Source organism: Mustela lutreola, chromosome 4, assembly GCF_030435805.1.
Source record: "Mustela lutreola isolate mMusLut2 chromosome 4, mMusLut2.pri, whole genome shotgun sequence".
NCBI classification, from domain to species: domain Eukaryota; kingdom Metazoa; phylum Chordata; class Mammalia; order Carnivora; family Mustelidae; genus Mustela; species Mustela lutreola.
In genome coordinates, this window is record NC_081293.1 from 196,687,202 (window position 1) to 196,928,716 (window position 241,515).

The 241,515-nt window shown below is 58.0% G+C and overlaps 11 protein-coding genes and 1 long non-coding RNA gene across 29 annotated transcripts; 6 read left to right on the plus strand and 6 right to left on the minus strand.

Annotated features, from left to right (window-relative positions):
• Positions 1-7,127: 7,127 nt before the first annotated feature.
• On the plus strand, positions 7,128-12,978 carry AOC1 (amine oxidase copper containing 1). The gene is made up of 5 exons (XM_059172240.1): positions 7,128-7,198; positions 9,280-10,868; positions 11,467-11,752; positions 12,090-12,222; positions 12,634-12,978. Exons 2-5 carry the CDS (start codon positions 9,284-9,286, stop codon positions 12,898-12,900), a joined length of 2,271 nt encoding a protein of 756 aa, XP_059028223.1. The 5' UTR covers positions 7,128-7,198; positions 9,280-9,283; the 3' UTR covers positions 12,901-12,978.
• A 21,826-nt stretch (positions 12,979-34,804) lies between these two features.
• LOC131829934 (uncharacterized) lies at positions 34,805-48,019 on the minus strand. Its single transcript, XR_009353033.1, has 3 exons — positions 47,101-48,019; positions 38,166-38,326; positions 34,805-34,894 (listed from the first exon to the last, which is right to left on the minus strand). It is a non-coding gene; the product is annotated as an uncharacterized LOC131829934 (long non-coding RNA).
• Positions 48,020-59,519: 11,500 nt separating this feature from the next.
• Positions 59,520-91,320, minus strand: KCNH2 (potassium voltage-gated channel subfamily H member 2). Of its 2 annotated transcripts, XM_059172242.1 has the most exons (15): positions 91,034-91,320; positions 88,061-88,291; positions 73,830-73,994; positions 72,359-72,802; positions 71,609-71,820; positions 66,719-67,147; positions 65,832-66,219; positions 65,293-65,492; positions 64,608-64,860; positions 63,250-63,443; positions 62,909-63,008; positions 62,055-62,327; positions 61,796-61,982; positions 61,325-61,502; positions 59,520-60,079 (listed from the first exon to the last, which is right to left on the minus strand). In XM_059172242.1, exons 1-15 carry the CDS (start codon positions 91,107-91,109, stop codon positions 59,930-59,932), a joined length of 3,480 nt encoding a protein of 1,159 aa, XP_059028225.1. In that variant the 5' UTR covers positions 91,110-91,320; the 3' UTR covers positions 59,520-59,929. The 2 variants fall into 2 exon arrangements, with proteins under 2 accessions (XP_059028225.1, XP_059028226.1); XM_059172243.1 differs by lacking the exons at positions 71,609-71,820; positions 72,359-72,802; positions 73,830-73,994; positions 88,061-88,291; positions 91,034-91,320 and adding an exon at positions 69,728-70,132.
• Positions 91,321-104,378: 13,058 nt separating this feature from the next.
• NOS3 (nitric oxide synthase 3) lies at positions 104,379-122,066 on the plus strand. The gene is given in 27 exon segments (XM_059172241.1): positions 104,379-104,577; positions 105,877-105,979; positions 106,302-106,450; positions 106,662-106,824; positions 108,124-108,215; positions 108,305-108,446; positions 108,644-108,783; positions 108,887-109,061; positions 109,558-109,659; positions 110,332-110,526; positions 110,641-110,714; positions 110,894-111,038; positions 111,269-111,373; positions 114,142-114,209; positions 114,623-114,739; positions 114,846-115,020; positions 116,741-116,873; positions 116,988-117,066; positions 117,186-117,373; positions 117,938-118,110; positions 118,365-118,575; positions 118,663-118,750; positions 119,778-119,845; positions 119,848-119,898; positions 120,689-120,837; positions 121,191-121,385; positions 121,483-122,066. Coding segments are annotated over 27 exon segments (3,609 nt in total). The 5' UTR covers positions 104,379-104,410; the 3' UTR covers positions 121,645-122,066.
• ATG9B (autophagy related 9B) lies at positions 122,060-130,317 on the minus strand. Its single transcript, XM_059172244.1, has 14 exons — positions 129,381-130,317; positions 129,219-129,262; positions 128,993-129,057; positions 128,654-128,815; positions 127,964-128,105; positions 125,737-126,491; positions 125,415-125,568; positions 125,001-125,180; positions 124,180-124,416; positions 123,877-124,010; positions 123,602-123,698; positions 123,272-123,392; positions 123,044-123,185; positions 122,060-122,859 (listed from the first exon to the last, which is right to left on the minus strand). Exons 1-13 carry the CDS (start codon positions 129,919-129,921, stop codon positions 123,058-123,060), a joined length of 2,760 nt encoding a protein of 919 aa, XP_059028227.1. The 5' UTR covers positions 129,922-130,317; the 3' UTR covers positions 122,060-122,859; positions 123,044-123,057.
• A 2,155-nt stretch (positions 130,318-132,472) lies between these two features.
• On the plus strand, positions 132,473-148,559 carry ABCB8 (ATP binding cassette subfamily B member 8). Of its 2 annotated transcripts, XM_059172245.1 has the most exons (16): positions 132,473-132,671; positions 136,715-137,024; positions 137,385-137,540; positions 137,617-137,711; positions 137,829-137,934; positions 138,709-138,870; positions 138,975-139,060; positions 139,176-139,273; positions 139,636-139,741; positions 142,669-142,702; positions 142,898-143,034; positions 143,169-143,263; positions 143,414-143,547; positions 144,271-144,418; positions 145,750-146,000; positions 146,660-148,559. In XM_059172245.1, exons 1-16 carry the CDS (start codon positions 132,577-132,579, stop codon positions 146,783-146,785), a joined length of 2,139 nt encoding a protein of 712 aa, XP_059028228.1. In that variant the 5' UTR covers positions 132,473-132,576; the 3' UTR covers positions 146,786-148,559. The 2 variants fall into 2 exon arrangements, with proteins under 2 accessions (XP_059028228.1, XP_059028230.1); XM_059172247.1 differs by lacking the exon at positions 136,715-137,024 and having other exon boundaries at positions 132,513-132,671.
• Positions 148,560-148,653: 94 nt separating this feature from the next.
• On the plus strand, positions 148,654-154,622 carry ASIC3 (acid sensing ion channel subunit 3). Its single transcript, XM_059172248.1, has 12 exons — positions 148,654-148,991; positions 149,124-151,354; positions 152,097-152,247; positions 152,454-152,581; positions 152,732-152,933; positions 153,040-153,096; positions 153,200-153,347; positions 153,631-153,722; positions 153,823-153,902; positions 154,000-154,071; positions 154,251-154,309; positions 154,442-154,622. Exons 2-12 carry the CDS (start codon positions 150,821-150,823, stop codon positions 154,518-154,520), a joined length of 1,602 nt encoding a protein of 533 aa, XP_059028231.1. The 5' UTR covers positions 148,654-148,991; positions 149,124-150,820; the 3' UTR covers positions 154,521-154,622.
• A 1,080-nt stretch (positions 154,623-155,702) lies between these two features.
• Positions 155,703-159,993, minus strand: CDK5 (cyclin dependent kinase 5). Its single transcript, XM_059172269.1, has 12 exons — positions 159,840-159,993; positions 159,087-159,175; positions 158,927-158,994; positions 158,707-158,767; positions 158,553-158,609; positions 157,776-157,871; positions 157,577-157,651; positions 157,293-157,389; positions 157,040-157,109; positions 156,294-156,354; positions 156,105-156,185; positions 155,703-155,981 (listed from the first exon to the last, which is right to left on the minus strand). Exons 1-12 carry the CDS (start codon positions 159,874-159,876, stop codon positions 155,895-155,897), a joined length of 879 nt encoding a protein of 292 aa, XP_059028252.1. The 5' UTR covers positions 159,877-159,993; the 3' UTR covers positions 155,703-155,894.
• Positions 159,994-161,683: 1,690 nt separating this feature from the next.
• Positions 161,684-176,878, plus strand: SLC4A2 (solute carrier family 4 member 2). 4 transcript variants are annotated; one of them, XM_059172249.1, is made up of 23 exons: positions 161,684-161,854; positions 164,069-164,182; positions 165,930-166,095; positions 166,245-166,486; positions 166,583-166,701; positions 168,016-168,251; positions 168,339-168,481; positions 169,407-169,587; positions 171,155-171,290; positions 171,374-171,539; positions 171,703-171,817; positions 171,954-172,138; positions 172,240-172,465; positions 172,593-172,808; positions 172,898-173,046; positions 173,163-173,357; positions 174,204-174,458; positions 174,574-174,663; positions 174,872-175,038; positions 175,601-175,854; positions 175,945-176,114; positions 176,370-176,543; positions 176,642-176,878. In XM_059172249.1, the coding sequence occupies exons 2-23, from the start codon at positions 164,132-164,134 to the stop codon at positions 176,720-176,722; spliced, it is 3,717 nt and encodes a 1,238-aa protein (XP_059028232.1). In that variant the 5' UTR covers positions 161,684-161,854; positions 164,069-164,131; the 3' UTR covers positions 176,723-176,878. The 4 variants fall into 4 exon arrangements, with proteins under 4 accessions (XP_059028232.1, XP_059028233.1, XP_059028234.1 ...); XM_059172250.1 differs by lacking the exons at positions 161,684-161,854; positions 164,069-164,182 and adding an exon at positions 164,738-164,830; XM_059172251.1 differs by lacking the exons at positions 161,684-161,854; positions 164,069-164,182 and adding an exon at positions 165,258-165,404.
• Positions 176,879-176,968: 90 nt separating this feature from the next.
• On the minus strand, positions 176,969-181,251 carry FASTK (Fas activated serine/threonine kinase). Of its 4 annotated transcripts, none has more exons than XM_059172263.1 (10): positions 181,066-181,250; positions 179,867-180,286; positions 179,198-179,374; positions 178,925-179,064; positions 178,228-178,441; positions 177,966-178,125; positions 177,668-177,759; positions 177,452-177,587; positions 177,265-177,379; positions 176,969-177,184 (listed from the first exon to the last, which is right to left on the minus strand). In XM_059172263.1, the coding sequence occupies exons 1-10, from the start codon at positions 181,145-181,147 to the stop codon at positions 177,077-177,079; spliced, it is 1,644 nt and encodes a 547-aa protein (XP_059028246.1). In that variant the 5' UTR covers positions 181,148-181,250; the 3' UTR covers positions 176,969-177,076. The 4 variants fall into 4 exon arrangements, with proteins under 4 accessions (XP_059028246.1, XP_059028244.1, XP_059028247.1 ...); XM_059172261.1 differs by lacking the exon at positions 181,066-181,250 and adding an exon at positions 180,480-181,058; XM_059172264.1 differs by lacking the exon at positions 179,867-180,286 and having other exon boundaries at positions 181,066-181,251.
• Positions 181,252-181,532: 281 nt separating this feature from the next.
• On the minus strand, positions 181,533-184,064 carry TMUB1 (transmembrane and ubiquitin like domain containing 1). 3 transcript variants are annotated; one of them, XM_059172268.1, is made up of 4 exons: positions 183,920-184,021; positions 183,396-183,482; positions 182,634-183,052; positions 181,533-182,346 (listed from the first exon to the last, which is right to left on the minus strand). In XM_059172268.1, the coding sequence occupies exons 3-4, from the start codon at positions 183,020-183,022 to the stop codon at positions 181,995-181,997; spliced, it is 741 nt and encodes a 246-aa protein (XP_059028251.1). In that variant the 5' UTR covers positions 183,023-183,052; positions 183,396-183,482; positions 183,920-184,021; the 3' UTR covers positions 181,533-181,994. The 3 variants fall into 3 exon arrangements, with proteins under 3 accessions (XP_059028251.1, XP_059028249.1, XP_059028250.1); XM_059172266.1 differs by lacking the exon at positions 183,396-183,482 and having other exon boundaries at positions 183,920-184,064; XM_059172267.1 differs by having other exon boundaries at positions 182,634-183,482.
• A 2,836-nt stretch (positions 184,065-186,900) lies between these two features.
• AGAP3 (ArfGAP with GTPase domain, ankyrin repeat and PH domain 3) lies at positions 186,901-238,915 on the plus strand. Of its 8 annotated transcripts, none has more exons than XM_059172256.1 (18): positions 186,901-187,589; positions 212,866-212,924; positions 213,184-213,271; positions 213,447-213,532; positions 213,654-213,795; positions 214,195-214,329; positions 214,483-214,610; positions 216,161-216,319; positions 219,756-219,848; positions 223,648-223,752; positions 229,034-229,202; positions 232,902-233,015; positions 234,616-234,753; positions 236,408-236,562; positions 236,645-236,735; positions 236,888-237,110; positions 237,765-238,020; positions 238,186-238,915. In XM_059172256.1, exons 1-18 carry the CDS (start codon positions 187,259-187,261, stop codon positions 238,390-238,392), a joined length of 2,679 nt encoding a protein of 892 aa, XP_059028239.1. In that variant the 5' UTR covers positions 186,901-187,258; the 3' UTR covers positions 238,393-238,915. The 8 variants fall into 8 exon arrangements, with proteins under 8 accessions (XP_059028239.1, XP_059028240.1, XP_059028243.1 ...); XM_059172253.1 differs by lacking the exon at positions 186,901-187,589 and adding an exon at positions 210,058-211,595; XM_059172254.1 differs by lacking the exons at positions 186,901-187,589; positions 232,902-233,015 and adding an exon at positions 210,058-211,595.
• Positions 238,916-241,515: the final 2,600 nt, after the last annotated feature.

A 241,515-nucleotide genomic window follows, 5' to 3' on the forward strand; every position in this document is an offset into this window, starting at 1 on the left:
ACTGAAAAAGACTTTATTGCTAAAACATGTGACACGCTGTCTGAGCTCTCAGCGTGTCGGTCTTTCTGTGGGTGGCGGGTCTCGGCGGTGCTGCCGGCTGCTGACCCGTCGGGGTGCTGGGCGCTGGAGGCCCGCGCGGCCCTGCGTTTTGTCGCACCGATGGCTCTTCTGTCCCGAACAGTTGCTCGGCGGCAGGCGGTGCTGCCCAATGGCGTTTTTCCCACAGAACTGCCTTCAGAGCTGGAGTCCGTCCCCTCGAGCCCTGCCGCTGCTTCATCCACACGGCTCCGTGGTGTTCTGATCCGTCCGTCGTGGCTCCCAGCGGCAGCTCAGGAAGCCCCTCGCTCTGCTCCTCCCGAGGAAGCCCCCCACGTGCGGTCCCGTCTGACCCTGAGCTTGCCCCAGCTGCGTCCCCTCCTCGGGCTCCACTCCTGCTTCTGGTCTCCTGCGGTTTCCCTGCTGTGGCATCTCCAGAGCCCAGGCAGAGCCAACTTGGCCTGGTTCTTCAGCGCCGCGGGGTCTCAGAGGGTCACGGAGCACTGGCTTCGGCTCCAGGTCACCGGCCGCGTTAGCCCCTCGCGAGAGGGTCGCCTGCTGTGAAGCTCTGAAGCCGGGCGCTGCCTTCTCCTCTCGGGCTGTGAGAGTCCCAGCTGGCATCTTCTTCCAAGAGAAGGCTGTTCCGGCTGCGCTGTTAGGGCGGCCCCGTCACCGTCACTGGTGGTCGCAGCTACATCGTCTGGAAACCTGGCCGCTTCCCCTTGCACTTGGGTGTTGCAGAGATGCCTTCCGTCCTGGGGCCTCCTGAACCCGCCCCGGCCCGCTGCAGACGGTCCTTCTGCAGGTCCTCACCTCCCCGCGGTCCCAGCACAGAAGAGAGTGCGGGCCTTGCTCTGGATTAGGCTTTGGCATAAGGGAATGGTTGGCTGGTGTGGTCTCCTGTGCAGACCACTGCCACTGTCTCCAGGCCAATAGCAAGGCACTGAGCTTACTCATGTCTAGCTTTTTATTTAAAGGGAAAGATATGGGGTGCCTGAGTGGCTCAGTTGATTAAGCATCCAATTCCTGATTTGGGCTCACATCACCATCTCAGGGTCATGAGATCGAGCCCTGCATCAGGTCCTGTGCTCAGTGGGTAGTCTGAGAGTCTTTCTCTCCTTCTCCCCTGCCCCTCCCTCCCATGCTCTCTCTCTCTCTCTCTCTCTCTCTCAAATAAATAAATAAAATCTTTTTTAAAAAAATAAATAAATAAAGGTAGACACCTGTGAATTTTCCTTTCACTTGAACCCTTAAAGGCCATTGCAGGGTTGCAAACTGGCCTGATTTCAGTGGTGTTGCGTCCCAGGGACTAGGGAGGCTGGAAAGAGGGAAAGAGATGCTGGACGGGCTGTTCGGTGGAGCCGTCAGAATGCACACGACCTCTCTCCGTCACATCCGTCATCTCGTGTGGGTGCAGCATGTGACGTGCCCAAAACGATTCCAGGAGTAACAGCCAAGACCACCCATCACCGTAGCACATATGACAATCATGAAAACATTGGAAATACTGTGAGACTTACCAAAGTCTCATACAGAAACACAAAGTGAGCAAATGCCTTTTAGAAAAAATGCGCCAACGGACTGGATGGAGGCAAGCCTTCAGAGTGTAACACACGGGCCGTCGGGGAAGGGCAACCCCGCCGAGCGCAGTAAAGCAAACGGGCCTGTACTGGTCCACGTCTGAAGGCATTTTGGGTTGTGACAGCTGGGTGCGCAGGGGTCCTGCCAGGGAGGCAGGCCCACCTGGAGTTCTGGCTTTCCTGTGGAAACAATCCTCCTCTCTAGATGGCCTCTAGTGATCTCTGGCGTGCTGTGACTTTCTGAAACCAAAATATCAAGATTTATTAATGGGAAAACTGCGAGCTGTGATCTCTGGCCTACCAACCCCGGCCCTGGATCCAGCTTCCCGTATCACTCTGCACCCCCGCCAGACTGGACTTCTGTTCCCTACAACATCATCCCCCAAGTCCTGCCCCTTTAAGAGAGGCAGGTGGCCCAGAACGTAAGGGACAGTCTTTGCCCAAGCGTTATCGTAAATGTTACCAATCATTAACCCCAAGAATAGAGAGACTTCAGTAATCAAGGTCACCCCACAACAGTGAGGGACCGGCTGCCAGACAGAGCACGGGGAGCTTAGAAGAAGAGCTCGTAGCAAAGCAACAAGACTGAATTCCAGAAGTTCACACCTCCATTCCCCGACCTGAGTCAAAACGTCTGCCCCCAAAAGTTCCCTTTGTCTCTGTTTCCTTGGGGTCATTCTTAAAGGCCCGTCTTCTCCACCCCCGTGGTGTCCGCGGCACCCGCTCAGCCTCCGCCCTGTCCCCACATTTCTGCAGCACAGCACAGCACAGCACGGCCCTCATCCTGTCCCTGCCCTCCAGGGCGTCTCCCCCCTCCGCCTTCCATTCCACCTAGAACCCGCCCTGCTCAGGGTCGCGAGAACACACGGGCCCGTCTCAGTCCTGTGGCTCTGCTCCCACCTGCCCCTGCGCAGGGCCCCCTCCTCCTCCACGCAGGTTCTTCTCTGGGAACCTGCAGGTCGGCCGCCCAGAGCTCCGGGCTCAGAATTCACTCACGTGCCGTGGACTCGCACGCGCAAGGTGGGACATGTAAAGAGGCTGTGCAGGGTTGAATCGTGTCCCCCAGATTTCATATCCTTCCCGGAACTGCAGACTGTGACCTTCTTTGGAAATAGGGTCACCATAGCTGTAATTAGCTAAGATGAAGTAGGGCAGGTCCTGAAGTCAGTCACTGGTGTCTTTCTTTGGAAGAGGAGGGACACACAGAGACACAGACACACAGAGAACATCGTGGGACCACGGGGGCAGAGGCAGGGTGATGGGGCTACCAGGCAAGGAACCAGGGACGCCAAGGATGGACAGCAACATGAGAAGCTAGAAGACGCCGGCAAGGAGACCCCACCCCCAGGGCCTTCAGAGGGAGCCCTGCCCCGCCAACAACTTGATGTCAGATTACCAGCCTTCACTACTGTAAGAAAAAAGTATTCTGTTGTTTTCAGCCCACCAGGTTATGGTGCTTGGCTATGGTGGCCTGGAAACACGGGACAGAGGAGACAGAGCCCCAGACCTGGACAAGCTTTCCGTCCTGAGGGTCATCTCTTGCCAACGTCGGGCAGGATGCTCCTTCGGGCACAGCTCATGTCGCACTTATTCTGGGTTACCTTGAATCTTACTGCCCTTTCAGAGCACTCGTTCGGTGCTCCTTTAAATAAAAAGTGAGATCCGGGGCACCTGAGCGGCTCAGTGGGTTAAGCCTCTGCCTTCGGCTGGGGTCATGATCTCAGGGTCTGGGGACTGAGCCCCGCATTGGGCTCTCTGCTTGGCAGGAAGCCTGCTTCCCCCGCCTCTCCCCCTGCTTCTCTGCCTACTTGTGATCTCTGTCTGTCAAATAAATAAATAAAATCTTTTAGAAAAAAAAAACGTGAGATCCAAGCTTGGGTGTCCCACCTCCCTGCCTGCATGCAAAACTACCCTTCCTCCCCGACGTGGGACACCTTTCCTCCCCACCCCCTTGGTGGGGCACTTGCTGTGGGTCCTGCTCCCGAGCCATCTCCACCCTGGGGTGAAAACCTGCAGCCTCTCTCAGCTTCCCTCTCAGTCCCCTGTGCTATGGATTACTAGATATCCGCTGCAGAATTCAGCGTGCACCTCAGTGCGTGGACCTACGCATCACCGGCCACACCAGGCCTCCCTGTCCTCTTATGCGTGCATCTATGCGTGGAGGCACAAAGGTGTCTGTGTGCACCTGTGTGCACATGTGTGTATGCATATGTGTGCGTGCGTGTATGTGTGTATTCCCACCCTTCCCCAGCAGAATTTCTCACGTATTAGTGCACATCCTTTTTTTTTGTATCTGTGGTGTGCACTGCCCACCGCACTGGCTCCCTGGCCCGGCGATGGGCCCCTGGACGGGCTCCGGCTCCCCAGCTCCACCACGGTGCGTGTCTGCATCCCATCGGGTGCCACTGTGTGAGAATCTGTCTGCCATACACGTCCGAAGCAGCATGACTCAGTCCTGTGGGGTGTCCGACTGGCTCGGGGCCCACACGCTGGGCCGGCCCTCCAGACAGCCAGACCCTCGGCCTGCCTCCCCGCGAGCCGGGCTTGAACTTCCCATCTCACTGCATCGCAGCCCGCACTGGGTATCATCTAGCTTTCTCGTTTCTGCCCGCGGTGGCTGTAAAATGAGATCTTGTCGAACAACGGCCTTGTTCTAATAGTCACCACATGGGAGCATCTCCTCCTGTGCCCTCAGCCCTCGTGGTTTCCTCGGTGTAAGTGGCCTTGAGACTCTTTGCTCATGTTTCCAGTGGGATGGCTTCCTCTTTTTGGCTGATTTGTAGGCTTTCCTTGTGTGTTCTAGATAGAGTCCCTCTCACTTTAAAAAAACAAAAAAGCCCAGCTCTCCGGAGTTATTCACATATCATACAATCCACCCAGAAAGCGAGGAATCGACGGACTTTCATGTGTCACAGAAATGAGCAACCCTCACCACCATCCATTTTAGGACACAGTCATCCCCTCAAAAAGAAACTCCACGTCACGAGCTATCACTCCTACCCAGGATCTCCAGCCCTGGGCGACCGCTAACCTGCTTTCTGTCTCTGTAGATTAGCCTGCTCTGCACATTTCATTTAAGTGGGATCATATAATATGCAGTATTTCCTAACTGGCTCCTTTCATTGAACAAATGTCTTTTTTTCAAGATCTTATTTATTTATTTGACCGAGAGGGAGAGAAAGAGAGCACATGAGCAGGGAGAGGGGCAGAGCGAGAGGGGGAAGCAAACTGCCCGCTGAGCAGGGAGCCCGACGCGGGACTCGATCCCAGGACCCCGAGAACATGACCTGAGCCAAAGGCAGACACTTAACAGACTGAGGCAGCCAGGTGGCCCTGGAAAATGGGTTTTGTTTTGTTTTTAAGAGTAAGTCTTTTTTTCCCTTTTTTTTTTTTTTAAAGATTTTATTTATTTATTTATTTGACAGAGATCACAAGTAGGCTGAGAGGCAGGCAGAGAGAGAGAAGGGGGGGGAGTAGACTCCCCGCTGAGCAGAGAGCCCAATGCGGAGCTCGATCCCAGGACCCTGAGATCATGACCTGAGCTGAAAGCAGAGACTTAACCCACTGAGCCACCCAGGCGGCCCCTGGAGAATGGTTTTCAGGTTCATCCACACTGTAACGCGAGTCAGTACTTAACTGTTTTAATGCCAGATAACATTCCACCGTTTATCGTCCCTCCGGTGAAGGACCTCTGGGTCTTTTCCAGCTTTGTGCCAAGCCTCTGTTAGAAGTTTCTGTGCGGAGGCTTGTTTCTGTGTCTCTTGGGTCCTTGCCTGGCGATGGAGTGGCTGGATCAGACGGCAGCTCTGTGTGGAACTGCTGGAGGACGTGCCAGACTGTTCTCCACAGCGCGCGCCCCACTTACGTTCGCACCAGCAGCGTGCGAGCTTTCGGATTTCTCCCCATCCTCACCGACACTCGCTGTCTGACTCGTGGACGTTAGCCGTGCGGGCAGATGTGACGTCACAGCTCACTGGGATTTTGATTTGCATTTCCGTGATGATTCATGATGGTGAACAGCCTTTTCAAGGGCTTTTTGGTCACTTGTGCCTCTTCTTTGGAGAAATACATATTCAGATCCTTGGCCTATTTTTTCATTGTGTTCTCTTTGTATTATTGAGTTGTCAGAGTTCTTTATATATTCTACAGACAAGTCCTTTATCAGATATATGATTTGCAAATAGTTTCTCGTATTGTGTGGGGTGTCTCCACTTTCTTGATGGTGTCCGTTGAAATAGAGAAGTTTTTAATTTGGGGGAGGTCCAATTTGTGTTTTTCCTTCAGGTGTTTGTGCTTTTGAGTCCTGGCTAAGAATCCCTTCTAAACCCAAGGTCGAAAAAATTTATTCCAACATTTTCTTCTAAGAGTTTTATGGTTTGGCCTTTTACATTGAAGTCTTCGATCCATTTCGAATTAATTTTTGTGTATGGTGCAAGCTAAGGGTCCGGCTTCATTCCTTTATGTGTGGTCCCTTTCTCTTCTAATCATCACAAGTATCTTCCCCTGATCTGTCCTCACTCCATATCTTGGATATGATGTCTTTTGTGGAACAGGAACAGGCTGCGCTTCTCAAGGTCAAGTTGTTCCTATAACTCTCTTCGGATCCGGCGTCCTCAAGTCTCATCCTCAAGAGCTGGTGAGCCCCTCAGGGAGACTAATCAAGTCTCAACCCTTCAGACCAGTGAAGGGGCAGGATGTAAGCGAAGTCATTATATAAATCATCATCTTAGCATTTAAAGCTAATCCTCTTCCTTGAAGACGTCAAAGGCCTTTTGCAACCGCAAAAGGATAACGGATGAACTAATATTTTCTCCTTCCTTCCTCTAGCAGCCACTAAATACCAAAACGACTTGCAGTGCTGCACCCCCCACCCCTGCCTCCCGGTTTCCCTTCTTTCCCCTTCTCTGAGCCAAAGCCCCAGCCGTCCGGACTGATTTTGTCCCCAGCCGGTTCCTCCCTCCTTTCCCCACAGCGATGGCTAAGAAGACCTTCTGCCTATAGCAGTGGCTTCCCTCTCCCCAGCCATTCTGTCTCTGGTTCCCTTTTCTACACGTGGGTCAAATCCTCTGTTGTGGGTGTTGCTGTTGATCTGCACCAGCCCCAGCTCCTGCCCTGCAATCTGTTCTAGGGGAAGCTACTTGCTGGTAAAGGCGCCGTCATGTTTATCTCTGGCCTCTGCAACTCGCCGCCCTCTCTAACAGATCATGGCACCGTGCAGCCTGAGGCAGGAAGCACCACACACAATTCTTTCGGAAGATGATGCCCCTGCGGGGGGAGGAGAGGGAATCAGAGGGAAAACAGAAGTGGACCCTGGTCGCTAAAGCAGTGAAGGACAGGGGAGTTTCCAGATGTGGGTACCTCAAAGGGGTAACAGGAGCCCCTCAGACCGCAGCAGCCAGAGCCCCCATCCACTCCTTCATGCCCCTGCCCACTGGGGAGCCCCTGAGCTGTGGGTAGCCTTCCTTGGTCAGCCCATGCCTCACCCTGTCCCTCCCTCCAGGGCGGGGTCAGTAGAGCCATAAAGCTCAAAGGGTCAGAGACAAAGGTTGGCAGCAGAGGTGAGCCCAGAGCAGACCACAGAGGTGAGTTCTGATGGGGGGTACTGGGGGCGGTGGGCAGGGGGGCTGGAGGGAGGGAAAGGGGAAACACAGACACGGAGTGGGGGGGAGCCAGGACGCAAGGGGTGGGAACCCAGAGGGAAGAACTCCAGGGCACAGCACGCTGCGTTGCAGGTCTAAACTACCCAGGCGTGAGACAGGAAAGGCATAGCCAGGGCCTGGATGCCATTCTTGGGGTGCTGGGGATGAGACGTGGGCAGGAAGGCACATTTCATGTGTGGTCCCGCTAGCCGCCAAGTTCTCCCTCCTCATGTGGCTTCACCAACATCGTCCACCTCGCCTGCTGCCTGCTTGGACTTTGGAATAAAGACTGTACTAGGAGAGGTAAACGTGAAAGGAAGAACCAAGTTCAGGTTAATAGAATCACAAACCTCCTGCACATCTCCTTAGCAAAGCAGAAAGAAATTTGGAATTACAAGATTGTAAAACAGGGATCCTGGCCACGAAAAGACATGGAGGAACTTAAGTGCATATGACTAAGTGAGAAAAGCAATCTGGAAAAGCTGAATCTGTGTGATTCCAACTGTAGGACATGCTAGAAAAGGCAAAGCTATGGAGACAGTAAGAAGATCAGCGGTTATCAGGGGTTGGAGGGGAGGGAGGGGTGAACAGGTGGACGGGTAGAGCCCAGAGGATTTTTAGGGCAGAAAAACTGCTCTGTATGATCCTATAATAAATATAAATATAAATACAAAAAATATAAATATAATATAAATACATCAATATGGACGCACGTCACGGTCCGTTTGTCAAACCCACAGGACGTTCACCACCAAGACTGACGCCTAATGGCACCTCCGGACTTTGGGTGACAATGATGTGTCAGCCTGGATTCATAGATAGTAACAAAAGTCCCACTTTGGAGAAGGATTTGTTCACTGGGGAGTGGTGTGTGAGTGGGGGTGGGAGGTTCTTGGGAAATGTCTGCATCTTCTCAGTTTTGCTGTGATCCTAGAAATGCTCTCAAAAGCAGAATCTTTGTGTGTGTGTGTGTTTTTAAAGAAGGCTCGGCAAAATTTAATAGCAGAACACGAGTTCACCCCATATCCTTTTACTGGCTCTGGATTCACCCCAGCAGCCCCTAAGTGCCCCCATGCCCTTCGGGCTAGAGAACACAAGGTCATAGGAGTCCTGGGACTTCCCACCGGGGCCAGTGGAGGAGACAGGACAGCCAGAAGGGATCGTGTTGGCAGCCCTGGGGGTGGGAAAATGAAACAGAGACCCTGTCTACAGCCCCCCAAAGTGGAAGGGGAAGGGCATCTCCCCGCCCCCTGAGATGGCTCCCCACTGTTTGAATAGTCAAGCAGCCACACCTGGAAGGCCCCACCAGAGAGGCTCCCGAACCCTCTGGCCACCCCATGCTTGTCCTCAAAGCCACAGGACTACAGACTAATCACAGACCAATTACTTCACATCACTTACATTTTTTGACGTGTTGGCATCACAGACCGTATCTTCATAGTTGACTTTAAAAAGAGAGTAGCTAGCATTTCCTGAGTGCTTCGTAGAAGGTGGACATTGCTCTAAACGTGTGGTCCTTACTGTCTCATTAATTGGGCTGAGAAAATACATAGAGAAAGGCAAAATGAGTTTGTACAGCCAAGAAAATGCACAGGAGTATTGGAGGTGGGCAGACAAGTAAGGAGAGAGCAGAATTCAAATCAGTGGGAAGGGGGCACCTGGGTGGCTCAGTTGGCTCAGCCGCTGCTTCAGCTCAGGTCATGACCCCAGAGACCTGAGATCGAGCCCCACATCGGGCTCCCTGCTCAGCGGGGAGCCTGCTTCTCTCTCTGCCTGCTGCTCCCCCTGCCCGTGCTCTCTCTCTCTCTCTCTCTCTCTCTCTGTCATATGAATAAATAAAATCCTTTTTAAAAAACCGATGGGAAGCACAGATCTGAACAGTGTTAGGGCCTCCAGCTCGAGGGCCGAGTCTGTAGGAAAACCACCACGCCGAGGGCGGCGCTTCGCTGTCCAAGGCTCCCGCCTAGTGAAAACCCAATTCCTCCCATAAACTGACTAAGCTCACCTCTGCTACTGCGTTCCAGAGCCATGCGGCCAGCCACCCTGGCCCTCGGTTGGGCCGTGGCCGCCATCTTGGTGCTGCAGGCCACGGCCACAGCCAAGTACCCCTCGAGGACCCTGCACAGCAAGGCTGGGGTGTTCGAGGACCTGAGCGCCCAAGAGCTGAAGGCCGTTCGCAGCTTCCTCTGGTCACGGGAGGAGCTGAGGTTGGAGCCCTCCAGAGCGCCCACCATGGCCAAGAACTCCGTGTTCCTCATTGAGATGCTGCTGCCCAAGAAGCAACACGTACTGAAATTTCTGGACAAAGGCGGGAGGCCTCCCGCCCGCGAGGCCCGAGCGGTCATCTTCTTCGGAGCCCAGGAGCATCCCAACGTCACCGAGTTCGCAGTGGGGCCCCTGCCACGGCCCTACTACATGCGAGAGCTGCCCCCGAGGCCGGGGCACCGCACCACCTGGGCCTCCAGGCCCATCACCGGGGCCGAGTACGCCCTCCTGGCCCAGGCCCTGCAGAAGGCCACCAAGCCCCTGCACCAGTTTTTTCTTGATACCACAGGCTTCTCCTTCCAAGACTGCCACTCGCGCTGCCTGACCTTCACGGACGTGGCGCCCCGCGGCGTGGGCTCCGGCCAGCGCCGCTCGTGGTTTATCCTGCAGCGCTTCGTGGAGGGCTACTTCCTGCACCCCACGGGGCTGGAGCTCCTCCTGGACCACGGCAGCACCAACACGCAGGACTGGACGGTGGAGCTGGTCTGGTACAACGGCAAGTTCTACCCCAGCCCGGAGGAGCTGGCCCGGCAGTACGAGGAGGGGCAGGTGGACGCCGTGGTTCTGGAGGACCTGCCCCCCGAGGGCCCGGGCGGGGCCGGCACCGAGGAAACCCCCCTCTTCTCCTCCTACAAGCCTCGCGGGGAATTCCCCACCCCCAGCCCCTGGAACGGCCCCCGCCTGGTCCAGCCCCAAGGTCGCCGCTACAGGCTGGAGGGCAGCACGGTGTTCTACGGCGGCTGGAGCGTGTCCTTCCGCCTGCGCTCGTCCTCGGGGCTCCAGGTCCTCAACGTGCTCTTCGGCGGCGAGCGCGTGGCCTACGAAGTGAGCGTGCAGGAGGCCGTGGCGCTGTACGGGGGGCACACGCCCGCGGGCATGCAGACCAACTACATCGACGTGGGCTGGGGGCTGGGCAGCGTCACGCACGAGCTAGCGCCCGGCATCGACTGCCCGGACACGGCCACCTTCCTGGACGCACTCCACCACTACGACGCCGATGACCCCGTGCGCTACCCCCGCGCCCTCTGCATCTTTGAGATGCCCACGGGAGTGCCGCTTCGGAGACACTTTAATTCCAACTTCAGTGGCGGCTTCAACTTCTACGCGGGACTGAAAGGCCAGGTGCTGGTGCTGCGGACCACGTCCACGGTCTACAATTATGACTACATCTGGGACTTCATCTTCTACCCCAACGGGGTGATGGAGGCCAAGATGCACGCCACTGGCTATGTGCACGCCACCTTCTACACCCCCGAAGGGCTGCGCTACGGGACCCGCCTGCACACGCACCTGCTGGGCAACATGCACACCCACTTAGTGCACTACCGCGTGGACCTGGACGTGGCAGGTAGGACCTGGGGTCGGAAGCGCCCTCCCAGCCTTCCAGGGGGAGGTGGTGCGGAAACTTTCCCGGAGGCATAGAATCAGGAGCCTAGCCTGCCTCTCTGCAAATGACCGTGCAGACACCGCGTGCCCCTGAGAACGGTGGAAGTGACCAGCATGTCCTTGGCCCTGGATGCAGCCAGTGGGCTCTGGTCTGGCCCTGGGGATCCCTGACCCCTGCAGGGATGGATGGGGCAGGTGCACAGGTGGGGCTGGGGAACAATGCCTTAGGAGTGTAAGAAATGTGGCTGCCTAAGGCTATGTCGTCTGCAACACCCATTGTCTCCTGGATTAATGGTGTCACCGTGAAACATGGCGGGGACATCATGAGAGGCTTTAGCTGTCCGAACAGGTCTGACTCTGAGCTGTCTTCTAGCTCCTCTCTTGTTTTTTTGGCTTTCATTCCTTCTGTCTACCCAGTGCGTACCCCCAACATCATCTTCGCCCCACTCCTGATGGTCTGCTCTTGGATGAGCTCTGGGATGGAGATCCCAGCCCAGAAATGAGGGTATTTCAGGTCAAGGGGCTTCCTTCTCATTGCCCTCCTTCCTGGACCCCCGCAGGCACCAAGAACAGCTTCCAGACCCTGCAGATGAAACTAGAAAACATCACCAACCCCTGGAGCCCCAGACACCACCTGGTACAGCCAACCCTGAAGCAGACAAGTTACCGCCGGGAGCGCCAGGCGGCCTTCCGCTTCGGACAGCCTCTGCCCAGGTACCTGCTCTTCGCGAGTCCCGAGGAGAACCGCTGGGGCCATCGGCGCAGCTACCGGCTCCAGATCCACTCCATGGCCGACCAGGTGCTGCCCGTGGGCTGGCAGAAGGAGCAGGCTGTCACCTGGGCCAGGTAAGGGGGGGGGCCTGGGAGGCGGGGGAGGGCCAGTATTCATGGATTTCTGTGTGTCCGTGAGTCTGTCTATGAGATCTGGGTCTCCGTGGTGGTATATCTGGGCCTGGGAACATGAGTGTGTGTTCTCTGGCTCTGTGTTGGGGGAGGGGAGCGGAGCACCGAACGGAGCACCTGAGCCTCAGCTGACATTTGGTGAGTCTGGCTGACGTCCCGGAGATGATCTCACCATAAGAGGAAGACAGTATCTTTCCCTCATCGTTTACCCTGAGGGTGTCTCTGAAAGGGCTGAGAGGCCCCCTGGCACCCAGAGCCACCAGGCTCCCGCTCTGGGCAGGTACCCCCTCGCCGTGACCAAGTACCGGGACTCTGAGGTGTGCAGCAGCAGCATCTACAACCAGAACGACCCCTGGGACCCACCTGTGGTCTTCGAGGAGTTTCTTCGAAACAATGAGAACATTGAAAACGAGGTACTGAGGGGCACCTGGGTGCGCCGTTTGGTTAAGTGTCTGGCTCTTGATTTACGCTCAGGTCATGATCTCAGGGTCGTGGGATCGAGCCCTGCGTCAGGGTCCGTGCTCCGTGGGGAGTCTGCTTGAATTCTCCCTCTCCCTCTGTCCCCCCCCCCGTCCAGCTCGCACGTGTGTGTGCCCGTTCTCTCTCTCTCTCAAATAAATAAAAAAGAGGAAAAAAGAGAGAGAGAGAGAAAAGGTACTGGCTCTGCCTTGCTCCAGCCGGAGCCCGAGATCAGATCAGTGCTGGGTCCCGGGTGGAGGGGGAGCTCAGAGGTCTCTGCACTCCTTAAACACGGGGCTGGGGGAGGTTGCCCGCCCCTCCCGCTCTGAGCCTCCTTAGCGCCTGCCCATCCCTGTCTCCCACAGGACTTGGTGGCCTGGGTCACTGTGGGCTTCCTGCACATCCCCCACTCCGAGGACATCCCTAACACCGCCACACCCGGAAACTCCGTGGGCTTCCTGCTCCGGCCTTTCAACTTCTTCCCTGAGGACCCATCCCTGGCGTCCAGAGACCCCGTGATCGTGTGGCCCCGGGACAGCGGCCCCAACTACACCCAGCGCTGGAAGGAGGAGGACAGGGATTGCTTGATGCCCGACCCTTTTAGCTACAGCGGAACCTACAGACCTGTATGAAGGACCCTCTGCCCCCAGTAACCCACCTAGAAGCCCAGGTGCCCCCCCAGGGACAGACAATAAAGCCCTCAGGGCTCAGCTCCGTGTGCTGCTTCTTGGGGGGAGGACACACCCAGATGAGAAAGCAGGTAGCCTTGACCTTCCTTCCCCTTGGCCGACTCCACCCCAGCAAAGACTTCTATCACGAAGGCAAGTGCCGTTCACTGAAGTACTAGATTCATCTGTCAGATTGGTTGCAAAAAACAGATGAGCAGCTCCCTCTCTGGGGTCTGTGGGGACTCTGGGATGTCACTGAGGGGCAGGCAGAGTCGTGTGGCCATAGGAGGATGCTGCAGAAAACGGGCAAAACCACGCATCCTCTACCCTGCGACCCACTGACCCGGCTCCGGGGACTCTGCCCCAGACGTCTCCCTACAAACAGAGGAAAGACATGAGCAAGCAGTGAGGGACTGCGGAGTCTGGAGGCCACCCAGACGTCCATCTACCAGAGAGACCTGCGGGTCTGAATAAACAACGGTACAGCCACACAATGTCATCCAGGTGATCCTACAGCCAGGGACATCTCTGCACTGGTGGGGAAAGAGCTTCGGGATGTAGACACCCCAGAGAGGGAGACTGTCTTCCTGACCTAAGCTCCTGCCAAAGGCCCAAGTCCTAATGAGGTTGAGTATTGGGATTGTAATAGGAGTTTGGTGGGGGAGGGGGTGACATACACATTCCAACAGTAGCGCCTCAAGGTCATGGGGGAGGTGGACCACCCAGGGGAGGAAGCAGGAGTCCTCAAGGTAAAGCAAGGCCTGTGCACCGACTCCCCCGTCTCCTCCTCGCCTTTGCTGAATTGTTTCCATTTCCTAATCCTGAGAATGTACTACCCATTTGAAAAAAGGTAAATTTAAATTTTGGAAGAGAAAGGGAGGGAGGAAGGGAGGGACCCTTGTTGTTCAGGCTGGAACTGATGAGGCAGGCTGCTTCCTCCTGGCTTCCAACCGGTCCCCAGACCTTCTCCTCCGATCCCCAAGAGAAGCCAGGGGGGGAAATAATCCACCCACAGATGTGGCTGGTTTTCTCTTCCCTTTGCATGACACTTCTGAATGGAGACTTGGTGCCCTTCCCAGCTGGGGGAGTTGGCGCATCCCTCCTGTTCCTGTTCCTCTTGATCACCCACCCAGACGGGGGGAAGGGGTGGCCGCGATTCCCCCATCTCCTCACCACGCACCCGGCTGGTGGAACTATCTGAGACTTGAGTTTGGACTTGAGAGGGGCTCACAGAACAAGCCCCCACTTCCTTTATCTATCGTCGTCTAGATGGGCTCGCGCATTAGGTTTGGGGGCCCACCCCTAGCTAACCTTCACTGTGACCTTGCTTTCCTCCGCCATTGTTCTGATGGCCTGTTCCTACCCTGGAATCTGGTGGGAAGGCGCGGCTGCGGTGGGGGTTCCCTGGTGCCCAGGGATATTAGCCAAGCAAACCAAACTTGCACTGGCCTCAATATTCCAGGAACCCACTGAAATAACTTTTATTATTTGTACGGCAGTGAGAAGGTGAATCTTAAGCTTTTCATCTGAACACCGTTAGGACAAACATAGGAATTGGACACAGCATTTTGTAACAACGGATACGATATTTAAAATAGCGACAGTTTTTATCTTAGCCATTTTCTTAAATTTTTGAAATTATCTGAGCATTGTTTCAAAGCTCTGGAACTACTAAAACACAAAAGGTTATGAACGTCCATAACAGAAAAAGGAAGAGAGCAAATTTTTTAGCACTAGGGGGGGAAAAATCTAATCTTTGTAAGAAGGGTTAGTAGTTCAGTAGACAATAACTTCTTCTGAAGGGGAGCCAGGAAACACATTTGCTTGGAAACTTTTTATTTTTAATTAACCTTCAGCCTTACTGGAGAAGCTGTTCACTGTGCTTTAAAAATTCTCTTTTTTCCCTCATCCTACTTTCCTTGAGTTATGCCTATCATGAGTATCCTATATCCTAACATCATTCTAATATCTGGCAAATTCCATTATTAACCCACAGGTTAACAACAACAAAAAGAATATCATCTAAAAGGATCAGTTTTCAACAACAACAAAAAATTATGAGACACGCAATGAAACAGGAAAGAGTAACCCCCATACACAAGGGGGAAGCAGAAAACAAATTATCCATGAGGGGTCCCAGATGGAGAACTTAGCAAAAATATCAAAGCAGCCATTAGAAGTGCCTCCAAAGAGCAGAAGGAAACATGCTTGAAAAAGTAAATGAGGCTGTGACAAGTCCCAGCAAACAGAGACTATCACTATAGAGATGGAAACTATTTAAAAAAAAAAACGAATGGAGGGGCGCCGGGGTGGTGCAGTAGGTTGGGCATCCAACTCTTGGTGGCAGCTCAGGTCACGATCTCAGGTCACAATCTCAGGTCATGGGATTCAGCCCCACATCAGACTCTGCACTGGGCTCGGAATCTGCTTGAGAGTCTCTCTCTGTCTCTCTGCCCATCCCCACCTCAGATAAATAAATAAAATATTTTAAAATTAATAACTAAAAGAACCAAGTGGAAAATCTGGAGTCAAAAAGGTACAGTGCCTGACATGGAAAATTCCCCGGATGAGCCGGACAGCGGATTTGCTCTGCTTCGACACTGGAACTCCCAGGCGCGGTTGGGAAGCAATCCACGTCAAAGAGGCAAGGCATGTCAGCAGGACAGTGACACAGCTCCACGTCGGTGACCCGGCAGGAGGCTCTGGGCTGACAAGGCAGGTCATCGCCTGAAGCATGTATGGCCAAGACATAACCGAGCAGATTTACACTTGGCCGTGGGCCTGAGCAGATGCCCGGGCCCTTGCCGCAGGAGTAGTTAATTCATTAAAAAGAACGATGAGAGCAAGGACCAGAAAAGTCCCAAGAGAACGGGCCTTTTTTGGTGTCTATGGATGTTCTGCAGAGCCCAAAGCTGACAACATTGAGCACGTAAGACCCCGTGTATTATAAGACCTAGAATTTTGTGTACTGTTCTGACATCTTTGAGCATCACATGACCCCAAAGCTCCAACCACGAGTTTCCTGCTCTCTGCAGATAAGCCCCTCACCCAGGAGGAGAGGGTCCCCGTACAGCTCACTGCTCTCTACCTGGTTCTCAACCAATGGGTTTCACATTGCCATCGCCACCTGCCATCTAGAGCCCAAGGACAGCCAGAACAGGCCACAACAGTAGCGCAACTTTCACTCCATCCCCATCCCCCCTTGGCCTGGCCCCCAGGAGCCTGAGCAGAAGAGCAGGCAGGGAGGGGAACCCACCCTGACTCATCCCCAGGCCAGGACCCTTGGACCTGGGGTCAGGCTGAACAGGAAGGAGGGGAAAACTTAGAACTGGATGTCCAGCAGAAATTTTAAATTAACTTGATGGGGCTGTTTAATACCTGAACATAATCACATAATCAAAAGGCAATGGCAGAATGTGCCCCCATGGTGATTAAGGCCAGGATGAAAGAACCAGCCGTCCATAACAGGGAAAATCTTCCAGCCCAGGAGCTGGGACAGTGAGAGGAAAAGACCCAGCAGCCAGGCTCAGTGGTGGAAGTCGGAGCCCTGCAGACCGCTGGACCCCGCTGGAGAGAGAGAACAAAGACCCCCCTTCGCCCTCCCCACTCAGTCTCCCATCAGGGCTTCCCACTGGTGGAACCCCAGCTACAGGCCCTGTCCCCAGAGTGACAGAACAGAGGAGAGGGGCCAGGGGAGGGTCTCCGAACCAGTGGAACAAGTCGAAAGGCAGCAGATGAAGAGGGGACCCTCCATTTCCACTTTGCACCCCACTGAGCTCCAACTGCTTAGTAAACTGGCTCTTAGCCTTGTTAAACAGGACCAGTGGTGCTCACCAGGGTGATCTGGACCCAAAGTCACATCCAGTCAGTGGTCCTTGGGGTGAATCTCCTGGAGGAGGAGCCCAGACCGCACCCATTGGGGTGAGCAGATCTTTCCACCTCGATCATGGGCGTGTCAGGCTGACCCAAGGTCCTCTGACAGTTCAAAGACCCCAGCATATAGGGTCAGCAACAGGGAAGCTCTCAGAGCTGCCCAGACATCTCTCTGTGTGTTCTCTTGAGGATGGGGGAGAGGGGCAGATGTCCCCAGGAGACAGACGCTTGTTATACACACATCCATCCACCCACACCTGACAGAGGCTCGGACCCTAGGAAAAGGGGGCTGGTCCTGTGCATTTTCCCCCAAGACAGGACCAAAGTCACAGCTCTTCCTGGGAAGAAACGCGGGCGGGCGCCCCCATGCCAGGCTTGGCAAAGCTGTCAATTCAGGAGAGCACTGACAGAAGGAGAAGCACAGGGCTGGGTTCTGAGTGGGAAGAGACACCCCCGCCCCGCCCCCAACCTGCTTTGCAAAAGACTACAGAGATCCCACCAAGAGAAAAGAAGAGAGAAAACCAGGATTTACACCCCCACCCGCCTCCCCCCTGCTCCAGCCCAAGCACATTTCCTCCCCAAGTAAAACAGAATGTGGTTTTGTTTGTGGCTGCTCTGCTCCCAGGTGGAGATGCAAATAGAGAAAGCCTTGAGTGAACCAAGTTGCTTTATATAACACAGAGGAAGCTAGAAAATTCAGGGAAAGAAGAACCTGTTGCTTTTAGAGGCTTTTCAGGGAAAGCAAGCCTCAGCTGTACAAGGACAGCTTTGGGGAGACACGGGAACGAGAACACATAGAAACCCTTGTCTCTGAGCCAGCAGATACGAAGTTTCCTCTAAGAACTTTCTCATCGTTGTCATTTTAAGAATAAAAAGGAAAAAGAGGTAGGCAGCAGGGGCTTCCTGGTGGTCTGGGTCCTGATTCCAGGAAGTAGGACTCTAACCCCAGCAGCCCTGGGCAGGTGCAGGGCCAGGCCTGGTCCCAGCTCTGCAATACACACCCGAGCATCTGTGGGAGTCCCACAGCCTGGGAGACCCAGTGCTTCAGCCACCGGATGCCAGGCTGGCTCTGAGCTCCTTCCTGCCAGTCCTGGACGCAAAGCTTCTGGACTGGGGATGCTTCTCATGCCCCCAGCCCAATCTCATCTCCTCCTGCAGCTCAGTCTTCTCAACAGCTACTGCCCCACTCCCTGTGACCCTGGGCCACTCGGGCTCCCCGCTCCTGTCCTCCCCAGCCCCAGGTGGGGCTTATGGGCCGCTCATCAGTCTGTTACCTTCCACCACAGCCCATGCAGCACCCGCCTCCCCAGCCCCCCACCCACCACTAAAACAGCTTGCGCTCCCCCTGCCCCCACCCCGGCTCTGAGCTAAAAGCTGGAGAAACTGTCTTCCTTCTCTTCCTTGTGCTCCTCCCAAAAGCCTCTGCTGCCTCCCTTCGTGACTTAGGGTCACGCTCATTACAAAGGCCCCTGCAGCAGCTCACGGTCAGAGCTGGAAGGCCACCCTATGTACCCAGGGGAGCCCAGAGAAAGGAAGGGGCATCGGTCACACACCCCGCTGGGAATACACCTGTGCGCCCAGGTGCCAGGGGTCTTGCCACCAAATGTCTGGAACTGCTGAAACTCTAACACTCGTTTCTGCAGTTTGAACTCAGTGCCGGCCATTTCGGGTCCGAACCAGCCGTCAGCAGAAGGAAGCATTAATAAGCTCGCCCACAGGAGCCCACTTTGCCAACAGCTCCAATGACCGCAAACCCATTTGTTCCAGCCTGCTCCCAGGTTAGGCTCCCTTGGTGTTCATTTCCTGCTCAGCAAGGCTGTGAGTCATCACCCTCCCTCCTCTCCTGCTTTAACTGTTGCTCTGGGACCAGAGTCGGCAGAATGAGAGGTCACATGGAACCCTTTATTTAGTACAGAAGCCCTCGACCTGGGGGAGGGGGAGCACCGCCAGCCTGGGCAGCTGGAATCAGCCCCCAGGGGCGTCTCAGAGCACATCAGACCTGACTGACTCAGGACACTCAGGAATTCCTGGACTTCCCGGAGGTCCACGGACATTCAGGGCTCTGGAGCACGCACTTTGCCGCCGGCTAAAAGATGGCTTGAGGCTGAGATCAAATTAGCGAGCGGATGCAGCTCCCTGCTGGTAAAAGCCAGACAGCCGCTCCCAACTCGGCGTTGTGCCTTCAACGAAAAGGATGCTGTGTGCCGTGTGTCCACCAGGTGGCGCAGCACACCTTCGCCGGCGGCTCCATCAGGCCCCGGCGTTTCAGCCCCGCAGAGGTGAATGCGGAGCGCGGCAAACTGGAAATGCCCCCAGATGCAAGCTATAGCTTCACCAAATACCGCAGAATCATAGTATTTTCATTAGGACCAAGTTCAGCTGAATTTAACAGAAAAAACATAACAACGGCTTGACAAGAGAGGTTTTATGCGTTTCTATGTAAAAAGCAGCTCAGAGCTGGGATAGGAGCTCCATGAAGGTGTCCCAGATGCAGCCTTTCTTTTAATCGCCCCCACCTAAGATATGGCTCCCAGCTTCCTAGCCCAAAGTAGCTGCTTGTGCTCCAGCCATCGTATCTAACTACCAGGCTGTAGGATAGAGAAAGGAAGAGAAAGGCATGGCCTTATGCTCTATGCTCTAAGGAACTGAGCCAGAATTCAGAGTCAATACGCCCACTTACAACTCACTGGCTACATAGGGAGCCTGGAGCCTGGAGTCTTTTACCCCACATAATATCAGGGTTCGGTTTAGAAGAAGAATGTGAGAATGGAGAGCTGAAAGGAACTGGCGACATCAGCCACATGTTATTGTACGCCACTGAAAATTCCTTTAGACCAGCAAAGCATCTTTCAACCCCTGGAAACTGGGATGACTGAGGACTCCTTCACTGGCTAGTTTTGTTGACATAACTCCCAAATGCATGTCCCATGTCCAGTTTCTCCTCCCAATGGGCAAGATCTGCCCATCCTCCTGCATGTCCTACAAGAACTTCACCTCCAACATGTCCAAGCCTGCTCCTCGCCCCAGCCACCTGCTCCTTCTGTGCTCCCCAGCTGGAGGATCTCATCATCCCGTCCCTGTCCCCCAAGCCAACAACCAGGTAGCCGTCCTGAGCAATTCCCTCCCCTCCACACTCCATCTCTTTATCCTATAGACCACCTTTTTAATGTTTCTTGAATTCACGCCACCTTGCCTTTCCCATGGTGACTTCCTGCTCATCATCCCAGCCTGAGATATGCCCCTGTCTCACCCCCTCCAGCCCATCCTCAACTGTGCTTCCAGAAGGATCACTCTAAAATCCATCAAACAATATCACCCCTTCTGATCAAAGCCTCAGTAGCTCCCCACTGTCCTCAGGGGGAAATCCAAACATGAAACATGACAATCTTTTACATGATGTAGCAAATATTCACGTTTCTCCAGGATGCACCTCCTCCACTGAAGCTGAGCTAGACCACATGATGTGCGTTGGCCAATGGAATGTTAGTGGACAGAACATAAACAGAACCATTAAATGTGTCGGTGTGGTTTGGCTCCTTGCCTGTCAAGGTAAGAAGAGCTTCCCCCAGAACATCTTCAGCCTGTGTCCCAGAACAGAGAGGTGCAGCACACCTGAACTCAGTCCAAACCCAGGCTACCCATAGCCCAGAGCTTAGCGGTCCACCCATGCCCACCCTGGATCAGCCGAACAATAGCCATCTGAGACCCTTGAGTTTGAGAAGAAAGACTGGTTCTGGGCTCAGTCGCTGAGTCCGAGGACTACTTGTTACACAGCATCATTATGGTAATAGCTGACTAGCGCAGGTAGGTGTTAGCATCCGCATTTTCCCACAGGACCAGAACCTCAGGCCCTTTGCACCTCCTGTTGCCTCTCCCTGGGTCTGCCTCTCATGGCCTTTTTGTAGCTGATCCTGTCCCATTCTTTAGGTGTCAGCTCAAATGTCACTTCCCGAGAGGCTTTCTCTGGAAGCCACACCATGACACACTGTGACAGCAGTTTGCTTCCCTCGGCCTCAGCCCCGGAAAGTACTTAACCTCCAGCAGTCTCCTCCATCGGCACAGACCTCCCGCCGCAGGAGAGAAGCCGTGTGAGAACGGGGCCTGGAGAACACCCAGCCGACTTCCGCGCTCCCGGACAGCTGGGCTTGCCTGGCTGCTCTCGCTACTCGGCACCCGTTTCCTGGCCTGCTCAGCTGGCTGCCTTGCTAGGCTGAAGCCCAGGGCTCCTTCTGCCACCCCGGGGGGACCCCTCCCAGGGCTGAAACAGAGCAAGCACTTAATGGGTGATGCATCTCCACTCTGCTCTGACGCCTCCGGCTCCGGGCTGGGAAAGATAGCTCCTCTCTGTGCTGGAGGGAGCTGCCCAACCTGCTCCTGACCCTCAGGCTGGACAGGGAAGTCCCAGGTTTGGCGACCTCTCCAAAGACCAGGCAGCTTTGACCCCTAAGGGCAATTCCCGGCCCCCAGGTCCAGGGGGAGGAGGAAGAGCCTAGCACCCAGGATAGGTGTGTAACAGCGGAACTCCCACAGAGCATTCATCCTGGTCCTGGCACTCACGGCCCACCCCACCATGCCCTGGTGGCCCGGCCACACAGGGCTCGGTGGCCTTTCCTTCCTTCCTGAACCCCATGGGTTCCTTGGGCATTTGCAGAAAATGGGGGCGCCCTGGCTCTAAGCCACAGTACAGAGTCCCCAGCCCTTGATGCACCTGCGGCTTAGTGGGAAGCCAGGATGTCGGAGGAAATAACCGGAAGCCATGTGGAAAGGTAGAGACTCTTCCTCCGCAAGTGCTTGGATGTGGCCGGGGTGCAGATGGCCGTGAAGGACAGTCTGGGAAAGAGTCTGTCTCACTGACGAGGCAGAGTGGACCAGGCAGGGAAGGACTCGGAGGGTGACGGCCTGAGCAGAGACCCAGAGGACAGAGATGTCACACTCTGAGCCGGAACCTGCAAGAACCGGTGTGGCTGTGAAGGCGGGGAGGCGCACGGCCTCAGTCTCAGGATTTACTCTCGGCTGTTGGGGCGCTTGGCAGGGCCCCCCTCCAGGGGAGGCAGAGGTACGATGGGGTTGTGCGATCTCCCCCAGGAGGGTGGGCTGGGCAGGAACAAATTGGAGGCGGAGAGGTCATTTGGAAGTCTGAGAACGGTCAAGCAAGAGATAGTCCGAGACTAGATCAGAACCAGGCTGGGAGGCACATTCCAGAACAATCCAGGAGGTGAGGGACCTGGGCGTGTTGAGGGGATGTAGAGAAACAAGAAGGGGGGGAAGCGGGTGGGACTTCAGCCTGGGTTTGGAGCTGAGGCCAGCACCCTTCGGGGGGGTCTGTCATTGAAGACTTGGGATGGGGCGGGGGCTCGACCCCCGGATGGGAGAAAGGGCAGCTTGGGATGGGAGGGTGGCAGGTAAGCTGGGGCAGGTGAACTGAGGGTGGGCGGACCGAGGGGACGTCTCTCTGGAGGCTTGGGACGTGGAAGAGGTGTGGAGAAGGAACCTTGAAAGGAGGGGCCGAGGTCAGACACTGGGGCTGAGAAAATGGGAGAGAGCCACAGGGACAGTGACAGAGAGACAGAGAGAGCCAGCTGCAGGGACAGTGACCGAGAGACAGAGAGAGCCAGCAGGGACAGCAGCCTTTGGCCGGCCAAGGCGCTGGGCCTCTAGGGCACACATCTTTCACAAGGTCCTTCACAGGCCGCCTTCTCCCGGGAGCCTCTCTCTGTAGCTCCTGTCCGCCTCCGCCATCTGTCGTTTTGCATCATGCAGGACCTCTTCGGCTGCAAGTGAGGAAACAGCTTGAAAAGGCTGAGAAGCAGAGACTGCTTTGAAAACCTATTTGGGCATCGCTACCAGGGAAGGCAGGTTAGGGGACCAGCCAGGGCGGAAGGACAGATGTACTCTGACTTACAGAGCCTCTGCACACAGGTCGGGGGCGCAGCCAGCGGTGGAGGCCCAGCCCTTGTGCCTGAGCCCTTGGGGGTAAAGTTCATCCTCGTCTGGGGGGAGTCGTCCAACTGCGGGGCTTGAGGCCCCCCCGGGGGTGCAGTGGACCCCAGCTCAGGGGGGGTGATTCTGCCCCTCCTGCTGGTCTGCCAGCTCCCTGGAAGGACACCCATCGGTCAGATCCAAGGACCACGGGGCAATGGGCAGGGTCTATAAGAATTCAGTGGCTGAGACTCAACCTCCAGGTTGGGCAGGGAAGCACCGTGTCTGGAAGTACGTGTCGGGCAGCAGGCATGAGACGATCAATGAATGAGTCCCAGTGCCGGGGGACTCCAACAGAAGCCCCCTCCCCAAGCTGATATTGCTGTCCCTCCCTCTATCTGTCTGTCTGTCTCCCTCCCTATCTCTGTGTCCCTCTCTCTCTCCCCCATCAGGCTTCCCACCAGGCTGGGGCTCCCCAGCGGCTCCCAGGCCACTGTCCCTGCTTTCCTCAGATTTAAAGGTCTTCGTACACTTGGCACATTTTTGTTGGGTCCTGACATTTAAGGTCCCCATGGTTACCTCTGCCCAGGGCAAAACAGAATGCTGATCTCGACAGGGTCTGGCCCGTACCACACCCTGCGGGCGTCCCTCTGACTCTGGACACCCAATTCCCACTAACACGACCAAAGAACGCATAAACCTTCTTGGCAGCCTTGGCGGCTGAGTCACACTGAATTTTTTGTTTCCATAAAACCTGTTTCAGGGCGCCTGGGTGGCTCAGTGGGTTAATCCTCTGCCTTTGGCTCAGGTCATGATCCCAGGGGCCTGGGATCGAGTCCCGCATGGGGCTCTCTGCTCAGCAGGGAGCCTGCTTCTCCTCATCTCTCTCTCTGTCTGTCTCTCTGCCTATTTGTGATCTTTCTCTCTGTCAAATAAATAAATAAAATCTTTAAAAAAAAAACCTGTTTCAAAGATTATAAAAGTAATCATGGCCTCACTGGGGAAAATTTGAAAACACACAAACATACAAAGAAACATACAAAGCAGATTGTTCAGAATCACCTATAATCCCTTATCTCGATACACTTCTCCTCAGTCTTTACTTACGCAAGTTTCCGAACATTTTTAAACAAACGCTGTCATCGTCAATGCGTAGCTTGCACTTAACCTTCTATCAAGAACGTTTTGCATATCATTAACCGTTCTGTAAAACTACGACCTCAGTGTGCAAATGCTATTCCTTCTCAGGGTTACTGAGACAATAGCTTGCAGCTCCGGGTCCCAGGGAGCTGCTCTTGGGGATTTCACAACTTGCCCTGGGCTTGCCCAGGAAGCAGGTGCTCGTACTTTCCCCCATTTTACAAACGAGGGGACGAGGCTGGGAGGAGTCACACGACGCGCCACAGTCACACAGCTAGTAAATGGCAGTCCCAGTATTAAACTCAAGAGAGCCCGACACACAGCCATGTCCTCTCACGGCCGCCCTCCGGTCTGCACACCGTACCCCACAGGTGCGCCCTCGAGGTCTAGGTGCAGCAGGCAGGTGTCACCTCTCTCCATCTGGGCTGAACTGGGTCCCTCCAGGACAGGGATGGAGGATGCTTCCCACGAGTAGGGACAGCCTATGTGTAAAACCCCATTTGAGTTTTAAAACCTGTACGTGAGGGGCACCTGGGTGGCTCAGTGGGTTAAAGCCTCTGCCTTCAGCTCAGGTCAGGATCCCAGGATCCTGGGATTGAGCTCTGCATTGGGCTCTCTGCTCAGCGTGGAGCCTGCTTCCTCCTCTCTCTCTGCCTGCCTCTCGGCCTACTTGTGATTTCTGTCTGTCAAAAAATAAATAAAATATTTTTTAAAAATAAAAATAAAAAAAATAAAACCAGTACGTGGTGAAGTAGCCACGTGGGGCCAATGGCTCAAGTATCCACGCACGTGGGCTGGAGCGGCTTGCCTACAGCCTTGTGAAGCCAGGGTGTGCCATAGAGGACCCTGTCTTCCAAACGTGGGGTGGGGGGGACTCCGTGATCTGATCACTGACAGCTGCACTGCTTGCAACCTCCCCTGGTTGTTGCAAGCCCAGCCCCCCTCTGGCTGAAGTGACTTTGGGAGATTTAAATGGTAGGTTCCCCTCCCCCTCCCCTACCCCCGCCCTTGATTTTTCACTTTTTCCCCTTTCAGAGCCAGGCATTAAAGATGAGGACGTTCAGAAACAACTGCTTATATAGGGAAATTAGAAGGTGATGGTGTGTGTCCAGGTCAAGGCTCAGAAAAGACCTGAGAAGACTTTTGAGTTTACACCTCAGGCTGATCTTGGCACAGAGACAGCCTACAACAATAAAAAACAAAACGACGCTAACAAAATCCACCAAACCCTGGTGAGGGGGAAGATTTCCAGAGCTATCACATTATTAGATTCAAATGTCCAGTGTTCAAGGGCGAAAAAAGAACAAAATCAGGAGGCATACAAAGAAATAGGAAAATATAGTCCATTCAAAGGAAAAGAGGAGCCCAACGAATCTGTCCCTGAAACAGACCAAAAGGCAGACACACTAGACAAAGACCTTAAAACCACTGTCTTGAAGATGCTGAGGGAGTAAGAGAAGGCTTGGGGAACAGCATAAACCAATGTGCAACAAAACAGAAACGCTTCACGGCACTGATTTTGGCACTGATTGCTTGGACAGGACACCCAAGTCACAGGTTCACAAGAGAAAAAAATAAACAAATTGGGCTTCATGAAAAATTTTTAATTTTGTGTACTGAAACACGCTATCCAGAGTAAAAAGATTCTCCAGAGAATGGGAGAAAATATTTACAGATCATATATCTGAGGAGGTGTTAATATCCAGAATATGCAGAGAGCTCCCAAAACTAAAAATCTTACCAAAAAAAACCAACTTGGATTAAGGACTCATCTAGATATTTCTCCAAAGATACATGACTGGCCGATAAGCACATGAAGAGATGCTCTACATCGCCAAGCGTTAGGGAAGCGTAAATCAAAACTCCCGTGAGGAACCACCTCACACCTGTTAGAAGAAGACAGGAAGCTGCACATGGTGCCGAGGGTGTAGACGAACAGAAATCCATCCGTGCATTCTTGGTGAGAACGTAAAATGGTGCAGCCGCCATGGAAAACAGTATCGTGTTTCCTCAAAACTTAAAAATAGAGTTACTGTATGATCTAGCAATTCTGCGTCTGGGTGCCTACCCAAAAGAATCGAGATCAGAGTCTGGAAGAGAAATGTGGGCAACCATATTCCCAGAAGCGCTATTCACAACAGCAAAATGTGCGTTACAGCAAAACGACTGTCCACCAATGAACCGATACGCAAAACACGGTATACACGTGGAGTGAACCATTATTCTGCCTCAGGAAAGAAAGATGGGTTGGACCTGCCGCCACACGGATGAAGCTGGCGGCCATTCGGCTGAGTGAAATCAGCCAGGCACAAAAAGGCAAATACTGTGTGATTCCACTTAGATGAGGCGCTCAGAGTCGTCAAAATCATAAACACAGAAAATAGAATGATGGCTGCCAGGGGGCTGGGGGAGTTAGAGTTTCATGGAGACAGAGTTTCGGTTTTACAAGTGAGGCGTTCTGGGGATGGAGGGTGGGGCCGACGGCACATCATGAACATCATGAACGCGTTCGTATCACTGAGCGGTAAATACACTGACGATGGTAAATTTTATGTTATGTGTAATTGATCACAGTTTTTAAAAAGAGAAAAATGTGCGAGAGAAGAAAATCTCCCTTTCCTCTTATCCAGGAAGAAACAAAGGGAGCCGAGGTGCCAAGGTCAGGGGATCCTGCCGAAGGGGAGGGTTGCGGGGTGGCTGCTGCAAACCATCACCGAGGGAGGCTGGTGCCCGTCACGCCTAGGATGTTCCACAAAATACTTAAGGCAGATTAGAACAAGCGATACCAGGGCTATGGGGTGCTCTTTGTCTCTATGTTTTACACTGTGTCATTAGCAACATTTGCATGCTAACTGCTCCACAACTCTGGGAGAAGAGAGGAAGGCTGCTTCTCCCTTTCCCTAATGAGGACAGGGACATTGAAATCCATTGTTATCACTGTCAGTCACCTTGGGCAGAAAGAAAGTAGGCAGCTAGCCATGCTGGCGGAAAGCGGGTGGTTAAAGCCACAGAGGGTCCTCAGACTAACCTCTTTCTGTCTGCCTCTCCGGAGCGGGGAGGGGTGGCGTTTGCTGGAGTCCTGGGCCGGCAGAGTCCTCCTCAACAAAGGGACTGAGCACTGACGGCCACGTCCCACTGTTACTTAATAAGCTCCTAACTGGAAAATAACGGGGTTTTCTTGAGAAAATCCATTCTGACTATTGTCTCCCTCGGAAAGCTGAGCCTTTTATAGACTGCCTTATAAACAGAGCCCAAACTGAACTGAATTTGGGTCTATTGAAGGGGACCTCTGCTGAGACTGGTTCCCCAAAAAGGGGGAACGGGGGTCCTATTAGCTTCCAGCAGCCGCCGTAACAAAGTTCCCCAGACTGAGTGCTTTCTACACGGAAGTTATTAGAAGCCCGAGATCAAGGGGTCAGCAGGTGGATTTCTTCTGAAGCTTCTCTATTTGCGCTGTAGGTGGCCCACTTCTCCCTCACATGGTCTTGAGTCAGCCTATGTCTACGTCCTAACCTTCTCTTCTTACAAGGGCACCAGTCATACTGGACTTAAGGGCCCACACATATGACCTCGTTTTGTCTCAATTGCCTCATTAGAGGCTCTGTATCCTAATACAGTCACATTCTCAGGTACTGGGCATGAGGATTTCAACCTATTAATCTGGGGGAGGAGGGACAAGTGCAGCGCACAGTAGGAGCTTAAAAACGGGGTGGAAACTAGAACAATTGTTAGGGCGTGTCTTGGAGGAAAGGCAGGGATGAGCGCACCCCCAGAGCTGTGTCAGCGCCCATTTCGAATGAGAGAGCTTAGACCTGTAGAGAGAGCCATGACCTTGTCCAAATGACCTTGGGTTGCAAGGATCACACAGTGGGAAGTGGTGTGGCTGGAGAGCCCAGGTGAGGCTCTCACTGTGCATGACTCTCAGAGTGAACACACCCCCTTCTAGGGATTTCTCCTTCAGAAATAACTGGAAAAGCCCTCAAAGATGTTTATCCAAGAGCTTTTACCGCATCCCCGTACATAATATCAAAAATTAGATACCAGGGCACCTGAGTGCTCTGTTGATGAAGTATCCAACTCTTGATTTCAGCTCAGGTCATGATCTCAGAGTCATGAGATCGAGCCCCGAATCAGGGTGTGTGCTGGGCTTGGAGCCTGTGTTTCTCTTTCCCTCACCCTCTGCCCCTCCCTCCCCCACTCACACTCTCTCTAAATAATCATAGTAATAAATACCAATGAGGATTGGTTAACTAAATTATAGTACAACTAATTAAATAATAATATTTAAATATCAAGATAGCTCTAATTAATAATGTAGGTCTATATATAATCAGACAGGAGTGAAAATGGGTTTTCTTAGCAAAATTGCTGGAAAGAAGCCCACGACTATGGAATTCATGGCAAGTTACAAAATGTAATCCCATTTATGTGAAGAACATATTATATAGAGAGACCCATGGATATTCGGAAAGACGTCACTACCGTTATCTCTGGGAGGCAGACTTGAGAATGATTTTTTTTCTTTATTCATTATTCTTCATGATTTACTATTTCAACTGAATTTTCATAGAACGAATGAGTTATATTCAGGATGGGAAGAAAAAAACGAGAGGTATCCTCAGGGGATAGTTCCCAGGGCCCAAGGTACATGGCTCTGCACTCCCAGAAGACTAGATTTAGCCACTGACCACCAACAAAATCCAAAGGCAGGGACGCCTGGGTGGCTCAGTCGGTTAAGCAGCTGCCTTCGGCTCAGGTCATGATCCCAGCGTCCTGGGATCGAGTCCCACATCGGGCTCCTTACTTGGCAGGGAGCCTGCTTCTCCCTCTGTCTCTGCCTGCCATTCTGTCTGTCTGTGCTCGCTCTCTCCCTCTCTATCTCTGACAAATAAATAAAATCTTTAAAAAAAAAAAAAAATCCAAAGGCAGAGAGCCAAGCAGTGGTGAAACAAGAAAGGAATTTATTTCAGTGAGACCAGCACCAGGAAGACTGTGGACTAATGTCCCAAGAATTGTCTCCAAAGTGCTAGGAATGATCTGAGTTTATAGAGGGGAAATGCAGAGCAAAGGTCAGAGGGTGTGTGGGGCTTTGCAGGAAAGGTCAGGTGGATCATTGTCTAGGGGTCAGTCACTCCGGGTCTTGCTGGCGTCAGGGCAGGCGATACCATTTGACATGGTAGTTTCGGTTCCCATCACAGGAATATTTTGCCTACCGGGTTCTCGCTTGGAGTTAAGAGATAAGCTAAAAAGAAGGGATCTATGAGAGGTACAGGTACAGGCTGAAATTAAAGTAACCAAATACCAAAAAGCATCGTAACTACATCACCTTGTGAATTAACCACGTTCTAGAGTCTTACTCTCAGCCTTGCTAGCTCAGAAGCTCCACTTAGAAACTGTATCGGGAACTGTATTACTCTTCTGCTGTAAATTGTAGAAAGTCCTGCTGACCTTGGCTTACACAGATAGGGACCTATTCTTCTAATAATGAGCCAGGGAAAGCAGTTCAGGGCTGGCACACCAGTTCGTGGATGGCATCAAGAAGCCAGACCCCTCTTTAGCTTCTTGTCTGACATCCTTGGGAATGACTTTTATCCTCATTGTCACAAAATGGCTGCTGCACTTCCAGGCCTCACACCCATCTCCTAAGTAGAAAGGAAAGGGAAGGAAGGGTAAAAGCTTTCTCCTAGTAAGACTTTCCTTTTGCTATCCAGAAAAGGAACAACCTCCCGCCGCCGCCCCCCCCCCCCCACCAAGGACTTCCATCTACATTGCATTGGTCAGAACTGTGGCAGCATCTACCTTTAGGAGCCAGGGACTCTGGAGAAGTGAGTATTTTTAGCCATGCACATGGGATGCAATTAATAAGGAATAATGGAAAATAGACAGGGATGACAACTGTCAGTGATGTACAGTACCCATGGGCAATCATTCTAGCAGGAAACAGCTGATATTCTCCAACTTACATTATCCAGACACCAGTGTATTCATTCCCAGTGTAGGGGATCCCATTCCAGCGACCAAAATTCTGATGTTTCCCACCAGAACATTAGGGAACCAGAAAGCAAAGTTGTTCATCTAAACATGATGAACATGGAATCAGATCCAAGGCAGGCAGGTAATAGTGGAGGATATTTTTATTATGCAAACCGATGGTTATCCCCGCCCAAGCAGACCAGCTCTCTGTGACCTCATTGCCCGTGTCACTCAGATTCAAAGTCCCAGTCCCGCAGTTGTACCGGACAGACCCTGTCAACTTCCGTCTCTCTGACTCCCCATTTTATGGTGTGTCTACGCCCGAATCCCCCCCCCCTTTTTTTTCATCACATGCTTTCTTTAGCTCTGTTAATGACATCTCTTTGGCTTGCATTTGGCCCAGAGGTGCTCTGTCTCTTACCATTTGTGTTGATTTTATTGGTCAAGCTTTCACAATCTTGAGGGACCCCTATTTCCTCCCTACAGGGGTGACCAAGGGTTGGAGCTTCGCAGGCTAATAAAACCAGTGACCTCGGGCCACTGGTAAGGGCCGCAGTGCCATTTGCTTTCAACATCTCAAAATCATGTCCTATGAGGAATGGTTGAAGTATTAAGGGTTTTTTGCCTGGAGAAGAAAAAGTTGAGGAGACCAAGCATCTGCCTAGCACACTGAGTCCTTGTCGGGGGTTGGACGTATGTGGTGGCCGACAGAAGAGACAGGACCAATGGATGGAGCTTGCCAGAAGATAGATTTAGCCTAATAATAGATATTGTCCAATGAAGGAGAACATGCCCCATTCCTGGTCAGAGGTCTGCCCGATCTGGGATGCGGTAGAGGGGATTTTTGTTTTGTACAGATTCAATGGAATATTCCAAGAGTGAGGAATTTATAATTACACTAGACCCAGATCTTTTCCACTATCTTAAAAACAGTTTATTTTCTCTAACCTCTTTCTATTTCCTTTGTTTTTCTATAAAAATTTAGAAATGTCTTTCCTGCTGCCAGCTTCCCTGCCACATCTTCTGGGGGATGTCTGGTCTTCCCCCCAATCCTGGCCTGAGTGTGAAGGTGTGAAAGCCTCCTTCCCTCATATGACAGCTGACGCAGCTTTGGGGCATGAGAAAGGGATCGTTATGAGATAATAATTCAAAGGAAAATGCAGAGGCCAAGATGATTTTGTTGACAGAGTGAAGAACTGAGATGTGTATATACACAGTCAGTGCTTATGCCCCCTTCCTTGCCCAGCCTCCTGGGTTTAGGTGGGGCCATGCGGCTAGCTCCAACCAAGGCACGAAGAGCTGATGTGCCTCTCCCAGCTCTGCCTGGCAGCATCTGTAGAGACCATATGGTAGAGGACGCAGCCACAAGATGGAAGCAACCCAGACCCTGTCACTGTAGAGGGCAGAGCTGACTGGACTTCAAACCAACAAGAAATCAACCACTGCCTGTTTATGCCTGCAAGAGTTTCCAGTTTGCATGCTCAGACAGCTAGTACTGCTTAACCTAACTAATGCTTTCCCAAAGCTTTTCATATATTCTTTGCATTCATATAACCACACATGGGGAGGAAATATTGCTACCGCAATATAGATACAGTCACTGAGATCCTGAGACTTCAAGCAACATCTCCAGGATCACACGATCAGCACACATTGGAGCTCATATTTGAACCTAAATCTGTCTGCCTCTAAAGCAAATGTTTCCATCACTTCATTTCTTAGAAGAGTACAGTCCTGAAATGATTTTGTTTGCTGGGCATTCTTTCTCCTGTCTTAAACCCACCTCCACGACTTCCTATTTCTATTGAGTGGGAAAAAGAAAGTTAAACAAAGTCATTTTTTTACGTTTTATTTATTTAAGTAATCTCTACACCCAACTTGGGGCTCGAGCTCACAATGCCAAGACTAAGAGTTGCATGCTTCTCCAATCAAGCCAGCCAAGTGTCCCATAAATTAATTTTTTTAAGTATGCAAGGTTAATTTTTGCTAGCCTGAAATGGCCCAGGGCCCTAACCCTCATGAACTTACTGAAAATATCTGTTCCAGGAAAACTTGCTTACTTCAAAGAAGGGATAATATTTAGATCTGTCTGAAATTTACACAAAAACTCCATAGCATAAAAATAAAGAAAGAATGGCAGACGAAGACACACTTAACAAAATTTGTGTTGCAATGAACAGATGAAAATCATATCTAAATATTTTGCCATGAATTTTTTAAACTCAATGAAGCAACAACTCAAGAAAGATGTGAGAGAACAGAAGGATATGAAAAGTGAGCTGGCAAAATTCAGGAAAGAGTAGAATCAGAAATAAAATCATCACAGAAATGAAGAGAAAACCAGAAGCAGCACAAGAGAGAATAGACATCCATGAATACAGATAGGGACCAAGGACATACATTAGAAAGACAAGCAAAATGAACAGCAAGTAAGGAGAGAACAGGGCAGATCTGAAAGAAGGTAAAAGAGCTCCAACCTACACATAATTGGAGTGTCCGGGGAAGAAAAAGTAACAAAACACAAATATTTAAAGACATAATTCACTTGCGTTTCCCTAATGAGATAAAGCACTTTTTCCTATGTTCTTTGGCCATTTGGCTTTCCTCCTTTATAATGTGCCTGTTCATTCTTTCAGCCATTTTTTTATTGGTTTGTTTGCTTTTTTCCCCCTGATTTGTAAGGATTCTTTGTATACTCCAAATGTGAGGCTTTTGCAGTTTATACACGTTGCAAATATCTTCCTCCACTCTGTGGCTTGGCTTTTTACTCTCTTAAAGATGGACTTTTTAGTAAAATTTTTATTTTGGAGTACTTTTAGATGGACAGAAAAGTTGCAAAGATCATTCAGAGAGTTCCAAATACTCTTTAGCCAGCTTTCCCCAATCTTAACATCTTAAATTACCATGGCCCATTTGTCAAAATTACAAAATCAGTAGTTACAATACCATGAATTAACCTTTAGTCTGTATGCAGATTTCACCAGTTTTTCCATTTATGCCCTTTTTCAGTTCCAGAATCCCATCGAGGACACCACATTTCACTTAATCCTCATAATTCCTTACTCTCCGCCTCCAGGTTGTGAGTTTCTCACTTTCTTTCTTTTTCACGATCTTGACACTTTGGAAGAGTATTGATTGAATATTTTGTAGAATGTCCCTCAATTTGGGTTTGTCCAATGTCACCTAATCATTAGACAGGGGACCTGCATTTTGAGGAAGAATACCACAGAGATAAAGTGCCCTTCTCATAGCTGGAAACATGTGAGCTCACCATGACTTATTACTGCAATCTTACCTTTGAACATTTAGTGAAGGCGATGTCTTCCAGGTTTCTCCACTATAGGGTTTCTCCACCAGGTTTAGTTTGGTAGCTGGGCCTGCAAACTCGTTTTCAAGCCTAATCTCTCACCTTGGCAGCCAATTTATAAGCACCTACTTCTCTGTCTTGAATCCCTTTCTGAGTGAAATAGCTAGCTGTTTCTGTTGTCTGCAACTTACATTTGCCTGACCTCTCTACTAGAGAAAGGAAGAGAGAGGAAGTAGACTAGACAGATGTAGTTACCAGAGGAAGAGGAGAAATCAAAGAGGCGAGGACCAGAAGGAAAGTGAAGGATGGACCAAGATACAGAGAAACGGAAATGGAAATGGAAATACGCATGCATGACAGGTGCAAATGCCCAAAAGGTCCAAATGCTCTGCTCATTCGCATCCCAAGAAGATGCTCCATCTAACAGCAAAAGGAAGTCAATAGCTCACCTGGCCTTGTATTGCTGGGGACACTGGTATGAGGTTGGGAGGTGGTCAGTTGCTGGTGTGGACCTGAGAGTCTAACTTGCTGTGAGATTGACAGGAAGTCAGCGTGATGCTACTGAACAATGAACTGAAGATGTTGAAAACAGTGAAGGATGGTGTGGGGTGTGCCAGGGAACTGGGATATTTGGGAAATAAACAGCTAACTCTACCGTATCAGGCTACCTCGGGTCTCTAACATTTCAACTTCCACATGGTTTCCAACAGAATTAAAATTCCTGGAAAAGATTCTGCAAGCCTTTAAAAATGATACATACAGGCAAAGGGAACAGTAATCAGGTATAAGACCATGTCAGCTAGCTAAGAAATCTCTCCCATGCTCACTGTGAAATAGCTGCAAATACTCTTCAGACAAAACACCATCCAGAATGGAGGGGAGTCACTGTCGCTGGTGTATTAGATTGGTGAGGGGTGGACTTCAAGAGTGAACAAGGGGAGTATGACTGCAACCATTCTCCTTGTAAGTCAGAAAAGTTCCTTGCGATATTTCTAGACTACTGAGAATTTGGAAGATGCCCCATGCAAGAAGTAGGACCCTGAACTTACGTAAATCCAATTAATTAAATAACCAGTGCATCCACCTGGACCAGAGAATGTGACTGATTCACTTTGAGCTGCCAAGTGAGTGCCTGTAGGCAATGGAATAATGGCCCCAGACAGACACAGAAAATTTATAGCTCTTGGCACCCATTCTGACTCCTTGCTTCCTTCTCCGCCTGTGTAAGGGTTTCAGGCTTTTAAAAAGAAGCTCATTTGTAAGCATTCAATGGTCAGAATAGGGAGCAGACCACTGCCCTTCTTTTCCACACCTCACCACTGGGTCCAGAGATAGAGGGCTTCTCTTTGATGACTTTTCAGGCTCACAGACCTCCTAAAGGGATGACAGAGCATTAGGGTCTCTGAAACAAACCTAGCCCACAGCCTGGAGCTAGGTCCACATGGGGATTTGCCCAGAGGAGTCATCCAAGGGCACAGTGAGACCTCAGGAGGAGCCTAGAGCTGACTGGAGAGTGCTAACCACCAGTCACCATGCCCAAGGGCCAACCAACAGGCCATCCTCTTTATCTAGGAAATCCCCCTAGGATACATTCATCTGGCCTAATACCCTTGTCTTGGGTTGAATACTGTCCCCCCAAATCCACGTCCATCCATACCTGTGAACATGGCCTTTTTTGGGAGAGGGTCTTTGCAGATGTCATTGAGTTAGGACAAGGTGGTATCGGATTCAGTTGTGACTGGTGTCCTCATAAAAAGAGAAAAGACAGAGACACACACAGGGTGAACAACATGTGGAGACACGGAGGCAGGGACTGGAGCAATGCTGCCACCAGCCCAAGGTCAGCAGCCACCAGAACCCAGAAAGGAAAAACCATTCTTCTCTGGAGCCTATGGAGGGAATATGGCCTGCAAATGCCTTTAGACTTTTGGCCTCCAGAGCAGTGAGAAAAATTAATCTGTGTCGTTTTAAGCCACACAGTTTGTGGTACTGGTTACAGCAGCCTCAGGAAGTGTCATACGACCATCAATCTTTCCTACGTTTGCTCAGTAGGTGTCCCCTGGACACGTTGCCCTGAATGGGACATTTCCAATACATAGGACACGGTGATTATCATTTTGTTAATCCCACCAGGTACATACTTACACTTCAAATTTCTTAATAATTTCGATTAATAAAAAGTAGATGAATATTAATGAGTAATTAATGAATAGTAAGGTGGTTATTTTCAACACCCCCAAATCTCCACATAAAAAAGCGACCAGAAGTAGAAAACAAAACCCAAAGCCCATGAACCACATTCACAACAGACTCGGGACAGAGGATTCCCCCTAGACCCAAAGCACAGATGTTTAAGAGCAAACTGGTCCCAGACACAGAAGCAGCATCCTGGAAGCCAGTGTTCAGGATGAAGATAAGGAAAGGCAGCTGGTCCTCTCTCTGATGGGCCTGAGAATCACAAAACAGCAGCCAAACTGGGGAGAGGCTTGAAGGCCTCGGGTTCTGGGCAAGGACAAGGGCCTCCATGTGGTCAAGCTGGGCCTGAGCATCCCGGCCCTGGAGACTCTCAGACCAACACAGCAGAGCTCAATCTCAAGTCCAAATCCAGCACCAAGGAGAAGCTGCTCAGAGAAGATGCGCATTTGAGAGGCCCAAGCCAGTAGGGGGCAAGGAAAGAGAAGTTCCTACACAGTGGGCAAAGGCATCAGAGAAGAAAGATGTCAGGGAGCAGGAGGCCATGTCTTCTAAATTTTATGAAAAGAACAGAAATGAGAGCTCTAGACTCATGACGTTCCAAAAAGTGATCTTGGCCCAATCAGAAAATTCATTTTACTTAAACTTGAGCAGCCAAAAGGAATTTCATTCAAATATCATGCCGAGTTGGTCTGAGAGAAAAGAGTTGAGGAACGCGGTTAACGGGCCTGGTGGCCCAGGGAGGCGCCCAGGAGGACACAGCTCGAACACAGAGGAAAACCAGTCATGTAATATTTCAAGATGAGCAGGAACAAATAAAATGATGGCAGCTCTGAAAGAAGCACAGACTGAAGGGCAGGGTGAAAAGACCAGGGGACGTGACCCAATAGAAGCCATCTTAGAAATGTACCACACCAGGGGAATCACAGATGCAAACACACACAGGATGGATGCTGGCTCCTGTGAAACAAAAGATGGAAAAGGCAAATGTTTCCTTCCAAAGGAATGAATGAGAAATGGTAAAAAAATTCCAGAGAAAGTAACAGGAGCCAGGCAAGGACCAAACACTTATAAAACAGGAATTACCAAGAGGAAAACTAAAGCTATAAAACAGAACACTGCTCCAAAGGAAAGTGTGGACCATCTTTTCCTAAACTAAACATACTTACAAGTGCACCGAATGAGCACCCTGTGTGCTGAGACCCTGCTCGTAGAGCTGCTGGGCTCGTAGAGCTGCTGGGAAAGAACCATGAGAGACTGTGGACTCTTAGAAACCAACTGAGGGTTTGGGAGGGAAGGAGGATGCGGGGTCGGGGGAGCCTGGGGGTGGGTGCTGGGGAGGGCACGGATGGCACGGAGCACTGGGTGTGCTGCATAAACAATGAGTTTTGGAACACACACACACACACACACACAAATAATTAAATTTAATTTAAAAAAAAACAAGAACCCCACCTTTGTACATTGGCTAGAGAGACCAAGGTGCTTAGAACGGACAGAATATCAGGTTGCATGTAGAATTCTCAACGGCCTTACTGTATGCCAGAATACAGAGGAGTGAAATATTAAGGTACTCAGGGAAAGAACATGTGAGCAAGCCAATCTTGAAAGACAAAGACCATAGAGAGACACTCAAGAGCTCAGAGACTATCACTCTCATGAGCCCTCCCTAAAGAATCTGCTAGAGAACAAGGTTCAAAAAACAAAATGACTGGAAAGACAGCACTGTATGGGTGGTCAACAAGCTGGGTGCCCAGAGTAAGAGACACTCGTAAGGGAGGCCACAGAGAAGGCCATGCCTGGATCTGGATGTTGCAGGTGTAACAGGTGAGAAATGGGGGGAGGGAGGGGCATACACAATAGAATCAGCTTGCTGATGGCCTCACAGGTAGAAGCAGGAAGGAAAAGTGTGTTACTTCATGTTACATGCCGCGTGAAGAAAGGGGGAGCAAGAAGTTATTCGCTCATTTTAGTACTGCTCCTAGTAGGGAACTCATAAGGAAAAAGGCAAAACCAGGGCACTAGCAATATCATGTAATAGTACTGAATCAATGCACCCATGAAAACAATAATTCAAACCTTCCTAAATACCAAAAGAGAACACATGAAATAGATCCCATAGAGACCTGTATGTAATAAACCAGTGTGACCGGACAGAAGCCAAGCGTACCAATTGCATTGATAGATACAATGGGGCTTCACTCAGCTATTAAAAGAAAAAATATTCAGATTGGCTTGAATGACAAAATCTCATATCACGTTACGTATCGGGGATACTCCTAACACAAAGAGATTCAGAAATGTTAAAAATAAATGGTCAGAAAAAAATTTAAAGCATTTAAAAGAACAAGCAAATGCAAATAAAAAAGAAATCATGAGTTGCCCTCTTGATATCTAGTTAGGTAGAATTCAGGCCAAAGAGCATTAAGTGAGCCAAAGTAGGATATACAGAAACATAATTTTTAATTCCCAACAATATCTAGTATCTCAAATACAGATCAAAAAACCCATAGATGATAGAAAGACGGTTGTAGGTAGAATACTTAACAGACAAAATCCTGAAGGCAGATCTTACAGAGGGATAAGAGACAAAGGTGGGTGCTGTGACATATCACCCACTTTCCTGCAGAAATGAAAACCCCCACCTACTGCACGTGCCCTCAGAAGATGGCCCTCAGCTATGAAGCCTCATGTGGGTTTGCCACAGCAGAAGAAACTGCTTCATCCAAGGTCACGCCTCTTTCCAAGCAGCCCACATCCAATGACAGGTTAACATGAGGCAAGAGGGGCCCGTCCATTACCCCATCCCAGCTCCAGAGCTCACCATGGGTTTGGCAGGAGAATTCGTTGAAGTTGTTCAATTTGTCCTTCTGTCCATCCCATTTCATTCTTGTCTCTTCCACAGGGGATCATCCAAGGATCACTCTTTAATAAACACTTTGCATGCTAGTCTCTGTCTCAGAGACTGCTCCCCAAGAATTCAACCTGTGACGGAAACATACAAATTTTTTAAATGCACTAAGAAACAATTTCTCACCTACCAAATTGGACACAAAGCCAAAAGTGTGACAACGTACTCTGTCAGCAAGGTGGGGGATTAAAATACTCTCACATTGCTGGTGGGAAATCTCGTAATATCTTACAGAATTACATACCAGTAACCTCTGACCCAGAAAATTTAGGAATCTATCCCATAGGCAAACTAGCAGATACTTGAAAAGATTAATGCACATGGCTATGTATTGTAGCACAACTTTATAATAACAACAAAACACTGGAAACAAATAACAATGAACCAAGGACCGGTTAAGTTAACCAAGTCTGGCCACACTGTGGAGTATTATACAGCTGTGAAAAGGAACAAGGACCATCTCTTTCTAATGTGGAGTGCTCCCCAGATAGCAAGTGGAAAAGCAAGGAATAGAAAACTGTGTCTGGAATGCTTTTATTCATGTAAAAAAAAAAATAGGGGAGCACCTGGAGGGTTCAGTTAAACTCTTGATTTCCGGTCAGGGTATGATCTCGGGGTTATGGGATGGAGCCCCTTATCACGCTCTGTGCTCAGCAGGGAGTCTGCTTGAGATTCTCTCTCTCCCTCTCCCTCTGCCCCTCCCTTTTTCTTCCCCCTCCCCACCTTAAAATAAATAAATAAATAATGACATTTTTAAAGCAGGAGAACTAGATACATTCATACATTTGATTGTTTTTAAAAAATGGAAGGACAAAAATAGCTGAATGATTATCGGTGAGGGAGGACGGGATGGAACAGAGGAGACAGGGACAGAAGCTAGACTCCTCTGAATACCTCATTTGGTACGCTCAACTTCGGAATAAAGCTTAAAAGGCAAGCCCCAAAAATGAAAAGGGAAATTATACCAATAAACCGTAATTATGTAACATAACCACCAGTTTGTAATATAACCAACCAAGGAATTATTCCCAGTGACTTAAACACAGTCATTTGACTATATATCCCTAGTAGGATATGCTGTAAGGACAAAAAAAACTTCAAAAACATCACAAGCTATTTCCTGTAATCGTGTTGTTAGCTGTGGTGGTTCGTGGTGTTAGTCTGAGACTGGTGTGTGTGTGTGTGTGCTTGTTTGGGAATAAGGCAGATCAGTGATTATGGTGGCACCATAATGAGTCAGGATGTTCAGTGTGGGGGAAAGGAGATTAAGACATGAGATTAGTGAGGTTCACTGAAAAATTCTGTAGTTATGAGTATGAATTAGTAATATCAGCATGAACACACTATATATTTTATCCCTTAAAAGCAGTACATATGGGACACCTGGGTGGCTCAGTCCATCAAGCCTCTGCCTTCAGCTCAGGTCACGATCCCAGGGTCCTGGGATCAAGCCCCATGTTGAGCCCCATGTCGGGTTCCCTGCTCAGTGGATAAACCTGTTTCTCCCTCTCCCTCTGCCCCTTCTCCCGCTCATGCTCACTTGCACGCTCTCTCTCTCTCTCTCTCTCTCTCATGCAAATAAATAAATAAAATAAAAAAGAAAAAGAAAGTTTTTTAAAAAGCAGTACATATTTCCTGGCTATAGCTGGGTCTGGAAGGACCTAGAAACAGTGAACAGTCTAGGAGCAAGGAACATCTCCGTCTGTGAATAAATTTCCCAACAGAAAGGGCCACAACTCATCAGAGAAATGGCTATTTCCAAGACCAGGACAAGCACATACGAAATCATCTGCTTCAGAACATCTTGTCAAATCATAAAACAAGGAGGCTGCTCCTCAAAATAACTCAGGAATCAACCTGAGCAAGTTTCCAGCAGCCAAAGACGAAGACATGTGAATATCAACCAGGAGAGTAACTACACAAGACTGAACATTTCTTTCCAATCTGTGAGTTTATAACGCTACTAAAGGAAACTCGGCCTTCACTCTTCAGCCATGGCCAAGGAAACGTATTTTTGAAAAATTGACAAATCAAGCAAAAGAATCAAACACTCACAGTGCCTTCATTACACGAATTGCTGCTCTGGGTAACCAAAGAGTCTCAGAGACTAAGTTTCTTGTTATAAAATTCCAGCTAATAAATGGGAAAGGGGAGGTAGAATTAGAACGTCGTCATTTTGCAACCCTAATGAATGAATGAATTTATGCAATGGTGGTTCATGTCTGCTAATAATGTGAAAAGAAAAGCAACCAGCTTTTTATGGGCCTCCTAATGGACTAACACACCACCAGCCAGGGAATATTCCTGCCAAAAAACTAAACTGATAAAGACTCCAGATTTAACTCCCGTGAGTTGGTAGTTATAAAAGAGTTGTAAAAGAGTCTTCATCTTTTGGAAATACTGAAATAATTACAGTTAACTTACAGTTAAATCAGTGACGGGGGCGGGGGGAAATGTAGGGCGACTGACCATCCTGGTTTGCTCTTGATTTCCCCAGTTTTGGCACTGGGCACACTGGGTTGGCTGCTACCCTAATGTTAAGATACATCACACAGATGAATTTACCAAAATCCAGCCATAGAAAACACTAAAAGATGAACAACCCAAATCCTTTCATCAAAGCCCCAAAAGGCAAGGAAAAAAACATGGAGAAAGATACTATAGATTAAAAGATATTGAAGAGTCCCACATCCATGGGGTGGGACATTGGTTTCATCTAGAGTCATGGCCTTGGGGCCGTGAGATCAAGCCCTGTGCAGGCCTCTGCACTCAGCACAGGGTCTGCTTGGGGTTCTCGCTCCCTCTGCCCCTCCTGCTCAGGCTCCCTTTCTAAAACACATAAGTCTTTATAAAAAGAGCCCAAGTACCAATTGCAAGGAATGGACTTTATTTGGTTTCTGAATTTGGGGCTTAGTTGGATCACTGACTGGATATTGGATTATATGGAAGAATTATTATATTTTAGGTGTGGTTATGCCATTGTGGGCTTTTGTAAAAGAGTCTCCGTCTTTTAGAAATACTGAAATACTTACAGATGAAACTATATGGTCTCTGGGATTTGCATCCCAGATTTGCAAATCCATCCGATGTCAGGGGAATGAACACTATGGCTGAAACAAGATTGGACATGAACTCATTATTGGTGAAGTTAGATGACAGATACACAAAGAGATGCAGATTATCCAAGTGGGAGGTGACTGAAATAGATCCCACTTTCCATCTCCTCGAAGACAAGCAGCACCTCTGGAGTGAGCTCAGCATAACCCTGCCCCAGTCTCAGAGAAAGGCTCCCAGCACAGGTGATGAGAGTCTAGTGCTTTCCCTTCATGCCCAGAGTACAGCGTGGGTTATATAATGGTTTTCCCTAAAGGTAGGAAGCTCATGAGCTGGGGCATCAGGTAAGACACAGAGGCCCGAAGCCCTGTGTTCTAACCCTGGCCTTGACCCTGATCATCTGTGGGGCGTCGGGCAAGCCCCACGTTCTCTCTGGGGCTCAGTGGCTCAGTCTCTGAAAGCGTGGAGTCAAATCCTCCTCCAAGTCTTCCAGCTCTGACCTTGTGGCCCCCACGAGCCTTTCCCGGCTCCTTCTCCATCACTTGTGGAGTTTTCCCACAGCCCACTTTTCCAACCCTGATGTTTTCAGTGAGCCAAACAGCCTGCCCTGAGCCCAGCCCTGTGCCAGTCCGTGACAAGTAACAAGGACAAAAACGGACAACGTGAAAGCATTCAGCTTCTATTTCCTGCGCTCGGGGACAGGGGCCGCAGGAGGAGTCAGGAAGCGCGGCTTTTCTCTGGTGAGAGACTTGCCCTCGCTTCCTGTCAGCTTCAATCTCAGCCCCTCTTCAAGGAATTTATAGTCGTGTTAGGAAGACAAGATTAACACAGATTTCTATTTCATTTTGCCAAAGGTGAAAAATGCCACCTTCTCCGCAACAGCAACCAGTAAAATGTATCCCCAAAATAACCTCGTTTACATCAGGCCTGGTTCATAATTTTTAACCCTTAACATAGGCTTTTAAATCCTATTCTCAACTATGAAAAAACACACCCACCATTTATTTGTAGCTCTTTCTTCTCTGGGCCAGGGTGCGTGGCTCTCTGGTCCACGAGGGGGTCCCCCTACGGCTGGTCCGTTCTGTGGTGAGCTGTTTGTGTCCCCTCCAAAATTCCTATGTTGAAACTTAATGCTGAAGGTGATGGTGTTCGGAGATGGGGCCGTTGCGGGGGAGCAGGACCTGGGGGGAGGCCCCCAGGAAGGGGATCCATGCCTGATAAAAGAGATTCCGCTGCCCCTTCCGCATGAGAGGACGGCCGTCCATGACCAGGACACAGACCCTCACCAGACACGGAACCCACCGTGCCTTGATCTTGGGCTTCTCAGTCTCCAGGACTATGAGAAATGGATTTCTGTCGTTCGTAAGCCACCTGATCTGTGGTATGTTTGTTACAACAGCCCGTTCAGACTAGGACTCCTCCCGCATCTCATACTCGTCTGGGGGTTGGAGCCTAACCTCCTGTTGGTAGTCCCTCTCTCTTGGAGAAACCCCCTCCCCGAGCCACAGCTCCTAGTGGCCCCCCACGACTGTACAGGTTGCTATCATGCGTTCAGTGTGTGACTTACTTTGCACTGTTATCAGACTGGCCCTGTCTGAGGGGCTGGGGGACATATGGGACCCTGCCAAGTTCAGATCCCAAATTTGTGGATTTCTCCCCTACGTGGGCAAGTTTTCAGAGAACGATGGGCCATTGCTGTAACTACCAAAGCAAAGAGTGTCAGCCCAGGAAACCCCTGCCCCAGGCAGCCTGAGCCAGAAATACAAGTTCAGGCCTTGCAAGAGTCATCTGGGGCCTGCCTTGGGGGGTGGGAGCACAGCCACAGGTAAGATCGGGTCTCGGGTAAGCAGGGGGCAAGTAGGTGGCTCTGCACAGAGATGGCTTCTAACTCTAGTTTACCTGGGTCCCAAGATGTAATTTGCAGACCCCTGGTCCAACATGAGGCAGCCTCCAACTTCCTTGTGGGGAGAAAGGATGGATAGGACTGGAACCAGACACATCACAGTCTGAGGGAGCCTCCGCTACTGGAAAGCGAACATTACCCCAAATTACAAGCTTTACTTGACCAATACTGAGCTGGACAAGGGGCAAGGCGCTGACACACCTCCTTAAGAGTCAGGAAATGACTTGCATCCAGGGGAGAAATCTGGAATTGAGAAAATTGGGAATAGGTCGCATGACAGGCTGAAGGAAAGGCACCAGCTCTTTCTTGCCACATTCTAGACAGCTTGCCCCCGCCCCCACTCCGTGGAAACCCCACTGGGAGCCCCTCTATGCAGTAGGGCTGAAAAGACGTACCTGCATTCAGCAGAGAAGTCATGGCGTGGACATGTCATTATCAAGGAGAGCATCTCCATCCACAGGAGAGAGCTGTTCCCCTAAATTCCAGCTCTGCTTGGCCAACACAGCTCTCACAACTAAGAGCTGGCCCAGGACAGAGGAGCAGGGCATGTCGCAGAAATGTCACAGATGGTCAAGGACAGGAGGTCTCGACTCTCAATGAAAGACGTTCTGCGGCCACTCACAGCTGTGGGGGCTTGGTCATCCCCTCACGTTTCCCTCTAGGGTTCGCAGCTGAACTGCGAGAGGCTGAAACGCATGGCTGGGTCTCACGCAAACCCCCTTGCATCCAACACAACTACTGGCCTGCAGCAGGCTCGCCCTTAACCTCCAGCCTTTGGCAACTTTGGGTCCCATTCTCCACTGAAAATTGAGAAGGATAAATTCTGTTCTCTGCGGGCCTTTCCTGGCTTTCTGCCATGCTAGATGGAGCTCAAGAAAAAGATGTGAATTGAAAACAATCCTGCTCTGTGTTGAGCTGTAAAGTCAAGACACTGGAGCCTGAGCTTGCGACCACCCCCGCAGACAGTCCAGTGTGCTCCGTCCAGAGCGAGGCAGCAAGGCAGGAAGTCCAGTAGCACTGGTCCCAGCGACTGGGGCTACACCAGGGTCTGGAGCCGGGGAGATACTGTCCAGTGAGGACAGTGTGCAGAGAGGGGAGTGCTGGTCCGATCAGATCAGTTACTTCCAAAATACCAAGTATTTAGTCAAAGGAGCTGCCTCTCTACCAAAGTTACTTGCAGCCTTTCTGCATTTTATTCATTTCAAACCCCAGATTCGACAGTTACCCAGAACATTCTATGTTTGCCAGTCAGCTGGCAGAAAGCTGGCAGGAAGCCATGAGTCCGTCCTCTGCAAGCAGGGCTTTGCCCCAGCCCCACCTCAGGGCCAGGTCTAAGGCGACTTGGTTCTCTAATCAGCAACGGCACTTACAGGCCCTCCCAGGCCCAGTTCCTTCACTAAATTCGTGAGGTCCCAAGAGAGTGACCTCAACTGGAGTTGTACTTTGTGTCTCTGCAAGAGGAAAGCTAAATGGCTCATGAACCAATTTTCCTAAGACCTGGGCTGAATAGCTTGGCCTAAAACCAAGCACTATCTTCATGCCCTCCAGGACTGCCTGTGTGAATGGAGCCAAGACATCCTCAGATCCGGACCATGTTCCGTTCTCCTGGGCTCTGTCTGTGGCCTGCTCTTCCCTGCCTCTCTAAGTGCCCACCTCCTTCCTTGTTAGGAATCACTAATTGTTGTGGGGAAAAGACTTGCTAATTAGGAAGGAGGGAGGGCAGGGAGGAAAGGAGAGAAGGAAAGAGTCCTCTGCCTCGCAGGGCCATGGTTAGATCATCTCTGGGTCCATCAATGTCTATCTGGATAATATCCCAGTAGCTTGGAAGGGTCTCTTGGAAGAAGGGTAGAGCTTTGGGCAATGTCTGCTGAGAAGAGCCTGGAGGAACTTGAGTGTATCCACCCCAAACCATTGAGGGGAGATCTGAATGTCTAAGAGCAGGCCAGAGAAGTAGGGAAAAAGAAGAGGCAGAGAATTGTCTTCAGAAAGATGGGAACCAACCAAAAGGGTCTTGGAAGAAGGTCTTGGAGGAAGGAGGCCAGCCAATGAAAAGGGCACTGGGGAGGAGGCAGCCAAGAATTTAGAACTGGAGCGTCTGAGATCATCTTTTCGGGTATTTTCCGGGCTGCGCAGTGAGATAACTTCACCCACAGCAAGCCCGCATCTTCAATAATCAAAGACTGTGCGTGACAGCCTCTGGTGAATGGAGCTTTGGGACAATGAAGTGGGTCGGAGGAAGCGTCTGGCTTGAGTCAGGGTGGCACGGAAGAGGGTGGCAAGAGACATTGGGGTCTATAGCATGCTTATGAGACAAGTGCCCACAGAGACGCAAGTTGCAGGGGGATTATCCCAGAGCAGAAGCCTCGCCCCTTGGACCTTCACAGAGACATGGAAAGGCACTGGGCATACCCTTCTCTCTGTGGGATGGGACATGACCCATTTCTTATCATTCTAAGGGACACGCTCCCTGAGTGCCGGTGGACAGAGGGCAGCTGAGTCATGTCACTAATGGCTTCTTAACCAATCCTCACTCCCCACACTCTTAACACCAGCCCCAAGAATAACTCTTCTTTATGGTCACTCAGCGCCCCACATAAAACCAACTTCTCTGCAGGACGGTCACAATTCCAAGATGCCTAGGGCAGTCTGGCATTAAAATAAGCACTCTGCGGTCATTTTCCCATCTGCCAAGAGTTTTATTCCACTTAGGCTGCTTAAGATGGTGAGAACAGCCCCATTTGACCTTCCTCGTGTCCCTAATCATCAAGCTCCCTCTGATTCTCCAGTTGTCAGCTCCCGGTGGAGCAGGAAGAGGAAGCAAAACCATTACATATGGTGGCTTGTTGTGCAAGCCCTCTCCAGACTGTTTCCCTAATGACTGATTTTCTTGCCAGTTAGCATCTAAATCTTTTGCAGCCAGACCTTATGCTATTGCTAATTTTAAAATAATGGTAAGACAGTTGTGCTAAATTCTTCTGTTCTGGTCTCTTAGCAATGGCTCTTATAGATTTCCCACTCACTTATAAGGTGTGATTATAAAATAATGAAGCTGATTAAACAAATGTCTCGGAATATATTCTTTTTTAATTGGAAGACAAAAGTTAACAACAACAAAGACTTGAACTGTACTTGTACTTTTAGGAAAATATGGTATCAAGAGTCACTTTATTGAAAACTCTCCTGCACTGATAAATCGAGAAAAATTGAGCTTTGGGGGGTTTAAGATCATGCACCCGTGCAGCTTTAAGGAAACTGTTACTAGCCAATCTTTTACTAAATTATCATTAATTTTCACACCAGCCACTCTTTGATGACATGAAATTCTCTAAGTGTCTCAAGAGGGGGAGGAGCAAGATGGCGGAGGAGTAGGAGATTGAAATATCATCAGGTCCCAGGAAATCAGCTAGTTATCAAACCGTTCTGAACACCTACAAACTCAACAGGAGATAGAAGAGAAGAAGAGCAGCAACTCTAAGAACAGAAAAGCAACCACTTTCCAGAAGGTAGGATGTGCAGAGAAGTGACTCCAAGGTGACATACAGGAAAGAGACCACGGGGAGGGGGGCAGCTCCTGGCAAGTGGTGGAACAGCGGAGCACAAAATGGGAAGTTGTAGAAGTCTGCTCCACTGAGGGACGTCCCTCCAGAGGCTAAGCAAGGGTGGAGCCCTCACAGGGACAGTGTGGTCTCAGGTCCCACGGGGTCACAGAAGGACCAGTGGTGCCTGAGTGTGCCAGAGCTGCCAGGTATTGGAGTGGGGAGGCCAGTGGCAGAGACAGAGCCGAGGAGTGAGCTTTCAGATCAGGGTTACCTTAAACCATGATCGGAGGCACAGTCGGGCCACTGCTCTTCAAGCAGGGACCCCACAAGCAGCAGATCTGGGGAGACTCACCTTCCTCTTCTGGTAGAGCGGCAAAGGAGCATATCGCAGGAATCTGCTGGGTTTGGAGACTCAAAACGGGGCTGTGTGCCAGACACATAAACACTCAGTCACAGGCCAGGGGAGATCGGAGTGCAGCCGGAGACCAGGGAGATGGGAGGGATTGAGCGCTTTTCTCCCAGGGCACACTGAGGAGTGGGCCGCGGGCTCTCAGCTCCTCCAAGCAGAGACTGGGAGGCCGCCATTTTCATTCCCGTCCTCCAGAGCTCTATGGAAAGCGCTCAGGGAACAAATCTCCTGAGAGCCAACCCAAGCAGATTACTCAGCCTGGCCCCCCACAAGGGTGGTGCAATTCCTCCTTGGGCAAAGACAAAAAGTCATGACAACAGGCCCCTCCCACAGATCAGCAAGAACATCCAGCCAAGACCAAGTTCACCGACCAAGTTCACCAACCAACAAGAACTGCGAACTCGAAAGCTGAGGAAAACAACACATAGAATTCATGGCTTTTTCCCCATGATCCTTTAGTCTTTCAAAGTTAAATTTTTAAATTTGATTTTTTTCTTGTGCTATTTTTTAAAAATTTCCTCTTTCCGATTTTAATGTTTTTTTAACTATTTTATCTTATCAATCCCTTTTTAAAAATCTTTTTAAATTTTCATTGTTATAGTCATATTTTATCCCTTCATTCTATTTAACCTTATTTTTTGTATACATATAGGTTTTTTCTCTTTAAAATTTTGGGATACAATTTTTTCTAATTGATCAAAATATACCCTAAATCTAGTGCATGGCTTTGTTCTAGTCTCCAGCCTGATCTCATTCTTTCTTTTTTCTTTTTTCAACCAACTTCTTATCAATTTCTTTTTTAGAATCTTCTTAAAGTTTCATCTTTACAGTCATATCCCATCTCTTCATCATGTTTACCTTATTTTTGTATATATATAAGTTTCTTTCCTTTAAAGTTTTGGGAGGCAGTTTCTTCTAACAGACCAAAACACACCCAAAATCAAGTGTGTGGCTCTATTCTATTCATCAGTCTAAAAAAAAAAAAAAATATATATATATATATATATATATATATATATATGTGTGTGTGTGTGTATATATATATATATATATATATATATATATATATTCCCTCCTATATTTTCCCCTGGTTTGGGGGTCTCTTCTGATTTAGTTAGAGTATATTTTTCCAGGGTAGTTGCTACCTTTTTAAGTATTTTTTTCTCTCATTCATCTATTCTTATCTGGATAAAATGACAAGGTGGAAAAACTCATCACAAAAAAAAGAACAAGAGGCAGTACCAACAGCTAGGGACCTGATCAATACAGATATTAGTAATATGTCAGAACTAGAGTTCAGAATGATGGTTATGAAGGTGCTAGCTGGGCTCAGAAAAAGCATGGAAGGTATAAAATCCCTTTCTGGAGAAATAAAAGAACTAAAATATAACCAAGTTAAAATCAAAAAAGCTATTAATGATGTGCAATCAAAAATGGAGGCTCTTACTGCTAGGATAAATGCAGCAGAAGAGAGAATTAGTGATATAGAAGACCAAATGAGGGAGAATAAAGAAGCTGAGCAAAAAACAGACAAACAACTAGAGGGGAGAATTCAAGAGATAAGTGATACCATAAGAAAAAAAAGTATTAGAATTATCAGGATCCCAGAAGAAGAAAGAGAGAGTGGGGCAGAAGGTATATTGGAGCAAATTACAATAGAGGATCTCTCTAATCTGACAAAGGGAACAAGCCTCAAAATCCAGGAGGCACAGAGAACCCCCCTCAAAAATTGATAAAAATAGGTCCACACCCTGTCATCTAATAGTAAAACTTACAAGTCTTAGTGACAAAGAGAAAATCCTGAAAGCAGCTCAGGACAAGAGGTCTGTATCACACAATGGTAGAAATATTAGATTGGCAGCAGACCTATCCACAGAGACCTGGCAGGACAGAAAGGACTGGCATGATATATTCAAAGCACTAAACAAAAAAAATATGCAGCCAGGAATACTATATCCAGCTAGGCTGTCACTGAAAATAGAAGGAGAGATAAAAATCTTCCAGAACAAACAAAAATTGAAAGAATTTGCAAACACCAAACGATCCCTATGGGAAATATTGAAAGGGTCCTCTAAGCAAAGAGAGAGCCTAAAAGTAACAGACCAGAGACAATATACAGTAACAGTCACCTTACAGGCAATAAAATGGCACTAAATTCCCATCTTTCAATAGTTACCCTGAATGTAAATAGGCTAAATGCCCCAATCAAAAGACACAGGGTATCAGAATAGATTTAAAAAAAAAAAAAAAGACCCATCTATATGCCGTCTACAAGAAACTCATTTTAGACCCAAAGACACCTCCAGATGTAAAGTGAGGGGGTGGAAAACAATGTACCATGTCAATGGACATCAAAAGAAAACTGAGGTGGCAATCCTTATATCAGATAAATTAGGTTTTAAGCCAAAGACTGTAATAAGAGATGGAGAAGGACACTATATCATACTTAAAGGGTCTGTCCAACAAGAAGCTCTAACAGTTTTAAATATCTATGCCCCTAACATTGGAGCAGCAAATTATATAAACTAATTAATAACAAAACCAAAGAAACACAGCAACAATAATACAATAATAGTAGGGGACTTTAACACCCCCCTCACTGAAATGGACAGATCATCTAAGCAAAAGATCAACAAGGAAATAAAGGCTTTAAAGATTTTAATTATTTATTTATTTGTTTGTTTGTTTGACACAGAGAGAGAGATAGAGAGAGCACAATCAGGGGGAGAGGCAGAAGGAGAGAAAGAAGCAGGATCCCTGCAAAGCAGGGGAAGCCTGACCTGGTACTTGATCCCAGGACTTCTGGATCATGGCCTGAGTCTAAGGCAGTGGCTTAACCAACTGAGCCACCCAGGAGCCCAGAAATAAAGGCTTTAAATGACACACTGGACCAGATGGACATCACAGATATATGTAGAATATTCTATCCCAAAACAAAAGAATACTGCTCTACTACACATTCTACTCTACACTACTATATACTACATACATATATATATACATATATATATATATATATATATATATATATATATATATATACACACACATTTTACTATACCACTATACATTCTACTCTAGTGCACATGGAACATTCTCCAGAACAGATTACATCCTGGGTCACAAATCAGATTTGTGACCAAAAGATTGGATCATTCCCTGCATATTTTCAGACCACAATGCTCTGAAACTAGAACTCAATCACAAGAGGAAATTTGGAAAGAAATCAACTACATGGAGGCTAAAGAGCATCCTACAAAGAATGAATGGGTCAATGAAGAAATTAAATTTTTTAAAAATTCATGGAAACAAATGAAAATGAAAACACAACTGTTCAAAATCTTTGGGACACAGCAAAGGTGGTCCTGAGAGGAAAGTATATAGCAATGCAACCCTTTCTCAAGAAATAAGAAAGAGGGTGCCTAGGTGGCTCAGTTGGTTGGGCAACAGCCTTCGGCTCAGGTCCTGATTCTGGAGTGTAGGGATCGAGTTCCACATTGGGCTCCCTGCTTGGCAGGGAGTCTGCTTCTCCCCTCTCATGCTCATTCTTTCTCTCAATCTCTCTCTCTCTGTGTCTGTCTCTCTCAAATAAATAAATAAAATCTTTAAAAAAAAAAAAAAGAAAAGAAAGAAAGAAAGAAACAAGAAAGTTCTCAAGTACACAACCTAACCCTACACCTAAAGGAGCTGGAGAAAGAACAGCACAGAAAGCCTAAACCCAGCAGGAGAAGAGAAATAATAAAAATCAGAGCAGAAATCAATAAAATAGAAACCAAAAGAACAGTAGAACAAATCAACGAACCTAGGAACTGGTTCTTTGAAAAAATTAATAAGACTGATAAACGCCTGGCCAGATTTATCAAAAAGAAAAGAGAAAGGACCCAAATTAATAAAATCATTAATGAAAGAGGAGAGATCACAACCAACACCAAAGAAATAAAAACAATTATAAGAACATATTATGAGCAACTATACACCAGCAAATTTGACAGTCTGGAAGAAATGGATGCATTCCTAGAAACATATAAACTACCAAAACTGAACCAGGAAGAAATAGAAAACCTGAACAGACCCATGACCATTAAGGAGATTGAAGCAGTCATCAAAAATTTTCCAACAAACAAGAGCCCAGGGCCAGATGGCTTCCCAGGGGAATTCTACCAAACATTTAAAGAGAATTAATACTCATTCTCCTGAAACTATTCCAAAAAATAGAAATGGAATGAAAACTTCCAAACTCATTTTATGAGACCAGCATTATTACCTTGATCCCAAAACCAGAGAAAGACCCCATCAAAAAGGAGAATTACAGACCAATATCCTTGATGAACATGGATATAAAAATTCTCACCAAAATACTAGCCAAGAGGATCCAACAGTACATTAAAAGGGTTATTCACCATGACCAAATGAGATTTATTCCTGGGATGCAAGGTTCATTCAACATCTGCAAACCAATCAATGTGATACAATACATTAATAAAAGAAAGAAAAAGAACCATATGGTATTCTCAATAAATGTGGAAAAAGCATTTGAGAAAGTACAGCATCCTTTCTTGATCAAAACTCTTCACAGTGTAGGGATAGAGTGCATATACCTCAATATCATCAAAGTCATCTATGAGAAAACCACAGTGAATATGATTTTCAATGGGGAAAAACTGAAAGCTACTCCCCTAAGGTCAGGAACATGGCAGGGATGTCCACTATCACCACTGCTATTCAACACACTACTAGAAGTCCTATCCTCAGCAATCATACAAGAAAAAGAAATAAAGGGCATCTGAACTGGCAAAGAAGAACTCAAAATCTCACTCTTTGCAGATGATATGATACTTTATATGGAAAACCCAAACTGCTAGAACTCATACAGGAATTCAGTAAAGTGTCAGGGTATAAAATCAATGCACAGAAATCAGTTGCATTTCTATACACCAACAGCAAGACAGAAGAAAGAGAAATTAAGGAGTCGATCCCATTTACAATTGCACCCAAAACCATAAGATACCTAGGAGTAAACCTAACCAAAGAGGCAAAGAATCTGTGCTCAGAAAACTATAAAGTACTCATGAAAGAAATTGAGGAAGACACAAAGAAATGGAAAAACGTTCCATGCTCGTGGATTGGAAGAACAAATATTGTGAAAATGCCTATGCTACCTAAAGCAATCTACACATTTAATGCAATCCTTATCAAAATACCATCAATTTTTTTCAAAGAAATGGAATAAACAATCCTAAAATTTATACGGAACCAGAAAAGACCCCGAATAGCCAGAGGAATGTTGAAAAAGAAAACCAAAGTTGACAGCATCACAATTCCAGACTTCAAGCTCTATTACAAAGCTGTCATCATTGAGACAGTATGGTACTGGCACAAAAACAGACACATAGATAAATCAAACAGAATAAAGAGCCCAGAAATGGACCCTCAGCCCTAGGGTAACTAATCTTCGACAAACCAGGAAAGAATGTCACATCCAATGGAAAAAAGACAGTCTTTTCAGCAAATGGTGGTGGGAAAATTGGACAGCCACATGCAGAAGAATGAAACTGGACCGTTTCCTTACACCACACACAAAAAATAGACTCAAAATGAATGAAAGACCTCAATGTGAGACAGGAATCCATCAAAATCCTTAAGGAGAACACAGGCAGCAACCTCTTCGACCTCAGCCGCAGCAACTTCTTCCTAGAAACATCACCAAAGGCAAGGGAAGCAAGGGCAAAAATGAACTGTTGGGACTTCATCAAGATAAAAAGTTTTTGCACAGCAAAGGAAACAGTCAACAAAACCAAAAGACAACTGACAAATAGGAGAAGATAATCACAAATGACATATCAGATAAAGGGCTAGTATCCAAAATCTATAAAGAACTTATCAAACTCAACACCCAAAGAACAAATAATCCAATTAAGAAATGGGCAGAAGACATGAACAGACATTTTTGCAAAGAAGACATTCAGATGGCCAACGGACACATGAAAAAGTGCTCAACATCAGGGAACGACAAATCAAAACCACAGTGAGATATCATCTCACTCACAAGTCAGGAAACGACAGATGTTGGCGAGGATGCAGAGAAAAGGAACTTTCCTATGCTGTTGATGGAAATGCAATCTGGTGCAGCCACTCTGGAAAACAGTATGGAGGTTCCTCAAAAAGTTGAAAATGGAGCTACCCTATGACCCAGCAATCGCACTACCAGGTATTTACCCTAAAGTTACAAATGTAGTGATCCGAAGGGGCACATGCACCCAAATGTTTATAGCAGCAATGTCCACAATAGCCAAACTATGGAAAGAACGTGGATGTCCATCAACAGAAGAATGGATAAAGAAGATGTGGTATATATACACAATGGAATACTATGCAGCCATCAAAAGAAATGAAATCTTGCCATGTGCAATGACATGGATGGAACTAGAGGGTATCATGCTGAGCGAAGTAAGTCAATCAGAGAAAGACAATTATCATATCATCTCTCTGATATGAAGAATCTGAGAGGGCAGGGGTTCGTGGGGGGTAGGGAGGGAAAAAATGAAACAAGATGGGATCGGGAGGGAGACAAACCATAAGAGACTCTTAATCTCAGGAAACAAGCTAAGGGTTGCTGGGGGGTGAGGGGGGTAGGGATGGGGTGGCTGTGTTATGGACATTGGGAAAGTATGTGCTATGGTGCGTGCTACGAATTGTGTAAGACTGATGATTCACAGACCTATACCCCTGGGGCAAATAATACATTATATGTTAACTTTATTAAAAAACGAAAAAATAAAGTAAAAGTGGCTCAAAATAATCACCTTAGAAGTCTCTGCGCTTCTAATTTTTTTCAGTATTTTTGAGGACTTGAGCTAGATAGTATGGTCCCTATGGGGTGAGACCAGCAGGACACTGAGGAAGATGCCTCTTACCATACAAGCAAGTAAGGTCTCACCTGAGCAGCCAGGCTGAGTACTTTTCAGTTCCCAAGGGACAGTCCACCACTTGGGGGAAATATGTATCCCACAGATCCGAAGTTGGAACTGAAAAGCCCTAAGAGGACCCTCCCTCAGCCTTGACCATCAGAGGACTAATGGGCAGGCACACAGAGAGCACTAGTGGGAGCCCAATACACAGAGGCCAGTTGGAAACTGGACACTGGGAACAAGACATGTTGTCAAAGTGCCCACAAAGTCTCCCCAGGACCATGAGGGAGGTGTCTTGGAGGAGATGTAAAGATGACCAATACTCAGCCCGTCGCCTCTCAGAAAAGAGACAAAACAACAGGTGCAGTGTGGTGGGGACTCTAACACAGGTCTGAGGCCAGAGCTACACAGAAGCTTAGATCCACAGAGAAGCCCAGAGACGTGTCCTGCAGGAGGCAACACCTGAGCTAGGACTTAAAGGATGGATGGATTTCCCCAGACCAGGAACAACGGAGTTTGCTTTCCAAGAGGAGGGAAGGATGGGGCGAATTCAGGGAGAGCACGAGCATAGTTAGCAGGAGCTGACCTCATGCGGCTGGAGTGGCGGGCACAGAGCAGGGGAAGTATAAGGGCAGGCGAGTCTGGAAAGGACTAAGGACCTTGTGTCCTGGAGGCAAAGAGGCCATCTCTCCCTTTAGGGCCTGGGCCCGCTCTGGTCCATCAGCTGATGCAGCATGGGCAAGCGAGTGGCAGAAAGGGCCTGACATCAGACCTCCTTCTCCCCAGCCCTGCAGAGAACAGACCCTAGAAAAATCAGCCAGGCTCTATGGCTGCCTCTGAAGATTTGGTCAGGCTGGGGACATGGCACCCAAGAGGGTGGTACTGGGAAGCAGAGCAAGGATTCCCCCAAAGCCCTGGTGAGCAGCGGCCACCCCGGGATGTCCAGAGAAGCCCTGAGATGCCCACCAGCAGGGATTCCAGCTCCAGAGGGCACAAGACAAGGTCTCTAATTGTAACTCAGAGCAGGGCCCCCACCCCAAGTGTTGAGTCGAACCAAGAGGACGAGGTGGAAGACGTAAAGAACACAGGCCCTTAGGACCACCTCCGGGGTACCAGATCCACGCCTGCTCATAGCAGGAGAGATTCAAGGAGTGCCAGAAACCCTGGGCCGCTTGCTCACCCCTCATGCCTCAAGTCTGGAAGACACAACTCCCTAGAGTCAAGCACAGGGACCCTTTTGATGTTAAGGATTTTACTGCTAATCACTACCCAAATCCAAATATGTTCCTTTAGAAATAGCTCAGTGCCTGCTCTGGGAGAGCCACTGTGCTTGGTGCTGGAGGGAAACAGACAGGGACACAGTGTAGCACAGAGGCCATACGCCCCCCAGATCTGGCAGTTCAGGGTCAGGGGTGGGGAGGATAGGGGGAGCAGAGGATGCTGGAGTAGCACAGGGGCTCCCCCAGCTCCAGGGAGGGGGTGATCCAAGCGTTTCTTACAAGAATCACCTGAGGACCAGCAGGAACTCACCAAAGGGCCCCCAAGACAAAGGAGAAGCTACACAAGTCTGCAGGAGAGAGAAGGTTCTCAAAATCCCAGACTCTTGCAAAGGTCTCCTAGTCACTGTCCCTAGAGCAATGGCAGCAGTGTGCCCAAGAGTTAAGCCAGCAGGTGGAGGCTTGGCCCCATGGGTCCACACTCCCACGCCAGTCTGAAGCTGCTGATGTCTGGCAAGTGACTTCAGCCTCTTGGGCTTTGGTTTCAGGCAGTGGGAATAACACTCACCACTAAGGACACATTCGGTGAGTATCAGTCACTCTTATGTGTTCATGAAATGTGAGAGCTGCCCCTGTCTGGGCTGAGCGAGGGCAAGAATCCAGGTAAGGACAGGTGCAAGGCCAAGCTTGCACCTAGACCCTGCGCAGTGGCTGCGTTCCCAGGTGAGGCACCATCAGGGCCCCACTCAGCTCCTGGACCTTCAGGTGAGAGGTGGAGGTAGGGGGAGGCAGCCTGGTCCCGAGCTGTCATCAGGTCCTATCCCAATCCCTGACCACACTCCAGCTCCAAGCCCTGCTGCCTGCCTTCCTGCCCAGATCATTTTCGTTGCCCACCGCAGCCTCTTCCAGCCCCAACCCCACCCCTCTGGCCCTCAGCTCAGGACCACAAATCCCCAACACTTGGGAGCCCGGCTCTGCAGGAGAGGAGGTGACTTCACCCTCACCTCTGCCTTTCCCTCCACCAAAGTCCTTGTGGCTCTGGGAGCCCCGGTGACAGGGGAAACCAGAGAATGGGTCTGGGGCAGTGTGCAGTTGCCGCAGAGGTGTGTCGAGCAGACATGAGGACTGGCATGGGGGAGAACTTGGTGACGGGGGAGGGTGCAAGGGGAGAGGAGAGCTCTGGGAAGTTGCCTTCCTTCTGCTTCTGCCAATCATGGGAGGCCTTCCCCAGCCCCTGCCTGTCCAGCCGAAGGGTCTCTGTCCCTGGGAGGAGGGCAGTGTTTGCATTCATCCATCCATTCATCCATCCATCAGTCCACCCATCTGTCCATCCATCTGTCTGTCCATCCATCCATTCAGGAAACACAGCACATCCCAGTGCGAGGTACTGTTCTAGGCCCCACAGAATGGGCGTGGGGCCCATGCTGCTCCCTATCTACCGCTTCAGGCCAGGAGAGGAACAGCCTAGTGTGCAGAGGGCTGCACGGCGGTCCCTGTGCCTCCTTCTTGTCTCCCTTTCTGGGCTCCAGGAATGATTCCCCTAAGGCACCCTTTTACCAGGCTCCCAGGCTACTGGCTTCTGATGGCCCTTCATCTCCCTTCCGAAGCATATATACTGATGGTTTCTACTAAATTAAATAAATAAATAAATAAAATAACAAATTAGATGAGATGGACATTAAAAGAGTGGACAAAAAAAAAAAAAAAAAGAGTGGGCGAAGCAGAGGGCAAGGGTGGTCCCCGGAGGGCCGTAGCCTGCCGTTAGGCTGTACTCGCAGCTAGAAGACAGGAGCTAGAGTTGCACCCACCCCTCTCCCACACACCTGAGAATGCTCAGGCCTCAGGGATGCAACAAGGACCCCGTAAGGTGCAGCCAGTCTGAACCCAGGGCCCTACAGGTGGTCATGGCCGCCTTCTGCTTTGGGCAGACCCTGCCCAAAAACTTGACCTTCGGGGCTGCAGGTACAGCTGTAGTTTATAGCATTACTCTTGTGCGAAGGGCAGACCATGATCCGGGCCTGGCAGGAGGAGGGGGCTGTCACCCGGCCTGGAGCGGGGAGGGGCAGAGCAGGCTAGGAACGGGAGTGGGGGGTGTCTCCCTGCGAGGCTCCGAGACTGTGGTGCACTCCCAGTCACAGCAGCCCTGCCTGCCTTTCAGGACCCACACGGCCCAGGTTTGAGCCTGCGTCCTGCGGCCAGTGTCAGCCCCAGTGTGTTGCCTGGAGGGTCACCGTCACTCCTCCCGTGCGGTCTGAAGTTGTGCGGTCACCCGGCAGCGATGTGAGCACCCGCCAGTCACTGCCCACGCTGAGTCTTCATCTTCCCGCTTGGAATAATTACTCCTACCCCTGAGGGCTAAATGTCACATGGACCGAGCACCTAGCTGCACCTGGACTGGTAGAATGATCCAGGAAATATTGTCCTCCACCCACCCTCGAACCTCAGCTGCTGGCGGCCGGCGGGGACCTCCGAGTCCCCATGGGGCATCCGAGCCACCCTTGCAGCAACCCCGTACAGGCTGAGCAGACTGACCCCCCGGGACATCCATGTGCTTTCATCGCAGACAAGCACCGAAGTCCACATGCGGCCGGTGGCCAACTGCGGGAGCTGGCATGGTGTTCCCTCCCCACCAGGCGCCCACCAGCACCAGCCCTGACTCACTGGGATGGCCCCAGCCCCTCTCCCAGGCTCCCCCAGCCTCCACCCCTGCACCGGGGCAGAGTGGTGTGAACCATAGCTGAGCTCCTGGATGAGGATACGCTAAGGCCAAGGGCGGGCGGTAACAAGGATGGAGCCAACATCTGAGCACCGGCCCTTGGCCCAGCTCACATGGACCCGGTGTGCCAGGGGCACTGAGCTGTCTGTACATCACTTCTCAGCGGCAGCCTCAGGGTCACCTCTGCCTGGGTCTGTCTCTGTCCCACCCCCACCATCCCCCATCCCCCACCCCCTACATCGCTTACATCAACCCACCAGGAAGTCCCGTGTGTGACCACCAGAGTGATGAGCATGTGTGGCAGATCCCAGGAGGGGAGCCAGGGCCCTGGGGCAGAGTCACTGGGACAGGAGATTCTCTCCCTGCTCTCCTCCATGCTCTGGGCACAGCAAGAATCCTCCAGGCTGCTCAGAGACTGGGGTCTCTGCTCCCATCACCCACCCCACCCCAGCCACGGGCATTGAGAACAGCCACATTGGATTCTAAAGCCAATTCACAAACCCACTGCCAGGGGTCAGGAGTTGTAGGGGTTAAGTAGGAAACCGCTCGTCAGCTCCAGAGGCCTGCTGCAGCACTGTTGCCTATAAACAGAGCCAGCCACTGCCCCTCGGCTCCTCCTGCTGGCCAGCAGGTGCCTGCCATGGTCACGGCCAGCCGGGGCTCCAGGAGGCTGTGTCCTCGCAAGCCCAGCAGCACACGAGATAAAGAGAGTGTGTGTGTGTGTGTGTGTGCGCGCGCTGCGCGCGCGCGCGCACGCGCACGCACACAACCCTTCCCTGGCCCTGGGATGTACATTGTGACTGGCTTCCCCACTAATGGCAATGAGCCACTCAAAAAATTCCACCCCCTCTAGGCAGCAAGTCTGTGGCCAAGATCACAGGTGCTCAGGAGACTACCGTGACCGGGGTGGGGCCCGTCTGCAGCCAGACACCTGGGGAGCTCTGGCTGGGGCTAGAAAAGCAGTGCCCAGAACTGGGGTGCTGTGGGGGCCCAACTATACTGCGTCCGCCTGAGTGTGGGTTAAGGTCAAGATAAGACTAAGTCAGGTGGTTGGGGATGTGAGTCAGAAGGAACCAATAGAGCACCGGGTCAGGGTCAGTGTGGGCTGGGCCCACGAAGTGTGTAAGGCAACAGGCCAGCATAGGGCCGTGTTAGCAGTCAGCAGGGCCAGCCCTGGGAGCCAGGATGCCACCCAGCAAAACACGACCCTGAGGGGCTGAACCCAGGCCTGGCATGGCACTAGGATGACCTCTCTATTCAAAACAATCCAGGTGGTTCTTGGCTATCCTGAATCCAGGGCCACAGGAAGCAGGGCCCCCAAGATGCAGGAATCCCCAGAGGTGACCCGCATCAGCCCCCAGGGAACACTCTCTGTGCACGCTCCAGACAGCCCCTGCAGGCCCTGTGCACCCAGAGCCCCCGAGACCCCAGTGCGCGTGCACACACGAGTGCGAATGTGAACACGGGATACAGCGTGTGCCGAAGGGCCCCCCTCCCCCACTCAGCACTGCACGACTCTCCTCAGGATAATTATTTATTATTCATGGTCATCAGCATCTTCATTAATTATTCATATGATCCTTAATTATTATCCTTAACAATAAGAGCAGTAAATAGCAGAAAAGTCCTTGAGGTGCCTAAGGCCCAGGGCCGGGTGCCTCCGGGCAGTTAGACCAGCTAATGCCCCCAGGGCAGTTGGGGAGACCACAGACCCCCATCCACTGCCCGGCCCTGTCCCCTGCCCCTTCCCCTCCCGTGGGGGCCCAGGGGACTGCAGGCGGAGATGGTCCCGAGGGCTGGGGGAGGGGCCGTGCCTTCGCCTTCTTCTCCCCTTTCTTGGCCAGGGCCTCCCGGGCAGGGCCTCTGAGGGGAGGGGCCCAGGCAGTGCGCTGAACCCTGGGTGAGCCACGTGTCCACACCGGGCAGCCCCACTAACTGCCCGGGTCTGAGCCATGTCTGTGCAGGGGCTGGGAGGTGAGGGCCCCCAGCTGGCCCGGCAGGGAGAGGCGTCGAGGGGGACCATCTTGGGGGAGCTCTGGGGCCCCCGGGGGGAGCTCCTCGAACGCCATGAACTGGGAAACCTGCAGAGAACACAGCATGAGCAGAGGAGGGAGACCGCGGATGAGGCAGAGAGGACCAGGCGAATTCCGGGACAGAGGACGGGAGGACAGAGAGGGTGGGAGGGGCAGGGAGAAGGGCCAAGGCACACGGGCCGGCACCTGGGGCGTGAAGGGGAGGTGCCAAGGCTGCAAGCAGAGAAATGCATTCTCCGCGGGCAAGAGCCCAGCTGCGCAGCTGGGGGCCCAGGGAGCCATCCGTGACCCAGGGGGGCACTCCAGGCTGCAGCCACTCCCTTCCCCGGGGAACACAGCAGATGACTCCAAACCCAACCCAGAATACGGGGCCCTGAGTTGGGACAAAAAGAAATGAGGCTCCTTCCTCCCATCTAGAAAGAACTCGGGGACCTAGAAACAGAGGCAGGCTGGCGGCCAGGCCTCGGAAGGCCAGGGAGAGTGCCAGGGCAGGCGGGAGGGGTTTGCGGATGCTGATGAGTGTGCCGGGAGATCTCCGCGGGGGAGGCCGTGAAGGGAGACTGGCACGTTTGCTGACGTGGGCCCTAGTGTCTGCAAACAGGAGCAGGCAGCATATGGGAGGGGGAGCAGATGCCAGAGGAAGTGGGGAGCAGATCCCAGGCGACCTCTAGGAGCCAGAAGAGCCTCCTTCTTGGGGCCCAGGCACAGCTGTCTTGTCAGAAGACTGGGAACACACATGCCCACTCGGGAGAGGACAAAGGGCAACAGAGGCCCACTCCGGCAGAAGAGAGGAGATGCGGGCCAGAAGTGCTACCCTGGGGCTTAGCCAAAGCCCTCCAGACAGCCCTGCCAGGCAGCCAACGTGACAGCCACTGGTTGGCCACAGAGCCAGAACTGAGCAGCGCCCGTCACGGCAGGGAGCTCGGACCGTGTGGGCACGCAGCCCCATCACAGGGCGTCTGGTCCACCCAGCCCCCTCCTCGGGAGACCCCTCATGGCCATGACACAGACACCTTGAGTAGATCTGGTCATTCAGGTGACTCCTCTCAGCCTGCTGGTCTCCTCTGCCCCACTTTTGGGGGGCTTCGGCTTGGGGGGCTCTCCTGCCTTGCCCTGTGCCCACGGCTCCCCAGGAAGCCTGCCTTCAAGAGCGCCATCGGGGACGAGGGCAGAAATGGGGGCGGACGCCGCGGCCCAGGGCGGAGCCAGAGCCAGCAGAGCGGGTTTGGGGTGGAACTGGGGCGGAAGGCGAGGCCGGGGCGCCCTGGGCAGGGGCAGGGCCTTGGAACTTACCTGAGAAAGCGAGTCCAGGGTGAGGGTAGGGACGGGGCTCACAGGCAGCAGGGAGGCGGCGGAGGTGGGACCGGGCCCGGGGGTGGTCACAGCACTGTAGGCAGGTGGGACCAGAGTCATCTGTCTCTGTAACAGCTGCAGGACAGTGGCCATGTCTGCGCTCAGCCTGGTCTCCAGCCTGGAGCAAGAAGGAGGAGGTGCTCTGGCTCTCGGGGGTGGGGGCCCCTGACGGCTGGGACTCCGGGACCGCCCTATGGACCCGCCGGGGGGGGGGGGCCAGCCCAGCCTCCCTCCCCGCTCTAGGGGTGCGGCCTGGGTCTCGGCACCCAACGGAAGGAGAAGGTCAAGGCGGCGCACACACAGAAAGGCCCACCCAGCACACACCCTCCCTTCGCCGCGTCACACTGCGGGGACCCCCCGGTCACACCCAGCCCACCCAGCCCACCCCTCCACACCAGGAGCCGGCCTCACCTGTGGAGCTGCCTCTGAAGGGCATCCAGCCTGCTCTCCACGTCGCCCCGGGACCTCCGGCAGGGGCTGGAGAGGGGGATGTTCAGGAGGCTGGGGGTCGGGGCAGGGCAGCGAGGCAGTTCCTGGTACTGGCGGCCCCGGCTGTCCCCCCAGAAGCTGAAGATGTTGGACACTCCTGAGAAGGCCCCTGGAGCCAGAGAACTGAGTTGAGCTCGGTCAGCTGCCACGCCCCGCCCACCCGAGATGGCCCTTACCCTACCTGACAGCGGGTTACAAGTGTCACTGCTCTTCTCACCGTCCTCCGTCAGGGGCTCCCCACCCGGCGGCTCTCCGGGGGGCCTGGGGCTGGAGAAGGGCACCAGGCGGAGGGGGCTGGAGCTGCGGCCTGGGCCCTCATCCTCACTGCTCTCAGGGCTGGAGGGGCCACTGGATGGGCTCTCCCCCCACGGCCCCCCTGGCCGGACCCGGCTACTCGGCCCTGCCCCCGCCCGGCCCGGCCCCAAGGCGGACACCTCCCCTGGCTGTTCCGGGTCTGTGGGAAACAGAGAACAGGCCTCAAAGAAGGAAGGAGGCACGAAGGGGTGGGGGGGGAGGGGAGGGGAGGGGACCAAGCAGGACTGGCAGAGGGCTGTGCTAGGACGCCCTGGGTTGTCCCTGGCTGTTTCTTCTGCCCTTTTCCCCACCTCAAGCGGACTGAGAGCTCCCGGAAGCGGGACCAGGTCGCCTCCGACCGCTGACTGCCCAAACACAGGCAGTGGCACTTATGGGCCCGGCTCTCGGAGACCCCCGTCTCTGGCCCCTCATCCCCCTCTGCACTGTGTCCTCCCCCCAACATCAGTTCAAGGCAGCGCCAGCCACCTGAGGCCCAAAGCAGCTGAGGCCAGCACTCCCCGCCCGGGGCTTCCCGGAGGAGGTGCCAGTTCAAATGGACATTAGAGAACGGACAGCGTTTGGGCAGCTGGGGTGAGAGTGGGGAACACTGAAGTTAGGGGTGCAAAAGTCTGCAAGGCCAGGTGCAGTGGACACTGACCGAAGGACTCCATGCTCCGCCCCCCTCCCTCCTCACCTGGACCCCGCCCACCGCTCCCCGCCCCCGCCCCGCCCCCGCCTCACCCTTGTCGGTGCGCCTGCGGAAGGACAGCTTGCGCTTGCGCTGTCTGTTGAAGCCGCCCTCCAGCTCCCCGCTGCCAGGAGACCCGGGGATCATGTTGGTCTGGAACCAAAAGCAGTGTCAGGTCCCTTCTGCACCCACCTGCCTTGCCCGGATCAGCCCACACCCCCTCATTAACATAGCAAGTGAGGCCCCGAGCTCCTGGCACAGATGTCACTTCTGCCCTAGAAGGAAAGCTCAGTGACGCTGGGACGCCATCTGACAGGTGGGGAAAGAAGCCGGAAGAGGTCACGCAGTTGGGGGCGGCCACCAGGGTGCAGCCTGCTCAGGGCAGCCCACTCACGTCCCGCAGGTTGAAGGTGATCTCCAGGCTGGACCAGAAGTGGTCAGAGAACTCAGGGTACATGTCCAGCACCTCCAGCAGGTCATCCCGGTGGATCTTGTGTAGGTCGCAGTAGGTGAGGGCCCGCACATCGCCATTGGACTTGCCAGGCCGAGCATACAGGTTTAAAGGCTCTCCAAAGATGTCATTCTTCCCTGGAGGCCACCAAGAGTGGGGGTTCAGCCCCTGGGCAGCATCACAACCAAAAGGCACCTGTCTTCCCAGTCTTCCTATCCCGGACTGGGGGCTGAGGGCCTCCCCTCAGTCTGAGCACCCACCCACCAGCCCCTGCCCCCACAGCCAGGGAAGCGTCCACCAGCCACATCTTCCCGCCTGCGCCCAAAGGCGGGACTTGTGAGGCACGAGGGGAGGCGGGGAGAGAGTGTGCTTCTCCTTGCCTTCCAGTACTGCAAGCAGCCAGCGGGACCAGCCTGGAAAGCCCACTCTACCCTCGGTCCTGGCCTCCTTGGGTTCTAAGCCCACTTGTATCTTGTATCCACCCTCCAAACCCCACGTCCTAAACCCCCTCCTGGCCAATCACTGTGCCCTCGGTGTTCTTCAAGCTTAGATCCTAACACAGTGGGGAAACAAGACCAACATTTTGTGTATAGCACAGCGCAGCTGACCACAACACCCAGCAGGTAACCCCAGAATGTGTCACACGTGGCGGCACATTGTGAGGTGAAACGTTGGTTTTAGTTATGTCTGGGATGTCTGCGGAATGAGTACAGGTGTTCGTGCTGAACTGAGAAATAGACATGGAGTATGGCCCATTGCGATGCCTCTGCCCTAAGGCGCAGCTGTCCAGGGCCAAGGGAAGGACAGGCGGAGGGCAGAAGTCCCTGCCGGGCACCCCTGCCCTGTGTACAGATGGGACAGAAGGTTAGGAAGAGAAGGGAAGAGGGGCAAGTCTCCCTTCGCTTTGGAGATGGTGAGCACTTGGCTGGGCTGTGCCACATGAGGCTGCGGGAAACTCAGTAAATTTCCTTAGTAAAGTCGGATGCTTAACCTCCCTTTACTGCCCACGTAGGAGTAACCGGTTTGGTCCTGCCTTCAAAGGCAGCAAGAGTGTTGAGGGGGAACAGAATCCAAGAACCCCCCAAGTTCAGCAGCCCCACCCCATGCGGGGCTCCTCTTCCCTCTCCCCCTTGGAGGGCCTAGGCTTTGACGAATTAAAGGAACTCAAGGTCCCTGCAGGCAGGCCTGGGTCCACAGCCCCAACAACTGTCCCCTCGAGGAGTTCAGACCTCTTCAGGCCTCAGTAGGCCCTTCCCGCCCAGTACTGGGTCCCCCCACAACACCCGTACCCAGCGCCGTACCCAGGATGGCCACGACGACGTCCCCCCGGAGGATCTCAATGGAGCCCCGGGAGATGAAGTAGAGCGCGGTGAGCAGGTCCCCGGCGTGCACCAGCGTGTCCCCTGGTGGTGCGTGTGTCGTCTTGAACTTCATGGCCAGGGCCCTCAGGCAGCCCTTGGTGGCCCCTCGGAAAGGTTTGCAGTGCTGGAGCAGCGAGCGGTTCAGATGCAGACAGATGTCCGCCTGCAGGCACTCGGGGAAGCCTTTCAGCACCTGGGGGCGGGGGCCAGGCTCAGCACCCTAGCTTCGGGCGCCCAGCCCAAGACCCTGGGAGGAGCACCAGAGGGTCCATCCCTTCTAGCCAAGTGCCCGTGAGGATGACCCGCCCTGCTGCTCTCAGCCTCCATTTTTTTGGGTAAAATGTCGAGACCCATCCCTGCCTGGGGCTGTTGGAAGGTTTCAAAGCCTCGCCTCTGTGCAAGGGTCTGCTCTGGCCTGCCCTGCGGCAAGAGAGCTCTGGCAAGCGAGCTCCATCATCAGAAGGAGGAGAATGCCTCTCCCAGGGGCCCTCACAGTGCTAACTGGGACCCCCGAATGGCAGAGTGTGCTGCTGTCAAGGGTGCTCCGGCCCCGAGAGAAGTCCCACTGCGGCCTTGCTCCCTCCGGCCAGCCACCTCCAGCCCTCCTCGGAGTCCGGGGCCTCACCGCGTTCATATCGATGCCGTTGGTATAGGACCAGGCGTGCTGGAAATACTCCTCCAGCCGCTGGCGCAGGGGGTTGGGGATCTGGTGGAAGCGGATGAACTCCCGCACGCGGAGCATCTGCGTGTGGTAGCGGGCGGTGCCCGAGTACAGCCTCTGGATGATGGCGGACACGTTGCCAAAGATGCTGGCGTACATGAGGGCTGGGGACGGGGCGGGGGGGAGCGGGCGTCAGCACAGGGACCCTGCCCGCCCCTGCCCCGGGTCAGGGACACACGCAGTCACAGCTCCGCCTGAGCACACACAAGAGCTGCACAAACACAGAAGCCCAGGTCCACGCGCCCTGGGGCTCTGCCTCATGCCCCAAACATGCCCCAAACTTGCCCCAATGGTCATCCCTGCTGCTTTCATGTCCCAGGGCCCCCCTCTAGCCCATGTGGCATCTCCCTCTCCTCCATCACAGGCTCCTCCCAGACTAGGCACCACACAACACCCCCAACACCTGCCGCTGTCCCGCCGCCCACCCCCAGGGACACACTCACAGCCAATGAGCATGACACAGATAGAGAAGATCTTCTCGGAGTTGGTGTTGGGGGACACGTTGCCGAAGCCCACGCTGGTGAGGCTGCTGAAGGTGAAGTAGAGGGCTGTGACGTACTTGTCCTTGATGGACGGGCCACCCAGGCCGCTGCTGTTGTAGGGTTTGCCGATCTGGTCCCCCAAGTTGTGCAGCCAGCCGATGCGGGAGTCCATGTGGGGCTGCTCCATGTTGCCGATGGCATACCAGATGCAGGCCAGCCAGTGCGCGATGAGCGCGAAGGTGCACATCAGCAGGAAGAGCACGGCCGCCCCGTACTCCGAGTAGCGGTCCAGCTTCCTCGCCACGCGCACCAGCCGCAGCAGCCGCGCCGTCTTCAGCAGCCCGATCAGCTGCGGGGGCGGGGGCGGGGCGGGGGGAGACCTTCAGTGTGGGGGCAAAGGAGGAGTCGGGGGGCGCTGCAGCCCTGGGGTCACTAGAGAAAGATCCCCAAACACTTCCTCCCAGAACCTTCTAATGACCGAAACACCCCCCATTCCCTAAGCCCGGCACAGGGTCCCATTAAGCCTTGCGCCAGCCCTGTGATGACACGGCTCATGGGGTCCCCCTGCTGAGAAGGGGACTCTGAAGGGTCCCACAGCCACCCTGAGGCACCTGGCCAGAACTGCCCCCGGTTCCCAGGCCACTTCTGTGTGATTTGAACATGGCGGCCGCTTTGGACAGACAGACAGAAGAAGGCAGCCCCTCTGGATCTGGTGAGTGGCTCCCATGGAAAGGGGTGGTGGCCACGGCTTAGCTGGGGCACCTACCGTGGCCCCCGTTCTCTCACTGCCTCCCCGTGCCCCTCCACCTCCCGCTGCCCTCCCGGCCTCTGCCTCCCGGCCAACCGACCTCCTCAGAGCCGGAGCCAAAGATAAGCAGGTCAAAGGGGATGGCGGCCACCATGTCGATGAGGAACCAGCCCTTGAAGTAGTGGACAGCGATGCGTCCAGGGTGGCTGACCACCTCCTCGTTGGCATTGACGTAGGTGGTGCGGAAGTTGATGAGGATGTCCACGATGAACATGATGTCCACGATGAAGTCCACCACGGCCAGGGGCTGGCAGGCATAGCCACAGTCGGGGGCCTGGGGGCCCTCCTCCGTCTCCTTCAGCAGGAAGGCAGCCGAGTAGGGTGTGAAGACGGCCGTGTAGATGACCAGCAGCAGGATGAGCCAGTCCCACACGGCCTTGAAGGGGCTGTAGTGCAGGATGGTCCAGCGGTGGATCCGCGGCGCCTGCAGCTTGTACTCGGGCAGCACGTCAGCACCCAGGGACAGGACCTGGACGGGCAGAGAGGGCAGAGGTGCCGGAGTGACGTACCCCTGGAGGCTAGTGCCGGGGATCTCCACAGTAGGAGTGGGCGTCATCTCTGCTGGGGCCTCCAGAGAAGAGACCAAGCCAGCAAGAGACTTCCTCCAGACCGAGGAAGGGAGACACCAGCAAGCGTTGGTCAGGAGACCAGTCCCTCAGCCAAGTGGCTATGGCCCCTGCCCACCTGGGGGCTCGGGTGCTACTCCTCTCCGACGCAGCTCACTTTGCAGCTCACGGGCCTACTGTCTGGTCACCTGAGCTCAGGACACCAGGCAGTCATACCCAGACCTACGGCTCTCCCCACCCCACCCACCCCATCCCAGTGATACACACCCATCCCCCTGGTTATAACTCCCGGAGAGGACCCTGCCCAACCCCCACCCCAAACACCACACACACACACACACACACACACACACACAGCACTCACAAGCACCATGATCCCAGCATAGAAAATGCTCCAAGCGCTAAGATTCCAAACCTGGGTGACAACCCTAGGAGGTATAATAACTTCAACACATAAAATGGTGGTGGGCACTGCTACTCCTGGGGGCCCAGGGAGTGAGAGGCTAAAGGTCCCCTTGCTGCTGGCCCAAAGGTACCAGCCACCCAGACTCAGGCCCCTTGGCTTCCCTGGAGGAGAGACCAAGGCACAGACCCCTGCCACCCCCACCCCCACCAAGCCCCTCTCCCCAGACCCAGGGCCGCCCTCAAGCTCTGCCCTCCCACATTCCTACAAAGGCCCACAGAAGCCCTAAGCCAGCCATAGACGTCCCTACATGAACACAGCCAGCGAACGTTCCCAAGTGTCCTACCCAGCTCTGCACAGGCTCAATAGTCAGGCGGAGGCAGGCCTGCCATCCCCACCACACGCCAGCAGCCGTGCCCTTCTCTTCCCAAGCAAAAACTAGGAAGAACCGAGGCCAGCTTTCCCACACTAGGCCAGAAGCCTGGCTGTCCCCTACTGTCTCCCCCTGCCCCCCGGAATCCTCCCCCACAGACATCTGACTCAACCCCCGACTCCGTCCCTAGGTCCTCCAGGCCTGGCACTGCCATCCCCAGGACACCCAGCCCAAGGCCTCACCCACACTGTTGAGAACCAAGGTTGCTGGCCTCACTCCAGGAAGTACTGTGAGCCCAGGCCCCACATCCTCACACCTCTGGGCCAGAAGAGTCAGGGTGGGTAGAACCCCCAAAGATGCCCATTCACACTCAAGCCAGGGATCCCCTGGACCCACCATCCCCTGGTGGACTGTTCGGAGAGCATCTCCTTAGAAGAAGTAACTGGAAGATAACACGGGCTATGGTTGGGGATTTGGCCACCCTGCGGGAGGCAAGGCAGGTCAGAGATATCTGATGACTGGGGAAGCAGCTGCAGTCAGGGGAGGGGAGGGAGCATGGGGGCTTCCAGGCCCCCACTTCTCCCTGCCTTCAGCCCAAGCTACTTGCTCCTTAAGGCAGAGAGCGAGAGCCAATGGCTTTTCAGGGGTCAAGTGAGGACTAAAGAAAGAACCAGCCAGGGCCCCCAAGGACAAGGAGGGCAGAAGGTAGCTGCCCCTGGACGGGGCTCCTCCCCAAGCCTGAGAAGCCAAGCCCCCTGGGGACTGTGTTGGACCACACCCCTGGCACCACCCTGGCACGACCCTGCCCCTCCCCAAGTCTGCACCAGCAAGACCAGCACAATGCCCCTGCTCAAATGCACACTCAGGGGACACACCTGGGACTCAAGACCTGGATCCACAGACCCCCTCCAACAGGGGCCAGGCTGTGCTCGGCAACCACCAGTTCACTGCATGGCCTTGGCCCAGATTTGCAACCCCTACCCTGACTTCTGGTCCCACAGAATACTGAAGCTTATTTCAGCCAAATCCTGGGTCGTCACCCGTGGGTAGGATTCTCCTCCACCACCCCCCATACACATACCTATTCCCTGGCTGGGAGGCGTGCAACACAGCCACCCGCCCCTAGGAAGAGGTGACCCAGGTGGCTGAGCTCAGCCTGCCCTCACCACCATCCGGTGGCCCCTGATTCCACAAACTGCTCAGCCTCAGCCTCCAAATCGGGACCCCTGAACCAGCCCGAGCCTCTCTCCCTACCGCCCCGTGTCCAAGCCAGCACCTGGTGGGGAGCTTTAGGGACCCGGAACTTTTCTGGCAGCCTCTCACCGGCCCCCCGTGCTTCTCTCCTCCCCGTTCGCCCACCGTCACCCTCTCTGGGCACGCATTTCATTCCTGTTCTCCCTCTCTTTTTGTATTTGGAGCCAGGACTGTGCGCCACAGAAGCCATGGAAGAAAGGAAGCCCCGGCAAGAAAAACACTGTCCACCCAGGCCCAGCAGGCCTGGATGAGAGCGAGCAGGGCCCAGCAGTGGGATGAGCAGAGCTGCGGACCCCACGGCTCCCCAGACTGACCTGCTTCTCAGAAGCCCTCTCCCAGCCCAGCCCAGGAGCCAGAGCCCTCCAGGCTGCACCCAACTTGCCAGTGCCTGTCTGGGTACCCCAGCCCAGGGAGGGAAGGGGGAAGTGGCTGGGGGTAGAGGGGGTCACCTACCTCCTGGGCCACCAGGCTGGAGATGCGCACGGCCCGCCTCACCCGGCCCTTCTGGGCCCTGGGCTGCAGAGCCCCTGTCCTGCTTGCCTTCCCTGCTGGGGCCGCCATGGAGGACTTGGCTCCCCCCAGCCTGCCTGCCCTGGAGCCCAAGGGCCCGGCCAGTGCCTCACCTGCACCCCAGCAGCAGTCCCAGCCCAGGCTGCACCCCAGAGGTTGGCGGCCTGGCTTCCAGGACAGCCTCTGGCATGAAGCCAGGGTCGCTGGGGCTGGGCCCCAGGGCCAGGGTCACCCTGGCAGTGAGTGTGGACAACAGCCCTCCTGGCTCGGGCTGCCCATGGCCCCCCAGTGCGGGCCCCGCTGCCAGGGTGCCGCTCTCTGCCCGCCGCCAGCCCAGCAGCAGCGCCGCGGTCGGAACCTCGGCTCCTCGGCCGGCCCCTCCTCCCAGGTCCCCACCCCCACCCTGCCACACTGGGCTCCCCCGCCCCGCCTCGTGCTGGCCAGCGGCCCCCTCCCCCGCAGCCCGATCAGGGCTCCTGCTGCAGCCGCTCCCGCAGCCCATGCCCCTCCCCCTCCCCCGGCAGCCAGGCCTGTCACCGCAGATTAATGGTCTCCCCGACACCCCCGCCCCGCCGGTCCAGTGCCCAGCCAGCCAGAGTCAGACAGACACCCAGAGATGGAGAGACCGCCTGGTGACAGGCAAAGCCAGGAACGCACACGCGTGCTACCGCCCAGGACCACGCCAAGACCACACCACGAAAGGCACACGCTGCAGGCCCGGGAGCGGGGCACACACCCGGGGCTCCAGGTGGGAAGAGGGGCAGAGGCAGGAGGGGGAGCGAGGTAGGCAGCCAGACAGGGGGCCTGGGGTGAGGGGAAACATTCTGGAATCAAGGCCAAGGGGCTGGAGACCTGGCAGGAGCCCAGTGAGCCAGAGGCAGCGGGAGCAGGGCCAGGAGGAGGGCCGAGGAGGCTGGCAGCGACCACAGGAGCGAAAGGGGGCCGCGCCCTCACTCAGGCCAGCTCAGGGTGCGGCCGTGCAAGGGGCAGGAGGGAGCCACAGAGACTGAGGCTCAGGAGGTGTGGGACAGCGGCCCCCGCAGTCCCGGGCTCCTCCACCACTGCAGGGATGCCCACTCCTGACCCACGCCCAAGGCCAGGACATCAAGAATGAGTGGGAATGGACTGGCGGTGCAAGCGAGCCTGCTGCCGGGAGGGGACAGGAGACCAGCCTGGTGGTGGTACCAGGCAACGCCTCCAAAGGCGGGCAGTCTTCTCTGGACCGGGATTTGGGGACCTGGTCCCTCTGTGTCTGTGCACCCCCAATCATACACTCCCCATGGTTTAGGGACAGGCCGGGTACCTCCCAGCCATTCTGGCGCTAGCACAGGACCCCCACCCTCCACCTAGCTTATCACATTGGCCTAGAAGAATCAGGGACCATAGTCTTAACCTCCATGGCCCCTTCTAATCTGAAATCTTCATAGGTCTGCCTCTACCCTACCCCACGCTTCCTTCACCACGCCCTGTGAGCAGACCCCATCACACCCCCGGGGACTGCCTTCTCTGGCCCACCCCGCCTCCCCTGCCCGGTCCTCCCTGTGCCCCATCGACCTGTTCTCGGTATCTGGTCTGGCCCAAGTTCCCTTCCCAACCTCTGCTCCCCTGCGGTCCCCCTTTCTCAAGACCTTTTGGACTTGTTCTCTCTTACCTCAGCTCTGAAACCCTCTCCCCCCCTCCAGCCAGTGGGTCTGCCGACCCTCCAGAGGCCATTAGTGACCAGACAGACCAGACCCCCCCCGTCACCCCACTTTGACCACAGCCCACTCCCACCCCTATAAGCTCCTCCAAGGTGAGAGGAAAGTCAGGGAGCCAAGTGCCTACCTGCGTGACCTTCTCGGTGACGTTGTGGGTCCGCTCCTTTATCTTGGGGGCTATGATCTCCCGGTCACTGGTGGGTGAAGCCAGGAAAGGGTCCCCCTTGAGGTCCACAAAGTTGAGGGTGATTTGGGGAATCTTGCTAATGGTGCGGTAGCGCACAAGGTCGGAATCAGACGTGGAGTTAAGCAGGCCTCCGCGCAGGGGGTGCATGGCCCCTGGAGTGGAGGGGAAAATCGGGTCAGGGGGTGCGGGGGCGCACCGCCAGAGGGTGGAGGGGAAAGCCAAGTCCGGGGAACAGGCTGAGGTGGAGACCAGGCCCTGTGTGAACTAGGCCACGGGACACCATGAGTCAATGAGGCCAACTCAGGAGACAGGCGGAAGGAGAGGGAGGAAGAAGATCCTCCATCGGGTCTGACCCACAGCACTGGGTGCCGGCCAGAGGGCCAGGTGGGACCAGGACCCGGAGGCCTCTCCGGCCCTTCACACGTGCCCCACCGCCATCCCCACTCCGGGCCACCCTGGGCCAGCCGCTCCACCAGCCAGCAAAGACTGTGAGTGGAAGAATGTAACGGGATGAATGGACATTTAATGGAGTAAAAGGCCACTTAATGGGATTAAGTAAGTGCTTAATGGGATTTCCATCTCCCGGCCTGGGTGGCTGGGGCTGAGAGGGGGAAGCTGGGGGCCCAACAGGGCAGGCCCCGGTGGGGAAGCGGCGGGGCAGTTTCCCCCACAGGGCTCCCGGGCCCTCACCGGTGCTGGCGTGGCGCGGTGGCGGGGGCAGCCCTGCGCGCATAGCTTCGATGTCATCGGCCGACGAGGCGCGGCGCACGCTGGCGCAGCTCTCCCGGGAGCGCGTCCGGGGCAGGCTGCAGCTGGAGCCCGACGCGTCGGGGTTGAGGCTGTGAGCCCGGGGAGACGGGTGCGGCTCGGGCGCACCGGCCGGCGGGGAGCCGGGGCCCACCAGCGCGCGCCGCTCCTCTGCCGGCCCCAGCCCCGCCACGTGGTTGTCCATGGCCGGCACCTCGTCCAAGGCCAGTGACTCGCGGCTAGGCGCCGCTGCCGGTGTCAAGTCCACGTCCACCACCACAGCCCCTGGGGCGCCCGTACTGCCCGCCCCGCCCTGCCGCGCGGAGGAGTCCCGAGCGGTCAAGGCCAGCAGCGCAGGGAGCTTCAGGCGGAAGGTCTTGGCTCGGCCTGCGGAGAGAGGAGAGGCATGTGACCACTGTCAGGAGAGCAGCCCACAGCAGGGAAGCCTGGGTGCGGGGCCCCAGCCACCGACCAACGGGAGGGAGGTGGAGGGGTTGGGGAGGGAGCCCTGGCAGCCGGCACCCCTTCACCCCAACTCTGGTTGTACTGAACCCAAGTCTCAAAGGACCTCCAGAATACAATCTTATCTGAGACTCTGACAATAATTAACTACCATTTCTTGAACCTCGCAGGTCATGGTGGGCTCAACATAAACTATGCTCAGCTCTTACAACCGGGCAGGTGGGTGTCGTATCCCCAGTTTAGACTCAAGTTGCGAGATGTGCTAGAGGTCACCCGGTAAAGGGCACGGCCTGCATTTGCATGGAGGATTAACGTCATGGCCTTCAGGCCAAACCCCAATGTAGGAGCTTGAGAAACCGAGAGCTGGAACCTTTTGCCAAGACTCTGAGGGGAAATTAAAATTCAACCCAAAAAGGACATCATGGAGGAAGGGGGAGCTTCTGTGTCAGAGGAGAACGCGACAGGGCCTCCCTGACTCTAGGCAGGGTGTGTGCTCCCTTCAAATCCTCTTCCTAAAGCCAAGGCCAGAGCAGGGAGCAGGTCAGTCCAGGAGCAAGGACTGCGGGACAGAAGCAACACAGGGAGCAGGAGCGGCGTCCCAGAGAGACACAGTGTTCTGAGCAGGGGAGCCACTCCGAGGTGGCCAGAGCCATGTGGGGAGGCTGAATCCCCCATTCCTGGGGCTCAATACAGGACCAGTCCAGGAACCCAAGCGGGTGGGGGAGCAGCTAGGAAACCAGGTAGAGTCCTGTCCCAAGGACCTGAGAATCTAGGCTCAATCCGTCACCCCACTCATCTGTCCATCCCAAGCCAGACGGGACTGGGCCATATCCCTGGTGTTCTCTCCCCAGCCTCTGAAAGGAGTACCCCCCAGTACCCCTTCCTGCAGAGCACTGGCCTTGGGGAGCCTCAAGGCCTCGGGAAAGGGACCTGAGAGCACGGCTGCACTCACCTGGGGCCAACCAGCTGCTGGGGGGGCCACGGTGATTGGTGTCTCGGACCGGGGAACCCACCATGTCCTTTTCCATCACCACCTCGAAGTTGAGGATGAACATGATGACGGCGCCATCTTCATTCTTCACGGGCACCACGTCCACCAGGCACAGGAAGCAGCTCCCTGCAAGCCGAGGACATGGCCGCTGTGGCACTCGGAACAGGTCCCTGCCTGCGCCACGGCCCCCACCGCCATTGCCGGGCCCCTCCTCCTCGTCGTCTCCTGCCCGGGCCCCTCCTTGGGCCATGGGCCTGCCTCTCGGAGCTCCTGCCCTCCGTCTGCCCACTCCAGTGTGCTGCTCCTTGTCAGGGCCTCTCTGCTCGCCCCTCCTTCGCCTCTTGGTCTTTCCTTGCTGTCCCTCGTGCCAGGCAGTCTAGCACCCCAGGGAAGGCCGCAGACTTCAGGCCCAGGACCTCTGGGCTCCCGTTCCGGCTCTGCTTCGTCCCTCATGGTTTTTCCTCCCCCTCCCTTAATGACTGAGCCTCCCTGGGCCACCTCTCCCACCCCTCTGAAATGGGAATAACAATCACTCGTTCTCAAGGAGTTGTGAAGAGGAAACGAGTCTAGGGCAAGGCCCGGTGTGGCCAGGACACGATAGAGGGACTGGCAGTCCCTCCGTCCCCACATCAGGCTGGGCCACTCCACTGCAAGCTGGGTGCAGAAGCTGAGGACAATCTCGAAACCGCAGGCACAATTTGGTATCGCCACCATTGCCAAGCGTGTGATTTTGTGTTTCACAAAAGGATTGATCTATGATATATAGAAATAAAGTGATCTTTAAACAAAGAATTGAGAAGCACTGCTTCTACAACTTCCCATCATTTTTCTCTCTTGTTCCTTGACTTTTTTCTTCCCCTCCCATTCTCTCTCTCTCTCTGGCCACCAGAGCCCCTATTAATACCAGGTGAGGTCAGTCGCCCAGGCTAAACGCACCCAGTCCACCTCTGCTCCTTGTGCAGAGCACCGTCCCCTCACCGCTTTCTCTGTCGCTTTCTGAAAGTGACCCTGGCACTCTCAGCCTCTGCCTAAGGCCCAGCTCAGAACCCCTACCTACAGGAAGCCCTCCTGGATGAAACAGCCTGTTCCTCCCTCTTTCTGGACCCCACAGGGACCAGACAAGTTCCTCATCTCCCTCTCTTTCTAGGGCAGAGACTTCTTTCCTTGCTTTGGCTCCCCCGTGCTCATCTGTCTTCTCTGAACTGTAGGGGCCTTACTCCCCGGGTCTGCCACCCCTCTGAAGGGCCCAGCACCTAGACCCATGCCCCAGGGAGCAGGCCCTGGCAGCGGCTGTGAGGGACAGGGTAGTGGGGAAGGGGTCAAGAAGGGGAAGGGCATGTGGGTGCTGAACTGAGGCCAACAAACTCGGGGCTGTCAGCCTTGGACTTGGGCTAGTGCTTGATGCCCACCAGCAAGGCCCTGGGCGCTGAGCCTCAGCTGAGCAGGCCAGGTGCAAAGGGCATGAGTCCTCCCTGGCTTGGGGAGGCCAGGAGAGGCAGGCAGATCGGCACTTCTAAGGGCTGTGGGATGGAGCTAGCAGAAGGAGATCCTCTGAAACCAACTGGGACAGGACAGCATGGGGTTGAGGGGGGCTGGGCCAGAGGAGGGGCTGGCCAGGAACTCTCCGCCCCACCCCAAAGCCCTTCCACTCACCGCATCCCGGCCCTCCAGGCTTGGCCTGTGAGACCTGAGCTGGGGGCTTTGTCAGGGTCTCCCTCCAGCAGCTGTCCCCTGACCTCCGGCCTCTGACATGGCCTGGCTGAAGCCAGGCTGTGGTGCTGGGGCCGCTGGGGCCGGGCCCAGCTGGAGACTGTTTGGCACCCACACAGCCCGCCTAGAGTTTATGCCCTAATATGGTGATGGCCGGCAGCGGCCTGAACAGGGACTGGCCCTCATCAGGACTAAGGAGAGGCCAGAGACCAGGAAACCTGAGCCCTGGAGACCCCCAAAACCCACCCCTGGCACCCCCAGTGATCCAGGCCCTGATTCCCCTTCCTCACAAGGAAACTGGTCTCAGAAAACTCCACGAGTCTGGAACCCAAATGAGCCCAACCCTTCAGGCTGGCCTGGGGATTCTGTCCCCAGCACAGAGCCCCAGAAGTCTGAATCCCAGCCCTCAAGGGCCATGCCCGCTCCGTTCAGGCCTCTCTGCCTTCTGCACCGCAGGGAGCCCGGGACCCTGGGATCCTGAACTGCCACCCCGCCTGCCAGGGCTGCAGAATCTCCAGCCCCGAGCCCCCCTGCGGTACCGACCGGCTCCCCACTCCAGACGCACACTCACACGCGAGGCCCCCTTGGCCCTCTCCCTTCCTCCACATTCAAGGAATTTTTCCTTTCAAATAACCCTGTCGAAGCCCTGGTTATTCCAAAAATGTGAACTGGAGTCCTGCCTGAGGGCTGCGGGGCTGGGGGGTGGAGGGTAGGCTCCAGCTGCTATTTTCAGGGGGCCATGGAAGGAAGAAGGAGAGCCGGTGGCCCCAAGTCAGCCAGGACTCTCGGGCTCTGCCTCCCACTGCCCAGCCAGCTCAGCCGGGTCCTCCACGGACAGCCCCGTGACCCATCCCCAGCCGGAGCTGCCAGCGGTCCCCATCCCGTCACTGGCTGGCATGACGGGGGGGTGGGCGTCACTGAGGGCAGCTGAAGGTTTGACAGGACAGCCGGGCATCAGCACGGAGCGGATTGCAGCCGGTGTGTGGTGGGGCTCTGACCTTCGCCCAACTTCACGGCAGAGAAGAAATGACCAGAGTCGGCAGCTCAGCCGCCTCCTGGGGACCCCTGGGCTGGCGCTGCGCACACAGGACCAGACGGTACCTTGCCCTCCCCTAGCCCCGTGCCCACCTACCCCCAGGCCCTGCCTGTCGCTCTGCTCTGCTTCCTCTTCCGACCTCGGTGGGCCCCCAGGGCCGGCAGCTCCCCCTGAGCAGAGGCCGACAGGACCCAGAGCTGGGCTGGCCTGCAGTTCCGCCTAGAGCCACTCTGTGGCAGGCACGGCCCACGCTCCCGGGGCCACCGGCGCCCTGAGCAGCCAGGAAGGGACAAACTGGAGGGGAGAAGTAGGAAGCCCACACCGTCTGCACAGTCAGGTGGCCGCCGTTCATTGCTTCCGAATGACCTTGGGCAAGTCACCTGCCTTCCACGAGCCTCCGGGGGCTCCTTGGTGACACGGGAAGATCATGGCCACCCCACGGGGCTTGAGGGATGAATGGCACGACGTACGTGAAGTAGGAGCCGGGCCCCAGGGAAGGCTTGATAAATGGGAGGAGGAGGAAAGGGAGAGACCCCCCGGCCAGTCACATTGGCGCGGCTGACGCAGAATAGCCCGCTCACAGCCTCCCCAGCTGAAGACTCTGGAAGGTTGGGTGTCCAGCGTTCGCCTGCCTCCTGGAGCACAGGGCACCCCCAGCCCCTGTGGGGACGGACCCGAGGACCAGGGAGTCCACCGGTGAGTGACAGTCACCCTCTGACAGGCTCCTCTGTGCCCCGGGTCCTAATGGCCCGTGGAGGTTATGCAGCTCCCAGCAAGACATGAAGGAGAGAAGAAAAGGGGGTGGCGGGGGGGCGCGGCAAGTGCAGCAGGTACTGTCACCCACCAGAACACAACGCTGGCTTTCTTTCCCTGGTGCAACCCCACGCCCAGCAGGGCACCCAGGGGCAACATCCCTGCCCTGCACCCCAACCCATCCAAGGCTCCAGGCCCCCACCCACAGTCCCAAACCCCACTTCCCACTTCTGGGCACCCTGCCCTTGGCGTGGCTCCAGGTTCTGCTTCAACAGGGGCAGGCCTTATCATCCTGGGCGGCACGAGGAGGATGGGGAAAGGGAGGACTGCAAGTGACCCTGAGTGTCCTTGGACAGGCTCCTCAGGTCAGAGGCTCTGGCTGGTCATCTGTAAACCAGATGTCATCCCTGCTTTTTTGAGGGTGGCTTTTTGTCCCCAACAAATTCTCCCTGAGCACATGCATGTGAACATTTGGGGTGTCACGAACAAAACAACCCTAGCCCCTGCCCTCACTGAGTCAAGGACTCAGAAGGACCCGAGTTCCGAGCCCAACATGAGATGGGGGAGGACAGGCAGAAGGCAGAGGGAGGAGCCCACGGAGCTGAGCTGATTGGCCCCAACCGGGGACAGGGCAACTGCTGTGTGACGGTGGGCAGGTCACCCACCTCTCTGAGCTCTAGTCTCCCCGTGTGCACTGCAAGGATAAGTGATTCCTGCCCTGGATGCCAGATGACATGACAGATGGCCTTGTGGAAGCATCCAGAGCTGTAACGAGGCACGGTGCTGGGATCCTGCAGGGAAGGTGACCTCGGGGAGGCAGCCCTCCTCACCCCAGTCGCCTCCCGGCAGGAGGAGCTGGGCCCAAAGTCACACTGAGGGCAGGAGGCTGGGGCTCCAGTCCTCCCTGTCCGCCCCCAGGCAGAGAGGCTGTCTCCAGCGGCCCAGGGCTGTGCAGTGTCAGGTTATATTTAGCCTGGTGGCGGCGACAGGAAGATGCAGCAGGAGCTGCTCCTGGCCAGGGGCCACCGTGTCGCTAACACCACTCTCATGGGCAGCCGGGGGCCTAGGCAAGGCCAGGGACATTGCACGCCCGGGGACAGAGCAGGGAAGCCTGAGAGGCCAGCCAGTGTGTGTGGGTGTGTGTGGGTGTGTGTGGGTGTGTGTGGGTGTGGGTGTGTGTGTGTGTGTGTGTGTGTGTGTGTGACAGAGACAGAGAGGCCTCTGCCCCTGACTCCAGGAGCTGAGCAAAGTCCAATGCCCACCACAGGACAATACAGGCTCCCCTCCCCCAGCCCTTACAGCCTGACATCTTCCCAGGGATTCATAGGGTCATAGAGAGGGCCTCAGGGGCCTCTGTGCAGTGGTCCCAACTGCCACCCCTGCCCCTGCAAACCCACAGCCCATGGCCTGCCTGTGCCACCTTTCCCCAGGGACACTGGAACAGCCTCGAGAGAAGAGTCCTTTCTAGACAAGTTCCGGGTCCCAGCCCCATCGACCTCCTGGGACACAGCCACACGTCTATAAGCTGGGAGCCATGACTTCTGAAGCCTTGGGAAGGTGAAACTAGGCCACGTTCACGTGCAGAAGGCTGCTCAACAGCTCGTTCGCCAGAGCTCTTTCTCCGCCTCCAAGCTCTACCTTCCCCCTCCTACTTCCTGGAGTCTGCCCCTCCACTCCCGCCCACCAGAATCCTCCAGAAATCCCCCTGATCCCAGCCAACTCAGACCTTTCAGCTCACCTTCCCTCCCACCCCTGCTGGGGCCCACGTGCTGCCTGAGCCCCTTCAGCGCACCCCAGCTTCACGCGGCACCCCCGCCCCAGAGCCCCAGCCCCCCTCCTTCCCGCTCCTGCCATCCCGCTAGGACCCACAGGGCTCCCATCGACCAAAACATTGCTGACTGCTCCATGTGGCCACGGTGATGTTTCTCTTTGAGAATTTCTAAAACTATATCCCTAATTGCAGAGATAATTGTATACGGGCTTCTGGGGTGAGCTTCCTTCTTCCCAGCATCCCCACCCAAGACAGAGCCCTGAGGCCAGGGCCGGCCTGGCTTCACAGGAGTTGTGGGGTAAGCAGGACTGGTCCTCGGGGCAGTGCCTTGCACGTAGATGGGTGTGGGCAGGGCGACCTCCCCACCCTGCAAGCTCCCTTTCAGATCCAGGGAGACTAACTGGCCTTTCACAACGGAAGTTACCCATTTCAAACCCATCCTGAGTCTACACAGTGGCTGGAACCACGGTGACAATCAAGGTGTCTTTTGTGGAAGTGCTATTAAAACTTACCAACAGAATGAAGGGGCGCCTGGGTGGCTCAGTCAGTTAAGTGTCTGCCTTCAGCTCAGGTCATGATCTCAGGGTCCTGAGATTGAGCCCCATGTCGGGCTCCCTGCTCAGCAGGGAGTCTGCTTTTCTCTCCCCCTCTGCCCCTCTCCCCTGCTCATGTTCTCTTTCTAGCACTCTCTCTCTCAAAAAAATAAATTAAATCTTTAAAAAAAAAAAAAAGAAAGAAAGAAAGAAGAGAAAAAAGAATGGAACATGAAGGCTGGTGGTCCAGGAACCAGGACAGGGGACCAGAGCAGAAGCCTCAAACGCGTGGTACTTCTGAACCTCAGACCCTTACCGGCACTCTTCACTGTGACTCCCAAACAGCCTGCCACGGGGCACCAAGGGCACACAGCCGAGGTCCAACAGGAAGCAACCTGGGGTTCCTGCCAACTTCCAGGGCTCTGCAAGGCTCCAGAACTCCGCACCCACCTTGGCTCCCAGTGTACCCCAAAGAGCCAGGGGATGCCTTGAGCACACCCACCCCAATTCCAGCTCTGCCATCCATCCCTCGGTCAGTCACGGGGAGAGCTGTCATCCCTCCAGGACTCACCCAGCTCCCAGGATGCTGGGACGTTCCAAAGAACAAATCCAAGTGCACGGGGAACGTCCCACCAGCAAAACATGTGGCAATGACCCAAATATAGACAGAGAAAACCAGCATTATCTGCAAATGATAGGGTCATCTCCCCAGAGAACCAACAAAATCAACAGATAAACAATTAGAACAAATAAGAGAGCTCAGTGAGGCTGCCGGATGCAAGGTCAGCCAGCAACGGCGGTATTTCCACCAGCACAGCGAGGAAAATAGGTAGTCAACAATAAAATCTCCCTCTTGTAACAGCAACAAAAACTGTAAAGTAACTAGAATTGACCAGGAAAACACAAAGCCTGCGGGCTGGGCCAGAGGGACGGAGGGAGGGCACAAACTATCTGATAAATGGAGAAACAGTCCAGGCTCTTAGATGGGACGAATATTATATCGATGTCCATTCTCCCCAAATTAATCTATAAAACTAATCTAATTCCAGTCAGGAGTCTAGTGGGGTTTTCTTTCCCAGAACTCGAGATATTTTCTGTAAAGCTCATAAGGAAGAAGAGAGGTCTGTAAACACCCAAGTCAATATTGAAGAAGAAGAAGAAAGAAGGAAGATTTGGGAAGATTTGTCTTTCAGATTAAGACTACTAAATGCCACTGTTGTTCTCCTAATGTGGTTTTGGTGCAAGAACAGACAAATAAATGTTTAGAACAGAACAGAGAGCTCAAAGACAGACCCATGGATAGATAGGCAAGTAGCTTACAATGAAGGTGGCCCCACGAACCATTGGAAAAGGACAGGCTGTTTACTAGGTGTGTTGGGAACACTGGCTCACTATGCGGAAAAAAATATAACTTGATCCGTACTCGACACCACAGAGGGAGGCTCAGGATGGATGAAAGCCAACCGAGAAAGGAAAAACAATTAAATTAATAGAAGAAAACGGACCCCTCTGCAACCGCAAGGTGGTGAAGTTTTTCTTAAACAAAACTTCCAAAGCCCAAACAAACCTGAAGAATAGGGGCGCCTGGGTGGCTCAGTGGATTAAGCCGCTGCCTTCGGCTCAGGTCATGATCTCAGTGTCCTGGGATCGAGCCCCGCATCGGGCTCTTTGCTCAGCGGGAGCCTGCTTCCTCCTCTCTCTCTGCCTGACTCTCCGCCTACTTGTGATCTTTCTCTCTGTCAAATAAATTAATAAAATCTTTAAAAAAAAAAAAAAAAAAAAAAAAAACACCTGAAGAATATTAACTCGTATCATTATGAAGTGACTCAGTTGGGCAAGTTTAACGGATGAATGAATGGGAGAAGATACTTGCAACATCTCAAGTCAACAGGAATTACCACCTAGAATCCACGTGCTGAATACTTAACTGTAAGCATTTGTATTTCTAGAATACAGAAGCAACTCCTGCAAATCGCCGAGAACAAAGCACGGCGGCTTCGCTAGAAAAGTGAGCCAGGATACAAGCAGACCACTCTCAGGGAAGTCAACAGGAAAGGGGATCAAGCCTGAGGTGCTGGACTCAACACAGTATCAAAGAAATGCAAATTAAGGCAGCAAATTATCACTCTCACCTATCAGATTGGCAAAAATTAGAAAAGTGGATAACCACGCCAAGTGTGGCAGCGCTACGGGGTGGGGCCACCCTGCTGGTGCCCAGTGTGACAGTGCTTAGTTGAATTAAGTGTCCACATACCACCACCATCCAGCAATTCCACCCCTGGGGATGCGGCCCAGTGACATCCTCCCAGGAGCCCAAAAGGAGCCATGGCTGGGGACATTGACCGCAACGTTATTTATGGAGGAAATGTGGAGATGGCTGCCCAGGAGAGCGGGCAGGTAAACTGAGGCAGGTAAACTGAGGTCAGCACATGCCATCAAGTATGAAGCTGGGGGTGGGGGTACCTGGGAGGCTCAATCTCCTGAGCATCCGACTTCAGCTCAGGTCGTGATCACTGGGTCCTGGGATCAAGCCCTGTGTGGGCTCCCTGCTCAGTGGGGAGCTGCTTCTCCCTCTCCCACCACACCTCCCCCAGCTCATGCTCTCCCTCAGATAAATAAATAAAATCTTAAAAAAAAAAAAAAAAAGACTATGAAGCTACAGACTAGATGTCGAGTAACAACCGGAGGGACTTAAAGGCACACTCCCGTGGAAGGAAAGTGAGCACCAGAATATCATGTAGCACGTCTCGTTTACACAAGTTAAACCTATACATATCCAGACAAAATACACATTTCGGGAGAATACGTGCAAACAACACATTCCCAGCAAGTACATCTGAACGGTTGCCTAAGGGAAGGGTAACGGGGCGGTGAGCGAGATAAGAAGTAAAGTGAAATGAAAGAGAGAGACACAAACGTGCCGCTTCAGTGATTTGCGGGAGAGGCGGGAGTCGGGGCCAGCAGAAGCCTGGAGAAGGACAGACAGAGGCAAGCAGGGGTCTCGAGCAGGGGCAGGGCACAGCTGATGGCCAAGCAGGTGCAAGTCTGGAACTAAGCCAGACACTGTTCCAAGTCACTGACTCCCGGCAGAGGGCTTCTGCACTGCCCACCGCATCCATTCCATCCGTCCGTTCCTTCCTTCCTTCCTTCAGCAAGTATGTACGGAGCTCCAGCGAGCACTAGACAGGGGTACGACAGAGAACAAAACACAACTGCTCTCTGTCCTTGCGGAGCTCATAATCTAGCAGAGGGACACCAGACACGCCCACCTCACCCAGAACTTGAGTGAGGGAGAGTATGGCCAAGAAGACACTTCCTGGCCCTCAGGGTACTTCTAGTCCCACAAGCATGTGACCTGAAGGGAGAAGGGACCCATTTGAGGCCAACCACAGTTCACAGCACGGAGACCTGCATGGGCCCCTAGACTAAGGACAGGAGGGGACCTGGAGGGACAGCAGCTCATCCAGAGGCTCTAACAGTCTTGTCACCTGTCCTAGGTGTCCCACCACAGACCCTCTTCGGGCCTTCCTGCCCAGGTCAGGGAGGAACATTTCTCTTAAAGTCCCTCACACGAAAGAGCTGATTTCCATATTCCCCTGCATACAGGGGAGGGTGAAGAGAGAAAACAAGTCTTTCAAAAACAAGGCTCATGGGGCGCCTGGGTGGCTCAGTGGGTTAAAGCCTCTGCTTTTGGCTCAGGTCATGGTCTCAGGGTCCTGGGATGGAGCCCCGCATTGGGCTCTCTGCTCGGCGGGGAGACTGCTTCCTCCCTCTCTCTCTGCCTGCCTCTCTGCCTACTTGTGATCTCTGTCTGTCAAATAAATAAATAAAATCTTTAAAAAAAAAAAAAAAAAGCTCATTCTCCACCCAAACCAAAGGTTCCCCTGATGGAGGCATTTGGGGCAGTGTCAGAGGAGATGTTTAAGTGTAAAAGGGCTTTCTTGGAACCTCTCAAGTCGCACCACCCTGGAAGCCACTTCAGGGCAGCAAAGAGGCTGAGTCTCCCCCCATCTCACATCCCCACACTGGCCCTCCCGACGCTCACAGCCCCCCTCCCCAGAGCCCAAGGCCACCATCAAACTTTGCTCTCACTGCAGATGACGACGTTCGGCACAAATATTTACACAGCTCCTCTCCGGGGGCGACGGCAGACACAACACGGAGGAGCCACCCTCCCGACACTCTCCAGACCCCAGAGCGGGCTAGAGGTGGTGGACACCCTCAGTCCTGACAGACCAACTCACCCCTGCACTGGGGCTGGGCCAGCAAGCTCCCAAGCAGGCCAAGGCACCCTAGTCCAGCACAGGAATGACACTTCCCTGGGGCCCTTGGAGAGAAAGTGCTGGCTGGGGACAGCAGAGCCCCTCAGGACCCTGTGCCTGGCTCCTGGCAACCAATGCAGGGACAGGGGAAGGGGCAGGGGCTCTCACTGGCGCCATATCCAAGCTGCTCAGGCCTTGAATGGAAGGCCCAAGGGAGCCCTCCTGAGGCTTCCACCCCCCGAGAAGGGTGCTACCTGTGTCCATCCTCATTGCCCCGGGGATCACTCTGGTCTGCTCCATTGCAGGGACACAGGACACACCAAAGACCCATCTCCGTCTGATTGCCCAGGTACCCAATCTATGCAATTCCTTCAGGGGCAACCAAATTGATGGGGTCTGGGAGCCTGAGGATCACGACCTGGTGGGGCAGAGGGGGTGGCTGTCTGAGCTTGGGGAGGGGGTGGCCAGGATGGAGTAGGGCGGAGTGTGGGAGTATCCCAGTGAGGGGTCTGATGTCAGGGGACAGGGAGGAAATGGGGAAATGGCTTGGGGCACATGGAGGGCCGCTGGTGCCAGAAGCGTCCACCCAAGCACTGGGAAAGTTGAGGTCTGAGTCTGGGGACCACAGACCAGTGAGTCTGGGGCCACCGCAGGGGCTCTGGCTCCCTAGGGGCACCAGGGACCCTGGAGAGCAGGCTGGCCCCTGGTCTCCACCCCTCCCCCAGCCCACAGCTCAGCTGTTGCAGTGGGGGCCCTCTGACCCTGTTACCATGGCAACCGGCCTGCAGCTGGAGTGGAGAAGTGACAGACTCTTCTCTAGAGACACCCCCATCCCCACCCACGCACAGGCTCCTGGGGACACGGGGACAAGGAGACCAGGCCAGAACAGGCAGAGAGAGAGAGAGAGAGATTTCCAGATACAGCCTGGGGGGGGCAGAGGAAGAGAGGCAAGAAGGCAGGCTCGGGGGTGCCAAAGGGAGGGAAGAAGAGAGACAGGTGCAAGGGGAAGGAGATAAAAGGCCGAGGGGGCAGGAGCTGGCGGGGAGGCCAACACTGGGAGACAGAAGAGGAGCAGACAAGCGGCCGCTGGCCTCGGTCTCTGGGGCTGGACTCCGCGGGAGGCGGGGCGTAGGGGAGAACAAAGAGCAGAGAGAACAAAAGGGACAGGAGTAGGGGACCTCCCTGAAGCCCGGCAGATGAGGGAGCAAGGGAAGAGGAGCCGTGCTCCAAGGGACCCACAGCCCCTTCTCGGGTCATGTAGGGACACAGGTGTGCAGCAGCAGCACCTGCCGCCAGGACCCGGCCCCGGGACGTGTCGGGGTACGACCGCCTGCCAGCCCTGTCCCCAGTTCCACCTTACTCTGGGCCAGATCTGACGTTAAGGGGCACAGACACAGGGCCCGGGAGTCTCTCCCTCTGGCTCACACCCGCCCTCCACCCCCAGCCCGGCCTCCCCACCCCCCAGCAGTCCCAGCACCTAAATAATGGGGCTGTCTGGCTCCAGGCCCTGACACTGCACAGAGCTAGGCCAGAGGCACCGACACGGCACAGCTGGCCACAGTGGCGCCTGCCAGCAAGAGGCCTCGCCTCCTTCCCAGCCACCCACCTCCCTGCGGCGGAAGCCCAGGAACCCACTCTCCTGTGGTTGGCCCAGGCAGAGACCAGAAAAAGGCCTGGATGGAAACAAGGGCCACTCGGGCATCCCCGGCCTCTGCCTCCCTACCTGGCCCACGCACAAAGGTGCGAGCTCCCCGCAAACATAGCACAGGCCTGGCCCCAGGGATTCGCCCAAGGGCTAAGCAGTTTGAAGCAGAAGGAAGGGAAGGAGAGGGAGCCTACCTCCCAGACCTCAAGTACCAGGACAAATGGGGGACAAGGTCAGCCTGTGGCCCAACAGGAGAAACCAGGTGAGAGCCAACAAGAGTGCAGGCACAGATGACTTTCTGGGTGGCAGCCCCATTTGGAGAAGTAACTGGAAGAAGGAAACAATCTGAGCTTGGGCCGGGGGCCTGGATTCTAATCCTACTTTGTCCACTGATTAACTGGTAACTGGACCTCTGCTTCTCAGTTTCTCCGTCTGTAACGCAAGTGGGCTGGATTAAGTGATCCTCGAGGTCACCAAGATCCCAAGTGAGCATCTCTGCAGGAGGGGTCCCATGGCCATCTTTGCCCAAAAAAGCCTCCCTGGGGCAAGAAGGAGGGCTCCCCAAACACTATGGGGAAGACAGAAGAACCCAGGTCCCTGTTGCCAAGGGGCTGGGCAGGCACACTATCCTAGAAGTACAAACAGGCTCAAGGCAGTAACCAAGTTCCCATATCACACACTTTCTAGTGTTAGACCTGAACCCGAGGCGTAGGCATCTGCATTCTTTTCATTATACCGATGGTTTGTGAACTTCCAAAATAAAATTGTACATAAAGTAACGTGCAGTATATAATCTGCCTGTAACTACTTGGGGTCATTTCTCATAGGTGACAGCAGAGTGAGAATGGGAAAGGCTCCACTCGGGACAGACGTGGTTCCATCCCTCAGCTCCGCCACTTCCTTTCTAGCTGTGTGACTTTGGGGAAGTTTCTTAATTTCCCCGAAGTTCAGTTTCCTCATCCATAAAATGGAGATAAAAATAGTACGTACGTCCCAGAGTTGTGAAGATTCCACGAGATAATGTGAGTGAAACATTTAGCCGGGCATCCAGTACTGGGAGCCGCCCACCCCTGCTAGCTAGCACTCCACGGCCCGGCAGATATAAAAACAGATCTGCTCTGATAATGGTTCTGGGGAGATTGTAGTGAAAAAACAAAACAAAACAAAAAAACACAGACGGAAGGCCTTGCCCTCGGAGTTTGCATCTAGTCTCCCGGGCTCCTGCCTCCCAGCGAGAATCCCACTTTCCTATAAGCAAACTCTCTTTCACAGGGCCCCAGAGATAGTGCCCCCCAGGAAAGTCACAGGCCATACAGGCCTGCAGAAACCGGGCCGTGGAGGGAGGCAAGCCTTTACAGGGCAGCGCAAGGTGACTCTGAGCACGTATTTCCGTGACAGGTGCACACCGACGGCTGGCTCACTTTGTCCACCGAGGCAGAGAGTGCCGTGTGCAGCAGGTACGCTCCCTTCCCGCCGTCACCTCACCTGGCTAGTCCACTGCTCCATCTAAAAGACCCTGGGGCTGCACCTGGCTCACAGGGGTTCAGTAAGTGCTCGTCAGTTACACACAGTGAGTTGCAGTTTGGGTGCCCAGGACCAGTCAGTGGCACTTCGGGAGCCACCTCCCCAGCTCTCGGATACCTGCCAGGCTTCCAAAGCCTTTTCATTGCCCTCCTTGAGCAGAGCGCACCCCACCCAGGGCAGGCACACAGCGCGGGGAGCAGCCCCGCCCGGGGCGCTGTTTATCCACTGTCCGGAAGCCCCGGGCAGCTGGGCTGGGAGGCGGCGGCTGAGCGGAGACACCTGGTGCCGGGAGGGGGTGGTGGGCGGGCGCTCATTAGATGAGACAAAGGGAACTGAGGTTGTGGGGAGAGGCACACACCTCCCGCCAGGCGCAGTTTAAGTAAAGAGAGAGGGGCAGGAGAAGGGCCGCCGAGAGCCAGCCAGAGTCCTGCAGTCCCTCCCCCAGCCTCGCCCTCCGTGACTTCTCCCAGACCAATCACCTGGCAGGGGCTGCCCTAGAGTAGCTGGAGGCCTGTGGCCAGCCAGAGGTGGGCGCCCAGCTGCCAACCTGACCTTCCAAGCCTGACTCCGTCCACACACCTGCCATCCCGGCCCCGTCAAACTCCAGCCCACCTACCTCAACCTGCCCACGTTTGTCTCGGGAGGGAGAAACCGAAGGCACCAGACCCACAGCCAGACAGACCCGTGGCCACCCCGAAAATTATCCCGCCAGAGTGCGTGAGGGGAGGAGACCAAGGCCGTCCTGCAGCCCCGATGCGCAGCCCGTGCCTGCCACCTGACCCACAGCAGTGGCCTCCGACGGGGTCACGTCCCCAGGGGACTCGCCTTGTCTCCCCCTCTACCCTCCCGGATCCCGCAGTCCTCTCCCCCGCCCCCCCACAGCCCCGCCCCCGTCCCTCACAGCCCCGCCCCCGTCCCTCGCGGCCCCGCCCCTCGTCGCGGCCCCGCCCCCGCCTACCATCCTTCCGGTAGAAGGCGATCTCCACTTTGCGCTCCTCCGCGCCCAGCAGGGCCTGCGCGATCTGCGCGGCCGCGCGGCGCTGCGTGCGCGGCCCGTGCAGGAAGTCGCAGGTGCAGGGCCGCTGCATCACCTCGGCCCGCGAGTAGCCGCACAGCTCGCAGAAGCCGTCGTTGCAGTAGATGACGGCGCAGTTCTCCACCCGAGCGTTGGCGATGATGAACTTGCGGCCTGGGGGGCGGGGATGAGCAGACACGTGAGCAGGGACCCCTGCCTCGCGGGCTCCCAGCCCTTTCCCCGCATTCTCTTGTCACACACAGCCACCCGCCCGGGGACTCCCCGCCCCAGGGAGCACAGCGAGGACGGGGGTGCCCAGCAGGGGGCGTCGCAGCTGTGCCCCCGGCACAGGTGCCTTGGCCGACCCAGCCAGGCGACTCGCCCCCCTCCCCCGCCTGTCCCACGGGCTGGCTGCGTGGCTTCCCCCGGGCAGCCTGCCAGCGGCCCCCCGCCCCCTCCGCGATCGGGGCCGAGGCCAGCCTGGGCGGGTGTCAGCAACGCGTGTGTCAGCAGCCGCGGCGGACAGATAAACACGGGGCCTGGAGAGGGAGCCTGAGAAGGGCCAGAGATGGCGGCCAGCCTTCCCTTTGCATCAGGTCCTCCGGCTTCTCTTCCTGACCCCTGCTCTCTAGACACGGGGCAGGGGGTGGGGGGGGGGGGTGCCTCACTAAGCACTCCTTACCCTGAGGGATCCTTAGGAAATCATTTCCCCGAGTATCTGAGGACCCAGCAGGTCAGTACTTCCCCGGACTTCCGCGCCCCTCCAAGGGCAGTCAGGGGCTGGAGACGAGGGGACGAGGGACGTACCACGTGAGCATCTGCGATGCTTTTTCTCATTTAATACTCCGACGACCCCATAAGGTACTCATCATTATCTTTGTTTCTTAGAGGAAGAAACTGAGGCTAGAAAGAAGTTCAGAGCCATGCCCACATCCTGCAGCCTGTAAAGGAGCTTTTGAAGCTAGGTCTGGCAGAAGAAATACACTGAGGGTCACAGGCTGAAACCCAAGGTCATAGGGAGCAAGAAAGGGGACCCGCAGCTCCAATCCCTGAAAATACAGGAACCAGGGATGGACCTGAGACAGTGGTCCACTTGTAAGAAGAAAGATCCAGGAATGGGAACTGCCTGGCGGGAAGTGAGGCACCGTCAAGGAGAGGTGCCCCATAGACCCATTTCAGCTAGACGTGGCTCCCCCCAACACCTGCTCCAAGACCCAGGCTGGCAGGTGAGCCACAGACAGGCAGCAGACCCAGCTGGTGCCAGGGAAGATGATCTGGGATCAGAGCTTTTTTTAAAAACATAGAAGTTGCCGGCCACTTTGGCCTTTCATGCTGGGGCTTTGGGTGGCAGCTGGAACTCTGCCCTCTTCCCTTCCTGGGGACACAGCCCTCCAGCTGCAGCCCTCAGCAATCCCATGGGCAAGGGAGGCTGCTTTCCTAAGCCCTCCCTTACCCTGGCTCCAGGAAGTTACTTTTTGAAGTTGGGTCATCTTTAGGTCAGTTCACCAGGCCCCCAAAACTCCCGGGCAGCCAACAACCTCAGGAGTCAGGGTTCCCTGTCATGGAAAGACCCCTGTCTTGGCCTCCAACTCCCCCTGAGCCCAAGGCAGTTCAGACTACCAGCCACACACATCAGCTTTGGAGAAGAGAAATCAGCTCCCAGGCCCAGAGAGAGAAGAGTGAGTTTCTTCGAAGGCAGGCCCTACCCCCACCCCTTTCCGGAGCTCCTGGAATACCACTAGAGAAGGGCCCCGCACGGCTCCTTCAGCCACCTCCTCCTTTCCAGATGTGGAAACTGAGGTTCTGACAAGGAAGAGAGTCACTCAAGGTCACATGGCAGTCAGTGTCAGAGGTGGGGCCAGAAACCGAGTCCCCAGATCCTAGCCCAGGTTCTTTCTAGACCTAGCTCCTGGGCCTTCTGGAGCTGGTGAGAAGGACAGACCCCACTTGTGGCCCTCCACCACGGTCAGTCTCCTCCTCCCCCTCAGGATCACCTTGTTCCTCTGCTTCAGACAATGCTGCCCATCGAACTGATCCCTCCCTCCCCCCCACCACAGTTACAAGCACACGCTGTGCTGTGCTCACAGGGTCATGAGCAAGGAATGTCACCTGCTCCCTGCTCCCAGGGTCCTTGGCAATCACACCCACCACGGCACATGCAGCCTTGGAGACAGACACACGCGTGCTGGGAGGATCAAACACCCACGCCAGAACATTCACCTAGCCTGGGACACTTCTGGAAGCCTCCCCTACCGGGCCAGCCTTAGGGGTGCCGTGGCCCCCATAAATGGCTCAGGACAGGAAAATCAGCAATATGGGGGCACTGCCTTGGGCCTGTTAGATCGTTGAAGCCTCGCTTCAGGCCATGACACACTCTCACCTGGGAGTCCACAGTTCGTAGCTCTGTCGAAGATTCCTCCCCACTGCCCATGCAGGACTGAACTCACGGGTAACACACACACACACATCCCGAGAGCAGGTTAGGCGCTCACTCTAAGTTCTTGGCTCTCAGCCTCTCAAAAACATAGTCAAGACCGTTCAGGCACAGCACTTAGTGTCTCACGGTTGGGACCCTCTACCTTCTCCTGTCCCTGCCCCCACACAGCCCCATCCACACCCAGGCACTGGGAGTTAGGGATACCTGCACACTTGAGATGTCACACACACTCCGGATCCCAAAAGCCTGAGCTGAACCTCCCGCCCTGCAGCCCAATACAGTCCCCTTGGCCCCAAACCCACGGCCCCCGGCACCATGCCTTGCCCTCACGACCCCTGGCCCGCGGCTTGAGGCCAACAGCCCCCACTGACTCGCACTAGCCCAAAGCACACGGCCTCGGGCACGCCCCTCCATTCACACTCGGGAGAGCTCGGCCCGCCCCCAGCGCCCCCTCCCCGACGGCCCCCTCCCCCACTCACTCTGGCCCTCAAACTTGCGGATGATGGTGTCCAGGAAGGTGTTCTGCGGCGCGACATGGCCCCTCCGCACCGGCATCCTGAGCCCATGGGCGGGCCGGGCGGGCCCCCACCCACCCCGGCCCGGCCCGGCCCAACACAGGCTTCGGGTGGCCCGGCCCGGCCGTGATCCCCGCACCCCGCGGCCAAGCAGAGCACGGGCGGGGCCGGGACTGGGTTGCGGACGCGGGGTCCCCGCTCGGCTCCCGGCTTCTGACCGCGGGCCGGGCCTGGAGCCGCCAGAGCTCGGGCCGCCCGGCCGCCCGCACACCTGTCTGCCGGCCCCCGCCGAGCCACCGGCCCCGCTCCGCCGCGTCCCCGCGCTGCGCTCCACCCGCCCGAGCGCCGGGCTCCCGGGTCCCGCCCGCCGCGCCGACAGCCGCTCCGGCGCCCGAGGCTCCGGCTGCGCCTGCGGCTCGGCCCGGCGGCGGAAGGGTTAACGCGGCGCGCGCCCCTCGGGCTCCGGCCCCCGCCTCCCGGCCCCCTCCCTCCCGCCGCGCGCCCGCAGCACCGCCCTCTCTCCCCCCCACACCCCGCGCTCCCGCCCTTCCCATTGGCTGAGCAGCGCCAAGGGCTCCCCCACCCCAGCCCCTCGCTCAGCCCCGGAGCCCCCTGGACTCGCGCGCTCCACAGAGGGGGAAGGGGCCCCTAGGTAGGGGAACAGCGAGGACAGGTGCGACGACTGGCCTTAAGACAGCCAGGGAGGGGACTGGGGGTTCCACCCCCACCCCTGACTGGAAGGGCTGAGGAACCTGACTTGGGATGTGCTGGTCCCTTAATACCCTGGTCGCCCACCACGCCAAGCCCCTCTGGGTACACACAACATGCGCTCAAAGTCTGATGTAGGTGACACGGGCCAGATCTGGGCCCTGGGAGGACAAGCCCAGGGTCAGGGGAGACTCGGAAGATGCGAAGGGCAAGATAATCCCTAGACCCCGAGTGGGGCGCGATTTGAAATAAGGACGGGTGAGACCGGAGGGGCATGCACCTTGAGCAGGGGAGACCTCCCAATACACACACAAACACACGCACACACGCACACATACACACGCACAGCGCTCCCCGGGGTTATTCGGGGGCCCTCCTGCACAGAGAGGTAACATTCTGACACGAGTTGCGGCTTCCTAGCTGCGGGATCAAAGACAAGCCCCTGAGCTCGAGGTTCCAGCTTGGGGATCCCCTTGTGCTCCCTCCCTCTGCAGCGCGGGCCCGCGGTGCAGGCCCAATCCGCGGCGGGCTCGGGGCCCTGCGGCGCTGCGGCGGCCCAGCCCCTCGGAGAACCCTGGCCTAGCCGCAGGCCCCTCCCCCTGGGCCAGCTGGCTCCCTCCAGCTGCAGCTCCCTTATTTAGGCAACGAGGCCTGAGGATGCTCAAGGGCAGGCAGGGTGTCTGCCCGCTGCCTGCCCACCGCCTGCCTGGGTCTAAGGGAGGGTCTCTGGGGCGCGGTGTCCGTGGCCTGAGCAGCCAGGCAGGGCCCTGCGAAGGCCAGGGCAGGGCGGGCAGAGTGTTGACAGCTGAGCGGGCTGGTGGGGAGGCGTGGGCAGCTGAGCGGCCAGACCAGCCGCGCGTCCCCTCCCGGACAGCCCAGATCTGAGACCCGGCGAGATGGATGGGGCCATGTGGGGGCCCCTGAGGGCTTGCAGCTGCCTCTGTCCTTGGAGCAAGGGGGTGGGTCCTGTCACCCGGGAGAGAACCATCATGGGATGTAGGGGGAGGGGAAGAACAAAGGGCAAAGAAGAAGCAGAGTCTGGAAGGAGAAAGGCCCAGAGGAAGAGGTCTTGGTGAGACCACCCTACCCAGACTCTCACCTTCCACCCAGGAGCAAAAAGATGCAAACACTGGGGCCAGACAGGGCCATTGGCCAGCAGATGACACCTCCTTTTTATTTGCTGGTGGGTGGGCAGTGACTCAGGGAGGCAGCCAGTGGGAGAGAAGGAGGTGGCTCCACTAGCTGATGCTAAAAAAGACCAGAGGCTCTTGCCTGTACAGTCATCTCCTCGGCCCTCTCCACCTCCCTCCAGCAGCTCCCTCACTCCAACATGACCTGGGCCTTCCATAGCACAACTCCCCTTCCCTTGGGACGGGGCATCTGGGTCCTGCCCTGTGCCTCCCCACCTTGCAACCACTCCTGAATGCTGGGTTGCCTGCCCTAAGTCCAGGCTGATTCCGGTTTGAGTTGGGCGCCTTCTCCTCCAGGCTGGGGAATTGAGAGAGCCAAGAGGGGCCTGCAGCGAGGACAGGCACCAGGAGAGAGGACATGGATGGGGACATGGATGGGGACATGGATGGGGGGCCATCGGCAGCATTCCCTTATTTCCAGACTAAGGCCAAAGGAAGGGAGCTGGTCATCTGGCCTGGCCAGCTGTCCACACTGTGGTACCATGTTCCCGGGACAGGCCTCTGCTCTCATCCCATGGGAGGATGAAGAAATCAGAGGGACCCTTGAGTCCCCAAAAGAGCAGAGACCAGACAGAGTAGCCCTCCTCCTGAGTATAGAGGCAGGTGAGAAGAGGCCTGTTCCATCAGGCTAAGGAGAGGCAAATGTCTCTTTCTCTCTCTTTCTCTCTCTCTCTCTCTCACACACACACACTCAGAAGTCAAGCCGAATGCAAGTCTCTGACTTTCTGGAGGATGAGAAGAGGGTCTGAAGGCAGTCCCACTGAGCCACCCCACAGGCAAGGATAAGGATGTGCAGGAGAGGCTGTGACATGGGGCTGAGGTGTCTCTGAAGACATCCTTCTTGGGGCCACAGGTACCAGGCACCAAAAGCTAAAGGACAACAGAGAAGCTGACGGAAGCAGCCGTCCACCACCGCCCCCCCACCGCACCATCTTCCCACCTCCATTACCCCCAGATCCAAGAGTGAGAGGGAAGTGCCCAACCTTAAAACCTAAAGCAACCAGAGTCCACCCACCCCACTTCAGCCCACAGAGCCATTTGCAAGGACGTTCCAGGCAAGAACTCTCCCCTCCCCCCAGCCTGTGACTGAGGCAAGGGAGAGGCTGTATTGACAGCAAGACAAGTAGGCTCCTCCCAGCTCCCAGAAACAGACAGTTTAGGGAGAAAAGTCTGCAGGGAAAACATCCTGCCCACCCCACTCTCTGCTCCTGCTCAGTGTGAGCGAGTCAAGCCAGAACATCCTGAAAGGAAATAAGAAATTGAGGCCTGTGCTTCTTAGTGGACCCCAAGGGACAGGTCAGGCAAGACACAGCCAAAATAGGGCCCAGGAGAGCAACTGACAATCACGAGGGACTGGGAAACAGTTCCAGTCAGATGGGCGCAGGAAAGACATCTTATGGTGGAATGGTTCCTCAGAACCCCCCAGGGAGGTAGAACAGAGCGCAGTCCCTTGCCACGCAAGGGGAAGCTCAGGCTGGCGGGCGGTGGGGGGGCTTACTTTTCTGTGCAACTCAGTCCTGAGAAGAGGGGTGTCTTCAGATATCAACTGGCGTTGGAGGAAAGTAAGATCAAAGTGGCAGCATATTGTGCCCCCAGAAGCGGGGACTCGGAGCTTGCCAAAAGGACGGACGGGGGGGGGGGGGGGGGGGTCAGCGGAGGGAGGGCCGCCCACCTCAGACCCCTCCCGGGGGCCAGAGCTCCCTCCCGTCACTGCCGTCTGCAGGCCCCTGCCGCAATCCTGTCAACCCGCAGCCCGTAGTCAAGGTCTCCTGCAAACCTGCTACCCACTGTTGATGGGACTTCTTCCCCACCATGGTGATATCAGCAGCAGCAAGTAAGCGCTGGACGCTAGGACTCAGGAGACCTGACTTCTAATTCCGGTTCTCCTACTAGTCCCATCAACATATGTTTACCAGAGGCTTCCTGCGCACTGGTCCCTGCGTGCCAAACCCCACGGTGGGTGGGGATAGAAGGGACAGGCCAGGCTCCCTCCTCCAGGGATTCCCAGTCTAACCAGGCTTGAGAAAGAAATGGTATAGTCTGTCTTAAGTGCTGTGGGGTTATTATAAGGAGGTGTCATTTACTTTCAACTGGAAGAGGCTGGAGGGCCTGAAGGGGCGATTTCAGAGAAGTCCCTGAAGGCCGAGACGGGGCTTCATTAGGCTTCACTAGATGTGGTTCATTAGGGCAGAACCACGGCAAGTGGGAGGGGGACAACAATGGGCAAAGGCATCGAGACCAGAGAATGAAGATCAGGTCTGCGGACAAAACAGTTTGGTGTGGTACCACTGGAGTGATAGGCAGAGCCATGAGCAGAGGACTGAGGGGTATGGATTTTATAGTCTGTGCACAGGGACAGTGGTGGCAGCTCAGACGTTAACTGTCCACGAACACAGAAATCATATTTGTCTTTGCATAAATTCTAGCATAGAGTCAGTAGCTAATAAAGGTCTCTTGCACGAATGAAATGTGCATAATAGTTTGGAGAAACTGAGGCCAAAATGAGGTATTTCAATTACTTATTGCTGCATAAGAGCCATCCCAAACTCCAGTGACTTAAATCGATGACAGTATTTATTTTGCCAAAGTCCCTGTCATTTGGGCAGGTTCAGCCAGGACCATTTGTGTCTGTGCCATGCATATCAGGACTGAAAAGCTCATTCGCTCACATCTGGTGATTGATACCAACTGTCACCTAGGACTGGGGCCAGAACAGCTACAAGTCTTTTCTTGTGGCTGGCCTCACTTCCTCCTAGCATGGTGGCTGGGTTGCTAGGCAAGTGTCCCAAGAGAGGTCCAGGCAATAGCTGTACCACCTTTACTAACATAGCCTCAAAAGTCACATAAAATAACGTCTGCCATAATCATGGCCCATCAGATGCAAAGAGAGGGACAAAGACCGCCCCCCCCCCCACTTCTCAATGACAAAAGACAGACAAGTCTGGCGGTATCTGCTGGCATGGCCATCTTGGAAAGTTCCAGTCTGCTACAGCGAGGTATGCAGTAGTCCAGGAGAGGGAAGTCAAAGACTTGAACCAGGTCAAAAAAAAAAAAAAAAAAAAAAAAGACTTGAACCAGGTCAGAGGTGATGGAAAGGGGCCTGTTTGTTGTGTAACTTTAGGAGGATCACTAAATCTCACTTTCCTTACCTGTAAAATGAGGAGACCAAACAAGCTGATCTCTGAGATCCCTTCCAGCCCCAACAGTGAGTGATTCCCTTAATTCTACACAACCACATTCTGTGCCCACTCATTTCCCCTCAGTGCCCATCTCCACCTCCCTCTCCAACTCCTGCCTCTGCCGTCTGATCCAGGTGACCTTGAGGCCGACGATTACTCACAGACAGAACCCTGGTCCATCCTGCGTATTTATTGCAGATCAAAAATAAGTGGAGTGGGGGACCCATAAGTGTAGGTGAGAACACGCTCTGACCCATCAGTCTCCCACTGCAGCCTGCTGTGTGCTCATCACCATAGGGTCTCCTGAAAACAGACAGACATACGGTACAGACTCCACCTGCAAGGAGTTCATCATTTAACTCAAGAGAACTAATGAGCATGAATGTCATGAAAACAATCTGATGTGACACTGTGCTGCTGGTAATAGGTACAGGGGAGTTCAGAGGAGGGAGGGTTCTAAGTGGGTTAGGGCAGCCTGGAGGACTTCCTGGGAAGGTTGGGTCCTCCTGGACAGGCAGGGTTTTCTTGGACACAGAAGAAAGGAGTGAACATTTTCATTAAGTAAAAACCCAACAGGAGTCAGATGTAAAGTCCTCCCACCAATCTATTTACCCCCAAACAACAAAGAAGGGAGGTCAGTTTAAAGTTCTTCTGCCTGAGAACCTAACATCCATGTGTCCCTGAGTTAAGGATGCAGCTCAGCCTCCCCAGACACCAGCAGGGGCTTGGGTGAGGCTCCAGAACTTAGCAAGTTGTAGAAGTTCGAGAATTACGATATACGAAGCACTGATGGGGAGAAAGAACCTGATTATAAAGGGAGGACTAGGGCAGTTGTCTAGGGGCTGAATTTGCAGGTGTTCCTTTAAAATAATTATTTACTAAGCACCTACTATGAACCTGACATTGTTCTAGGATTTGGTTGTTGCTGTTGTTGTTTTTAACTAAGGCCTTCAGAGTTTGCAGAAACAGTGCACTGTTTGACATAGACTGAGGGGTTATTTCTGGGCGTTCTGAAGAACTAAAAAATATTAAGGAGCAAATTATACTTTGGTGCCACCGTGCCAGGGAAGCTGGCCTGGCAGGAGATCCCCAGCTGTCAGGTCCAGCAGGGCGGGAGTCCTGTCTCTGTCCAAGGTGCTGAAATCCTTCCATGCCAGGCTCGGCAGGAAACCAGGGAGGGCAGCTCAGGTGAGCGAGAGAGAGGCCCTTCTCCCGACGCGGTGAGTTATACAGCAACCCCAAGCCATGAAAATGCATCTGTAGCTGGACAGTAGCTCCAGGAGGCAGCATATGGTGAAGGAAAAGCTGGATTTGCCAATTGGTGCTACGAAGCCTCAGGTCGCACTTCTATATGCCCAAAAAGTGCTTTCCTCCCTTACCCCCACACAAGTCACCAAGGGAAAGATATGAATCCTCCCCTGAACTTTACATTTGAAGTTCCTTGGCTTTTCCTTGGGGGTTTGTGTTGCTTTATGAAATATTAGAGCCAGAAGGGAACACTTTCATATTTTAGAAGAGAAAACAGATTCAGAGCAGTGCAGATCCTTCCTCAAGTTTGTGCCAGAGGCTGGAAACAGAGCTGCACAAGAAGCAGCTCTCCTGGTTCTTAGTTAAGTGATTTCCCACCCCACATACCAGGCCAGGTCAGGGATTGATATACCACATGTAATAAGAGCTGAAAGAAATCAGGAATTAGGGGTACCTGGGTGGTTCAGTGGGTTAAGCATCTGCCTTCAGCTCAGGTCACAATCTCAGGGTCCTAGATTAAGCCCCACCTCAGGCTCCCTGCTCAGAGCCTGCTTCCTCCTCTTGCTCTGCCTCTCCCCTATGCTCAAATAAATAAATAAAATCTTTAAAAAAAAAAAAAAAGAAATCAGATTTCAAGGTGTGTGTGAGAGAGAGAGAGAAAGAGAAGATATAAGACCCAGAGAATTCAAGATACAGAGGTGGCTATGTCAACTCTCCAGAGCTATTCTCCGTTCATTCTACTAAACTCATCAGGCAGAATCCAGAGCCTCCCCCAGCTTTGGGAGGAGAATGAGCATGGGAATGCTAATTTCACACTAGCTTCACATCCTGAAAGGTAGTTGTCCCACCCCATGAATCATCAACCAGCATGAAGGTTGGACCTGAAAAGAGACCTCAGGTCTAACAAGGTCTTCCACTTCATCATCTTCTCAGTCTACCCACAAATGATTATCTGTCACTCTTTATGTGTCCCATGCTGTGAGAGAGCCCTGAAAAAATACAGGGCATACAATCCAGCCTCTGGACCTTGAAAAGTTTGTACTTAGTCGAGAAGAAAAAATGCTCACATGTGTATAGATAATCTGTTGCAGGGGCTAATTACAAGAGATGCCACATGGTCCCAGATCCCAAGTGGCAAGAAGTGGTGCAAACCATAAATGCTTTGACTTCGGAGTAGAAGAGACTGTTTTAAGGCTAGAAGGGGAAGGGAAAAAAGCTTTACAAAGCAGGGTTTGGGGAAAATTTGGCTGAGTGGTCAGGACACCTCATCTCTGTCCCGCTGGATAAGAGCAGTCCAGGGTGGGGCCTTCTTGTAGGAAGATAGAGCTGGTGAGGGTGTGAAGGTGATAGTGGAAGCCGATTATGCGCAGGAGCCCGAATGTCCAAGAAGAGGGGTATCGATTTTTCTTCCCTAAAAAAGAAAGAGCTTGGATGCTCCCTCTTCTGGATGCACGAGGCAAAACAGCATCTAAATCAGACCTCCAAGCACTGAGGTTGGCCATTTCTCACAGCAGCCCAGGCTGGCATTTAGGAAGCCAGAGAACAGAATGGGAACCCCAAGAAAGGCCCGCATCATCACCAACAGCAAATATACCAGGAACATCTGGTTTTCCAGAGTCAAGGGGCTTATAATCCAATTGGGAGGGCAGGAAGACAACACAGTGGCTAAAGTTCTACCGGGGTTTGGGATCAGGGTCTCTGTATTTCACAAATCAATCTATAGGATCTGTAGGCTTCTCCTCTCACCCTGGGTTAAAGAAAGGGCCTGGTCCCTCCCAAGGGAACCTGAGAGGCAGGCAGAAGGGGTTCTGCCCAACCAGTCCTCATGATGGTTGCTATGGAATTTCCAGGCTGGGCACACTTGATGCTCCAAGTCCCAGTTCCCAAGAGACCCAGCACCACAGCAACCACACCAGGAAACTGGGACAGACTGAAGGACTGGAGGAGAGAAGAGGGGAGGGAGGTAGGAGGGGGCAAGGGAACAGGCCTGTCAGACTGATCCCTGACAACTGTGGCCTCCTATGAGGAGCCCCCAGAGCCTAAGTTGGGGGTCCCCATGATCATCATTTGGGAGACCTCAGCTTGACCCTAAAATCTCCCCATTTTCACTCTGGATCCCAGGAGCAAAGGGCAATTTCAAGTCCCCACGAATGTGAAAACATTCGTATCCATCCTGACGTGCTTAGTCCAAATTAGTTTTGAAGGGACAGGAACCAGAAGAGGAGGCAGGTCCAGGAGGGGCACAAGTACACATCTGTATTCACTCATACACACACACATACACACATACACACACATGCTCCTACTTACAAACACACACACACACACACACACACACAGGCATGGGCACAACATCTGCTCAGGACTCTGGCTTAGCAGAAAGAGTCTAAACCTCCAGGAGAATCAAGGCCTTCAGATACCCAGGTCTCCCTCAGGAAGTCAGTGCCAACTCCCCAGGAGCACCAAAGGCTGACAGTCTCTGGTCACTCAGGGCAAGGTCTCAGGATTCTCAGAGGTCTCTCTGCCCACTGATTTTCCTACCAGTCTGAAAGCCAGGAGACAGCACAATATACAGAAAAGAGTCAGTGTGCCCTCGGGAGCACACCTGGGGACCAGGGCGACAGGTGCAGGCTCCAGAGGGAGCCCCCTGCACTCCTTCCCACGACTCCCCAGCAGCCCCTGACAATCACCCCTCCAGCTGCGGGGAGCAGGGCTCCCTGTGCCTTCGATTAACCCTCCCTGGTGTGGTCTGTGCCAAAGCAGGGAGCTTTCCCAAGAGAAGATACCTGTTCTCCTGGAGTGGGCGGGTCAGAGCCATCATCAGGACCTTCAGGCTTATGCACATGAACCACTACAGGGCCCTAGGGGATTAATGTGGACCCCACCCCAGCTGGGCCCAGAGGCAAGTGCCACGGAGCCCTTGCTCATTCTGGGTATCATCCTCTAGGGATCCCTGAGCCCAGGCCTTGGCTCCAACCTCTTCTCTTCAGCTCTCTGCTGCCCCCATGTGGCTTCCTCAAGAAGGGTCGCGCCTGCCTGGCGGCTCCCTAGTGCCAGCCCAGGAGCCCCTTTTAGACTGACAACATCTCCCACCGGCTGAGTCCTAAACACCCCAGGCCCTGCCCAAAGCCTTTCCCAAAATATCCAGCTCCCACCTTGCAATCGGGAAGATGAGCAAACCTCTGTGCTTCCAACCCGTCCTCTCAGCACAGCGTGAATTACATCAGACAGAGGCTCCTAAACCAAAGGAGGGCTGCTCCCCTCGCTCCATGGCTTCCCCCCCTTCCCTTGCCTCCTTTCCCCTCAGCTCCCCACCCAGGCCTTGCCAGCAGGCAGGAAGGAAGCTGCTCATAGTGGGGAGGGTGGGGCACTTCCAACTCACACTGAACAACTCCGGGTTGGGCTATAAAGAGTCAGGGCCTTCCGCTCCCGTCCCCCGCCACCCTCCACAGCCCCCACAGCCCCCGCACCCCCCTTCAAGGCCAGAGCCTTCCCTCCCCCAAGGTCAGGGCATCCCATGTGAAGCACTGCCCAGGCTCTGCTCTGGAGGGAAGACAGGAACAAGATTTGCTTCCTTCTAAAGGAGGAGACGTGGGCCTGGCTGCTTACCCACAGAAGAGTCTGTCGCCTGCACGGACCGGGGTAGATGGGGCTGGGGTCTGGACCCCAGAGAGACCCCATGGTCTCTCCCCATGGCAGAGAACACGGCCACTGCCGGAGACCGAGGGGCTGGGCTCCCAAACAGATTCACTCCAAAGACCTTCCGGCTTAAAATCCCTCAGTTCAAAACTGAAATTGCTTTTCTCTCAGTGGAACTTCAGGTCTGCGGGGCTTGAAAATTTTGTCTATTCAGAAGTTAGTCTTCAAAGTGCGGTGGCTAAGAAGAACCATGAGCCTCTGACTGCATCAGGCTGGATGCCCCAGTAGGGATGACTGACAAACAGCAAGGTAGAGAGAGACAAGACTGGGCAGGGCCCTGGGGAGGAAAGAGAAAGGCCCCATCTCCCCACCTGGAAGATTCAGGAAGGCCAGAGGCCCTCGATGGAAGTTAGGACACCCAGGCCAATGCTGGCCGAAGTCCCAGGAAAAGTAGGAGAAGAAAACCTTCCCAGACAAAGCCTTTCTCTGTCTCTCTTTTGACTCTCCCCTCTTCCTAATTCTCGCCTAGATCAACCCCATTAGAACCACCAGTGCCACTGCATTGAACTGTCCCCGATCTCCTGTGGCCAGAAAATGCCCCATCTTAGATGTCTCACCCTTCACCAGACTGACCCTCTCCTTCTCTGCTCACCCAAACCTGTCCAGCCTCTCAGCCGACTCCTTTCTCAGGGGCCCCTCTCCACTGCCTCCAGAACACAGCTTCCCGTCCCGAGGGGCTGCATGTATTTACAGCTGAACAAGTTCATAGCGAGCCTACCAGGTGCTTCGTACTCGGGCTCAGCAGGATCCCAGATAAGAAGAACCTGGTCTGAGCCTCCCGGAGCACACACACTCATTTGGGAGATAAACCCAAGACACAGAGCAAGCTGCGCACGAGCCAGTCATGGGAGGAACCCGAGCAGGAGATATTGCCAGGGGCCTGGTGGCCGGGAGACGGAGTGGCCTGGGGAGCGCAGAGAGGTTCTCCCCAAGGAAACCGGCTGGAGCTGTGTGCTGGTCAGATCCTCCAGGAAGCACACCAAGAAGAAGCTAGAAGCGTAAGAGAGGAACTGCAGATGGTGTCTGTGAAAGATAACGGGGAGGAGGGGGAAGTGTCCAGAACAGGAGGCAGGACCGACATCTCTGGAAGGAGAGAAGGAAGAAGAAAGAGGCTCAGACCACAGTGAGCGCCGAGAAGCTCTCTGCCAGGCTGCCAGGAGAACCAGCCACAGAGGAGTGCCCACCAGGCTGAAATGGCGAGCCCACGGACCTCCCACAGCTCAGAGACTAAAGCTTCCAGGGCAGCACGTGGCCTTAAACCCCAGGCACGTTCTGAAGGCAGGCAGTTCCTGTGGCAGGTTCTCTCTGGAAGGGAGACCTGGGAAGGTTGCCCATGAGGAAGAGGAAGAGAGAGTCTCTTCAGTCAGAGGGCAAAGGGTGAGGTCAAGGGACAGCACAGGCAAGAGCCTGAGAACCGTCTGGGGATCCTTGAGGAAGCCCCTTTGTCCAGAAGAGAAGGTGTGTGCAGCACACTTGGGGAGCTGTGGGCGGGGCCTGGGTGGTGCCGGGCCTTGGCCTGGGGTCAGCGGTTTCAGAGAGGGCCAGGGCAAGAGGGAAGCCCTGCTTTTGAGATGATTCTGGGGGCAGCATGAAGCACAGACAGGAGGGGAGGCCCCAAGGTCAGGAGACCACAGGGAGCGGCTTTGGGGTGAGTGCTCACCAGGACCCAGCATCTGAGGCTTGTTGTCACCTGTCCCTGAGGAGCGCAGCCACTGCCCCATTTCCTGGAGTGTAGGGAAAGGAGTCCTTCCCCGTCATGTGCATTTTAGATAGCGGCTGAATGGGAACCAGATACGGGGTCTGGTGAAAATGTCTGAGAGGTAGGGGCCTGGATCCACTCCTGCATTGCTGGGAAAGAGGGGTGGTGAGACGGGGGCCCAAGGGGCAGGTCCAGACCGAGCACAGGCCTTGTGCTTCTGCCTCCCGCTCATCCCTTTGTGAGAGAGGAGAAGCCAATCTCTCCAGGTGTCCAGGAGCTCAGGCTTCTTCATGTTTCCAGTGTCCCCTCGCCCTCCTCCCTCCAAACTGGCAGACTCTACCTTCTTGGTGTGACCCCAGAGCTCGCAGCACAGCCTGTTCCTTCCGGCTGATCCGCCTGCCCGGCCCCCACCCAGGCCCACCCCAATCTTACCCTCCACTACTTTTCAAAGGAGTCCTGCCAACACAAATCTACGTGTTTGTTTGCTTGCCTGTCTGCCTCTCCCAGTCTCTGCCTATTCCAGTCTCTCAACTTCCGTTTCTTTCCCGTAGTTTCTCTGAGTCTCTTAGTCCCTGTGATCTCAAATCCATGAGGCTCAGACCCCTGCAGACCCCAATGCCCCAGCTCGTGGCCTTTCTCCAGCGCCCCCCCTCCGCCGATGGCTTAGAACTACAAACCCCAGTTTGCACAACTGCCAGGAACAGTGCTCGTGGGCACCATCTGCACTCTGGGAATTGTAGTTTCCCCAGCCCGGTGCTCTTGCTAGGGCTCCCAGATCTTCTCAGTGGGCAGTCCCTGCTCAGCGCTGACTGCTGGTCTATCTGCTGACCCACCACCCCCAGGGAAGCGTGCGTCACTGGATGACAGGGTGGGGGTGGAGGCCCTAGATGGCAGCTTCCTGCTCTTTTGTGTCCCCCACTTGAGTCATGGGGGGCGGGGGTTCCAGGAAATTGGGGCTGGGAGGGGAAGGGATACCCTAATGCCAGAGTCAAGGACAAAGGGTCACTGCATCCTTGCTGAACTGTGTCCCCCAAGAGCTCCATGGCACTCCAAGGCGGGGGTCCAGGAGCACTTAGATGTAGACAGGACAGGGAAGGAGAGCACCTGCAGTGACTGTAGAGGTCCCTGTGGTCACTAAGAGTCTGGGAACCATCCCCTGCTGCTGAGCCAGAGCTCACCCCCCGCCCAACCGCTCAGAGCAAGGCCAGCAAGGGCAAGATGAAAGTCCTCCGCTCTGGCCAGATGACACAAGAGGACCTCTCTGACCCTCTGATTGTCCACCCTGCCAACTTCACCCCTACCCCCTATCCTCACCCGCACCCCCTCAAATACACCCCTGCTCCTGCACCCCAGCCCTAAGGCTCCAAGAACACCTGGCTTCCCACTTATCAGTCCTAGTCCTCTGAGCGGAACCCAGGCGTCCGGCCCCCCACCCTCTGGGTGGGCAGAGAGCCGAGGCTTTAGAGCCTCCCAGCCTGCCTTGTTCCTGTCCCATTGTGTGTGGGGCAGGGGCGGGGCAAGGGCCAGCAGCGGAGAACCCCCTCCCACTGCCCCCTCCCCTTCCTAAGGAAAAGGCCTGGGCTCTGCTGGGAGGGCCAGAGCTGAGGCAAGGCTGAGCATGGGCAACTTGAAGAGTGTGGGCCAGGAGCCCGGGCCCCCCTGTGGCCTGGGGCTGGGCCTGGGCCTGGGGCTGTGCGGCAAGCAGGGTCCGGCCTCCCCCACCTCCTCTGAGCCCAGCAGGGCACCCGCGCCCACGCCCGCGCCCCCACCCGCACCAGACCGCAGGTAAAGGACCTGGTGGTTAGAAGCAGAGGGCAGGAGGGAGGGTGTCCGGCCCTGGAGCCCCGGGCTGGGAAGGGCTGGAGCCGGTGGCCCAGCCAAGAGGGCTGGGTCACCCACTCAAGAGGGCTACCAGTACCGACAGAACAGGACAAGCAAGGAGGCTCAGTAAGAGACCAGGATCAGGGCCAGCAGGCAGCAAGTGAAAGCAGGAGGTAAAGGGAGTCGGTTGAACGGGGCTGAATGCCGCTCTGTGGCCAAGAGCTGTTTGACTTTCAACAAGTCGCTTAACCTCTCTGAGCCTTCGTGTATATACAGTAAGGACATGGCAGTGATACTCCATGGGACTGCTGTAAGCTGCTAGCTCACGGCGAGCCTTCAACAAATACTGACGATTATCTAACAGAAGAAAAGGGGCTGGGGAGGATAGTCACAGGAGGGTGAGAAGACCCGCCCCAGACGGGGAGAGCGCCGACCCCGAGACTCGGGCCCTTGGGTGGGAGGCCAAAAAGACAGGCAGGCCCCACCTCCTGGTGCCCATCAAGCCCCAAACTTACCTGGCATCCTCAGCCCTCAAAAGAGAGAAAGGGCAGCCAGAGGCCAGGTGGGGTGCCCAGCCGGGCGGGGAGGCGGGGGGGCCGGAGGCAGCTCCGCGGGGAAGGCTTTGCACAGGCGCCCCCGAGGCCCGAGGCCCTCCCTTCCTCCCCACAGCAGGCCTCAGCCTCTGGGAGGAAGTGATAAGGTCCTGAGGCTTCCCTTCACACGACGCTTACCGCTTCGTCCGGAGCAGTACGCGTCGGGAGGGAAATCTGGGCTGAGGAATCCCTGCGGGGGCTTCCCTCAGTGCGGCCACGGGCTCCGTCCCCCTCATGGCAGGGCTCGTCACAACTCCGGGGCTGGGACACCCTGTGTCCAGCAGAGGAGAGGTGGGCCCCGAACAGGGATGAGGGCCCCTCCTTAGGTCCGGAGCTCAGGAGCTCACCGCTGCTGCCCTGGGCAGCTCAGGCTCTGGCGACACAAGGGACAGGCAGGCCCGGGTTTTGAAGGACCAGTTCTGCCCAGGGGGCCTCTGGCAAGCTTCCTACCTTTTCTGACCTCGGGCCCCTCGTCTGTAAATGAGGGCACCAATATTGTTTACCCCCAACGTGGCGGTGAGGGCTGACGGAGGACGCGTAAGGAAGCGGGAGGCAGGAGGCAGGCAAGCAATAAGTCCCTAGGGTGACTGATGTGGCCAGAGGAGCCTCTGGGGGCGCATCCAGAAGGAAACACACTCCTCTCCCGTGACCCCTCCCCTGGTCCCAGCAGCCCCCCACTCACCCGGCCCCCGGACGGGCCCAAGTTCCCTCGAGTGAAGAACTGGGAGGTGGGGAGCATCACCTACGATACCCTGAGTGCCCAGTCACAGCAGGTAAGCCTGGGAGCCCCCCCAAATGCCATTTCAGGGTCGGCTAAGGCCAGTCCCCCGCCTGAATTCAAAGAGACCCTGGGAAGAGCCAGAAGAACTAAGGGACACACAGGGGACCCTGATGACTCCTAGCCTCCAGCCCTTGTCCCAAGTCCTGCCGCAGCCCAGCCCTACCTCACCCCAATCTCCAGTCCCAGCCCCAAACCCGCACCTGCCCAGACCCACCTCCCCTCTGAGCCCCCACCCTGCCTCTGCACCCTGACCTGCACCCGACCTCGCTCGGTGCTCCCTGCTCTCTCTGCCTCTGCCCTCCACCCTAACCCAGGATGGGCCCTGCACCCCCCGACGCTGCCTGGGCTCGCTGGTGTTCCCGCGGAAACTGCAGAGTCGGCCATCTCGGGACCCCCAACCCACGGAGCAGCTGCTGAGTCAGGCCAGGGACTTTATCAACCAGTACTACAGCTCCATCAAGAGGTGAGGCCACGCCTGGACGCCCTCAGAACACCCTTGTCCACTGACCTGGGGCCCTGTGCCTAGCTCTCGAGAGGAAGTTCACCTTCCCCAGGACCCACTGCCTTCCCCCACCCCGACACCAGCACCCACCAGCTCCCCACCAGCAGCCACACAGAGCTTGGTGAAGCTCTCCCCTCCATGTGACCTTCTTCTGCTCCCCTCTTGGCAACAGGAGCGGCTCCCAGGCCCATGAGCAGAGGCTTCAGGAGGTGGAAGCCGAGGTGGCAGCCACGGGCACCTACCAGCTCCGGGAGAGTGAGCTGGTGTTCGGGGCCAAGCAGGCCTGGCGCAACGCACCCCGCTGCGTGGGCCGGATCCAGTGGGGGAAGCTGCAGGTGGGGCTGGCCAGCAAGCACCTAGGATAGGGACTGGGGAAGAGAAAAAAGGAAAGGAGCAATAAGGGCAACTCCTGAGGCTTCCCTGGGGAGTCCCAAGCAGTGGGGAGATCCACGCCCATTCTACTAGAGACCAGTACCTCTCAGGCGCCCTCAGTCCACCTGCTAATGCCTGGTTGTTAAGCCCCATAGCCATGCTGTGGCTGGCTGTGGAGAGAAACAGCCAAACACACTGAGGCAGTGAGGAAGGCTGGGCAGTAATCCGGGGGTGGGTATTGTCTGAGCAACAGAAACATTCTTCTGGAAGGGCCCCTCGCGGCTTCTTCCCTGTGGGTCTCACTTGTCCAGCCCAGTCCTCCAGCACCTTGGCCTCCTGCCCTCCGTCGCATTCCCACCACTGCACCGGCCTAAGAACCAGGAGAAGCAAGCTGACCACAGGGGAACTCACTCCATGCCCTTGGCCTCCTTAGCAGTAACTGGCCATCAAAGAATTTGGAATAAAGCCACATGCTCGGGAAATCCCAAAGGAGTCTCCCATAAGAGAACGACCCTGTCTGACCCTTGCATCCCCTTGAAGTTGTTCAAAGCTCTAGCTCAACCTTGAACCCATCAGAGCTTCCATACTGGATCCCACTCACGGCTACATCCCTCCCTTGGCACCAGGCCAGCCACTGCCAACCCCTTGCTTCTGTCACTAACACAAGTAGGTAAGGGACTCCCGGCTTCCTGCTGTCAGCCCCACTCAGCCAGTCAAGGGGGCTTCTCCCAACATCAGAACATCAGGATGGGCAGAGTCCCCGGACAGCCCCCTCACGCGGCCGAGCACTGTGCCAATAGCAGCATGCTCGAGGAGAGTCTGCTGACTGGCTGGGGTCACCTCCTCTGCTTGAGCTCGTGGTTAATGGGGGACTCACCACCCACACCCCCAGATGGCCTCCCTGTCACTTGGTGCCCTTCCCCAACCATCAGTTTGGCAGAGACTAGGTCTCTCTTCCGTATCGGGTACTGAGGCAGCTTCTGCAGGAGTGGGGAGAGGTCCCAGCCAGGAGAGAAGGAGCAGACCAGGCTACATTGGGTGTGTGGGGTGCAGGGCAGGAAAGAGTGGGTCATGATAGGTGCAGATGGTCAGGGAGGCAGGCTTCCCGGAGGAGAAAGAACCATGACAAGTGGCGCCGGCAGCCTTTGGAGGCTGCAGACTAGTTAGCTCCTCCCTCCCCTGCCTCCTTACCTACTCCTAGAGCTGAGACTCAGGAGCCCCTTCCTTCTCCCCTCCCCGTCTCCCCCGCCCGGCTGGCTCAGGTGTTTGATGCCCGGGACTGCAGCTCAGCCCAGGAGATGTTCACCTACATCTGCAACCACATCAAGTATGCCACCAACCGGGGCAACCTCCGGTGAGTGCGCCCTACACTGGACCAGATGCCACCCCTCCCTTGGCGGCCGTGAAGGTAGGGCTCTGACAGCTGTCATTCCCGTGTGTCAGCTCAGCCATCACAGTGTTCCCCCAGCGCGCCCCAGGCCGGGGAGACTTCCGAATCTGGAACAGCCAGCTGGTACGCTATGCGGGCTACAGGCAGCAGGATGGCTCAGTGCGGGGGGACCCAGCCAACGTGGAGATCACCGAGGTGGGCACAGAGACGCGGAGCAGGGGGAGGCCGGCCAATGAGGGCTCTGGCAGAGGCGCAGGGCTCCAGCCAGAGAGCAGCCAGTGGAGCAGGGAGGGGGTACCCAGAGATGAAGGAGGGAGATGCCAATGAAGGGGGTCCCGGAGGAGGGCAGGAGGTGGGGCTCTCAGACCCACCTCTGGCCCTGCTCCCTGCAGCTCTGCATCCAGCATGGCTGGACCCCAGGAAACGGCCGCTTTGACGTGCTGCCACTCCTGCTCCAGGCCCCGGATGAGCCCCCAGAGCTCTTTGCTCTGCCCCCCGAGCTGGTCCTCGAGGTGCCCCTGGAGCACCCCACGTGAGCATGAGGGAGACTGGGTCAGATGGAGGACGGGCGGCCTGGGTGTGGCCAGGCCGGCCAGGCCCCGCAGGCAGCCTGATCCCCCCCCGAAACCCCTCAGGCTGGAGTGGTTTGGGGCCCTGGGCCTGCGCTGGTACGCCCTCCCGGCGGTGAGTAACATGCTGCTGGAGATCGGGGGCCTGGAGTTCCCCGCAGCCCCTTTCAGCGGCTGGTACATGAGCACGGAGATCGGCGCGCGGAACCTGTGTGACCCTCACCGATATAACATCCTGGAGGTGAGGACGCGCAGGCCGGGAAGGGGAGGCGTCCCGCTCTGGGCTGGAGCCTTTGACTCCCAAATAGGTCCCCACACTGTCAGCCACTGGGAGAACCTGAGCGGGGTCCAGGCTGCCTCCCACACTAGAATTTTGGAGCACTCCAGAACCGCAAATCGGGGGCAAAGGGGTGTACATGCATTGGTACAAACAGACTGTTATTTTTCTGGGATCTATAACTCTAGAGCTTTCCTCAGATTCTCAAGGCAGATCTTACAAAACAATGTCATTTTAGAGACAAGAAGTTAAGATCCAGGGCCGAGAAGTAACGGGCCCAGAGTCCGTCTCTGCTCAGGGGTGCCTGGCAGGCAAGAGCCTGAGCTGGCTCCAAACTAAGCAGTCAGGCCTCTCTCGATGGCCCCCTACCCACCCGCACTCCTTCTACTCATGAGTTCCAGACACTCCGCCCACTCCCCCCAACCCTGTCCCTACCAATGCCAAGTGCCCCCGCCTCCAGGATGTGGCAGTCTGCATGGACTTGGACACCAGGACAACCTCATCCCTGTGGAAAGACAAGGCAGCGGTGGAAATCAACTTGGCCGTGCTGCACAGTTACCAGGTATACAGGCCCAGACTGGCCAGGACGGGAGGGGCTGCTGCAGGGAGAGAGGGAGGCACTTAGAGACCGGGGTTGGGGGTGGGGAGGCAGGAGCTGGAGGTAGCTGGAAGGAGTACCATGGTCCAGGGGGCACCCCCGGGCCCACACTTCCAGGGACACGGTGCCTAGACTTCCAGGTGCCAAAGTATGGGGGTAGTGTGTGCTCGGAGCCCTGTTGTGTGGGGCATGCTTGTAATGCAGGCCCTGGGGCAGGGTGGGTATTGTGATGTGTGGGACCCCTGGATTCTGGAAACCCCAGCGGCAGGACTGAAGGCCCGTTGAGCATTGTCATTTGAACAAACTCACACCGGCTGAGAACCAGGCCAGAGTTTAGGATGTTCTGGTCCAGGGGCCGGACAGACAGTCATGGGATACCAGAGCAGCCGCTGAGTTTTAGGCATGTCACGTGGGCTGCAGCCAGGGATGACGGCATGGTGGGGGGACACAGCCTGTGTCAGATGTGGGGGGACCCAGGGGCCGGACAGACAGTCATGGGATACCAGAGCAGCCGCTGAGTTTTAGGCATGTCACGTGGGCTGCAGCCAGGGATGACGGCATGGTGGGGGGACACAGTCTGTGTCAGATGTGGGGGGACCCAGGGTGCCGTCTAAGCCCCTGCCTCCCCAATCCCAGCTGGCCAAAGTGACCATTGTGGACCACCACGCTGCCACCGCCTCCTTCATGAAGCACCTGGAGAACGAGCAGAAGGCTAGGGGGGGCTGCCCTGCCGATTGGGCCTGGATTGTGCCCCCCATCTCTGGCAGCCTCACCCCTGTCTTCCATCAGGAGATGGTCAACTACGTCCTGTCCCCTGCCTTCCGCTATCAGGTGCCCACCCCGCTGGTTCTCGCCCACTGTGACCAGCTCTAATGAAGTAGCCCCCAGGGGCCTCCAAATGTTTTACTTATCTCTTCCTCCACTCCCCCCGTCGCTCCCCTGCAGCCAGACCCATGGAAGGGGAGTGGATCCAAGGGTACCGGCATCACCAGGAAGAAGACCTTTAAGGAAGTGGCCAAGTAGGTGCCCTAGGAGCGCCACCCCTCCCCCACACCCAGGGGACCAGCTGTAGCAGTGGGAAGGCCCCCACCCCACACACAGCCACTACTCAGGGCCCCAAGACCTTGCTTGGCCATGCACTTGAGGCAGCCCTGGCTCAGTGTGCCTGGGACCACCCTGACCCTGCCCTCGCCCGCAGTGCAGTGAAGATCTCAGCCTCGCTCATGGGCACCGTGATGGCAAAGCGAGTGAAGGCGACCATCCTGTATGGCTCCGAGACCGGCCGGGCCCAGAGCTATGCACAGCAGCTGGGGAGACTCTTCCGGAAGGCTTTCGACCCCCGGGTAGGGCTAAGCCCAGAGGAGTGGGGATCAGGGAAGGGGGAAGGGGCCCATCCATATCTTCAGATATGCCCTGGAGGACAGAAGAGGGTCACAAGTCAGAGCCCAGGGGGAAGCCCAGGATCCAGATGGATTCAGGCATTGAGTCCAGGCCTGGGTGAGGGTCTGAACTGTGCCCTGCCAGGACAGCAGATGCCAAGTCCCTGGGACATCGGTCTTCCCCTCATCCACAGGTCTTGTGCATGGATGAGTATGATGTGGTGTCCCTTGAGCATGAGACGCTGGTGTTGGTGGTGACCAGTACGTTTGGGAATGGTGACCCCCCAGAGAATGGAGAGGTAAGGCCTAGCAGGAAAGAGGCCACTGGAAATGAGGGGAGATTCAAAATGGGGTGGCTGGGCAGGAACCCCACTTCCACCATGGAGAGTGGAGATGCCTTGAGAGTCCCCCAGAGTGTGAGTATAGACATTCCACTGGGACCCGAGAGCCTGCACGAGCCCGACTCCAGCCCCACCCCCATACACACCTGCTTCAGTGTGTCCCCGGGTCATTTCCATTATTCATGCAAGTATTTAATATGTGGAAGGCACTTGGCTGGCCAGCGAGGTCAGACTGCTCTCAAGCACTGACGAGTTAGAAAAACAGCGATACCCCAGTTACTACTCAATTTCAGCTTTCCCTTTTCCTCTTTCCTCAACGAAAGAACAGAGCACTGCTCAGACGTCAGCAGATTAGGCAACTTCACTTTCTGCACAAATCTTTAAAGAAACAAACTAGAGTGCCACCACGAACACTAGTATCAGCCATTATCTTCCCAGCTTCTCTGCCCCGGGCCACCGCGGTGACAATCACTGTTCGTGCCCTTGGCTGTTGCAGCTTCCGGGTGATAAACGTCCCTGGAGCACTAGGTACTGGTCTCCAGCAGCCCAAAGCAGAGGCCTGAGGCAAGCCTCCCCCCTCCACCACGGTTTGGCCCCTTTCAGCTCTCGTTCTCATCTGCCTTTTAAAGAATAATTAGAATCTGTTACTTTGTTAGTATAAAAGTGGTATTTACACTCCCGTGACCCACCACCCTAGGAAGACAGAGAACACGTCCACTCCCCAGACTCCTTATCAGTGCCTTTGGACGTCCCCTTGTCAGTGCCCCCAGCCAGCCCCTTCCCAGTCCATGCCTTCCGCCAGCCAGGTCAGTTTCTCCCGCTCTGGGATGTCACAGAAAGGGGAGCACACAGAGAGACTCGACCCGCGCCTGAGACTCATCTCACGGTGAGCAATTCGGTGCCTTGCTCCTTTTTACTGCCGAGTGGCAAGCCGTGTTCACTGTGTGAACACGCCGTGTGTTTCTCCGTTCTCCTGCTGACGGACGCTTGGGCCGTTTCCAGGGTTGGGCTATTATGAATAAAGCTGTTATGAACATTCTTAGGCAAGGCTTTTGTGGGCTTATGTTTTCATTTCTCTTGAATAAATACCTAGGAGTGGAATTGCTCGGTCATCGGGTAGATGTATCTTTAACTTCAAAAAAGACAAAAACAAAAAAACAAAAAACTGCCAGACAGCCACAGGGATTGAACTGCACCTCTAAGTTCTGTGCATTTCAGTGTCTGTAAATTTCACCTCATTTTTTTTTTTTAATGGAGCAAACCTAGGAATGCGGCCCACAGAAAATGGGGTATATTCACCAAAGTCACTAACAAGAATGTTTACAGCAGCGTGGTTCATAACAGCCCCAGACTGGAAACAATTCCAATGACTGTCCACAGCAGACCCGACAAACACATTGTGGTCTATTCAAATTCTGTGCAGCAGTGAGGGTGAATGGATCACAACCACAGGACAGAGATGAATCTGAAAACAGAAGGGAGAGGGAAAGAAGCCAAGCACAACAGAATTGGACTGTGGGGTTCGCTCTGTATTAAGTTCAGAAATGGGCAAAAGGAATCCATGGTGTTTTAATTGGGAGAGGGTGATCCCCAGGGTGGGACGGGGAACTGGGAGGGGTCTGAAGCTGAATTCTAGGATTCTAGCAACATTTCCTGAGAGGATGCTGATGACACAGGCAGGTTCCATTTGTGAAAAATCTAGAAAGCTGTACATTTATGATATGTGTGTTTTTCTGAACGTATTACACTTCAACAAAAGGTTCAAAAAAAATAAATTAAGAAAAAATAAAATAAAGGTAGTACACACTAATCATGGTGACCTTAAAGCCCCACCACCCAAATGCACCTGCAGCCGTCACTGGGGTGTGCCGGGCTTGCCCCATGTGGGGTTTTGCTGTGCAAAGCTGTTCCGCGTAGCTCTTAGCTATCTTCGCGGCAGCACAGGACATGGCTCAGCCCCCTGGAAGAGGCTGGTGCCACGGACTAGCAACGGAGGCAGTGCAGGGAAACAGAGGGCTGTCTTCCACCTGTCAAGCTGGCTGAAACATTAAGGACTGGCCACATGTAGTGTTGGCAGGAGGGAGCAAAGAGCACTCCTCTTGCTGTGGGCAGTCTGACCACTCGCCTCATCCTGCCTTTAATTCTGAATCAGAAACACCCCTTGCGAGGACTACCCTCCCGAAACACACAAAAGAGGAGGCGGGCACGTGTATATACAAGGGTTTGAGCAGTGATCACACACCGCCCAGATATCCTGAGTCAGACGGAAGTCTCCCACACGTGCTCCCTGCAAATGTGGGGACACCTGGCAGCCATTCAAAAGCAGGTCAGTCTTGGTGTGTTGACCTGGAAGGAGGTCCATGATTGGTTACTGAGGAAAGAGCAGGTAAGTATGGTGTGGCCCCATTTCTACTTTTTGGAAAAACTATAAATGCAGATCGATATGGAAGTATAACCAGACATATCTGGGAAGTTAAACACCTGTCCACAGGGCACATGCCTTGGGGATTAGGACTGGAGGTACGGTAAGGGTCGATTTTTCTCTTTTATTCCTTTAGGGTGCTATCATGTTTTCAAAAAGCCAATACCGGTTTTAAATTTTCCAAAACAAAATAAAATCAGAATTTACAAGCAATAAGGATCAGCCGACTGCCGTTTTAAAGTTCTGTGTGGTTTGAAATTTAAAAAAAAATACTAACCGTGATACCAACACTTCCCCTCCCCAGAGTTTTGCGGCGGCCCTGATGGAGATGTCGGGCCCCTACAACAGCTCCCCTCGGCCAGAACAGCACAAGTGAGCATCGCTGGGAGCCTGCGGGGAGCGGGGGGGGGGGGGGGGGCATCTGGAGACACTAAGGAAAGGAAGGCTGCAGTGTTCTCTCTCCGTGCCTCCGACAAGCTGGAGGACAGATGTGAGGAGGCCAGGACCCCCGTTACCCCTCAGGATGCCCTCCTTCCTTGAGACCTCGCCACTCACAGTCCCCAGGACCCTGAGGGCTCATCAGTCCTGCAGTCCCCTTCAGAGAGGGGAGGGGAGGCAATGTGGGGCCTGAAGGCACAGAGGTCCCCGGGCAACAAAGCCAAGTTCAAGGGCAGGGTCTTTCCTATCCCAGATATAGAGACCCCAGAGACCCCCTGCACTGTGTCTGGACCTGTGCCAGGCTCCCGGTTCTCTGTGACAGCCCCGTCTTTGTCTTCTCTTGCTAGGAGTTACAAAATCCGCTTCAACAGCGTCTCTTGCTCAGACCCGCTGGTGTCCTCTTGGAGGCGGAAGAGAAAGGAGTCCAGTAACACAGACAGCGCAGGGGCCCTGGGGACCCTCAGGTGTGGGAGCTGCAGGGTGGGGAGGCACGGGAAGGAGGGGAAGCTGCCTGGGCACACATGGGGCGGGGACAGGCGTGGGCTCCGGTGACGGCTCCCTGAACCCCAGGTTCTGTGTGTTCGGGCTGGGCTCCCGGGCATACCCCCACTTCTGCGCCTTTGCTCGTGCGGTGGACACACGGCTGGAAGAGCTGGGCGGGGAGCGGCTACTGCAGCTGGGCCAGGGAGATGAGCTGTGCGGCCAGGAGGAGGCCTTCCGTGGCTGGGCCCAGGCTGCCTTCCAGGTGAGCCCCTGGACCTGTTCAAACGTGGGACCCAGGCTTCCCTCCCACCCTGATTCTGGCTCACTCCCACCCCCAGCCCTGCCCGAGACATGTAATAGTGAGGCTGGACGCCTTGCGGCTGCCCTGACTCTGGTCCTCTGCTCCCATCCTGTTCCTTCCAAAATCTGTCCTCATTCTGCCCCTGTGCAGCCAGTGCTTCTGGCTCTGTCTGCAGCAGGGATGAAGCGGCCCTCACAACATGGGAGGCGCCCTGGCCCAAGCGGAGGAGGGCTTCATCTAGGGCTTCATCCAGGCAGGGCTTCATCCAGGCACAGACGGGGTCCCTGAGTGGGAGTCTAGGGGGACAGCATGTAAGGCAGGCAGGTTGGAGGGAGAGGGGAAGGCCCAAGAGAAGGCTGGACAGAGGTGAGGGTTGCAGCTGCGGCCAGCAGAGAACCTACAGGAAGTCAGAGGCCAGACAGGTTTGCGATGGTGCCTGGACAGTTGGTGTCCTAGCTCAGGGGAGTGCAAGGAGGGGTGGGTCCCAGAGCTGGGCTTCCCCCAGAGGTGGCTCGGCCTGGTTTGGGGATTATGTCTAGAGGTGAACAGACCCCTTTTCCCTGTCCCGATGCCCCCTCAGGGCACTGCTGGCCCATCCAGGGTTCCCAGGCTTGAACTGAGCAGGTCTGGCTTGATGGGGCCCAGGGGGAACAAGGAGGCCAGCTGGGGGTGGGGGAGGAAGCTGCAGCAGGTGCAGGGTTTGCTAGGGAGGAGCAAGTGAAGCTGAAGAAATACATAGGCTCAGACTGGGAGAAGGAGAGTAAGCAGGAAAACAAGATAAAAGGAAGCGACTGGAAGCGAGGAAAGAAGAAAAAGGTGCAGTTTTAGGGATATGGCTTTAGAGATGCAGGGCCAATGAGAGAAACGTCCAACGAGAAGCAGGAAGACGCTGAACGAACCGGAGGGTAGGAAGGAAGGGAGGGGGCCGAGGAAGGAAGGAAGAGATATAAGACCTTACACACACAAAAGAAAGATTAGCAGGACTGGTGATCCGTGTTGGGAGAAGGAGCAACCAATCACGGGTGAGCCCTGGGTTTCAAGCCAGGCCCAAGCAGCCAGCCATCTGCAGGACTCCTACCTGAACGGAGACGGATAGGATCTGCACCCTCCCGGGGGTCCTGCCCCGCAGCCCTCCAGCCCTAGTGAGCAAAGCAAGAAGGACAGAGCAGCCTGAGACCCCTCCCACAGTCATCCAAACCTGGTGTCCCACTCCGGGGGCTTTTACATAAAGCATCTCATTTCATCCTCCCCGGGACCTAGCGAGGCGGAAAGAGGGGCCAGTGAGGCACGTGGAAGGTGAGTAGAGGAGTCAGAATTTGAACACAGCTCCGAGCGCTACCGTGGGCCAAGCACCGAGCTCCCTGAGAGTAACACCGGATTAAGGAACCAGTGGGTGTGACCCAAGTGAAAATGTGCAAAGGGATAGCTAGTGCACTGGCCAAGCCACGAAATAGGATGACGAACAGACACTGCCAGGCTCAACCACAGGAGGGGGCCTCGGAAGGGCGCCTCCCGCTCCTGGGCACCCCACACACATACTCCCACCATCCCAGGAAGAGAAGGGGGCCACTGGGGACCCCACAGCCCAGCTCAACCTCCTGCCTCAGCCTCCTGAGCCCCCCACTGCTCCGGCCCTCCCTGGGGGCTGGAGGCCCTCAGCCCTCACTCCCTGGCCCCTCAGGCCTCCTGTGAGACTTTCTGCGTGGGAGAGGATGCCAAGGCCGCTGCCCGGGACATATTCAGCCCCAAACGGAGCTGGAAGCGCCAGCGGTACCGGCTGAGCACCCAGGCCGAGGGCCTCCAGCTGCTGCCAGGTAAGGCTCTGGCCAGCCTCCTAACCCCTGCTGGTCCTTCTGGGCACCCAGGGTCCCAGGACCCACTGTCAGGGGCCTGGCTGGGCTCCTGGCTCAGTCCCAGTCTCCCGCCAGGCCTGATCCACGTGCACAGGAGAAAGATGTTCCAGGCTACGGTCCTCTCAGTGGAAAACCTGCAAAGCAGCAAGTCCACGTGAGGAGGACCACTTCCCCGCCACCACCCCTGTCCTGGCCTCTCCTTCCCTCTGTCCCAGCATGCTCCCCAGATGCCCTCCCTGCCCGCTTCTAAATGCCCCAACCCCTCACCCGCAGCCGGGCCACCATCCTGGTGCGCCTAGACACCGGAGGCCAGGAGGCGCTACAGTACCAGCCCGGGGATCACATAGGCATCTGCCCGCCCAACCGGCCAGGCCTCGTGGAGGCACTGCTGAGCCGCGTTGAGGATCCTCCTCCACCCGGCGAGCCTGTGGCTGTGGAGCAGCTGGAGAAGGGCAGCCCTGGTAAGGCAGAGCAGTCAGGGGCATGAGTGACAGCCTGCTCTGTCCCCCTGGCCTCAGGGTGGAGGACCTGGTAGAGGACCGCCACCTCCCCTCACAGTGGTAATGCCTGTGCTCAGAGCCGGCTGTGCTCCCTCCCGTGGGGCTGCCCTTGTGGCTAGAGGATACACAGAGCATGGCTCCTTTTTCAGTACCCGCCCACCCCCACAAAAGGCTGCCGCCTCTCTCTGGGCTCCCCCCAAGATCTCCTCCTGACAGCCTAGCCTGCTCTGTAGCTGGCCTCCGGTCTACCTCCTGGCACGTGGATGCCTGGCGTTAGAGTAAGAACCCAGACCAACCCAAACCAGTCAGGGGGCCCCAAACACACACACACACACACACACACACACACACACACACACAGGGGCTTCCCAGACAGGCCCGCCACCACCACCATTCAAGGGCAAGGTCTCCGATCAAATACAAGGCATGGTCAGTCCCAGGATACCCCCAAGCAACGACCAACTCAGACTCTGTAGTTCTGGCTGGCCCCTTCCTCAGATCTCCCCTGTACATCACACCCCCCAGGTGGCCCGCCCCCTGGCTGGGTTCGGGACCCCCGGCTGCCCCCATGCACACTGCGCCAGGCTCTCACCTTCTTCCTGGACATCACTTCCCCGCCCAGTCCTCAACTCCTTCGACTGCTCAGCACCCTGGCCGAAGAGTCCAGCGAACAGCAGGAGCTTGAGAGCCTCAGCCAGGTGCGGGCGGCCCCAGCGGGTGGCAGGGGCTCGGGAGGTGGGGAAGGGGGTCTATCTGGCTAGCACACCCCGGGCTTTAAGGCCCAGCGCTGGGTCTCAGAATTCATCTCTGAATTCTCGGTGCTCGAGAAATGTTTGTCACCCTGAGCTGAGAAGGGAGAGACCCCAGGAGGCTCGGCTCAGGACAAGTCAAGAAGGGAGGTCAGCAGGCGGGGTCGGGAGGGTCTGAACCCCTTGCACCCTGCTCCCGCCAGGACCCGCGGCGGTACGAGGAGTGGAAGTGGTTCCGCTGCCCCACGCTGCTGGAGGTGCTGGAGCAGTTTCCATCGGTGGCCCTGCCCGCGCCGCTGCTCCTCACCCAGCTGCCCCTGCTCCAGCCCCGGTACTACTCAGTCAGCTCGGCGCCCAGCGCCCACCCAGGAGAGATCCACCTCACAGTAGCTGTGCTAGCATACAGGACACAGGGTGAGGTGATGGAGGGCCAGGGGCCAGGGCCACACGGTGAGCCCAGGACAGGCCCCTCATGGGCACCCTCTCCTCTGCAACCCCCAGACGGACTGGGCCCCCTTCATTATGGAGTCTGCTCCACGTGGCTGAGCCAGCTGAAGGCCGGGGATCCTGTACCCTGCTTCATCAGGGGGTAAGCGAGGGCTTCAGGGGATGGAGGTGGACGGGGCATGGAAAAGAAAGCGTCTGTCCCAGCAGGGGTGGACAAAGTGCCACCTGGATGGCCAGGGACAGATGGAGGAATCCGCAGGTGGCAGCACAGGGTGAGGGCGAGAGCTCTAGTGAGGGCTATGATGGGGAGCAGGGAGGACCCACCTGACACACACGAGGACGGGGAACTTCAACTACGCTTTGGGTGTTCCGCTAATTTGGACTTAGGGCCCTGTCCCAAAGCCTCCGCTCCCAGAGACAGGGCTGGGAGTCAACCTGCAGGCCCTGCTGCTTTTAGGTAAACTATGTCTCTCACTACATCCTTCAGGTCAATCTGATACTGGGAGGCGTGACACTTAGGAACTGTGTCCCTATTCAAGGTCAGGTCCCCACTTAGTCCAGGGAGAACGAGTAAGGTTACCATAGCATCATTGGGGACTCAAAGAAAGTAAAAGAGTGCAGGATACCCTTCCCTGGTGCTGGGTTCAAAAGCCTTGCCTCCTCCAGCAGCCAGGACCCAAAGCCTCAGGGCGGGCAGGGGGAGCGGTGGGGACTTAAAAGAATTCCCAGGACAGACACCAGTTATGTCCAGTAACTCGAACCCATTCAGGAGGCTATATCCCAAACTGTACCAATCCACTGAACAAACCAAATACCAACATCAAGGCTAGAATTTAAAATAAACACTCATTGAATGCCTTATGAACCAAAAGCTGTCCTTCCCTTCTCGTATGTTGTAAATGTCCAACTGAGATATCAGAACATTCTTCAGTTCAAATTAAATCATATTCCCTTGGACCCAGCCTCCGGAAACACATGTCCATGGAGTTTCTGCCTGCAGTAGAGTTCTTTGCATAAACATACCATGCCCACTCTGAGCTAGAATGTGTCGTGAGCATTTGACAACCATTTGCCACGAATGTTGAGTTCTCCTCTCTCCCGCAGACAACGTTGGTAAGAATGTGGGAGGTGGGAAAGCACAGGGGCCTGACACAGTGTCCCTCCACTAGGGCTCCCTCCTTCCGGCTGCCACCTGACCCCACCTTGCCCTGCATCCTAGTGGGCCCTGGCACAGGTATTGCCCCTTCCGGGGATTCTGGCAGGAGCGGCTGCATGACATTGACAGCAAAGGTGAGACTGGGGCCCCGGGAATTAATGGAAGGCAGGAGGGAGTCATACAACCTAGGGGGAAAGGGACAGGGACTAGATGACAAAAGCCAGGTAGGAAAGAGGGCAAGCAATGGGCCACAGAGGTGAAAAGAAGCTTATTAGACCAAGGGGAGGGCAGTGCCCTGTTGGTCTGACTTCCCGGAGCCAGACACAAAGTAGGTGTGGGGACTGGGTTAAGGACAGGGGGATGAGGGGAACTGAAATCTGCAGAGGGTGGGGCTGGGACTCAGAAGGCAGAAATGCCCAGCGTGTACTTGGGACTGTGCCAGAGTTCAGCTATGTGTGTCCCAGACTCACGAAGCCACAGGATGTTCAGGCTGGACACAGGGGCTTAAGGCAACTGGAAAATCGAAAAAAAAAAAGGGGGGGGGGCTGTGACTGATAGGAAGGCAGATGATGTGTAAGGTGAGGACGTGGGGGAAAGGGCTAGAGGGAGTCACCGAACTTCTGTGTTAGCCGGTGCCGAGGACTTGGAATTCCAAGTCAGAAGCCCCACGTTCTAGTGCAATGCTACCACTAAGAGCCACCACCTCCTGTGCGCTGCTCTTCTGTGGGCCTCCTCTCTGGAAACCAGAGTCAGACAGGGTCTCCGAGAGCATCCTGCACTCTCCTGGAGGCTAGACGGCCGTGAGTGGTAGTTGCTATTCGAAAGGCACGGGCTGTCCGCCTGGGCGAGGCCAGCCAGCGGGAGGTGTCGCTAGGGCTGCGGCCAGGGGAGAGGACGCTCCCAAGCCAACCGTGCTGCTCGCAGGCCTGCAGCCCGCCCCCATGACTTTGGTGTTCGGCTGCCGATGCTCCCAGCTCGACCACCTTTACCGCGACGAGGTGCAGGATGCCCAGCAGCGCGGAGTTTTTGGGCGCGTCCTCACCGCCTTCTCCCGGGAGCCCGACAGCCCTAAGGTGCGACACTCCGAGGGAGCGGGAAGAACCTGACGGGCGCTCCGGGGAGGGGGGGGCGGGGCGTGCGCAAGCCCGGCCCCGCCCCCTCTAGGACGCACCCTCCGCCCCGCCCCTCGGCTCCTGCCCCGCCCGCGGACTCAGGCACCCGCCCCCACTCGGCCCCTCCCGCGTGCCTCTTGGGCTCCCTCACCTTCGCCCTAGCCCCGCCCCTGGCTTGGCTCCACCTCTCCAGACCCGACCCCGCGCCCCGCACTTAGGCGCCGCCTGGCCCGCGTAAAAACTGTTCGCACCCGGGCCGGACCCCCACCCGCCGAAGCCCCCCAGAGCGCGCCCCTAACCCCGGCTCCCCTCAGACCTACGTGCAGGACATCCTGCGGACGGAGCTGGCTGCTGAGGTGCACCGCGTGCTGTGCCTCGAGCGGGGCCACATGTTTGTGTGCGGCGACGTCACCATGGCAACCAGCGTTCTGCAGACGGTGCAGCGCATCCTAGCGACGGAGGGCGACATGGAGCTGGACGAGGCCGGCGACGTCATCGGCGTGCTGCGGGTGCGGGAGGCGGGGCCATGCCGGGGCGGGGTCATGCCCGGGGTGGGGCCCGCTCCTACTTCGATCCCACCTCGCTTCTGGCCCTCTTCCCCCGCAGGATCAGCAACGCTATCACGAGGACATTTTCGGGCTCACACTGCGTACCCAGGAGGTGACAAGCCGCATACGCACCCAGAGCTTTTCCTTGCAGGAGCGACATCTGCGGGGCGCAGTGCCCTGGGCGTTCGACCCGCCCGGGCCAGACACCCCCAGCCCCTGAGAGCCCTCATTGTCCATCCCAGTTCCAGAAGAGGAGCCGTCAGTCCACCCTGGCTCTGCCGCTCTCCTGGCGGCGTTACCAGACCAGCCACCTCTCCCCTCCCGAGGTGCCTTCCCATCTTTGTCCGGAGTCTGCCCTAAGTCGCTTATTCCCGGGAATGAGCAAAATGTCCCTCTCTAGGTCTGTTTACTTGCCCCAGGTCCGGAGGCTCCCTCCCAGGGCCAACTGTCACCCCTTTTGTGTTCCTTAGGTGAGTTTTAGATTCCCCTTATCTCTCTCAGGAGTACCTTATCTGGAAACCTAATCTCTAAATGATTCAAATATTTATTATTGAAGATTCAGCATAAGAGACAGGACCAGATGTTATGAGAGCTTCTAAGATGCCTAACCCAGCCCCGTCGATTAAAACTACAGAACGACAAGCTTTGTCTTTTTTTAATTTGTGCAGATCGAGGTCATGGTAATTCTTTGGAAGGCGGTCCTAGCCTACATACTCCACTCTGACCCAGCGCTCTAGAAATACGGTTTCCAGCCAGTCAGAGAGAGCACGGTGTTGCTTCTTTACTCTTGATTGAGAAGCAGGTACAGCCCTCAGCTGCCAGGAGTGGGAATGCCAGAGACTAAGGTCACAAATATGTGCGACACAGCCCTGAGCAACCTTTACTGCTGGTTTCAAGCAGGAAGAGGAGACACACCTACTTCCTCTGACATCACATCAGTGCTGAACTCCAAAAACATCAGCCCTCCGTACTCTTTCCACTCACAATTCCCCACAGCTCTCCTCCACAAGTCCCGCGGGACCCTGAAGGCCAGGCTGGCTTGGAGAGCACACTGCCATCAAGTCCCGTCTCTCTCTGTTTCCCTTACATTTAGCTAGGCCTCTACCTTGGCCCTGTCCTCCACCTTAAGGATAACTGGCAATTGCTTCCCGGCCAGATGGTCAAGAACAGCTCGCTGGGGTGGTGTCCCCTCAGCCCCTCCAGGTGGGGATCATCTCTGATACTTGTTTCTAGATCTTTTGGCATCTCCTCTCCTACCCTTTCTCTGCTCTCTGGAGTGAGCTCATCACTAACCTCCCCCAACTCCTGCCCAACTAAAGCCTCCTTAGGCCTCTGGTCTGGGGCGGGGGTCGGGGGGTCTCTCTAAAGAAGGCTCGGCGTCATGTCCTTCCACTCCATCTTGTCTGATCTCCTACAGCTGGATAAGCCAGGGAACCTGGGGGAGGAGAAGGCTCTTGGCAAGCATTTCAGCGGTTTAGGTTGGAAAGACGACCATCCCCATCACCCTGAATTCCCACCACTGCCCCATCCCTCCCAGTGTGGCTCCACCCAATTTTTTGTCCATTCCCCAGCTCAGCTCCCACCCACCCTACCCTCTCACTCTATTAGACAACACTGACCCCGAGGAGCCCTCTCAGTCAGCGCTAGGGGCCTGACCAGGCTCCTTCTGGGTGTCCGTGGTCTCCTGAAACCTTCCAGGGAGCAGATTCTGGGTCCTCTGGGTTCTCCACTGCTGTCTGGGGCTGGAGGCAGGACTAGAGCCTGGCGAGAAAAGCCATCAGCTGGCTGGTGTGGTGATGCCCACTGTCCCCCCAGGGTCTGTCCCCTGCACACCCTGACCACCTCACCATCACTTGACCAGGATGGCTTCTCCTCGTCAGGCGAGAGTGTCTGGGAGGGGCTGGACCAGGGCCTGGACAGGGAAGAGGCTGAAGCCTCACCCCATAGTTCCTGCTGCTGCTGATGGAGCTATATGGAAGGAAAAGGAATGACAGGCTCTCTCATGCCCCACAGTGGGAAACCCAACCCCTAGACTAGGGGAAGAGGCTTTTCAGATCTCCTCTTTCAGCTCCTACCAAGTATTTCCTTACACTCTAACCCCCAAACACACACACCCATCTCCATTTCATTCAGCTGCTTTCTCCCCACATTTCTCTTTCTGGCACCCCTCAGCTCACCTGGTGCAGGTAGATGGCATGAAGACTCATTTCAGCAGAAGCAAGTTCTGGAAGCTGGGCCAGCTTCTGGCCCCCAGTGCCTCCTGGGGACACACAGCTGGAAAAGAGGACACAGTACACCAAAGACATGCCCCTCCCCTCTGCACCTCTCAATGAGAGTCCAGCTTGATCTCCCCTTCCCAGGGTCCCTGCAGACTCCTTCTGGAGGACAAGTTCTCCCCACCCCCACCCCCCACCCCGCTGCTGCTGTGCCTCTCCCACCTCCCTGCTCTAACCTCGGGTCCTGGGCAAGGCGCGAAATGGAGGCCAAGAGGCTGGCTGTGGCTGCAGCTGGGCAGGGGGCTGTGGGGCTCAGGTCCCGTGGGGGCAGGAGGGGTTGCCCCAAGAGGTTGGCCAGAAAGGCCTCGGGCTGGGAGCAAGAGAAGAGGGCATCAGAAGAGAGGACAGAAGTGGAGAGAGGAGGCCTAGGAAAGGCCTGAGAGCAAGCTAGATCAGGGAGTGGGTTAACACAGAAAGTGAGATGGACCGGAGGGCCTGGCAGTGGTCAGGACAGAAGCGCCGGCCAGGCTGTAACTCACCAGAGGTGAGGAAGAGTCGCTGAGCACCCCAGGCGTGGGGGGGCTGCGAACGGAGGTGGCGCCCCAGGCTGCCGCATCTTGTTGTACCCTGCCACGAAGATGCCCCAGGAACTTGGAGCTGTGCCCTGGGGGGCGCCATTGTGGGTGGGCCAGGGAGAAGCGCATCAGGGAGAGCTCAGTCTTTCCATCTTCTGCGCGCTGAGACAGGGAGGCCTCTGTCTGGCCCGCTGAGAGCCACTGAGAACAAAATCAGCCAGTCATTCAGATGCTGAGGACACTGCTTTTATAGCTTCGGTGGAAGCCTTGTGGGGTAGGCGGTACAGGAAACACTGGCCGCTTCCCGGGTCAAAGACCAGACGCTAGGATGGGGACTTGCTCAAGATCACCCAAGAACACAGCAGCAAAGCAGGACCTGGGTCCAGAGCCAGCGTGACTGGAGGACGTGGGCTTAGGGTCTTCCCAGCCTGTGTGCACTGGACCCCAGGGCTGGCCTGACTGTCTTCTTCCAGCCCAGCCTACGCCCAGCTCCTACCTCCCCCTCTCGGCAGTCTTGCTTCCCTCGTACTGGAGTTACAATGTACTGAGAGCTCTGTCAGCTTCTGTACACACCCTCTCCCGTAATCCTCACAGCCCCATGCCTTAGCTACAGTCACTGTCCTTGTTTGACTGATAAAGACACTCGGGTGTGAGGAAGTGACTAGCTTCCTCACTGGTCACTGGTGGCAAACGATGAGCGTGGCATGGAACCCAGCTCTGCTCTGAGCGAGGCAAGCACAGCCCTGCCCACCCACAACCCCACACAGCCAGGGACGGGCTCTAACCTGAGGGTGCCCGTGGCGCTTCACATCCATGAGGGCAAAGGAACAGATGTCCCCAACGCCAGCCACATCCACAGTGAAATGATGAAAAAAGTCAATGATCTCCAGAGCACGAGGGGAGAACCAGAAGAGCAGAAACAGCGGAGTGAGGAGAGGGGACAGGAGCTCCTCCAGGAGGGAGACCTGGGGAAGCAAGATGAGACTCAGAAGGGGTTGCCAAGGGGTCCCACGCTGGCGATCAGGACCAAGAGATCCCCGGGGCCCGCTGGCCGAGGACCGGGAACCTCTAAGCCAGACGCCTCCCGGCTGCCGGGATGGCCAGCCCCGCGAGTCGAGCCCGTTGGTCCCCAGCTCTCTCCACGGCGCCCGCGGGCTGCACGGCTGTCTCCGCAGCCCCTCTTCGGGCCGGACCCTCACCGCTCGGTACTGCAACAGCCGCGCCATCTGCCGGTAAGCGCTGGCCTTGCCCGCGGGGCCGGGCTCCTCCGGGAGGTAGTGCATGTGCGCCAGAGCCGCCTGCAGCAGGAACTGCGGGGAGCGACTGCGGCCCTGCTCTTCCGGAATGAAAGACCTGAAGGGCGGGATGGGGGTGGAGAAGGGGCCTGCGGTCAGGACGTACCGACCCGCGGCAGGGCTGCGCGGCGCCGACGGCGGGAGGCGTAGGGACTCGCGGGAGAGTCGCCCCTCCGTCCCCGGTCAGAGGCAGGCCCCCCTCCTCTCCGGACAAGCTCCCCAGCACCTGGCCACGGTGGCCGTGACCCCGAGCGCGGTCATGGCGGTGAGCACGTGCTCCACGGCCAGCACGTCCTCGTCGTAGACGGTGAGCACGAGCAGCGCGGCGAAGAGCGCGCCGGCGAAGAAGACGAGCTGGCGGGCCAGCAGCGCCAGCAGCGGCGCGGGGGGCGCGGCGGCGCGCAGGAAGGCGGCGGCGGGCCGGTAGGCGCGGGCCAGGCGCGCGCGCAGCTCGTGCGGCAGCTCGTTGAAGTGGCGCAGCTGCAGGTGGGCCAGGCGGGACCAGCGGCGCGCCCCCAGCGCCCCCGGCTCGCGCCGCAGCAGCTCGGCGTGGCTGTAGAAGGCGTGCAGCACCTGCCAGGCCAGCACCAGCGGGCTCAGCGCCAGGTTCACGGCGGCCAGCAGCAGCACCGTGCGCCGCCAGCGCGCAGCCAGGGCGCCCCGCTGCTCGCTGCGCTTGTAGGCGTCGGGCAGCTCCCAGCCCCCGCGGAAGAGCGAGAAGGGCCCGCGGAAGAGCAGCAGGTCGACGTTGAGCGCCAGGCCGCGGCTGAGGAAGGCGGCACTGCCGCCCCAGGGCAGCGCGCAGCGGGCGGGCAGCAGGCCCTTGTTGGCCAGCGCCACCTTGTAGTTGGTGTAGCGCAGGATCCGGTGGTGCACGTCGAGCTCGGTCAGCGGGCGCGGCTGCACGCACAGCCCTCCGCTCTTCTGCAGCGCCAGCAGGCGGGACTGCACCTCGGCCCAGGGCACCGAGCTGAGCTCCTCCTGGGGAGAGGGCATCGTTGAGCGCCAGGCACCTGGATTCCCCGGCACCGCGATGGCCACACTCAACCTTGACGGGAGCAACCGCCCTCATTTGCCTTCTCCCCACCTCGCTCTGCCCGTGTCCTTCAAGGCATCGGACCTGCCACCTTTCCCTTTCTGCCCTCTCTTGCCCTCCCCTGACCTTGTCGCTAACAATCAGGACATTTCTTACTTCCTTTCATCCTCTTCTGAACTGTGTTCCTCCTGCCCCGGCCTCTCCTTGAGGCCATGAGTCAAGTGACAGACACCTCATCATTTAACTTCTTCAGATATCTGATCTCAGCTCCCGGAGAGCAGATAGTCTGGACCCTGCCCCTCTGCTCGGAAGTTCTTCACCTACAGCACAGACTGGCTGTGGGGAAGGCAAACTCTCCCCTTCCCTAGGGTGCCGGCCACCACAGGACGGGACACCTCCTTGTCTCAGCATGCTTTGAGGTCCCCCCCCATCCCCAGCCCCATACCGCCCCGCAAACAGAATAACCTGCCTAAGACACTGGCTGTGTCCGTGTCTGGTGGGGCGCTGTCAGATCTCACTTGGGTCTCATCTGCAAACCTCAGGTTAGCCCAGTTTCACCCAGCTGCCCCAGTCCGGCTTAGTCAAGTCCCTCCGAGCCAGCCTCTCCACTCCATCCCAGGCTCTCCCCTTCCCCTGGAAGGAATAGGGGAGGAGGAGAAGGATCAGCAGCCTTCCGGAGGAGCAGTGGACTAACCCTTGCCTTCCCTGACCTGGGCTCCCCTGGCCCGCTCCATCCTTCCTGCAATCTTCCCCGGGGGGGCTTTCTGAAACCCCTCCCGTTGGCTGTGCAGGAGAGCTGTGTGGAAGGTCCTGCATGTCTGAGGGGAAAAGGGAAGCTGGCTACAGAAGGTAGCCTTTGAGCTGGGTCTTAAAAAAAAGAACTCGGGAACAGAGCAAGAAGGAGCATGGACAAGATGGGGAGGAAAGAAATGGCCAAGCAGGACCAAGTCACCACAGCGGCTCACTGCAATTAGGGAGTGAGGCCAGATGGGGGCGTGCGATCCCCCGAGGAGGCCTGACACTCAGCGGCCGCCTGATGGGGCCATCTCACTGCTGCCCCACTTCCAGCACTGGGGCTTGGAATGCCTTCCCATTTCCTAGCCTTCCCCGCCTCACCCAAATTCCTTCTGCCCTGTAAAGCCAGATGGCCACCCTTCCTCTGAATACCTACTGTTTTAACCACAAGCATGTGACTATAAATATCTTCTATAATCTAACTAAATCAACAAAATTCCACTGGGGTCAGGACCATGTTTTCTAAGCGGTGGTCTCAGGGCCTGGGCACGTCCCTGCTTTCCACTGGGTTCTTCTGTCTGCCCAGGCCCCGCTCCTCCCCTAGTCTCTGCCTATCCCCCGCCCCCAACAGAACCCCCCAACACACACACACCTTGTCTGCAGCCTCGCCCACCCAGCTCACCGGGGGAATGTGCAGGGCTTCCCTGTAAAACACCTGGATGTCCCAGAAGCTGAAGAGGTTGCAGACCGAGCGAAGCAGCTGTAACAGCCAGAAGGCTGCAGCCAGGATCAGCAAGAAGACCAGCAGGGGGCTGGAGCGGATCCTGTGTGGGGTGGGACAGATGGCAGCGGGAAAGTGGGGGCCCAATGGAAAGGGAGACCAGATTTGGGGAGAGATGGAAAAGTCACAGAGAGGGGGACCTAGCTATACCAGTGGCTCTCGAAGTATACGCCCTAGGAGTCCATGAGCCCTTACAGGTGTCTGCAAGGTCCAGACTTTTTCCAGAACACAGGTTTTCTGCCGTTTTCACGCTCATTCCCTCGGGAGGGTACAATGGGCCTTTCCAGAGGTTATGTGTGTGACCCCATGTCATCAGCCGATGGAATGTGTGCTTCTATACTCTTAGATTGTAAAGTTATTCTCAGCTTTAAGCTCTAATTAGGTAAATATAGATAGATACGATTCTCATAAACAAAAGCTCTTGGGTGTTCCTGATCAAGTTCAAGTGTATTAAAGGTGTACCTTTAAAGGTACTAAAGACCCAAAACCTGGAGAACTGCTGATTCAGTCCAAGGGACAAAAGGACCCGGAGTGGGGGCGGTTCTTGCCTGCTCATCTCCCCCAGCCACTCCCCAACCAGCTGTCACTCACCGCTGGGCACACTGGGAGGAGGAAAGGACGGCATCTGCCAAGGTTATTTTGTTGTGGAGCAACCCAGGTCTCGTCTGGTTGTTCAGGTGGTTGGCAAAGAGGATGTGGTAATCCACGCACCGAAGGAGGAAGGTTGTGAAGGTGACAATGAAGACGAATTGTCTGGGAGACAGGAGCACAGTGGTCAGCCTCCAGGCCAGCCCTGGGGGGTCCTCCCCACCCTGCGGAGCCCCCCTGGGCTGCTGGGGTTTGGGGGGAGTGGCTGTGCTGGGTGGACCAGAAGCAGGCACTACTGAGGAAGCAAGACGGCAGGGCTTAGGGGTGGGACAAGCATCTCACCCCAACTGGAAGACATCCTCCAGCAGAATGCAGGCAAAACCATTCCTCTGATGATAGCTGTAGACGTGGCAGTGTGTCAAGAAATAAACCTGAAGCGTGACGGCCCTTTCCTGAGAACCCCTCCCTCAGTCCCCCAAAACAGCATGCTCAGAGCCTCCCTGCCAAGAACGGCCCCTCCCTCACCCCCACCCCAAGCCACTGCTGCCAGACCGAGCACAAAGGATATCTTGCTGAAGAAGCTGTCCAGATTTTGGATGTGGTGCCAGGAACCTGGGTACAGAGGAGAGACTGCTGGGACTTGGCTGTCCCCTGAGTGACCAGTTCACACCCTCAGGAGCCCCAATCCCTCCCCAACACACTCCCCTCACAGCCCCACACCCACACTTACCTCGGAGCCCTTCGGGCACATGGAGCAGGGGTTGCTGGTCTTCCCCGTGGATGGGTGAATCTTGGGACCCCTCAGGGTCACAGTCTTCCAGCCGTTCATAATCCTGCTCAGGGATCAGAGGGCCTATCCGCAGCCCAGGAGGGTCCTGGGGGCATCGGCGTGAGGGAGGGGGAGTCACTGAGGCCAGGGGTGGGGCAGAGTGAGAGCCCCAAGAGGGGGGAGCAGAGGTGGGGGTCATCGTGGGCTGTGCCTGTGTTGTTGGGGTGGGGAGGGCACTGTGGCGAGGCTGAGAGGCCCCTGGGGCCTGCACCGCTGGGCAGGGGGGTCCCAGGGCCAGAGGGGGAGCTGAGGAAGGAGAGCTTCTTGTGTGAGGGGCAGGGGACAGAGAGAAGATGGAAATCCTCCCTCCGCCAGGCCCCCGACATGGAGGAGGAGGAAGAGGAGGCAGCGGCATGGGGAGGAGAGGCACCGATCCAGGCCCCAGGTCTCCCCACCGCCCCAGCCGCCCTCTGCTCCCCCCCCAGCCCACTCGCCTCACCATCAGACCACTAGCTTCTCTGGAAAGCTTGGAAGGATAGGCTCTGCCACTGCTTCCACAGAGGTCTGGGGCACTGAGCAGGGACTTCAACAAGGATAGTGACAACAACAGCGCAGTGACTCAGTTGGGGCAGGCCTCAGGCGTCCCAGCTCTCAGTCACCTGTCTGACCACTCACAACCCTTCCAGGGCAATCTGCGGCCAACTGGCTCAGGGCCAAGCCTCTGTGCCTGGGAGGGATGTAAGCCGAAGAGGCAGGGGCTAAAGATACTGCAGACCAGAGAACTGTCCCCCAACTGACCACCAATTGTCCCCTCCCCGACCTCGAGTGGGTTTAAAGGCAAGGCCAGAGAGTAGCAGCCAAAATAACACAGCAAAAAGGAACCCCTATCAAAGGAGTATAAGACTATAAGGCCGAGATGTTAAATCTTTGATTCCTTAAAATCTTGTCTCCCTTCCCCCGACGTACTCCCCAAAGATCAACAGAGAAATGCGTTAAGACCAAAAGCAAAAAGAAGAAAAAGGGAAGAGATGGTGTTCCGTGTGTCCGGTGGTACAGACGCAACAGGGGAGACTGCCCGCCCTCGCAGCCAGGCTGGGGGAAACCTGAGCAGGGGGAGGCAGAGGAGAACGGAGAGGCAGCGATCCTGGATATGGGAAGCAGTTGGGAGAGCTTACACCAGAAAAGTCTCCTTGGCGGTCTTTTTTTTTTTTTTTTCTTCATCCCATTTAACACCGAAAACCCTCACCCCCAGTCCTGATCCAGTTTTGGGGGGCCCCTGAGCAGCATCAGGGCTGAACCAGCAGAGGGCAGCTTGGGGGTGGGGGGAGGACGGGGTTTGGAAGGGTAATTTTAATACCCAGGCATGAGCTGGGTGAGTTGAGTTCCTGGTTGCCACTTCCACGAGGAGGAGGAGGCAGCTAGTTTGTTGGCATGTCCGACGCCATTCCTGAGGCCCTGAATCACCAGTTGTCCTACTGAACACCATTCCTGAGGTGCTGAGTCAGCCACCCAGGTGTCAGGGTCTCTGGGGCTCAGGCCTGAGGACTGTTGTAGGGGACAGTATCCATGAAATAGAGAGAGAAACAAAGTGTGTCAGGAGCGTTCACTGGAGGAATGTGGTGGCAATCATGGACTTGCCCACAAAATGGGAGTCCAGACACGCCTGTTTTTCTCCTGTGCTGCCTTCCAGGGATGGGGATTGTTATAGTAGCTCAGGGCTTGCATCATTTTATCCCGGAGCCGCAGGAGGCAGAGCTATGAAAACGAGATTCCCTCCTTCTGGAGGGGGCATCCTAGTGCCCAAGATGGAATCCCACATTGCAGAGGGACTAGGAAATTCCCATCTCTCCGAGACAGCTGCCAGGGTGAGTTTTGTAGGCTTTGCCTGATCTCTCCTCAACCTCACTCACCCCAATATTCCACCACACTCACATTAGAACCCCTCCCATACTCCCAGCCTAACTTCAAGCTAATCTGGCACCTTCTTCTGCCCAATTCCAGCCCAGACTCATCAATGGACAGCCTCCCTATCACACCCCAATTCAAGTGAATTTATTATAAAAAGGGCACTTTTCAGGGAACCTGGGTGGCTCAGTCATTGAGCATCTTCCTTCGGCTCAGGTCATGATCCCAGGGTCCTGGGATCAAGTCCCACATCGGGCTCCCTGCTCAGCAGGAAGCCTGCTTCTCCCTCTCCCACTCCCCCTGCTTGTGTTCCCTCTCTCCTTTATCTCTCTCTGTCAAATAAATAAACAAAATCTTTTTTAAAAGAGGGGGCGCTTTTCTCTGCCAGGCACTTGGAGGGGAAGGGGGTTATGGATAAATGAGGAGCCACTATCCAGAAAGAAATCACGGTCCATGAGGGCTGTAGCTATGCAAAAAAAATCACACACAAGAAATAAGTTAATGCTCAACAGAGATCCAGAACTGTGCGGTGGGAGCCTTAGGCAAGTCACTTGACTGCGGTGAGGAAGGCATCTATGGGGGGGGGGGGGGGCGGGGAGAAGGATCTGGGGTCGCGCCTCCATAAGCTATACAGGACTTCCACACTAGTGGTTCTCAATCATAATTAGGGGACGTGTATCAGAATCATCAGGGTAGGTTTTTTCCCAAATACACGTGGCTGCCTCCCCGGGAACTCTGACCTGCCTGGGAGAAAGGAGCGGGTGACAAGGAGCGTGCAGATCTTTTGGAAAAAATTCCCCAGTTTTGTCCCTTCCTCCCCTAGGACTGGCACTCTACACTCCTTGGAGACCCCAGGATATCTGGAGTCCGCCGGCAGCACCCATAGAACACCCCGAGGTCAGCGGCTGCGGCGTTACTATGGATACCCCACCGCGGAGGGACGCCCGGGTCATACACTTGTAAGGTGACCCCAGAGTTGACCCCGGCACTGGGCGGGAGGAAACGCCTCCACTGATCAGCCCCGCCCAGCCTGGGCGGGCAGGCGAGGCTGTCTCCAATCACAGTTCCGGAAGGAGGAGGACCAACAAGGCTTCCTCCAATCACAGTCTTCGGAGGGATTGACGCGTCTTTCCGCCAGTCGTCGCCGAGGCGCGAAGGGGTTGTCGGGATGGGGGCCGGAGCCAACATGGAGCCCTCAATGGGATGAGGGTGAAGCTGCCGTTGCCGGCTGCTCGTGTAGTCTCGTCCCATCATGTTGGTGCACTTATTTCGGGTCGGGATTCGGGGTGGCCCTGTCCCAGGCAGGCTGCTACCACCCCTCTGCTTCCAGACATTCTCGGCCGTCAGGTAAAAAGTGACAAAGCTCCTGGGAGCGCGGGCCGTTGACCGGCGGGCCGTCCGTGGGGCCCGCCGGGAGATGGAGTCCCGGACTCGCGCGAGGCCTGCCGGAAGTTGTAGGCCGGCCCGTGGGTGGAATGTCACTCCCCGGGGCTTGGCCTCAGTTATTTATAGCGACGACCCAGGTGCCAGCCGGACACTCGGCGCGTCTGTATCCGTGTGTGGGCTGGACGGAGGGCACGCTCTAGGTCGGTGACGCGCCAGGTCCGTCCTTCCCACCAGAGGGCGCCATGCCGCACCTGTTGAGCCGTGGGGTCGCGCCGTTCCTGCCCCCGTCCTGTCCTGGTTCTTGGAATTCGTCTGGCAATTTGGACAAAAATTATGAGTGTCCAGAGACATTGAGTATTGGTGCTGCTCCCGAGATTCAATATGCGCTGAACATAAATGGTTCCTAAATCTGGATCCGTTCTGCGGAGATCAAGTCAATCTAGAAACGCGTACATGTGTGTTCTTGTGTGTTCCCTCTACACGGGCTGGTTCAAAGAGAGACACACGCAGGGAGGAAACGAACGTGGACCTGAAACCACGGCTCCAGTGTAAATGCTTTATGAGAAAGGACTAATTCCTTTCGCATCCTCGAGTAAATAACCTGCAGGTCAGCTGGGCAGCCGGCTGGCAGGGGTGGGTGGATGAGAACTTGGGTCATTTGGAAAGCCTATCTGATTGAAAGGGAGCAGGAGCCGGGCCAAGCTGGAGCTAGAAGCACTGTTGCTGGGAAGTAATCCGCCAGTTCTTGGCAGTGACCAAGCCCTGCTTAGAGTCTTAGTTTGGAGAAGATGAGAGAAGCTGGAAGGTAGCCATGGTGAATTATTAAAAACTTTGAAAACAGTCCTTAGGAAAAAAGAGTTAGGGGTTGAAATCATTTAAACCAGAGAGAAACCCAGGGAAAGACGTCAAATAACATCCAAGTATTTGTGTGTTCACAAGTGCAGTGCCTTTCAAACGTGCAAGTCACAACAAGAGATCATAAAACGAATTTAGTAGGTCAGGACCATTTAGAAGTGAATGTAATAGGAGACGCCTATAGAGCATGTGACTTTTGATCTCAGGGTCGTAAGTTCAAGCCCTAGGCCAGGTGTGGAGCCTACCTTAAAAAAAAAAAAAAGTGGGTGGCTCAGTTGGTTAAGCGACTGCCTTCAGCTCAGGTCGTGATCCCGGAGTCCCAGGATCAGGTTCCCTGCTCAGCGAGGAGTCTGCTTCTTCCTCTGACCCTCTCCCCTCTCATGCTCTCTCTGTCTCACTGTCTCTCTCTCAAGCAAATAAAGTCTTCAAAAAAACTTTTTTAAAAAAGTGAATATAATAGGGGCGCCTGTGTGGCTCAGTGGGTTAAGCCTCTGCCTTCGGCTCAGGTCATGATCTCGGGGTCCTGGGATCGAGTCCCGCATTGGGTTCTCTGCTCAGCAGGGAGCCTGCTTCCTCCTCTCTCTCTGCCTGCCTCTCTGCCTACTTGTGATCTCTCTCTGTCAAATAAATAAATAAAATCTTTTTTAAAAAAAAGTGAATATAATAGAACACATGCGCAACAAATTAGGGGAAGTATTGTTTTGTGAAACATTTCAATTTTGTCTGACATGTTTATTGCCCTGGGTGGCAATGCACAACGTATCTCTTATTGTTGGCCTCAGTAAGTCTGAAACTTTGCAAACAGTACCGTAGCAGGTCAGGTCAAATTTTTCTCTTCTGCCTTTCCAGTGAGGGCATGCACTCAACACACAGAAGCATTTGCTGGACATCTGTTATGTGCAAGAGCTCTGCTAAGTGCTGGGAATGCAACGTGAATGGAGGAGAGGTTCCTGCCTCAAGGAATGTAAAGTCTAAAGGGGCAATCGGAAGCAGGGTGAGCTTCCCTGCCTAACATTTAAGATAGACCTAAAGTACACAGTGGAGAACAAGACATAAAAACTGGGCAGCTGGAATGGGATGAAAGGATGCATAACAAGCGGCGGTAAGAAGCCACCCGGGCCTCCCTGGAACAAGGGAAGGATGAGGGAGAGATGCAGTTAGCAGCGCCCGAAAATATGACAGACTATCAGAGTAAAGGGAAAACCTCATTCTATTTATTTTTTATTATTATTTTTAAAGATTTTATTTATTTATTTGACAGCAATCACAAGCAGGCAGAGTGTACGGGGTGAAGCAGGCTCCCCACTGAGCAGAGAGCCTGAGGCTGGGCTCGACCCCAGGACCCTGTGATCATGACCTGAGCCAAAGGCAGAGGCTTAACCCACTGAGCCACCCAGGTGCCCCTCTATTCATTTTTTAAAAGCCCCTCCCATCAATAAGGTCATTTGAATCTTTTTTCCCCCAAAGGGAATTTTTTTTTTTAAGATTTATTTGAGAGAGAGAGCGTGCACGAATTGAGGGGAGGGCCAGAGGGAGAAGGAGAAAGAATCTTTAAGCAGAACCCCCACCAAGCATGGAGCCCAGCGCATGGGGCCCAGCACACGGGGCTCGGTCCCAGGACCTTGAGATCATAAGCTGAGCCGAAACCAAGAGTGAGCCGCTTAACGGACTGTGCCTCGCAGGCGCCCCAGCCTTATCTGAATCTTTGAGTGTCCCACCATATACCCCGGGCCAGGTAACTTCTGCTTCTTGTTAGAAGATCCTGTCCCTCTCCAGCTTTCTCCTCTCTGCTATGATCTTTACGATGTAAGTTGGGTTATGTTATACCTCAGCCTAAACGCCCCCGACCCCACCATGGTCCCCATTGTCCTCTAAAGTCCAGGTGTTCTCAACGGACTGGGAGGCCTGCGCCCCGCCCACGCCCCGCCACGCCCTGCCTCTTCTCCCTTGTACCTCAGGCTTCAGCTTCTCTGTTCCTGTCATTTTCCATCTTCCCTACCTGCATCTGTTCCAAACCCGCTTCCTGCTGCCTAGAGCTCTCCCCTACTCTCTACACGCACACGCACACGCACACACACACACACACACACACAGCTGCACTGCCTTCACTTGGCCAGCTCCTTCCCACTCACCCTGAGCCTCCGTAGGAGGGCCTTCCTGACTCCCTCAGACAGAAGGGCATGCTCTCTGCTCCCTGAGGGCCCTGTCGTGCCCCTTCCCACACTCAGCAAGCTTGTCCTCCACACTCACTAGCTGCTTGTCCTCCCCACTAAAACGTAACCTCCGTGAGGGTGATCACGGGGTCTGTCCCATTTATCCCTGTTCCCAGTGCCTCGCAGCAGAGCGCTGGCATGCAGTAGGCGCTGAGCCCACATGGCCATGGATTCATATGGAAACCATGGGACAGAGAAGGTGATTTTGGCCCGAGGTGACAAGATCTGTCATTTGGATTATTTCATTTTTTCTCCTTCAGCTGATAGGGAATGTGTCGCCATTTCCCCCCATGCGTTGTCCCATAAGCCCTCAAGGCCTGGGAGGAGCCAGGGTGAGGGCTGCGGTGAGCCAGGACCTGCAAAAAACATGGGGCAGGCCCAGGCCCTGCCACACATGGCCTTGGGCACTGCACACGTGGCCGAGTAGGATAAGCCTGGATTCTGGAATCGCACAGCAGGGGTCTCCTCTTGTCCCTGTTCTGCTGCTGGGGGACAAAGTATTCCAGCTCCCTCAGCCCCTGTGACATTTTCTTTTATCAAGTGAGGGGAAAGGCAGCTCCCTCCCAGGAATGGAGGATTAAACGCAGCAGGCCGTGGACGCAGGCCAGGGGGACCGCTCTGCCAGCCCGGCGCCAGGCACAGGGAAGACGCACTCCCGTCTTGCCTCTCCGAGCCGGGTTCCCCGGGGACTTCTGCATCCCCATCTGGAAAAGGAGCGCCTGTAGACTAACTGCCATCCAACATGACATCCTGTGATCAGAAAAAGCATGGGTCGGAGATGGTCACTGACCAGAGGGGCCCATGGAGGCTGAGCAGGCCCCACTGTGTCAGGGGAGATGACAGGCTACTGTCTCAGTCCCCCGCTGCCTGACCTATATGCGCTTCTCTGAGGGACAGTCGGGGCCTTGACCTGTCCATGCTGTTCTCTCCCTGCAGGTCCTCTCATGGCCGCAGCTCCTACCTCCTCAGGGCCGCAGCCCAGCTGAGGTCCCGGCTCTGGGCCCACCTCCCTCGAGCACCTCCACCTCCCACCCGAAGACCCTGTGCCTGGCGCTGGGTTGGGGGAGTCCTTCTGGGCCCCGTGGTGTTGAGTAAGTGCCCCCGCCTTGGCCTCGTGGCGCTGTGTGAGGCAGAAGAGGCTCCTCCCACCCGCTCCAGACCTTATGCTGGGGAGGCCCGCTTTCACTGGAAGCTCTTCTGGCAGTTTCTGCGCCCCCACCTGCTGGTCCTGGGGGCAGCCATCGTGGTGAGATGCCCCTGTCCTTTCCCCCACGTCTGGGACGGGGAAGGAGCCACTCAGGGGTTGGCAAGCTGTCTGGGCACAGCTTATCTGCCTCACCAAGTCTCCGACTAGACCCCAGGAAGCAGCAAGGGCTGGTTGGCCTTGGGGACCGGAAGCCGGGGGTACCGGGAGCTCCTCCGCAGAGCAGCTGGGTGTGCAGGGTACGGGGTCCCCCAGGGCCGGCAGCCTGGGCTCTAACTCAGCCATCTCAGAGAAGCACGGAAGCAGCCAAAGCATGAGCAGCTGCAGGGGAGGCGGCACCGAGGTCAGGACCAGGGATGGGGAAGAAGACGGCCCCTTCTAAAGTCTCCCCCACTCCCCAAGCTGGCACTGGGTGCGGCCCTCGTGAATGTGCAGATCCCCCTGCTTCTGGGCCAACTGGTGGAGATCGTGGCCAAGTACACGCGGGACCACGTGGGGAGCTTCCTGACCGAGTCCCGGCATCTCAGCATCCACCTGCTCATCCTCTATGGCGTTCAGGTACAGCGCGGGAGAGGGCCTGGGGGCACCCAGAGGAGCCACCCAGGCGTCCTGAGTGCCCCGGCCTCTCTCCCAGGGGCTGTTGACCTTCGGGTACCTGGTGCTGCTGTCACGCATCGGCGAGCGCATGGCCGTGGACATGAGGAGGGCCCTCTTCAGCAACCTACTCCAGTACTGCCGCCTACGGGGTGTGGGTCGGGGTGGCTGAAGGCCTGGAGGTGGGGCAGCTCAGCCTGAACTCTGTCTCTCTCTTTCTTCTGACCTCCGGCACCCTTGACCTACCATCAGACAAGACATTGCTTTCTTTGATGCTTTAAAGACTGGGCAGCTGGTGAGCCGGTTGACAACTGACGTGCAGGAGTTTAAATCATCTTTCAAACTCGTCATCTCCCAGGTCAGTCCCCCAGGCCCCCCTGTGTGTACACACGCATGCACACACACACACACACGCACTCTGTCTAGGGCTGACACACCAGACCAGCCCCATCCTGCCTTGCTGTTGGGCCCTGAGCCTAGGCTCAGACCAAGTGAGACGCCCGCTGTCTGGTGAGGGTGTGGGTGAGGGAATGGGGAAGTTCACAGAAGGGAGGTGCCGTGGCATCGTCCAAGGTCAGGACAGGCTGTTTCTCTCCTGTTCTGAAATTCTGCCTCCCCGGAAAACCTTCCCAAGGACTCAGACAAGAGCTTTCCTGGATCAGCTTGCCAAGAGCAAAATCACCCCGGCCCGCCTTACTCCCAGAGCGCCTGGCATCCTGACAAGTGTTAAGGGGAATGAGTGAAGGCTTCTTACCGTATCGCTGGTGTCCTGTCCTCGTCCACCCACACTGTCACTGTGCCTGCTGGGTCACGCCGGACACTGGCCCGTGGCGGTCCCGGATGACATCCCTACTCAATACTTTTCCTTCCTCGAGCGAAAAAGCAAAGCCAACTGGGCTTTGTCTGGGGGAAGGATGCGTGGTCCGTAGACACCCTCACCTCGCCCTTTCATGCCTGCTAGTAGGGAAGAAGTTCCATTTTGTGACTGGGTGCACTGCCATTTGGCCTCCCAGGGCTCAGACCTATGGCCTTGGCCTTGTGACAGGGTAACGCCGGAGCCAGCAGACCCTTGTAAAGTCCCCCGTCGGGGTGCTGTTGCCAAATGGCCTTCCTGCCTTCCTCCTCTCCCCAGGGGCTGAGAAGCTGCACTCAGGTGGCCGGCTGCCTGGTGTCCCTCTCCATGCTGTCCCCCCGCCTCACGCTGCTGCTGATGGTGGCCACGCCCACCCTCATGGGAGTGGGCACCCTGATGGGCTCAGCTCTCCGAAAATTGTCTCGCCAGTGTCAGGAGCAGGTACCGGCATTTCCTGCCCATCCCCCTCACCTGCCCCATTTCTCTCTGCCCTGCCTTCCCTCCTGGGCTCCTACCTCGCTGTCTACTTCCTGGACTCCTTGCAGGTTGCCAGGGCAACAGGCGTAGCGGATGAGGCCCTGGGCAATGTTCGGACCGTGCGGGCTTTCGCCATGGAGCACCGGGAGGAGGAGTGAGTCCCAGACAGGGAAGGTCTTAAAGCAGGGAGGACTCCCCGAGTGCACCCCACCAGCCCTGCACCCCTACATGGCTGCTTCCTGACAGCCCTGCTTGGCCTCTGTCCCCAGACGCTATGGCGCGGAGCTGGAGGAGTCCCGCTGTAAGGCAGAGGAGCTAGGCCAAGGCATTGCTTTGTTCCAGGGGCTCTCCAACATCGCCTTCAACTGTGAGTGAGCAAGGCCCCCCGCCCTCGACCCCAGGGTTTGGGAGCACCGGATCATGGCTGGGGATGAGCATGGAGCAGCACAGGACGGTCCCAGCAAGGCAGGCAAGGGGCAGCTCTCTATGTCCTCGGTGTCCTTCAGACGTCTGTCCAGTGCCAGCTGCCCGAGCCCCCCCACTCCACCCACTCATGCACTCATTTCCAAATGAAGAAACAAAGGCAAGTCGCAATTGAAGTGATTCCGTGACATTTCAGTCAGTCGGAGGCACAGCAGGGACTAGACCTGGGCTTTGACACCTAGGCTGGGCTCTGTCCTGGGCTCCTCGTCACTTCCGTGCTAACCACCTGGACCTCTCCCCGTGCAGGCATGGTCCTGGGGACCCTGTTTATCGGGGGCTCCCTTGTGGCTGGGCAGCAGCTGACAGGGGGAGACCTCATGTCCTTCCTGGTGGCCTCCCAGACGGTACAGAGGTAAGTGTGAGGCTGTTCCCCTCCTGAAGGAGCCTGCTGGGTCACGGGACAGGGGGTGGCAGCCTGCTCTGGGGACTGCTGCCCGGCCCCTGGCTGCCCAGTTTCCTCAGGGGAACGAGCTGAGAGCCCCTGCCCACAGCGTCTTGCACCAACCAGATGTCCGGGAATGCGGCTGTCCTTTTCGGCCACCTAAACAGCTCAGGAGTGCTCGTGATAGCTTTTTTAAAATGAGGAACTGTGGCAAAATGCACATAATGTAAAATGTACCCTCTCGACCCATCTTTAGCGTAGACGTAGGTAGTGTCCTGGGCTCCTACTACGCTGACGTCACGCCGTCAGCCACCAGCCCTCCTTCGTCCTGCAGACCTGAAGGGCTGGGCCCGTTAACCACTAGGCCCCCCGGCAGCCTCTAGCTCTGTGCTCTGCCCACTTCCACTTTGAGCACCTCCCACAAGTGCAGTGGCACAGTGGTTGTCCTGTGACGGGCCTGTTTCACTCAGCATAGCGTCTCCCAGGTGCGTCCATGGCCCAGCCCAGGGCAGGATTTCCTTCGTCCTCAAGGCTGAGTAGGATCCCATGTGTGGATAGACTGTCTTCGCCTCGCTCTTTAAGGGCTCGCCTGCGGTCCTCCACCTGACCTTCTCAGGGACGGGTCGCTCACCCCCTCTCCCGCCCCGCCCATCCTGGAGCTCGATGTGTTCATGGCTCTGAGGTCTGCCTGCCCCGAGCTCTCGGCTCCCTTCGCGCAAGAACCCCAAGGTCTCCCCTTCCCTTTCTCTTCTGAGCTAAACACGAGCGGTTCCTGCTGCCGTTTCTCATCCCTTCGTCTCCCCCCACGCTGTGTATATATAAAAGTACGGGAAGCACAACTAGATGTTACGATAAATAATTGAAGAGTGAATATGCTGTAATAAATCACCAAAGGGTAGAGAGGGTAGAGACCGGCATTACCGTCAGCCACGGCAGGGAAATACAGTGTCGCCCCAACAGCCCTCTGTGCCTGCCCCTGTGGCACGTGACGCTCATGGCACGCGTGTGGCCGGGCTGTGCGTCATGTCTCACCGCCCGCTGCCTCCAGCATCCCTCACCGTCAGCCTCCGCACCGTCCCAGGTAGGGGGAGCCCGTCCCAGGAGCCCCACCCTCGGCCTCACTTACGTCCGGTGCTCCCTAACGGGGCCCCGTTCAGACTTTCTCTGAAGTTCAGATCCCAAGCGGCCTCATCCCTCTTCCAGCCTGGGCACTAAGAGGCTCCTGACTGCTGTAGAGATGGGACATGGCCCTGACCCCAGGCTGAGCCCTGGCCTCTTGCCCGGGTCCCAAGGACCCCGATGAGCCCCACTGGTTCTATTCATACCGTCACCACATGGCCCTCCACGGGCGTGGGGGTGGGGAGCCTCCCTTTCCCAAGCCTGGCCCTCCTCCTCCAGACCCGCCTCCCCCTGGGCCTCCGCGTCCCCACCGTGGCCTGAGTTCAGACCTTTTCCTTCCCTCCGCACTGTGCCGCCTCGCCTGTTAGCAGGGCTTCATCACAAACAGGAAAGCCTGGGGGTCTGTCCGCACTCCCTCTCTCGGGCTGCTAGAGGGAGCTGCTCCCACAGCCACAGGCCTTAGGCCCGTCCTTCTGGGGGCCTGTCACCACAGGGACACTCTTCAGCTTCCACTTTAGAGGAATTAGGTCTATTGTTATTAAGGAGGCTGGTGTATTTCCTCCTGGGGTCCAGCAGGGGCAGGGAGGGGAGAGAGGCAGCCTCAACCAGGAGAGCCCATTCTAGGTGTTCTTTTTGTGGCACTGGGTCTCTGGAGGAAATGGGGGGCATCCAGACGGACCCCAGTCAGGGTCAGGCTGCCTGGTCTGCATCCAGGCCTGGACCCTGCTACGAACGGGCTGCCCACCCGCCAGGCCTCTTGGGAGAGCCAGGCCTTCTCGGAGAGCAAGGCCATCACACACTGAGCCGTGGGCATCTGGTTTCTGGTTGCTGCCGGGCACCGCTGCCAGGCCCTAATGGCTTCCAGATCTCTCATGCAGTTTGTTTTCCCTTCTCATCTGCGGACTGCTCACTGTCCTGGCTCTTCCCTGCCTGATGCCTCGGGGCTCACGTTGGCGAATGCCGCTAGCCCTGCGGGCCTGCCGGAACCGCTGCCTTGCGGGCTCCTCCCCCTCCTCACCCCGGAGCTGGAAGAAGTGACTTTCCTCTTCACAAGAGTTGGTCTTTCCTCTTGGAGAAGGACCTGCGTGCACACTCACAGGCGCGCGCACTGTCGTGGGCTGGCCGACCAGTCAGGGGCTGCTGACCGAGAAGCATGAGTCACCTTCCAGCGGCCGCCGGCCCCGCAGGCCAGAGGAGGCGACATCTGTCTAAACAGACACGCTCGCCCCGTGCCCCACACCGGGCAAGCCCCCACTAAGGAGTCTCTGGAATTTTGTCTTGGGGTCTCCCCAGAGTTCCCCCGCGCACCCCACCCGTGGTCCAGTAGCTTTGGTTTTCTTTCTGGGAAAGGATTCCTGTCTGGTTTGCCGCCGTAATTAGCCCTTGCTCCCCTGGGAGTCCTATGGCGCTAGATCCACCCCTGCCCCGCGGCGAAGGCACCATCCCTCGTGTTCCGGGGCCGGCCCTCAGGCTGCGGGCGGCCTGCCCTCCGAGCCCCAGTCCTGAGGCCCGTGACAGCCGCCAGCCTCATCTGGCCGAGGAGGGAACAAGGCGAGAGTGTGGCTCCTAGGAGAAGCGACTTGCTGGCAAGTTGTCTAGTGGTGCCGGGTCCCAGGGCTGCCGCCGCCCCAGATTGCAGGAGCGTTCTCGGGGTTCGCCTTCAGGCTGCCTGTTCCCGCCTCCCCGCCAAGTGCAGCCGAGACCCACACCTCCCCTCGGGCGCTGCTCGTCTCTCGGGCTTCTGTCCCCTTTCATCAGCCTTCCTCTCTTCCTCACAGGTCCATGGCCAACCTCTCCGTCCTGTTTGGCCAGGTGAGTGGCAGTCGGGGGACAGGTGTGGACATCAGACCTGGGCTGGAGTCACGGCAGCAATGTCCCCCGTGTGCTGCAGAAGGCGGTGTCAGGCGGAGGGGCCACCCCAAGCCCCTACCCAGGCTGCGTGCGGGAGTTGGGGAGATGGTGCAGTGCTGCCGGCCCTTCCCTCACCGCAGATTGTACCCTCCCCAGGTGGTGCGGGGACTCAGCGCAGGGGCCCGAGTCTTCGAGTACATGACTCTGAGGCCGTGCATCCCGCTGTCTGGGGGCTGCCGCGTCCCCCAAGAGCACCTGCGCGGGGCCATCGCATTCCATGACGTCTGCTTCAGGTCAGCATCGGCAGTGGGGGCGGCGGTGTTCCCCCGGGGTCGAGCCCCCCTCGAGGTCCAGTGAGACTTGAGAGAAGACCAGGGTAGTATGGGGCCGGGAACCCGGTCTGACTGAGGCTCTCTCTCGGCTCCAGCTACCCCTGCCGCCCCGGCTTCCAGGTGCTACAGGACTTCACACTCACCCTGCCCCCTGGCAAGATTGTGGCGCTTGTGGGCCAGTCCGGGGGAGGTGAGACGAACCCACCACCATCCCCCACTATGATCTGTAGGGGTGAGGAGGGACCCCTCCACCCTCCCCAGGGGTTCTCTTTCCTGGCACAATGTCCAGGAACCATGACGCTTCTGTAACCGCACCATCTCCCCGACCCCAATTCCCCAGGAAAGACCACCGTGGCTTCCCTGCTTGAGCGATTCTATGACCCCACGGCGGGCGTAGTGACGCTGGATGGACGGGACCTGCGGACCCTCGATCCCTCCTGGCTCCGGGGCCACGTCATCGGCTTCATCAGCCAGGTGGGGAGAGGAGAGGCTCTCCTCCGCACGGGCTCACCTAGGACATGTGTCTTGAACCTCTCAGACCCTCTCCCCTGTTCTCTTCGGCGGGGCGGGAGAAGGCTCTGGCCTTCTTCACTGGTCCCCCAGCGGTCAGGGGATCTCAGGCTTCCCCGGGCCAGCCCCCCGCAGCCCTGCCCTCGTCCCCAGGGCAGGAACTCCACTTCTCAACGAAACCCATCCAAGCAGGTGGGGTGGGAAGCTGTTTGAGGATTGCTGGGTTCTCTGATAAACCTGTGGTGTCCAGAGGTCGAGAGACCCCCACACTCCCAAAAGGCAAGGTCCCCTGGCCCCACCTGAAGCCCTCAGCCCTACTCCTTTCCTTCTGTTTGAGGTGGTGCTGCCCAGCAAGGGTCCATCTTCTCCCTCTGAGTGGGTGCAGAAGGCACCCTTACCTCCTTCCCCTGCAGAAGAAAGCCAGAATGCAGACCCCCACCCCATCTCTCCCGAGAGGAGGGGCTTTGCCAGCCACCTTCCATCCCACTCCTCAGGGACCCTGTGCCCTGCGGGGAGCTCAGCCTCTTCCCACACTCATAGATTTTCTTATTTGACTTGTAACTTTGAACTTGCTCTACTCGCCCTCCAAGAGGGCAGTTCCGGTGTAGCCAAAATCGCCCTTCCTGATGCACCCCTCTGAGGTTCAGGGCAAAGTCAGAATGTCCCGTGTGGATCCCCCACCTGCAGGAGCCAGTCCTGTTTGGAACGACCATCATGGAAAACATCCGCTTTGGGAAGCCGGGAGCCACGGACGAAGAGGTGTATGCGGCTGCCCAGGAGGCCAACGCCCACGAGTTCATCACCAGCTTCCCGGAGGGTTACAACACCGTCGTGGGTGAGTCCCAGGGCGGTTTCCTCCTCAGGTCTGCGGGGCCCACGGTGTGAGAATCCAGGGGCCAGGAGAGGCCTGGCATCAGGGAAGACGAGACCTGTGCAGGCGGCCATGGTTCCGTGGTTCAACCACACACAGGCTGCATAGACGGGGACGCCACAGGGAGTGCAGGGATGGGACCCACCAGGGACACAAGGGACCCGTGGCGTTGGGACCCTTCAGAGCTTCCCAGGGGCCCCACGTCCTAAGACCTGACCAGAAACACTGTGGTATTAACCGCCTCAAAGTTCTTACGCTTCTGGCTCCCGTGTCATTCCTGTTCCTTTATTCCTTAATTTGAAAATGTTTCTGTCTAGTTACCCACAGGGATTGATGGGGCTGAACAGGTCTCCCTTCTGACTTAACCTAGAAAAGGGTGTAGATGGTCCTGGAACATTGAAATATCACAGCCTCACACTAGAACATTCTCCATGTGGCTCGGAGCTTTGTGCGTTCATCTCAGAGGGTCTTTTTGCAACCTTTGGGGCCAGGTGTTTCATCTGGAGTCTTGGCCCTGTTGCAGAATGTTCCAGCACACGTCAGGGTGTGGCACAGCTGGGGTTTTCAGCTTTTCTTGGAGCCGAGGGCTCAGTCTAGCTGAGCGTCATACCTGCGAAGTGGCACCCCCTTCGTGCCCTGTCTTTAGCCGTCATCCATGGGCAGTGGCTGATTCAGCCGTTTCAGATCCCACTGCTCAGATCCCACACCACCCCGGGGGAGCTAGCTGTCCCCACACCTGTCTGGAGCGGCTCCTTCCATGTACCTCCGACCCCAGCACACTCCCAGGCCCATCTGCAACTCCGGTCCGCCTCCCTGCTCTCTGACCGTGGTCACCGTGGCGCTTTCTCTAGCTCCGGGCAGTCACCTCTGCTGTTTCCTGTGGACATGGTAGACCCCAAGGGTGGTCTTCCCAGAATGCCCCTTGGCAGGCCGTCAGCCCACTCCAGGGCCCACATCCAGGTCCTGGATGTCCCCCAGCGGCGGAGACCCAGCAGGCCAGAATAGGGCAGGCCCAGCCCAGCTCAGAGACCCTGCGCTGGTGTGGGAGGGGCATGCGGTGACTCTGGGGTGCACTGAGTCCCACGCGTGCGCGGCTCCTGCTCTCTGGTGTGAGTGCGCTCGTCCACTGGCACAGGGTTCTGGGATCAGGATGCTGCAGCGTCAGAGGCGGGATGAGTGCGCATAGTGCCAGGGAGAGGGTTGGTGTTGGTGGGGGGCAGAAGGGACATTCCAGGTGGCCCCAGTGCCCCTTTGTGAAGATCGCTTCAGGCCCCCGCCTGTCCCCTTCCACCCAGGTGAGCGGGGCGCAACCCTGTCTGGCGGCCAGAAGCAGCGCCTGGCCATCGCCCGTGCCCTCATCAAGCAGCCCGCAGTGCTGATCCTGGATGAGGCAACCAGCGCGCTGGACTCGGAGTCCGAGCGGGTGGTGCAGGAGGCCCTGGACCGCGCCAGCGCGGGCCGCACGGTGCTCGTCATCGCCCACCGGCTCAGCACCGTGCGCGGGGCCCACCACATCGTCGTCATGGCCCACGGCCGGGTCTGCGAGGTCAGTGGGGGGCCAGGCAGTGGCGCCGCGGGCTGGGGCAGCTTCCGCCGTGGACAGAGTAGAACACGAGTTCAGCAGAGCCGTGGGAGCAGGTGGCCTGGCCCAGGGGCCTGGGGCCGTATTCTGGAAGCAGTACCGTGTGTGGATTCGGGAGTCCCTGCCCTGGTCTCTCAGGTTGCTCTTCCTCTGTCCCATGGGAATAGTCGAGCTACGACCTGGCTCCCAGGACCAAAGGGAAAGGACTCAGAGAAGTATAGAAGGGCCTAGGGGCTGAGGTCAGAAGAGGCAGCACCAGGGACCGTGAGCAGGGGCCGGCCAGGAGCAGCTCTCCAGAGCCTGGCTCTGCAGCGAGGCCGGGAGGCTACATGGGGCCTGGCCCCTACCACCCAGCTGCTGGTTTAAGTTCAAGCTGGAGTGTCTGTTAGAGAGATAGAAGGATTCAGATGCCCTTCCAAAATCCGGCTAAATAGAGAGGAGGCTCCAACAAATACAGAATTGCCAGTGGCGATCTGTAACCAACTGTGCTTTGGGTTCATAGTGTCCCCAGAAGGGACACTGGCTTAGGAGACAGTGAGCCCAATGGCCGATAAGAAGCCAACCCGCCTAGGGCTCTGAACTGGGCTGGGGTGATCACCTCCCCCTCCCCTTCCTCTCTCCAGGTGGGGACCCATGAAGAGCTCCTGACAAAAGGCGGGCTGTATGCCGAGCTCATCCGGAGACAGGCCCTGGATGCCCCAGCTCCTAACGTGCCCGGAGGCCCCAGGCAATGCAACCCCAAGTCCTGAGGTCTGGTCACTGCCGAGCATTGGTGCCCAGGGCCAAGGCTTAACTCCAGGAGCTGCCAGGGACCAAGCACCCAGGACGGCCAGTGTGCCGGGGTCCAGGCGGCTGCTCTCCCCTGCACACGATGAGACCTGGGCTTAGCGTTGAAGTGGGGGAAGTAGGGACTGCTTCCATCCACTCCCCGCTCCTGCTGCCAGGCTGCCTCCCTCCTGCGGGAGCCATAGGTCACAGAGGAGGAGGCAGAGTCCCCAGGCCCCCGGTCTGTTCCCTCCTTCTGCCCAGACCCTCTCGTCCCCTCTCAGAAAACCTGCCAAGTCTCCCCTCTACCCGATAGCCTAAAGGTGTCCAGGCCCAGCTGCGGGGAATCTTTCTAAATCAGGCTCAGGGAGTGGGAATGGGAATTCACACTAGGGTGGCCCACACCCATGCCAGGACCTCACCTTCCTGGACCCTGACTCCCAACTCTCCTCTGTCCCCACTGCCTCTCAGCCGTGGGAGAAGGAGCCCGCCCCTTGGACCAGCCCCTCAAACCACAGTCCCCGTTCTGAGAACAACTTCCCTTCCTTCCGACTCCATTAAGACGGTCCTTTTCCTAGATTTCACCCCCACCCCCCACACCCCCATCCAACAGAACAGGTGGGTTGGGACACCGGCCCCTGGCCCTTGGGAAAGGGGTAGGAGGGCAGGGCATGGCATGGTCTGTTCCACAAGGAGCTGGAAGTTTACAGGCTGTCTTCCCATGGCCCCGGCTCCGTGCACCTGACTCTTCGCCCATGAGATTGCGGAAGCCCCTCTTCGTGAGGACACCCTGCTCTGAACAACACAAGAGCCGACATGTACCCCCAACTCCAGCCACACGGATCATACAGTGCTAGGTCAAACTGCGAGGGACAAGTTACAGCTTAGCCCCCAGGCCGATGAAACACAAAATCGGGTGGATTTATCCTGTGGCTCTATCCAAGGACAACGCCATGTTTCCGTGGCGGCCTCGATATGCAGGACAAGCAGAGTCCGTCACGACTGGAGGCCATCAGGGGAGAATATTGGTGGCTCAGGTGTGCAGAGCTGGGGCCGACAGTCCCTGCAGCCTCTTCCGGGTGTGGTTTGGGACCAGATGCTACTCTGGGGACAAAGCACCTGAGCATTTCAGCTAAACCCTGGTGTGCTGCCCTGCTTCCTGACGATGAGAGGTCGCATGCCAGGATGGCCCCAGCCCAGGCAGCGGAGCGTGGGCTCTGCGTGGCTTTGCCACCAAACACCTCCCTAGTAAGTGCAGCCCAGAGCCAGCCTCAGCCCCTGTAGCCAAGCCTGCACGGGCCTGCCTCACCCCTCCTCGAGGGAGAGGCAGCAGAGGCGAGCTCCTCCTGCTCCACCAGCTCCAGCCTCCGCCGCCGGAGAAAATTCCAGGTCTCTTCTGACCTCTTCAGAAGGCCTGTCCAAAGCCCGCACCCTCCCCCACCCCCGCCCAGCTAAGGAAATAGTGCGATCTGTGGGAGGCCTCAGCCTCGCCCTCGCCTCCTGCCACTGTCCCCCGTGGGTCACATGCCTGCTGTACTTCATCCTGAGAGTTTAAGAGTCTAAATGGGGTCATATGCGGGACGCCTGGGTGGCGCATTTGATTGCGTGTCTGATTCTTGGCTTCGGCTCAAGTCGTATCTCAGGGTCTTGGGATCGAGCCCCACGTTGGGCTCCACGGTCAGCGCAGGCAGTGTCTGCTTGAGATTCTTCCTCTGCCTCTGCCCCCCCACTCATGCGTGCGCGTGTGCATGACCTCTCTCTCAAATAAATCCTTTAAAAGATAATAAACAGGATAATCTGCGGTAAAATTCTTCAGACTCCCAATGCTACGGCCTCAGAAGCTGGTCACGTCTGTACAGTAAACTTAGCTACTTCCTCCTTCCAAGATCACGCGCTCATGAAGCATCTACGGCGTGTGCTGGCCTGCGACGGAGGACGGCCCTGCCCCCGCGGAGCTGCGGTCTTGTCGGGAGGACAGGTGACGGCAGCACGGTGTGGTCGTGGTCAGCTGGCAAACTTTATCGTCCCCTCCCGGCCAGGAGCCCGCCAGTGTGAACCTGGCAACCTCACACGTTTTGTGCCACAAGATGGGATAGAAATAAGCTTCAGTAAATAAATTATCGGAGCTAAGCCCCTGTTCTCTCAGGCCAACAATGCAGCATCTCCCCGCTCCCAGATACGTGGCGGCAGGTGAGCGTTTAACCAAATGCAAGGCCAGACACTGACGATGACCAGCCCCAGCTGTGCTCTATGGGGGGCGTCTGGGCTGACCCCTGTGGCCCTCAGCCCCCTGCTGCAGGCCAGTTGGTCTTAACCTTGCAGGTGGCCGCTCTACTTTTCTGGAGGCATCTGCTCCAGCTGCTGGGAGTCCAACCCTCACCCAGCCCATCACCCCACCCAGACCATCTGCAGCGTCTTCAGTCAGATGCCGCACTCCGCTCTCTCGAGGCCAGCATTACCAGGTCATCTAGTCCCAAGGCACCCCGGCTGAATCAGGGACACGGTATCTCTTCCTCTAGGAAAGCTCCCCCCCAACCAAGCCCGGCAAGGGCAATTCACTGGCTCAGCGGATAGAGTGTGTAACTCTTGATCGCAGGGTTGTGAGTTCAAGTCCCACACTGGGCATGGAGCCTTCTTCGGGGTGGGGGGGGGGGGAGGAAAAGAAATAGCACCCCTCTGCAAAACACTGCCTGCCCTGTTTCTGACGGGAGTGCGAAACTCCCGCAGTGGGGAACCTTGTGGTATCTACCAAACTACCCATATCGCTGCCTCTTGACCCAGTGGTTCTATTTCTGGGAATTTACATCTGTGCAATGGTATTGAGAGCACCGTTGTTTGCAATGGAAGACTGGAAACCCCCCGTATTCATCGTAGGGATGGGATTGGATGGACATTGGTGCATCCACATAATGGAATCAAACAGCCATTTTTTAAAAAGAGGAAGTTTTCCAGGTACTAGATATTGCATGGTATGCAGAATATGTTTTTAAGTGAAAAAAGATGTGAAATTATAGAGCACCCGTGTTCCCTGGACGGAGGCAGGTAAGCATCCCATGTTCGGCCTGGGATGGGCAGGTGAGCCCACAGCCACGTTGGCAGAGCCCAGCCTCTCAGCCAGGAGGGCCTCAGCATGGAGAGGTGGGAAGAGGGTCCCTGGAGACAGACCACCCCCCAGGCATGGGATGTGCAGAGCCCTGGCCGTCCAGTGTGGCCTGCTGGGGGCTCAAAAAGAGGAGCCTGCTAGTGCCAAACTTCCCACCGCTTTCCAGCTTGGTCAAGAGCCAGCTCCTCTCTCTGTAAAGGAACAGATTATCTCGAGTGAGGTTAGTGGGAAGGGAGGAGAAGCAAAAGGAAGGAGGGACTGGGCCCAGGGTCAGCAACCGACCCTCAACCCAACCATAAGGGCTGCAGCTGGGAGTCTGAAAGGCCATTAAGTCACCCCCAGCCCCAACTTCTCTCTAGGATCCCTTCAAGCCTTCCCCGGGATTGCTGCGGTTTTCTGCTGGCGCCTCTGGTCTCCATGGCCGCGCCCCCCCCCCCCCCAACTCACCGCACTAATGGCTCAGCCTGGGCCCCCAGGGACCTTCCCTGCCCCCCAGACTGCTCCGCGGGCCCCCGGCCCCCACACTGCTGTAACCCAATCCTCTGCGGCAGCTCCGGCTCAGCAGAGCAGTCTCCAGCACAGCGGCCCCTGCTTTCCACACCAGCTGCGCCCCACCTGGTCTCTCCCGCCGAGCTCCAGGAGCCCCAGTCCGGCGCTGAGCCTAGTGGAACCCCAGCTTGCTCCTGGAGACCACTGAGCCAAACCTGCTGCACCAGCGCCTCCCCACCTCCCGGTCTGGGCTCCTCTCCCCATCCCTGTCCTCCCCTCGCCTCGCCCACAGCGACCCCCGCCTGGCCACCGCAATCCTCTTAGCACCTCCTGGTCCTCAGACTGACCCTCTTTCCTCCTTCCAAGCCCCTGCAGCCTGGTCACCACCCTCCGGCCCTCTCAGTGTCTCCCGCCCTGGGCCTCGGCCATGAAGCCCCATCCCGGGCCAGAGGAGGCTCGGCGGCCGGCCTCGGACATCCGCGTGTTCGCCAGCAGCTGCACCCTGCATGGGCTGGGCCACATCTTTGGCCCCGGAGGCCTGACGCCTCGCCGAGGGCTGTGGGCCACTGCCGTGCTCCTGTCGCTGGCTGCCTTCCTCTACCAAGTGGCTGAGAGGGTGCGCTACTACGGGGAGTTCCACCACGAGACAGCCCTGGACGAGCGCGAAAGTCACCGGCTCACCTTCCCCGCTGTCACCCTGTGCAACATCAACCCGCTGCGCCGCTCCCGCCTCACGCCCAACGACCTGCACTGGGCCGGGCCCGCACTGCTGGGTGTGGAGCCCGCTGACCATGCCGCCTTCCTGCGCGCCCTGGGCCAGCCCCCTGCACCACCCGGCTTCATGCCCAGTTCGACCTTCGACATGGCTCGACTGTACGCCAGGGCCGGGCATAGCCTGGAGGACATGCTGCTGGACTGCCGCTACCGAGGCTGGCCGTGCGGGCCTGAGAACTTCACCGTGGTGAGCTGGTCACGAGCCCGGCACTGCCAGGCACCGGGCTAGCCCCTGTCCATCTGGGACCCGGCATCCCCAGTCTTGCTAGCCCAGGCTCCTCCAAGACCAGGGGACCTTAACACTCATGCCAGGGATCCTTCCCTTCCCAGCCAGGCCATAGCTCCCCATCCCACCAGGGCGTTTCTGCTTAGCCCAGGAGACTGTGCTCCTTGGGGTCCCCTCCCTGTCACTCATCTGGACCGCAGTGTGCAAGGTCATGCCTCCCAGCACAGGGCACTCACCCAGGCTGGCTCTGGGTCCAAGCTCTGGTCCGAGGAGCCCCTGCTCCTGGGGGTTGGGGGGAATCTAGTGGGACTGCTCTAGGGCAGAAGAGCCCTCTGTGCCGGGGAGACAGCTTGTTTTCCCTCTACCCCTTCGACGTTCTGCTAGTTCTGGAGGAGGGCAGCCGAGACCCACTTCCTTTCTTGCCATTCTCCAAAGAAACACTTGTTCCATAGGCTGTGCCCTGGGCTGGGGAATGGGAGGTTGGGGAATAGGGGCTGGAGTGATGAGAACCCATGAGGGTCCCACTCTATGTGCCAGTATGAGGGACGGACTGGGGTGTTGAGATGTGGATTCAGTGGTCAAAGAGACCAAAGGGAGGGCAGGGAGAGGAGAGGTCTTGTCATTCTCAAGTTTGCCTGGGGGAAAGGGCTGGCTGGGCTCCTTGTACGCTGGTGAGGTCTGTCCCGTGTCTGCTCACCCACAGATCTTCACCCGGATGGGTCAGTGCTACACCTTTAATTCTGGCGCCGACGGGGCAGAGCTTCTCACCACTCCCAAGGGCGGCATGGGCAACGGGTTGGAGATCATGCTGGATGTGCAACAGGATGAGTATCTGCCCGTGTGGAGGGACATGGGTATGGGGCCCACGGGTCAGGCTGGAAGCGTGGTGCAGTTGGGGTACAAAAGGCTCTGGGAGCGAGAGGAGGCACTAGGAAGGGCCCCAGAGCACATTCTTTCCTGTGAAAAGGGGGCAGGGTTGGTGGGTCACAGTCCTGGGGAGGGAGGACTGCAGCAGGGGGTGTCCTGAGACACAGGCCTCAGGGTCCCCTTTCCCCTGCAGAGGAGACCCCGTTTGAGGTGGGGATCCGAGTGCAGATTCACAGCCAGGAGGAGCCGCCCACCATCGACCAGCTGGGCTTCGGGGCAGCCCCCGGCTACCAGACCTTTGTGTCCTGCCAGCAGCAGCAAGTATCCCTACCTCCACCCCGCCAAGGCCCCCAAGCCCCGCCTTCACCCACCCACAGCACCTCAGAGGGTTGGGGGGTTCCCCACTCCTCTGCCCGCCAGCGCGGTGACCCCCACATTGTACTTGGTGCTTCCGTAACCAACCAACTACAGCTGAGCTTCCTGCCACCACCATGGGGCGACTGCAGCTCCGCATCTCTGGACCCCGACTTTGAGCTGGAGCCTTCGGATCCCCTGGGTTCCCCCAGCCCCAGCGCAGGCCCCCAGTCTCCCTATAGTCTAATGGGGTGTCGTCTAGCCTGTGAGACGCGCTATGTGGCTCGGAAGTGCGGCTGCCGAATGATGCATATGCCTGGTAAGGGGCTGGTGGGGGCGGAGGAGGGGGTTCCGGGTCGGGCCGGGGCAAAGGGGGCTAGAGCGGGGGCAGTTCCTGCAGCTGTCTCCTCCCCCACCACCCCAAGGCGGCGCGCCAGTGTGCAGCCCCCAGCAGTACAAGGACTGCGCCAACCCGGTCCTCGGTAAGGCGCGAACTTCTCCGTCAGCCCCGCCCCTGCTCCGCTCCCCCCGCGACCGGGACCCCGCCGGGCGGGTGGCCCTGACCCAGGCGACTGTGGCCCCTAGACGCCATGCTGCGGAAGGACGCGTGCACCTGCCCCAACCCGTGCGCCAGCACGCGCTACGCCAAGGAGCTCTCCATGGTGCGGATCCCGAGCCGCGCCTCCGCCAGCTTCCTGGCCCGGAAACACAACCGCAGCGAGGCCTACATCGCGTGAGCCGGGCCGGCGGGGGGCGGAGCGGGGCGGGACCCCCTGCGGGCGAGCCTTCGTGCGCACACCCGGGGGCACACCAGTGTGCACGTCCCCACCGGGCTCCTGGGCCTCTGGGCCAGCTGTTTAACCTCTGACACCGTTTCTCCTGCAAACGGGGTCCATGACGCCGGACCCAGGTCTCTTAAAGGAGTCCCAGACGGGAAGCAGGTCGCGCACCTGTTTCCTCCCAGCGGCCGGCACCAGCGGGTGTCCAAAGAGCTTTCCTGCCCTCTTTTCTTCCAGAGAGAACGTGCTGGTGCTGGACATCTTCTTCGAGGCCCTCAACTATGAGACAGTGGAGCAGAAGAAGGCCTACGAAGTGTCGGAACTCCTCGGTGTGTGCGCGCGCGGGGGCCCACACAGGGCACCCAGGAGTCTGGGGAGGTGTGGGCAGGGCAGGTGGCTGTGGGCTGATGGGTAACCTGGGCTCCACAGGTGACATTGGGGGCCAGATGGGGTTGTTCATCGGAGCCAGCCTGCTCACCATCCTTGAGATCCTGGACTACCTCTGTGAGGTGAGCCTGAGCCCCAGCTGGGGGAGGGGAAAGGAATCAGGCCACAGGACCTGGAGCAAGGTGTGCACTGGCCACCTCCCCCACTGCTTGCCCCTAGGTGTTCCGGGACAGGGTCCTGGGATACTTCTGGAACCGAAAGCACTCCCAAAGGCATTCTAGCACCAATCTGGTAACAATCCCTTCTTCTTGGTCATCTCCAACATGGGCGCTCAGCCCTTCCTCTGAAGCCTAGAACACCATCCCTACCCAGCTGAGGACAGATTGGTGGGGGAGGAGCGTGCAGTGACCTCGGCGGGTCCTGGGAGGGAGGACTCCTCCCCACCGCTGACCCTTTCCCTCCTCCCACAGCTTCAGGAAGGGCTGGGCAGCCACCGAACCCAAGGTCCCCACCTCAGCCTGGGCCCCAGGTAACAAGAAATGGCCCCCTATTTCAAGGGAGGAGGGGCAGGTCCCATCTAGAGGGTGCCATTCAGGTTCAGGAGGGCAAGGCAGTGGGTACACGGCCTCCCGTCCCAGCGCTGTGGTCTGGGTCCCACCAGGCCTCCCACCCCTCCCTGTGCTGTCACCAAGACTCTGTCTGCCTCCCACCGCACCTGCTACCTCGTCACACGGCTCTAGACCTGACGTCTGTGTCTTCAGGGCTGCACCCTCACATCCAGGATGTGCCCTGCCTGCTCATGTCTCTGCCCTCTTCACCCCAAATAAAGTTCTAGTGCCTCAGCCTCGGCTGGTTCTCTTATAGGCAGACTAGTCAGGCCAATGTCAGCCCTACTCAGGCCCCTACTCTCTGCCAGCCAGCATCCGGTAGGCAGTGTCTGAGATGCAGGTGAGTGGCAGTCCACCACCGCAGATCTCTCTGGGAGAAGAGTGATAAGACGGCACCTGTCCTTTGCAGCCCCGTGTGAATGGGCTCATCAGAATGACATGTGAGACAGTGCGCCCAAAGCCAGGTGTCAAGTCAGAGAGGAGTCAGGGAGAGGGCAGTTATGTTGGAGAACGGCTGGAAGAAGGCTCTGCCCAGAGTCTGGAGAGAAGTAGGGGGAGCAGACAGGGAGAGGACGGGAGGAACTACCTACTTCCCGGAACACAAGCTGCTGTCCTGCTGGGAAGATCAGGCCTCTTTGCTCATATCTGGGACCAAGGGCCAGCACACCACCCGTCTCCATGGGAACAGCTGTGCCCCCAGCCGCTCCCCTAACCCTCACTGTCCCTTCCCACTCCTGCCAGTAAGAACGCACCTCACTACTGCCCGCTGCCCCTGCTCTTTCTCTGTATCCCAAATATGGGAAACTGGGGGCTGGGGAAGGGGGGTTCCTAATCTCACCACATCTCTGGATCTCTCCTGTCCCAGCCTACAGCCCTGGGGATCGGGATGGGGGTGCCGGCGATGGAAAAGGGGGGGGGGGCTGGGAAATGTACGGGTGGGATAGGGAGCGCCGTGAGGAAAAGGCCTGGTCCTCTTTTGCCCATTCTGGTGGGAACCCATCCTTACTCTGACACTGGCTGCCTACGCCCTCAAGACTAGCGCTTCTGGGCAGAGGGAGAAAGGGGGGTAGGTGTCAGCATAAGCACCAGAGCGGGGGTGCTGCTGCCCCCGAGCCCAGCCATCAGGGTGAGGGGCAGAGCCTCCAGCACCCGGTCTCAGGACACTTCGGGTAGTGGAGTTAGGACTGGACAGCGGGGCTGGGTCTGAGCTGGAAGCAGGGCTGTAGAGGGCAGGGCGCTAAGGCAGAGCAGAGACCCCGGCCCCAGCCCCGCCCCCCACCCCCCGGAGCCACTCTACCACCACATCAGCCAGACTGTGGGAAAGGAGCCAATTTATGAAATTAAGTAAAGTCCATGGAGGGAGCGACGAACACGGGCCAGAGCACTGCCAACCCAGCCAGGCCCAGCACAGCTGGAGCTCAGCACCCCGTGCCTCCCCTGCTTTTCCTCCCCTCCTGGGAGGTGGCTACAATTGGCCAGGCCCCAGCCTGGCCAAGGTCCTGGCACCTACGGGGGGCAGAAGTCGGAGAAGTAGGGGTGCTGCAGGGCCTCTTCTGCCGAGATACGCTGGACGGGGTTACACTTCAGGAGGTTCTGAAAGGCACGGGAGAAAGGCACGGCGGGTTCGGGCTGGGTTAACCGCCTGTGGCCTCTTCTCCCCCAATCCCCCCCCACAAATATCTGTGGACCCCACCCTCTACCCTTGCCCTCGGTCACCTGTAGCAGATCCCTCCCCGTGGCATTGAGCTTGGGCACGACATTCACCAGGGACGTTGTGGCCGGGTACATCGGGTAGGGCTGGGGAGGGGGGGCAGGGAGAGTCAGACCAGAGGTATGGGGGCTTGGAGCTGCTACAGCTGTGGAGTGAAGAGGCCCTCCACCCCCATCCCCCATCCCCCATCCCACCTTGTAGTCTGGCAGCTTGGTCATGGCAGGCCACTGCTCCTCAGTCGGCGTCCCCAGAAGCGTGTCCATGGGGTCAAGGGTCACTCAGGTGGAAAAAGGCAGGTGAGGGGCTCTTCCCCTCCTGGCAGGGGCGTCCCTCACATGCCCAACCCCAGTCCCCTCACTTTATCCCATTGCTCAGGACAGAGGTGGGGTCCAGCACACTCATGGTGTTCCTGGCGTGCCAGGCACTTTTCACACGTTCATACTCTGACCTCAACCCTGATGTCTGCTCCTGAGGACCCAGTCACCCCCTCCTCTGCCCACAAATAATCCTGTGGCTGCTTTGGGGTCCTTTGTCCCAAGGATTCACGTCTCCGCTGGAGGAGCATGCCTGTGGCTTCAATCAGCCTTGAGAACCGCATGCTCATGGCTTCAATCAGCCCGGAGAACTGCATGCCCGTGGCTTCAATCAGCCCGGAGAAGCTCGGGGTGTCCGCTGCCCTCTGCCTCCCACCCCTCGCCCAGAGCCATGCCCTCTCCTGGCCCAGCCCATCACCACCCTCACTCCCTGCACTCTGGAGCTCCAGGAGCTCCTGACTCCCCTTCATTTTTTTTTTTTTTTTTTTAAATAAACTCTAGGCCCAACGTGGGGCTCAAATTCATGATCCCTGAGATCAAGAGTTATGTCCTCTACCGATGGAGCCGGCCCGGTGCCTCCCCTGCTCTTGAGAGAGCTCGAGGGGAAGGGGAATGTCAAAGGATATCGGAAGATCCTCTTCAACTGGTCATCTACGTCGTTGCCGGGGAAGAGCGGCCGCCCCGCATTGGCCAGCTCTGTGAGAAGAGCAGGTGTGAGAGGAGAAGACACGCGAAGAAGCCCTCTTTCCCACGGTGCCCTCTGTGCCTTCTAGCCCCATCCCCAAGGGCCTCACTCCCTTCCCCAGAGGAGACACTCCGGACCCTATCTGTCCACGTGACTGGGAGAGGAAGCGGCTCTGCAGACCCCCAGCGTGTCACCTGCGAAAATGCAGCCGGCTGACCACATGTCGATGGATGTGGAGTACAGCTTGGCCCCAAAGAGGACATCCGGTGGGCGGTACCACAGCGTGACTACCTGGAGAAGACCCCACCCACAGCGACCCCCCGCTGAGAGGACTGGAGGGGGGGAGGCAGGGCTCAGCGAGGGGCAGGGGGTGGGGCAGAATAATGTTTTGGGTCCTGGAGAAGGGGATGAAGGTGCTCTGCTCAGAGGGGATCCCCTCCCCCCACCCCATATCCCACACCCCACATCCCCAGCTCACCTCAGCTGAGTAACAGCGGACAGGGATCCCGAAGGCTCGAGCCAAGCCAAAATCAGCCAATTTCAGCTCCCCATTCTGGGGGGGGATGGGGACAGGGAGAGGGGTTTGCAACAGTCTCAGGGCAGGCCTCCCGGCATGGCTCCCCTCATCACTTGTGACTTGAGTCTGCCCCATCTCCCACCTTCTCCCCAAGAGGTACCCTGTTTATGAGCAGGTTCTGGGGCTTCAGGTCCCTGTGCAGCACGTTGCGACTGTGACAGAATCCCAGGCCTTTCAGCAGCTGGAAGAGGAATGACTGGGCGGGGAGGGAGGAGTAGGGGAGGGCATCACACCTTCTGGATAGAAAGCTGCCCTCCCCCCTCGATGGGTCCTGCTCCCTTCTTCACCCTCTGCTTTGTCTCAAAACCCCACCCATCTTTCAGTGATGATGGAGGACCTGCTTTGTACTGGGCTAGGTATTAATAAGTGAACAGTGCACAGGGGCCCTGATCCGAATCTTTCTGGAATTTACAGCCTAGTGGGCCTTCCTACCTTCCTGCACTGATCTCTCCCCTAAATGGCCTCGGGTAAGCACACACCCCAGAGCCACCAGTATATATATCATGCTCTATTATTAATCAGCACTACTTCCCCTGGAACCTGGGACAAGGCACTTGGTCTTGGGCCTAGAACAGTGCCTGGCACAAAGCAAAGAATCCAATAGGTATTTTCTGAATGAATGAATGAATCTCTTTGAATCTCATCTTCTCATCTCTCAAGTGCAAATCACATCACTGATAGCAGAGTGTTACTGTCAGATCAAAGAGCGAAGATGCTTGCAAAGAGGGAGGCTCCTGGAGGACAGAAATAGAGCTTGCTTATTCCCTGACACTCCAGCCTATCCCTGCTCAGGGCCTGAACTTGGTGCTCAGAGGGTGTAGACTGAAGACAGACTCCTACCCCGCCTCCCTGAGTCTCCCAGACACCAGCCCCTCACCTTCACAATTTCAGGATCCAGATCACCATTACAGCTGTCGAAATACTTCTTAAGGTCCTAGAAAGGGGTGGGAGTGGGGAACCGGACAGAGTTTGACCTCAGTCTGGGCCCCTGTACCCTCCCAAGGCTACTGTCCCCAGAATCCCCCTTTCACCTGGTCACAGAACTCAAAAACCAAAGTCAGCTTCTTGTCGCTATGCAAGACGTCATGAAGCCTAGGAAGGAGGAAGGACTCAGCCAGGCATGTCTGCAAATGTCAGCCTCAAGTCCCGATTTCAGCCCAACCCTGATCCCAGTATCGGCCCAGCCCCTCTCTGAAGCCCCCCTCCTCCAAGTGACCACACAGGCAAGGAGGACCCTGCCCAGCTACACACCTGACGATGTTCTTGTGCTTCAGCTCTTTGAGTAGGCAGATTTCCCGAAGGGCTGAACTCGGCACTCCCTACACATGGGAGGGGGCCGGGCGGGCAACAGTCACATCCCACCCAGCCTGGGCCCTCAACCCCCTCCCTGGCCCTGAGGGTCCAGTCCTACCTCATCATCGTCGTCCAGCCTCACCCGCTTCAGAGCCACGATCTCATGGGTCTCCCGGTTTTTGGCCTTGAATACTGTTCCATAGGTCCCTGGGGGAAGAAGGTCAGGGGTGAGGAGGAAGATGAGACAAGGCCCCAGGAAGTCCCTGTCAGGGGCACAGGCAGCGTGGGAGTGTATTTGTGCAGCCTGGAGGACTAAAGAGAGAGATTCAGCGTGAAGGCTCAGCATGGAGGAGCTCTGCCAGGGAGGGTGGGGGCAGAGAAGGTGCCTGCAGACGCCTCAAGGGTGTCTGGAGCAGGGAGAGGCTGCAGCTGCCGGCGTAGGGAAGTCTGTAATAAAGGCACTGCTTCCGGGGGTTCTGGAAATAGCGAGCAGGCCTGGGAGAAAAGTGTGGGCCGGTAGAAATGAGGTCGGCGGTCTGCATGGACCACTGAGGCTGGGGTGGGGGGTGGCGGCGGTGGTGGTGGATGAAAGCTCTGCCAGTGGTGCTGAGGCTCGGGGCAGGAGATGCAGGAAGTGCTAAGGTCGGCAGGTAGGTCTCAGGAAGTGCCAAGGTTGGGAAGGGGCGTCTGCGGTTAATGCTAACGGGAAGGAGAGGTGTCTGCAAGGAGTGTTGAGCTCGGGGCCAAAGCTGCAGCCAGTGCTGAGATCGGAGCTTGTGGGTATTGCTGACGGTAGAGGAGCCGGCGCTGCAAGGAGCGCCGAAGGGTCTGCAGAGGAAGATCTGGCAGGAACATCTCGTAGTCCCATTACCTTCCCCAATCTTCTCGAGTTTCTCGTATTTCTGCATCGCGGCAGCCGCGGGGACCCCTACGGGCCCTGGGTTCTAAGACTCCGGCCCCGGCGTTGCAGAGGAGGCGGCACCCCAGCCTCCGGCCCTGCCCCGCCCTCCTGTCTGCGCATGAGCTTCTGGGGCATGTAGTACCAAGGAGAGCCAGATTTCCCAGCAATATAAGGGGCATTAGGCACAGGAAGACTACAACTCCCAGCAGGCTGCGCGGAGGTTTTCTGCAGCACTCGCCTCCCAGGACTCCGGTTCCACCGCGGAGGAAAACCTTGGACTTCAAGTCCCAGAAAGCATCTCGTGTCCGCTTTCCGGGCCTCGCCGCGGTACTGCCGCGGCTCCCAGTGTGCTCTGCTCTTGTTATTCCTTTCTGTGATCACAACCTTCTTTTGCAAAGGGCCTCTCTGGGGCTACACATTCCAGAACGCAGTAGGGTGGGGGTGGGGCGCCCTCTGGGGTTTGGGGTTTGGCAGTCTGCATCCCCGGCCCGGATGGGTGCTCTCTGACCCGGCTGATGGCGTTGGGGTTCCAACGACCTCCTGACAACAGCAATACGGATTCCCACCTCTCCTCAGGCCATCTGGAGACCTCAGCGTTGATTGAGGAATGGCTCTGAGCCATGCCTTGATAACGACTTAGCAGGGACCAGCCGAACCACAGAGCTGGGAAGAGAGGCAGGTGTGCCTCTGGATTTAACGTAGACCAGAGACCCCTGTCTGCCCTTTGGGCCCCGTTTGTCGTCCCGGAGCCCACCTGACTGCAGCTGCTCGCAACACCGTGACGTCCCGAGGCAAGCTGGCTGGAATGCTGGGCGTCCCGCGGTACCTGCTTGGAGAACCCGGGCCCACCGGAGTCAGCCAGGGTGTGGCCGAGGGCTGGCAGGTTGACTACCGCCCTCAACACACAGAAGTACAGACAGATGCTACACTCGGAGCAGCCTTGACCTCATCCCTTAAGGAGTTGATTATAGATTTTCTTGCGCTCCTCTCTAATTGTCTCATGATTGCATTCTTGAGGGATGTGAACTGGACAAAAACAGCCCCAAACAGCACTCCTCAGCACCAGAACCATAGTTGGTGATAAACATTTGTCAATTAACTTGTTTATATCAGAACGTTCTCTGCATACACAATGCTGTGCTTCACCTAGTGGCATATTAAAAAAAAAAAAAAGTATACTCTTTATCTGGAAGAATTTATAATTTAGTTGAGAAAAACCAGAAGTACAGAAATCTTTAGCGGCAGGTGATGATTACAGTAGGGTTCGAGGAGGGAGGTCGCCGCAGGGTATCACTGAGGCAGAAGTTCCCGGGTTCGGAAAGTCTAGGTCAGCGCAGGGTAATGGGAATCCAACCTCCAGGAGCCATTACCCCTATCGCTACCGCCCTCCCAACCCCCAACCAAAGACAGGGCCTATCCTGGAGGCACTGGGGATTACTGGGGAGTGGGGGGTAGGGGGAGAATCTTGATCCCGAAGCATCCGTATTTCCAGTTCCTCCGCCCGGAATTTCCCGATCACCCTTGTGTCTCCGTTTCCCTGTCTGGGATATCCAGCGTGAGGCGGGCTCCTTTCCGCCCAGAAGTGCTTAATGCGGCCAAGAGACGGCGTCCCGGGGGTGCCCGAGTCCCAGGCGGGGAAGCCCGGGCGGCTGCCTCACGGGACCGAGCGGGACAGCGGGCTGGCGGCTGGAGCGCCGAGCTCCCGGTGCCGGGCGGTGCCTGGAAGCGCGTCTCCGTCCACGGGTCTCAGCCCCCACTCCCCGCCTCCCCACCCGCTGCGGCGGGGCCGCGCACGGTGCGGCGGGGGGCGCGCACGCAGGGGGCTGGCCTGCCCGCGGCGCGGGGGAAAGTTGAGTTGGGAGAAGTTGGGAGCGGCGGGGGTGCGCCCCGAGGTGGGCACTAGGGAGTCGTCGGGAGCGCGCGAGGGCGCCGAACAAGGGGGAGAGACCCCGAGACCTCCGGGGCACGAAGTCTAGAGCAAGCGGGTAAGCCGAGAGGTGGCCGCGGAGGAGGGCCAGGGCCGCGGAGGGAGGAAGGGGGGGGGAAGGAAAGGGGGGAACTCGGGACTCGGAGCAGGGAGGGAGTGGAAGTGGAGGAAGGGGCGGAGACTGGGGCGCGGGGAAGCGAGGTCTTGGGGCGAAGGATGCGGAGGCGCGCGAACTGCTGGTTCGGAACGGGATCCGGGGTCCGCTTATTAGAGTTTCCTAAAGTGAGGGTGCCGCGCCCCCTGCCACCAGGAGGGGGTAGTCTCGGAGGCGCCGCCGGCCTTCCCAATTCCTGGGCGGGCTCCAGACGACACCCCTCTCCTACGACCCTCTACTCTATTCTTAAGGCCCGTCCAGGGTGCCTAGGCTGCGGGTGTCCCCGGGCCGCTGCTCCGGACCTCCGGGTTGAGAGGTGGAGCAGGGAAGGGAGGGGGTGGCGGGTCAGATCAGGACAAGGGGTCAGGCAGAAGAGGGAGCGACTGGGTGGGGAGGGGAAAGACGAGTCGGGAGAGTTGGACCTGACTGGGGCTTGGGGGGGGGGCGCTGACTTGTCTAGGTGGGAAGCCCTGTGCTTGGTGTTGGGGGCGGCGCTGCCTGAAATCCACTTTATCCTCCTCGCTCCGCCCCCTACTCCACCCTCACCAGCCCCACATCGAAGAGCTGTGGAATGTACGAGTTTACTTGGGGGGTGGTTAATGCCCAAGTGGGGGTCCGGGGTGCTAATCCCTTGGGCGGGAGTGGGGGAGATGCTAATCCTCTGGGCCGGTTGGGGCTGGTCCCCGGAATGTGCCCCCACCCCGGATTATCGGCACCGATGCTCTGGACAGAAGCTGCTTTGTGTTCTGGGACGGCGGGGCGGGGGTGGGGAGGTGGGGGAGTACACGGAGGGCACAGCCTGGAAGTAGGAGTGGGGCACCTGCAGGTGCTCCAGACACCAGCACCCTTCTCAGACCAGGGTCCCTCCCCCCAGCACCCCTCTCCCCCACACCAAACGTGACCTGGCTGAAGGCCTGCTAGGGGGAGGTGAAGAGAGCGTCAGCTGAGTCGGGAGTGCTTGCCAGGAATGTGTTGCTCCAGGCTCCCCCCCACTGGACTGACCCCCCAGACCTATGTTGTCTGACCCCACACTGACCTCTCTTTTCCCCGAGTGAGCCCTAAGTCGATCAACCCGGATCCCCTCCCCCAACAACACACTGGGGAGCTTCAGTACTCCTGAGAACCTGGAGTGCCGCCCCCCCACATCTGCTTCCCCCACTAGGAATGAGTACCCCGACTTGCCCTGGGCAAGTTCCTTAACCACAGCTCTTCTGCTTTCCCACCCCACACAGTGCCCTCCGGAGACACCCCGACAGTCACAGTCAGGAGGCCAGCAACCCTGCCACTCAGATTTTCCTGGCCTTGGGCTAGGGGAGGGGAGAGATCAGCCCTGCCCCTTAGGGCTGAACCTCAGGGTTTCGGCGCCCACCCTCCCAGTTCGTCACGTGCCCCTCCCCCATTATAAAGGCCTGTCCTGCCCGTGCCGCTGTCTCCCTCCCTCCCACTGAGTGAGTGGAGTTGGGCTCCTGCCCCTCCCCCAGGGAGCCTCCTTCATCAGGGGAGGGGGCACAGTCCTGTGTCTCTTTCCCAGCCCTGGGTCTGTGTCTCTGCCACCCCTTTGCTGGCTGTTTGGGGCTCTCTCCAGTCTTTCCCTTCCTTCCCACTCTGCTCCATGGGGTGTCTCCCTTTCCCCAGGATGCCCCTCTCCCGGTCGGCCCATCTCGGTTGCCACAATTCGGTCACTGCTCCCGTTTCTGGCTCAGCCTGTCCTTTCCTTCCCTCCTCCTGCCTTCCCCACCCTGATTTCTGCTGCTTTCTCGGTAGGTCTGGGCCTTGACTCCTGCCCCCCCTTTCTGCAGTCTCTTGCACCTTCTCTGTCACCTCACTTGGCCTTCTGTGGCCTCCTCTGCAGCTCCCCCCACATCGTCTTCTCTCTGTTTTTTCTTTTCTTCCTATAAATAACTCTTCTTTGCTCTCTGGTCTCTATGGGGCATCCTAAAGCCCTTCACAGTCCAGAGGTTCCTGAGCAGCAGGGAGATCCCTTGGTGCCCGCTGGCGGGAAGTTCCTGAGACCTGACTTTCCCCGGGCTGGGCGTGTGTTGGGGGGGCGGCTGAGCAAGGCTGGGGCACTTGTGTGCCCGGCGGCCTGCCCTCACGTGATCTGTCCCCCGCCCCCAGGTTATGCCGCCACCTTGTTGCCCTGAAAGCCGCCGTGACAGTGAAAAGGGCTAAGATTTGGCCATGAGCAGCGCCCCCCGGCGCCCCGCCTCGGGCGCAGATCCTTTCTGTACTGTGAGTATTGCTGGCTCGCCTGGCCGCCCCACCGCGCCTCCCCCACCACAGGTGTCTTGGGGAGGGTCTACTGGCAGACTGCGGAGTGTGTGTGTGTGTGTGTGTGTGCGCGCGCACGTGCTCAGGAGGAGGGGGAGCCTCTGAGGGATTGGGGAGGGGTGCTTCCATCCCTCCCCTGGCCCCATCTGGGTCTCACGGGTCTGGGATGGGTATTGGTGGGGCGGTCCAGCCACTTCCAGGAGGGAACTGAGGCTATTTCCTGAAGATCCGGGTGGTTCTCTAGCCTCAGAGAGAGAGGAACTTTGGGGACCTGGGTCTCTAACCTGGCGACCCCCTTCTGACTCAGCCTTAGAGGCGGCAGCGTCCTCACACAGCGGTTCTGGGCAGAGTTTGCTTGCACTGACGCCGGCCCCTGGCCCCACGTGCCGCCCGGCCCGCCCTGCGCGGCCCCACGTGGCCACTGCCCCACGTGGCCCCCTCCTGATTTTCCTGGGGAGTGTAATGATTAACCCCAAGTGCCATAATCAGCCCCTTATTGGCCATCTGGCCCAGCAGGGCACGTGACTGGGAAAGGGGCACAGGCTGGTCCCCTCCCCCTCCTTCCCAAGTTCACCCCTGCCGGCCATGGACTTCCTCCTGCGGCCTCAGGTGCGAGGGGCTCTCAACCCCCCTGCCCCCACCCTGGCTAGCTCCCCGCGCTCACTCGCTTCAGCCGCCTTTCGCCGCCTTCCTCCCGCTGCTAATTCCGGTGAGAGTGGAGCGGGGAGTTTGGGGAAGAGGGCTAGAGCTGCTGGGGGGGAGGGGTGGGAAGCGAGGAGGAGGGGTGGGAAGCGAGCCCCTGACTCTGGTATCTTGTGTCCAGTATCCCTGCCACTCCCTGCCGCTCCTGTTCCCAGCTCCTGTCCCCACCTCAGTGTCTCCCGGGGACCCGCCTACCTCTTAGCCCTCCTCCCCTTGGCTCTTCCTTGCTCTGGCCACTGGCACCTCCACGGAGGGGGGCTCCATACCCCGCCCTTAGAGATCCTGATGCCCTTGAGGTCCAGAAGCTCTTGAGCAAATATTTGGCGGTGCCGGGAGCTGAGACCGGCGGGGCGGGGTCAGGGGGTGCGCTGGACAGAGACTGTGGCCAGGCAGCAGGCTGCTTAGCTAGGCTGAGCTCTCCAAAGCCCTGCCGCCGGCCGCCACCACTGTCTGCAGTCCGCTCTTCTGCAGTATGACTCAGGTGGGGGGGGTGAGGGGCGGGGCTGGTGTGCCGAGGGGCCCCAGGCCTGTTGGGGTGCAGCCGTGGGGGGGGCATTCCTGACAAGGGGAAGCGCTGCATTCCTGATTCCTGGGGGGGGGGGGGAAGACTAGGTTTCAGTTTGACTCGGGAGAGTTCAGGTGAGTAGGCTTGGGTACCTCCGGAAGTTACTTTTCAGGCCAGTAGTTGTGCTCCAGGCAGAGGGAATTGGTACACCGTCAGCCATGTGAACTGGCCAGTTCCCACGCCTTACCTCGGGGCTGGAGACGCAGGATTCCTCCTGAGATTTCCTTCCTGCCCTAGAACAGGGTTCAGGTGTCTTGGAACCTAGGGGAAGGCTGCTTGGGGAGTGGGGCCAGTGGGGCCAGTGGGGAGTGGGGGCCACTCAGGGGGTGGGGGCAAGGCTGCTGGGAGGGTCCTAGAGCTCCAGCATGGCACAGGGTGGGGGTTCGGGGTACATCTCTTGGTGAGCCCCTGTGTGTCCTCCCCACCCCTGCATTCTCACAGCCGGAGCCGGAGAGCTTGGGCCCTGGAGCGCCTGGGTTCCCTGAGCAGGAGGAAGATGAACTTCACCGCACTCTGGGAGTGGAGAGGTTCGAGGAGATCCTGCAGGAGGCTGGGTCCCGAGGAGGAGAGGAGCCCGGCCGCAGCTATGGAGAGGAAGACTTTGAATGTGAGGGGGCGATGGGGAGGGGAGGCAAGGGCACTTAGGGTGGCCTGTCCCGCAGGGAAGGGGCCCAGGGTCTGGTGGGAAGGGCTCAGGACCGCGATGGCACAGAAGGAAGCTGTGCCCGCCTCTAGCCGGGTCCTTCCTCCCCGCAGACCACCGCCAGTCGTCCCACCACATCCATCACCCGCTGTCCACCCACCTGCCTCCGGACACCCGCCGCCGCAAGACACCCCAGGGCCCGGGACGGAAGCCTCGCAGGCGCCCTGGAGCTTCCCCGACTGGGGAGACCCCCACCATTGAGGAGGGGGAGGAAGATGAAGATGAGGCCAGTGAGGCCGAGGGGTCCCGGGCACTCACCCAGCCATCACCAGCCTCCACACCCTCTTCTGTGCAAGTGAGTTGGGGTAGGGCTCCTGGCGGGGGGGAGGGGGGGGTGTCTCTTCGGGGTCCCTGGCCTGGCCTCACTTGCCCCCGTGGGTTCCTGTTCCAGTTCTTTCTCCAGGAGGACGAAGGTGCTGACCGAAAGGCAGAAAGGACCAGTCCATCTCCTCCCCCACCAGTGCCCCACCAGGAGGCGGCTCCCCGGGCCAGCAGAGGGGCCCAGACTGGGTAGGTGTCCCCAGATAGAGACCTCCCCTACTGGTGTCAGTGATGTGATGTGGGAGAAAAAGCATGAGCCTCGGGAGCCTCAGATCAGGGTTCAAATCCGAGCCCTGCCCCTTTGGGCAAGTATAACTTCTCTGAGCCTTCTCCTATGTAAACCAAAAATAATAGAACTTTCTTACAAGGTGGTTGCAGGGATTAAAGGGTGGTGTGAAATAAGGTTTCAGCATGGGTTACTCCGGCACGGGACAGGTGTGCAGTCAAAGCCCCTGTACTTCCTCCCCCATCTATGACGTCAGGTAGGGTGGCATCGATTGGGGATTGGATAACATCCGATCGGTAACATGGGGCCCCAAGGTGTGGGAGACCCCCCTTTCACTCCTAGGGAGCTGCCAGTCCACCGTGGTAAAATGGCATCAAAAAGTCACTATGGTGAAGGGCAGATTTGGTCCCTATCAGTGGGGGATTGGAGTTTGGGGGTGTTAGAGAAGTCTTCTTGGAGGAAATCACTTTGAACTGGGTCTCAAGGTCACCATTATCATGGACCTGCTGTTTCCTGGGTGCCAGGCAGCGTGAAGGGCTGCAGGGAAGGAGGTGGGGCACGGGCTGCCTGACTTGCTGGGGAGACCGACAGGGTAGCCGTCTGCAGGGGCTCGAGCGGGGAACTCGTGCTGGCGGGCAGCCCAGGGGCCCGGGGGAAGGCGGAGGAGCCTCAGGGAGCGCATTGGCATTGGAAAAGCAGGTCAGATGTGTGGGCAGGGGTGCCAGCAGGACCGAGAGCACTGGGGATGGGTGTAGGGGAAGAAAGCCTGACGGGGGCTCTGCTCATTGTGAATGGGGGACACAGGCTTGGAGCTGTGGGAGGGCAGTTTAGAATGACGTGGCTGGGTGCAGTGGCTGAGAGGAAGAGGACATCCTGGTTTGGGGCCAGGAGCAAAAGTAGGCACCTGTAAGGACCAGTTCGTGGGAGCCGCCTGCACTTTCAAAGTTTCTTCCATTTGGTTAGAAACTTGGGAGCCGTGACCCTCTTGAGCCCACGGGGAGGGGTGTGCGCCAGAGGGGAAGCAGGGCCCGCGCCGGTAGCTGTTGCTGTCCTCACCCCGCAGCCCCCAGGGGCTGGTCTCGGCTCTGCTTTGCTGCTGAGGGGTTGGTGGTCTGAGGCAGCTGGTGTGAAGAGCCCGGTTGCAGGGCTGCCCCTGCCTGCGGGGGGCTCACCGGTCCCCGTGCACGCCCACCGCGAGTCCAGGTGGGGTCCCCTCTCCGGATTTGTCTAGCATCCCCCTGGCCTGACTCTGGCTCACGGCGGCTCTGTCTGTCCAGAGTCCCAGTGGAGGAGGCGGCGACGGCTATGGCCAGCGGCACTGCAGGAGGTGACGACGGGGGAGCGTCCGCGCGTCCCCTGACCAAAGCACAGCCCGGGCACCGAAGCTATAACCTGCAGGAGAGGAGGCGCATTGGGAGCATGACGGGGGCGGAGCAGGCCCTGCTGCCCCGAGTCCCCACAGACGAGAGTGAGGCCCAGACGCTGGCCACCGCTGACTTAGACCTCATGAAGAGTGAGTGCTGGCCGGGCCAAGCCCAGGGCTGGTGGGAGCAGGAGTGAGAGAAAACGGGAGCCTCACCCTGGCCCCCGCCTCCTGTAGGTCACCGGTTTGAGGACGTTCCTGGAGTGCGGCGGCACTTGGTGCGGAAGAATGCCAAGGCATCTGGGCAGGGCGGCCGGGAAGTGCGAGAGCCCGGCCCCACGCCTCGGGCCCGGCCCCGGGCCCCCCACAAGCCCCATGAGGTACCGTTCGCCACTTCTTGCCCTTCCGTTATCTCCCTGTCCATTTCCAACCCACAGGTTCCCTGTCCCCCACCCACAGTAATAATCTCTAATACCAGGGCTGCTCTCTGCAGCTGTGAAGGTTGTACACTGCACAAGAGTCCTTGACATGGTTGATTCGAGTGTTAGAATTCTGATTCACATGTCAGACACCGTTGATTTCTATATTCTGGCCGTTTTCTGGCAGCTGGCCGTGAGGAGCATGAGGACCCTTTGAGCTGGAGGAGGCTCTGTAGAGGAGCTCAGAGCCCAGGGGACGTCAGCCGTACATCAGGCAGTTCCTTAGGGACACTGCCCATCGTAGGCTCCAGCGATCTGGTCCTCAAACCCACCCCTTCCAGTGGATTTTTTTGACCTTTTTTATTGGGGTCTGTCAGCATCCGGTGAAGTGCACTGGGGCTAAGTGTGCGGTTCAGGTGACTTTTTGCACATGTACACAGCCGGCTAACTTTGCCCACACACAGAACGTTTTCCACGCTCTCTCCCTTCGCGCCTCTGCTCAGTACCACCCACTGTGACTGCTCTGGTGTCCTGCTCAGTACGACGTGTACCAAGTGCGTGTACTCGGGAGCATACAGCATTCTAGTGTGTGCGCCTGCGCGGTGATCCTTTATCAAGCACGTGCTACGCCATGTACGGAGCTGAGGGTTTTGTATGCTTTCTTTTGAGTCCCCATAAAAGGCCTTTGAGGTGGTTAGTCGTATTCCTGTTTTATAGATGAGGCAAAGAGAGAATCAGATTGGCTAGGATCAGGCGAGGCCCATACCCTGTGTGGTGCCTGGGGCCGTGCCAGCTCACGTCCCACCCCGACGCTGGCTGTCTTGGAGAGCAGTCCTGGGGCCCCTTGGCTCTGATCTTGCTGTGCCCTTGCATCTTCTATCCCAAGGTGTTTGTGGAGCTGAATGAGTTGCTGCTGGACAAAAACCAGGAGCCTCAGTGGCGGGAAACAGCACGCTGGATCAAATTTGAGGAGGATGTGGAGGAGGAGACGGAGCGCTGGGGGAAGCCCCATGTGGCCTCCCTCTCCTTCCGCAGCCTCCTGGAGCTCCGCCGGACCCTGGCCCACGGTAACCTGCCCTGCCCTCCCCCCACCCTGCCCCAGGTAAATCTCGTGGACTGAGCCTGTTCTCAGAGGACCAGAGCCCCCCAGAGTGTAATGCTACCCCAGCCCAGGAAGGCGCCTCCTCGTCTCCTGACGTCACATAGCCTGTCATTGGCTGGGCTCTGTCATTGGTGACTGCAGGGCAGGGTTGACACCGCTCTCTTATCTGGCATTTTTAGCAAATGGCTCCTTAAAGTGATGTTTTCAGATAACCCGAGCTGGTATGTTTTTAAAGAATGTCGATGGAAATTTTTCTGAAGTGATCTAATCTAATCTGTAGGGCTATGTAAAGTGCAGTTTTTCGGTTTTGGGGTTTTTTCTTTTTAGCATTTTATTTTTAAGTCGTCTGTACAGCCGTCGTGGGGCTCGAACTCACAACCCCGAGGTCAGGAGTTACATGCTTTTGCGACTGAGCTGGCCTGGTGCCCCCAGGGCTATGACCTAGATATCAGACTCTTTGAGGTCTCTGATGTTTCTGCTCTGTGTCTGTGTCTGTTATCTCCTTCCCTTTGGAGAAGTCACTCCCAGTTGCTGTGAGAAGGCAGCTGAGGACTCAGAAACCCGCTGTCAGAACTGCTTTAGAACCAGGAGTAAATGGGCTCAGAGGGAAGCTGTCAGGCTTTGCGTAAGACGCCAACATGCACATGCCTTGTCGCTGTGCTTTGTGACCTCTGTTTCGGCTGCTCAGGGCCCTTTGGTTCTGTTAGTTGTTACACTCTTTTTTTTTTTTTAGATTTTATTTATTTGAGAGAGACCATGGGTCTCTCTCACGGGGGCAGAGAACCAGCAAGGGGGAGGGGCAGAGGCAGAGGGAGAAGCAGGCCCCCAGCCGAGGGGCTCGATCCCAGGACCCTGAGACCAGGACCTGAGCTGAAGGCAGACACTTAACTGATGGAGGCCCCCAGGCGCCCCCTGTTTTCGTTTAAATGGTTCTGTTTGTTGTCTAGTTCTGCGTTCCTACAAGTTGACCTCGACAGAAAGATGATCTGGTCACTTTTGAAAGGATTTCCACTTCTATATAAAATAGTAATTCAGAGCAGTGACCAGTGGAAAGATCTGGAAACTGTCCCATGAGCAGCTGTTGGACTTGGGGGAAGTCTAGGAGGCCAGGCTAGAGGCTGACATCTTCCGATGGCTCAAGGCCACAGATGGGCCGTGTCATGTTTGGAGGGCAGAACTAGGACCCTAGAATGGACATAGAGGAGGCAGCATGTGACTCACCGAGTGAGCCCTGAGTGGACAGCCTGGCGCGCCCCAGCGGAGCGCTGCGTGCTTCTTGGAAGGGGCCTCTGGGAGGGCCCTGCCTCGGTGGCCTTTGCTGAGGCCCACCACATCCCTGTGGGAGAGAGGCTCGGAAGGAACGGACAGGACGGGTCAGAGACGTGATGGGGCTCGGGTCTTGAGCGCCGCTCACTGGTCTCTAGGCCAGTGCTCCGTCCCTGGGCGCCCCCTCATCCCCGGCTCCCCCTCCCTTCCACCCGCTGCCCTCACTTCGGGCCTGGGGAGGAGGCCCGTCCATGCCATCCTTCCAGGGGCCGTGCTTTTGGACCTGGACCAGCAGACCCTGCCCGGGGTGGCCCACCAGGTGGTGGAGCAGATGGTCATCTCCGACCAGATCAAGGCCGAGGACAGAGCCAACGTGCTGCGGGCCCTGCTCCTGAAACACAGGTGAGCCGCACCTGCCGCCCCTGCCCGCCCGCCCCACGCCGTGACCACCGCGCTCCTTCCCTCACCGCCCTCCGCTCTGCCAGCCACCCGAGTGACGAGAAGGACTTCTCCTTCCCTCGAAACATCTCAGCCGGCTCCCTTGGCTCCCTGCTGGGGCATCACCATGGCCAGGGGGCCGAGAGTGATCCCCATGTCACCGAGCCTCTCATCGGAGGTGTCCCCGAGACTCGGCTCGAGGTGGAACGAGAGGTGAGGGCTGGCACTGGCTGGTTCAGCTCTTGGCCGCTAGCGTGGGCGGCCAGGTAGTGTGCGTGATCCCAGCGTGGCGATGCGGTGGGGGGACTGTGGGGCGGGGGGGAGCCTACGGTGGGGGGGCCTGGCTGGGCTGAGCTCTGTTCTTTGGCTTCCCCAGCGGGAGTTGCCACCCTCGGCCCCACCGGCGGGCATCACGCGCTCCAAGTCCAAGCACGAACTGAAGCTCCTGGAGAAGATCCCCGAGAACGCCGAGGCCACAGTGGTCCTTGTGGGTACGTGGGCAGGTCTCGTGGGTGGGAGGTGTCGACAGCCTGGCCTGCCTCGGTGCCACCTTTGGGCTGGCAGCTGGGGGTCTGGGGGGGCTGGTCCGTGCCCTCCCTTAGCCCACGATGGCACCCCTGCCCCTAGGCTGCGTAGAGTTCCTGTCCCGCCCCACCATGGCCTTCGTGCGGCTGCGGGAGGCCGTGGAGCTGGACGCGGTGCTGGAGGTACCCGTGCCCGTGCGCTTCCTCTTCCTGCTTCTGGGCCCGAGCAGCGCCAACATGGACTACCACGAGATCGGCCGCTCCATCTCCACGCTCATGTCCGACAAGGTCAGGCCCTGCCCAGTGCCCGTGGGGACATGCCTCAGCCCCGCTCCGGGACCCCTGGCCCTTGCCCCGCACCCTCACCGGCCCCGGGCCTGCTTTGGCAGCAATTCCACGAGGCAGCCTACCTGGCCGACGAGCGGGAGGACCTGCTGGCCGCCATCAACGCCTTCCTGGACTGCAGCGTGGTGCTGCCGCCCTCGGAAGTGCAGGGCGAGGAGCTGCTGCGCTCCGTCGCCCACTTCCAACGCCAGATGCTCAAGAAGCGGGAGGAGCAGGGCCGGCTGTTGCCCCCTGGGGCTGGACTGGAGCCCAAGTCAGCACAGGAGAAGGGTACGGGCCTGGGGGCCGGGAGCCGCTGCCTGCGGGGGCTCGGGGCTGGGTGGTCCAGATGAGCATGGAGGAGGGGCTGAGCACAGAGGGGCCGTGGCGGGTGCCCTGACGGAGGCCTGGGTTGCAGCGCTCCTGCAGATGGTAGAGGTGGCAGATGCAGTGGAAGACGATCCCCTCCGGCGGACGGGCCGGCCCTTCGGGGGCCTGATCCGAGATGTGCGGCGCCGCTATCCCCACTACCTGAGCGACTTTCGGGACGCGCTCGACCCCCAGTGCTTGGCTGCTGTCATCTTCATCTACTTCGCCGCTCTGTCTCCTGCCATCACCTTCGGGGGGCTGCTGGGTAAGGCGAGGCTTTGGGATGCCGGCCATGCAGGCAGGGTACGCCCCGGCCCCGGCTGCCCACGCCTGAGCCGCATCCTGCCGCCCCAGGAGAGAAGACTCAGGACCTGATTGGGGTGTCGGAGCTGATCATGTCCACGGCGCTCCAGGGCGTGGTCTTCTGCCTGCTGGGGGCCCAGCCGCTGCTGGTGATCGGCTTCTCCGGGCCCCTGCTGGTCTTCGAGGAAGCCTTCTTCTCCGTAAGGGCCCACAGGCTGGTGGGGGGCTGGCTCTTCCTGCCCCATTCCCCGGACAGGCCCACAGTGTTAGGCCCCGGGCTCTGGGCCCTGACTTTGATGGCGCCCCCCGCCCCCAGTTCTGCAGCAGCAACAACCTAGAGTACCTGGTGGGCCGCGTGTGGATCGGCTTCTGGCTGGTGCTCCTGGCCCTGCTCATGGTGGCCCTGGAGGGGAGCTTCCTGGTGCGCTTCGTGTCCCGTTTTACCCAGGAGATCTTTGCTTTCCTCATCTCCCTCATCTTCATCTATGAGACATTCTTCAAGCTGGTTAAGGTGAGCAGGCCCTGCTGGGAGAGCTGGGTCAGGAGTGGTGAGACCTTGAGGCTGGCGGGGAGCTGGAGCGCCTTCTGCCTCACTCTCACTCTTCGCTTTGGGGTGGGAAGTCCCAGGCTTGCCCGGAGCTCCCCTGGGCTGTGGGCCAAGGAGCCCATGGAGCACGGGCTGGTTCTTCCTTCTGGCCCCTCTCCGCCCTCTCTGGCACCAACATGCATCCTGGGACTTCAGGTCGATCTTAAAAACTCACGTATTTAATAACAAAGGTAACACATTCTTTTGTTAAAGTGGCGGACAGTCCAGAAGTGTCAAAGAGGAAGGCCCGTGAGATGACACACACAGTCACAGTCTGGGCCTCAGAGCCGGGCCATGTCAGGCTTAGGAGAGGACACGGCCTTGTGGTCCTCTGCTCCCCATATCCTGGCCCTCCAGGCTGGCTGCAGCCACCCCCCAGCTGCCTGAATCCCCTTTCCCTTGCTCACATCTGGTCACCAGTCATTTTCTTGATCAACAAGACAAGCCCTGGGGCGCCTGGGTGGCTCAGTGGGTCAAGCCTCTGCCTTCTGCTCAGGTCATGATCTCAGGGTCCTGGGATCAAGCCCTGTGTTGGGTTCCCTGCTCCGCGGGGAGTCTGCTTCTCCCTCTGCCCCTCCCCCTGCTTGTGTGCATGCTCTCTCTCTCTCTCTCTCTCTCTCTCTGTCAAATTAATAAATAAAATTAGAAACCAAAAAAACAAGCCCCTTAAGGCCAGACCTGCCATCTCCTACCCTGCCTACCCCACTCAGCTTCGTCCGCGCCCAGTAATCTCTCCGCTTGGGCTGATGGAGCCTTCTGTTCTCTTCCTAGATCTTCCAGGAGCACCCCCTCCACGGCTGTTTGGTCGCCAACAGCTCTGAGGTGGACAGCAGCGAGAACAGCACGTGGCGTGCGACAGGAGCTGCGCTGGGACCGGGGAACGGGAGCTCTGCGGGCCCAGCCGGGCAGGGGAGGCCCCGGGGTCAGCCCAACACCGCGCTGCTGTCGCTGGTGCTCATGGCCGGCACCTTCTTTATCGCTTTTTTCCTGCGCAAATTCAAGAATAGCCGGTTCTTCCCTGGCCGGGTGTGTGGGCTGAAATGCCAGAGGGAGAGAGGTGGGGGGCGTGGGAGGCTGGAAGGGGTGACTGAGTCAGGGCTGGAGCGGGGCAGGGGCCTCTGAGCACGCTGCTTGCCCACAGGTGCGGCGGGTGATTGGGGACTTTGGGGTGCCCATCGCGATCCTCATCATGGTGCTGGTGGATTACAGCATTGAGGACACCTATACCCAGGTGAGCCTGAGCTCATGGTCCGGCGAGGAGCTGCCGCCTGGCGCCAGGCTCCAGCTCTTCCCTTCCGGCCCAACCCCAGAGCTGCCTCTTACCTGTGTGGACCCCAGGCCTCTTCTGCAGCACACCCTCGGTATTCGCCCTGCCCTGTGCCCCTCGGGGCTTCCCCTCCACAGTTCACCAGCCCTCAGCCCCACTCTCTGCCCTCCAGAAGCTGAGCGTGCCCAGTGGCGTCTCCGTGACAGCCCCAGAGAAGCGGGGCTGGGTCATCAACCCCCTAGGGGAGAACAGCTCCTTCCCCGTGTGGATGATGGTTGCCAGCCTGCTACCGGCTATCCTGGTTTTCATTCTGATCTTCATGGAGACACAGATCACCACGTGAGTGGCCCAGTAGGGTGCTCCGCAGACAGAACAGCTCTGTTTGTGGAAGGGCTGGAACCCCAGCAAGGCCAGCCACTGCGGGGGACTGAGTGAGGGAAGCCCAGGGTGCCAAGCTGGCCCCTAGAATTTATTTACCTTTTTATAGATTCGTTTATTTATTTGAGAGCAAGCACTAGGGGGAGGGGCAGGGGAAGAGGGAAAGCAGCTCAGACAGACTCCGAGCTGAGCTCAATCTCACAACCCTGGCATCACGACCTGAGCCAAAACTGAGAGTCGGACGTTTAACCAGCAGCGCCTCCCAGGCGCCCCTGGAATTTATCCTGTAGGCAGTAGAATGTTCCTCTGATGTTTGCTGGGATGGGCACAGTGGGGGTTGGAAGCGGTCCTGAACCACAGAGAGGGCGGCACAGGGTGGGCCTTGCCCCAGGACAAAACTCTTCCTGACGGAATGGGCAGGCACCGCCGGGTTCCAGAAGCAGATAGCGGTTCCTGACTGGGTGCTCTGGGGAGACCTGGTGGTCTGCCGCGCTGGGCGTCAGGGCGCGCCTGTCCCCACCAGGCTGATCATCTCCAAGAAGGAGCGGATGCTGCAGAAGGGCTCCGGCTTCCACCTGGACCTGCTGCTCATCGTGGCCATGGGCGGCATCTGTGCTCTCTTTGGCCTGCCCTGGCTGGCTGCTGCCACCGTGCGCTCCGTCACTCACGCCAACGCGCTCACCGTGATGAGCAAGGCTGTGGCGCCTGGGGACAAGCCCAAGATCCAGGAGGTCAAGGAGCAGCGGGTAACTGGGCTGCTGGTTGCCCTGCTTGTAGGTGAGTTCCGCTCTCGCTCCACCCCTGCCCGGAGCGGTCTGCAGGGGTGGGGAGCACCGGGGCCAGCTGCTGCTCCCTTTCCTCCCCCAGGTCTCTCCTTGGTTATCGGGGATCTGCTCCGGCAGATCCCCCTGGCTGTGCTCTTTGGAATCTTTCTGTACATGGGAGTCACCTCCCTTAACGGGATCCAGTTCTACGAGCGGCTCCACCTGCTGCTCATGCCCCCCAAACACCACCCAGATGTGACCTACGTCAAGAAGGTAAGACCCCACTTGGAAGAGCCTCACGCCTCCACCCCCTCCTGGCCTGCGGGGCTCCCTCTCCAGCCCCCGTTTGGTCTGTGGGCACCTGGCTTTGGTAAGCATCCAAAAAGGCACTTCCATCCCCATCCCCACGGAGGGAGAAAGGGCCACCTGTCTTCCACAGGTGGCAGACCATGTGGCCCTCTGGGGACCAGGGCCCTCCAGCGCTGGGGAGAAGCCTGGGCTCACCTGTCGTATCGCACCCACCCCCAGGTTCGGACCCTCCGAATGCACCTGTTCACAGCCCTGCAGCTGCTGTGCTTGGCCCTGCTCTGGGCAGTCATGTCCACGGCTGCCTCCCTGGCCTTCCCCTTCATCCTCATCCTCACGGTGCCCCTTCGCATGGTGGTGCTCACGCGCATCTTCACAGAGCGAGAGATGAAATGCGTAAGGCCTCCTGCCCCTCCCCTGGCCCCCGTCTGCCTCTGGGGTCCCTGCCGAGGCTGAAGTCAGGCTCAGCCTCCTTGTTCTCCGCCCCCCCACAGCTGGATGCTAATGAGGCGGAGCCAGTGTTCGATGAGCGGGAGGGCGTGGACGAGTACAACGAGATGCCCATGCCTGTGTAGCTGCTGCCCGGACCACCAGCCAAGGGACAGATGGACAGAGGGAGCAGGGGCTTGGGGTGGGGGGAGCTCTCTCCAGCCCTCCCTTGTTTTTATTTAAGTGAATAATTTAAAGTCCCCATACCACCCCCACAGTAAAGCGCTTCGGCCCCCACCTACCCCTGGCCTTCCGTCTCTGTGTGGGGAGGAAGCGTGGACGCGAAAGAGGGGGGCCCAGCCCACTCCCTGTCCCAGAAACAAGATGCGCGATGAGGAAGATAAGGGACTTTAATGAGAAACCAAAATATAGAGAGCCAAAGTGCAAACTGTCCACCCCCCTATTGGGGGGCGTCATCCTGAGCCCCATGTGCACGCCCCTCACCCCCCTTCAGGCCCCCAGCGGAGGCCCAAGGCCTGGAGCTTGTGCCTCAGGTAGCTCTTGAGCTGGGGCAGGCCTCTCTGTGACTCCAGTTCCTCGAAGGGTAGCTGCAGGGGAGGGGAGCAGCGAGTTACCCACATGGTCTGTGGGCTGGGCAGAGGGGAGGCAGGACGGTGGGGAGTCTCACCGGCAGGAGCTGGTAGCCCAGCAGGCCCAGGTGCCGCTCCCGTAGGGCCCGGGAGCCCAGCAGCACTCGGCCATCGCGGCAGAAATGCCAACGTTCCCGCAGCATGAGCACCACCCTGGAGGGGGCGGACGGAGGCTCAGGCGGGTGTCCACAGAGGCAGGGAGGCTCCCCCGCCCTCCTCCCTTACCTCTGGGCGGGGCCGTGGGTAGTGGCCTGGGAGGCGGCCTGGCCCTGGGCACAGGACCTGGGAGGGTAGGGTAGGAAGGGGTCCTGGGTCCTCACGGGAAGCACAGCACCAGAGCTGCTGACACACAGCAGGAAGTCTGGAGGGGGGAGAGAGAGGGCCACTGGCTTCCAGCCAAGGCTCTGTATCCTGGCCAGTCACCCGCCCGTGGGAATTCACCTGTGCAGTAGCCTGGAGGCACGGTCAGGTCCTGTCGGTACTTTTCTTCCCCTAGCAGCTGGCGCAGGCCCTCTGCCACTATATCCTTGTGACTGAGTCAGGACAGGGAGCAAACACCAACAGGGAAAGGCTCAGGAGGCTGGACCCTGGGCAAATGCTTCTGATGTCCCAAGCACCGCCCCCTTCTTTTCTTCCTAACTTCTAAGAGCGTGTCAGCATGGGTCGGCGTCCCCCTGGCTCTCCTACTCTGTGCTTCCTGCAGGCTGGTCCCCTCCCCTCCCCCTGCTGCCCCATCCACCTGTACTTGCAGCGGGCACGGTCAGTGATGAGTGGCTGGGGGAAGATGGGCACTTGCTGCCTTCGGGGAAGGCGGGGACCCCGGTATCCCGGAAGCTCCAGCTCCACGGCCGTGTCTAGCAGGGAGAGGTAGCGCCGCACAATCAGGGCGTGAGGGGTGCCTGTGGGAAAGCAGGACTGAGGCTCGCGGGTAGCAGACTCCCACCCCCAGTTACTCTGCCCACTGGCCGCCAGGGTCCCAGCCAGCCCTCCCGTCCGCGCACCGCTGATGTGGTTGATGAAACTTGGGGAAAAGACAAAGTGCAGGGCCCTGAGGGGCAGACACCGCAGCTGGCACAGTGACATCAAGATGTTGACAGTAGCCAGGGGAGCCACCCCTGCTTCCCGAGCCAGGATCCTCTCAAGGCAGGGCATAAACTGCTGTTCCAGGGGCAAGTAGTTCAGCCGCCCAAAGGGCAGGACCAACTTCTGTACCACCTGTGGAGGAAGAGCAGCCCTTCACCCAGCACGAAACAGTTCTCCAAGATCCTTCACAAGCTGAACCTCAGGGAGGCTTGGCCTGCGAGCTTCTAAGGTCTCTGTAAAGGCAGAACAATCCCTCTACCCCGACGTACACACCAGAAGTTCGACAGCATAACCAGTGTCTTGAGCCCCATGGGATTAATCAAACCAATGGAGACATCGCTGTGGGGTCTGGCCCCGAAGCCTTAGGAGTGGGCTCAACGAAGCTAAGACAGCGCCGAGTGCGGAGAACTGCAGAGAACCAGGCATACACGCTGGGTGGGTGGACAAGCCAGGTGGGGGTGAGCAAAGACGACACCCCGGGGTGGGGGGGAGGGAACAGAGCACAGAGCCTGGCTGGTTGTCCACTGGCAGGCAGCCAGTCAAGCTGAACAGGGGGCCGGCCTGACACTGAGGAGGGCTAGGAGAGGAGCATGGCAGAGCGGGAGGCAATCCCACCTTGCTGCTGAGCTGGGCTTCCTGGACCACCAGGAAGTGGGCAATGGCTTCCAGAAGCTGGGGCTCCCGCAACCGGTGCCGGGCCAGGTGCTGGGCCAGGAGCACCATCACGTTGGGAGTCAGTTCCTCCGGCCTGGCCTCTGTGAAGAACACCCGTCACGCTGGACCCGCAGGCCAGTGCTCGACTAGATCCACTCAGCCCAGACACCACCACCACCTACCGCCTCCTGTCTTCAGCCCCTCCCGCCACCTGCCCTCAGTCCCCTCCAGCACCTGCCAGGCTGCGGATGAGATGCTGCCGGGGACGCCTCAGGAGATGAGGGCAGCTCAGAGCAGCTTCCAATCTTTGCCCACCGCACAGGTCGGGTTGCAGAGTGGGAGGTGGCTTCGGAGGGAGGCGGAACCTCTCCTGCTCCAGGGCACACATCAGGGGCCCATCTGACGGGAAGCCTGAGAGGGAGAGGGTCAGAGGAGGCAGCCCTGGTAACGGGGTGCTGCTCTGTTCCAGTCATGGGGTTCAGTTGCTGGATTCCCAACCTTTCGGGTCTCCGTGTTCTGGATGGAAGGGTTGCTAGAGTGTGAGCAGAAGCACTGGAGAAACGTGAAATAACACGTGACTGTGAGGTCTCAGAACAGTCTGTGGGGAAAGACCTCACACCAACACGGCAGTAAGCTCTCATCGCACGCCAACGGTGACAAACAGTGGTGGCTTTCTAGAGCACTGTGTTGGAAGGAATCAGGGCTGGCACCCCTAGCTAAGCTGGAACGAATGCTGCTGGACTCCTGCTGTCTGCTGTGGATACGGGGGAGCAGCACCGAGCCTGCCCGGCCATGCGCCATTCCTGGCAAAGCCCAAGAGGTGAATTCTGTCAGTGATCTTGGGTCTTCTATGGTCTTTCTCTATTCTTCCGTTAACACCCACCCCCCAGACGCCCTCCTCACCAAGTAAGACTGCAAGGTGCAGACACACGTGGACGGTGTGAGGATCAAAGGAGGGGCAGTTTCGGATGATGAGTTGACTCAAGTCCTGCAGTGTGGCCTGCTCCACGGGAGGGGGTCGTGGCTGGGACCCCAAGAGCTGACCCAGACGACGAAGTGCCACAGGGTAGTGATGGGCGCGCACCTTGGTGGGGTTCTGGCCCAGCCAACGCAGCAGCTCCCCAGGGCTCCTCGCCTGTTCCAGAAGCCGCTGTAGCCCCTGCACAGGGCCTGCATGGAGGCCTCCTCCAGGAGGCCGGTCCCCCCACTTGCTGGGCCCCAGACAGCAGGGCTGTACTGGCGGGAGCAGCAGCAGGCCAGACAGCCGAGCAGCAGAGGCCTGGGCAGAGAGCAGGACTCGAAGCATGGAGTTGGGCGGAGACCCTGAGGGGCAGCCCAGAAAAGGGGGTGAGGTTTTCTCCAAGGAGGAGAAAAACCGGCTCTCTACTGACCTCACTGCCCATTCTGGGGGCCCTGGGGTCAGGGCAACCCACTCATGTTCACCCTTCCCTGTGGCTGCTCTGGTCTTCTTCCCCGCCCGCCCCTCTCTGCCTCCTTCCATCCTTTGAGACAGCACCTTCGGTGTAGTCAGCACAGGGATATTTACAAAGCAAGTCCACATGCACTACGGATCTCCGCTGACGCTCCATACACGCCTCCGAGGTGGCAGGCAGAGCTGGCACTACCTCGATTTCACAGGTGGAGAAACCAAGGCCCAGAGAGGAAAACGGGTTAAGCCCGAGGTCACGGGTCGGGTTAGTGGTCGTGCCCAGCCAGGAGCCCAGCTTGCCCTGTCGATACGCCCTCCCGACCACCTCCCCCTCTCGCAGGAGGCGGCAGCGGCAAGGAGGGTGGAACGCGGGCTCGGCAGCCGGGCGGTCCTGGGTTCCATGCTGGGCGCTCCCACTTACCAGCTGCATGACCTTGGACAAGTGGCTTCGTCTCTCTGCCCAAGCCTCCTCGCCCGTGAAACGAGAACGCAGCGCCCACCTCGCAGGGCGCCCGTGGAGCCCGAGCGCGCAGCTTTGCAATGGCGCGGAGTCGGAGGTGTCAGGGGCCCCCACACCCACCCCGGCCCGGCAACGCCAGGAGACCGTGGTCACGGTCGCCAACACCAACTCCCGCGGCCCTCCCGCAGCCCGCCCCGTAGGCGCCACCCCTACATGGCTCCCCAGGCCCCGCGCAGGTCGCTCCCTCAGTCGGTCTCGGGGCCCGGGAGCCGGGCTCCCCCCGCGGCCTCCTCATCGGCAGGCCACCGAGTCCGCCATCTTCCCAGCAACCCCCGGACCGCGGTCCGGACGCCAATCCCGGCTCAGCCCCCGACCAGCACAGACGTGGCTCCCGTCAGGCCCCGCGCGCCCCTGCGTCGCACGCCCCGCCCTCCACTTCCGGGAAGCTGCGCGCGCCGAGCCGGGGCGGGGAGGGGCGGTGCCGGAGGCTGAGGGGCGGAGCCAAAGGGCCAGGTCGCTAAGGCAGGAGCGAAGGGAGAGCGGAAGCCGGCGGCGGGTGGTATGATGTTGGGATCCCCGGGGAGGGCCCGGTCTGCGTCCTTCACGCCTTTCCTCCCAGAGGGCAAGAGGTCCCTGCTCAACACCCCCACGGGGCCACACACCCGGACACACACCAGGAGTGAAAACTTCACAGTCATTTAATCTGCACATGTTCCACACAATCCCTCTGCCCCTCCCAGCTCCCCTTCCCCAGCGCCCCGCAGTCCTTAGGTCCTCAAATCAGCCCAAGGAGCTATTAGGGACTAGAGGTGGCTGGGTCCTGGCAGGATTCTAAGAAGGGCCCAGGGGTGTAGCCCGGCTCTGCCCGGGGCCAAGGCAGTGACAGCAGCTGCCTGACCCAGAGGAGCTGACTGTCAGTGGGGGCCGAGGGCCAGCAGCCCCAGCAGGTGGCCCAGAGGCATGGAGGTCACAAGGGGGGACCTCAGCCGACTCCCGGAGCGCTCTGCTGCGCAGGGCTGGGCTCCAGGGTAGCGGGAAGAGGCAGGCCGGAGAGGTGGGCCTGGGTAGACAACAGCGCCCACTGTGTCGCGGGGAGCAAGGTCCAGAGGGGCCAGCAACGCTTCCGAGAGCCCGTGGAGGCACTACGGGCGGTACATGGCAAAGGCCAGGAGACTGAGGAGCAGGGTGAAGCCCGCCAGACCCAGAGTGGCGGTCAGGGGAAAGAAGGGCCGGTACTGGATCTGGCAGTACCAGAGGAGCAACAGAAGCAGCAGCAGCAGGGGCAGCAGCAGGCTGCCCATTTCCAGCCCGGAGGGGCCTGGCTCTGACCCCGGTGGGCAAGGGGGGTGTAGGGGACCGACGCGCGTGGACACGTGGCAGTGGAGAACGCAGTTGGGCGGGAGGTGAAGGCTGCCCAGGGTCTGGGTGTCGTCTCCTAGCAGCTGCCCTTGGTAGATGAGTCGCACCTGCTGTTCCCGGCCGGGAAACTGGGTCCTGAGGAGAGAGGGACCTGGGTAAGAGAGCAGGCCTCAGGCAATCCTGGTTCCTTGCCCAGACCAACACTCCCACCCCTCACCTTTGCCTCCACCCAGCACTCAGGTGGTGGCCTCTATGGGGGTCCCCTCCTGCTATAAGGGGAATGATAGGGGGAATGACGTGGGGACCTCAGTTCCTTCGTCTGCAGGAGGGGGAAGTCTCAGATCTCTCTGATGGCCCTTCCGGGTCTGTAATGCCCCCACCCCAATCTTTAGAATCTCTTTCCTGTTCTCATCCCGGCTTACCTTTTCAGGGAGCCAATGGTATCGTGGGGCCAGGCCCTGGCCACCTGCTCTGAATCGTTGAGGAATTTCAGCCGTAGCACGAGGGGCTCCTGGGGGGAGTCCGGCGAAGTCGATGTCGCTGAGAGCCCAACGCCAGGCTCTGGCTGTGCAGCCTGACCTCTGTGTCTCAAGCTGGGGGTCTCGGATCCGGGGGCCTCCCCTCTGATGCTGCCGGTGACCGCCATGGCTTCACTGGGCTGTGCTGCTGCTGGAGTCCCCGACGGCTGGGGCAGTGGGTCGGCACCCTCCGCAGTGTGTGTTGAGACCCAGGCGAGAGCCAGCACCAGAAGGCAGGCAAGCACCGCGAAAAGGACGGTCACCTCATCACCCACCCCTTCAATCAAGGCCATGGCACCTGCCTTGCCTGCCACCTTACTGAGCTGGAGAGGTACAAAGAACCCATGAGGGGCTGGCTCGCTGGCCAACTTCACTCCAACAGGCTCCTGCCCCCACCCCACCAAACTCTCCCAGTCCTTATTCCTCTGTCCCATTACCCACACTCCACCTTAGGGCTCATACTGATCTGAAACCCGGCTGTCCCAAATTTCCCTCCAGTGCCCCTTCCCATAACCAAATCCCAAGTCCTACCTTTTTGTAACCCGAGTTCTAGGTCCTAACCATCTCCCCAATTCATTCAAACCCTATCCCGCTGTAAGGGCCTTGATCTTTTATGCAACTTCTCCCCTAAATTCAACCCTCAGCAAACTTCACCCCAAAGCTTACCTAATCTTCCATCTACTATCCCAAAGTTCACCTTCTCCTTCGTCTATTTCACCCCAAAGCTTATCTACTTCTCCATCATTAAAGTTTCTGCAAGGGGGGAAGAAAATGGGGTTCTATGTCCCCCACCTCCACCCCCGTTATCATTTAACCAAACCGCACCCGCGGCAGGGGACTGCTTCCCAAGGCTTCCCCACACCATACGTCAATCTCCGCCCTTCGGCAATTCGGAGCTTCCGAAAGCTGCCATCCCCCCACCGGACTTGACCCCTCGGGTCTACTCAAGCCCCACCCCGCGGCGGCCGGACTCGGCGCCTCCTCTCCCAAACCCAGTCCGCAAGCGGCCCCGAGATCCCGCCGGGGAATCCGAGACTTGGCCCTCCCCACCCCCAACTCTTCCATCATCCCTCCCATCTTCCCGCCCCCCGGAGCCACGGGAGGGCACCGGCGAACCCGGGGCGGGGCCAGCGGGAGCCAGCTGGGGCCCGGGGCGGTGGGGTGGGCGCGGTCACCGCGCGGGGACTCACCGCCCGGCTCCGCCAGCTCCATAGCGGACCCTCGGGCACTTCCGGGCGGGAGGCGCCGAGGTCGCGGACACCTGAAGGCACCCCCTCCTTCCCTGCCGCCGCCTCGCGAAGCATTGTGGGACTTGTAGTCCCGCTTGGTGCGCATTTCCCGCCCTCTGCCTTGCTGACCCACGTGCCGGCATCCGCAGGCTAGTCGTGGTGACCGCAAGTCGCTGAGTGGCCGCGGGGGCGGGCTTAAGGGTTATGCCATTCTCCTGAGGTCCGGGCAACAGGAAGACCCGCCACCTCCCCCGCTGGCATCCAGGGCATCTGTCACTCTAAAAACCGACGTCAGCGAGAACACGTCAGAGCACCCGTGTTTCCAGATGCAGGCTCTGGGGCGCTCAGGTGGCCCCTACCGTGGTCTGTTGTTATGTCAGAGTGGGCGCCAGAAGGCACTGTGGGCCCCTTAAATTGACTCTTTGGCTCAGAGCCCGGTACCCATGGGCTGTCCCATCAGGTTGGCTGAGGACATTCATCGCCGGGGCTGGCCACAGTAGCTTGGGCTGCCCTGTCTCCTTGGTCCCTTCCTCCACACCGCCCCTGTAAGACTATGCGAGAAGACAGACCTTGGAATCTGGCACAAATGCTGATCTCTTATCCCGTGTTTATTAACTGTGTGACCTTGGGGGCACATGAAATCTCTTTGATCCGTAATTGCTTTGTTCCTAAAACATAGTTCATAAGGAAATTGTAAGGAAGAAATTAAGCGTTTTATTAAACAAGTATGGAAACTGTGTAAGGGAGCCATTACACACTAGGTATTTGTTTGCCTAGTATTACACGAGTACCTAGTTACCCAGTATTACACCAATACTCTGGGCTTGGAAACTACATTCTTAGTGTGTTACTGTGTAGAGGACTTGGATCCTCAGCCTGGCTTGGGCCCGCTAATATCGATGGCTCTTTTCCTACCTTCCTCTGGGCCACAGAGATCTCATGTGCTGGGTTTTATATGCCAGTCCTGGGGAAAAGCCACGTACCCTAGTGTTTCCACAGTTCATGCTTACTCGTCCAAGCAGGTACCCCAAGTGGGAACAGGTACTGCCTTGGGAAAATCAGTTTAGATGTATAACATGCAGATCTAACTTCTCTCTAGTTCTTTCCCTCCTATTCATTCGTTTATTCTAGAAACATTTATTAAATCTATACTATATGTCAGGCACTGTGCAAGATGCTGGGAATACAATGGTGAATCACACAGGTGAACTTGTCCCTGCCCTCACATGGCTCATATGATGATAGGGGAGAGATACGTAGACGATCCCACCAGGCCTAACACAGATCTGTGCTGGCTGTTGGTGCAACACATAGGAGAAGCTCTTTACCCTCAGCATTTCTCCTGGGAGCTACCTGGTGCAAATTCTTGCTGCCAGTTCTAGTTAAGCATCTAAAAGAGATGTTTGTTGTGGCTTTCAGAATTATACAGCATCAGAGCTAGGTGTTCTGCTCAATCACTGTATTTTGCACATGAAGCACAGAGAAGGAACAAGACATCAGTAAGGTCCAACATGTAGATAAGCCTGAATCTCTTAGGAGCTAGGGAAGCCCCAGGTGTTGAAAAGCTCACATCTGGTTCTTTTTCTTTTTCTTTTCTTTTCTTAAATAAGATTCCACCCATTTATTTGACAGAAAGAGACACCACGAGAGAGGGAACACAAGCAGGGGGAGTGGGAGAGAGAGACGCAGACTTCTCCCTGAGCAGGGAGCCTGTTGCAGGGCTCTATTCCAGGACCCCAGGATCATGACCTGAGCCAAAGGCAGATGCCCAACGACTGAGCCACCCAGGCGCCCCTGGCTCTTTCAATGGTACAAGACACTTGGGTGACCACATTGGTACCGGGGCAGAGTTGTATGAGTAGCCAGATGGGGCAACTCTTTGCTAGGAAAAGATTCAGCTTGGGTTGGGAAATGAAACTGTGTATAAAAAGCCTGACATATGTCAATTGTGTCAGAGGACATCTGGGCACAGCCCTGGGAGGCTGACTGGCTGGGGCCAGGGCCCAGCACACACCCTGTCTTAGAGGCATTTTTGCAAAGGTTGAGGATGACCACTGACTAGCAGGACCGCAGACAGCTTTGGCAATTGCGATGCAGAGAAATTGAAACATGGAAGGGAGCTCCCTGGCCCCTCCAGGAGTGAACAAAAACACAAGATGGTCAAGGGGTTGAGGACAAATAAGAGAGCCATGCAGGCTCTGGTGAATCTTTTGAATGGGGCGAGTGGGGGAAGAAGGGATCCTTTTGGATTCCTCTCTCTTCTCTGCCCATGTACCAGCTGGTCTGGGGCGCGGCAGACGGTAAACCATCCAAGTCCCAGAGGGGAATCGTCTAGGAGAAGCCTGAAGATGAGCGAGGGGCTGTTGTTTAAAGCGCCATTTCCAAAGGCCTTGCTGATGAAGCTCTCAAGAAGTGGAAATAGAAGCTGGGGACCCAGATTTCCAGGCTCTGTGCTGCAGTCCGCAGTGGAGAGACCCGGAGACCATCAGAGAGAGAACCCCGGGGACAAGGCGTTCTCCAGGGATGATCACGGGCGGGAACAGGGGAGCCTGTGCAGTCCTAAAGGCCAGACCCCTTAAGTGAGGCGCAGCTGTGCCTGGGCTGGCGGCCCTTCTCTGCCGTCCGCCGCGTTCATCAGTTACCTTCAGGCGCAAGGCACTGCTCGGGCACTGCCCCAAGATCGGACACCCCACCCAGACCAGAGCAGGGAGGCGAAAGAGACAGCCGGGGCCGGGAGGAGGCCAGAGCAGCTGTCCACTTGGAGCCGGTGGCCCTCAAGGCGGGTGTGGGTGGGGGCTGGAGAGCAGGCGGAAGGGCCAAGGCTGGGTGGGAGGGGCCCGGGCGCCGGGGCTGGAGCGCGCGGCTTGTGGGGTGGAGGCTGCAGAGCCAGCGAGCGAGCGAGGGGCGGGGGCGCTGGGGCCGGCGCGCAGGAGGGGCGGGGGCGGCGGGGAGGGGGCCTCGGGCTGCGTGTGCCGGAGCTGGCGGGGGCGGCGGTGCGTGCGCATGACGCGGGGGGAGGGCCCGGGCCGCGCGCTCCCGGTCCCGTTGTTGTTGCCGCTGGAGGCTTCTCCGAGGCAGCGGGATCGCGGCGCCGAGAAGCGCCCTGCAGCGGCGGCCACAGCGTGCGCGGCGGCGCCTCCCGGCCTCGGCCCCCGGCCTCCAGCCTCATGCGCTAGCCCCGCGCCGCCGGCTCCGTAGTCCCGGCCCCGCCAGCCCCGCGCGCCCGCCCGCCACCGCCGCCGCCGCAGCGCCGCCCCGGGCCCCGGCCGGGCCCGCCTCGGGCCCCGCGGCTCCAGAGCCATGAACTTCCAGGCGGGCGGGGGGCAGAGCCCGCAGCAGCAGCCGAGCCTGGCGGCGCCGGGGGGCGGCGGCGGCGGCGGCGGCGGCGCGGGGGGCGGCGGGCAGTTCGGCGGCGCGGGGCCGGGGGCCGGGGGCGGCGGCGGCCCCTCGCAGCAGCTGGCCGGCGGGCCCCCCCAGCAGTTCGCGCTCTCCAACTCGGCAGCCATCCGGGCCGAGATCCAACGCTTCGAATCCGTGCATCCCAATATCTACGCCATCTACGACCTGATCGAGCGCATCGAGGACTTGGCGCTGCAGAACCAGATCCGGGAGCACGTCATCTCCATCGAGGGTGAGCGGAGCCGGGGTCTGCGGGAGATGGGGCGCGGTGGCCCGGCTCGGCCACGCTCTCCCCGTCGGGGGTCCTCGCGCCTGAGATCCCGGCCACGCGGTGTGCTGATAGCCGGCGCTGCAGAGCGGTCGTCCAGGCTTCGCTGTATGTCGTCCGGGGACACCGGGGCTCGGGGCTGGTCCCGTGCCAGGCGACACGTTTTCTGCTCATAGTGCTCTAGGGCGCGAGGGTGGTGTCGCTCCCGGGACAGGTGCGCTCAGAGCCGCAGAGGTCCGGGGGGTTGGGGCCAGAGCTGCCAGGCCTGGCGAGGGAAGGTGGGCGCAGCGGAGGGCCTCGGCGGGCCGGGAGGTGGGGCCGCTGTCCCGGCCCTGCCCCGCGGCGGGGCGGGGGATCGAGCCTCCCGTTAGTGGATGGCAGCCTTCCCGGGCCCAGCGCCTGCGGGCCCCGGAGGGTGGCGCTCGCCGCGGCGCCCTTTTCCGAAGCACACCCCCTACGCTGCCGCTGCCAGGCGGGCGCGGGCCGGGCCTGGCGTGGGGCTCCGGCGGCGCGACCGCGTGGGAGGCCCCGGCCGGTACATCCGCGCCTTCGCCGGGTCCCACGCGCACCCGGGAACCGCTCGGGAGGCGGGCGCGGGACTGCGGGGAGCTGACCGACCTCCATGGACACGGTTCGGGCGTCAAATGCCTGAAGCCCGGGCCACTGCCCTGCCCAGCGCTCCTTTCTTTAGGCTCTTGGGCCCAGGACTTTGGCTGCCAAGGTGGGCAGAAGAAGTGGGTGCACGCTGCTGGCACATATCCCGCCCCCCTGATGTGGTGGGGACCCGCAGCACCCAGGGATAGCCTGGTGGCACTGTGACCTTTGAGAGCCCAAGGGGCAGACGGGCCTCACCCTGGGTCACCTGCTTCCTGTCTAGCTCCATTTGGAGGAGGACTTCCCACTGGCAGGTGGTGGGTTCCCCTATAGTGGAAATGCAGGGGAAACTGCAGGGGTTTTTGGGTGATGACATGGAGTTGTGGGCAGGGGCCTGTCCACTTCTTGGGCCTCACAGTTGGGGCCACGTTCTCATCTTCTGTGAGGCTCTGGGGGCTCCCTCTCCTGAACACTTCCGTTCTGCTTTTGGAGGCCCCGCTAGCCCGGGAAGGAGCATTCAGTATTTTGGGAGTAGAGGACCCCATTTAGAGCTCTCGGAACGTTCCAGTCTGACTTCCTCTGCCCTCTCCCCAGTCCTCTCTTACCTCTTTCCTCTCAAGGCTGAGTTCCCTGTGAACTAATTAGGCGACAGGAAAAACTCATTAACATGGGGATCTGAGTAAATGGCCTGAATCACCGTTGCAGCTGGGGACCAGGAGATGGCATTGTGCGAGCCCAGGGCCCCAAAGAGAGGAGACCGGATATTTCTCCTAGATCTGAAGCGGGTGGGGCAGGGAGAGTGGCCATTCCTTGTGGCTTCACTGCCTTTCCGAGGAAGCAGAAGTTCCCCATCGGCTCTGAGATACCCCCAGCTCCTTTTGTTGAGGAGAGTTGGTGGGATAGTCATGAAAGGGACAGGGACAGAGAGAAGAAAGACATCTGCTGCAGAGCACTCCCCCCGCCCCCAGCAGGGAGGGGCAGGAATCCGCTGGATTCCCATCCAGCTTCAGCTTCCTTAACACTGACCTGTGACCGTCCCCCCCAACACACCCCAGCTCAGGCGGCCTCTGGCTGGGCATCTTCTGTGACATGAAGGCCACGGTTCCTGGGATGCACTGAGTTTTCATCCCAGTCTTGAATTCAACATGACAGGCAGAATTTCCCTTCTTAGAGCCCTCCCCCATGACCAACTTCCCCATTGCGGTTTGGAACCTCATGTTCTGTCTGCTTAGCCTGGAAGCTTGGTATCACCATCGTGAATCCTGGGACCCGATGTCTCATTGTCACCAGGCCCAGCTGCTCCGCACACATCCGTTCTCAGCTCTCCTGATCCCTGCTTCCCTGCTCTTTCTTGGCAGGCCCTCCCACCTCTTCCTTCCTGCGTCTCCCTTCTCTCCCAGCCTCTCTCCTAGAATCCATCTCTAGGGCCCACCTAACCCCTGCTTCCCTACTTTTGTCACCCAGCTCTAGGCAGGCAGCAAAACAACAACAACAAAAAAACCCAACCCAGAAAACTCCTTCTCCAGTTTCTCCCTATAGCCTTCCCGTAGCAGAGCCCCTTTTTGGGGGAGGAAGGAGAACAGCTTCGTGCGCGCGTTTCCCTCTTCCCTGTGAACCGGACTGAGGCCCCCTGCCAGGGCCCGGGACCTGGGTCCATGTGTTACATAACACATCTGTAGCCAGAGGAGGCCCGTCTGTGTTTACGAGGGCCGAGCCTCTTAGCGGGAAGGGATGACATTTTCCTGGAGTATAATAAGCTTCCGCCTCACTCCGGTAATACTTCGGTGAAGGATTTATTTGTCCCAGCTCTGAAGGTGACCTAGGAGACGCAGTCAGAATCCATTTGGCACCTTGCCGTCCTGTCTTCTCCCTGCTTCCTTCCGTCGCCTCTAACCCTGTGACCAGGGCGGGAGGAAGCAGAGGGACATTCAGCTGTCCTGTTTCAGGGCAGGGTTTGAGGCGGAATGAGACTGTTTCTGAAATGTGCCTTTTCCACCAAAGGCCAAGGAAGGAGAAAAGGTGCTCATCCTGTAGTTCTCCGGAATAAAAGAAGTGTAACCGGGTGCTGGGGTAGAGGGATAGAAGACTGAACCACCGGCAGAGCCTCCGAGCCAGTCTCACCTCCCTGGCTGGGGAAACTGAGGTTCAGAGAAAGGAGGGATCGTGTGGGGCCTCAGGTAACAGTCTGCGGGGAAGGGAACCCTTCACATGTGCTTGGGTCTCCCGGCTATGTCCTAGAAAGAGGGCTGCAGAGGAACTGGGCCTCGGGCCAGTTGGGGGACAGCCTGGGCACGTGGGACCTGCAGACGCCCGGGCCAAGTGAGCTAGGAGCCAGGATGAGTTGTTGGGAGGAGCAGCCTCGGGGTCCTGGAGTCCGAGCAGCGGTGGGCCCTGCAGGCCCACAGGCAGGTCCAGGAAGCGCGCCATGGCCTCCGGTGCTGTGTGGCTGCCCCTTGGGCAGGAACTGGGTTTGGTCAGCTGGTGACTTGTTGCTGTCCCCTTTGTTTTCCTCTCAAGATGTTTTTTCTAAACAATGGAGCGCCTCTGAGTGTTCCAACGGCCAAGTCACCCTTTGAAGGCTTCCTTAGGCGCTGCTGGCCGGCCGCCAGGGCAGGGGGCTCTGTTACTCCCTGGGATCGACGGAGGTCAGCAGGTGCAGGTTTTCCTGGTGGGTTCAAGCCAAGGCTAGAGAGGGATCGTGCTTCTGAACTGTGGGCAGGGCGTGCTGGGTAGGGCTTGGAGGGAGCGGGCAGGGGGTGCCTGCCTCAGCAGCGAGTCTCCCTCGCAGCCCTGCCTGGGGCTCGAGTTCATCCCGCTTCCTCTGTGTCTAGTGACGAGACCCTGGCAGCGCCCTTGGAATGCTGTGACATAGGTGGGGCGCGGTTGCAGCCGTTTCGGAGGCAGGGAAGCTGTCTTCTGGGCTCCGTTGGCCTTCTGCCTCTCCCTCAGGGTAGCTGGTCCCCAGCCCGGTGGTAACACCCACCTGGGGGAGTTGCCGAAGTACACGTTTCCGGTGCGGGTGCCGCCCGCAGGCGATCTGATTCAGTAGGTTTGAGATGGGGGCCCAGGGGTCTGAGTTTGTCACTTACCGGCGTGCGGGTTATCAGTCAGCCGCGGGAATGGGGTCTGGGGGGGGGGGCCCGGAGGCTGAAGTAGGGCTTGGCACGGAAGCGCTCTAGGAATTTTGAAAAGGAGGGTATCTGTGTGGGTGCTAGTGGCCGGGGAAAGCCACTTTTGTTCCAGATACATTTATTTAGTTCCTACTGTGTGGCCCAGTTGCATGGAGCCCAGTGGAAGGCTGGGAGGAGGCAGAGGAGGGGCCACACGGGCACTCTGGACCGCGGGCTGAACGGAGCAGCCCGGAGGAGGTGCTAGATTGGGGTCTGTAAGTGGTGGGAATAAAGCCCAGATTTTAAGAAAACCAGGGTCCTCCAGACCCCTTTCTTCAGGGTCGCAGGAGAGGAACTGAAAGACTGCCTCTGCGGGCTGTAGAACTTCAGGAGGCAGAGAGGTGGCTCATTCTGCCCCCTTCCATGCTGTCCTCTGTCATTGAGCTGCTGCTCTCTGCCTGGAGGAAGACCCCTACAAAGAAGACCCCCTACAAAGAAGACAGTCGTGGCTCCTAAGCATCCTGTAGCTCGGCCTACTGACTTTCCTCTACCTTTTTTTTCTCAGTTGAATGTGTACGCCAGGCATGGGGCTCCCGGGGCAGAGCAGTCTTGCAGCGGCAGCAGGGGAGGGAGAGGGTACGGTGGGGTGTTCGAGGAACAAGCAGGCTGGTCTGCACGCCTGGGGCACAGAGTCTGGGGGGACAGGGCAGAGGACCCTGGTTGGGAAGTTTTTCATGCTTTGTCCTGTGTTGATTTATTTACACCGCACCATGTTCCAGGGTGCACTTAAGGCAGTGCAGAATCCTGCAGGGGCTGGGTGGGCGCGTGAGGGTTGAGGCAGGAGCATTAGGGCAGGTGGCGGTGGAGAGCAGGCTCTTGAGGCTGCGGGAGGTGGGGGGTAAGTGGCAGAGGGAGCAGCGGCCGCGGGGGGAGCAGGTGGGGGGAAGCCGATCTGCAAGTCAGTAGTGTCCACACTGCCTTTGCACGTGAGCCTACCCTACGAGCCGGCAGGGAGTCCGTGACCTCGGAACCTCAGGAGTGGAGGGAACAAAGATACCCTTCTGGAAAAGCAGGCTTAGGGGAGTGGAGGCCTGGGGGCGGGGAGGGGGGCAGATGTGGGGCCATGAGAACTCCCGTGTCCTTGTTCGACATCACCGGAACCCCTAGCCGGGGACCTTTGGCTCACCTTCTCTTTCTAATCTGCAGGTAACTTGAAATTGGTTTAACCAGAATTGCTTTCCTTCTGACCCCTCACTGACGTGCAGGCCGAGGGGTAAAAGGAAGGTGATCTCGGGATATGGGGCTGAGCCGTGGGGTGATGGAAGTGGGAGAGGGCGGCGGGCTGGAGCACCTGATCGAGGATGTACGTGTTGGCTGGTCCCGCGTCCCATGGCTTAGCATTGTCTGCCTGCCTGCTGGATGTTGTCATAAGGCCTTTGCAACATGTGGCGGGTCACTTTCTAGGTATGCAGGTCTCTTCCTTAGTTTGCAAAGCCTGGGCCTTAGATTGAGTAACTTGGAGCAGCGGGAGCTGGTTTTCCAGCTGCACAGCGGGTGCCTCCCCTGTGGACGTGGATGGACAGATGGGTGGACACACGGACAGATGAGCTTTGCTGGGTCGGACCGGATGCCCATCAGGCCCCCTAAGGTGCCTCTCAGGGAAGCTCTTGGACCTTCAGTTCAACCTTTGGATGCTTAGAATACAACTTAAAGAGAACTTAGGGGGACGAAGTTCTTTCCTGCTGTAATCTTCTGATGTCTTGAGTCCCCAGTCAGATGGTGGCTCAGGGACAGGTCTCTCCCCTCCCTGAGCAGCATAGAATATACTTAAAAAACATTTAAATAGATGTGGAAATGGCCAAAGTAATGCCTACTTATGATAGCAAATTCAGATGGAGAAGGAAGTTGAAGGAATGTGCCCAGAGGTACGTGCCGCCGGCTGCCCAGTCCGGGTCTGTGTTCTGCCGTCACTTATCTGCTGCCAGCGACTCTGTGATTGATTTGCTTGTCATTGGCATTTCCTGGCAAAGGTGGGATTTTGGTGGAAAACATCCTGCAGGGAGAACGGGAGGCCCTGCGTCCCTCTCATCTGGTAGAACCCTGTGGGGGACTTGGGAGACCGGGGTTCATGTTCCTGCCAGGCTGCGACTGGCAGGTCACCGGGTGCTTGACCTGTCTTCTTTTTATTATTATTTTTTAAAATATATTTTATTTATTTATTTGATAGACGGAGGTCACAAGTAGGCAGAGAGGCAGGCAGAGAGAGAGAGAGGGAAGCAGGCTCCCCGCTGAGCAGAGAGCCTGATGTGGGGCTCGATCCCAGGACCCTGAGATCATGACCTGAGCCGAAGGCAGAGGCTTAACCCACTGAGCCACCCAGGCGCCCTGACCTGTCTTCTTTCAAGACTTGCATTCTCTTGTATCTGTGCAGCTTGCCGTGACTTGGCACACGGTCCTTGGACCACCTCAGTCTTTTGTTCTCTGGCATCGGGTGCGGCCTGTCTGCCATGCAGGCTCCCAGCAGTGGTCCTGGCTGAGCCTGACTTCCTGCACGCAGCCCTTGACCGGCGCTTCCTGGCTCCCCTCAGGGAACTGGTGATTGCAGAGCTCCTCTGGGTGAGATCTGGGCGTTAGGCAGACACAGGGGTAAATAACCGAACCTCCCCGCAGGGTGGTGCCCCATAAGGCTTGCCGAGGGTGTGCCTGGAGGGGCTCATGGCGGGACCTGGCGTGGAGCGAGCATGCAGGGAGCGCCTGCCGCTGTTTTAAAAGGCTGCACACAGGGCGCCTGGGTGGCTCAGTGGGCTAAGCGTCTGCCTTCAGCTCGGGTCATGATCCTGGGGTCCTGGGATGGAGCCCCGCGTCAGGCTCCCTACTCGCCGGGGCGGGGAGTTTGCTTCTCCCTCTGCTGCATGCACTCTCTCTGTCAAATAAAGAAATAAAATCTTAAAAAAAAATGCACAAAAAATTAAAGGCTGCAGGGTGCCTTTTAAAGACATTTTGTTGTTTTTTTATTGTTCTTTTTTTTTTTTTTTTAAGATTTTATTTATTTATTTGACACAGAGAGAGAAAGAGATCACAAGTAGGCAGAGAGGCAGGCAGAAAAAGACAGGGAAGTGCAGAGAGCCTGACTCGGGGCTCGATCCCAGGACCCTGAGATCATGACCGGAGCCAAAGGCAGAGGCTTAACCCACTGAGCCACCCAGATGCCCCTTTTTCCTTGTTGTTTTATTTTGTTTTGGTTTGATGACTAGTGATAGTCAACATTAAGACGATTTTGGTCATTTGCTTTTTTTTAAAATCCTGTTCATGTCTTTTATTCATTTTCCTTTTGGTTTGTTATTCTTTTCCTATGGCATGTGAGATAGTTTTAATCTCTTAATGTGAACTTTTCCCATCTGTTGGCGGGAAGCCATGGCCTGGAGCCCTCAGGCAGCACTGGGTTGGGTTGGGGGGCGCCCAGACCCCCAGTGGAGCTGACCGGGCTGACCTCTGGGCACCGAGAAGAGCGACCCCATGACACGTGGTTTCAGAGGGATATGTCTGCGCTGTTTTTTGTGCTTGTTTACAGTGGGTGTTTTTCTTTCTCTTTCTTGTCTGTCGGCACCCCTCCTTGCCACCGTTGTTGTGCCCGCCTACGCCACTTTCTCTTTTGCCTTAATTTGATGTTTTGATGGCTTGCAAACCCAGAGCCCCAGCTTGGAGAGTGGGATTCGGGCCGGTCCCAGCCCCTTGCGGTATGTGTGTCTGTGTGCACAGTGGGGCGGGCGAGGCTGGGAGATCAGGGACCCCCCCTCGGGGCTCGCCCTGCTCCCCTGCTGCCTGCTGCGTCCCAGCAAGGGGCCAGTGGCCTTCTGTGCCCTGAGGATTTTTGGTGAATCAGGCCCTATATGAAGGCTCTGGAGCCTTTGGTGCGAAGAACTGTGAAGCTTTGGTGCCTTTTAGTTGTGCCCAAGCACTCCTCTGCTCGGTGATGGCTTCTAGACTATTCTAGACTGCTTTACATCGGGTGATGTGGTGGAGCGAATGCTGGGCATCCTTCCTCGTCTGTTGGGGTGGTGGTTACGGAACCTGGTTCTGGGATCACGCTGCCTAGATTCGAATTCTAGACTTACCAGTTGGCGGCTGCGCGACCTGCGGCGAGTCCCTGAGTCCCCCTGTGTCTTGGCTTCCGTGTTGCCAAAATGAAGTGAGCAAGCGCCCGTTCCCTCGTGCAGGTGTGAGAATGAAGCCGGCAGGTGCACGCAGAGCTTTTAGGTGGTTGTCATTCCTTCGGAAGTGCCCGTCCTGTGCTGGGTCCTAGCCCGTCCCTCATACGCCGGGTGCTGGTCGCTGCCTTCGCAGGGTGGGCGTGGGGACTGAGGGCACAAGAGTGCGTGTACCTTGCACAGTCCCCGTGGCCTGTGGCCCCTCCTGGCACTTGGAATCTCCGCTGGCAGAGTTTGGTTAAGTTGGTACAGCCTGGCAGGGCGAGGAGCCACCCCAGGATTTGTCTGCAGTTCCGGCAGATGGGCCCAGACCCCGGACCACAGCTTGTCTCAAGGAGTGTGTCCCATGGACCAACCAGCATTGCTGTTACTTGACTGGTTGCCTGCTGACTCAGTCCCGCACTGTCCGGTTTTGGAGACATCCCTTAAATTTTCAAGTAGCAGTATTAAGACAGGTTAAAAAAAAAAAAAAAAGAGGAAATGAAGTGAATTTTAATATTGTATTTTCTTTAAGCCAGTGTACCTGAAATGTCATCATTTCCAGGTGCAATCAATATGAGAAGTTATTAATGGGTTTTTAACACTCTTTTCTTTTCTCACTCTGTCTTCGAGCTCTGCTCGCAGCACCGCTCCAGGGATGGGCTGAGCCTCCAGCGCTCAGTAGCCGGGCGGCCCCGGGCCGCCGTGGAGAACAGCTCTAATTTTAGTCGGTGATAGACCAAAGAATACCTGTTTGTCCTAAAAAGTGAATACAGAAGTGCATCCTTTTCGACTTTGCTTTCTCAAGTATTGATTAATAATAATGTGCCTTGGGGCACCTGGGTGGCTAAGTCGGTGAAGCGTCTGCCTTCGGCTCAGCTCCTGATCCAGGGTCCTGGGATCGAGTCCTGCCATCGGGCTCCCTGCTCGGTGCGGAGCTTGCTTCTCCCTCTGCCCCTGTGCTCTCTTGATCTCTATCAAGTAAATAAATAAAATCTTTAAGAAATAATCCTAGGAACGGGCTTTTCCCGCAGGCCCAGCTCTTCTCCTCTCCACGAGCCAGGCTACAGGGCTGTGCCAGCCGCGCACCTGCTCAGCCGCGGTGATTGATAGCAGACCGATCGTGGACAAGGGACTGATTCTGTAGTAGCTTTCCGTGGCGGTGCGTTTTCTGAAAACCCGAAGACCACCTCTGTGATGAGGGCGCCGCTGCAAACCCTGATCCGGTTATGGGGTTCTCATGCTCCATACTTGGGAGCCACATTCGTGTGGTTCTGCCCCAGGATGGAAGGTGGGGTGTGAGCCCAGGCCCCCTTCTTGCAAGATGAACGCGCTTGTCATGGCCCCTCGCAGGCAGGGCCTTGTTACGGGTGGGTCAGCCTCAGGCTTCTGTGTGGCTTGCTTCGGTGCAGCCCCTGTGTGCCCTCCGCGTCCCCACACAGTCGCCCTGCTCCCTCTCAGGCCCAGGCCTCTCTATTGCCCGCAGGAGGGTGATCCTGAATTCAGGGTAAGGGAGGAACGGCGGGCGGGGAAAGGCATGGCCATCTCCTTCCCTCTGCTGCAGGACGGGCCCTTGTGCTCTGGGCTAGTGGCTCTACCCAGGAGTGGACATGCAGGCAGGTGAACTCTCCGTGGTCAGGACTCGTGTGAACAGCACAGTCTGTGGACTGGCTGTCTGTCTGCATCTCAGCCTGCCACGAGGTCGCCCGGACTGCTGGCTTGGCGGGGTGCACACAGTCCGGGGACAGGGTGCTGACCGCGTGGCTTGGACCACAGTGCACATTTGGGAGAGCAGCGCGCCCAGCCCTTGAGGTCTGCAGGACAGGAGGGTTCAAGGTCACTGGGTAGGGTTTTTTTTTTTTTTGCATCGCGGCGACCTCCTTCCAGTGCACCAGGGGCGGTGGGCTGTGTGATCGGTCCCCTCCAACCGTGACCCGTGGCAGTGGTGCTGAGATGCGTGTAACCAGCAAATGTCACAACAGCCTCTTCGCTGCGTCCTGGCATTTGAGGCAGGGGCTGTTTTGTAGGGATTTTCAGTTTATGTTTTGCCCTTGATTTCTGCTGAGTTGTATGTATATATGATAGCGGGATCCGTATTTATATCGTAGCGGAGAGGTTGTAAATGTGTGCATACTCTGGGAGACAGGCGGCAGAGAATAAAGCCCCCCTTCAGCCAGCAGCTCTGGGCTGGCTTCTTGCTGTGTCTCAGCCCACGTCCCTACTGCGCAGTAAGGCGGCGTTCCTCGCTTCGTCTGCTCAGAGGTGAGGCTGGCAGTCCCTCGTAATGTCTTTGATGGGACATCTCCAAGCCCCCTCAGCCAACCTGAGAAGACAGAAACCATCATTTTGTAGGTCTCTCATTCTCCCCAGCCTTGGCACCTCTGGGACAAAGACCCTGCCCTGAACCCGTGTTGAAACGCTCTCTTGACCTTACCTGTCTCCTGAGTGGGTCCCTCCAGGGGTTTGTTACTGCCCTAGAGAAAACAGCCTGACAGAGGCCGGTCCGTCCAGCTCCAAGGCCCCCCTTTCCAGTTTCGTCCATCATGGGGCCTAGAGCATTCGGCGTTCTCACCCCAGCTGCTATGTTCTTCACTCGCCGTGTCCCCTGTGGACACGGAACCCTGAGCCAGTCTTGCGCAGGCCTCCTGGCCTCACAGAGAATGCTTGACCAACAACCAGGAGGCCTTCCTGCTCGGTACCCAGCCCGCGTGCCCTGCTGGGCACAGGAGGTCCTTCAGACACCCTCCTGCCTGTATGACCGTGCGCTGTCCTGCTCCACGGTCCCAGCCTGGTGGGCCGCTCGCTGGCCTGAGGAGCAGCGGGCAGGTAGAGCTGTGGGCCAGCGGACCTCTGACAGCAGCCCCGCCCCCCGGGAGCAGGGCTGGAAGTCGGGAGGCCATTTCGGGTGGGGGCCAGCTGTTGTCATGAGGCCTTGTGTCTTCTCACTGGCAGGAGCGTGGGGCAGGGCCCCCACTTGAGTCTTGGCAAGGCAGGCTTTCAGCCGCCCTGCTCCCGCGCCGCAGACCTGCGTGGAGGGGTGGCAGGAGGGTGGGGGGTGCCTGGTTCTCTGTCCTCCCTCTTGGAGTTCATGTTCCTCCCCAGGGGGTCAGAGCTGGGAGATCATTGAAAACATGGGTGTCCTGCTTTCTGGTGTGTGCTGATGACGGGTCAGCTGGCTCAGGTCGGGAGAAGGACCCTGTGCTCTGAGGAAACCTCCCCGGGAAGCATGGAAGTGGCCCTCCGTCCATCAGGCCCCCGGAAGGGTAGGCGAGGTGGCCGAGGAGCCAGTGACTGGTTGAGATGTAGGCAGGGACTGGCCCACCCCGGGTGACCCTTGCTGCGGGTGGCTGGACAGGGGACCGTGGCTCAGGCCCTGAGGGCGAGGCCTTCCCTCATCTCGGGAGCCTCAGGTGTTCACGCATCCTGCACCAGAGAAAGCTCAGCATCGCGTCTAAGACAGGCGGCGTCCTCGGCGGTACGCGGCTTCTGCCCCGCGAGCTCGTGGCGCAGGACGGCGAACCGGTGCCCCGGCAGCCCGGCGGCTTTGATCAGCAGTGCGAGACTCTGTTTTACTGGAATACTGATTTTATTATGAAAATTGCTGGCGTAGTGTGTTTTTAAACCATTCGCATGTGCCACCCCACACAGCGGTACTTGGTGTTTGTGCTGCAAATGTCGTAAGACTGACAGCTCTTGCAGCGGGCGCGGTGGGGAGGGTGGGGGGCGGCCGGGTTCTCAGTGAAGCGTGGCGGGATCGGATCTGGGATCTCGGAAACATCCGACTAACCAGATTCACTTCCTGCGGGAGCTCCGGACGCGCCCGCTACTGCCCTGCGTGCTTCTTCGTGGTTCTCTGGACACCCCTGCAGGGTGAGTGTGCCCCCCCCCCCCCGCCCCTTGTCCGGCACATGGGGGACAGAGATGGAAAGGGATGTGCTCAGGGCTGCTTGCTTTTAGGGGTGGAGGCAGGACCAGACCCAGGAAGTTTGGGCTCAGCCCGCAGGTGCTGCTGCGCCGTGAAATAGCTTTCAGGGGCGCCTGCGTGGCTCAGTCGGTGAAGCGTCTGCCTTCCGCTCGGGTCATGATCTTAGGGTCCTGGGATCGAGCCCTGTGTGCTCAGAGTTGGGCTCCCTGCTCAGCGGGGAGCCTGCGTCTCCCTCCCCCTCTGCTCCCCCCTCCCCTCGTGCTCTCTCTCTCTTTTGCTCACTCTCTCAAATAAGTAAATAAAAAGCTTAAAAAAAAAATCCAATACAGGAGAAGATTAAAAGAATATTGTCTCAAGAGATTCAGGGGCTATGAAGGGTTCCCTTAAGCCAGATAGGAAACCCAGAATTTATAGAGGAGAAGACGTGACAGATTTTCTCCCCAGCTTTTTATTTTGGAAGAAACCACCGGCTCGGAGGGCGTTTGCTCCTTCCTGTCCCATTCCTTCTGGAGGTGGGCGCGGTCGGCAGCTGCACGCGGCCTGGCGCTTCTCCCGAGGCTCGAGCTGCCGGCTCCAGGCGCGGGCACGTTCTTGCAGGAAACAGAACACCACTGTCACACCCGAGAGGCTTGACGGGAACCCTCTGACGTCATTTCAGAGCTCACCCCTAAGCAGATTTCCTCGTTTCCCCCCAAATACCTTATATGCCCTTTTGGTCTTTCCAAATCAGGACAGGATGAGGCTGGGCCAGATTTCTTGGAGAAGGTCCGTGGGTTTGGATGTTCTTGCTGCCTGGCTGTCTTGAAGTTCTCCCTCTGTTCCTGGAGCTGCCCAGGACCTGGAGTGAGGGCGAGGCGTTGATGAGATCCAGGTTAAACCCTTTTGACAGGATTACCCCCTGTCCTGTCGTGTCACATCTGGCCCTGCTGTTCCTGCTGTTCAGGAGTTAACCGTCTGGAAGGTCCATTTCCTCCCACTGGGTGGTTGCTAAGTGATCTGTGGGCTGTTGCTTGGGTACCAGGGAAGTCAGCGCTGCCAGGGACCCTCCCCTTGCTGGGGGGCGGGGGTCTGCATGCATCAGCAGTCGGTGCCTGTGAAGGGGGATTGGGGTGGCCACGTGCTGCTATTCTCAGGTGCGCGTTCCCTCTGTGAGTCCTAGCTGATGCCCTTCCTGCGCCACGAGCTTCGTCCCAGCCCACCCTTTCGTATCCTCGCTCTGGTCTCACGGTTTTTTGTTGTTGTTGTTGCTCAGATGTTCTAATATGACCCATTACAATATTAACAGATTTAATTACATTTCTGTGGAATAGAGTAGGAAAATTTGCTTGCCATGTACATATGCTAGTTAAATGCTTAAGATGCCTGTGATCGAGTTTCTGCAAACTGTGAGGAGGAAGATGTTTTAAATTCCAGAGGGAAACGGGCAGAGCAGAGGACCAGAAAGATAGTTCAGAGAAGAGGAAGTGCACGTTGTTGGTGATCGTGAAAAGATGCTTAATATTAACCTCAGGAGTAATCAGGGACTCCCATCAGAAGAACAAGTCCTGGGCTCCCCTGTCCTGTGGCAGGAGGCAAACACACAAGTTTCGAAGCTGGTGTGAGGGCTGGTGTAGGCCTGCCCCCCGCCCCCGGGCTGCTGTGACGGGGAGGGGGGGGCGAAGGAGAAGCCCTTGGATGCTATCTATTAACACACAAAATTTATCTGTCTCTGAACCCAGCTGTTCTACTTTTTCCCCTTACAAAGAAGCAGCTAATGGTGGTTTTTAAAAAAAAAAAAAAAAAAAAGCCACCAGAATGCCCTTGAGTCGGGGAATGGTGGGATGAGATTGGAGTGTATGCACGGTGGAACATTCTGGAGATGGCCAGTCAGGGTGAATGAGAACATTGCCAGGCCGGGGGCACAGAGGTAAACGTGTGGGGAGCAGATGGTGCGTTTTGGTGCCGTGCTGGAGGCTGAGTTCTGTTCTGGTGGGGGGGAGACTGGACATTCATTCTGGAAACTTCCGCCCATGGGGAAGTGCCAGGGGACCAAAAGCCCTTCCTTGAGGGTGTTGTGAAAGTGGTTTTATATTCCAAAACAACATTTTAAAAAGACGGAACGTGAACATTTATTACATGTACTAGTTCTACCCACTTTCCTATCTTGTGTCTCACCCAGAGTCGGAAGGCTCTCGCGAGTCCTTGATAGAGTGCGGGGACCCCAGAGCAGCTGCAGATGTGGGGGGCTGGGCGCTGGGCAGAGCGAGGGTTTGGGGGGTGAGCTGCACGTGTCCTTTCTGCGGGAGGCCCTCACCCCCAGGTGGGACAGCGCTCTGCTGCTGCCATTTCGTTTCCTTTTTACAGAAATCGTGTACTCCCTGTACACGTCGTAGACAACACAGTAAATGCAAGAGACAGTTTGCAGAAAAACAGAAGTGGAAAAAAAAATCACTGTTGTTCCTAAACACCCCAAGTCAGCCATTGTCCTTCTTTGGATGTGTTCCTTGCACATGGGCCCGTGGTCCATACAGTCTTGCTTCTTAAAAAACGAAAAAAGGCCGGAAGTGCCGTCGCCACCTGTGTGAGGGAGAAAAGGCTTTGCCGATGTTGTGTTAAGTGGTCGTGCGACGGTCGTTGCCTTCCTGATTTCCGTGTTGCCTGGCGTTTGGTGTTGCTTTCACTTGTTTGGAAGCATTGGACGTCTTCGGGCCTCTGTCCTTAGCTCTGTGTCCAGCGGTCCCCGCGGCGGCACAGATTCTGGCTGCCAAGCCTCTCTTCCCCATCATGCCCCCCCCACCCCCATTGAGCCACTGCTGGAACCCCGGCCTCAGGTGCTCGCACCGGGACCGCCATGCACCCCAGCCCACTGGCAGGGCTTTGGAAAATGAGCAGCAGAATTCACATTCTTTTTTTTTTTTTTTTTTTTTTTTTTAAAGATTTTATTTATTTGTTTGAGAGAGAGCATGAGAGGCGGGAAGGTCAGAGGGAGAAGCAGACTCCCCATGGAGCTGGGAGCCCGATGCGGGACTCGATCCCGGGACTCCAGGACCGTGACCTGAGCCGAAGGCAGTTGCTCAATCAACTGAGCCACCCAGGCGCCCAGAATTCACATTCTTAATTTCTATTTACTGGAGTATCAAATGAAAATGAGTGGTTTTCCCTTGTATTGGCCATTTGTACGTTTTTTACTGACATGGAGGTTTTATGTTTGGTTTTTAAGCAACATTTGTGATACTAATCCACTGACCTAGCTACCTTCTCCTGCCCTCCCTACAGGTGTCAGTTTCCTTTCTTTTCTTTCTTTTTTTTTTTTTTTAAGGATTTTATTTGTTTCTTTGAGGGAGAGAGAGATCACAAGCTGGGGGAGTGGCAGGGGGGAAGGGGAAGCAGGCTCCTGGCTGGGCAGGGAGCCCAAGGTGGGGCTGCATCTCAGGACTGTGAGATCATGACCCGAGCAGAGGCAGACGCCCCTCAAGTCCCTTTAATTCTATTTTTCTTAGGGTTCTTGTCATTTTTAATTGTTCCGGATTTTTTTATGTTTCTGTAGTTGAACTTACTGATCTTCTTTCTCCTGTGCCTTATTTTTTTTTTTAAGATTTTATTTATTTATTTATTATTAGAGACAGAGAGAAAGAGAGCGAACGCACAGAGGGAGAGGGACAAGTAGACGTCTGGCTGAGCAGGGAGCCCGATGCGGGGCTCGATCCCACGACCCTGAGATCATGACTGAAGCTCAAGGCAGCCACTTCACTGACTGAGCCTCCCAGGAGCCCCTCTCCTGTCCTCTAAATCCGACAAGCCTCGAACTGTCTCCTGGCTCATCCCCTGCCCCACGCAGACTTCCACAGCTGATCGGCTTCCCCAGCTGCCCAGACCCGCATTGCACAGGCTCAGCGTGGCCATGAGGGTGGGGGGCTTGGAGAGCTGAGGTCTCAGGCTCCAGAGGGAATGGGGGTGTGGGTAAGCAGAGCCTTTGGGCACCAGGGGGTGTAAGGAGGGTGCACAGAGGGGCCCCGTGTCCCTTCTGCATGTGGCCTGGCACAGCACTCAGACCCTGCTACCGGGTGTGGGCGGACTCTGGGCAGGTGGGGAGGACAGCGGTCGTTTGGCTCAGAAAGCTCGTGGTCCCCCAGCGAAGGGAAGCATCTTCAACTCAGGAGTGGGGTTTCTCACTGACTCCCTTCCCCCCGACCTGCTGGCCCGGCCTCTTTGTGGCTCTGTCTACACGGCATGAAAGCGAGGCGTGCCAAGGGCGCATCAACCCCTGATAGCCCCCTTTTGTTGGTCAGAAGTAATCATTTGAGCTGGTCTTCTCCTTCCTAAGTGTCATGTTCACAGGCACCCCGGGACGGGTGGCTGCAGATGCTGCATCAGCTTCTCTTACTCAGGGGGCAGGACAGGGCCAGGAGTTTGGGAGGTAGGGAAGGAGGAAGCGCGGGGGGTGTCTTTTTGGACACCCCTTTTTGGCTAGTCTTTGCCACTGTGCGTACCCAGAAAGGAAGACAGGTCGGGGCTCCCTGCAGGAGAAGCTCTGGGCCCAGGTGAGCCTGTGTCCTCAGAGATCTTGCCGGGCCAGGGAGGCCCAGGAGCTCAGGGCAGCCAGCTTGGGTTCAGAAGCCATCTGCAGCCACTTACTAGCTGGTGAACTTAGGCTTTTTGGCCTCTGTGCCTCAGTTTTCACATCTGTATCTTGGGGGAAGTTACCTAACTTTCTCGGAGCATTATCGTCAGAAGTAAATGGGTCACAGTGTATCAGGTATTGAGTGTGGCTGATTGCACCAGTGAGTGGCTCTCACTACCAGGGGATCGGCAGTGTCCTGTGTTCTGCTGCCTTGCTTGTACAGGGCACCAGAGGTGGCTGTGCTGTCCTCAGGGATGGCCTGTGTGTGCCCCGGAGCCCAGGCCCCAGAGGAGTGAGAGCAGATTAGACATCAGCTTCTACAGCAGAGACAAGATGAACTGGGGATCGGGGGGGGGGCTGCAGGGCATGGAGCCCCCCAGGGCTTCGTGATGCCAGCGGGCATAGGCTGACTGTCGGGGCCAGAGCCGCTGAGCTGGCAGAGGTAGAGGGAGGCGGCCTCTGTGTCCAGGCCCTGCCGGAGAGGCCTTTGGCTTCCTAAGACGCGGAGCGCTTGCGGGACCCCCTGCCCCCAGCTCCGCAGCCCCCCAGCCCCAGGAGTGGCAGGTATGGCCTTGGCAATGGCGCAGAGCCTGAGGAAGTAGTTAGCCGCTGTGCTTGGAAAATCTGTAAGGGACTTCAGACACTCTCTGGTCTGTTCTGTTCACTGGACTCTCAAATTACCCAAGTCTTTTATTTCCCTCCGCTGTAGCACATACTGGCCCTCATCCCGCTTTCCTGGAGCTCTGCGCTTGCCTCCGCGTCCCCGGCTCTCAGCCACTGGGCACCACTTCTCTCGCTTTCCAGAGCTCCTCTGTCGCGGAGCAGAGTTAGCGAGATTATTATACTTTATGGAATCTTTCTTTTTATTTATTTATTTAAGGATTTATTTATGGGGACATCTGGATGGCTCAGTCGGTTAAGACTCTGCCTTTGGTTCAGGTCATGATTCCAGGGTCCTGGGATCGAGCCCCGCATCTGGCTCCCTGCTCAGCGGGAAGCCTGCTTCTCCTTCTCCCACTCCCCCTGCTTGTGTTCCCTCTCTTGCTGTCTCTCTCTCTCTGTCAAATAAATAAATAAAATACTTAAAATTTAAAAAAAGGATTTATTTATGGAGAGATTGTGGGAGTGGGGGGGTGTGTGCAGACGGAAAGAGTCTTTAGGCAGACTCCTGGCCGTGCATGGGGCCCCACACGGGGCTCATTGAGGGCTTGATTCCACAACCCTAAGAGCTGAGCTGAAACTGAGAGTTGGTGAATAGCACCACCCTGGTGCCCCTTTCCTTTATTAAGATGTCTTACTTTTGGAAAAATAAGGTGAAAGCAGACAAGCGACCATACTGCCTTTGGGAGCCATGGGACAGGAAGAAGCAGATTTTTAGCTCATGGGACTTACCCTGGACCTTGGTTCAGTTTTTTTTTTTTTCTTTAAGGATTTTATAATTTATCTGACAGAGACACAGTGAGGAAGGGAACACATGCAGAGGGAGTAGGAGAGGGAGAAGCAGGTTCCCTGCTGAGCAGGGAGCCTGATGCGGGGCTCGATCCCAGAACCCTGGGATCATGACCTGAGCAGAAGGCAGACGCTTAACGACTGAGCCACCCGGGCACCATCCCCTCTTCTTGGCTCAGTTTCGAAGGAAGAGAACAGTTTTTTTAAAAATCTAAAAAAAAATTTTTTTTTTAAGAGAACACTTTTAAAGACACATGAAATGTAGGATATATGTCAGAACTGGGATGGAAAGGCAGGTAGCCTTTAGGGAGCATGCACAGTGTGGTACATTCGGAGTCTGGAATCCTGCCCCGAGCGAGGCAGCGTGGTAAGTGTCCACCCCGGCCCTGCAGGTCGGAGGAGTGCGGACGCTGGTGAAAAGCCGACTCTCCTTGGCAGAGCACAGCGTGCACAGGACCCATGCTCCTGGTCCTCCGTCTGAGCAGGGAGCTGTGTCTGTCCGGGTCCCCCTTCGGGGTTTAGGATGTGCCACGGGAGAACGAGCTCAGGAGGCCGTTCAGAAGTCCTGAGCCTCGCACAGAGCTTGTGGCCAGAAAGAAAACCGAGGAGACTAGTGTGGAGCAGCGAGGGTGCTAGAAGGCTGTTTCCAGGTTGGGGGACTGCCCAGAAGAGGGCGCTCTTGGTTTCCTCCCTTTGTCCCCCACCCCTGCTTGCCCCTTTGGTCCTCTCTGCTTCTTCACAGGGAGGGCGGGATGGAGCCACAGGAGGGCTCTCTGGTGCTCCGACCTTGGGAGATGGGGGCGGAATCCCAGGTCCCCTGAACAGCCCCGGAAGGGCACGGGGACCAGGCCGCTTCTGTGCAGTCACACCTGCCTGGCCCCTGGAGCCCACCCTCTTGCGCCCCCTGCTCCCGGGCAGCGCTCATTCTCTCCAGGTCTGGAGGCCACAAGTCGGGTAGGAGTGGGCTGGCCCGGCCGCCTTTCCTGCGAAGGCCTCTCTCCTCGGCTTGTGGACCACCGTCTTCCTCCGTCGCGCTCTCCATCATGGTCTGTCTGTCTAGATTGCCCCTTTCTATAAGGATAGCAGTCATAGGGGCACCTGGGTGGCTCAGTCATGAAGCGTCTGCCTTCGGCTCAGGTCATGGTGCCAGGGTCCTGGGATGGAGCCCCGCATCGGGGCTCCCTGCTGTGCATGCTCTCTTTCTCTCTCTGTCAAATAAATAAAATCTTTTAAAAGGGGGGCAGCAGTCATAGGGGAATAGGGACCCACCCTACTCTGACGTGACCTCATCTCAGCAAACGCCCTATTTCCAAATAAAGTCACCTTCTAAAGGACTGGGGGTTAAGACTTCAAAATACAAATGGGGGAGCACAACTGTGTCTGGAACAACTTTCAGCAGATTTTCAGAGAAGGACATGATCTAAGGGGTCCCAGGGGTGTCCGAGGTCTGCCAGCACGGTCTTGGGGTGGAGAGACGCGGACTGGCAGTGGCCAGGCCCGGGCTGCTGTGTGACTGCCGGCATGTCCCACTAGGCTTCTGACTTGAAGAAAGCTGGTTTCATTTGTTCCAGCATCTCACAGGAGTCACTGCTCCCTCTGTCCCCCGGTAATGGCTCCTTTTCCTGTTCCCCTGCTTTGTGCCAGGCTCGGTGTTGGGCCCTCCACAGTCACGGCGCTGGTTTTTGTAGCAACTTCAGGGGCAAGGTGAGATGATTTCTGGTTTGCTAAACCCCGAGACCCAGTGAGGTTAAAGTGGCTGTAGACTGACACACAGCTAGTAGGTGCCAGAGGCTGACTTTGAACCTGGTTCTCTCCACTCCAGAGCACCCCCCGCCTCTCTACTGGGGCTCTTTGCTAGACCATTGTGCCTGTGATTTATCTCCTTAGCTGACCGTCCCAGCCAGGGACCATCTCTTAGAAGTCGGCCTCCCTCCCCAGAGGGAGAACCGCTGCGGTGGTCTCGTGGGCGGTGCTGTCTCCTGCCCCCATTACAGTGGGAGGGGGAGCGGGGGAGGGGCGGCAGCCTAGAGTGCCCCCCCACCTCCGCGGACTCCCCGGCCACCCCGCCTCTGGCAGCCCTGGGTGTGGCCCTGGCCACCTGCCCGGGCTCCGGCTCTCATCCCGCCCCCCTTCCCACCACCTTGCTCCCGCCTCCCTCCCCGCCTCCCGCCCCGCCTCGGCCTCAGGAAGAAGATGCTTTGCTGCCACCTTGTGGGCACGGAGAGCCCGGTGGCCTTTGCAGGGCCTGTGAGGCTCTGGGACCCCTGGGAGCGGCGGGAAGGAGCCCAGGTCTCTCCCTCCACACCACCACGTGTGCCCTCCGGCCTCCTTCCCTGCTGCGGGGAAGGACGTGCACGGGCTCTGGGCGGTGCACGTGGCCTCAGCCAGGCACGCCTCAGCACTTATCAGCGGGTCACCCCCGGCAAATATTTGAGCGGAGACTAGGTCCCAGGTCGTGTGGGGTGTGGGGGCTGGGGGCCACCCTTCGCTCACAAACAGTGCTTGGTTTCCGTGCCCCCCCATGGCACAGCTTCACAGACGTCTTTCCCTTCCCGGCTCCGTGGTAGTCGGGGTCAGTCCTGTCCCCTTGCCACCCCCAGGCCCGGGCCCGTCCCCGCAGTGGGTCCAATCCACCCGGCCCTGGACACCTCCAGAGTCGGCTCTTGCTCTTTTCCGACTTCCCAGCTCCTTTTCTGTACTCTCTGCTCCCAGGGGGGTCCGTCCCCGACCTCCCGCAGAGAGCACACTGCGGGGCATCACGGGACACCGTATTCTTAATTCCCCCCGAAATGGCCGTGGAGCCTCTCAGCCCTCACCAGCAGGGCTGGCCTGGTGTGTCTGAGGACCTTAGCAGGCCGAGAACTCCCGCGAGGGCTAGCCTCGTGGAATTTCTGTCCTGTTTACAGCATCCCGGCTTGAAGCTTTTTAGGATGGCCCTAACTTCTTTCGGGCCCTGTTGAGTGGAGCTCTCTGGAGCAGAATCTTGTCAGGCAGAACACAGAGACCTCGTGCAGACAGGCCAACAAGGGAGAGAGATTTGTGCCTTCGCTCTTCTCCCTAAGGTCCTCCACTGGCCCGATGGCCCCGGGGATATTTCTGTGTCAGCAGGTGTCCTTCTCTGGCTAGCTTCTGTGGGTCAGGAAAGGCTTCTGGGAAGGAGGGAGGCAGCCAGGGGAGGAAGTGGAAGCTGTTGCCGGTTTGGGAACTGACCCAGACTGAGCACTTGGCCTGGACTAGATTCCGCAGGTGCCGTGGGAGCCACCGGGAAATGGTATGGCCTCGGAGAACGTAAAATGTTCTTTCTGTCTTGGGGACGAGGCACCGGCGCCTGTCTTCCCACAGTAGATATGAGTGTATCTGGGGGCCTCTGCCCCTTGTAGGCCATCGGGGTCTTCTCCTGCTGAGACAGCCAGCAGAGTTCTGAAGCAGCCTGTCCCCAGCTGGGCACCTTGTCCCTGTCCCTCCTCCGTCCCCGGACAGAGCTGCTGTCCTGCACTTGGTTTGGGGTGGGGAGGGTTCGTAATGAGCAGCCCTGTTCTTCTGTGGGGGGGGAGGTAATTCCCTGTGTGTCTGTGAGAGAGAGTGCAGACAGACAGATAGGCAGATAGGGAGATGGAGTGTGGGAGACTTAAACGTGGGGAACTGATGCAGGACTCCAGGGCTGTGTTCTCGTCCCCACGCCTGAAGGATCCTGGGAAAGGCTCGTCCGTGGAACCGTCTATTAGGTGGGGAAAACGCATCCTGGGGAGGGAGAAGCCATCCTCATCACTGTTAATAAGTAGTCCCAGGAAAATACGAAACCACCCCCAGGGGCTCTCCAGGCCTGGGAGATCCAGCCCGGGACTTGAAAGTTTCCAGCTCTGGGCTCTTCGGAGCACCTAGGATGGAGAGGCCCTGCCTTCCTCAGGCATTCCCTCACTCCAGCCCCCTCAGGAATGTGCCACTTTTATCTTGTAGTTTGCTTCTACCCAGAAGGGTGGAGTTCTGAGGCTGAGATGGACACTGGGAATTGGGCTGGTGGGGGCAGAGTGGGGGGGTGGAGGAAGTTGGGGAGTAGTGTTTCTTTGAAGCCCATGTAGGCCCTCCCATCCTTGCCACGACCTGAACTCGTTTCTCAGTCCAGCTCTCAGTGCGCCCGTGGTCTTCAGGACCATGGTCGACTAGCTCATCTGCAGGGCCTCGGACAGGACTGATGTTTAAAATGCAGTGGAAAGCACAGCGGGGCAGCTCCAGCTTCCTGCCCCCTTCCTGGGGTGAGCCCTGCATGAGCCTCTGGTGCAGCCCACACTCAGTGAAGAGGCGTCTGTGCTCAGAGAGGGTGATCGGGCTCTGGCCAGCACTGAGGGCAAGCACTTCGCCTTGGCCAGCCGACCTCCAGACCGCCTCTGAACAGGAGGGGAGACCCAGGGAGCAGGAGACTGGAGACTCTGGGACACAAAAGTGAGTCACTCTCCCAGAACTGTGTAGTCCAGGACTGAAGGTTACCTTTTGACTTTCCACTGCCCTTAGGCAGGACACTTCACTGAATCCAGATAATTTTATCGTCTCCAAGGGAGAAGATGACCTCGGCCATTAACAGAAGAGCTGCCCGCCGCATCCCGCAACTCTCTTCTGGAGCTTCCCAACCTCAGAGTGTCTCAGCCAGAAACTAAGGCCCCCCATTTTACAGACAAGGAGACTGAGGGTCAGAGAGGGCATATGACTTGCTTCCTGACTCCTAACTTAAGTTTACTGCAATGCCAGCCCTGTGGTGTTTAACACCTGTTTGGTCCTTTAGAGCAAGAGCAAGTGGCCCACTTCTATTCAAAACAGGGCCCGGTGTGTGGTGTTCAGGACTGTTATTTATTTGGCCGGCTGCTAATGACAGCTCCTCACCTACTTGCCCCAATCCGAGGAGGAGCCCTGGGCTGGAATTTCCTGTTTTCTGAGGGCTCCAGGGGCTGCCCCAGCAGGCTGACTCCCCTGCCACCCGCCGCCGTTCCAGGGTGTTCCAGGCCAGGCTTGCCGCCTCTCCTTGCTGGGCCGGCTCCCGGCCTCTCCAGGTCTGGGCTTGCCGGCTGCGAGGTGGAAGCGTTGAGGGACTCCGTGGGCCCAACACCAGGTGCCCAGAGGCCGGAGGTCCGTGCGCCCCGGCCGCGGCCCCGGCCCGGGCCCCGCCCCGCGCCCCTCGCCATGGGCCTGGCCCTCGCCCCCGGGCCCTGAGCATGGAGCGGGGCTGGCCGCCGGGGGACAGCTGCAGCCGGGAGCGGCCCGCCGTCTGCCGCCGCGCCCTCAGCGTCTGCGACTCGCTGGACCTGCACGGCGCCCCGGCCGGCCGCGCCGCCGCCGCCCTGCAGGCCGCCCTGAGCGCCGCGCGAGAACAGCCGGCGCGGCCGCGGAGCGTCTGCTCGGGCGGCCCGGGGCCCCCGCCCTCCGGCGCCCGCAGCCTGCTGCTCGGCCTCCTGCGCCCGCGCCTGGGCCGTCGTGGCCCCGCCGACGGCCCCCCGCCGGCTCCCGGGCCCGCGCCCTCGGGGCTCCCCGGCTTGGCCGCGCCCAGCCCCGCGCCCAGCCCCGCGCCGGCCCGGCGCAGCCGCACGCGGGGGACCCAGACGCCGCGGCCCAGGCCCACCAGCATGACGTTCCTGGAGGTGAACCGCCTGGAGCTGGCGGCGGCCGAGGGCGCGGGCGCGGGGCTGGGCCGCGCGGGGAGCGCGGGCTTCTTGCGGGGCGCCTCGCTGTGGAGCAGCCAGCGCTGGCAGGTGCTGCGCGGCGGCGGCGGGGGCACCCCGAGTCCCCGGCGCGGCCTGTCCGCGCTGAGGAAGAGCTTCAGCTTCCGCCTGCGCCGCGGCCAGGAGATCCGGCGCGCCGAGTCCGGGCTGCTGCCCCGGGCGCGCACCCGCAGCGACGGCGACGCCGGCTCCCTGGGCGCCTTCCCCAGCCGCCGCGACCTGCTGCTGGGCGCCGAGGCCCCGCGCGCCGCTGCGCCCGAGCCCGGCCGACCCCGCACCGCCGCCGGCCTCTGGAGACTCCTCACCAGCCGCTTCCGCCGGAGGGAGCCCGCGCCCGCCGAGCCGCTGTGGAGCCGCCGCGCCGCCGCGGCCCCCGGGCTCCTGGGCGCGCAGAGCGGTAAGGCGCGGAGCCCGGCCGGGGAAGCCCTCTCCGGTTGGAGGCCCTTGTTGAGCGCGGGTGTGAGAACGTACCGAGCCCGCCTGGGAGAGGTGGGTGTGCCTTGCGGGCGGGGACCAAGGGAGACCCGCGACCCGGCGCGCTCTGGGTGGCTCATGGGTCCCAGAAGGTGGCTGTGGCCCGGGAGGACTTGCAGGTGCGTCCAGTCTGGGTCCCCTGCCACCGGGTGCTGCCTCTGGCCCTTGGCATGGTGGAATGTGAGACCAGCAGGGAAGGGCACCTTCCTGTCTGCTGGCACGGGTGGCACTGGGGCCGGGGAGGGGGAGAGCGCACTGTTCTGGCTTCCAGGTGGGCTTGAGTCCTCACCTCTAGCTGCCTCTGCCCAAAAGCAGAGGGACTGCCTGTGGACCCGATCGATGGTGATGGCTACTCTTTGAGACAGCCGGGGGAGGGGAAGCGGGCAGAGAGGCTGGCGCTGGTCAGGGCCCCCGGAGCTGGCTGGCAGATGTCCATTACAATGCAAAGAGGAAAGAAAAGGGGTCTGGCTGAGGGGCTGCAGGAGCTCTGGGGAGCTGGAGGCTTCCCTTCCCCGGGACACCGCCAGAGGCAGGGTAGAGAAGAGAAGGGCCTGGACCTGACTGCGGGCAAGCCCAGGAGGTGGCTGTCTGGGAAAAGAAAGTGGTGGCCTCCCACCGAGGAGGAGTCTGGGGAGGAGGGCCAGATAGCTCCCCATTCACCCTGCGCCTCACAGAACAAGGCCAGGTGAGGGCTCCTCCCTCTTCACCCCTGCCTAGGAATGTGGTGGGTGGCCCCACCCTTCGAGGGTGAGCTGTTCCTACTCGCTGCTGCGGGAGGCTGGCCCCCCTGCCCAGCTGCCAGGTGCCCAGCCCAGCTTGGGTCTGAGCCGAGAACAACTGGCGAGGCCTCTCGCCTGGGGTCTGGGGCTCTGGTTGGGCCAGGCCCAGGTGTGGCTCAGGGTGGGAATCGCTCACCTTGTCGGAACGGAAGGGAGAGGAGGGGCACAGGTCCCAGCTGGGAGGGCTGGGCCCACGCCTCTCAGAGTCCTCCCTGAGGAGCATCGGTGCGGCATCGTCTCTGGAAGGATTTTCCCACTGCTCTTTAGAGAACCGGGTGAAGGCTGGGGTCCCATTGGGACCGTGCTGTGTTCTGGCCTTGGCCCAGGGAGGGGCACTGTAGGAGACAGCTGGCGGTGGGTGGTCCAGGTGTGCGTGCCTCCCCAGTCCTGATGGGGGGGCCTTCTCTCCTGCAGACTCCTTTGTGAACAGCCAGGAGTGGACCCTGAGCCGCTCGGTTCCGGAGCTTAAAGTGGTGAGTGAGATCTGGGGGGGCCCCAGGCCGCCCTGGGACAGGGTGGGCACAGGCCAGTGCAATGGGTCCGGGCGATGCTTCCCCGGCTTCCAGTCCCCGCCTTCTCTGGATTTGGCCTTTCTCTGTGGCCTCCCACTTCTGTTCTGCTTTCTCTTCTGGTCCTTCCTTCTGGCCCTTCTTCTGAGGGTCCTCCGTCTTTCCTGCCCGGTGTCTTCTCTCTCGCCCCTGACCACTGCTCTCGCTCCTTCCTCTCTCGCAGGGCATTGTGGGGAACCTGTCTAGCGGGAAGTCGGCCCTGGTGCACCGCTATCTGACAGGCACCTATGTCCAGGAGGAGTCCCCGGAAGGTGAGCGTCACAGGCTTGCCTGGGCTGTGAGGCTGGCCGCTCTGCCCCCTCTGGCTCCTGGCTGTCGTTTGTGCCCGGGGGCTGGAGCCCCTCAGCCATCCGGTCCCTCCTGTCTCCTCTGTCGGTAGCTGTGGGCTCCCCCCGGCTTGGGGCCTGACCGTGCACTCTGTCCTAGGGGGTCGGTTTAAGAAGGAGATTGTGGTGGATGGCCAGAGTTACCTGCTGCTGATCCGAGATGAAGGAGGCCCCCCTGAGCTCCAGGTGATGCTCCTGCCCTGGCCCTGGGCCACTGGTTGGGCCTGGGCAAAGCTGTGTGTGTGCAGAAGGGTGCGGCGCCCGCCCAAGAATGGGTGTGGGTAGTAATTCTGCTCGGTCCCCCTAGTTTGCTGCCTGGGTGGATGCGGTGGTGTTCGTGTTCAGCCTGGAGGATGAAATCAGCTTCCAGACGGTGTACAACTACTTCCTGCGGCTCTGCAGCTTCCGTAACGCCAGCGAGGTGCCCATGGTGTTGGTGGGCACGCAGGGTGAGCGGGCCCGCTGGGCCGTTCTGGCGGGGGGTGGGGGGATGGAGGTGCGCGGGGCCAGGGGAGAAAGCCCCCTGCTATTATCGCTTGGTTCTGAGCCCCTCCTCTGTCGCCTCAGAGCGGGCACCACCTCCTTGCTCCCCGCGTGCTGGACCCTCCCCAGCTGGGGCCTCCCACCTGTGTGACGATCGTGTCCACGTCTTGGGGGATGCGTAAACGGAGCGGCTAGCTCGTTTCCACTCCCAGTCGGAGGCCGAGCTGGAACAAGGCCTGGACGCCCGGATGCTCGCGCTCTGCGTGGTCCTCTGGCACCCTCGGAGCCCACGCTGCCCGCCTGTCCCCGTCCGTGGCACCGCTTCTCAGCAGGCTGAGTAAAGGCCCCCCTCCCACCTCCCGCAGACGCCATCAGTGCCGCCAACCCACGGGTTATCGATGACAGCAGGGCCCGCAAGCTCTCCACGGACTTGAAGCGCTGCACCTACTATGAGACGTGCGCGACCTATGGGCTCAACGTGGAGCGTGTCTTCCAGGATGGTAACGCGGGCGCGGGGCTTGGGGGGGGGGCACGCCCAGAGCAGGGGCCCAGGAGGCTCTGTGGCCGGTGGGGCTGTGCGCCCTGGGGGGCAGCTCTAAGCTGGGCTTCTCCCTTTTCCCCAGAGGGGTAACTGACTCTGCTGTCCCCTGCAGTGGCCCAGAAGGTAGTGGCCTTGCGGAAGAAGCAGCAGCTGGCCATCGGGCCCTGCAAGTCACTGCCCAACTCCCCCAGCCACTCGGCAGTATCCGCCGCCTCCATCCCGGCCGTGCACATCAACCAGGTGCGGCCAGCCTCCCTGCCTCCCACGCGCGTCCTCCCCTGGCCCCTGTCATCCTGTCTGCCTGCCTGTGTGTCCCACACACCCCCCGCCCCTCCCCTTGTCCCCTGTGTGGTCTCCCGCCTTGTGATTAGTGTGAAAGCGCTGGCTTGAGCTCCCCGTTGCCTGCACGACTGGCCCGGCCTCCCCTGTGCCCCAGAGTGACAGTCTCCCGCTTGTCCCCGTCCCTGCTGCCGCCTGTCTTGCCCCGGAGCCCCGGAGGCTAGCTCGGGAGCCGCTCCCCGTGGAACCATACTTGGGGGGCACTGAGGGGCTCTCCCAGGCCTGCTCCCTCCTCACCAGGGGGCCCTGCAGTTACAAGGGCAGCACGGGTCCCCCTAGGGGCCAGCGGCCTTTGTGCCGTGTGGGGTGTGAGCCGTGTGTTGAGCCACGTCCCGCTGGCGTTCCTCCTGTGTCTCCGCTGGGGATGCCGGCCCACTTCCTGCTTGGTTAATTTGGGGCCCTCGGCATTTGGGCCGGTGCTTCCTTCTGGAGCTTCTGCAGTCCGTCCCCTGCTCTGCAGAAAGCCCCGCCATGGGCACAGGTGCGCTGGCTTCAGCAGTCCAGCCGACCGTCTCCGCTCTCTTTCTGTCGAGAGCTGGAGTCTCGAGGGCCCCCGGCCCCCCGGCTTTCCGATGGCGGCCCGGTTGCCTTTCCAGAGGCCCTTCCTTCGTGCTTCGGGAGCCAGCAGGGGTTTCCGTGGGAGCGTCCCCACCTGCAAGGAAGGGAGAGCGCTGGGTCTTTCCGCGCGCCAGCCAGCAGAGGTCGGGCGTGATGGCCTGCGGGCCCTGCCGTGTGGCTCTGTGGCCAAGGGGCAGCCGTTGGGGGCATTTTGCACATTTTGTGCAGGGGAGGACTCGAGGAGGCTGTCAGGGCGGGGCGCGTTCTCTGCTAGCGAGCCTCCTGCGGGCAGCGAGGGAGCAGGCCTCGCTGTGCCGCGCGTGTGTCCTGGCTCCCGGGAGCAGCTGCGGCCGTGCGCTTTCTGTCCCCACCCTGTGCTCCCCTCTGTCTCTCTTCCGTTCTCCCTCTGTCCCGTATCTGCTGCTTCCTCTGCGAGCAGTCTCGGCTCCTGGCCACACTCGGCCTCGGCTCTCACGTAGCCCTGCCCCCCGGCGCACACGCTGTCCGGGAGGGGACCTCAGCCTCCCTGGGCACCCTGCGCCCAACCCTGACCTCCCACATCTTCGGCCCGTGTCACAGACTTGGGGGCTCATCCAAGGGGACCTGCTCCCTCATGCCCGACACCGTCCCCCGCCCCAACCGTGAGGCAGGGCTCCCCTGCCCCTGGCACTTACCCTGACCCTTTTCGGCTCACGGGCAGGCGTGGTAGCACGCCTGCGGGGACCCTAGCCAGGCAGCCCCGGACCGCGGGGGCTGGCTCGCGCCGGCCTCCTCTCCTGCCCCGCGAGCCCCAGGCCAGGTCCCCCCACCACAGGGGCCCCCAGCTCCCGCCTGCCACCCGGCCCCGGGCCCGCTCCCCCTCAGCAGCCCTCAGCAGCCCTCTCTGTCCTCAGGCCACGAATGGCGGCAGCAGCGCCTTCAGCGACTACTCCTCCTCAGTCCCCTCCACCCCCAGCGTCAGCCAGCGGGAGCTGCGCATCGAGACCGTGGCGGCCTCCTCCACCCCCACACCCGTCCGCAAGCAGTCCAAGCGGCGCTCCAACATCTTCACGGTATGTGCCCTGCGCGCCGCCCTCCCACCGGCCCGGCCGCTGGCACTGGCGAGGCAGGGCCCGGCCCCCAGCCCCCCACCGGGAGGGCGCAGGCCAGAGCCACGGATGCGGGGCCACAGCAGCCCGAGTCAGCAAGACGCCATCCACACAGACACACGCCGCTTCTCTAGGCTCCTTCCCCGTGCCCTCCTGCACATCCAGACTCTTCTAGACGGTTTCTCTGAGCCTTCAGGGGACCGCCTGCGGCCAACACACACAGGCCCTCCTGTCTCTGCCGCACACTACCCCCCACCCCTTCCAGCTCGGGGGGCTTGTCGGCCCCAGCTGGAGGCAAGTTCAGACACGTCTGCTCTGATGCCCCCGGCACCCTCGATTCCACAGTTGGGGGTCAGGCCCCCACGGCTTTGCCCGAGGCTACACGGAGGGTCAGCCGGCAGAGCTAGAACTGGGGCTCAGAGCTCCTCGTCCACGTCCCGCTCCTTCTCCGTGACCTTAGCTTCCTGCCTGCTGCTACGGCGGCTCCGCTGAGGGCCTACATGACTTCCCCTGGGTCTTGGCTCCTGCGGCCTAGCCTGCACCCCACTGCCCGGCCTTGGGCCCCCATACGGGCTCGTCCTCTCCCCTCTTAGACCTCCCACGTGGGACCCACATCCCTTGCGCAGCTAGAGGCCCAGCCCCTCGACCCCTGGGCGCCCCCAGTCTGCTGGCTGTCCAGGCCCGGCCCCTGAGACCCAGTGCCTGCCCCACACTCTCAGCTTCCGGCTGGGACTCGGCCGGGCCCTTCTGGGAGCCCTGGGTCAGGCGCAGGCGGGGCAGCTGCCCGTGCGGCTTCGCAGGAGATCCCTCGGTGCTTCCGCGTCAGTCCGCGCGCGCCTCTCTCCGAGCAGCAGGGCTTGGCTCTCGGCCTGGTCCTGGGTCCGGCTGGCCCGGCAGGCCCTGCCAGGCGCTGAGGAGCCCCGTCCAGACAGAGCCCGTGCCCCCAGGCCTCGTCCATTCATTCTCGCCTCCGCCTGCCCAGCACACCGCTGCCCGGTCTGCCCACCCCTGTCCCCGCTGTGCCTGCCTCGTGCCCCCTCCTCGTCTCTGCTGACGGCCGCTGCTGCGCATGGCACTTCCCCAGCCCCAGCCTGCCTCGACTCGAAGCATCTCGTTTCTGTTCATGCCCATTGAGCCACGCACCGCCCTGGGCTGCCTGCTTGTGCCCACCGTCGCAGAGCCCGCCCCCCGGGTGCCTGTGTTTGCGGTGGCCGCTGTCTGCGCCCCTGCTCCCTCTACCCCATCCAGAACCTCCCACTTCCTCCGCTGCCGGGCCTGCTGTCCTTCCTGCTGCCCTCTGCCCGGCGTCCACGCCCGGCTCACAGCCTCCTCGCCGCGGCCCTCCCGCTCCTTGCCCCGCGCTCCCCGCTGCCTGCTAGGCTGCCTCCGCCTGCCGTCCAGTCTCCCCCGGGCCCTTTCCCTCTCTCCATCCTCACTGTGGCGACCTTATTTTTTCTTTTTCATTGTTTCCATGGTGACCTCCCTTGCGCCATTGTCCACGAGGAGGCCTCGAGACCCGTCCGTCTCTCGGGGTGCGTCTCGGGACCTCCCCACCATCGTCGCTGTCGGGGTCACCTTCTTGCCCTTGTCATCGTCCCCAGCAGAGCCACGCCTGCTCCGTGGCCGGTGTCCCTGTGACCCACCCCCTGGATGTGGCCATCGATGTCCCCAGTCTCCCCCGTGACCTCATGTACTCATTGTGTTGCCACTCTTGCCCTGCTTCCCATCCTGGGGGGCTGCCCCTCTGGGCTCCCAGGGAACCCTCTGGTGGTTGGTTGGGGGCCTCTTGGCTCACCAGCCTGGCCGTGGCAGGCTGCACCCCCCTCCCCCCATGCAGCTCTTTGGTCCGGGGGCCTGGTGGCAGCGGTCTCATCCACCTTCCTCCTCCCTGGTAGGGGCAGAGGCTGTGGCGTCCAGGAGAAGCCGGGGGCAGGTGCTGATGGTGGGGCTGTGGGCAGAGGCCTCTGGCCTGGTTCTTCCCGCTCCCGTGGTTGTGCGTCCCCGACCTGCAGGGGGCAGTCCTGTGCCCCCAGCCTGTGCCCTGGGCTCCTGGTGGCCTGGGAGAACTGGAAGGGATGGGGGCCCCAGCCGCCCAGTGGCGATCATTCCCGATGAGCTGGACCGCCCAGCGGCCCCTGCCGCCACCGCCTCGTCCTCGTGCTCCTCCTCCTCCTCCTCCTCCTCTTCATCCCGCTGCCGCCTCTCCCCAGGCACCTGGGTCTCTGCCCTCACCAGTGCTGACCGACTCGTGTGGGGCTTGAGTATAACTTGCCAAAATCTTTATTCTTTCGATATTTGCAGATATGTGCCACTGTTTCCAACTTTTCATCAACAAAAAGGCCTTTCCAACTCCTTCCAAATTAGAAGACCAGGTGGTGACACACAGCACCTCTGGACATTCTCCCCTGTCGGGGCCGGAGGCGGGCCGGGCCCTGGGACTGCTCTCAGATGAGAAGCGGCCGCCGTGCTCCCCACTCCAGAGACCCACAGGAACCTTTGTAACTAACCCCCACCCCCAGGGAAGGCTAGGAACGCTGGAGCCCGCGGCTGGGGGCTGCCGGGGGACCAGGCCCAGCTGGACGCGTGCGCCAGGCTCGCTGCATGGAGAAGAAGGGAGCTCGGCCCCACGCCCGGCGCCAGGCCAGCGCAACAAGGCCCAGAGGGGCGGGGGCGTCCAAGCGCCCGGCCCGGCCCAGCCGCTCCTGGGGGGAGCTTTCCTGCCCCTCCCCCCTCTGCTCCTTCCTGCATGGACTTCTGCGTTCCTGCTCCGCTCCTCCGGACGCCACAGCCGCCGCCGCGCGCTTGCCTTTCCCCCCCTTGGCCTCCCCGTTTCCTAGGATCCGCGTTGGGGCGGGCTCTGCCCCAGGAGCCCGGCAGGGGCGCAGGGCCTCTTCTGGCCTCTCTCCTCTCTCTCTCCATCCACTGTGCCCCTCGGGCCTCGCCGACCGCGCTCGGTGCAACGTGCCGTGTGGTGTCTGTGCCGCAGACGGGCCACCGCCCACTCACTTCTGGACTTTGCTCTCCCTGGTTATCGTGCCCCGTGCGCCCCGCTCTCCCTCAGCCCCACCGTCCACCTCTCCTCGCCCCCTCCCTTCTCTTAAGCCCCAGCCCCCTGGGCTGCGTGCGGGCTCCTCGCGCCCTCGGTATTCCGTGTCCTCGCTCTCCTGTAAGGGGCGGGCCTGGCTCAGTGACCTGTGCTGCTCTGTATGGTGCCGTGTGTAAGAATAAACCCATTGGACTACTCGTGTCTCCGTTCCTTCCCGGTCCCGCCGCCCCGGCCCTGCCCCTGCTAGGGCCTGCCCAGGAGGAGGGAGGCGGGGAGGGCAGGGGAGTGCAGGTGGGCTGCTGTCCCCCGTGGACCCTGGGCCCCCCGTAACACGCCTCTTCTTTTCTCTTGCAGTCTCGGAAGGGGGCTGACCTGGACCGGGAGAAGAAGGCCGCCGACTGCAAGGTGGACAGCATCGGGAGCGGCCGGGCCATCCCCATCAAACAGGTCAGCATTTCTTTCCCTGGTGGCCAGAGAGTGGAGGACATGAGGGACAAGGCTCAGGGAACATCGGTCGATGGTCCTTTTGTTCCGGGCCCCTGGGGCATGTGGCCTGAATGTCTGGGAGGAGCTGCCGCCTGGGCTGGAGGCATCCCTTGGCTGCTCTGGCGGCTGTGGCAGCTCCTCCGCACGGCCACACGGGGGCAGCAGAGAGCCGCCTGCCGTCCTCCTCGGCTCTCCTGCTGGGCATTAGGAGTTGGGTGGCCCCGAGGACCTGTCCCACTCCCCTACTCCCCACTCCGGGAAAAGGAACTCCCGGGAGAGCACCCTGAGGGGCACGCCGAGGGCAGCTCCCTGCCCGGTGCTCATCGGTGCCGTTTTCTCCGTGGGAGCCTCTGTTCCCTGGAAAAGCTGAGTTGAGCCGCCCCCTCCCGGGCGCCTCCTTTCCGAGTCTCTGCCTGGCAGGGCTGGGCCTCCGGGAGCTTGGAGCTTCCCAGAACCCCCGAGTGGGTCCAGGGTCTGGAAAAAGACCTTGAACACAGTAGGGCGTCCTTGTGCGGAGATGGTGGTGTGTGGGGCAGGGCTGTGGGGCTGCTGAGTAGATAGTCAAGGTTTGGCCCTCCAGGCCGGGCCTTCTGGGGGCCGTGGGCAGTCTGACGGAATTCCTCTGTTCATGTGGGGTTCTGACCCACGGTGAAGGTCCGTTCAGAACGGAGAGCCCAGAGAGGGTGTCCGGTCCCGGAGGGCGGGTGGTGAACTACCTGTTGCTCCAGGCCCTGTGTCCCTGCTTCCATCCGGCCCTGGGACGTCCACATACAGGGCCTGGCAGGTGCAGCTCCGGCAGGATCACCTGGGGAGGCCGGGGCAGTGCCCAGCCTCCTCGCCGGTCTCTGTGCGTCTGGGTGCAGCATCGGACCCCAGAGACCTGTGGATGGTGTGACTGCCTGTCTCCGGGTGGTGCAGACCCAGTGCCTCACGCAGGCCGGACACTCTCTGCTTGGGGCGCGAGTGCTCTCGGAACCGGATGCACGCAGGACCATGTAATGCGTGAACGAACGCTACTTCCAGGGTGCTTAGTTTGAGATAAGGGTAGCCCCGGATGTCTCCTTCCTGTTTGGGGTACAGGCTAATTTGTCAGTTCCCTGAATCCCCCACATGGAGGGCAGGGGGAGCTGAGGGATGGGGTGGAGCCCTGTGAACTTGCACCTGGGCTCTGGCCCCCCACCCCAGGCCGGCTGGGTCGCCTGGCTGGTTCAGGCCACTAAAGCTCAAGGACCCCCCAGTAGGGGCGGACCCTTCGGGGGGTGGGAGGTGGGGGAGTGGGGGAAGCAACCTGAGGTGCTCTTGAGCCACAGCGGGGGTCCTGGTGTGGGGGTGGGGACCGTCCACGCTCTGGTTTTCACAGCCCCTTGGCCCTTCCTGGTGCTTCTCCCCAACCTCCAGCTGCCCAGGGCCCACGTGGCCCCCTTCCTGCCCTCGTGTCCCGGTCTCCCCAGCCCGTTCCTTCCCCTCCCCCCCACTCCTGCTGGGAGTGGAGATTGCATTTCAGTTGCCATTTGCATTCCCAATCAATCCGGACTCCGCAATTAAGCCGGCTGGCGGAGCTGGGAGGGAGGCGGCGGCGGAACGGGTCCTCTGGGGGCTGTCGTCTCCGCACCGCTCCCATTCTGCCCCAGATTGCTTCCTGCTCCGCCGTGCGCAGCCGGCCGGCCAGGGAGGGGAGCAGGAACCCCCGTAGCTCGTCTCCCTCCTTGGAAGGCCGGGTGTGCAGGAATGGGAAGCAGGCCTGGCAGCCGGGCCTTTAATGCTCATTCCGGGTCCCGGCACGCGCGGGTGGGCAGGTGCGAGGCAGGTGAGAGGCAGGCCGGGGAGGGGGCGCTGCGAGTGGGCGGCGGGTCCAGTCCCTGGCCAGCTGTGCTCGCTTTCCTCCTGCCAGTCCTCCCACGCCCCCGCGGACAGCGCACTTGCTGAGCTCATTAGCACCCGGCCTGGGCGAAGGAGGGGCCGGAGCGCGGGAGTGCTGGGTAGGAGAGGGTTCCCTCCCAGCAAGAACCCCCGCACCCCCCAGCCCGGCATCCTGATCCCGATTCTGTGTCTGAAAGAGGGAGGAGGTCGGTTCTCCCTACCCTCCGGGGAAACTGAGGCCGAGGCAGTCAACGTGACTTGTCTGATATTGAGGGCTAGCTGGGGGCAGACACGGGAGCAGAGCCTGGCTTCCCTCTCCCATGACCCAGAGCTGGGAGGGACCCAGGAGGGAAGGGCTTCAATGTGAGGCAGATGAAGGGTCCAGTGAAGGAAGGCAGGGCTCCAGTGGGAAGGATGTGAGAACAGAGGCTCGAGCAGAATCCCCCGCTGAAGGCCGGGGGTGTGGAAGGGAGGCAGAAGAGGAGCAGCTGAGCTGTGGCCGTGGCCCTCCCAGCCGTGGCCCTCCAGCCCTCCCGGAGGCCCCAGGCGGAGGCTGGGGGCTGCCTTCTCCAGAATGTGGCCCTCGGTCCCGAGGGGTGTGGTCTGCAGGCAGGGCGGAAGGAGCAGCTGTACTCGTGTCTCATTTCTGGCCAGGGAGGGGGTGGATGCCATGCCCAGAAGCAGGTCACTGAGGCTCCTTTGCAGACCACAGGGCAGGGGTCCGACTGCCTTCGGGAATATTCTACCCATACGGTCTAGTGAAGGTCCCATCGATACCACTTTGTTCAGTTGCTTCTTATGAGGACGGGGTCTCTCCCACGGAGGGGGACCAAGACGTAGAGTGTGTCCTCGAGTGATCCAGAACTCCCAGCTTGATATCCTGTGGCTGCACCTCCCACGACGGCATCTGTCTTTTGAGGGCGGCGGGAAGAGGGCGATGGAGAGGAGGGAGTGGTAGCAAGATCGGAAACATCTGCTGAGGCGGGAGACTGTCGCCCCTTCGGGGTTCCCACGGGGCAGATCAGGCAGGAGGGCCTGGTGGCCCCTTGGCGCACCTGCTCCGTTCAGGACCAAGCCTTCTCTTCGGAAGTGTGAGAGATTGGGGGTTTATCCCGCAGCCTGGGGCCCAGGACCCTAGCCGATGCTGTTTCCTCACACTCGAGTCCCTCGATCTCTGTTTTTTCTTCCTCGTCTTAGAACCACGCCTCCGTCTCTCAAGGAGGAGCTGGTACAGAGTCACACCTTCGAGCTCCCCCTTTTTGGTGCCCGCTGGGGTGGACTCCGGGTGCTTCCCCTGCTCTCCTAGCCTCTGCTGGCCCTGATGCCTCCCCGCTTGAGACCCTTTTGTGGGGCTCTCCCCTCGGGGGCGTTCTGTCTGGTCGCTGCCCTCTGGCTTCCCCGGCGCACCTCCAGAGACATTTCTTGGGCGTCTGCTGTGTCCGGGGCCTGGTCATGGTGCTGAGGGCGTGTCTGTGAACAGGACACACGGACAGCCTCGCTCCTGCGGGGCCCGTGTTCGTCCCACCGCTCCTGTCCCCGCAACACTGAGTCTCATGGGCTCGCCCAGAGAGTCCCGTTCTGGGCTCAGTGGCTGGGGCTCGCACTGCGGTGTCTGGGGCATTCTAGGGATTTCTGCCCTGTTCACCCTGGAGACATACGGCTGGAGCGGCACTGCCCTCCAGGTGCTGGCCTGGCCCCAGGCCTTTGGGGAGATGGGGTCGGTGGGGGGAGGTCCATGGGCCGGTTGGAGGTAGCCACCAGCTCCTGTCCTCATAGTCTCTCCCCTCTGACAAGGACAGGAGGTGGAGGATGTGTCACAGTGACCTTGTGTCACTGTGCGCTTCCTGGGGCCTGTCACGTGTGGGGCTGGCGCCGTCCCTGACCCGGCCTCTGTCCTCAGGGCGTGCTGCTGAAGCGAAGCGGCAAATCCCTGAACAAGGAGTGGAAGAAGAAGTACGTGACGCTCTGCGACAACGGGCTGCTTACCTACCACCCCAGCCTGCACGTGAGTCTGCGGGGGGGGGGGGGGGGGGCGGCCTGCGGGGAGCTGGGTGGCCGGGGGGAGGGGGCGGAGTCTAGGCCTCAGTGAGGGGAGCCTAGCGGGGAGCAGGCCTCAGTGAGTTCCGGGGCACTTGCCCTTCAGAAAGGACTGCACTGGGGTGGCTCGGGAGCCTCACAGACCCCGAGACGCCAGCCCGGGCCGAGCACTTAGCCACGAAGCCGGCGTGGTGGCGGAGCCCTTCGGAGAGAGCACAGCCCCCGGGAGCGGCTGCCTCGGCAGCCCACGTGCTCCTTGTTCAGAGAGCTGGGCTGGGCCCGTTTCCATGGAATTGGTGAAGTTGAGGTGCCGGTGGTTGTCAGCCAGTTGTCTTAGGGCAGCCACATCAGCAGGGGGATCCCTGGGTTCCTAGGCCCCGGGGTGACCATTAAGCCGGGGCTGCCGGGAAGGGCACGGGTCATCTGGGGAAGGGGAGCCCCGGACTGGTGGTGGTGGTGGGTGGAGGGGTCTGGAGGGTGTTGGCCTCTGCCGTGGCAGGGTGTCGGGGCGCGGCAATGGCGGAGTGGCCCCGTGATGGCTCCCCTACCCTTCCCGCCTCCCCCCTCCCCTCGCTGCGTGGCTCCCACACACAGCTGTCACCGGAATCCATCTCTGTCACCGCCCCACTGTGGGGCTAATGAGTTCTCCTCCGAAGCCCCTCCGGCACAGCACGTGGGCTGGCCCCACCCCCGGCCCGGAAGCTCAGGACCTGCCTCAGAGGGCCCCTGGTCCGTCTCTGAATCTGCACGAGGTGTCAGGCCCGACCCAGGGGGTCCTGGGGTCCCTGGTGCCAGCCCTAACTGGGGCCGAGAAGATGCACCGAGGCCGGGCCTGGGGGGAGCTGGTGGGCAGTCCCCTTCCGGTCAGGACGGAGCCCAGCCTTACCCTCCTGGGCTTCTCCCTGTCTGACTCCTTGAGCGCTGGTCCTTCTCCCCCTTAACTCAGGGGCCAAAGGCTGCTGGCCCGACTTGGGCGGCTGCCTCGTGCACAGACCTGGTCCTGTGGCTGAGTCCGTGAAAGGCAGCGAGGCATAGGTGTCTTAGGAAGTCCCGGGGCCTCCCGCAGGCTCTGGCCTCTGTCCCGGAGTGGTGGCAGAGCTACCGCGCCCCAGCCGAGAGCAGCCACTGTGCCCGTTCGTAGGCCAGCCTCGTGCCTCCTAACTCCCAGCCAGTCGTACTTGTCCGTCCCCCCCGCCGCCCCCCTGGCCGGCGGGGCTGGGAGCGAGCCTAGGGAAGCAGCCCAGCTTCCCCCCGCCGTGCTGGGGTAGCCTTGGCTTTCCCCCTTCGCTGCCTCCATCCCCGTTCTGTCTGCTCTGTGCTGCTCAAGTTGGGCCACGTCCCTTCTGCTTGTCCCCATGTCCCAGGTGTTGGAGGAGGCCCAGTGTGGAGCAGAGGGATAGGAAAGAGGTCTTGGGACGTGGAGGAAAGCATTGGGTGCTTGTGTTTGGCTTGGGTTTGGGAAGGGAAGGGAATGCTTTTACGCCCAGCAGTTGAGCGAGCAGAACCGCGACCGCCTGGATCACCCTGCCTCTGGCTGAGCTGGTACCTGGGCCTGTGACTTTGCCGCAAAGCGGGATGCAGGTTTTTCTGTGCTACACCCAGAGTGCCCCTCTTCGGGGCTGGCTGAGAAGGTGACTGGAGGGTTCACACCATCCAGGCAAGTGTTGCCTAGACTGTTGATGAGGAGGACGGAGGGCACTGACGGGCTGCCTGCCTGGGCCGCTCGGAGGAGCTCAGATGCCCTTCCGGCGTGTTGGACTGGGTGCGGCTGGGTGCGTGCAGGGGCCTGGCACGGAGTCCAGGTGCCGTGGGCTTCCAGGCCCGTCCTTGCTTTCCTGCAAGGTGAGTCTTAAGAGGCAGGTGGCTCTGCTGCCCACCCCCTGACCCAGCCAGGCCCCCTCTTGTCTGGGCCACGGGGCCTCAGGAATAGGTTGAGGGAAAGGCTGGGCTGTGGGCACAGGCGCTCGGTCTGCTCTTCACTGGCTGCCCGTTGGCTCTGGCATCAAAATGTAGGTCCTCCTGCACACGAGAGGCCAGGAGGCGCTGGCTCACGCGGAGAGCGGCAGCCCTGCCCCGTGGATGCTTCTCTTCCCGTCCGCGACACACAGGTCAGGTGGGAGAGGTGTGGGGACGGCGAAAGTAGGCGCGAAGGCCGCACGGGGGTCGTCCCGTGCCACCGTGTGAACAGGGTCAAGTCCGTGCTAGCGAAGGCCTCCCGCGCCGTCTGCCCCTCGCTTCCTGACCTCCTCCCATGGTGGCTGCCCTTTCCCAAGCGGCGCGGGCTTCTTGGTCCACGGCTGCAAGCGGGCACCCCCCGGCCGGCTTCCCAGGAGGTTCCCTCCACGGGGGAGCTGTGCGGGCCCCCCAGAGGTGCACACGCCCCTCGCGGCCTTGTCTGCTGCCATCACGGCCCAGGGGTGACTCACCTTCTGCCGGAGGAAGGGCTGCCGGGCCGGCCTCGAGCCTCACGCCCCATCCTCGCCTGGCCCGAGAGAGCCCGCCACGGCCTCCCCCATTTGCAGCCCGCGGAGCCATTCACACAATCACCTTCTGTTAATTCTATCTGCAACATCAATTAAATTGTTTGTAGAAACTAATTGAATGTGGCTTAATCACACATCTTAATAGCTTTCCACGCTCTGAACTCGTTGTTAATTCCAGTAATAAAACGAGATGAGAACGCTGGCTGGGTAATTAGCGAGGAGGCTGGGGAAGAAATTGCTGTTTGATGGTGGGTAATAAAGGCAGCCGCGGTGACCGCTCTCCTGAGCCGCCGCCGCCGCCGCCGCCGCCGCCGCGCTCCCTGTTCTGCTGACGGAGGGAAACGCCGTCACGCTGCCCCCGCTGTCCCCGTCCCTGCTACCGCTCCGCGCGCTCCGTGCGGGGACGCTGTCCCCGGGTCGGGTGCTGGCTCCCAGCCTGGTGCTGGAGCCGGGCATGGAGCCCAAGGGTCCCGGCCCGCAGTGCCACGAGCGCCGTCTGTCCGTCCGCTGTGGTCCGGCTGCTCCCGGGGACCAGGCCCCTCACGGCGGCCGCTGACTGGTGTTCCTGGTGCGGGGTCGGCGTCTGGCCATGTCCCGACGCAGGCATCCCCAGGCCGTCTCGGGGACTGTTGCCGCGGCCGTGACCTCCTTGTGAACTAGAGCGGCCCGAGCCCCTCCCCCAGGAGAGGGACTGCAGCTGTGCCTTCGGCCCAGCCAGCTGTTGACAGTCGTCTGGAACAGCGGATCCAAGATGTGACCGTGTGCAGGGACCCGGGCCGGGTGCGTGCCAAAGCCGGGTCAGTGGGACGTGGGGCCCGAGACTGTGAGGCGGCCCCATGCTGGACGCCGGGCCCAGAGCAGGACCCCAGGGGGCCTGCAGTGCCTGGGCAGGGGGGCTGAGTTTGCTGGAGGACAGACGGCTAGAGGGGACACAGGGCGGGGGCAGGAAAGGACCTCCTGGGTTTCTTTCCTTCCCCAGCACCAGGGCACGGAGGCTTCGCACAGGGCCAGAACCCTGACAGCAGGGTACAGTTTGGGGGGGCTCATCACGGGAGTCCGTCCACAGGTGGAGACTGCTCCCCCGGCCCCCTGAGCCCAAGGCTGGGCCTGGCACCTTCTATGCACAGACGCAGCCCCGAGCTGCGTGGGAGGGAGCTCCTCCGGGCGCCCGCCGCTGGGGGTCACTCTCCTCGGGGCCCGACTAGGCCCCTCTGTCCTGAAGGGCATCTCCGGGCCTGGCCAGTCCTCACTGCAGCTGGCTGGGGCCCAGGAGATCACTGCACTCCCGTCCCCACGGCCCTCCCACGGGTCCCCTCCCCCGATGACCCGCCTCGGAGGTGAACCTGGCATGGGGTGCCACTTCCTTGTTCTTGTTTCTCTTCCTGGCCGGACACTTGCACTTTCTCATGGTTCCTTGGTGCCGGGTGACCCCTTTCTACTGGATGTTCTCTTGGTCCCAGAGCGAAGGCCAGCCGTAAGCCCCTGCTCGGCCCCTGCCCTTGCCTTGCTTCCCAAACGGCAGCGCTCTCCACCTGCACTGTCAAGTCGAGGACGCCGTCCCTCCCCCCGAAGCCAAGGGGTGAGGAGGTGGGAAGGGCTGCTGGGCGACAGGAGGTCTGACGGGCGCGCTAGACGGACCCCCGGACCGGGTCCACAGGGAGCTGAGGGCAGGTCCTGACGGAGGAGAGCAGATCAGGGTCTGAACCGGGGAGCTCCGGAGATCAGTGGACACCTCCCACCTGGATTCTGCTCTCCGGAAGGGATTTTGGCCACATTTTATCTGGGACGTGAGCTGGGAAGGTACTAGAAGGGACCAGAGGGTCTCGCAGGTACTAGAAACAGGGAAATGGGAGATGGGAGTCTGCCATCGGGCAAGGAGACCGCAGCAGCCGTGGGGAGAGCTCAGGCCCTGGCCAGGCTCGGGGTTAGAGCAGGAAGCTGACGGGCCGGCTCTGCTTGGTGGCCCCACGTGGCCGCTCCACCATGGGCCTCACAGGCCATGTCCAGATGGCAGGAATGGTGGGGGCCCAAGACGCCAAGTGGCTCCCACCCTCTGGGGCCCTCGGGGGGCTGACTGAGTGCCTGGGCCTGGGACATCTGCCTTCAGTGCGCAGCCCTGGGAGTCCACAGAGCCTGTTCTTGAGTCGCTTCTCCCACCTTCTGACGGTGTCACCTCGGGCAGGTTAGCCTTTGTCAGCCTCGGTTCCTTCAGCTGTAAAGTAGCCCTGGTCACCTCTGCCAGGAGGGTCACGTGAGGGGCGGTGTGCCCCTGTGGGCATGAATGCCCGGCCCTGTGAATGGGCAGGGGCTGGGGGGGGGCACGATGATACCGGCTGCTGTTACTGTGCTCATCAGGCGCCCCACTGGCGTCTGTGGAACCGGGGACCTGTCTCTGTGCTCCGAAGGTTTCTTTTTAATTGTTCAAGGGATGCTTATCGTCGGGCACTGTTGTCAGGAGTGAGGGCTGTTCTAGGCTTTGCGGTTCCCTGCCCTCAGCTCTGGGGTCCAGGCCTTTCTCTCTGCCCTGCTCCTGCGCCCTGCTGCCTGCGTCCCCCTAGAGCTGCCCTGGATCCCCAGTACCCTGGGTGTCGCCCAGACCTGGACATCCTCCGTAGGCTTCACTGTCCTGCTTTCTAAACCTCGGGCCTCCCCTCCCCTCCCCTTCCCTGCAGCACCGGGGAATGGGGGGGATGAGTGAGCTGGCAGGTGAGCGCCGGAGACGAGGAGCGGCGCTAACACGTGTTCGTCTGTCTGCGTGGCCCCTAGGATTACATGCAGAACATCCACGGCAAAGAGATCGACCTGCTGCGGACCACAGTGAAAGTGCCAGGAAAGCGCCTGCCCCGCGCCACCCCTGCCACGGCCCCAGGCACCAGCCCGAGGGCCAACGGCCTGGCCTCGGAGCGCAGCACCTCGCAGCTGGGCGGGGGCACAGGTGAGGGGCTGCTGCGGGCAGGGGTGAGGGCGCCCGGAGAGCGAGGCCGCTTTGCTCGGCGAGATCGGGGAGGGCGGCTGTGGAGGCCCGAGGAGGTGGGCGCTGTGGGGCTTCCCTCTGTCCCAGCCAGCCTGGGTGCTCGGGGCTCCCGGTGTGCTCGTCCCCCCGAGTCCTGCTCAGCCAGATGCGTTTGCCCAGGCGCTGGCCTCTTGGGACCAGGTTGAGGGAGCGGCCGGCACGGGGCCGGGCAGGCGGTGTGGAGATCGGGATGGGGCCAGACAGCCTCGTGCTGCCGGTGGCCGTCTGCAGTCCTGGCACTGTTTCTCCTCAGCGGGAACCAACCGGGGCGGGTGGCGGTGGGCGTGGGGTCTCGCATGCGGAGTAGCATCGCAGCCCGGCGTGCGCTGGGGGGCAGCTGGGGGGGTGGACGCGGCCGGGGCTCCCTGGAGCTCACCTGGCGAGCACGCTGGGGTCTGCAGCGAGAGGTCGGGTCTCCGCTCAGAGAGGACTGAGCTTCGGGAGAAGCTGGAGGCCAGGCGGACTCTGCCACGCGTCTGGCGGGGTCGGGAGAAGAGCTAGAGGCCCAGAGACTCGGAACTCACGGTGCGGCAGCTCTTCCTTGAGCGCCGCTTACCTTTCTAGATGCCGCTGTGAGTTTGGGTGAATGATGCTTAGGGGTCTTTCTGTCCCCAGCTCTGCCTGCCTCGCTAGGCCCCTGGGGCTCCTAAGCCACTGTCCCTCCCCAGTCCCCAGGCCCCAGATCTGCCTTGGCATTTCCAAGACTTCACTCTCCCTCTGCTGTCCCAGGTGACTGGACCCCCTTTTGCGCCCAGAAACAGCTGCTTACGACACTGTCCTGCCCTCCCAGGGGCTGCCAGCGCGTCCCTGCCCCGGGGTGCTCTGCTCATCAAAGTCCTAGGCCACTAGGGACATTCAGTTGACGGGAGCTGGGTGCTAAGTCTGGAGTGGATGGAACAGGCCCTCTCAAAAGGCTGGTAGGACCCACACTGCACAACTCTGGGTCCAGAGAAGAAGGCCAGACGGTGGCCTCCTTGTCGGAGGCACAGGGACACCTGGCTCCCTGGCCCGTGGCCTGTGTTCGGCTCCGCTGGACAGTCGGGGGTCACAGGGAGGGGCGGGGTGCCGTCGGCTGATGGACACGTGTTGCAGAGCTGCTCTAGGTCAGGCTCCTTTTGCTCCGTGAAGCTGCGATGCTCCGCCCCATTCGATGGATGAGGAAACAGGCTCAGTGAGGCTCAGTAACTTGTCTGTAGAATTCCGCAGTCAGTGGTAGAGCTGGGGTTTGGACCGGAGTGTGCCTGATTTGAAAAGCCATGTTTTACCCTCTAAGCCACCCCGAGCTTGTAGAGAAGCCCGTGAACCGTGCAGAGGGAGAGCTCCAATGGACTAAGGGAAGGAAGAAAGCTAGTGAGAAAAGCACCCCCTCTTTGTGGGGCAGGCAGTGGGGGGCACTGCTGAGAGCCTCCCATGGGGGTGCACTGGGGCAGGTGAGGGGGGGGTCCAGTGGTAAGAACTGTCGCCCCAGGCAGTCCTCAGGGCTCTGCGCGGAGGGCTATGTCTGGGCTGCTGGGAGGTCACGGGCGAGCAAGGGCAGGGGGGCTGGGGATCTGCCAGGGCCCTGAGCTCTCCCGGAGCTGCACCCACAGGTGCACAGTGAGAGGCAGCCTCTGATCTGGCTTGGTGCGTTCGTATCCCACGGAGGAAGAGGAAGTATCCGTACTCTGAAGCCGGGGGTGGGGGGGAGCCTTGCCTGGAAGTCAGGTAGCAAGACTGGGCTGTTTCCCCAAAGGGAGGGACACAGTAAGACACTCTGTCCTGTCGCAGTCCTGGGCCCTTTGAGCCTTCCCCTGGGGGGCAGAAGTGCACACGAAGAGACCCACGGTGCCCTCACCCGCAGGACGACCAGCACCCACGGACACACGCCAGCCTCCCCCGAGCCCGTGTCCCCTCCACCACACACGCCAGCGCCGACCTCATGCACACTCACACATGTCTCCCGCTCACCGGGCGATGTTAACATCTCATTATCTTTGTTACTGTAATTACATTATCCGCTGCTTTATGCAGAATTATCCTCCGAGGACTAATTGATGGCTCCATGTTTAATTCATTAATCATTAGCATCAAATTCGACAATTACAGTGCACACTGATTGTGGGATTGCAGGCGTAATGAGGGAAGAATTAACAAAGAAAAGGGAAAGCACTTTCCCTCCCTCGGGATTTTGAGTTGGGGGGCTTGGGGAGGAAGTGGGGCCTGGGGTGGCTTTGGGTGGGGCTCGGGAGGAGGCAGGGATAAGATTTGGAGCCCAGGAGGGGACGGATGCAGGACCGGGGGGGCAGAAGCAAGGTCTCTGAGAAGTTTGGACCGGCGTCTGCCTCTCTGGAAGGGCTCCTGCCAGGGAGCTGAGGGGCCCCTGAGGGAGGCTGAGCTGGCAGGGACCCGGGAGTCCGGAGTGGCAGGGAGGCGGGGTTCCGGAGAGGAAGCGTCAGCACGCTGCCTTGAGGGGACTGGAAATGGGGTCGGCTGGAGGGCGGCGTGGGCACCTCGCGTGTGCTCGGGAGCACTCACTGTGGGTCTGGTCCTGCCTGGGGTGTTAGGACGAGCACAACAGAAATCCAAAACCCGCCTTCCACCTCTCCGCATCGCATGGTCCCCGGAGCATTAGGGATGTCTGGCCTGTTTCTTTACCTTCTAGTGGCTTCCGCCCAGGGCTTCCATTCTTAGACTTCCAGAAACCCCACCGGTGTCCTCCCGGCACTGGTTTGAGGCTGAGTGTGCCGCCTGCTCTCGCGCACTTCGTTCCTCTCCAGGCCCTGTCTCTGCCTCCTTACTAATCTCGGCCCCTGGCCTGCTCTCCTGCCTTGCGTTCCGAGGTGTGACACCTCGCTTATGGCCCTCCCGGCCCCCCGTCCTCAGACTCCCCACCACCGCCGCCTTCGGGCCTCGGTCTCCGTCCATGGTCCTTATGTGGACTGAGGGGAGAGGGCAGTGGAGGTCCTCGAATTGTCGTGGGCTCCGAGGCCCCGTGGCTCTCCCTTGGGCTCCCTGCAGGGACTGGGTGCTGAGGGAGGGAGGCGGGACAGCTCGGAGGGCACAGGGGTCCCTGCCGGCCTGGGGCCTCGGCGCTCCTGGAGCCTTTGGTTCCCCTTGGCTCTGCCATTCTTCCCTGATGGGAAACGAAAGATTAATTTTCTCCAGCCCAACAGGATAATTACTAATACTAATTAGACATAATTACTTGAATCTGATACACTTATTTCTCGTCAGAATGGCATCAAAGCTGAGGCAGAGCTTTGGCATATGCGGACTAGAACGTGGGGTGCAGGGGCCTGGTCCGGAGGCGGGGGGGCTGGGGGCGATGGCCAGACAAGGAGCACCACGGAGAGGGGGTCAGCGCCACGTGCCCCCTTCTCTCGGCTCCCAGGAAGGGGACGGAGGTGGCGAGGGGTGTGAGATGCGAGACCAGCTGCCTCCTGAGGTGTCAGGGACCCCAGGCGAGGCCTCTTGGTCTCCAGTAAGCCTGGCCCAGTACTGGTAAAGCCCTCATTTGGGGTCAGTATTCTGCCAGAACTTCCTGAGTTCTGCCTGCAGCGTTACTTTCAGGAAGGTCTGTGTACCCGTCCGCAGCCTCCCTTCCCAGTCTGACCCTCCCCCCTCCCCCCACCCCGCCCCCAGGTGCCCCCTACTCGGCCAGCAACCCGGCCTGGGCTGGCCCTCGCCCTGAGGGGCTGCACCAGCGCTCCTGCTCCGTGTCCAGCGCCGACCAGTGGAGTGATGCCCTGCCCCCAGGTACGCAGGCCCCGCACACAACACAGGAGGGCAGGCTGGCCGTGTGGGGTTGGAGCCCAGGCCCAGGGGAGGGCCCCTGCCAGAGCTTGTCGCAGGGGGCCGCAGGCCCAAGGCGCGGCTCTGAGACACGGACTCCAGCCCCCATCCCTTCTCCAGCGGCCCAGGCCAGCTTCCTGCCCCTTTACCCCTTCGCTGGCCCTGGGCCCTGCCAGCGGCCGGCCGGTGCCTGAGACCTTCCCTTCCCTTCCCTCCGCAGCTTCTCTGCCCACCCGCAGCCGTCCCAGCGCTGGTGGCGGCTGGTGGCAGCTCCCGCTTCCCCATCAGCCCCCTGCGCACCAGCTCATCAGCCTCACCGCGGGGGGGACAGGGAAGCGGCTGAGCGGGGAGGGCGGAGGCTGGGGGCTCGGAACACGTTTTGATGGCGGCAACCTGCCCGCCACGGAGAGGCGGGTTCCTGGATGATAGGGTTCGGGATCCAGAAAGGCAGTTTTCCTACCCGCGCCGCCTCCAGCAGGCGGGGGCCCATCCCGTCCAGCGGGCCAGACTCTCCCTTCGCTCACCTTCCTCTGAACTTCCCTTGGCTTGTCTTACATTCCCTCCCGTTTCGTCCATTTTCGTTCCTCGCTGACACATCTCCACTCTTCCCTTCCCCTATTTTTAATCCCTCTTTGGCGCACGTGGACACACACACACACACACACACACACTGCCCCCCCCCCCCCGCAATCTTACTCCCATAGGTGTCCCTTGGCCCCTGTCCCCTCCCGGGCAGGTCCACTCCGCCCCCTTCCCCCCTTCGCCTCCGGCTGGGCAGTAGGTGCCCGGCCAGGCCCGAGGCCCATAGACTCTTTTCCTGGACCTCCCCCGCCGCGTCCCCCTGGCAGAACTAACCCCAGTCTGAGCCCCGAGTGCAGGAAGGAAGGGGCGCTCGCAGCACAGGGCGGCAACCCAACTCCCGACCCAAGTCTGAGCCTCCTTGGGGCGAGTGACTGTGGAGCCCTTGAGAAGGGGAGCTGGGGGGCTTCCCAGCGTCACTGTCCTGACTGTGCGGGGCCTGGATAGGGCCCCTCTGTTGAGTCTGGAAGGAGGCAGGCAGGGAGGGAGGGAGCGTGTCTGCCTCTAATGAAGTTTGACATTTAGTGGTGAGCGCCGGGCGGGGTGTGGGAGACGGGAGCTTGATTAGCGCGCTCTAATTGACAGTAATTAGGCAGCTCCCTGATTGTTTCTAATTCTGCTATTAATTGTGAGGAGCGGGGAGTGTGATTGAGGATAAATTTGGTGCGGAGCTGCTGGGGCTTCAGCTCCCTGTGAGTTCCCTGGGCCGCCTGCCGCCCCTCCGGGCTGCGGAGCTCTGCTCTAGCCAGCCATTCCTCCTCGCCTCCATCCTGCCCTGCCCGAGTTCCCCACACTCCCCTCTCTCCCCTCTCCTCCTCCTCTGGGCTGGGGAAGCTCAGGGGTTGGTTGGGACTGGCCTGGCCTGGCAGACCCCTCCCTCGGCAGCTGGGGGTGGGGGGGGCGCTCCCAGTGGCACTAGGCAGGTCACATGCTCTGCCCCCCACCCTCCCCTCTTCCCACACTTCTCCAACTCTCCCCTCCCCAGCCAGTGGCCCAGCTGAGGTGCTCAGTTCCAGCCCCAAGCTGGAGCCTCCCCCATCTCCCCACTCCAACCGGAAGAAGCACTGGCGGAAAAAGAGCACCGGGACCCCCCGACCAGACGGCCCCAGCAGTGCTGCTGAAGGTTAGGGGGACCTACAGGGAACCCGGGGCACAGGAGGCGGGCTGTGGGGCTCGGGGATAGCACTCTCAGAGCAACCCCATTTTCTCCGTTCTAAGAGCGAGTGCTGTGTGTAAGTAACTGTAACTATAGTTCCACTTCTTTCGGTCATCCGGACTTGGTATCTTAGAAAAGCTCCTCCTTCTGCCTAATTAAAACCCTTTCTGCTAAAATGTGAACCTTTTAATCCTTGGAGAAGGTGAAAGACAGCAGGTGGCTACTCCAGTAACTCTTCCAGACTTGCGGGCAGGACCCGTGTTTCCTGTGGCTCTTGTATCACCCACTGAGCTTGATGAGTGCTGGGTATACAATAGGTGCTTAATACGTGTGTAGGAGCTGGCTAAGTCTCTCCTGACTGGTCTTCAGGTTAAGGAATTCCAGCTCCTCAAGGCCTTTCTCGTAATCTGGTGTTAATCATAGCACTCCTCTGATTTTCTCCAAAGTCTCTTCAAAATGTTCCTCTTCTCCATGGTTGGAGTCTTTCCGCTCCCACCTAAGTCTAAGCTAGACCGATGCGCAGTGTCTCACTTCTCCGATTGCCACGGCAGGGGTGTGGGCCGGAGGGTGGAGATGGCCTCCGTGGGGAAGAGCTACCTCTCCGGCCTACCTGTGGGAGAGTGATGCTTAGCGGTCCTGGCCGGAGCCCAGCTGCACCAGGGAACCGGGCCCCCCACACGGGGCGGCGATTCTGTGGTTCAGAGGCTGTGTGGAGAGCAGGGCGATGTGGGCTGGTGGAGCCCAGGGAAGGAAGGGGCATCAGCGTCCTTCTAGGAGACAGTTCCTGTCGAGGGTGCTCTGAGAGCAGGAGCCCAGCAGGAAGACTCCCAGGGACAGTGTGTCCCTGGGTAGAACCTGGGACCCAGGCCTTTGGCTCTGGCTCCGCGTGCCTCCCCCCAGGCCCGAGTTCCCTCCGCAGGCCCCCGGACACATCCACACCGCTGGTTAGGAGCTGTTCAGCCACAGGGTGGTGGCCGTTGGTGTGGGGATTCGTGTGGCTCTGCTGGTCTAAGCGGAACGGAGCTTGGGGTCCCAGTGCAGCCCACCGTGCACGTCATGGGCGCTGTCCTAAGGGCCCTGTCTGCTCACCCAGCCCAGCTCGTGGGGAGAACGTCTCCTCTCCCCATCCGCTTGTCCTTCCTGTCTGTGCCCGGGGAGTGGGGGAGGGGCCGCTCCCAGGAGCCCCACGCCCGACGCAGTCAGGAATATTGGGTTTAATGAGCTGCAAAATGAGGCGGCTGCAGCTGACGCATACCGATGGTGCCCACGCCCGCCTCCCCCGCCCGCTCCCAGCATCGCCTCCTAGCACCCCGCCGCACCCTTCCCCAGACGCTCCCCGCTGCTTTCTCCAGGGAGCGTCCCGCTCCGAATTGCACACCCTCTCCGGCGGGGCAGGGGGGCGGAAGCCACGCACCCCGCTTTGCCTCCCTGCAGTCGGGCTCCGCAGGTGGTCGGGCGCGGAGCGGGTGAGGGCCCCTGCGCACGGCTGCGAGTGGCCCCGGAGCGCGGCCTCGGGGCCGGGATGCCGGGAGAGGAGACCCTGGGGGGGCAGAGCTGTGGTGGCGGCCGTGGCAGTGGGGCGCCCTGCCCTGACGGCGGCGATCACCCCCGTCTCCCACAGAGGCCGAGGAGTCGTTTGAGTTCGTGGTGGTGTCCCTCACCGGGCAGACGTGGCACTTCGAGGCCTCGACGGCAGAGGAGCGGGAGCTGTGGGTCCAGAGCGTGCAGGCCCAGATCCTCGCCAGCTTGCAGGGCTGCCGCAGCGCCAAGGACAAGGTTGGCACGGAGGCTGCACGGGGGCGGGACCCCAGGCGGCCTCGTGACTGACCGGCCGCCCCTTGTCTCTCCCCTGGCGCAGACTCGACTGGGGAACCAGAACGCGGCCCTGGCTGTGCAGGCCGTGCGCACCGTGCGTGGCAACAGCTTCTGCATTGACTGCGACGCCCCCAGTGAGTGCGGAGGCCAGCAGGGCCGGGTCGGGTGGGCTTCGAGAACTGCGGCCCAGAGGCTTGTGGTCGGCCCTGAGAGAAGGGGGGCGGTCTTTCCTGGAGTCTTCGTCTGGCTGCCCGTGGACCTCACGATGCTTCCTGTCCTCCCCTAGATCCAGACTGGGCCAGCTTGAACCTGGGCGCCCTGATGTGCATTGAGTGCTCGGGGACCCACCGACACCTGGGGGCTCACCTCTCCCGGGTCCGCTCCCTGGACCTCGACGACTGGCCGCCCGAGCTGCTGGCTGTCATGACCGCAATGGGCAACGCTTTGGCCAACAGCGTCTGGGAGGGGGCCCTGGATGGCTATGCCAAGCCCGGGCCGGACGCCTGCAGGTGAGTGGCCAGGGGCACGGGGAGCTGGCAGAAAGGGCGGGGCGTTGGCGCCCCAGATCGGGGAAACAGGGCTGGCGTGGAGTGGCGACAGTCATGTTCTAAGGGTTAAAAGTGGCCGTTGCTCTGCTTGGCTGTTGGCCCCTTGGGGTGCCCCTCCCCCTCCCCGCCTGTCACTCAGGCTCCTCACAACAAGAGGCCCTTTCTGAGCCTTATCAGCAGGTCAGGGGCCAGCGGGAGGCGCATGCGCAGCGCCCTATCGCTGGTGGCGTGAAGGCCCGAGCCGGAGCCCGGAGATGGGGAGAATGGGTGGGAGATAGGCTGGTGCGTGGGCCCCGTGGAGGCCCCCCGCCCGCTTTGTTCCAGCAGGGCCAGATAAGCCGCCGGGGGGAGCCCTGCCCGGAATCCGGCTGCCCTCTCAGCCCCCCAGGGGCCTCCCTTCAGTGTTCCTTCCTTTCAGCTGTTTCCACCCGCCCTGCACTCCCCCTGCGAGCCCTCCCGCCTCGGGCCTGTCTCTTCACTGCTCTGTCCTAGGCTTCCTCTGTTCCTTCCGATTTCCCCCTGGGGTGTCGTGTCGGTCCCCGAGCACCCCCCCCAGCCCCCGCCCGTTGGCTCGGGCCCTTGCTCGGCTCACGCCCCGGTGGGCCTGCGTTGCAGAGAGGAGAAGGAGCGCTGGATTCGGGCCAAGTACGAACAGAAGCTCTTCCTGGCCCCGCTGCCGAGCTCGGACGTGCCGCTGGGCCAGCAGCTGCTCCGGGCCGTGGTGGAGGATGACCTGCGGCTGCTGGTGATGCTTCTGGCTCATGGGTCCAAGGAGGAGGTGAACGAGACGTACGGGGACGGCGACGGGCGGACGGCTCTCCATCTCTCCAGCGCCATGGCCAACGTCGTCTTCACGCAGCTGCTCATCTGGGTGAGTTGTGGGCTCCCCGCGGGCCTTTCCAGTCCCACCCTGGAGGGCTCCTCGGACCTGGCTGAGCTTTTCGCCCCGGCCCTCGGAAAGCCACCTCTCCTTCTTGCCCCAAGAACCCCCACCGTTCTTGCCACGTCACGCCGACTGTGACACTTTCTTCCGCAGTACGGGGTGGATGTGCGGAGCCGGGACGCCCGGGGCCTGACTCCGCTGGCTTACGCGCGTCGGGCCGGCAGCCAGGAGTGCGCAGACATCCTGATCCAGCACGGCTGTCCTGGGGAGGGCTGCGGCTTAGCACCTGCCCCCAACAGAGAGCCCGCCAACGGTACCAGCGCTTCTGCGGAGCTGCACCGAAGTCCTAGCCTTCTGTAAAGCCCGCAGGACTCCGTGGCCTGGGGCCCCGCCTCCCTCCAGGCGCTGAGGGAAGCCAAGGCAGAGACTGAGAAGCAGGGGCGCGCGGAAAGGAAGGAGAGGAGTCGAAGAGTCGGAGAAGAGCGCAGTGGGAGAGACAGAGGGACCAGAGGCGACATGTGCGACTCGAGCTGCCGCAGAGAGGGAGTGGAACTACTCTAGCCCTCTACCCTACGGTGCCACTGCAAAGGGACGGGACCCTTTGGAGGTACCTGTGAGGAGAGGGGAGCAGGACCTCTCCCTCCTCCAGAGTCCTACCTTCCACTGCCAGCCCCCTAGAAGCCTTCATCCTAAAACGGAGCCTGGACGGACAGACAAGTCGGGGGGTGCTGGAGGAAAGAGGCGAGGAGGTGATCGGAGAGTCCCGTGTAAATGTGTACATTGGAGTATTTATGTTTGTGTACATATCTGGTGTGTGTGTGACGAGCCAGTAAACCAGACGTGTGTGGCCTTGTTTCCCTCCTCTATCCACACCTTCCAGAAGGGCCCATCCGTTCAGCTCTGCCTGTTTCTGTGCTCCTGTCTTCTCCTGCCTGTACTCTGGGACTGCCTTGAGTGGGTCAGCAGCACCGCCGCCCCCTGGACGGGGTTCGGGGTTCGGAGCTCGGCGCCGCCTCCCCCTCCTCCCACACCCAGCCCCTGCCCTCCGTTACTGCCCCCCCCCCCCAGCTGCTGTCCAGTAACCTTGTGCCACACCTGGCGCCAGCCAGAGCTCACCCAGAGAGGGGACAGAAGTATCATCCCCCTTCCTGAGTCTGGAAACTAGCTCTACAGCCAGACAGACATCCAGGCCACAGGACCAGAATTCCGAGGATACCACAAGGGTAAGTGGCTAGATGTTATCAGGCCAGCCCTTCTCTAGGGACCCACGCCTAGGCTTTGCTTTGGAGGAAAGGGGAGGAGGTAGGTCACTGATGGCAGAATAGCCACTTGGATTCCCAGCAACATCTTGCCAAGCTGCGGGCAGAACCCTGAGCTCCCGGTTTTCCCTGATCTAGCCCTGACTAGTCCTGATCCTAGAAGGACCTGAGGGAAACACCTTTATACCTTTCTTGAAGGATGAGAACTTGCCAGGTTAAGGTCCCCGCTCTCTAACCTTCCAGTCCTATAACCACTTTGCTGGTGGTCCTTGTTTTCTGCTGGAACTTAACTGAGCTGGGTGTGGCAGGGCTGGCGCACTCCGGGGGCACCTGCCTGCCTGCAGGGAGATAACCAGGCAAATGCTACACAGAGAGGAAACCAGACTGTGTTTTCTTGATTCACAGCCCCTCTGCAAGGCCAGTAAGAGCCTTAAGCAAAGAGAAGAGCAGAATTAAACAGGGCCTTGGGTATGTATACGAATGAGCTCCTGGGCTCAGAAATTATTAGCAATAATCACTTCCTTTATTTTACCTAAGGAAAACCAGCCACTTGAGTGGCTGAATACTGCCTGGTATAGTTTAGGAGGCCTCATAGGTAAATCCAGAGGAAAATGGTCACCAGGATCTTGGTGTCCCCCTGGCCCCCACCTGCCCTGGGGCAAAGAGCCAGAGAGCATCTGCTCTGCCCCTAGACCCTAGACCTAGACGTGAATTCCCAACTGCCAAAGTGACAGCAGCTCCTGGGCTCACCAACCACTGCCTGGCTTCGCTCCTAAAAAGAATCGAACCCTGTAGGTTCCTTATCTGGGCAGAGACCACCTTAATCTAGGTCAGGAATGGGGCTGGCCTGGACGGTGTATTTTAGCCTAACGGTCAAGGCTTGCTGAAATTTAGCCCAATAGAGAGGACCTGCCCTGGATCTGTGCGTCCCAGCTAGGGAGCTGCGGCGCGGTGGTGAGTAAGCAGTCACAGCCCCAGGCCGCGTTCTATTGGGTCGCCCAAACCAGGCAGGAGGAAGAGACGGCCAGGGAAGGCCTGTCTGCTCCTCCGAGGCGGGCAGCAGATGCTTGAGTAAGCAGTGGCTGGCGGGCCACTCCTGGAAGCGGGAGCAGCCGCCGTTTTCCAGGGACGGTGAGGAGGCTGGCCAGGTACCTGACCCAGCTTGTGTTTCCCTCCCTGACCTTGACCTCTTGAGTCTCCTCGCCCTGCCCGGAGAATTGCCGGTTTCTCCTCTCAGTGGCTCTGTTCTCTGCCCTGGCTCTCCTCCCGACTCCGCGCAGGCTGCGTTTCTCCCCGGGAAGCCCTGCTTACCATGCTCCCAGCTGCGGCTGGTTCCCGTATCACTGCTCTTTCCCCCGGGTCTGCAGCCCCGCTGCACGGCTGGCCCAGGAGAGGAGCCCTTCTGCGAAGGTGGGGGAAATGGCAAATGACTTTAGTTGGTCTTATTTCCCCTCGCAGTATACCCAAGTGCCCCTGAAGGCTCCTGACCTCACGCTGACTTTGTCCGCTGAGGCGGTCCTTTGTTTGCTTTTAGAATCCCAGCCCCGAAGCTCCCAGGCCCTATCTCTGCGGCTTCCCCCACGGTACACAATTGTCCCGAACGTCACACATTCGCGCCTGCCTCATCCCCTTGCAGTGGGCCCTCTCGACCCATCTCGTTTTATAACCGAGGAGGATTGGGGATCCCAAGCTGCGTGACCCACACGATGGGGAGAAGGAGACCTCACGATTAATGCAGTAAGAGCAGAACTGGAAAGGAGTCTGACTCCAGGCCCTCCCATCTGGAAATTCCGAAAGGTGGCCGAGATGGACTCGGCTGCTGAGTCCTCTGCGCGGAAGAAGGGGATTGAGCTCACCGGTGATCCGGGTGAGCCCCCAAGCTGCCCTAGTCACGGACAGGACTGGTCACCTCTACTGAGTTAGAGCCTGGACATCCCTCCACCAACCCAGGGTCAACCACTTTGTTTCCCCTCGTGATACGAAAGGGAGCAAATCTCTCCTGACGTCTGCCAGCTCTCACCAAGAGAAGAACGCAGAGATGAAGAAGCTTGCCTTGTTTAATGGGGAGAGAGAAGCGCTGTGGCGGGAGCATGGGTCGAGAGGTGTGGACTGCGGGAAGCACCCAGACGGGAAGTGGAGGTAGTTGACCAGGGGAGACGGTTGTGCTGAGGGGTTCTAAGGAGGTTAGGGACAGTTGGTTTCTTCGTGTGCCCTGTCCGACAGA

Bases quoted from the DNA above. Each gene is read 5' to 3' on its own strand.
- AOC1 (XM_059172240.1), top strand. From the start codon at position 9,284: ATGCGGCCAGCCACCCTGGCCCTCGGTTGGGCCGTGGCCGCCATCTTG. The intron at 11,753-12,089 runs GTAAGGGGGGGG...CGCTCTGGGCAG, and splicing joins CAGGCTGTCACCTGGGCCAG to GTACCCCCTCGCCGTGACCA. The intron at 12,223-12,633 runs GTACTGAGGGGC...TGTCTCCCACAG, and splicing joins ATGAGAACATTGAAAACGAG to GACTTGGTGGCCTGGGTCAC.
- KCNH2 (XM_059172242.1), bottom strand. From the start codon at position 91,109: ATGCCGGTGCGGAGGGGCCATGTCGCGCCGCAGAACACCTTCCTGGAC. The intron at 71,821-72,358 runs GTGAGGGCCCGG...CCTCCACTCCAG, and splicing joins ACCGCGCCACGCCAGCACCG to GGGCCATGCACCCCCTGCGC. The intron at 64,861-65,292 runs GTGAGGCCCCGG...CCCCGCCCCCAG, and splicing joins ACGGCATCGATATGAACGCG to GTGCTGAAAGGCTTCCCCGA.
- ATG9B (XM_059172244.1), bottom strand. From the start codon at position 129,921: ATGGTGAGGCGAGTGGGCTGGGGGGGGAGCAGAGGGCGGCTGGGGCGG. The intron at 123,699-123,876 runs GTTAGAGCAGGG...CCTCTTTTCCAG, and splicing joins CGCCTTGCCCAGGACCCGAG to CTGTGTGTCCCCAGGAGGCA. The intron at 123,186-123,271 runs GTGAGGTGGTCA...TTTTCTCGCCAG, and splicing joins GCCATCCTGGTCAAGTGATG to GCTCTAGTCCTGCCTCCAGC.
- ABCB8 (XM_059172245.1), top strand. From the start codon at position 132,577: ATGTTGGTGCACTTATTTCGGGTCGGGATTCGGGGTGGCCCTGTCCCA. The intron at 139,274-139,635 runs GTGAGTGAGCAA...CTCCCCGTGCAG, and splicing joins CTCCAACATCGCCTTCAACT to GCATGGTCCTGGGGACCCTG. The intron at 143,264-143,413 runs GTGAGACGAACC...CCAATTCCCCAG, and splicing joins TGTGGGCCAGTCCGGGGGAG to GAAAGACCACCGTGGCTTCC.
- ASIC3 (XM_059172248.1), top strand. From the start codon at position 150,821: ATGAAGCCCCATCCCGGGCCAGAGGAGGCTCGGCGGCCGGCCTCGGAC. The intron at 152,582-152,731 runs GTATCCCTACCT...AACCAACTACAG, and splicing joins TGTCCTGCCAGCAGCAGCAA to CTGAGCTTCCTGCCACCACC. The intron at 154,310-154,441 runs GTAACAAGAAAT...GGGTCCCACCAG, and splicing joins CACCTCAGCCTGGGCCCCAG to GCCTCCCACCCCTCCCTGTG.
- CDK5 (XM_059172269.1), bottom strand. From the start codon at position 159,876: ATGCAGAAATACGAGAAACTCGAGAAGATTGGGGAAG. The intron at 157,110-157,292 runs GTGACACGCTGG...CTCTTCTCACAG, and splicing joins AGCCGGCTGCATTTTCGCAG to AGCTGGCCAATGCGGGGCGG. The intron at 156,355-157,039 runs ATATCCTTTGAC...CCCCATGGACAC, and splicing joins CAGTTGAAGAGGATCTTCCG to GCTTCTGGGGACGCCGACTG.
- SLC4A2 (XM_059172249.1), top strand. From the start codon at position 164,132: ATGAGCAGCGCCCCCCGGCGCCCCGCCTCGGGCGCAGATCCTTTCTGT. The intron at 171,291-171,373 runs GTGAGCCGCACC...CCGCTCTGCCAG, and splicing joins GCCCTGCTCCTGAAACACAG to CCACCCGAGTGACGAGAAGG. The intron at 171,540-171,702 runs GTGAGGGCTGGC...TGGCTTCCCCAG, and splicing joins GGCTCGAGGTGGAACGAGAG to CGGGAGTTGCCACCCTCGGC.
- FASTK (XM_059172261.1), bottom strand. From the start codon at position 180,822: ATGCAGCTGGTAAGTGGGAGCGCCCAGCATGGAACCCAGGACCGCCCG. The intron at 178,442-178,924 runs GTGGGATTGCCT...CTTCCTCCACAG, and splicing joins AAGCCCAGCTCAGCAGCAAG to GTGGTACAGAAGTTGGTCCT. The intron at 177,588-177,667 runs GTGAATTCCCAC...TCCCCCCTCCAG, and splicing joins GCCTCCAGGCTACTGCACAG to ACTTCCTGCTGTGTGTCAGC.
- TMUB1 (XM_059172266.1), bottom strand. From the start codon at position 184,033: ATGCTTCGCGAGGCGGCGGCAGGGAAGGAGGGGGTGCCTTCAGGTGTC. The intron at 183,053-183,919 runs GTGAGTCCCCGC...GTACCTCTCCAG, and splicing joins GGAGCTGGCGGAGCCGGGCG to CTCAGTAAGGTGGCAGGCAA. The intron at 182,347-182,633 runs GTAAGCCGGGAT...CTCTCTCCTCAG, and splicing joins ACCATTGGCTCCCTGAAAAG to GACCCAGTTTCCCGGCCGGG.
- AGAP3 (XM_059172253.1), top strand. From the start codon at position 210,695: ATGGAGCGGGGCTGGCCGCCGGGGGACAGCTGCAGCCGGGAGCGGCCC. The intron at 212,925-213,183 runs GTGAGTGAGATC...CCTCTCTCGCAG, and splicing joins CGGTTCCGGAGCTTAAAGTG to GGCATTGTGGGGAACCTGTC. The intron at 236,736-236,887 runs GTGAGTGCGGAG...GTCCTCCCCTAG, and splicing joins CATTGACTGCGACGCCCCCA to ATCCAGACTGGGCCAGCTTG.